General features: G+C 43.4%; 3 protein-coding genes and 1 pseudogene across 58 annotated transcripts in view; 1 reads left to right on the top strand and 3 right to left on the bottom strand.

Annotated features, from left to right (window-relative positions):
* Positions 1 to 58283, bottom strand: part of LOC110492317 (transcription factor SOX-6) — a 155049-nt gene extending 96766 nt beyond the window's left edge. Inside the window, exons 1-2 of one of the 6 annotated variants that reach the window (XM_090203137.1) lie at positions 57921 to 58283; positions 23958 to 24029 (exon numbers count right to left, since the gene is read on the bottom strand). The gene's annotated coding sequence lies outside the window, so the exon portion shown is untranslated. Of the gene's footprint in view, positions 1 to 23957; positions 24030 to 56209; positions 56449 to 56943; positions 57455 to 57920 lie in introns of those variants that run through there. The other 5 variants (XM_090203145.1, XM_036951247.2, XM_090203140.1 and 2 more) reach the window with 5 other exon arrangements.
* Positions 58284 to 88401: 30118 nt separating this feature from the next.
* LOC110492408 (small acidic protein) lies at positions 88402 to 92162 on the top strand. The gene is made up of 5 exons (XM_021566704.3): positions 88402 to 89069; positions 89616 to 89699; positions 90012 to 90072; positions 90265 to 90374; positions 90900 to 92162. The coding sequence occupies exons 1-5, from the start codon at positions 89016 to 89018 to the stop codon at positions 91107 to 91109; spliced, it is 519 nt and encodes a 172-aa protein (XP_021422379.2). The 5' UTR covers positions 88402 to 89015; the 3' UTR covers positions 91110 to 92162.
* On the bottom strand, positions 92107 to 247537 carry LOC110492194 (pleckstrin homology domain-containing family A member 7). 50 transcript variants are annotated; one of them, XM_021566298.3, is made up of 30 exons: positions 247287 to 247537; positions 247081 to 247157; positions 246852 to 246909; positions 159282 to 159365; positions 151449 to 151563; positions 141166 to 141270; positions 139834 to 139906; positions 135183 to 135283; positions 126661 to 126842; positions 120474 to 121040; positions 119427 to 119937; positions 119210 to 119293; positions 115576 to 115830; positions 113315 to 113368; positions 107696 to 107770; positions 106011 to 106076; positions 104691 to 104771; positions 104274 to 104423; positions 103427 to 103528; positions 103077 to 103188; positions 102626 to 102753; positions 101960 to 102154; positions 101366 to 101462; positions 101119 to 101210; positions 99750 to 99986; positions 96705 to 96932; positions 96091 to 96224; positions 94818 to 94963; positions 92948 to 92985; positions 92107 to 92627 (listed from the first exon to the last, which is right to left on the bottom strand). In XM_021566298.3, the coding sequence occupies exons 1-29, from the start codon at positions 247367 to 247369 to the stop codon at positions 92963 to 92965; spliced, it is 4215 nt and encodes a 1404-aa protein (XP_021421973.2). In that variant the 5' UTR covers positions 247370 to 247537; the 3' UTR covers positions 92107 to 92627; positions 92948 to 92962. The 50 variants fall into 50 exon arrangements, with proteins under 50 accessions (XP_021421973.2, XP_090059017.1, XP_090059054.1 ...); XM_090202891.1 differs by having other exon boundaries at positions 103077 to 103185; XM_090202928.1 differs by having other exon boundaries at positions 115618 to 115830; positions 126661 to 126782; positions 247287 to 247463.
* A 27966-nt stretch (positions 247538 to 275503) lies between these two features.
* LOC110492444 (NLR family CARD domain-containing protein 3-like) lies at positions 275504 to 278198 on the bottom strand (annotated as a pseudogene). The gene is made up of 3 exons (XR_016487380.1): positions 277219 to 278198; positions 275827 to 276000; positions 275504 to 275673 (listed from the first exon to the last, which is right to left on the bottom strand). The product of XR_016487380.1 is annotated as an NLR family CARD domain-containing protein 3-like (transcript).
* Between the last annotated feature and the right edge of the window lie 10160 nt (positions 278199 to 288358).

Raw genomic sequence — 288358 nt, 5'->3', positions numbered from 1 at the left:
AGCATCCCAAACATGCTCAATGGGTGACATGTCAGTTGAGTATTTAGGCCATGGAAGAACTGGGACATTTTAAGCTTCCATGAATTGTGTACAGATCCTTGCGATATGGGGCTGTGCATTATCATGTTGAAACTTGATGGCGGATGAACGGCACGACAATGGGCCTCAGTATCTCGTCACAGTATTTCTGTGCATTCAAATTGCCATCGATAAAATGCAATTCTGTTCATTGTCCGTACCTTACGCCTGCACATACCATAACCTCACCGCCACCATTGGGCACTTGGTTCACAAAGTTGACATCAGCAAACCACTCGCCCACACGACGCCATTCACGTGGTCTGCGGTTGTGAGGACGGAGGGACATACTGCCAAATTCTCTAAAACAACATTGGAGGCGGCTTATGGTACAGAGATTAACATAACATTCTCTGGCAACAGCTTTGGTGGACATTCCTGCAGTCAGCATGCCAATTGCATGCTCCCTCAAAACTCGAGACATCTTGTGGCATTGTGTTGTGTGACAAAACTGCACATTTTAGAGTTGCCTTATATTGTCCCCAGCACAAGGTGCACCTGTGTAATGATCATACTGTTTAATCAGCTTCTTGATATGCCACACCTGTCAGGTGGATGGATTATCTTGGCAAAGGAGAAATGCTCACTAATAGGAATGTAAACAAATGTGTGCACAACATTTGAGAAAAATATGCTTTTTGTGCGTATGGAACATTTCTGGGATCTTTTATTTCAGCTCATAAAACATGGTACCAACACTTTACATGTTGCTTTTATATTTTTGTTCAGTGTATATTTATGTTCAAGTTTTACAAATATATACAGTACCAGTGAAAAGTTTGGACACACCTACTCATTGCAAGGTTTTTCTTTATTTTTACTATTTTCTACATAATAGAAACGCATATGGAAAAAACGTATATGGAATCATGTATTAACCAAAAAAGTGTTTAACAAATCAAAACATATTTAATATATTTCATAAAGTAGCAACCCTTTGCCTTGATGACAGCTTTGCACACTCTTGGCATTCTCTGAACCAGCTTTATGAGGTAGTGACCTGGAATGCATTTCAGTTAACAGGTGTGCCTTGTTAAAAGTTAATTTGTGAAATGTCTTTCCTTCTTAATGCGTTTGAGCCAATCAGTTGTGTTGTGACAGGTAGGGGTGGTATACAGAAGATAACCCTATTATGTAAAAGACCCAGTCCATATTACGGCAAGAAGAGCTCAAATAAGCAAAGAGAAACGACAGTCCATAATTACTTTAAGACATGAAGGTCCGTCAATATGGAACATTTCAAGAACTTTGAAAGATTCTTCAAATGCAGTCGCAAAAACTGTCAAGCACTATGATGGAACTGGCTCTCATGAGGACCGCCACAGGAAACGAAGACCCAGAGTTACCTCTGCTGCAGAGGATATGTTCATTAGAGTTACCAGCCTCAGATTGCAGCCCAAATAAATGGTTCACAGAGTTCAAGTAACAGACACAACTCAACATCAACTGTTCAGAGGAGACTGTGTGAATCAGGCCTTCATGGTCGAATTGCTGAAACCACTACTAAAGGACACCAATAAGAAAAATAAACTTGCTTGGGCAAAGAAACACAAGCAATGGACATTAGACCGGTGGAAATCTGTCCTTTGGTCTGATGATTCCAAATTTGAGATTTTTGATTCCAACCTCCGTGTCTTTCAGAGACGCAGAGTAGGTGAACGAAGGATCTCTGCATGTGTGGTTCCCACCGTGAAGCATGAAGGAGGTTGTGTGATGGTGTGGAGGTGCTTTGCTGGTGACACTGTCAGTGATTTATTTAGAATTCAAGGCACACTTAACCAGCATGGCTACCACTGCATTCTGCAGCAATACACCATTCCATCTGGTTTGCGTTTAGTGGGACGATCATTTGTTTTTCAACAGGACAATGACCCAAAACACACTTCCAGGCTGTTTAAGGGCTTTTTGACCAAGAAGGAAAGTGATGGAGTGCAGCATCAGATGACCTGGCCTCCACAATCACCCGACCTCAACCCAATTGAGATGGTTTGGGATGAGTTGGACTGTAGAGTGAAGGAAAAGCAGCCAACAAGTGCTCAGCATATGTGGGAACTCCTTCAAGACTGTTGGAAAAGCATTCCTCGTGAAGCTATTTGAGAGAATGCCAAGAGTGTGCAACGCTGTCATCTAGGCAAAGTGTGGCTACATTGAAGAATCTCAAATAGAATATACATTTTGATTTGTTTAACACTTTGTTGGTTACTACATGAGTATGTGTTATTTCAAAGTTTTGATGTCTTCGCTATTATTCTAAAATGTCAAAAATATTAAAAATAAAGAAAAACCCTTGAATGACTAGGTGTGTCCAAACATTTGACTGGTACTGTATATTCTTATGTATTTGCATGTTTTATGAGGACCCCAGGAAGAGTAGCTGTTGCATGTGTAGAAGCTAAATGGGAATCCTAATAAACTAAACTAAACACAATTCCCTTTCGGATACTCAACTAAGTACGTTACACAAGTGTAAGCCTGTTTTGAGACCTTAACTTAACAGCAGGAGTGAACAGGGGAAAATCCTATTACTCTACCACTACAAAATCCTTGCCTTCTCTCAGAGGTACCTTTTTGGACCGTCTGCTAGTGACTGAAATGTAAATGCAATGAGTCAAACGGCTTAGCAAAATACACTTCCAAACGAGTCTTAAAATGTCATCATGATTATTTGATTAGAGCAATACCCGAGTCTGTACTATAATGTGGTAGAATGGTAAACGTGTTATTAGCCAATTCAATTTGGGCTAGCGACTGATATAGAGACGAGAGCGTGAGTATAGACAGTGATCGGGAGGCTGTCAGCGTGCGTTTGCAACAGTTTGCATCCACACATATTTCCGAGAGACTGCATTAGCCCAGAGGCTAAAGACCAGACAAAGTGAGCTTCAACAAATCATTAGACATCTCCCTAAAGTTAAAATAATCACAAAGTGTTCATTGTGAAGCTAAATCAAAGATTGTTGTGTGGTGCATTTTGCATTTGTGGTCATCAGACACGCGCACACTCACACACACACACCCATATGTATCATTCAGGGCCACAGAGGGCCACAGAGGACCCACGTCCCACTCAGTCAAGAGAGGGCAACAGATAACTGAAGTGGAAATATGTTAATTCTCACCGCTGCTGAGTTAAATCAGCTATTCTCACTGCTGCTGAGTTAAATCCGGTTATGGCTTTGTGTTGTTATGTGTATAACCTATGTGGAAAACACAAGACCATGACAACACAAATGTAAGGTCAACGACGATACTATAGCGATGGTTACACTTTTCCACCACACTCTGCACATTAACCTGGAGCCAAATCCATGTTACGGGTGCATCTAATAGTGCTGAGATAATCTGTAACAAGCATACAAACAGGTGGCTTTTCGATGGCACTTAAACCTCCAAATCCTAGATTAAGACTGACAACAGGTCTTCGCTGGATTGGGAGTACACCTTCATTGTAGTCCCAGGCTGACTCCTAGCTCTCCGCCCGCAGCACACTTTGTTCTCCATGAAAAAAACAACACGATGACACTCCAGCTTTCAGCTGTATTATTCACCACAAAACGTCTTTCTGACTGGGGATGAACAACAACAAATATCCGTATTAAATGATTGAAAAGCGTGAAAGCATAACGTCCGCAGATGGTGGCCCGATTTAACTCGGCTCTCCCGATTCGAGACGACGTAAATTTGTTTTAGTTTTTATACGATAAATAATGAACTTGGTTTGGGTATTAATAGTTTGACGCGAGGAGCGTCACGGGCTTTGCAGGGAACACGATACACAACGGAGAGCCATTGGGGAGACAGATGTGTGTTTAAAGTACCTTGCTACAGAACCAGTCTGACAGTCCAAGAGTTTTGAATGCCTACTACTGGTAGAAAATCAGGGCTAGAGTGAATACGGGCCCATAGCATTAGAATACGGTACTGCTTTCTACCAAGAAGAGGTGACTCACACACTTTCTTACAGGGGAGAGGAGACTCACAGGGAAACAAGCTCAGGTTCCAAACAGAGTTCCTCCTCATCCCCAGTCACAGGCTAAAACGTAGACGGAGAGGAGAGAGCGAGAGTAGATGATGGTGCAAATCCACTGATGGCGTATGCAAGCAGAATTAGAATAGCTCTTGGATGACTTGAGGGCAGTGGAGGAGGAGAGGGAGGGAGGGAGGTCAGGGAATGCTGGGGTAGCAATCAGAGAAGAGCCCTTAGCCCCTTAAACTGTTGTTCTCTCCCCTCCCAGAGCAGTTGTTGTCGGGTTGCAGGCACGTCAGCAGTGTTCCCTTGGCATGGCCAGCTGTCAGAATGCAAGCTAATCCTCCGAGGTATCCCCCCACCAAGCCAGAACATGGTATGACCCCCCCCCCCTGCTGCCCCCGCCTCCACCACACTGTCTGTCTGTCTGTCTGTCTGTCTGTCTGTCTGTCTCTCTGTGGGGCACGTTAAAGGTTTATTATGGGGCAAAAGGCTGGCACAGACACACATTTAGATTTGTTAGCATAGACATACAGTACAGACAGACAAACACACACACTCCCTCAAATACAACACAGATAGATCTACCGCCAAAAACACGCCCACGCCCACACACACACAAAACACTTAAATCCTGCCTGGTTTTGAGAGGTGTACAGTAAATATTAAAATGGTAAACCAATCTATCCTACACAAGGTAGCCACTGTACCATGTTGCCACGGACATTGCATAGGGAAAGGAAGGCCTTAGGCACTCATTTAGCCAATCGTAGCCTTTTCATTCACATAGGGCTAAAACCTGAAATCACCATCCACATCAGCAAAGTCTCAAGGGCTTGTTTCATCAAAATATTTCCCATGTCCCACAAGGAAAGTAGGGCTTTTGTGTATTGAGTAACACCTGTGTTCCCCTGTGCGTATAACTAGGCTCCGTCTTTGTTGTCGACTCTTTGACTGGAGCAACAGTCTTACAGCTGTTGGGATTTCTATCAAATTAAAGTTAATCATATTAACAAATCTCCTCTCCGGCCCTCATGGACTTGGCGAGATGTGAGGAATGTCATAGATGGACTTGCGTCTCAAATGGCACCCTATTACCTGGGTAGTGCACTACTTTTGACCAGGGCCCATAGGGAACAGAGTGCCATTTGGGACTCCTCCTTGGAAGAAAGGCATTCTTAAGCACTTTGTTTGCTGGCATTTATGCCACGATGTTGATGATAACGGGCTGAACTGGTCTTTACCTCTGAACTGCACTGAACAGTGTACAGCATCTCTGCTCAAATCGGTCTCTCTCTCTCCGATTCAACCCATCCCTAAATCCGTCACGCTGCTCTCTTTCGCTCCATCCGTTCACTGAAGGCTTCTCTTGTGTAAGTCAAAAAATAAGAAACGTCTATTTTGAAGGTATTTTGAAATTGTATTGAAAGATTTAGTATAGATATGAAGATGGGGAAATAGAGGAGATGCATACAGCAGAGAAAGTGAGAGGCAGAACGGGGGATCCAACCGCTTCTTCCAGGGGCATTTGTGGTCCGGGGACTGCAACACTACCACTTCACTTGGCTTCTCTATCGAGGTTCTAGATATGTAGTAGTATTAAGCAGTTCATTAGTCAAGCGTGGTTTACTAACACTCACAGCTGGTCCCTAGGCAACCACCATATATTAGCCAACCATGAATATATTCAATTCTCATGTGTGTGTGTGTGTGTGTGTGTGTGTGTGTGTGTGTGTGTGTTTTTAAAAAAAATTTTTTACATGATTTATACCCCCCAAAACCTTTTCTGTTAGTTATGGAGTAACATAAATTACCATATGTCAAAGTTCATTTACCACCACCTATTCACCATTAACCATAGATGGTTATTGATATGTAAGAATGCTGTTCATCGCTTACAGATCAGCATTTAACACCATAGTATCCTCCAAACTTGTCATTAAGCTCGGCCCCGCCCTGTGCAACTGGGTCCTGGACTTTGACGGGCCGCCCCCAGGGGGTGAGGGTAGGAAACAAGATCTCCATCCCGCTGATCCTCAACACTGGGGCCCCACAAGGGTGAGTTCTCAGCCCTCTCCTGTACTCCCTGTTCACCCATGACTGCGTGGCCATGGACGCCTCCAACTCAATCATCAAGTTTGCAGACGACACTACAGTGGTAGGCTTGATTACCAACAGCGATGAGATGGCCTACAGGGAGGAAGTGAGGACCCTCAGAGTGTGGTGTCAGGAAAATAACCTCACACTCAACGTCAACAAAACAAAGGAGATGATCGTGGACTTCAGGAAACATCAGAGGGAGCATCCCCCTATCCACATCGACGGGACAGTAGTGGAGAAGGTGTAAAGTTTTAAGTTCCTCAGCGTACACATCACGGACAAAATGAAATGGTCTACCCACACAGACAGTGTGGTGAAGAATGCCCAACAGCGTCTCTTCAACCTCAAGAATCTGAAGAAATGTGGCTTGTCACCGAAAACACTCACAAACTTTTACAGATGCACAATCGAGAGCATCCTGTCAGGCTGTATCACCGCCTGGTACGGCAACTGCTCCTACCACAACCGTAAGGCTCTCCAGAGGGTAGTGAGGTCTACACAGCGCATCACCGGGGGCAAACTACCTGCCCTCCGGACACCTACACCACCCGATGTCACAGGAAGGCAAAAAAAGATAATCAAGGACAACAACCACCCGAGCCACTGCCTGTTCACCCCGCTACCATCCAGAAGGCGAGGTCAGTACAGGTCCCACAATGCTGGGACCGAGAGACTGAAAAACAGCTTCTATCTCAAGGCCGTCAGACTGTTAAACAGCCACCACTAACATTGAGTGGCTGCTGCCAACACACTGACTCAACTCCAGCCACTTTATTAATAAAACATTGGATGTAATAAATGTATCACTAGTCACTTTTTTTATTTATTTATTTCACCTTTATTTAACCAGGTAGGCAAGTTGAGAACAAGTTCTCATTTACAATTGCGACCTGGCCAAGATAAAGCAAAGCAGTTCGACACATACAACGACACAGAGTTACACATGGAGTAAAACAAACATACAGTCAATAATACAGTATAAACAAGTCTATATACGATGTGAGCAAATGAGGTGAGATAAGGGAGGTATAGGCAAAAAGGCCATGGTGGCAAAGTAAATACAATATAGCAAGTAAAACACTGGAATGGTAGATTTGCAATGGGAGAATGTGCAAAGTAGAAATAAAACTAATGGGGTGCAAAGGAGCAAAATAAATAAATAAATAAAATACAGTAGGGAAAGAGGTAGTTGTTTGGGCTAAATTATAGGTGGGCTATGTACAGGTGCAGTAATCTGTGAGCTGCTCTGACAGTTGGTGCTTAAAGCTAGTGAGGGAGATAAGTGTTTCCAGTTTCAGAGATTTTTGTAGTTCGTTCCAGTCATTGGCAGCAGAGAACTGGAAGGAGAGGCGGCCAAAGAAATAATTGGTTTTGGGGGTGACTAGAGAGATATACCTGCTGGAGCGTGTGCTACAGGTGGGAGATGCAATGGTGACCAGCGAGCTGAGATAAGGGGGGACTTTACCTAGCAGGGTCTTGTAGATGACATGGAGCCAGTGGGTTTGGCGACGAGTATGAAGCGAGGGCCAGCCAACGAGAGCGTACAGGTCGCAATGGTGGGTAGTATATGGGGCTTTGGTGACAAAACGGATTGCACTGTGATAGACTGCATCCAATTTGTTGAGTAGGGTATTGGAGGCTATTTTGTAAATGACATCGCCAAAGTCGAGGATTGGTAGGATGGTCAGTTTTACAAGGGTATGTTTGGCAGCATGAGTGAAGGATGCTTTGTTGTGAAATAGGAAGCCAATTCTAGATTTAACTTTGGATTGGAGATGTTTGATATGGGTCTGGAAGGAGAGTTTACAGTCTAACCAGACACCTAAGTATTTGTAGTTGTCCACGTATTCTAAGTCAGAGCCGTCCAGAGTAGTAATGTTGGACAGGCGGGTAGGTACAGGTAGCGATCGGTTGAAGAGCATGCATTTAGTTTTACTGGTATTTAAGAGCAATTGGAGGCCACGGAAGGAGAGTTGTATGGCATTGAAGCTTGCCTGGAGGGTTGATAACACAGTGTCCAAAGAAGGGCCAGAAGTATACAGAATGGTGTCGTCTGCGTAGAGGTGGATCAGAGACTAACCAGCAGCAAGAGCGACCTCATTGATGTATACAGAGAAGAGAGTCGGTCCAAGAATTGAACCCTGTGGCACCCCCATAGAGACTGCCAGAGGTCCGGACTTTAAACAATGCCACTTTATATAATGTTTACATACCCTACATGACTAATCTCATATGTATATACTGTAATCTATACCATCTACTGCATCTTGCCAACGCCGCAAGGCCATCACCCATCCATAATGTACATATTCTTATTCATTCCTTTACACTTGTGTGTATAAGGTAGTTGTTGTGAAATTGTTAGATTACTTGTTAGATATTACTGCACGGTCGGAACTAGAAGCACAAGCATTTCTCTACACTCACATTAACATCTGCTAACCATGTGCATGTGACCAATAAAATGTTATTTTATTTGATAGTGTCTATTGAGTAGATAGTACAACAGTAAACCACTTGAAGGGACAGTTCAGCTATTTTACATATTTAGATGTCTGTTTCCTTATCTTGAAAGCAGTCACTTCTTGTCCGTAGACTGCTTTCCAAGGTAATTAAATATCTAAATATGTAAAATCTAATAATAATAATATTATGAATTACTAGTCACGATACAGTGAGCAGTGTATGAAACAACCTGAAGCGTCACAATAATTTATTCCCTAAGCTTTTCCTTATACACGCCAGAGCTGTTTGCCTACCTAATCTCAAAGATATATCTGTTCTGTGTTTGTTTTACAGTCAGTTTAGTACCAGGGGTGCACAGGGCAGTGCTCAGGGCAGTGTGGAGCTCTTCTGTTTCTCTGTGCATCCCAAATGGCCCCCTATTTCCCATGTAGTGCACTACTTTAGGGCTCTAGTCAAAAGTAGGGAATAGGGTGCGGTTTGGGACACAAGCTCTGTCTAATCCTGGTCCATTTATCATACTCTCCCTCCATTCTACCCTTGTCTTTCCCCACTGACAAACTGGTTGAATCAACATTGTTCCACGTCATTTCAACCCCAAAAACTCTGTGATGACGTTGAATCAACGTGGAAGACTGATCGGATTTGAAAAAAGTAATCGACATGGCACGGTGACATTTTTCGAAGCTGCACGGGTTCTGTGGGGGTTCTGCACGGGTTCTGCAAACAGGAGAGCGAGGTGTACACATGGAGTGACACTTGACCAGTGAGAACAAATTAACACCCAAAACTACTACTGGTGCATATTCACATGGCATCCAAATGTTCAGTTGGGAGTGAATAAAGAGAACTATCTCATAGGATAGGATACAGTGGCAAGCAAGCATAAGGGAGGGGCATTTTCCTCTAGCAAACCTACAGGCAATGTGAGTACAAGTAGCGTTTTAAATAAACAGGAGATCTGATACTGCAGCTAGCGATTGCATTACGTGTACCGCGTGAATACCAAACGTCCTCCTCACTGATATTGTCAGAGGAAGGTTACAGCATATTATCATTTCACTCGTTTGCACACAGAACAGGTGAGGAAAATGTCACCCTGGGACCTTAAAAAAAAAAAAAAAAAACTTTCCCACTACTTCAAAATTCGACCCTTGATGTCTTGTCTCCCTCTCTTTCTTGCTTTCTCTCCCTCTTTCTCTCTTTCCCCTTGCGTGTCAGTCAGCATGGTAGGCCAACGGCCGATGACGTTTGATTTAGTAAATAACAATAGTCCCCCAAAAACATCCTGCTCCTTCCCCAGATGTTCCTAAATGGTTGTATTTTACATAGACTATTTGTCAGAATATTGAAATCATAAACAGAATCATATTTAGAGCCTTTTTACCATTTGATTTCACACCAATTCCCCAACCTAACCCGCCAAGACAATGCGCTGTAGGACGACGGTACCCAGCCCGGTGCTAACGTGTTGCTCTCTGCTCACCGAATGAATGACAAATGGAGGAATGGGCGATAATTGTGCACATTGCTTCACAATTGAATTTCAGTTAGGCCTAACTGAATGATAAGGAGGGTGAAGAAGTTTATTTAATTTCGAACAACAATAATGTAATGATGAGTTTGTGTTACGCCTATTTATCAGCGTTGGCGCTCATGTTGATCATTTGATCGTTTGACCGTGCCTTCCGGGTTGTTACCATTCTCTTTTGCATTTTACTTTGTAAAAAGAATATGTTACGGGACTGTTTGATGTATTATAACTATTACTTATCACATTTATTGTAAGGGAAACGAAAACAGGCTATGTGGTGCACTAGGCCTTTTAGAATAATGCCAAACATACTCTTGATTCTATCCAAGTTGATGAGTGCGGGGAAACAAATGAAACCAGTCAGCCTGCGCAACAGGTCCTTCAAAACTCCACCTAACCTATGCCAAAACTAATTTCACACATCGGAGTAAAATCACAATAGTCTGCGTGACATATTATTGTCAAATTGTACATGAAGAGATGGACGCAGCTTGTAATTGACAGACGCAGGGAAAGGAGCATCACTTTATCAAATCCTCCTTCAGTCACATGCAGGTAAAACGTTTTCATTCAATAACTCAAAGGTTCAAGAGGTTGTGCAGCTCTTTTTCCAACTTCCACCTGTTCCAGGAATATCTGCAGTGTCCATGAGTTCAACACATGACCACTCGTGCTGCAGCATTTCTCTGGCTACTAAGCAGAGACTAGTAACATAATAGTAACATAATACACTTGCGATATGCTATTCTGTTTTCTTTTAAATATAGAGTGCCAGTCAAAAGTTGACACACCTACTGATTCCAGGGTTTTTCTTTATTTGTACCTTTATTTGTACCATTTCTACGTTGTAGAATAATAGTGAAACCATCAAAACTATGAAATAACACATATGGAATCATGTAGTAACCAAAAAAAGTGTTACAAAAATACATCTAAATATATTTTCTTTAATTAGATTCTTCAAAGCAGCCACCCTTTGCCTTGATGATAGTTTTGCACACTCTTGGCATTCTCTCAACCAGCATCTCAACATGGTTGAAGAAAACACTACTAAAGGACACCAATAAGAAGAAGAGACTGGGCCCAAGAAACACGAGCAATGGACATTAGACCGGTGGAAATCTGTCCTTTGGTCTGATTAGTCCAAATTTTAGATTTTTGGTTCCAACCACCATGTCTTTGTGAGACGCAGAGTAGGTGAACGGATGACCTCCAAAGTGTGTGGTGCCCACCGTGAAGCACGGAGGAGGAAGTGTGATTGTGTGAGGTGCTTTGGCCGGTGATACTGTCAGTGATTTATTTAGAATTCAAGGCACACTTAACCAGCATGGTTACCACAGAATTCTGCATCTGGTTTGCGCTTAGTGGGACTATCATTTGTTTTTCAACAGGACCATGACCCAAAACACACTTCCAGGTTGTATAATGGCAATTTGACCAAGAAGGAGAGTGATGGAGTGCTGCTGATAATCAGATGACCTGGCCTTCACAATCACCCGACCTCAACCCAATTGAGATTGCTTGGGATGAGTTGGACCGCAGAGTGAAGGAAAATCCGCCAACAAGTGCTCAGCATATGTGGGAACTCCTTCAAGACTGTTGGGAAAGCCTTCCTCATGAAGCTGTGAATGCCAACACTGCCTTGATGACAGCTTTGAACAAAGTGGCTACTTTGAAGAATCTAAATATATTTAGATTTTTTTTTACCCTTTTTTGGTTACTACATGATTCCATATGTGTTATTTCATAGTTTTGATGTATTCACTATTATTCAACAACGAGTAGGTGTTTCCAAACCTTTGACTGGTACTTTATTTTCTAATTTCCACAATGTTTCTTTAGACCTGCCAAAACAAATTGATAAAATACTTCTTTGTGATGGACTTGAATGAGTGGTTTTTAGTTATTATTTACAGCACAGAGTAACATAAACTAATGAAAATGCTATTAAGTTATTTTGGAAAAGTTTTTTTTTTGTATTTTAAATGTTACCTAAGACCTTTACAAAAACAACCAAATTATTATTCTTCTGATAGCATATATGAAATTTATTAGACTGCTAGAATGTTGGTGTACACTGAAAGTGTACAAAATTGTCTTTAGGCGTACGTTTTTCACTCGGAATTTGTAGAATTGTACAAAACATAGAGTCAAGTATATCTAAGCAACTATTGTTATATTTTTACATGGATATATTCCCATGTTGATGCACTATTTATCATGCGTTGGTGCTTATGTTTGCGTACCTTGCTGGTTGATATGCAACTGATGCAGTATGCTAAAGGAGACGCCCGGAAACGTTCTCAACATTCTGTAGCGGGTACTTATAGGCTCAAAGGCCAGGCGGTTCTAATGTTAAGACCATATTAGTCCGCAGGTCAGGTGAACTTTGAGCCTATAAGATTACTTACCGATTACGGGGGTTAAGTTCAAGTTCTTAGGTCTATATTTAGTTGGTGGAAATGCCATAGTGAAGAAGAGAGGGGTAAAAGACGAGAAAGAGAGCCTATTTGCCTTGTCAACCTTCCTGTTCTTAATCTACTCTGATCCAGTTGGAGAATAAATGAATTAGATCACTCTTAGTTACACACACACACACACACACACACACACACACACAAACACAAACACACACACACACACACAGTCCTCCCTAGTTTAATTGAACAGACAGGGCGCAAAGGCCCCCAAAGCAACATCTAGGCTCTCTGACATCAACAGAACCATCATGCAATGGTAGGTGAAACCTGCGCTAACCGAATGGAAAGAGCATTTCACCAAAACAAATACAATCTCCTGCCTTGGCGTTTTTTCACTGCCTTGGTACAGATCACATAATGTACATAGTGTATTCTGAAGAAGAGGGACACAGATTAAATGCATCCACTTCAGTATGGCGAGAGTCTGAGTCTCCCCTTGGGGAGTTATGTGTACTGTGACGTATATCACTGTGCATCTGAAGACATCTGAGAGGATGAGAGAGGGGCGAGGCAAGGAAGGATTTTCGAAGGATGTCAGCCATCACTGAGGATAGGAATGATGATAATGAAGATCATGAAGATGATGATGACAATGATGACGATAAAGACGACGATGATGACAATGGGGATGACAATTAAGACGATGATGACGACAATGGTGATGACGATAAAGACGACGATGATGACAATGGTGATGATGATGACAATGATGATGACAATGGTGATGACAATGGTGATGACAAGGATGATGACGATTAAGAAGATAATGATGATGACAATAGTGATGACGATTAAGACGATGATGGTGATGACAATGGTGATGAAGATAAGGACGATGATGACAATTTGCTCCTATCCATTGGCATGGCAGTGAGCACAACAACATACTTTGTGCCACGGACACCCATGGTACAGTAAGCAGGACGACCTTACTCCGTTCTCCAACTCTCCGCTCCAGTCATACTCTCACCCTCCCCCTCCACCTCCTTTTTGTTATATATCTCTCCCTCTATCACCCCATCTCTCACTGCATGACCTCATGGAAGGAGGATCGCCCTAAAGCCACAGTGGTTTTTGAACAGACAAAAGTACTAATCTAGGGGAAGCTGCCGTCGCTTGTGGTTTGGAGGACGAGAGGGGGAAAAAGTGACTAAGCCGCGCGGCTCCTTTCTTCTCTCCAGTCCTTCATAAACGGAGGGATAAAATAGAAGGAGATAATATTTAGAACAGGCCTAATTTCAATGGTAATATAAGTGAAAGCGGGATAGAGCTGGTGGTTTTGTGAAGAGGCTGTGGGATGAGGCTGGTGGATTCTCTCACTGGCTCTGAGCCGCTTGCTGATCCAGCCTAAGTTAGGAACCACATCCCGGGCCCAACCTATAGCCTCTCCATCTGCAACCAATGTGCGCATTCAAAACAGAACCATATGGACCTCGGGCGGGATAGTAACACGGTCTCGCACACACACACACTCCCTCTTGAGCTAGCGCAGACATCTGATACTCATTCACACTGCCGGCTAAATGGGTCCCTCATCACCACAGACTTGCAAGGCATTTCAATTGAAATATGTTTTTATTTGTGTGGCCTCTACTTAAAAAGAGCCTATAACATAACCTCCAAGTCAAACCGATGCAAAATGATAACTGAACTGAACTTCCACCCTGACCAGCATTGCGGAAGACTTGTCGAGTCTTGTTACCAAGTTTGCATTTGACAAAATACCAATGAAAAAAATCCTGATGAAGGCTAATGACCGAAATGCGCTGGCTTTACTTTGAACAATAAAATAAGCGCTTTCATCAACTTCTACTGTGCACCAAGAGTTGCTGAAATGTCTCTTCATTCAGTCGGCAACTCAATTGACGCCCCTCGGTTGGATAGCGAAGTCGCGGCAGTGTTCCCTTCCCTTTGACAAAATGGAAAGACAAAGTAGAAGGATGCGGAGGGCACTCAGTAGAACACAGTACGGTTAGTTCGGATAGTTCGGTTTTAAGGGTGCCCCACCGGAGAGTATGGTGAAGGCGCCTTTAGAAGCTGATCTTGGGACATTTTTGAGTTTTCCACCAACTAATGGCTAAGATTGGGGGAGGGGAAGCTAATCCTAGATCTGTACCCAGGGGAAACTTCACCCTAGAGCAAGCCAAGCCAGCAAACTCAGAGGCCTCATTAACTTGTTAGCTCATTAGCTTACCACAAATCCATCCAAAAGGGCGCTGACTTGCCAGGTCAGTTCTCTCTGACTGTTGAAATGACTGTCATTATTAACAACTGAGAAACCAGGAGGGATATAGGCTGTGTCCCAAGTGGTACCCTATTCCCTATAGAATGCACTACTTTTGACTATGGCCCATAGGGCTCAGGTGAGGTCAAAAGTAGTGCACTATATAGGGAATGGGGAATAGCAATGGGGATAGCAATAATAGTTAGTTACAACTGTTCGGCCATTTGTCTCTCTTAAAAGAACACTATGGCCGCACACTAAATGGCACTCTATTCCCTATATGGCACAATACTTTTGACCTGGCCCATTGGGCTCTGGTCAAAAGTAGTGCAGTATGTAGGGAATAGGGTCCAATTTGAGATGCAGCCCAGGAGGGATACAGTTCTTTCAAGACAGACAAATTGCCAAACAAACAGTTGTAAGGAGTTTCCTTGTGTCCTTCCTAAAAAACAGATGAATTGCTGTCAAGATTAAATGAACTCTGATTTGCCATGAATGCACAAATAACACAAATAACGGCATGAGTGGAAAAAAATGTTATATTTAATAAGGATGGACTAAAGGGTATTTCATATCTGTAACCAGTGCATTGCCAAGACCCATGGAGTAGGGACACAGGAGCATGATCTGACTTTGCAAGAAAGGAGGCCGTATATGTACCAACCTTCTCAGAGTAGGATGTCCATGTTATCCTATTCATTGAGATTTAAAAGCTTCCGTGGGACAACGTAATGGCAAGTTATTACCTATGGGGGGGGGGCGCCATTCTATGATTCAATGATTACATAACCCAAATGTGTACTCCATCTGTAAATGCGGAAAAAAATGTTGGTTAATCTCTGGTTGGTTTATCTCTGGTAGAGATAATGGATGGGCTGGACATGCCAAGAGATGAGTTCGGATTGGTCTGCCATGTAGCTTGCTTCTGTCTACAACATGAACTGCATGTGTATGTGTGGATAATCCTGTCTATGGATGTTTTTTTAAGATATCACGAAGAACCTAACATGTTTTGCTACTGCTCTCAACATTGCTGCCCTGAAGTTAATAGTGCTACGGACAAAGCTCAGTGGGAAAATGTTGCGATGGACATGTTGCGATGGACTACTTTCTGGAGAGTGATCGTGCCATGCTGACTCTCTCTGACTCTGAAAAGGAATCAGACAATGAGGATATCCCTGATTTAGTTAAAAACATTTTTCATTGAACCAGACATTGTAGAGTCTTCTGATGACAATGGTGGGGAAGAAATGGTGTCATCACGGAAGAAGTTGACCAAGTTTTGAAATCAGTGGAATGCCCGGTGGAAGCAGAGAGATGATTGCCAAATGTGTAGAGTCCAAAAAGAGAACACAGAAAGAAGGCTGTTGTATAAAACACCTGTCTCCAGATTACATCTTCAAACTAAGGGCAACCATGGCACCCATGACAGAGGGAGAAGCATTCAACCATGTATATGGGTAAGAGTCTAGCTACATTTTCAGATATTATACGTTTCTAATTTTGTCAGAAAGTCGTTTTCATTTCAAGTTAAAGCGTACTGTTAGGTAGCTAGCTAATGTTAGCCGGCTGGCTCGCTAGCTAACGTTACGTGTATGATCTGTGTAGGAGCTCTAGGGGACGACAAGCCTAGTGGAATTCCAAGTTGAATGACCGTTCAAATACATTTTTCCCAGTCAGAGTTTGTTTTATTCCCAAATTCCCAATTGTTTTGAACGCAGCATTAGTGTTGGGGATTATGGTTCATTGTTTAGCTAGCTAGCTACAAGTAAAACAAAAGACTTCATTATGCAAGTAACCATTTCACTTTACTGTTTACACCTTCTGTAAATTAAGATTTTATTTGATATAGTGTGTGTTTACTTACCAGAGTGGGTAATGTGAAACACAAACATGACCTGCACCAAAGTCAGATCAGGATATAGGCCAAGGACTAGATAAACGTTTATTTTTACAATTACTTTTTTCTACTACTTTCACCACTTTTAGTCTTGAAAACGTTGGTTGTTTCCTACACTGTGAATCCTTAAAGAGGTGGGTGGGGCTACGGCTTAAGAGGGTGTGAACGATGCTGAATGGGTGTAGACAAAGAAGAGCTCTCCAGGAGGTGCACCAAAACATTCACAGGCCATTTTCTCAAAAGTGGAGTTACAAGTTTATCAACTTTCAAAGCAGAATTACTTTCTTGTTGTTCCTCAACTGCAGTGTATGATATTCCATTTTCTAGCTCGGAGTCTCTACCTTTAGCCACTGTAAAAAACACACTTTCAAATTTAGCTACATAAGACTGAATCGAGCTGGTCGGTCAGGAAGAAACCGTGAACTGATGTCTGTCATGACAGGATTCATACATTGTAATTGTATTATGAGCGTTCATTTTTGTCCTCTTTCCGCCGTGTAATTCAATTGGAAAGGCAAGTGGCATCTTAAAAAGAGAATAATTTAATTTCAAGTTTCCCTCTAAACCTGATAAAATTAGGATTTGGAGACGATTTATGCATTTAAAACTGAAGTGGTCTTGTTTCCGCCATGCCTCGGCTCTGTACTTCAAACAACATCAAATGTGGAGACAGTGAGATCTAGGATAGGTCTGTATCGGTTAATGGTTCTTTCAGACAACCATCCTGGGCCTGTGCATTTCCAAATGTGGCAAAATCCAAAATGAATGGAAGAGATAAGCACCCTGTTTTTTTGCTTATGTTTTCCATTCATTTTGTTTGAAGCTGCATCTCATTAACCAATGGGCTGGGATGGGAACTCATCTTGACATTAGACTACGATGGAGGTTTGAAAACATCTGACAAACTTTGATTTTAGAGTGTACTATTCCTTTAACTGTCATTCATAACGGCCCTTCAAGACTTTCTCCAGGTGTAGACAATCTCAAAGGCCTCTCAGCCAAATTGAAAGAAATAGAGTTGCCTTTAACTTTACTCAAGTGATTTCAACAATTGAGTTAAGTAGTATGGCTAGGGGTACAACATGAAGTGCACACCTCGTTAACAACAAAGCCTTTGAAATGGAGCTCCCTGCCCTAGCCAACAAAGTAGACATGTATTAGCCCATCACCAAACAGTAAATCAGTAATGCCTGCCCAAGTTGTGGGCCAATGGGGATCAGGTACCTGATGACCTACTGTATACTGTAAACTCCCTCCCCCTCTGACATGAAGACAACTATTATAACAACTATAATTACTTTAAACGTGCGATTAACCATTTGGCACTTTTCTTTAACTTTTCCCATCTTCACATTTCATATGTTTCTCCTATCCCCCTGGCAAAACCATTTAAATCTATATGACTTCAGTATTGCCGCTCTTAATTTGGGCTAGTGTTAACTACAACGACATTTGACTCTTTATTGCGAACAGAGATAGAAGTCCATTAAAGGGCTGTAACATAGTGCTAAAAGGCTCCTGGGGTGCTGCCTGCCTGTGTGTCTTTAAAAAGAGGCCTTTCTACATCATACTGAATGCTCCTATTGAGTGAATACAGAGAAACACACTGACCAGAGTAGTGGTCTACAGCCGCATGAGGGAAGCTATCAAAGGAACCCTGTATGTGAACGATGAAGGCAAACTAACTGACACCCAAAAAGTCAGGTACAGTTTGTTCAGATAAGCAAAAAAGGTGTGATTGAGCCGACACTCAAAAAGATGTCGCATAAAGCTTACTTCATTTTCATATTATTAGTATTATTATTATTATTTTCACTGCATCAGGGATAGCGCACAGAAGACGTTTCAGCTTTGCAGTCTCATTCAGTGTGTAGGTACAACTCTTTTTCATTCAGAACAGCATTGGTAGGGAACACAGGTGAGCAACCGATTAGCAGCAGGTGCTTCTAATCAGGGTTGTCACTCATCTGCCAATCAGGGATGTTGCTTCTCTGGTCTACCTGCGTACAAGTTACAACCACATCTGATTTGAACAATATGTTTGATAGATATCTTGATCGTTTCTAGGTAAATAAAGATGGATTCCGGAAGGCATCATTTAAAGACCAGTCTGATGATAGTATATGCCAGCGCTTTTTCACAATAGACTTGATGATATAAATAGCTATCATTGAAAGTAAGTATATCGTTATTGTTGGGCTTCGTGGAGTAATCGATGGCTTCTGTTCAAGCTTTTAATTAGTTTTTAAAAAATCCTTATCAAGCCAGGTATCGGGGTATCGTCTCGAGTGGAAACGCTCAATGAGAGAATTTGATTGTCTATCATATTCTTCCTCTGTGTCAGATGCGACGCAGTCTATGAAGTTGGCTGCCTTGTATCTATCAGCTGTTAGTATAGTATTTTATTTTATTGTATTCTAGAGTTAATGTAGTTAAAACGTTTATTTTTTTACATTTCAGAACCCCTCCAGATCATTATTCAATTGTCTATATAGCGGGTTGAATATTTCACATAATCTTTGGAAGGATTATTTTCATAAATTAAATCCAAATAGAATTTCCCCATTAGGAAATGTGTGTAGTTAGAGCTAATGGGGTTCCCATAGCTGTTCCAAAGGTCTGTAGGTGGTAATATTCCTCAAATTGTTTTTAGTAAGCACTAGTTGCGTAAGCTCAATTATATCATTTACAGGCACATCGCTTTCCCGGCTGGAGAGGAAGAATATGAGAGCCTCTATACCTCCATCATGAGGAATATTTGTGTATAGCAATGAAACATCAAGAGTGACTAGCCAATCACAGAGGACGAATATGATAAATAATCAAATTCTCTCCCTTATTATTTACTTAATAAATACCAACCAAAACAGAAGGACCCCTTGACTACTTCCACATTTTGTTACGTTACAGCCTTATTCTAAAACTGATTTTAATTTTTTTTTTATTATGGGGAGCGTTGCTGCACAGCTATTTTCAGGTCTCTCCAGAGATGTTCAATTGGATTCAAGTCCGGGCTCTGGCTGGGCCACTCAAGAACATTCAGACACTTGTCCCGAAGCCACTCCTGCATTGTCTTGGCTGTGTGCTTAGGGTCGTTGTCCTGTTGGAAGGTGAACCTTCGCCCCAGTCTGAGGTCCTGAGTTCTCTGGAGCAGGTTTTCATCAACGACCTCTCTGTACTTTGCTCCGTTCATCTTTCCTTCGATCCTGACTAGTCTCCCAGTCCCTGTCGCTGAAAAACATCCCCACAGCATGATGCTGCCACCACTATGCGTCACCGTAGAGATGGTGGTAGGTTTCCTCCAGACGTGATGCTTGGCATTCAGGCCAAATAGTTCAATCTTGGTTTCATCAGACCAGAGACTCTTGTTTCTCATGGCTGAGAGTCCTTTAGGTGCCTTTTGGCAAACTCCAAGCGGGCTGTCATGTGTCTTTTACTGAGGAGGGGCTTCCGTCTGGCCACTTTACCATAAAGACCTGATTGGTGGAGTGCTGCAGAGATGGTTGTCCTTCTGGAAGATTCTCCCAACTCCACAGAGGAACTCAGGAGCTCTGTCAGAGTGACCATCGGGTTATTGGTCACCTCCCTGACCAAGGCCCTTCTCCCCCGATTGTTCAGTTTGGCCGGGCAGCCAGCTCTAGGAAGAGTCATGGTGGTTCCAAACTTTTTCCATTTAAGAATGATGGAGGCCACTTTGTTCTTGGGGACCTTCAATGCTGCAGAAATGTTTTGGTACCCTTCTCCAGATCCTGTCTCGGAGCTCCACGGACAATTCCTTCGACCACATGGCTTGGTTTTGCTCTGACATGCACTGTCAACTGTGGGATCTTATATAGACAGGTGTGTGCCTTTCCAAATCATGTCCAATCAATTGAATTTACCACGGGTGGACTCCAATCAAGTTGAAGAAACATTTCAAAGATGATCAATGGAAACAGGACGCACCTGAGCTCAATTTTGAGTCTCATAGCCAAGGGTCTGAATACTTATGTAAATAAGGTATTTGTTTTTATTTTGAATACATTTGTATAAAACACTGTTTTCACTTTGTCATTATGAGGTACTGTATGTAGATTGATGAGAAACATTTTTTAAATACGTTTTAGAATAAGGCTGTAATGTAACAAAATGTGGAAAAAGTTGGGGGGTCTGAACACTTTATGAATGGACTGTACTTACTTTCAACAATATCTATTGTCAATAAGCACTGGCATATACTATCATTAGACTCCTCCTTAAATTCTGCCTTCCAGAATTCACCTGTATATACCAGTGGTGTAAAGCACTTAAATAAAAATACTTGAAGTTGTTTTTTGGGGTATCTGTACTTTACCATTTATATTTTTACTTCACTACAAAAACAAAGAGAGATTTTTTACTCCATACATATTCCCTGACACCCAAAAGTACTAGTTAGATTTTTAGCAGGACAGGAAAATAAAATTCACACACTTATCAAGACGGGTCATCCCTACTGCCTCTGAGTGTTGAGAGTGTGACCATGGTTATACGTGAATTAAAATTGAACAATTGATCCAGGGGGGGGGATTGAATGTCTCTGTAGTAACCAAGAAGTTTGATCTTCCCATCTAGCTACTTAGCTAGCAAAGATATAATTTATTTGACACAGCTTAGATGTATTACAGTTACACTTAACTTACTACAAGCAGAGGCGCAGCACGCACCCCCAGTGAGGGTATTGAAATTCACACCGTTGGTATTTCAAAATACCGTGGTATATGGTATAAACTGTATATCGCCCAAACCTAACATTCATAAAAGGATGTTTCCCCATGTAGATCACGAACCTCATGTAGCACCATAACAAAATGTACTAGCGTTGTATGCCCTCAGACGTCTAGGAACAATCAAATAAATGTCTAACTTGCATTACTAGAGGAGTTATGTATGTGTTACTGTGTTTCTTGCAATAAGATTTATAGTGGAAAAAACATCCCATGCCTTGAAAGTACGCCTTGGAGAACATAAATCCGCTATCAGATGTCAAGATATCACCTCGCCAGTTGCGAGACACTTCATAGAACTGAATCACTCTAATAATGAATTATGTTGCGTCAGGATCTAGAAAGTTCCTCCACCACGCAGAGGTGATTACAACAACAAATGACTCCAAAGAGAAGCCATGGGGACACAGCAATTCTCCAGTGTTAAACACTGACAGTGTGTAATTTACACACCTGTCCATATGGGTCCACACTTTTCTGTGTTAGATTAACACACTGCTTAATGTGAAGCTGTATTAGTTTTTGCCTTTCTGCTGAGTTACCAACCATCACTGTATTTGTTAGGTGACAGAGACTTGGTTTGTCTTGTGGCCTTCACCAAGTGAGATTCTAAGCAAATACTCTGTCATTAAACACAACACAAGTATTTAGGGTAAAAAAAAAAATTAAAAAAAATCATGGTCACATTATGTTAGCTTGAAAATGTATGTGTAACTCCTATTGGAATCCAGCCAAAGTTGGCACAGCCAACAGTTGGAACTTGTATTCACGCGCAACCTGCATTCAACCTGCCCTGGTTATTAACACCATTATCAAAATGAACACTAGGTCACACTGGCCAATTTGCTGTGGATATATACATCTAATTCCGTATCCCAACACTGTTTAAACAAATAACTAGATTTCACCTCCTTCCTCTAAGAAAAATGTAGACTCTTGTACAAGAACACGGTCCATACCATATTTTGCATATAATTTATGAGTTAGCCCCACATATTTATGAATGACCTAGCCTGATGTCCTGTGTGGTAAGCAGTCATCAATTGATACAATGTATCCAAGTGAACAGACACCTAAGGCAATTGATTCATGAAAGGCTCACACCTGATATCCCTAATTGCCCTTCACGCCCCCTCCCATACCCTATAAGTCTTCTCTGTCTACCTTTGCAATTGTAACTTGTATGGAGGCAGATTAGAGAAGCCACATCCTTAATTGGCTGATGAGTGGCATCCCCGATTAGAAGCACCTGCTGCTGCTCATCAGTTGCTCACCTGTGTTCCCTGCTGTTTTGAACAAACAAAAAAGATTTATGCCTTACACACTGAAGGGTGCAAAGCCTTACGCAACATCTTTTTGAGTGTGGACCCATCACACCTTTTTGAGTGCGGACCCATCACACCTTTTTGAGTGGGGACCAATCACACCTTTTTGAGTGCGGACCCATCACACCTTTTTGAGTGGGGACCCATCACACCTTTTTGAGTGCGGACCCATCACACCTTTTTGAGTGCGGACCCATCACACCTTTTTGAGTGGGGACCAATCACACCTTTTTGAGTGTGGACCCATCACACCTTTTTGAGTGTGGACCCATCACACCTTTTTGAGTGGGGACCAATCACACCTTTTTGAGTGCGGACCCATCACACCTTTTTGAGTGGGGACCAATCACACCTTTTTGAGTGCGGACCCATCACACCTTTTTGAGTGCGGACCCATCACACCTTTTTGAGTGCGGACCCATCACACCTTTTTGAGTGGGGACCAATCACACCTTTTTGAGTGCGGACCCATCACACCTTTTTGAGTGCGGACCCATCACACCTTTTTGAGTGGGGACCAATCACACCTTTTTGAGTGCGGACCCATCACACCTTTTTGAGTGGGGACCAATCACACCTTTTTGAGTGCGGACCCATCACACCTTTTTGAGTGGGACCCAATCACACCTTTTTGAGTGCGGACCCATCACACCTTTTTGAGTGGGGACCAATCACACCTTTTTGAGTGCGGACCCATCACACCTTTTTGAGTGGGGACCAATCACACCTTTTTGAGTGCGGACCCATCACACCTTTTTGAGTGCGGACCCATCACACCTTTTTGCTTATCTGAGTTTACAGGTTTTATACACCAACCACACTTCTGAGAGCACGATGGTCCCCTTTTGATTTTAGGTACAGTTTGTTCACCTAAAGCGCAGACCTGAAAAGGTGTGCGCGCCACTGACATTACCAGTTCTACAAGACCGCCACATTTCTTTATAGCACAACATATGCACTAAGAATTCCAAGATTTAAAGTGAATGTTCACTTTTTTAAATGTTCTACTTATTTTCTACTTCCCTTTGGCCTTGTCGATTTCCTCCAAACCGTTAAAAAGCAACGTCCAGAATAAGCTTAACTTCAAAAAAGAGAACTGATGTCTTCCACAGTAGAAGTTAGAATAGCCTTCAACACTTACCGCAGTAGAGAGACTTCAACCCCAACACCCTCAGCTCACTTATGGGTCAGTTTTTGGATTCATGAACGTCACCTGAAAAAAAGAGCAAAAACAAGAGGTCATCATTACATTGCGATTAAGGGGGGGGGGGGGGGGGGGACACACACAATGTAAACACATATGGACAGCGTAATGATTACAAGGTCATATCTTGCACACATAAATGCCAATGTTATGTATTCAGTTTTTCACGGAGTGTGAATTCCCACAAACGTTTTTATTGGACAGAGAAGAGATAGGAGAAGAGTGTGTGACGAAGGCAGCGGGTCACATTCAAACCCACGCTGACACTGGTAGATGTGCTGCAGGCCACAGCGCTGACCTCTAGTCCATGCGTAATTGCCACTTAAGCTGCTGTTGTTTTGATTGCAATGAGAAATATCTCATTAGGTTCTGTGTGAATGATCACGATTCGCTCAGTGTGTTGCCCCTAAAAACAGAGGTCAGGGCATCTTTAATAAATGACGCTTACCGTCTCCATCTCTAGCGTAGTGCTGTACATTTCTGTCCCCCCTCCCTTGCATATAGGCATGCAATGTGCTTTTCATACCTGCTGCCTATCCAACAGAGAGCCTATATGTGGGAGAGGCAGTGTAAAGTTATGACGCATCACACGGCACCACATGAACGTTAGCACACATTGTACGCAGGCACACAAACCCGGAAACACAACATCACGATTATTGAACGCAGCTTTGAAGTTGGCAGCCTTGTCGTTATCCTGATTATTGTGGACGCTGCTGAAGTAGGACATGTTGTCCTCGTAAAACTTGGGAGGGAGAAGAAGGCGGTGGCACCCTATCCCCTATGCGGTGAGCTACTTTTGACAGGAAACCTATGGGCCCTGGAAAAAGTAGTGCTCTGCGTAGGGAATAGGGTACCATTTGGGATGCGGGGGGGTGGGGGTGGGGGTGATCGCTCACAAGCTACTTAGCTTCTAAAGAGCCTATTCACCTGCCTGTGACTGTCAGTTACCGTGAGTCAACCTTAATTGATCCACAAGCATCCCTAACTACCTGGGTTTGTGGCACGACGGCAACAAATAAATACAATAAAGCAGGAGCTGTTGCCGGAAAACTTCAAGGCCCAGTAGGGATGAGAGGACGGTAACAGGAAAGGAAATGGACAGACCAGCTCATTAGACACCTAATAGGAGAGAACAGGACTTTCTGCTTTCCATTGCAAAATGTTTTTAATTTCGATGACAACTCATTTCTGGGTAACAATTAAGTACCTTACTGTGATTGTTTTGAATTCAAATTGTGAAAAAGAAACAAATAGTTTCTTAGCAATGAGCAATTTCTTAAGCAAGAATTGTCTTAGGACTGTCTGGGAGTGGTCTGAGTGGGCAGGGGAAAACTGAACATTTGCTGTTATTGGCCGAGAGGTTTGGAACTCTCTTTCTTATTGGTCTGTTAAATAATTTACCGCTTGGTGAAGTCAAAACTCCATCCCAACAAAACATGCTGGTCTTTTCAAACAGCTCTTACACTAAAAGGGCATTATCGTAATTTTCACAATTGATCATTTTCACACAGTATTATTCCAACTCATATTGTGGAAATTTGTCAAATTAATTTTTTGGACTGAACTGGGCCTTTAACCTGATATGTTGTATGTTCTCACCTTAGAGCAGTGTCTGTTGAGACCAAACTACAGGTACAGTAACTGACAAAATAAAGGAACACCAATATAAAGTGTCTTATTAGGGCCACAATGAGCCAGAACAGCTTCAATGTGCCTTGGCATAGATTCTACAAGTGGCTGGAACTCTATTTGGAATTATCATTCTTCCACGAAAAATGTAATCATTTGCTGGTAGGAAACGCTGTCTCAGGCGCAGCTCCAGAATCTCCCATAAGTGTTGAGATCTGGTGACTGAGACAGCCATGGCATATGGTTTACATCGTGCCCTGTGAATGGGGGCATTGTCCTTGGTTTTTGCTCTGACATGCATTGTCAACTGTGGGACCTTATATAAAACAGGTGTGTGCCTTTCCAAATCATGTCCAATCAATTGAATTGAGATGTTTCTACTACAAAGGATGATCCATGGAAACAGGATGCACCTGAGCTCAATTTCGAGTCTCATATCGAAAGATTTGAATACTTAAAAAAACAAACATTTGCACACATTTCTAAAAACCTGTTTTCTCTTTGTCATTATGGGTTGTTGTGTGTAGATTGATGAGGAAAAACATTGATTTAATCCATTTGAGAATAAGGAATCTGAATACTTTCCGAATGCACTGTACATACTGAAGATGTGAACCTAATAATTTGGTAGGATGAAGTCAGGACAAAATTTAACGAAAAATGGCATGTGAACATAACACACACACAGAAAGAGAGAGAGAGAGAGAGTCAAAACGGTCGAAACAAACATGCCTTTGATTCTACAATTTGAAGCTAATTGAGAACAATGAAGAAAACAAGCTAATACGGGGCACATAAGATCTTTTATTCATGGATTAATCAAGACAATTATTCTCTAGTAGAACCATATTATTTTCTTTGAGGGTACAATTAAGAGCGTTTCCAACAAAAACAACCAGAACCCTTACACGACTAAACAATTACTCAGCAGAAAACACCACCACTGAGCTAGAATCATCCACTCATATCCCTGTTCTATGGAATAGGGTAAAGTTGCCCCTACTCAAAAAAACAAAAAACAATTTGGGTTATTTGGTAACCCAGCACAGGGTTTATATTGGACAGAACACACACAGGGTTCATTTTGATGCAGGCAGTTGGGTTGTGTAAATAACCCAACAAGTTGGGTTGTGTAAATAACCCAACAAGTTGGGTTGTTAAGGATTACCCAAACATGGGATAATTGAACAATAATTCAACATTTTTTTTTTGTCTCAATGGTCTTTTTGAATATAATCCTTCAAGTATTTCCAGGAGGCGTGGTTTATTACGGGTGTGGCTTTCAGATAAATCTTATTGGCCACCCGTAAGATTCATACCTCCATTCCTAAAAAAAATTAAAAAATGCATTTGACGCATTCTTCTATAATATTACGATTATTTATTACATATTACAACAAGTTATACAAATGGGTGGGTTGATTGCTGATTGGTTAAAACCGCATTCCAGCCGGTGTCTATTCCACGGCTAAATCTATGATGTTGAAATGTTTATTTACTCTGTTCCATCTGACTGCGTAATCTACTGTTTCACCAGCCCAGCCAAGCAATTTATAAACTTGTTCTCTACTATAAAAGCATCTAGACATTATCTCACATTTCTTTTACACTAACATTCAGTTTTCAACAGCGGAGATTTGTATAAACCTTGATGTCTGTCTCTCCGACATTTGCAACATTGTTTCAATATTCAAATTCAATCTCCAGTTGTCCCATAGTAATGAACGTGTAGGGAGTCGGAACGAGACAGACAGGCAGGCAGCGTTTCTCAACTTGTTGATATCATGAATCAGCTGGCATTTTTTACTTGGCTCATCATGCTCTAGCGACTCCTTGTGGCGGGCCGTGTGCCTGCAGGCTGACCTGGTCGTCAGTTGAAAGGTGTTTCCTCCGACACATTGATACGGCTGGCTTCTGGGTTAAGCGGGTGGGTGTTAAGAAGCACGGTTTGGGGGGGTCATGTTTCGGAGGACGCATGATTCGACCTTCGCCTCTCCCATGCCCGTTTGGGAGTTGCAGCGATGAGACTGGATTGCAAATTGGATATGAAAAGGGGGGTAAGAAAAAGGAAAAATAACAATAACTGTGATCATGCCCTTGAAGCCAGCCCTCAAATTAGTCTCGGGCCTAACAACACCGGTGCCAATATATCCTCCAAACACCGACTTCGAGGGCATTATCACTTAAGTATTCCACCTTATTGTATCCCAACAATGGGATTTACATAGGCTTTCAGAAAACTCATACACTTTTGTAAGTCTCATTGAAGCAACAAAAACGTCAATGTTCGACCTTAACATCTGATAATAGTACAACAGAACAGATGAACAGGAAGGACATTTACTCTCACGGGTGGCTAAAAATAACCATCTGAAAGCCACACCCCTACTAAACTACACCTCCGGTCTTCTGATCTAACACGCAGGGTCATGTCTCAAAACCTACACGTAGCACCAATAAAGAAAACAACCCAACTAAGTGACCAAACAACCTAGATCTAGGAAGCTGATCCTAGATCTGTACCTAAGCGAAACTTCACCCCAGAGCCTGTTTCTGACTGTTACACAGTCAGTTGCAGAACAACCACTGCCACCCCATAAGATATTCCATAATACCACAGAGTCAAACCCACCTTTAAAAAAAACCTTACACTAGGATCTCTCAAGATCCGTTCACATTCTCTCGTTAGCTCGTCTGAACACGTTCCAGATATCTGCAGAACCAGTTATTCTAGCTCTCCTCTCCTCCATTCTCTCCTTCTCTTTTTCTCCGCCGGTCCACACAGCCTCGCCACTCTCCCATCTGCAGCTGGTGGCCTCAACACCTGGAGGATGCTGGGTAATCAGAAAGACAGCTGGCTACCCAGGAGAGGACAAGAACAAGCCACAGAACACACTTAACACACATGCGTGTGCACATTAGAGCACACACACACACACACACACACACACGTACGTACGTGCACTAGCCCGCACACACTTCACACGCACACACTCCTTAACATAAATACCTTCATTTCACAGTATATGGCATGCGACATGCTCAAAAGACGCGTTCAGCCTCGAAGACATTTGCGTGTGCGTGCAGGCACGCATGTGTTTTCATGTGCGTTCATGTACATGTGTGTTTAAATAAATGTCACTGTGCAGGTCAGTGCTCTGTCCGTGCATAGAGGCGAGGGTGAGAGGCTCACGACCCTGCCACGATAACCTAACTAATCGAGGTCTATACATTTGCTCAGGAAAACACAGAGGTCTGTCACAGAGGTAGCAGAATAACAAAAGACAGGCCTTCCCCTCAGAGAACATCCACCATGTCATTGAGTTACTGGGCCCCATCCAGTCCACCTCCTGCACTGCTGGTGGGAGCATTGGGCAAAAAGTGAGGATCCATACAAACATACACACTCTCCTGTGCACATAATGCACGCACGCGCACACACACACACACACACACACACACACACACACACACACACACACACACACATCACATCACATCACATGCACATACACACAGACAAACCGACAACAAGTCTATCCCCTCCACACATACACGTACCAGGCCCTCCCTAAGAACTGGGAAAAGGCTGCTACCTGTTTGGCAAGTGTTCTATCAGCTGTCAAATATTACTGTCCATGCTAGGCGAACATTCAGGCAGCTATAGAACATACCTGTTTGAGTGAGGATCTGAAAAGGGTTCAATTATAGGGTAGCTAGCAACCTGTTTGGCAAAATGTCAGGTAGTTTGTGAGATAATACCTTTCGTGAGACATTGACCAACGAAAGACGGTACAGGGGTACAACCAGGGTAAATATGTGGAGAAATACACACATGGTGCAAGGCATGCAGTTGGACAAACACATGAATACAGTACATTGCCGGCACACCAAAACATCCATGTGTTGTCTCATCCCAGTTGTCAGTTCTGCTCAGAAAAAAAAAACACTGAGACATTCAATAGTAGACCAAGAGACACTGTGAGACAGAGAGCATCTCAATAACACTTGTAGCCCCTGAGCTTCGGTGTTGCGATGTCAATGCAGTACTAAGCACAGCACTACTCAGATACTGTTTTACAGCAACGGTCAATTAAACTACAATGGAGGTCAATTGATCCGGAAATGACGAGCTTAGGTCAGTGGATCCACTGAGCACTCACTGACGGTGCTACACCCTCAGAAAGAAACGTTACGATTTGTTCCTAAAGGGGTACAGCCACTTGTCACAGGGGCAGCACCCTGTAAGGTCCTCATTTGAACTTTTATTTACAGGTACATAATTGTACCCCAGTTTAGCGGTCGACCGACTATGATTTTTCAACGCCGATATTGATACCGATTATTGGAGGACCAAAAAAAGCAGATACTGATAAATATTTGTAGTAATGACAATTACAACAATACTGAATGAACAATGAATACTTTTATTTTAACTTAATATTATACATAAATAAAAATCTATTTAGTCTCAAATACAGTTGAAGTTGGAAGTTTACATACACTTAGGTTGGAGTCATTAAAACTCGTTTTTCAACCACTCCACAAATTTCTTGTTAACAAACAATAGTTTCGGTAATTTTTCCAACAATTGTTCACAGACAGTTTATTTCACTGTATCACAATTCCAGTGGGTCAGAGGTTTACATACACTACGTTGACTGTGCCTTTAAACAGCTTGGAAAATTCCAGAAAATATCATCATGGCTTTAGAAGCTTCTGATAGGCTAATTGACATAATTTGAGTCAATTGGAGGTGTACTTGTGGATGTATTTCAAGGCCTACCTTCAAACTCAGTGCAGAACCAGTTTTTGCTTGACATCATGGGAAAATCAAAAGGAATCAGCCAAGACCTCAGAAAAAAAATTATAGACTTCCACAAGTCTGGTTCATCCTTGGGAGCAATTTCCAAACGCCTGAAGGTACCACGTTCATCTGTACAAACAATAGTACGCATGTAGAAACACCATGGGACCACACAGCCGCCATACCTGCTTAGGAAGGAGATGTGTTCTGTCTTCTAGAGATGAATGTACTTTGGTGCGAAAAGTGCAAATCAATCCCAGAACAACAGCAAAGGACCTTGTGAAGATGCTGGAGGAAACAGGTACAAAAGTATCTATATCCACAGTAAAACAAATCCTATGTCCACATAACCTGAAAGGCTACTCAGCAAAGAAGAAGCCACTGCTCCAAAACCACCATAAAAAAGCCAGACTATGGTTTGCAACTACACATAGGGAAAAAAGATTGTACTTTTTGGAGAAATGTTCTGTGGTCTGATGAAACAAAAATATAACTGTTTGGCCATAATGACCAGCGTTCTGTTTGGAGGAAAAAGGGGAGGCTTGCAAGCCAAAGAACACCATCCCAACCGTGAAGCACGGGGGTGGCAGCATCATGTTGTGGGGGTGCTTTGGCGGAGATCTTTGTGGGCTATACTCGGCCTTGTCTCAGGATGGTAAGTTGGTGGTTGAAGATATCCCTCTAGTGGTGTGGGGGCTGTGCTTTGGCAAAGTGGGTGGGGATATATCCTTCCTGTTTGGCCCTGTCCGGGGGTGTCATCGGATGGGGCCACAGTGTCTCCTGACCCCTCTTTTCTCTGCCTCCAGTATTTATGCTGCAGTAGTTTATATGTCGGGGGGCTAGGGTCAGTTTGTTATATCTGGAGTACTTCTCCTGTCCTATCCGGTGTCCTGTGTGAATTTAAGTATGCTTTCTCTAATTCTCTCATTCTCTCTTTCTTTCTCTCTCTCGGAGGACCTGAGCCCTAGGACCATGCCTCAGGACAACCTGACATGATGACTCCTTACTGTCCCCAGTCCACCTGGCCGTGCTGCTGCTCCAGTTTCAACTGTTCTGCCTGTGATTATTATTATTTGACCATGCTGGTAATTTATGAACATTTGAACATCTTAGCCATGTTCTCTTATCTCCACCCGGCACAGCCAGAAGAGGACTGGCCACCCCTCATAGCCTGGTTCCTTTCTAGGTTTCTTCCTAGGTTTTGGCCTTTCTAGGGAGTTTTTCCTAGCCACCGTGCTTCTACACCTGCATTGCTTGCTGTTTGGGGTTTTAGGCTGGGTTTCTGTACAGCACTTTGAGATATCAGCTGATGTACGAAGGGCTATATAAATACATTTGATTTGATTTTACTTTGCAACAGGAAGGACTGGTGCATTACACAAAATAGATGGCATCATGAGGCAGGGAAATTGTGGATATATTGAAGCAACATCCAAATGGACAATGACCCCAAGTATACTTCCAAAGTTGTTGCAAAATGGCTTAAGGACAACAAAGTCAAGGTATTGGAGTGGTCATCACAAAGCCCTGACCTCAATCCTATAGAAAATTGGTGGGCAGAACTTGTGCGAGCAAGGAGGCCTATAAACCTGACTCAGTTACACCAGCTCTGTCAGGAGGAATGGGCCAAAATTCACCCAACTTATTGTGGGAAGCTTGTGGAAGGCTACCCAAAACGTTTGACCCAAGTTAAACAATTTAAAGGCAATGCTACCAAATACTAATTGAGTGTATTCTGGTTGAAGGATTCCCTGCTTATTCAGTTCCGTTTCCATTAATCTCCCAACCAGGATTTCTGGAAAACCTGGGAAGTTTGGGAAAGTTACCAGAACTTTGCAGCCCAACCTGCAAGTGACATTATGCTGGCCTGCAAAGTGATTTGTAATTCCAACAGTTTGAATTTGTATTATTTTTTTTAATCTACCTGTAGTAGAGCATGTTGGGAACTATGATGATGATAATAATTATGGAAATGTGCCTTTTTTAGGTACCACCTCAGTGACAAAGCCATTAGTTTATTCTAGGTGGCAAAAAAATCATAATTGTACCTTATGGTGGGTATTGAGGGTACACAAAAATAATTTGTACCCTGGTAAACAGAAATGTACCTTCACATTGTACCCCTTTTTTGAGGGTGAGAATATGATGATTGTACCTGTTATATTCAAAATTATACTCTTTATCTGCACATGTACCGTAAAAGGTACCAAACGGTACCATGTGAGATCATTATGTGTACCTCCGAATGTACATTGTGTATTTTTAGATTTGTGTACCCCAGGGAACGATACTGTACCTTTATAATGTTCTGGTTGATGCCTTGTTTTTGTAGCCACTCTTTCACTCATTGAGAATGCAACCCCCAATATGAGGGGTTCCAAGACACCAGGGCTGTGTTCATTAGGAGAAACTGTAGCAAAATGTTTTCAGAAAGGAAGCCTTTTTTATATGGGGTTCAAATAGTATCTCCCCGTTTCGGGCTGCTTTCTTTTGCTTCGTACCTACTGAAAACGACCCAGATGTCAGTATGGATGAAAACTCCAAGTCAACACATTCATGAGGGGAACAAGGTAAGGGATGCCTTGCATGGCTGAAATGCTATGGTGCTGGCTCACAAAAGACCTGGTTATTAACACTGAATCGACTTAACTGACAACAAGCATTATTGAAGCCGTCGTTAACATGAAATATTGCAGAGGTGAGGGGAAAGGGGGCAAGTGGCAACACATCAGTCTCAACCTCACCCTTGCTCGGTACACTTAGGCAAGATTACATTATGCTCGCTACCATTGTTTCCCGGTTTTCAAGACAAAGCCTGTTCCACTCTGCAAACTATCCCCGAACATTGTAAAAACAAGGGTGAATGTCAAGAGGGAGCCGTGAATAGGATTTCTCTTCTTTTGTTGGTATGCACAAACACGTCACTGCGTGAGAGAGAAGAAAGGAGGCCCTGCGAGGGAGTCGAGGAGCCCGACGGTCTTCGCATGAAAATACCTATCGTGAGAAGAAGTGCCTTCTTGGGCTTAGACAGTGTTCTCGGGAAAACAGACCCCTGACAGACCCCGAAAGGCAGACCTGTGAGCTCGTAGAGACCGTAAATGAAAAGTTCAACAGTCATAACACTACCAAAAGAGAGATATACCACAGGTCCCAGAGTGGTGAGGTGTTAAAAAAATAATAATAATTCTGGGGCCCATTGTTTTTCCTGATCTGGTAACCTAACCAGGTAAAACTCTGGACCTTATACGGTATGCCGTGAGTTTCTCTAATCAGGTCACATGGTTTTAAGAAATAACTCCTGGAAAAACTCCTGGCCTCGAGGAAGATGAAAATCCTGTCGAACTGCAGCAACCTTGTACTTGTTTATATGAATTATATTTCAAAGAAAGCCTAGGGGGTTCCTATGCACAGACAAGGAGAAAGCAACATGATTGGACAATACAACTCACATGCAGCTGTAGGCCTAATATATATATATTTTTTTTAAACAGCTATTGTGTTTATTGATTCATTCCAGTTCATCAATTTGGATTGAAAAGTTCTAGGTAGCCTAGTCAGCCCAAGTCTGAATATAAACCACATTTTTTCCCATTCGCATTTTCTCACAAACAAATGGGCTATAAATACACCAGGGCTGTGTTCATTTGGACAAACTGTAGCAAAATGTTTTCAGAAAAGAAGCATTTTTTTTATATGGGGTTCAAATAGTATCTCCCCGTTTCGGGCTGCTTTCTTTTGTTTCGTACCTACTGAAAACGACCCAGATGTCAGTATGGATGAAAACTCCAAGTCAACACATTCATGAGGGGAACAAGGTAAGGGATGCCTTGCATGGCTGAAATGCTATGGTGCTGGCTCACAAAAGACCTGGTTAACACTGAATCGGCTGGTTGAAGAATGCCTTGCATGGCAAAACAAGGAGTTTTCTAGCTGAAGTATATGTTCATTAAAAGTAGTTAAACCTACACCCCAGTTTGTCATTATACAAGGAACAATCATAACACATAGTAGGCTAGACTATGCAGCTGCTGTTGTTAGCAGCCTACAGTTGATCAGACTGAACAATAGTATTGTTTCCATGCAATACAGCATATCAGATCGCTAATGTTTAGGTGTATAGGCAGGTTCATTTATGTAAGAGTTTTTGCTTGTGTCTGTCGGGAGTGGTGTGCTATCACGCGTGCTAAATAAATACCGGAGGAAAGTGGCGAGCATGCCTTGAGCTTTGTGTGTTGTGCCCGGCCCACCCAACCCGCGATTTCTGTGAATCTGATTGGTCAAGCAAAGAGCCTGCAGCAGCACACCGGTGTGAAGGATAGAGAACCTGTACGTGAGTTGACAAATCATGAGGCAAATCAATAAAAAAAAAAACAGCACTTTGCCCCTCTTTTTAATGCTTTGCGTCGATAGATTTTAAGTGGTGTGGAGTTGCCACACCCGATTGGAAAGTGCTGTGGCAAATGCCGCCTCACCGCAATTTTTCTGGCGGCCCTGAACGTACAGTCGGAGAGAGAAAAAGTCGGAGAGAGAAAAACACAAAGAAACAGTTCCTGACCTGTGTGGAGATATCGGAAGAACCCATGAAGGCGACAAAACACAGAACCAAGGGGACTGATCCCAGAGCAGTATCATAACTCTAAAGATTTGACAGCACTGTACTGAACGGTTGCACAGCATCAACCTGATGTTGACTGTGTCATGGCCCCACCAACAATTTAAACTGTCAGGGCAATTAGCATAGCAACTGGCATGCTTTAATTTACAAGGCCAGCTCAGGTCTATAATTAATTGCTGCGTGTGTAAAAGTAAATGAATGGGGGGGGGGGCTTAATCTACGAGAGAGGGAAATGATTTAGTGGAGAAACACAAATCTATCATATGATGGAACTCAAGGAAGGAGGTGTACAGTGTGTTGTGGAACTGAGATTGGGATTGGGGAGTTAGACAGGTCTCTCTTAATCTCTTAAAGGAATAATCTACTCAAAAACTATCTTTAGGTATTGTTTTTCATTGGTCCCCTGTTGATAGAGTCCCTAAATGTTTTGCGTGTCAGAAATCAACATATAGGACTTTCCAAAAGCAAATTGTACCTTGCCACATCATCATGATGATGCGTTTTGCATCAACTCGCCACAAAGTTACTTTCCTAAGATTCAAAACGCATCATACCGTGACACTTTCTGTATTTTTTACGTTTTATCTTGAAAACGTGTTGCTGACATGTGGACTAATGGAGCAAATACCAAAAGATTGTTTTTGAGTGGTGTTTTCCTTTAAGTCAGGAAATGTCCAACCAAACGTGCTCACTCCAAAAGTCCTCCTCGTCTTCACAGTGGGGTGCTGAAGCTGCTTTCTTAGATCAGGGAAAAGGGTGAGAGCGGTTGAATCGGATCTTCATTGTCTCTTAACTGTCTCGTCTACCTTTTCTCCAGAGACAAGCTTCTGTCGTGCTGACCACTGCTTTAATCAAGTGAAATGCACATTCAGCAGAACGTCCCCGTAACTTGAGGTTAAACAGGAATGGTTGTGCTTGAGAAGGCATGATTAGAAAAGAAGCAAAGAAAGACAGAAAGATACATATTGATCCACAACCTATCCGCTACAGCTACCCTCGTCACTCCCACGGATCCTAATGCTGTGCACGTGCAACGCGGTGAGTTCTCTCCTCTTCGAAAGAAGACGAACTCTGAATCACAACCAATCGCCTTAGAACTTGAGGGGAGACGACAACCTGATTGGCTGTTTGGCGGCGGGGGGGCTGTCAATTGCCCATGACAAACCTACCTGGCAGAAAGGGGGTGTATGTGTTTTTGAAGTCGTTCGACACCATCGAAAGCACTCGTCGTTATTCTCTTTCATCCGGACCACCAACTATAGAAGTGTGTTAGAAGTACGCGAGTACTATAGAAGTACGCGATGACAAACGAGCACAAGAACATACAATCATCTGCGGCGGCTTCCATGGCTGCTCGTATTCACAAATCTGTCTCATAAAAAGGTTGGCACTTAACCCTTTTCCGGTGTGCACCGTGAACAAAACAGGCACAGAGTCCATTGTGCATTGAGACTGGCGGCACGCTGGAGGGGTAAAAACACACGTGAAGTTTAACAATGTATGGTGCGAATAGAGCCAGCAACACTTCACCAAGCGGGCCATGGGTGCCACAATAGCGCCTTTATGACAGGAGCTTAAGTAAAGCAAATGAGATTTTTCCTACAGCATGGACCCAGCAATAACAATTGACATCACAAGTCAGCCTATATTTGCCATATTAAAAAGGGGGGACACCGTGTAAGCTCTGCGAAAAGGAGACTACCACATGACCACAGCCTGCTGAGGCAGCTAGTTTCCAGTTCTACTGAAGGCAGGCCCTTACAAAAGGGAAAGAATAAGTCGGGAGCCATGAGAAAAGTTATTCTCCTCTGGCTACACTTGCTTCTGAATCAGCGTAAGTCCGGCAAGCCAGACCGACCAAATCTCCCTTCATAACCCTATCAGTCCCGAGACTGACTCGGCTTTTCGTTAGAAAAGTGAAGTGTTTTACCATTTTCTTCCCCTGCACGAGGGCTGCGTCAATAGTGCTGGCTGCACAACAGGTGGGTCCCGTGAAATGTCTGTAATTATCTTCAGGTGGGCTGCTGTACACAGCGCTACAGTTGCGAGACGAGAGGAGCGTTTGAGAAACTCTTCAATAGAAATGTCAGTGAACCTCAACTGCTATCGGTCATATCGTACACAGCGTGTTAGATTACATGAGGTCACATGCAGTCCTGCAGCAGTCCAACCCAGTCAGTACTGGTGCCAAAGCCACTCTTCAATACTCCGTCATCCAGAAACAGTATGCCTCAGCAGCCCAGCGAATAGGACTCCTGCTTAAACAGGGCTGTACAGTACACTGTACACAAATAAGGCAATGTGAGAGAAACAAGTAGCCTTAATCATTTTTAACACTTCATCATTGCTTGTCTCTTGAACCGTGGTTGGACTCTTAAAACACAGAATACCATGTTATACACCTTGTAACGCTCAACCGGATTTCACATGGAGAGATTTCAGGGTTGTCAGTCAAAGCGTACGAGTGCATTTCTATTCTGGGTTTCCCGAACCCATCCCTTTCCCCGTGGCCTCACTTCCCCTCTCAGGCCTCCAAGACAGAACCAGTCTTACTGTGGGCCCCATCCCTTTCCCCGTAGCCTCACTTCCCCTCTCAGGCCTCCAAGACAGAACCAGTCTTACTGTGGGCCCCATCCCTTTCCCCGTGGCCTCACTTCCCCTCTCAGGCCTCCAAAACAGAACCAGTCTTACTGTGGGCCCCATCCCTTTCCCCGTGGCCTCACTTCCCCTCTCAGGCCTCCAAACAGAACCAGTCTTACTGTGGGCCCCATCCCTTTCCCCGTGGCCTCACTTCCCCTCTCAGGCCTCCAAGACAGAACCAGTCTTACTGTGGGCCCCATCCCTTTCCCTGTAGCCTCACTTCCCCTCTCAGGCCTCCAAGACAGAACCAGTCTTACTGTGGGCCCCATCCCTTTCCCCGTGGCCTCACTTCCCCTCTCAAGCCTCCAAACAGAGCCAGTCTTACTGTGGGCCCCATCCCTTCCCCTGTGGCCTCACTTCCCCTCTCAGGCCTCCAAACAGAGCCAGTCTTACTGTGGGCCCCATCCCTTTCCCCGTGGCCTCACTTCCCCTCTCAGGCCTCCAAGACAGAGCCAGTCTTACTGTGGGCCCCATCCCTTCCCCTGTGGCCTCACTTCCCCTCTCAGGCCTCCAAACAGAGCCAGTCTTACTGTGGGCCCGATCCCTTTCCCCGTGGCCTCACTTCCCCTCTCAGGCCTCCAAGACAGAGCCAGTTTACTGTGGGCCCCATCCCTTTCCCTGTGGCCTCACTTCCCCTCTCAGGCCTCCAAGACAGAGCCAGTATTACTGTGGGCCCCATCCCTTTCCCCGTGGCCTCACTTCCCCTCTCAGGCCTCCAAAACAGAACCAGTCTTACTGTGGGCCCCATCCCTTTCCCCGTGGCCTCACTTCCCCTCTCAGGCCTCCAAGACAGAGCCAGTCTTACTGTGGGCCCCATCCCTTTCCCCGTGGCCTCACTTCCCCTCTCAGGCCTCCAAGACAGAGCCAGTCTTACTGTGGGCCTCATCCCTTTCCCCGTGGCCTCACTTCCCCTCTCAGGCCTCCAAGACAGAGCCAGTCTTACTGTGGGCCCCATCCCTTTCCCCGTGGCCTCACTTCCCCTCTCAGGCCTCCAAGACAGAGCCAGTCTTACTGTGGGCCCCATCCCTTTCCCCGTGGCCTCACTTCCCCTCTCAGGCCTCCAAGACAGAGCCAGTCTTACTGTGGGCCCCATCCCTTTCCCTGTGGCCTCACTTCCCCTCTCAGGCCTCCAAAACAGAGCCAGTTTTACTGTGGGCCCCATCCCTTTTCCTGTGGCCTCACTCCCCATCCCAGGCCTCCAAACAGAACCAGTCTTACTGTGGGCCCAACTCTCACCACCACCTCGTAATGACGACAGTTTGATTAAAGGCCTCTCTCCAAGCTGGAAACCACGGGAACAGCCTGCGTCGACAGCTGCTGGCCACCGACCAATTAGCGTCAGCTATAGGGTCATGGGTGGATGGGACCACTGTCCTTCCCCTGGCGGTCCAACCACGGAGGCCTCACGCCCCGAGCGTTGCCGCCACGCCCCATTAGTAGCAGCCTCTGTGAGAGTGGTGAAGTGTGGTCTCATGGGAGTTGAAGGCTGGAGCATTTCATCCAGGCACCAAAATATGTTACACAACATCTCGACATGACTCCATACTGTGATACATATCAATACATACAGTATACCCTGCTTGGGTGTGTGCGTGCAAGTGTGTGTGCGTGTGCTATGTATACGTGTGTGTATGAGGGCAAGTGTGTGTGTGCAAGTGTGTTATGCCAGTGCATCTGTATGTCTGTGGCGTGTGCCAGTTTCAGCAGCCCTTTCAGATGGTCAGAAAGGCTCATGGGAACTGCATGGGAGGCCAAACCTCAAACCCTCACCACAACATTTCAGCACATTTCCCTTTTTCAACCCCATCCAGAAGAAGACAAACTGTAGATGTACAGTATGTCAATACCACAGAGAAAAAATCACAGGATCTCATAAAAGAGTCAAGGCGTTTGTTAATTGTGCACTTTACTCTGATTGGAGGTTCAAATCCAGCTCTGCCAATAGGATTCTGGGAACACATTCATGAACTCAAGCTCTTAACTCAACATTTTTGCAAACCATTGTTCTTAAACACAAACGGTAGTAACACTAGCAAAAAAACATGACAACTGGTAATAATTCTTAGACCGTCTCGCAGGTGGTCAACACTGTGGTGTGAAATGATCGAGCCAAAGGCCACGTGACCCCGCGACCTCGAGGTGACACACATACTCACCTAGAGGCAATGTGGCGCAGACAGACAAGCATCAACACCTTCTCACCCTTTTGTTCGCCACGTCTGGTGTCAGCCTTTTGACCGTGCGTAAAGCACACACTGAAATGTGTGGGAGTGGAGCCTAACAAAAGCTGGTCTATGTTTTGTTATTTCATACGGTAACTCATTCACCGCTTTCCTCTGTGGCGCGTCTTTTGTTTCGTGAAGGAAGGCCATTTTTCTCCCTTGACACACCAGAAAGAAAGCCAGGCTTAACTTCATTATGATTTGTTTTATCCCATTTCGATCCAAGTCGAGTGTTCATATTTTCCTAGTTTCCCTTTGTGCGTCCTTGCGGCTGGGGTGCTCGTGGAAGACAGCTTCGGGGATTGTAAGCTTCCTGGTCTGGAGACCATTCGTAGCCTGTTCATAGTCTGTTTTAGAACCTGCTCATAAACCATTCATGTTGCAGGTCTCATCCTTTACGATTGCATTGACTAGTAGTTGAAGACGCTAAGCAACATTCTTGGAACTAAACCTGCTGCCGCCTTCTGCCTCCTTAACAGCTAGAGGAATTATTAGCCAATTACCTCCTAATTAAGGTTAATTAAGGCTTTAACGCACGTACCAAACGAACAAATCTCTGATGTAAAAAGAGGTAAGATGAAATAAGGTAAAGTGAAAGACGAGAGGGAGGGAAAGCAAAACATTGAAACATTACAAGGGGAAGTAAATGGGGGGGGGGGGGGGGGGGGGGTAATAGATCTATTGGATATCAACAAAACTGCTAGCCTAGCGGGTGTTCCTTCCCACTGTGGTAAATCCTTGAGGCTTCCATTAATAAACAAAGAATTTGCTGCAGTGCAATAAGAGGGACGACTGAAGCACAAGTGTCAGTCACTACTAGGCCATCTCACTCTGCCAACGATCACAAAGTCAGCACTCCATTGGCTTTTAAGGAGCCCCCCCCCAAAAACAAAAAAAATTGTCAACAGTTTACCTACAGTGTACTTCCAGAGGACAGCTCCTTGACATGTCCTTTTGGCTGTACCACCAACGTTTAGAAGTCAGTCATCGAACGATCGAGAAAAGACCCAGCAGAATTATGTTGTTTCTCTTTTACAACGATTCAGTCTTTTAAAAAAAAATGTACTAATAAAGTTACAATGACGGGAGCTACAGACAGTACAGTGGCGAATATAAACAAGGGACACTGATCTATTTGGCATACCCCATGCAAGCATCAGACCCTGTGCTGCCTGGCCAGGCTGGATGCATTGGGAGGGTTTTTGAGTGCCTCTAGATGTTCCTCAAATTCAAATCTGGAACACAAAGCCAGTTCCACTGTTTTTTTTTGTATTATTCCCCTCTAATGAGGGACTGATTTAGACCTGGGACACCAGGTGGTGCAATTAACTATCAGGTAGAAGAGAAAACCAGCAGTACCTTGTAGGGTAAGATTAGTAGTTGTATTTTTTACTCTTCATTGGATTGGCTTTGGGTTCCTTCATTGCTGGCTCACGATGTCATTTCCTGTGGGCTTTACATGGAATCCTCCAGGTATTATCTTTGACAAGCCTAAATAAACTGATGATTAAGACGGCTGCCGATCCAGCGGTTTTCTCCCTGTTGGGTGGTGGTGGAAGTCACGATTTGAAGGTTGTGTTGATACTGCCACGGTCCTTTGTTGAGGCCTGTTGTCTAAAACCACTCACTCAAACGTACTGCTTTATTCGCCCTATGCTGCAGCCTGCAGGTGCAGCCCATTGCCACGGTTAGCTTCAGGGATGCTTAGAATAGATTGGAGGATTCCCTTAAAGACAAGATGACCATGGGTTCAATGTTTTCAAAGGAGGACAGGGGGTGAAGGAGAGAGATAAGGGGATCACAAAAAGGAGAAATAAATGAGACGCTGCTATACATTGGGGGACAGAAAAGTACTGGTTTGATTGTTGTGGTGAGTTCAAGGGGCATGTTCGATGTCTAATAGCAAAGTACATTTGGGGAGAGAGGCGCAAACGCACTTAAGTGACTCTCGCAGAAGGAGGCCCAAGCACAGTTTGGGTTGTCATTATTACTGGTTTGTCAGGTATGATCCCATTCAGACTTATAATTGGATGGTGGGGGGAGCAGGATCTTAATTTGAGCCAGTTTGCTACAGCAGGAAAATAATCCTGTAGCAACAGGAAATGTGAATTTAGGGATTATAATTAATGGACATTTTTGTAGGGGTTGATATATTTTCCGTAAGGGAAAATCCAGTCTGACATTTCAGAGTGGAAATGACAAACTTCAGAAGCCTTTTCATCAAATCAAATCAAGCTTTATTTACACAGCACATTTCAGACATGGAATGCAATGCGCTTCACAGGAAAAAACGAATAAAAACAATTAACTACACAACAAACACAAGAGGATAAAAAAACAAAATAATGACAAACACTGAATGACTAAAGAGCACCATAAAGAAAATCAAGGCTAAAAAGGTATGTTTTAAGATTTCTTTTAAATATGTCCACAGTTTGGGCCCCCCTCGTGTTTTCTGGCAGGTTATTCCACAGGCTGGGGGCATAGTAACTAAAGGCTGCCTCTCCATGCCTCTTGGTCCTAGGCTTTGGGATAGTTAAAAGGCCAGTGCCAGAGGACCTGAGGGACCAACTGGGAATACAACTTAAAAGCATGTCTGACATCGTGCACAATCATGGATTGATTTAAAAACCAATAGAAGAATCTTAAAAGGTATTCTAAAACTCACAGGCAGCCAGTGCAGAGACCTTAAAACAGGTGTAATCTGTGCTCATTGTCTGGTCTAGATCAGAACCCGTGTTGCAGCATTCTATATGTTTTGCAGTTGACCAATGGCTTTCTTGGGTAGACCAGACAGGAGAGCATTACAGTAGTCAAGCCTGCTTGAATTAAAAGCATGGATGAGTCTCTCTGTATCAGCCTGAGAGAGAAACGGCCGCACCTTGGCAATGTTCCTCAGATCGTAAAAACCTATTTTGGTCACATTCCTAACGTGTGATTTGAAATTGAGTTCAGAATCTAAAATGACATCTAGTTTTTTTTACCTGGTGTTTTATCTTTATTGCCCGCAAATTAAAATGTGCGGCCAGATTCTCGCTCTGTGCTTTGGCTCCACCAATAAGTACCTCGGTCTTGTCTTGATTTAGTTGGAGGAAGTTGTGAGCCATCCAAGTATTTAAATCACTAATACAGTCTAATAATTTATCTGTGGAGGCCAACCCACCTCTCCAGTCTGTCCAGAAGGAATTCATGGTCAACAGTATCGAATGCAACACTTAAATCCAAGAGTACAGAGAGCTGTTTGGCATCTATGTCGGCTATAAGATAATGTATCACTTTAACTAAGTCTGTGTCTGTGTTGTGGTGGGCACGAAAACCAGATTGGATTTTTTGTTTTTTTAAATACAGTTGGCACAAAATCATTTCGCTGCCCGAAAACCAATTTCTCCAGAATTTTGCTTAAGAATGGAAGGTTGGAGATTAGCCCAAAAGTGCTAACAGCTGAAAAATCTAGATGACTTTTCTTCATAAGGGGTTTCACCATAGCATTTTTTAGTGCAGTGAGGAAAGTGCCTGTGATTAACAATAGCTTGCATTTAAAACCGTTTTGAAGAAGGTGGTGGGGATAGGATCGAGAAGGCAGGTAGAAGGCTTAAGTTGTGATCACTTTCCCGAGCATGTCTGCGTCAGCCTGGGAAAATAAATCTATAGTGCCTTTGCGTGTTAGGGTAGGGCACATATCATCAAACTTCTCATCTTGCTTGACTGATACCTAGCTTAGTGTTTGTTATCTAATCTCTGAAATATTACGCAAACTTATCACATTTAGATTTTGAGGAAAGTTCACATAGGTTTGCGGGGGTAGACCATCAATGGTCGAGAAGAGCACACTCATACTATTCTGATTATTAGTGATCAACTTAGATCAAATTAGCCCGGTCTGGTATTTCTAATTGCCTTGATACAGTGCATTCGGAAAGTATTCAGACCCCTTGACTTTTCCCACATTTTGTTACGTCACAGCCTTTTTCTAAAATGGATAAAACATTAAAAACATTCCTCATCAATCTACACACAATACTCTATCATGTCGAAGTGAAAATACATTTTAATAAATTTGTGCAAATGAATTCAACATAAAAAACTAAAATATCTAATTTACACAAGCATTCAGACCCTTGACATTGAGCTCAGGTGCAGCCTGTTTCCATTGGTCATCTTTGAGATGTTTCTACAACTTGATTGGAGTCCACCAGTGGTCAATTCAATTGATTGGACATCATTTGGAAAGGCACACACCTGACTATATAAGGACAGACAGTTAACAGTGAATGTCAGAGCAAAAACCAAGCCATGAGGTCAAATGATATTTTCGTAGTGCTCCCAGACAGGATTGTGTCGAGCACAGATCTAGGGAAGAGTACCAAAACATTTCTGCAATATTCAAGGTCCCAAATAACAGTGGCCTCCATCATTCTTAAATGGAAGAAGTTTGGAACCACCAAGCCTCTTCCTAGAAATGTCCGCCCGGCCAAACTGAGCAATCGAGGGAGAAGGGCCTTGGTCAGGGAGGTGACCAAGAACCCGAAGGTCACTCTGACAGAGCTGCAGATTTCCTATGTAGAGACAGGAGAACCTTCCAGAAGGACAACCGTCTCTGCAGCACTCCACCAATCAGGCCATTATGGTAGAGTGGCCAAGCAGAAGCCACTCCTCAGTAAAAGGCACATGACAGCCCTCTTGGATTCTCTGGTCTGATGAAACCAAGATTGAACTCTTTGGCCTGAATGCCAAGCCTCATGTCTGCAGGAAACCTGCACCATCTCCACGGTGAAGCATGGTGGTGGCAGCATCATGCTGTGTGGATGTTTTTCAGCGACAGGGACTGGGAGAGTAGTCAGGATCGAGGGAAAGATGAATGGAACAAAGTATAGAGAGATCCTTGATAAAAACCTGCTTCAGAGCACTCAGGACCTCAGACTGGGTTGAAGGTTCGCCTTCCAACAAGACAATGACCCTAAGCACACAGTCAAGACAACACAGGTGTAGTTTCGGGACAAGTCTCTGAATGTCCTTGAGGGGCCCAGCCAGAGCCCGGATTTGAACCCGATCCAACCTCTCTGGAGAGACCTGAAAATAGCTGTGCAGCAGCACTCCCCATCCAACCTAACAGAGTTTGAGAGGATCTACAGAGATGAATGGGAGAAACTCCCCAAATACAAGTGTGCCAAGCCTGTAGCTTCATACCCAATAAGACTCGAGGCTGTAATCACTGTCAAAAGGTGACACAACAAAGTACTGAGTGAAGGGTCTGAATACAATACCGAGTTTTGTCTGTAGATTGATGAGATGTTAAAAAAAAATTGGGGAACAAGGCTGTAATGTAACAAAACATGGAAAAAGGGAAGGGGTCTGAATACTTTCCGAATGCACTTTATATACGCCAATTGCTCTCTCAGAATATCATAACGAACCTGCAACTTTGACTTTCTCCACTTTGGATCTGCTTTACTGCAATTTCTCTTTAATTGATTTAGTTTCCTCACTCATCCAAGAGGCTCTCCATTTGGATGGGGCATTTTTCTACCTTACTGGAGCTATGGCATCAATGGTTGCCCTTTATTTGCTATGAAAGTTATCAACTAAATCATCACAAGAGGAAGGCAGAATTAGGTTCCTACATTCAATCAAATCTGTAGCAACATCCGAGGTAAGATCTTAATAACGCGTTCAGTATTACCCTGTGCTATGGGCAACAAGGTAGTAAAAAAACACACAGTGGTGATCAGATAAAGCAACATCAACAATAGAGGATACAGTGGGGCAAAAATGTATTTAGTCAGCCACCAATTGTGCAAGTTCTCACACTTACAAAGATGAGAGAGACCTGTAATTTTCATCATAGGTACACTTCAACTATGACAGACAAAATGAGAAAAAAAATCCAGAAAATCACATTGTAGGATTTTTAATGAATTTATTTGCAAATTATGGTGGAAAATAAGTATTTGGTCACTTACAAACAAGCAAGATTTCTGGCTCTCACAGACCTGTAATTTCTTCTTTAAGAGGCAAATCTGTCCTCCACTCGTTACCTGTATTATGGCACCTGTTTGAACTTGTTATCAGTATAAAAGACACCTGTCCACAACCTCAAACAGTCACACTCCAAACTCCACTATGGCCAAGACCAAAGAGCTGTCAAAGGACACCAGAAACAAAATTGTAGACCTGCACCAGGCTGGGAAGACTGAATCTGCAATAGGTAAGCAGCTTGGTTTGAAGAAATCAACTGTGGGAGCAATTATTAGGAAATGGAAGACATACAAGACCACTGATAATCTCCCTCGATCTGGGGCCCCACGCAAGATCTCACCCCGTGTGGTCAAAATGAGCACAAAAATGGTGAGCAAAAATCCCAGAACCACACGGGGGGACCTAGTGAATGACCTGCAGAGAGCTGGGACCAAAGTAACAAAGCCTACCATCAGTAACACACCATGCCACCAGGGACTCAAATCCTGCAGTGCCAGACGTGTCCCCCTGCTTAAGCCAGGACATGTCCAGGCCCGTCTGAAGTTTGCTAGAGAGCATTTGGATGATCCAGAAGAAGATTGGGAGAATGTCATATGGTCAGATGAATCCAAAATATAACTTTTTGGTAAAAACTCAACTTGTCGTGTTTGGAGGACAAAGAATGCTGAGTTGCATCCAAAGAACACCATACCTACTGTGAAGCATGGGGGTGGAAACATCATGCTTTGGGGCTGTTTTTCTGTAAAGAGACCAGGACGACTGATCCGTGTAAAGGAAAGAATGAATGGGGCCATGTATCGTGGGATTTTAAGTGAAAACCTCCTTCCATCAGCAAGGGCATTGAAGATGAAACGTGGCTGGGTCTTTCAGCATGACAATGATCCCAAACACACCGCCCGGGCAAAAAAAAGGAGTGGCTTCGTAAGAAGCATTTCAAGGTCCTGGAGTGGCCTAGCCAGTCTCCAGATCTCAACCCCATAGAAAATCTTTGGAGGGAGTTGAAAGTCTGTGTTGCCCAGCAACAGCCCCAAAACATCACTGCTCTAGAGGAGATCTGCATGGAGGAATGGGCCAAAATACCAGCAACAGTGTGTTAAAAGCTTGTGAAGACTTACAGAAAATGTTTGACCTCTGTCATTGCCAACAAAGGGTATATAACAAAGTATTGAGATAAACTTTTGTTATTGACCAAATACTTATTTTCCACCATAATTTGCAAATAAATTCATTAAAAATCCTACAATGTGATTTTCTGGATTGTCTCTTCTCATTTTGTCTGTCATAGTTGAAGTGTACCTATGATGAACATTACAGGCCTCTCTCATCATTTTAAGTGGGAGAACTTGCACAATTGGTGGCTGACTAAATACTTTTTTGCCCCACTGTATGTCAATAGAAATCCCCTTGGTAATAACCAGGTCCAAAGTATGGCTGCGGTTATGGATGGGCCCGGTAACATGTTGGATAAAGTCCATAGAGCTCAAAAAGTAATAAATTCAATAGCCTTGAAGTCCGTCTCTTTGTCAACATGAATATTAAAATCGCCCAATAGAATGATTTTATCATAGTTCTCAAGGACAATAGACAATAGTTCAGAGAAATCAGTAAAGAAAGTGGGGAAGTGCTTTGATGGCCTATACAGGGTTCTGGCCAGCACTGGTGGATGACATTTAAACAGTATAGCATGATGCTCAAAAGACCAAAAGTCGCCTGTCACGTTCGTTATAAGGATTGGACCAAGGTGCAGCGTGGTATGCGTACATTCTTATTTATTTACAGAATGAAACGCTGAACAAACTAACAAAATAACAAAACGAAACGTGAAGCTATACGAATAGTGCAGACAGGCAACTAAACATAGAACAAGATCCCACAAACACCAAAGGGAAATGGCTGAAGGGCTGAAGACACGAACCTCATGGCAAGTGTGGGGAGGAGGCACAGGACATACTGGACTCTGGAGGCGCACTGGAGGCCTGGTGCGTGGGACCAGTACAGGTGGTACCGGGCTTGTGACACACACCTCAGGGCGAGTGCGGGGAGCAGGCATAGGACGTACTGGACTGTGGAGGCGCATTGGAGATCTGGAGCATAGTGCTGGCACAATGCGTCCTGGCTGGATGCTCACTTGAGCCCAGGAAGTGCGGGGCGCTAGCACAGGACGCACTGGGTTGTGCAGACGCACCGGAGACACAGTACGCAGAGCCGGCGCAGGATATCCTGGTCCAAGGAGGTGTACTGGAGACCAGGAGCGCTGAGCCGGCACCATCCATCCCGGCTGGATGCCCATTCTAGCCCGGAAAATGCGAGGAGCTGGAATAGAGGGCACCGGGCTATGAATGCGAACTGGAGACACCGTGCGCATCACTGCGTAACACGGTGTCTGACCAGTCACACGCTCACCACAGTAAGCACGGGGAGTTGGCTCAGGTCTAACCCCTGACTCTGCCAATCTCCCCGTGTGCCCCCCAGAAAAAATGTGGGGAGCTGCCTCTCGGGTTTCCGTGCTAGCCGTGTCCTCTCGTATCATCGCCGTTCCTCCTGCGCTATCTCCACCTGCTTCCATGGCAGGGTCTTGTCCCCTGCCATTACCTCTTCCCAGGTCCAGGATGTCCTCCACTCATCTTTCACCCAAGCCCAGGATGTCCACTCCTCTTGAACACGCTGCTTGGTCTTTTTGTGGTGGGATCTTCTGTCACGTTCGTTATAAGGATGCCTCGAGGTAACCAATGGAATAACAAACTAATTATTAACGTTACTACCACGTTTTCTGACCGTCTCTAATCTATCAGAATAGTAGGAGATGACAGTTTGTATAAACTCACCAGAAGGTGGAGTTAAAGGAACATAAATTAGGTTACTCATAATAACTACAGTGCCATTTCTACAGGAGTTAATATGCTTTCCAAGTCCTCTGTTGCATATTCTGACAGAGAGAACTGGAGAACTACCAGACCCTGTATGTCAATCTCAAAAACAGTTTGCGATATTACTGGAAATAATCTGGGAATCCCTGTGGTTAGGGTGAATCCAATCTCTTTTTTAAAAAGTGCTGGATGCTCCCACAGCAAATAAAAGTTGTCACAAAAAGAGACATTCCTGTCGTTGCAAAATTCCTTCAGGTACTCGTTTAGTGCAACGGGTCGGCTGAAAAGTTCCAAACCCTATCAGTAGCACGGGAGGGGGCCAGAGATAATTATCTTCCCTGTGCTAGCAGGTTGTTGACATTTTTTTTGTAGTCCTCAGACTGCCTAAAACGAAGGTCGTTAAAACCTACGTGAGTGACGATGGTGTCAATATTGGAGTAGTTGGCCAGAAGAGGGAGTTCCTGTCATGGACACCGGCTCCTGGGTGACAGTGGACCTTGGTCGGTCTACAGACCGTAGGCAGGCTAAAATCTCTCACCATTGATCTGCCCACAATGATTGGTGGTCATGATGGAATCCGATGGGGAACGAAGAGGGGGAGCGGTTTGGGACTGCCTCGGGCAGGGGGGGATGGAGGATTCAAGCCAGGCTAGCCTGACTTTTCGCGCCAGCTACAGAGGATGGCGTCGGAAACCCCAGGAAGGTGGAGGATGGCCCGAGACCCTTCTGTTTTGAGTCACCAACCTGCTGAACTGTCGTGCTCGTGGGGGAGGGGGCCACTGGGCGGCAGCCGGCTGTTGGTATACACCCAGGATCCGTGCTGACTCCTGGGGGCTGGTAGGTCCTTCTCAAGCAGGGCAAAGCTGTTTGATAGTTGGATCGGCTCTTCTCGGATAGATGAAGGGTGGCCAGACTGCCTCCCCAATCTCCTACGCCTTGCGAGTGTCCAGATTCCTATGGGCCGGGGAGTTGAGTTTAACATCTGTCTGTTGGATTGGGACAGATCAACGCCGCCCGACTCACCGACAGCTTTGCTATATTAAAACAGATTGGGTTTGCCTGGTCGGTGTACTTAGATGTAAGTTCACACTTTTTCCTGGTCGGTATACTGGTTGGTGTACTCAGCAAGGTCGGTGTACTTAAAAAGCAGGTTATCCGGGCCTCCCGAGTGGTGCAGTGGTCTAAGGCACTGCATCGCATTGCTAGCTGTGCCACTAGAGATCCTGGTTAGAGTCCAGGCTCTGTTGCAGCCGGCCACAACTTTAGCTATGATTAATGGTTCCGTATTTCACTGAAAGAATAAACGTTATGTTTTCGAAATGATAGTTTCCAAATTTGACCATATTAATGACCAAAGGCTCATATTTCTGTGTGCTTATTATAATTAAGTATATGATTTGATATTTGATAGAGCAGTTTGACTGAGCGGTGGTAGGCAGCAGCAGGCTCGTAAGCATTCATTCAAACAGCACTTTACTGCGTTTGCGAGCAGCTCTCAGCAATGCTTGAAGCACAGCGCTGTTTATGACTTCAAGCCTATCAACTCCCGAGATTAGGCTGGCAATACTAAAGTGCCAATAAGAACATCCAATAGTCAAAGGTATATGAAATACATATGGTGTAGAGAGAAATAGTTGAAGCGTCATAATTCCTATAATAACTACAACCTAAAACTTCTTAACTGGGAATATTGAAGACTCATGTTAAAAGGAACCACCAACATTTCATACGTTCTCCTGTTCTGAGCAAGGAACTTAAACGTTAGCTTTTTTTACATGGCACATATTGCACTTTTACTTTCTTCTCCAACAATGTGTTTTTGCATTATTTAAACCAAATTGAGCATGTTTCATTATTCATTTGAGACTAAATTGATTTTATTTATGTATTACATTAAGTTAAAATTAAAGGGTTCATTGTTCATTCAGTATTGCTGTAATTAGTCATAGTTAAAAATATATATATAAATCATCCGATTAATCGGTATCGACTTATTTTGGTCCTCCAATAATTGGTATCATATCGGCGTTGAAATATCATAATCGATTAACCTCTAATACAAAGCTCTCTCTTTTAATAAACCTCAAATACACTACAATTTTTACATTTCCTCCATTGCAGAAAGTTCTCCTGCAACGGAATGATCAAATTAAGATCCTACTTCTGAAGAGCAGCACCCACAAAAAGTATGGGTCATTACAGCCATTGAAAGTGAGCAGGAAAAATAAAACTGGCAAAATGGGAAATCGGGTTCCAAGGTTATATGGTGGAGGGAAAATAGAAAGCAATTCAATCCACCCTCAACTGGCATTGTGGTTAAAGAAGGTACAGGCATATGCCACTGTACTTCAAGTGCTCATTCACTAGAGCTTCATCCTTTCTTTTTCAGCAGCAAGACTGCAATTTGGGTGTGTCGTACAGCCGCAGATAAGTATAGGCTGGCTAATATGTACTTACGAGATGGAGAGAAATACTTACGGCTAAATGTTTAATGTCTGTTTGTACAACACATGTCCAATTTGGGTGCTGGTGTCCTTTTGAAAGAGATCAACAACCAATAATTATGACTTTCTGGCTCTGTCACTAACAAGAATCAAGCTTTCTGAATGACACCTTTAATCTCAAAACAACACGCAGAGGGAAAAAGTGCAAATGTGGACGTAATTTAAGTAATACAAATATAATAAATGTATAGTGTTTAGAAGCAGCATGCGCTTAATCAAATAAGGATAAGCCAAAGAAAATGACAACAAAAAAAACAGGGTCAGAATAAGGATGAAAAAACTAGCAACATTAATAAATATGTATTCATTAACACATGTGTTTTAGTCACTATGAAAACTATTGTGTCTTAATGAAATACACCTGTGGCCATTTCTATGTTATTACCATGGTTATAACCATCAGCAAGGCTGCAGGCAAGCTGCTAATGAGTGCAGCCAATTGTACCAATCTCTAAGTAGTCCATAACTCACACTCACTCTCTCCCCCTCTCTCTCTCAGCTGTCAAACACCCTCACCTGTAAGTCGCCTGCAACCGTTTGCCCCTTTTCCTATTGCCAAGAGAATGTCACCCTAGATGAAAGAGAAAGCTAACAGGATCTACTCTTTCACTCTGCTGCCAATAGCAACTCATTTGACATCAGCATTTATCATATATTTTCTTAAAAGACCACTTGAGCCTTAAAAATGTACAAGTCACTTAGCACTATAGATTGAACTTCAGAAACTGTTTCAATTATTTTGAAGTTCTGATATATTCTGCTGAAAAAATGCTGAAAAGCAAAGTGTATTGAAGGCCAAGTGCAGAGAATCTAAAAAATATATATAATAGCCGTTGTTTTATATGATATTATCTACACAATCACAAACCAAATTGCATCTTAAGTTATCTATATATATATATTTACATACACACACACATGACCTGTACACACATACACACAGACACACGCACATTTTCCATAAGCACAAAAAGCTTATTTCTCTCAAATTTTGTGCACAAAATTGTTAACATACCTGTTGGTGAGCATTTTATTATTTGTCAAGATAATCCATCCACCTGGCAGGCGTGGCATATCAAGAAGCTGATTATTATACAGATGCAATTTGCGCTGGGGACAATAAAAGGCCACTCTAAAATGTGCAGTTTTGACACACAACACAATGCCACAGATGTCTCAAGTTTTGAGGAAGCATGAAATTGGCATGCTGACTGCAGGAATGTCCACCAGAGCTGTTGCCAGAGAATTGAATGATCATTCTCTACCATAAGCCACCTCCAACATCGTTTTAGAGAATTTGGCAGTACGTCCAACCAGCCTCACAACCGCAGACTAGGTGTAACCACGCCACGCGCCCCCCCCCCCCCCCCTACTCATTCAAGGGATTTTCTTTATTTTTACTATTTTCTACATTGTAGAATAATAGGGAAGACATCAAAACTATGAAATAACACATATGGAATCATGTAGTAACCAAAAAAATGTTTAACCTCTCTTGGGTAGGGGGCAGTATTTTCACGTCTGGATGAAAAGCGTGCCCAAAGTTAACTGCCTGTTACTCAGGCCCAGAAGCTAGGATATGCATATAATTGGTAGATTTGGATAGAAACACTCTAAAGTTTGTAAAATGATGTCTGTGAGTATAACAGAACTGATATGGCAGGCGAAAACCCGAGGACAAACCATTAAAAAAAATAAAAAATTGGCCTTCCACTGTTTCCAATGGCTTTCATGTTTATTATGAGGCGAAGTCCTCCCAGATTACAGTTCCTAGGGCTTCCACTAGATGTCTTTAGAAATGTTTTCAGGCTGGTTTATGGAAAAATTAGCTAGAAATTGTAGTTTTTCTAAGTGGCTCCCATTTTGGCTGTAGTGTTTCCATGCACGTGGGTGAAAGCAGGTTCTTTGTTATTTATCTCCGGTTATAAACATACTATTCTCCGTCTTAAATTGTATTGTTTATTTACATATTAGAGTACCTGAGGTTTGATTATAAACGTTGTTTGACTTGTTTGGATAAGTTTATTGGTAACGTTTGGGATTCATTTTGTATGCATTTTGATGGAGGGAAACCGGTGGATTATTGAATGAAGCGCGCCAGCTAAACTGAGTTTTTATAGATATAAAGAAGGACTTTATAAAACAAAAGGACCATTTGTGATGTAACTGGGACCTTTCGGAGTGCCAACACCAAAAGATTTTCAAAGGTAAGGCATTTATTATATCGCTATTTCTGACTTCCGTGTCGCACCTGCCTGGTTGAAAAATGTTTTTCATGTTTTTGTATGCGGGGCGCTGTCCTCAGATAATCGCATGGTGTGCTTTCGCCGTAAAGCCTTTTTGAAATCTGACACAGCGGCTGGATTAACAAGAAGTTAAGCTTATTTTGATGTATAATACTTGTATTTTCATGAATGTTAAATATTTATATTTCTGTAATTTGAAATTCGCGCTCTGCAATTTCACCGGATGTTGGCCAGGTGGGACGGTAGCCCATAAGATGTTAACAAATCAAAATATATTTGAGATTCTTCAAAGTAGCAACCCGTTGCCTTGATGACAGCTTTGCAGACTCTTGGCATTCTCTCAACCAGCTTCATGAGGTGGAATGCATTTCAATTAATAGGTGTGCCTTGTTTAAAGTTCATTTGTGTAATTTCTTTCCTTCTTAATACGTTTGAGCCAATCAGTTGTGTTGTGACAAGGTAGGGGTGGTATACAGAATAAAGCCCTATTTGGTAAAAGACCCTGTCCATATTACGTCAAGAACCGCTCAAATAAGCAAAGAGAAACGACAGTCAATCATTACTTTCAGACACGGAGGTCAGTCAATCTGGAAAATTTTAAGAACTTTCTTCAAGTGCAGTCGAAAAAACTATCAAGTGCTATGATGAAACTGGCTCACATGGGGACCGCCACAGGAAATGAAGACGCAGAGTTACCTCTGCTGCAGAGGATAAGTTTATTAGAGTTACCAGCCTCAGAAATTGCCGCCCAAATAAATGCTTCACAGAGTTCAAGTAACAGACACATCTCAACATCAACTGTTCAGAGGAGACTACATGAATCAGGCCTTCATGGTCGAACTGCTGCAAAATAACCACTACTAAAGGATACCAATAAGAAGAAATGACTTGCTTGGGCAAAGAAACACGAGCAATGGACATCAGACAGGTGGAAATCTATCCTTTGGTCTGATGAGTCCAGATTTTAGATTTTTGGTTCCAACTGCCGTGTCTTTGTGAGACGCAGAGTAGGTGAACGGATGATCTCTGAATGTGTGGTTCTCACCATGAAGCATGGAGGAGGAGGGGTGATGGTGTGGGGGTGCTTTGCTGGTGACACTGTTGTGATATATCTAACATTCAAGGCACACTTAACTAGCATGGCTACCACAGCATTCTGCAGCGATACGCCATCCCATATGGATTGCGTTTAGTGGGACTATAATTTGTTCTTCAACAGGACACCTCCTCCACCAAATCACACCTCCAGGCTGTGTAAGAGCTATTATACCAAGAAGGAGAGTGATGGAGTGCTGCATCAGATGACCTGACCTCCACAATCACCAAACCTCTACCCAATTGAGATGGTTTGGGATGAGTTGGACTGCAGAGTGAAGGAAAAGACATCAACAAGTGCTCAGCATATGTGGGAACTCCTTCAAGACTGTTGGAAAAGCATTCCAGGTGAAGCTGGTTGAGAGAATGCCAAGAATGTGCAAAGCTGTCATCAAGGCAAAGGGTGGCTACTTTGAAGAATCTCAAATATAAAATAGATTTAGATTTTTTAAACACTTTTGGGTTACTACATGATTCCATATGTGTTATTTCATAGTTGTGATGTATTCACTATTATTCTACAACGTAGAAAATAGTACAAAATAAAGAAAATACCCTTGAATAAGTAGGTATGTCCAAACTTTTGACTGGTACTGTATATACAATTAAAAGTCTCATTATTGCTTAAATATACCATGAGGTAAGGTTTAGCTCTTGCACATGCAATATTTTCAAGAATGGGTTATTATAACATTTATTTTCAGGCTGTAGCCAATGTCTATCACCTACACTTTGACATGTAGGATAACTATTTATGTACGTTTTTCGGTTTTCAAATCAATCAAATCAAATAAATTGCCTATGTTTGGAAAATGGCCTTGCCCCTAAAATCAAGAAATTCCAGGCCTGGTGCTAATCATAGCCTAATTATCAAATGACAATGAGTCACAGTTTTCTCAATGCAAGGTTCATTGTGGTTTTTTTGTATTACTTCTTGAAGGTTTTTATCATATTAGCTCTGTGTTTTAATAGGCCTAAATAGTTGGACATGTTAGCCTACACTTGGGGGCACTTAGAAGGCTAACCTATATGAACGTGTTTGATGGGACTGACATAATTAATAGGCTATATACTGTAAAGGTTTAGTGTGAACGATGCGGGAGGCGGTATTTGTGCGCTGAAACGACAAATGAACGGGTCCATAACTAAATCCAGGCGAGCTACAGGTGCGCCGCGACTGTATGTTAGCACGTCCCGGGACAATGTGCTGAATTGGCAGCCTATTTATAAGTCTGCCATTTGAACGTGGACTGCACTCTAATGCCACTTTACCTTATGAGGGAACTTTAACCCACAGCACCTGCTCAAAACAAATTGGCATACGAGATCAACTTCACCCCAGCGAAGGGTCCCGTCCTCGTATTGTTTTTCAAACAGACACTCTCGCTTACAACGGGAATGTGCTTCTCTATTGGCTAGCTAGAGAGCACAGACAATTAAACTTAAGCTGAAGAATATAGGCACTATTTAAATTCGAGATCATGGATTTGAAATGTGTCCAAATAGCAATGAGGCTGCTGCATTTCAATTATATGCTAGGTTAATTAGAAGAAAAATGGGGTGGAACGTTGCGTATCCTTCTTACCTGGATGTCACTCTCAGTGTCAACAAGTTAGAGGGATCAAAAATAAATACATATGTGTGGCATTGATCCGGATATTACCACAATCCAGTTAATTACATTTTTAGTTGTTTTAAAACCGCATCACTGGCACGTGAATTCATTTCGATCGCCAGTGCGTGCGAGGGCTCTCTTTCAAAACGTTATCACCGGGCGTGCAGCACTCCGAGATGCATTATCTGAGAACGTGTGTGCGTGTAAATGTGGGAAACTCCCTAAAGTGATGACCTATCTCGCTTTTCCAGAAAGGCTATGATGCTTCAGTGCGCCTTGTCCTCCTATACACTGACAAGTAAACGTATCATTAAGTTCACCGCACGAAACCTCAAAGAAACGTTCACTCTTTCACAAGATAGCCTACAAAAAGTCCATACTGTTAAGTGCAAGGCAGAACGTACAGTTCTAAATGTCAGTCGAAGTGTGTGAAGCATGGCTAAATAAACGCTCCTCCTAAATCGCTACGCTCATATGACAATCAATTAAATGACATTTCGTAATTGTCCACCATAATAGGTATTGCCTTGGCAATCATCTAAAACAACAGCCTAAGTCAAAATAAAAGATATAGAGACAAGTATTCTAGTCTATAGGCTACGCTAACATGCTGTTTTCAACTTGAAAACGTTCACGAAAAAAATGTAAATGTTCAATGTCGGCTATAGCCTAGGCAATCAGAATTCCAATTGAGAACAACTTACTTCAAGAAGTTCCCCTTGCTTCGCACCGTGTTCTCGCTGGGACCAACGTCTTGTTTCTTCTGTATTGTCTCCCAATGGAACCGTTTTAGAACGAATGGTTACGTCTATTTTAATTTATGACTCACCACGCATTCTTTTAAGGTCAGTTTCCATGACCCGAGAGAGAGTAAACTTGTGAGAGAGACATCCCCTACTCGGCAGCGTCGACAATATTCCCATTTTCCAGTTGATTACAACTGAATCAAATTCATTCTGATTTGGACATGGCGCCGAAGTCAACCGAGCGCACAGTGAACAAACTCCGAAAGGCTCGGCATTTACAGTTGAGGTGGTGGCCCTGTGGCCAGAAAAGCGCACGTCGTTTCGATGAATAGTAGCCGGCTACCACTATGTGGACAAACATGAAACTACGTCCTGTTACAATAGCTTGCAATACCACCGGGCAGCTATTTTCAAGCTGCGGGGCTCGCTCACAAAGTTAACGGGGAATGCAGAAAAAACGACTTGTATTAAACGGATTGTGGGCCTATTACAGTGAAACGTGCTGACATAAACCAGCTTGCACGGAATGATATCACTTTAAGCTACAGACATCGTTTTACAATAAGCATTTGACAACACTTAGTTTAGCAAAGTAGTTCAGTCTGAAACACAACGTAGGCACAATATTTTGTAAATGTTATATGCAAATGACAAATACAATAGGCGTATGTATGTTGCAAATCATCAGGCTACGTGTGATTTGTTCACTGACCAAACTCGCCCCATTTGACATTTTCCCTTTCATAATAACATGTAAGTGTAGGCATAGTAGCCTATCAATCTCAATGGCAAAACGTTAATAACCTCTTAATAACCTATGATGCAGGGACTTAAGCTACACATTGGCTTTCTACTGGGAAGCAACACACAGCCACGGCCAGACAAAGCACCACATTCATATAAATGTTGGGATATAGCAATAGGGCTATTCTTACCTTGGCTTGGTGTATCCAGTCTGTGGGCATCACGTTGTATTATCAAAGGACAATGTTGTCTGTATCAGTGGAGAAAGCAATACAGGCAACTTGTGTGGCCATGGGCCACTTTAACACTCTGGTGCGCGAAGTGAGGTTCGCTTGAGAGGCTCTTTGGTAACTTTGTTAAACTAGTCAATCTTGGCTACCCTTAACTATTTTAAGCATTTCCCATCGTGCAACCATTTGAAAGTGAGGCGAAGTGAGTGAGTGTTCACTGTTGTCGTGCACGGAGAGTACTCATTCTCCCTAATGGGATGCAACGAGAGAAACTGAGAATGAAAGCATTGAGAAGGATCGAGAGAGAGCGAGAGATAGTGTGTCACGTTTAATAAATTGGTCTATTGGTATTTACATAATGATAATGATCACTTGTTTGCTTCAAAATACAACGACCACAGGGCATAACTCGTTTGCTTTCAGTAAAACAAGTTTTCATTTTGGTTATTTTTAATATGCGAAGTGTATAATCTGCTTCTTATAAAAACGAAACGACTTGGCAAGGAAATCAGACTACCACCACTTTAGCAACGTCAATGCAACCAATGTCAATGCCTTTCATGGCACACATTCGTTGAGTGGCTATCTAAAATAAATATTGGTTCCCGGGTGACTTGTTTAATTAATTAGTTTGTATGACGCTGTTTATAAAAGATAAACAAATGAAGGCGTTTCACTTTTGGATGAAAATTTCATTCTATCAAGCATTAAGAATATCATGACATGTCGACGACATTGTTTCTTAAATGTCTGTTGAATAATTATATCCCTATTTTAATAGAATGAAAGGGCTATTGCATGATTAAATGTTTGGCTATATTCTAAATGAGTAACATTTCAGAACTATGTATCTTAACGAATAAGATAAACATGCCAAAATACATGCATGTTCACGATCAAAGCTTTTGTAAATCAGCCTATAGCCTATGAGCAATTATCGAATTTATATGAATTTGATATTCGTATAAATTGGAAAATTAATTGTAGCCTATTAAAAACGGACATGTAGGCTTTTTGGTTGTCAACCTATTCAATCCCATCTTAAAATACGAGACATGGGTTATTTATTTCCTTCAAAGATGATGGATTGACTAGACTATTGATAGGGACATTTTGGAGTTGAAACTTTAAATATGAGTGCCTTTTAAAGATATGCCTGGTAAAATTGCAGACAAAAATGCAGTTCCTCTTACGCCACCCTGTGGTAAACGTAGACAGCTCAGCTCAAACTCACCAGAGTGTCTACGATCACTGACTGCCAGTAACGCACACTTTTGGGTGATGTATCAAAACGGTCAGTGCAATCTGGAATCCTTGGGACGCCCCGTACCCTAAAGCCTAACCTTAACCCATATCCTTGTCTGAGACCAGCCACCCGGACAGCTGATGAAACTAAGGAGCATTTCTGTTTGTAATGAAGCTCTTTTTTGGAGAAAAATTCATTCTGATTGGCGGTGCCTGGCTCCGCAGCGGTGGTCCTGCGAAATCGAGCGCTGGAGAGGGAGCGGGATTAGGCGTGACAGGCTTGAAAATAACCATGACCAAATATACAGTGAGCTCAAAGTATTGGGTCAGTGACACGTTTTGTGGTTTTGGCTTTGTACTCCACACTTTGGATTTGAAATGATATGACTATGAGGTTAAAGCCCCGACTGTCAGCTTTAAATTGAGGGTATTTTCATCCATATCGGGTGAACCATGTAGAAATTCTAGCATTTTTTGTACATAGTCCCCCCATTTAAGGAGACCACAAGTATTGGGACAAATTCACGTGTCAGTTCAAGTATTTTTTTTTTCTTCATTGTCATTCTTCATGTGTATTAAAGTAGTACAATGTTAAGAATTTCGTCCCATATTCATAGCACAGAATGAATACATCAAGCTTGTGACTACAAATTAGTTGGATTCATTTGTGTTTTAGTTTTGGATGTGTTTGAGATTATTTTGTGCCCAATAGAAATGAAGGGTCAATAATGTGTTGTGTAATTTTGAAGTCACTTTTATTGTAAATAAGCATAGCACATGTTTCAAACACTTCTACATTAATGTGGATGCTACCATGATTACAGATAATCCTGAATGAATTGTGAATAATGATTAGTGAAAAAGTTACAGACGCACAAATATCATAGCCCCAAGACACGCTAACATCTGACTGTTACACAGTATTCAGACCCCTTTACTTTTTCCACATTTTGTTAGGTTATTTTAAATTAATTCAATAGTCCCCCCCCCCCCCCTCAATCTACACACAATACCCCATAATGACAAAGCAAAAACAAGTTTAGATTTTTAGCAAATTTATTACAAATAAAAAACGGAAATATCACATTTACATATATATTCAGACCCTTTACTCAGTACTTTGTTGAAACATCTTTGGAAGCGATTACAGCCTCGGGTCTTCTTGGGTACACCTGTGTTTGGGGAGTTTCTCCCATTCTTCTCTGCATATCCTCTCAAGCTCTGTCAGGTTGGATGGGGTGCGTTGCTGCACAGCTATTTTCAGGTCTCTCCAGAAATGTTTGATCGGGTTCAAGTCCGGGCTCAGCCTGGACCACTCAAGGACATTCAGAGACTTGTCCCGAAGCCACTCCTGTGTTGTCTTGGCTGTGTGCTTAGGGTCATTGCCCTGTTGGAAGGTAAACTTTCACCCCAGTCTGAGGTCCTGAGCACTCTGGAGCAGGTTTTCATCAAGGATCTCTCTGTACTTTGCTCCGTTAATCTTTGCCTCGATCCTGACTAGTCTCCCAGTCCCTGCTGCTGAAAAACATCCCCACAGCATGATGCTGTTGCCACCACCACCATAATTCACTGTAGGGATTGTGCCAGGTTTCCTCCAGAGGTGACGCTTGGCATTCAGGCCAAAGAGTTCAATCTTGGTTTCATCAGACCAGAGAAGCTCGTTTCTCATGGTCAGGCGTGACGCTTGGTGCCTTTTGGCAATCTCCAAGTGGGCTGTCATGTGCCTTTTACTGAGGAGTGGCTTCTGTCTGGCCACTCTACCATAAAGGCCTGATTGGTAGTGCTGCATAGAAGGCTGTCCTTCTGGAAGATTCTCCCATCTCCACAGAGGAACTCTAGAGCTCTGTCAGAGTGGCCATCAGGTTCTTGGTCACCGCCCTGACCAAGGCCCTTCTCTCCCGAGAAGGTTGGTTTTGTTGGTTCCAAACTTCTTCCATTTAAGAACATTGTTGAGAGAATATATATATATATATATATATATATATATATATATATATATATATATTTAAATACATTTTTAGAGGGCTGTAACATAACAAAATCTGGAAAAAGTTAAGGAGTCTGAATACTTCCTGAATGCACTGTACTCCATGAGCCACCCCAGAGATAACCCCCTTGAATTATTTAATTTATTTAATTTAACCTTTATTTAACTAGGCAAGTCAGTTAAGAACAATTTCTTATTTAAAATGACGGCCCAGGAACAGTGCCTTGTTCAGGGGCAGAATGACAGATTTTTACCTTGCCAGCTCTGGGATTCGATCTAGAAACCATTCGGTTACTGGCCCAACGCTCTAACCACTAGGCTACTTGCCACCCCTTGATAGGTGCCCTGCTTTGAAAATCCATACACAAAATTTTACACTCCGATTTATTTTTCAGGCGCTAAGCTATATTCCTCTGCTCCGCAGACACAAAAAAAAAATCTAAATAAGAGCACTTCTTGTTACTCTCACCGACGCCACATTTTCCTCCGACGCATCCCAGATTTTCCTTGAGATGTCCAACAGATCTCCCAGGTAGCATTGGGCCAAAACCCTCACTAACTAAAAACTAGACTAGGCTTGGATTTCACTACACCTTTACTTCTCATTTTCTTTCCTTTTCACCACTGTAACCACACTCATTCTCACTCTGTGCTCTCATCTTCACACAAAGCATCGTCGGTTTCAAACATAACATCCGTTTCCGCCATCATCCGTGCATATCCCAGCTGCCTTGATTAGAAGCAGGTGAGGCTACTTAAGGTGTGTTGGAGAAGGAAGTCCTGCCCCTGCAGGAAACTGGAAGGGGTGATTGGTGGAAGTCAGTATGTGAAGTGAATTTTGTACAAACAGTTTAAAAGCTGGAGCTTCGGGATTTAATAAAATAAAAAAAATAAAGTGGTAAAGTATAAAAGTAATGGCAAGTGGTAAAGTATTATAACAACAGAGAAGCACATTTCAAACATGTTACTAATGAAACATTTCACTCAATGGGTTGTTTCACAAATTGAGTTCCTTTTATGTCCCTCAGACATTATGAGTTTACATTTTGATCAAACACTCAAGTTGGCATTTGGATCAAATAAATCTGCTCTAACTAAACCATGTTAAAAATGTTTTCATTAAAATAAATGATTCCCCCCCCCCCCCCCCCCGAAAATCCACATTTTGGCATGTACCTCGTCATGTTTGTCTCATTACATGATTTTGCCAAGTTTCCCCCATTGCAAAGCCCTAATTATTTTTTTGCTTTGATGAAGTTCTCTGAAGAAATTATTTATTTATTTTGTATAAATTATTGTAAATTACTTATTTAATGTGATTAGCACTACTACTGCACTACTACTGTTGCATACAACAAGCTTCCAATCGTCAAACCTATTACCATCAACACTCAACTTTTATAGTCATTTGTCTTCATTTAACCTCTTGAGATGGGAAAACATGTTTGTTATGAAGTTAAATGTGCACTTCATGACAGAAGGTTAAACTTAGATTAAATAAATATAATTTCTTTACAAAACAACCCAAAAAGCACTCTATTTGTGGAATGACACCAATCAATATGTTACGTGAAATTGTTCAATCACAAACACTTAAGAAAGGCAGAGGTAATCAAGTAAAACAAATACAAGGTTTTCTAAATGTCGAAAATATCTTACAAAAATGTATTATTTAAATGATTCCAGAAACAAATTTTCACCCTAACCAATTTAAGAGTTTAACTAATCTCTCATGCCAGATCTGTCAGATACTGTCACGCTCTGGCCATAGAGAGGCTTTTATTCTCTATTTTGGTTAGGCCAGGGTGTGACTAGGGTGGGCATTCTAGTTTCTTTATTTCTATGTTTTCTATTTCTTTGTTTTTGGCCGAGTGTGGTTCCCAATCAGAGGCAACTGTCTATCGTTGTCTCTGATTGGGAATCATACTTAGGCAGCCTTTTTCTAACCTGGTTTTTAGTGGGTAGTTTTCTGTATAGTTGATTTGCCTTACAGAACGGTTCATGAACGGTTCATTTTTCTCTTTGTTATTTTGTTTGAGTGTTTTGAGTAATAAAGAATCATGAACACCTACCACGCTGGGCTTTGGTCCGATCCTCATTCTGACGAGAGACGTGACAGACACGGCATCTATGCAATATACTATGAGACACTTTCCTCTGACTCTGCAAAATTACTAAATCACACCTCAATTTGAGGCAGGGAAAAATGGAGGGACAGAGGGGTCCGGTTACACTTTCCTGCTTTCATCCAACCCCACGCCATCCCTCTGTGGTTCTCCTCTCTCTCCCAGAGGCATCGCTCCTTTCCTCCCGAATTCTCCACTCGTCCCAAACAATCCCCTCCTCCCAAGCGGTCTCCTCTTCCCAATCTTTCTCCTCCTAAATGTCGCCTGCACCTGCCTTTTTTGAAATGCCGTCTGCACCTGCTTTTGTTGAGACGGAACAGTGCATTCTTCACCACATCGTTGCGGAGTATACAGACAACAGGGTTGATGCATTGAGGCAACATGAGCAACACCAGCAATGTGACATGCTGGATACTCCATTGCTGAGACAAGTGAAAGGACATAGTTTGCTCTTGTAGTAGTATAGAGGTGGCAGCAGCTGCATTACAAACATGCAGAGGTAGAAGGCTACAGTGCTACAGGCATGGTGGTTGTTTACTTGGCTTACCACAGCTCTTACTTACCACAGCTCGCTTACCACAGCTCTTACCACCTCTGCGAGCCACTTTGCACATGCATCCATAACCGGAGCACATGCATCCATAACCGGAGCACATGCATCCATAACCGGAGCACATGCATCCATAACCGGAGCACATGCATCCATAACCGGAGCACATGCATCCATAACCGGAGCACATGCATCCATAACCGGAGCCACATGCATCCATAACCGGAGCACATGCATCCATAACCGGAGCCACATGCATCCATAACCGGAGCACATGCATCCATAACCGGAGCCACATGCATCCATAACCGGAGCACATGCATCCATAACCGGAGCAGATGCATCCATAACCGGAGCCACATGCATCCATAACCGGAGCCACATGCATCCATAACCGGAGCCACATGCATCCATAACCGGAGCAGATGCATCCATAACCGGAGCAGATGCATCCATAACCGGAGCAGATGCATCCATAACCGGAGCACATGCATCCATAACCGGAGCAGATGCATCCATAACCGGAGCAGATGCATCCATAACCGGAGCAGATGCATCCATAACCGGAGCAGATGCATCCATAACCGGAGCAGATGCATCCATAACCGGAGCACATGCATCCATAACCGGAGCCACATGCATCCATAACCGGAGCCACATGCATCCATAACCGGAGCAGATGCATCCATAACCGGAGCCACATGCATCCATAACCGGAGCACATGCATCCATAACCGGAGCAGATGCATCCATAACCGGAGCAGATGCATCCATAACCGGAGCAGATGCATCCATAACCGGAGCACATGCATCCATAACCGGAGCCACATGCATCCATAACCGGAGCAGATGCATCCATAACCGGAGCCACATGCATCCATAACCGGAGCAGATGCATCCATAACCGGAGCAGATGCATCCATAACCGGAGCCACATGCATCCATAACCGGAGCAGATGCATCCATAACCGGAGCAGATGCATCCATAACCGGAGCAGATGCATCCATAACCGGAGCAGATGCATCCATAACCGGAGCAGATGCATCCATAACCGGAGCAGATGCATCCATAACCGGAGCAGATGCATCCATAACCGGAGCAGATGCATCCATAACCGGAGCAGATGCATCCATAACCGGAGCAGATGCATCCATAACCGGAGCACATGCATCCATAACCGGAGCCACATGCATCCATAACCGGAGCAGATGCATCCATAACCGGAGCCACATGCATCCATAACCGGAGCAGATGCATCCATAACCGGAGCAGATGCATCCATAACCGGAGCAGATGCATCCATAACCGGAGCACATGCATCCATAACCGGAGCCACATGCATCCATAACCGGAGCAGATGCATCCATAACCGGAGCACATGCATCCATAACCGGAGCAGATGCATCCATAACCGGAGCAGATGCATCCATAACCGGAGCAGATGCATCCATAACCGGAGCAGATGCATCCATAACCGGAGCCACATGCATCCATAACCGGAGCAGATGCATCCATAACCGGAGCCACATGCATCCATAACCGGAGCCACATGCATCCATAACCGGAGCAGATGCATCCATAACCGGAGCACATGCATCCATAACCGGAGCCACATGCATCCATAACCGGAGCAGATGCATCCATAACCGGAGCAGATGCATCCATAACCGGAGCACATGCATCCATAACCGGAGCACATGCATCCATAACCGGAGCAGATGCATCCATAACCGGAGCACATGCATCCATAACCGGAGCCACATGCATCCATAACCGGAGCAGATGCATCCATAACCGGAGCACATGCATCCATAACCGGAGCAGATGCATCCATAACCGGAGCAGATGCATCCATAACCGGAGCCACATGCATCCATAACCGGAGCAGATGCATCCATAACCGGAGCAGATGCATCCATAACCGGAGCCACATGCATCCATAACCGGAGCACATGCATCCATAACCGGAGCACATGCATCCATAACCGGAGCAGATGCATCCATAACCGGAGCAGATGCATCCATAACCGGAGCAACATGCATCCATAACCGGAGCAGATGCATCCATAACCGGAGCAGATGCATCCATAACCGGAGCACATGCATCCATAACCGGAGCCACATGCATCCATAACCGGAGCAGATGCATCCATAACCGGAGCAGATGCATCCATAACCGGAGCAGATGCGAGGGCGGGAGAACAGTACCTTTTCCTTCGGCATAAAACGCATTAGATCCTTCAACAGTTGTAGGGTCACAAAACAGTCCTGCAGTGGCTTGGTTAACAGCACTTTGTCCCAGGTTGAGCAGGACATAGCAATCACGACCAACACTGCCACTCAACACCAGCTTAGCACCAAGGCAAGCTGCACACACCTGGAAGTCATTATTCTTAGCTAGTGGATGCTGTGGCAAAAAAAACACGTATCTTTCTATCGCCGTGAGGTTTAAAGTCATCTTGAGAGCTCACGAGGACAGCTGTCATACCACTCAGATGTGTTATGCACCATCAGCCGAAAACCACTGTGCGGCGGAGCAGAAAATAGTATGACAGAGTTAACGCTATGAAAAAGTTATGCAAAAGATTGCAGATCAATGCATTATTTAACAAGGTGCAGGATGGCTGTTCTCTAAAGCTCACCAATCCAATGAGATCGTAGCTGTTCATGGCCAGAAAAGAGAATAATTTATGACAAGAGTCATAAAAATTGAAGTTTTCCCTACAATAATGTGCCGGGAAAAAAACATGTAGATGGATCAAACATGCCTTGATCCTCTTCAACCATTGTCATGTTGAGAAAGCGTGCACTTACCATCAGGCCTCACATCAAAGGGCCTCATGAGCACGGCATTATAAATAAAAAATAATACTAGTAATTACTTTTTTTGATTCGCGTGAGGCCCAACCCATGCTCTGCTCAAGTAGCAGGGGAATTCCACCAGTGGAGGCTCCTCAGAGGAGGAAGGGGAGGATTATACTCCTCAGTGAAATTTCATTAAAAACTATACTAAATATATTCATAAGTCACAAAATAATTGATTAAAACACACTGTTTGCAATGAAGGTCTATAGTACCTTCAACAACACTTTCTGGGGTAGCACCATGGTGTAGCCGGAGGACAGCTAGCTTCCGTTTTCCTCTGGCTACATTGACTTCAATACAAAACCTAGGAGGCTTGTAGGCCTCACCCCCTTCCATAGACCTACATGGTAATTATGACCACTTCCGGAGGACGACCTCCAACCAATCAAAGCTTTTGCAGTGTGAACTGACATGTTGTCCATCCAATCATAGGATTAGGATCAGAGAATGAACCTAGTGTGTTGTATTGGGGTTGTGCCGCAGAGAATTATTGAGGGGGGGGGGGGGGGGGGGGGGTTCTATGTGGTGAGAAGCCTGGTTAGTTTAAACACGTTTGTCGTCTCTGTACGTTGCGCACCTGTAGCGTGGGTATTTTTGAAACACTTACTTGAGGAGCAGTGCAAGTTTGGTAACAGAATAAATAAAATGTCCCTGTTTTTTGTGACCACACTTGAATATCTACTCAGAACTCAGCTTAAAAAATGTCTGCAGAAAGAATGAGGTGTCTGTTATGATATAACACCTTGAGTTTAAAAACATTTATTTTGGTTATTGAACTACTGTAAGTGAAGTGGATCAAAACCCGTAACAGAATGACACCATGAATCCTTGATCTGTACTATACAGAAATGCATAATTATGAATGTCATTCTCTTCATGGTGATGTATCCTGAATAGGTACACAAAGGTAGAAAAATGTAATATCCTTCTTTGCATGTTTGGGTATTATTCTGCCCACTGGCTATTATTCAAATGTGCTCCGGCCCCAAACAAGACCGAATTTGGTTGGTCCAGACCGGGAGAGGCGAAACGGACACACCTGGTGCCCAAATTGATGACATATGTCACGCAGCTGAGAGTCGAGTGGAAACGTTTGAATTTGGTTCAGTTAGTCTTCCTGATGAGCCGTTCCCAGGGGTGTAAATTTAGGTAGGTCCCTTCCGGTTTCGTTTGCTTCCATTTATGAAACATTTTGCAACAGACTGGGCATAATAACTAGGCTACCCCCCTGTTAAAGTTAATGCTGGCTAGCTTGCAACAACAGTAGCTTGGCATTTAGTAAGTGATGTCTAATACGATAGGCGACTTTTAGTATTGGTCACCAATTGGTCTGCATGTCACTGTCACATGCCAATCAGCTAACGTAACAACAAGCTGTGCGAATGACCAGTGCAACGGTGTTGTAAGCTACTGTTGTTGCAAGCTAGCCAGCATTAACTTTAGTAGGGGGGTAGGGCAGCAGTATCACGTCGCTTGTGGTAGCTACGTGGCCAATTTGTTTAATCCCACAGAAAGAACTTGTAATATTGGTTGAAACCATCTGGATGTCACCGTGATACAGTCTACTGCTCAATGGGGAGAGTTTGAGCTGCAAGCTGGCAAGCTGACAACACAACAGCTGTGCTGGGGCACAGTGTCCTTCGCTCCCGCGTGTCGATCACTGCTGTCCTGCAGCGCAGATCATCCGTTATATTGACCAGATACTGTAGTGGCCACTCTAACAATGAAAATAAAAGTCTTAAAAAAAGGGAAGGCAGTCGGGAGGAGGCGAGATCAGGTGGGACGATTCTAGCCAATGAGAGAACAGATACCCGTGTGGACAACAGGCCCATTCTGTGTTCTTTTTTTCTCATAACTCACTCGTAACAACCTAATCATTGTGACATTTAAATTTGATCAAATAAGCCACTTGTTGATCACTGCTGTCTGTAGCTCAGACTAGGAGAATTAACGTAGCAGGTTAGACGAATAAGGTTAAACTGTATCCCATCTAGACATGACCCCAAAACAAGGCCAATAATAATAGTGTGTGCTTTCCAGTTAATTTTGGTATGGTGATTTTCACATGTTAATTTTCACATATACATTTACATTTTGGTCCTTTAGTAGACATTCTTATCAAATCAAAAAAACAAGGGGGGGGAGGGAGTGGTATCAATGTTAATAGTCCGGACGGCCATTTGATTAATTGTTCCGCAGTCTTATGGCTTGGGGTAGAAGGTGTCAAGGAGCCTTTTGGTCCTAGACTTGGCTCCTTTACCGTAGCAAAGAGAATAATCAATGACTTGGGTGACTGGAGTCTTTGACAATACATTTTTTGGGCCTTCTTATGACACCGTCTTGTATATAGGTCCTGAATGTCAGGAAGCTTGGCCCCTTTGATGTACTGGGCTGTACGCACTACCCTCTGTAGCACCTTAAGGTCAGATGCTGAGCAGTTGCCATACCAGGTGGTGCAGCTGTAGAACCTTGAGGATCTGGGACCCATGCCAACTCTTTTCAGTCTCCTGAGGGGGAAAAGGTGTTGTCGTGCCCTCTTCACGACTGTCTTGGTGTTTTTGGACCAGGATAGTTTGTTGGTGATGTGGATACCAAGGAACTTGAAACTTTCGACCTGCTCCACTTCAGCCCCGTCAATGCTAATGGGGGTCTGTTTGGCCCTCCTTTTCCTATAGTCCGCAATCAGCTACTTTGACTTTCTCACATTGAGAGAGAGGTTGTTGTCCTGGCACCACACTGCCAGGTCTCTGACCTCTTCCCTGTAGGCTGTCTCATTGTTGTCGGTGATCAGGCCTACCACTGTTGTGTCATCAGCAAAATCAATGATGGTGTTGGAGTCGTGCTTGACCACAGAGTCGTGGGTGAACAGGGAGTACAGCAGGGGACTAAGCAAGCACCCCTGAGGGACCCCCGTGATGAGGATCAGCGTGGCAGATGTGTTGGTGCCTGGGGGGAGGCGTCAGGAAGTCCAGGATCCAATTGCAGAGGGAGGTGTTTCATCCCAGGGTCCTTAGCTTAGTGATGATATTTGCGGGCACTATGGTGTTGAACGCTGAGCTGTAGTCAATGAACAGCACTCTTACATAGGTGTTCCTTCCTTTTGTCCAGGTGGGAAAGGGCAGTGCGATTGAGATTGCATCATGAAATGTAGCCTACACATTTTGTGCTCTTGTAGGAAACAGTACCTCCCCATTGCTGATGTATACTTATCTATAACTGGGCTAATAGCTCGCTAACTATATCAACAAATGTGCACAAGCAAGAGTACTAATGTTACCAGTGTGTGTGAGTGTTACACTACTTCTACCCAGAGGCTTGTGCTTTTTTCATCAGCTTTAGCTGAGCTGCTTTATCGCAATTTCAACGCTTGCCTTGGAGCTCCAGTATCAAACGACGTACAACGACTTGCACGATTTAACGAACAAACATGAGCACTCAATGGTCCTGCCGACCAAGGATCCATGTGCGCTGTTGACCAGAGCTCTCTGCCTGCCTTCTCCCCGCCTGCCCTGGTCTTTCTCTACCATTATTGTACAGGTGCCCTCGTCACTTTCTCTCTCGGACCTTTGCTCGTCTACATCATTGACTTTTTTTTTGTTGATCAGCGGTTGAACTATTTGATTAGTGACTTTTAGGGCATTTAACAAACATGATGCTGTTGTTCATTTTGCTGGTGTCTACCCTTGGCTTTTGCAAAGTTGGCGATACATTTAGAGCCTGTTGCACTGTGAATGAGGAAATATATTGTAACGACCCTGGGTTTATAAGCACGGAAATCGACCCTGCCGCACGAGCATGCTTTTGCGGCACAGTCGATAGCGCGCCGGAACCTCGGGCTAGAAGGTCGAGACCTGCTCCCTGCTGTTTCATTACAATATGATTGTTTGTCCCTCGAGTATTGTGAGAAACCCCGCGCTTGCTCCGGAAATGCACATGAGAACTATGCACATTTCTCCCGAACAATATGGGAGAAATCGGACTCTTGCGCTTACATGTCAGGACTGTTCTCTTAGTACTTAACCATGTCTCTGGACTTTACACATCTCCTGAAATATTAAAGACTCTGGATTCTCGTTCAAATGCTGTCTGTAACTCCAAATGTTGTAACCCTCGATCTAGACTTGCCATTATCTTGCTGCTTCTTCAGTCTGGAAATGTCCAGTCTAATCCAGGTCCTGACATTCTTACCCCTGCCGAATTAAGTAGTCAGAGTGGCCTGAAGTTTTTGCATATGAATGTAAGAAGTCTTCTGCCGAAGCTTGATTTTGGCAATATATGGCTAAAACCTGCCCGAATCGGATGTATTTATGCTTTCTGAAACCTGGCTTAAAAAATATATTACAGACAAAAATATTGGCATAAATGGTTACAATGTTTTTCGTACAGATCGTAAATCTAAGGGTGGTGGTGTTGCTGTATATGTAAAAGACAAGTTCTCGGTGGTCGTTCTGACTTCTGTTACTAAACCTAAGCAATTTGAATATCTGTCTTTGAACCTAAACATTGGCTCATCTTTAAATATGGTTGTATCTTGTTGTTCTAGACCTCCATCTGCTGCTGTTGGCTCTCTGGGTTGTATTTTCAAATTGTTTTCACAGAATGTCAATTCTGAGTTTGTCCTGATGGGTGATCTGAATCAGGCTGGTTAACATCTAGCTCTGATCACCTTAAAATTCTGTGCAATACCTACAATCTCACTCAGATTGTCAACAGTGTAACTAGGTTGAATATAAAATATCCTCTGAAATCCCCTTTGATTGATTTGATCTTAACCAATACTCCTCATCGTTTTAATGCTTCTGGTATTTTTGCAAATGACATAAGTTATCACTGTGCTATTTCCTGTGTGAGAGATGGTAAAATTCCTAAGAAATCGCCACGTGTTATTATGAAAAGAAACTGGAAGTGATTTGATATTCAAGGTTTTTTACATGATGTATCTGGCATTGAATGGAATAGAATGGAATGAATCCCTGAAGTTGAACTAGCCTTTTCTTCCTTCCACAACGCATTCCAGGATGTATGCAATAGGCATGCCCCTTTAAAAAAAAAAAAATCAGGATTAAGGGCAGAGAGAACCCTTGGTTTACTAAGGAACTTACACAAATTATAAGGGAACGAAATGCTATGTAGGCTAAAACAAGAGGAACTTGTTTGGCAGATGATTGGATGGCTTTTAAATGTTTTCGAAATATGGGTGTGGCTATGATCCGTAAATTGAAAGCAGACCACTACCTGAAATCTACTTCACAAAATTTAAATAATCCATCCAAATTTTGGCAAGTAGTGAAAGGTTTGGAGTGCAGAAAAGATACACAGCTTCCTAAACAATTGTTGGTTGACACACAGATTGTAACTGAGAGAACCTCCATTCTGAAAGCCTTGAAACAGCATTTTTTAGATGCAGGCAGTTTATTTGAAAAGGTCAAAGGTATAATTGAGCCCCCTATAAATTTACTTGACACCCCTGTGCACTCCTTCACCAGGTTCTCCTTTTCATCCTTCTCTGTTTCAGAAGTGTGTAAAGCCCTGAAATAAATTGATTTTTAAAAATCCCCTGGCCCTGATGAACTAGACCCCTGCCTCCTACACCTAGCCACAGGCATCATTGCTCCCCCCATGTATTTTTTACCTTACACTTGATGTTAAGGAAATCCCCAAGTTATGGAAATCTGCTTTTGTACTGCCTCTCCTGAAAGGTGGAGATCCCTCGCTACTTGACAACCATCGACCCATATCAAAATTGTCTGTACTGTCAAAGGTACTGGAGGTAGCTAAAGGCCTACTTCCAAGAAAACAACATCTTAAATGGAATGCAATCAGGTTTTTAGGTCTGGCCACAGCACTGTTTCAGCAACATTGAAGGTTTTAAATGACATCCACTGTGCTCTTGATAAGAAGTTACATTGTATGTCTGTTTTTATTGATTTGTCGAAGGCTTTTGACACCGTGGACCATGCTGTGTTAGTGCAAAGGTTAAAATGTTGTGGAATTACTGGTCATGCTCTAGATAGGTAATTTATAAACCAATCAAATCATACACAATGTGTAATGGCGGATGGTTGTTTGCTGCACTGAAAGTAAAGGTGCTGAATAATTTTGCACGCCCAATTTTTCAGTTTTTGATTTGTTAAAAAAGTTTGAAATATCCAATAAATGTCGTTCCACTTCATGATTGTGTCCCACTTGTTGTTGATTCTTCACAAAAAAATACAGTTTTATATCTTTATGTTTGAAGCCTGAAATGTGGCAAAAGGTCGCAAGTTCAAGGGGGCCGAATACTTTCGCAAGGCACTGTAAATCTGAGTCCATAGAGGTGTGCTCAGGTGTTCCTCAAGGTTCTATTTTTGGCCCACTGTTCATTTTGTATATCAACAACATTGGGGATCTTATTGAAACAGCAGATGTTCATTTTTATGCAGATGATACTGTTCTTTATTCAAGTGGTAGTAGTTTATCTTAAGCTTTTGAAAATGCCCAAAGAGCATTTAACATCATACAACAGAATCTGTGTGATTTAAAGCTGATTCTAAATTCGGGTAAAACAAAATGCATGGTATTTTCAAATGCCTGGCATGTTACAAATCATGTCATTGCTACATTGGCCGGACATACTATAGAGCAAGTTAAAGTGTACAAATATTTGGGTGTGTGGGTTGATGATACGCTGAGCTTCACTGTGCATGTAGAGAACTTGATAAGGAAGCTAAAGCTGAAAATAGGTTTTAATTACCGGCATAAGGCTTGTTTTTCTTTTGAGGCCAGGAAGGAGCTCGTACGATGTACATTACTGTCGGTTTTAGATTTTAGTGATGTTATATATATGCAGGGCTCAGCCACTACCCTGACAGCACTTGATTCAGTGTATCATGCAGCCCTCATGCAGCCCATGACAAATCAGAAGGCTTAAACACTGGTAGGCTTAAACACTAGTATACACTGATTTATAAGGCCATATTGGGTAAAATGCCACCTCAGCTGTGCATCTCTGCAGTTCATCCAGAGTGATCATGGGCCTCTTGGCTGCATCTCTGATCAGTATACACTGATTTATAAGGCCATATTGGGTAAAATGCCACCTCAGCTGTGCATCTCTGCAGTTCATCCAGAGTGATCATGGGCCTCTTGGCTGCATCTCTGATCAGTCTTCTCCTTGTATGAGCTGAAAGTTTAGAGGGACGGCCAGGTCTTGGTAGATTTGCAGTGTTCTGATACTCCTTCCATTTCAATATTATCGCTTGCACAGTGCTCCTTGGGATGTTTAAAGCTTGGGAAATCTTTTTGTATCCAAATCCGGCTTTAAACTTCTTCACAACAGTATCTCGGACCTGCCTGGTGTGTTCCTTGTTCTTCATGATGCTCTCTGCGCTTTTGACGGACCTCTGAGACTATCACAGTGCAGGTGCATTTATACGGAGACTTGATTTTTATTTTTTTTATTTTACCTTTATTTAACCAGGCAAGTCAGTTAAGAACAAATTCTTATTTTCAATGACGGCCTGGGAACAGTGGGTTAACTGCCTGTTCAGGGGCAGAACGACAGATTTGTACCTTGTCAGCTCGGGGGTTTGAACTCGCAACCTTCCGGTTACTAGTCCAACACTCTAACCACTAGGCTACCCTGCCGCCCCGAGGTGGATTGTATTTATCATCATTAGTCATTTAGGTCAACATTGGATCATTCAGAGATCCTCACTGAACTTCTGGAGAGAGTTTGCTGCACTGAAAGTGAAGGGGCTGAATAATTTTGCACAACCAATTTTTCCGTTTTTCATTTGTTAAAAAAGTTTGAAATATCCAATAAATGTCGTTCCACTTCATGATTGTGTCCCACTTGTTGTTGATTCTTCTAAAAAAAAACACAGTTTATATCTTTATGTTTGAAGCCTGAAATGTGGCAAAAGGTCGCAAAGTTCAAGGGGGCCGAATACTTTCGCAAGGCACTGTATCTCTGTTTTTTTTAGTCAGTACCAAAAATTAGAACAGGTCATGGTAGAAATAGTTTTAGTTACTTAGCACCGTGGTCCTGGAATTCTCTCCTGAACATTTTAAAATGTGATGATCTAGTTTCGTTGGTGGAGTTTGAACACTTGATCGATGTATATATCATAGAAGAGTGTAATTGTTTTTGGGCCAGCTGTTTTTAGTCAATATGTTTGTGTTTGTGTAATTGTTGTACTGTATGTGTGTTTATAGTTTTGTTTAATGTTGTGTTAGTGTATGTAAGTTGTTTTGTCTGAAACGTTGTTTCCCCTGCTGCTATTGGACCAGGTCTCTCTTGGAAAAGAGATGTTATCTCAATGAGAAAAAACCTGTATCAATAAAGGTACAATTTAAAAAATAAAATCATCTCTGGATCTGTTGGGGCCGTATGCGAATTAGAGTGGGTCTAGGGTTTCCGGCATAATGGTGTTGATGTGAGCCATGACCAGCCTTTCATGAGTGACTTATAGTCAGTGCATTCAACTAAGGTAGATAAAAATGTAAAAAAACATATCACTCATAGCAAGTAAAACATTTCTGTAACCGTTACTGCAAATGTTGTTGCTGTTCGGGCCGGCTACTTGCAAATGTATTTCTGTATTTTAATTTCATGAAATACATTTCAAAATACAAGTATCTTGTAGTTTATTTTGATACATTGATCTTTATGGTATTTTGTAATTGTATTTTGTAATTTTGCCCATCTCTGCCTGTCACCCCTCTGCATTAAAATCTTGTAAACCCAAGTACTTCTCTGCAGCTACCAGCACAACACCGATGTTATGTGATTTAAGTTCCATTTCTGCGGTACTGTTGATAACCATTGCAATGAACACTAAAAAGCCAACCTTACTAAAGATTTCATTTGTAGGCTGATCCCTCAACCTTGACCCATCTTCCTCCACTCTCATCACTGCCTCAGCATACGACACCTTCTGTACTACTCTGACCCTGGCAACCACAACCAGCTTCTCTCACACCGGACACTTCTGACCCCCATCAACATGGACACCCCTACAGTTAACACATACCGCTTCTTTTGCCGAAACGACACATTCCTTGTACCATGCCCTCCTGCACACTTCTCACATCTAGGAATCTCCCTCCTACACACTGCTGCAACATCACCATAAGTTTGGCATCTGAAACACCGCTGCGGGATTGGAAAAAAAGCTATTGCGCGATAACTGATATATCCTAACATGACTTTGTCAGGTAAAGGACTGACAGTGACTCTTTTGTTTCGCCACCGGGTCTGCATTGCACCAAACAGCCGGCGTCCGAGACACTGGGAATCTTCAACTTCAGTTGATCCACCTTCACACCAGTAATCACTCCTGTAAATGGCACCCTGTTCCTGAGAGCAAAGCAAGTAACAGGTATTTCCCTCTGGACAGAAGAAGCACAACAAATAATCACAAGTCCACTTCGGGTTACTTTCACCAACTCAACAGTACCCAACAATTTTTTTTCACCCTGAGTAAACATATGGCTCAGCCAAAAGGCAGGGGTCCACTTTCTCCAATAACTGGACTAGATTAATCTTTATCTTGACCATTGGACCATCGAGCTCTGAGATCTTTACCACACCTGCCACCGCAGGTACTTGATCCTTACTCTCTTCCAATTCACCTCCAGAGCTATTGGAGTATGGCTCATTCTGTTTGTACTTGACCCCAATCATCCTCGACGCCCCAGTCTTCCTCATTACTGCTAGCTTCATCGGAAAACAAATAACCGACTTCCAGCCATCTCTCAACGACAACACACTTGGAATTACACTTTCAGCAAAATCCTTATCACTTTCACTCTCAGACTTCTTGTTCCACATGTCTCCACTGCTACTTTTCCTTTGCGTCTCTTGACCGCCACCATGGTAGGCTTCCCTCCCAAATGCCGCGTTTGGGTGCCTGTCTGATGATCATTGCTCCTACTTTTCTTGTTCTTCTTTGACTTCGGCATGGCTCCTAATTGAATAGCTTTTAACTGTTGCAAGAGTGTCAATCCTCAAAGCTATGAGCCGACGGTCGTTCTTCGAAAGACCAGCTAAATACTTAGCTACGTTGTTGTTTACCAACCTCGCATGCCCTGGGGATGGCTCATTAGCCCGACTGACTGAACTGACTGAACCATATGTTTGTCTCCATTCAACTCAGCTCGACATAACAGAACATTCAGACCCCTTGACATTTTCCACATTTTGTTACAGCCTTATTCTAAAAATTTATTAAATAAAATAAAATCCTCATCAATCTACACACAATACCCCATAATGACAAAACAAGATCATCCTTGAGATATTTCTACAATTGTATTGGATTCCACCTGTGGTAAATTCAATTGATTGGACATGATTTGGAAAGGCTCACACCTGTCTATATAAGGTCCTACAGTTGACAGTGCATGTCAGAGCAAAAACCAAGCCATGAGGTTAAAGGAATTGTCCGTAGAGCTCAGAGACAGGATTGTGTCGAGGCACAGATCTGGAGAAGGGTACCAAAAATTACTTGCAGAAATGAAGGTCCCCAAGAACCCAGTGGCCACCGTCATTCTTCAATGGAAGTTATGAACCACCAACACTCTTCCTAGAGCTGTCCGCCCGGAAAAACTGAGCAATTGGAGGAGAAGGGCCTCGGTCCGGGAGGTCACTGACAGTGCTCCAGAGTTCCTCTGTGGAGATGGGAGAACCTTCCAGAAGGACAACGATCTCTGCAGCACTCCAGCAATCAGGCCTTTATTGTAGAGTGGCTAGACAGAAGCCACTCCTCAGTAAAACGCACATGACAGTCCGCTTGTAGTTTCCCAAAAGGCATGGTTGGTGGAAGAATCATGGTGGGGGGGGGGGGGGGGTGTTTTTCAGCGTCTGGGATTATGATCTTATGTCATCGCTGCAACTCCCCAACGGGCTCGGGAGAGGCGAAGGTCGAGTCATGTGTGCTCCGAAACATGACCCGCCAAACCGCTCCTCTTAACATCTGCTCGCTTAACCCGGAAGCCAGCCGCACCAATGTGTCGGAGTAAACACCATTCAACTGACAACCGAAGTCAGCCTGCAGGCGCTCGGCACGCCACAATGAGTCGCTAGAGCGCGATGAGCCAAGTAAAGCCTCTCGGCCAAACCGTCCCCTAACCCGGACATCGCTGGGAAAATTGTACACCACCCTATGGGACTCCTGGTCATGGCCTGTAATGATACAGCCTGGGATCAAACCCCACTGCGGCACATCGGGAGCCGCTACAGAGAGTTCCTTGATGAAAACCTACTCCAGAGCACTTAGGACCTCAGATTGGAGCGAAGGTTCACCTTCCAACAGGACAATGACCCTTTGTCAACAAAACAAAGGAGATGATCGTGGACTTCAGGAAACAGCAGAGGGAGCACCCCACTATCCACATTGATGGGACAGCAGTGGAGAAGGTGGGACGTTTTAAGTTCCTCTGCGTACACATCAAGGACAAACTGAAATGGTCCACACACACTGACAGTGTGGTGAAGAAGGCCCAACAGCGCCTCTTCAACCTCAGGTGGCTGAAGAAATTTGGTTTGTCAACTAAAACCCTCACACAATTTTACAGATGCACAATTGAGAGCATCCTGTCTGGCTGCATCACCTCCAACTGCACTTCCCACACCCGCAAGGCTCTACAGAGGGTGGTGTGGTCTGTACAATGCATCACGGGGGGCAACAATCACCCGAGCCACTGCCTGTTCACCCCGCTACCATCCAGAAGGTGAGGTCAGTACAGGTGCATCAAAGCTGGGACCAAGAGACTGAAAAACAGATTCTATCTCAAGGCCATCAGACTGTTAAACAGCCATCACTAACACAGAGAGGCTGCTGCCTACATACAGACTTGAAATCATTGGCCACTTTAATAAATGGATCACTAGTCACTTTAATAATGCCACTTTAATAATGTCTACATATCTTGCATTACTCATCTCCTTTGTATACACTTTATTTTATACCATCTATTGCATCTTGCCTATGCCACTCTGTCATTGCCCATCCATATATGTATGTGTCACACCCTGATCTGTTTCATCTGTCTTTGTGCTTATCTCCATCCCCCTCCAGGTGTCGCCAATCTTCCCCATTATCCCCAGTGTATTTATACACGTGTTCTCTGTTTGTCTGTTGCCAGTTCGTTCCGTTTTTGTGAAACCTACCCCCCCCCCCCCCCCCCCCCCCCGCTACTGTCTGTTCTAGTTCCTGTCTTATAGTTTTTACCGGTTTTGACCATTCTGCTTACCCTGACCCTGCCTGCCATTCTGTACCTTGCCACACCACACTGGATTACTGACCCCTGCCTGCTCTGACGCTGAGACTGCCTGCCGTTCTGGACCTTTTGCACCCTATCTGGATTACTGACCTCTGCCTGCCCTTGACCTGTCATTTTGCCTGCCCCTGTACTAGTAATACACTTTTGCTACTTCGACACTGTCTGCATCTGGGTCTTACCTGAAACGTGATAATATGTATGTATTCCTATTCCTTTAGTTAGATTTGTGTGTATTAGATAGTTGTGGAACTGTTAGATTACATGTTAGATATTTCTGCACTGTCGGAACTAGAAGCACAAGCATTTCGCTTCACTGCAATAACATCTGCTAAACGTGTGTATGTGACCAATAAAACTTGATTTGATTGGAGCACACAGCCAAAACGCAGGAGTGGCTTCGGGACAAGTCTCTGAATGTCCTTGAGTGGCCCAGCCAGAGCCCGGACTTGAAGCCAATCCAACTTCTCTGGAGAGACCTGAAAATAGCTGTGCAGCAACACTCCCTATCCAACCTGATTAGATGATCTGCAGAGAAGAATGGGAGAGACTCCCCAAATACAGGTGTGCCAAGCTTGTAGCGTCATACCCAAGAAGACTCAAGGCAGTAATCACTGCCAAAAGGTGCTGAGTACAGGGTCTGAATATTATGTAAATGTGATATTTACGTTGTTTTTTTTGTTGCTACAATTTCTAAAAACCTGTTTTTGCTTTGTCATTATGGGGTATTGGGTGTAGATTGAGGGGGTAAAATGACTAAATCAATTTTAGAATAAGGCTGTAATGTAACAAAATGTGGAAAAAGTCAAGGGGTCTGAATACTTTTCCGAACGCACTGTACTTCATCAGTTTAGTGCACCAGGCATGTCCGTATAGACCCGTCCAGACCGGACCAAATTTGTCCAAATCCTATACACCTGTATGTCTATGTCTAAGTTTGGACATCACAGTAGAGTGCAGTACAGCAAAGCAGAGTAGAGTAAAGCAGAGCAAAGCAGGGGTTCTGAAAGTGGGGTGCTGGGAGTCCGTGGCCAGATATATGTACTTGTATTTTTTATTAATATTACTAACAACAACAGATTAAACAAATTTGGCCAGAGTTGCAAAGAAAAAGGCATATCTCAGATTGGCCAAAATAATTAAAGATTAAGATGGGCAAAAGAACACAGCCACTGGACAGAGGAACTCTGCCTAGAAGGCCATCATCCCAGAGTCGCCTCTTCACTGTTGACGTGTAGACTGGTGTTTTGCGGGTACTATTTAATGAAGCTGCCAGTTGAGGACTTGTGGGGCGTCTGTTTCTCAAACTAGACACTCTGATATACTTGTCCTCTTTCTCAATTGTGCACCGGGGCCTCCCACTCTTTCTATTCTGGTTAGAGACAGTTTGCGCTGTTCTGTGAAGGAAGTAGTACACAACGTTGTACAATATCTTCCGTTTTTTGGCAGTTTCGCATGGAATAGCCTTAATTTCTCAGAACAACAATAGACTGATGAGTTTCAGAAGAAAGTCTTTGTTTCTGGCCATTTTGAATCTGTAATCGAACACGCAAATGCTGATGCTCCAGATACTCAACTAGTCTAAAAAAGGACAGTTTTATTGGTTCTTTAATCAGAACAACAGATTTCAGCTGTGCTAACTTAATTGCAAAAAGGTTTTCTATTTCTGATCAATTAGACTTTTTGAAATGATAAACTTGGATTAGCTAACACAACACGCCAGTGGAACACAGGAATGATGGTTGCAGATAATGAGCCTCTGTACGCCTATGTAGATATTCCATAAAAAATCTGCCGTTTCCAATAGTCATTTACAATATAAACGATGTCTACACTGTATTTCTGATCAATTTGATGCTATTTTAATGGACAAAAAAACGTGCTTTTCTTTCAAAAACAAGGTAATTTCAAAAGGTTTGAGAACCCCTGGAGTAGAGTTGAGTACAGTACAGTAGAATAAATTACAGTAAAGTAAAGAGTATAGTTCAGTAAAGTGTAATACAGTAGAGTAGAGTTCAGTACAGATGTCTCATTTTATTTTATTTAACCTTTATTTAACCTTTATTTAACTAGGTCAGGTAAGAACAAATTCTTATTTACGACCTACCTCGGCCAAACTCTCCCCTAACCCGGATGACGCTGGGCAATGGGACTCCCGATCACGGGCCGGTTGTGATACAGCCCGGGATCGAACCCGGGTCTGTAGTGACTGACGCCTCTAGCACTGGGATGCAGTGCCTTAGACCGCTTCTCCACTCTGTCCCAAAGTAGACTACAATACAGTGCATTGTACTGAACTCTACTCTAGTGTGCTCTACTCTACGTTCTTTACTGTCCTGTACTGTACTCTACTATGCTCTACTGTACTGTGCTCTACTGCAATTGTGGTTTGTGACTACGATGATTTCCCATTGTGCCCAATTGCTGCCATTCTGTTACAGATTTTTCGGTCAATCTGTTACCGACCTGGTAACAGAGTGACACGTTTTAATCACTTAAAACCCTATAACTAATTGGTAGGTCTACCTTTACTTGTTACTTCTGTGAACTTTCATTATCCTTCCTCCTCATGAGGGAGAGAAGCTAAACCATATCTTAAAGATATGTGAGTTTTTGCTAACAGAATGAGACAGATGAGACACTAGGCAATATTTCAGATAGGCAAATTAGTTGGCAGGGGCCATGATCGTGTTTTGATGTATTTCTAATACATTTTACGACTTTATCTAGTAAAGTATTTTAAGACCCCCGATGAGCTAAAACACAGTAAACATTTATCAAACTTCTTAACCTCCTCAGAGGAGGTCAGAGGAATGTTAGAAACCCCAGTGAATGGGGATTCTAAATATGGGAAGAGGGCTGCGCTCTCAGAAAGACACTTGAAAATGTTCCAGCTCAGCCTGGAATTAGCATGTGAATGGCATAGGAATGGGGGTTGTTCTTTTGAAATGCATCAAAGTGTTTACGGAATGTACCTTCAAATTGCCAGAAGAAGTCCTTCAGAACCTTTAAAGAAAGGGGTTGTTTTCATGTAAGGATATACAGTTGAAGTCAGAAGTTTACATACACCTTAGCCAAATACATTTAAGATCAGTTTTTCACAATTCCTGACACTTAATCCTAGTAGAAATTCAGTTTTAGGTCATTTAGGATCACCACTTTATTTTAAGAATGTGAAATGTCAAAATAATAGCAGAGAGAATGATTTATTTCAGCTTTTATTTGTTTTATCACATTCCCAGTGGGTCAGAAGTTTACATACACTCAATTAGTATTTGGTAGCATTGCCTTTAAATTGTTTAACTTGGGTCAAACGTTTTGGGTAGCCTTCCACAAGCTTCCCACAATAAGTTGGGTGAATTTTGGCCCATTCCCTATGACAGAGCTGGTTTGTAGGCCTCCTTGCTCGCACACGCTTTTTCAGTTCTGCCCACCAATTTTCTGTAGGATTGAGTTCAGGGCTTTGTGATGGCCACTCCAATACCTTGACTTTGTTTTCCTTAAGCCATTTTGCCACAACTTTGGAAGTATGCTTGACGTCATTGTTCATTTGGAAGACCCATTTGCAACCAAGCTTTAAACTTCCTGACTGATGTCTTGAGATGTTGCTTCAATATATCCATGTAATTTTCCTGCCTCATGGTGCAATCTATTTTGTGAAGTGCATCAGTCCCTCCTGCAGCAAAGCACCCCGACAACATGATGCTGCCACCCCCGTGCTTCACAGTTGGGATGGTGTTCTTCGGCTTGCAAGCCTCCCCCTTTTTTCATCTAAGCATAACGATGGTCAATATGGCCAAACAGTTATATTTTTGTTTCATCAGACCACAGGACATTTCTCCAAAAAGAACGATCTTTGTCTCCATGTGCAGTTGCAAACCGTAGTTTGGCTTTTTTTATGGCGGTTTTGGAGCAGTGGCTTCTTCCTTACTGAGCGGCCTTTCAGGTTATGTCGATATAGGACTTGTTTAACTGTGGATATAGATAATTTGTACCTGTTTCCTCCAGCATCTTCACAAGGTCCTTTGCTGTTGTTCTGGAATTGATTTGCACTTTTTGCACCAAAGTACGTTCATCTCTAGGAGACAGAACGCGTCTCCTTCCTGAGTGGAATGACGGCTGAGTGGTCCCATGGTGTTTGTTCTTGCATACTGTTGTTTGTACAGATGAACGTGGTACATTCAGGCCAAACTAAATTGTTCCCAAGGATGAACCAGACTTGTGGAGGTCTACAATTATTTTCCTGGGGTCTCGGCTGATTTCTTTAGATTTTCCCATGATGTCAAGCAAAGAGGCACTGAGTTTGAAGGTAGGCCTTGAAATACACTGCTCAAAAAAATAAAGGGAACACTTAAACAACACAATGTAACTCCAAGTCAATCACACTTCTGTGAAATCAAACTGTCCACTTAGGAAGCAACACTGATTGACAATCAATTTCACATGCTGTTGTGCAAATGGAATAGACAACAGGTGGAAATTATAGGCAATTAGCAAGACACCCCCAATAAAGGAGTGGTTCTGCAGGTGGTGACCACCGACCACTTCTCAGTTCCTATGCTTCCTGGCTGATGTTTTGGTCACTTTTGAATACTGGCGTTGCTTTCACTCTAGTGGTAGCATGAGACGGAGTCTACAACCCACACCCACACAAGTGGCTCAGGTAGTGCAGCTCATCCAGGATGGCACATCAATGCGAGCTGTGGCAAGAAGGTTTGCTGTGTCTGTCAGCGTAGTGTCCAGAGCATGGAGGCGCTACCAGGAGACAGGCCAGTACATCAGGAGACGTGGAGGAGGCCGTAGGAGGGCAACAACCCAGCAGCAGGACCGCTACCTCCGCCTTTGTGCAAGGAGGAGCAGGAGGAGCACTGCCAGAGCCCTGCAAAATGACATCCAGCAGGCCACAAATGTGCATGTGTCTGCTCAAATGGTCAGAAACAGACTACATGAGGGTGGTATGAGGGCCCGACGTCCACAGGTGGGGGTTGTGCTTACAGCCCAACACCGTGCAGGATGTTTGGCATTTGCCAGAGAACACCAAGATTGGCAAATTCACCACTGGCGCCCTGTGCTCTTCACAGATGAAAGCAGGTTCACACTGAGCACACGTGACAGATGTGACAGAGTCTGGAGACGCCGTGGAGAACGTTCTGCTGCCTGCAACATCCTCCAGCATGACCGGTTTGGCGGTGGGTCAGTCATGGTGTGGGGTGGCATTTCTTTGGGGGGCCGCACAGCCCTCCATGTGCTCGCCAGAGGTAGCCTGACTGCCATTAGGTACCGAGATGAGATCCTCAGACCCCTTGTGAGACCATATGCTGGTGCGGTTGGCCCTGGGTTCCTCCTAATGCAAGACAATGCTAGACCTCATGTGACTGGAGTGTGTCAGCAGTTCCTGCAAGAGGAAGGCATTGATGCTATGGACTGGCCCGCCCGTTCCCCAGACCTGAATCCAATTGAGCACATCTGGGACATCTTGTCTTGCTCCATCCACCAACAGACTGTCCAGGAGTTGGCGGATGCTTTAGTCCAGGTCTGGGAGGAGATCCCTCAGGAGACCATCCTCCACCTCATCAGGAGCATGCCCAGGCATTGTAGGGAGGTCATACAGGCACGTGGAGGCCACACACACTCACAGGCCTCATTTTGAATTGTTTTAAGGACATTATATCAAAGTTGGATCAGCCTGTAGTGTCGTTTTCCACTTTAATTTTGAGTGTGACTCCAAATCCAGATTTCCATTGATAATTTTTGTGTGATTTTGTTGTCAGCACATTCAACTATGTAAAGAAAAAAGTATTTAATAAGAATATTTCATTCATTCAGATCTAGGATGTGTTATTTTAGTGTTCCCTTTATTTTTTTGAGGAGTGTACATTAACAGGTACACCTCCAATTGACTCAAATGATGTCAATTAGCCTATCAGAAGCTTCTAAAGCCATGACATCATTTTCTGGAATTTTCCAAGCTGTTTAAAGGCAAAATCAACTTAGTGTTCCCTTTATTTTTTTGAGCAGTGTATTTTTTCTTGCTTCAACCTCCCCTACAAAAACTTCCATTTCACACGGGGTGAAATTTCTTTTTTTGAGCTTTTCTGTCAGGATTTACCATCATTGTCGTCATGCAGTCAAGTATGGATAAATATTAATTAAGGGCGTTTCACTGACTATTTATAGGCAACTATGTGCGTTAAAAGGGTGGGACAAGATGCTCACGTGCGCCAAATATGGAGTTGATTGTGATTTATAAAGGGAAACCAGCGTGGGACATGCGTGTGAACTGTTATAAATCAGAATATTTTTGTGCATAACCACTTTCTTTGTTTCCTCCTTATGCCACCTTTTGATGTGAATCCTCCACAGTTTTATAAATGAGGCCCCTGACCACTGGAATGTATGGAAGGAACTTCCCTCAAGTCTTTGTAGGCGGGGAGGAGCAAAATGGAGTCGTGGTCAGATTTGCCCGAAAGGAGGACTGGAGAGAGCCTTATAACCTTATCGAAAAGGCGTGTATCATTGGTCAAAAGTGGAATTTCCACGAGTTGGACAGTCAATGTGCTGATAGTAATTTGGGAGCAAGGACCTCCGCGACATTGAATGCTGCCTCTGGGTACGCGTTCTTCAGTTTGTTCAGGGTCCAATGAAGATCCTTTTTGAGAGCATTTTCGGTGTCGGCTTGGGGCGGGATGTACACCTTGGTGATAATCCCTGAGAACTCTCTCGGAAGGTAAAAAGGGTGACATTTGATGACCAAGTATTCCAAGAAGGAAGAGCAGAAGCTCGCAAGTTCCTGTGTTTCCATCACTCCACTTGGTCATGTAGCAGACACCACCACCTTCGTTCTTGCCAGAGAAAGCCCACTTCCTATCCGAGAGAGAAAGCCCACTTCATTCCTATCGATGAACTGTAAAACCCACTGATTCTATATAATCTGTTTGGATGTCAGTGGAAAGTAAGAGTATGTTGCAGCATCTGATGTCCTTCTGGAAAGAGATCCTCGCTCTGAGTTCGTCAAGTTTATTCACTAATGATTGAACAACGGCGAGTAGTATCCTCGGTAAGGGAGGACGGGTCACCCAGCATCTCAATCTCACTGAGACGCCTCCATATCGCCCTCTGAGTGGTTTCCTTCTTCTCCGGCAACTGAGTTAGGAAGGACACATGTATCTTTGTAGTGACTGGGTGTATTGAAAGCTATCCGGATGTATCACTGTGTGGTATGGCAACTGCTTGGCATCCGACCGTAAGATGCTACAGAGGGTTGTGCCCAGCCCAGTACATCACTGGGTCAAGCTTCCTGCCATCTAGGACATATATACTAGGCAGTGTCAGAAGAAGGCCCAAAAAATTGTGAAAGACTCAAGTCACCTAAGTCGTAAACTGTTTTCTCTGCTACCGCACAGCAAGCGGAGACAGATTGCCAAGTCTAGGTCCAAAAGGCTCATTAACAGCTTCTACCCCAAGCCCTAAGACGACTGATCAATTAATAAAATGGCCACCCCGACTATTTGCATTGTCACTGCTGCTACTCGCTGTTTATTATCTATACAGTCACTTTACCCCTACCTACATGTACAAATGACCTCGACTAACCTGTAACCCCACACATTGACTCGGTACCGGTACCCCCTATATATAGCCTCATTATTGTTATTTTATTGTTACATTTTTATTTTGTTGTATTTTTTTTACTTTAGTTTATTTAGTCAATATTTTCTTAACTCTGCATTGTTGGTAAGGGCTTGTAAGCACTTCATGGTAAGGTACCTGTTGTCCTCGGCGCATGTGACAAATAAAATATGACTTGATTTGAATTTGTGGTCGTTTGTTTTGGAATGTCTGTTAGGGTGATAAGAGAATTGTGAGACAGATATTATTGATACATTAACCATTGCATACTTTTCAGTATACATTTTTAAAAACTAACCAAATATCATGTCCTTGATTAGAATCAGGTGTGAAATTGCTGGGCTAAAACTAAAATGTGCGCTCATGTACCACTAATTCATACTCCTTGGTAGGGATTGCACTTCTTTACCTTGACCACTAGAGGGTACTATGACCAAAGGAATCCCTCAGCAATGCATCAGTCATTTTATGACCATTGTTTTCCACCGTATCTCTGTTGGTTTACAAAGAAATTACCATGAAAGAGAGCATATCATGATTAATGTGGCCGCATGGTGCTGTGGGGAATAGGTGTCATCTTTGCGCTCTTAAACTAATGAAAGTGTGTTTATTTTGTTTTTCATCAGCATTCACTTGTTTGTGATTTTTTGTGCCATAACAAGATAATCAACTCCGGCTGTTATTACTTAACCCAGTAAATTCACTCAAAGGATGTTAATTCTCCTCTGAACTCATCTGGTTTGATCTACATCATAATCCTATCTAAAATCTGTTATTTTATGACCAGTCATTTTGCAATTGAACTGCAAGTGTACTAACTAATACTGCAACTGCAAGGCTCTCCAGAGGGTGGTGCGGTCTGCCCAACACATCACCGGGGGCAAACTACCTGCCCTCCAGGAAACCTACAGCACCGATGTCGCAGGAAGGCCAGAAAGATCATCAAGGACAACAACCACTCGAGCCACTGCCTGTTCACCCAGCTATCATCCAGAAGGCGAGATCAGTACATGTGCATCAAAGTTGGGACCGAGAGACTGAAAAACAGCTTCTAGGCCATCAGACTTAAATAGACATCACTAGCACATAGAGGCTGCTGCCTACATAGATAGGCTTGAAATCACTGGCCACGTTAATAAATGGAACATTAGTCACTTTAATAATGTTTACATATCTTGCATTACTCATTTCATATGTATATCCTGTATAATATACTATTCTACTGTATCTTTAGTCTATGGCGCTCTGACGTTGCTCGTCCATATTGTCTTAGTTCCATTCCTTTACTTAGAATTGTGTGTATTGCGTATATGTTGTGAAATGGTTAGATATTACTTGTTGCTGCACTGTCAGAGCTAGAAACACAAGCATTTCGCTACACCCGCAATAACATCTGCTAAACACGTGTATGTGACCAATACCACTTGATTCGATTCGACATTTGCCAATCAATGAAAAATGAAACTAGAGAGGAATTATCATGAGGAGATGGCTCTGGGCTACCTACTGTAGGAAAGAGATGGTACAACAAGTTACAAGATGTGGCAGCATTTCAGGTAAGATAAACACATTGCAGTTTTTTTTATTAGGTTGTACTGTTTTTACTTTGGATCACCAGGCATTTTCAGGACCTTTTCTTCTTATTTGTTCTACAGGGTCGAATAACCCCTGTTTTCACATAGATAATGGTATGGTGCTGGAGATGATGAATAGTATGTTGAAAAGTGGTGGAAATCCAATTTAAGTTGAAATGTTTTTTTCCCCCCACTCACAAATAAAGGGCTGTCCGTAATGTCTCTTATCCGGAGGTGTTGGGAAGAGTGGAAGTAAGGTTGAAGATGTAATAGTAGAAGTAGGGAGACAAGATGGTGTTCCTTGTCAACAGAGGGATCCTGACATGTTGCGTGTTAAGAAGGTGGACTCAGTAGCGTTTATTACTTTGGTTATCAACTTCACAGTGCAAACGGAGAGGAAATGTGAGAAAATAGGCATCAGCGTTTGTTCTGCAGCGGCATTGCACGGAATCCTGTCGATGAACGCTCTGTCCACACATGCACCTGCGCCTGGTTGTGATTTGAAGTGGGATGGTTGTTTGATTTATTTTTTTGTATTATTTCGGGTCACCAGCCCCTCTTCCCGCAATGGAATATGTTTTGTTTCAATACCCTGTACAGTAAGCGGGCGGCAATACACCAATAGGTGTAGTCTGCCATAAAAACGTAAAGAAGATCAAAGCACTGCAGCCGGAAGTTCGAATCGCTTTGTTCCGGTCGCGTTCACACACTGCAGCCACAGGTCTTTGCTATTTGTTGACAGTAGCATAGCTAGCCAGTCTGAACGGCTATGTCAATATTTTGTTGACTTAGCCAGCTGAAGCGTTGCTGTGAAAATGAGTTCTCCAGGGAATCGACACGGGACAAAAAGACCTGGCTCTCCAAGTGAAGTAGGTAAACTGTATAAACGTTAGCTAGCTAAAGTCATTGAAACGTGACTACCTTGCGGTTCAGGTAGCTAGCAAGGCCCGTCGTGTTGGCTTCAGAAAAGAGAAGCATTCAGCCAGTTCGCGTCCTCATAACTAACCCATAACTACAGCGTAAAGCCAGTTATAAAAATCGTTGGTAAAACAGCTAGCTAACTTAGTTAATTGTAAACAACCCTTAGTATAGATAGCCACGTTACTGTACGTTAGTCAAAAAAAAAAAAAAAAAACGTTTTTAGCTAATTTAGTCACCATGTTAGGTGGCCAGATTGACAGGTCATTATGCATGCCAGCCAGGCAATAATTAGAAATGTAGTTTTTGATAAACGAATCAATCAACTCCATGCTGTTACTACTAGGCCTATGATGTAACTAGCTAACGTTAGATTAAGATGTGATGTAGCTAATTTGGCAGTTTGATCTTTGAGGCTAAAGTGCAATAGACCTAGGCTATATTCTGGGATCCCATTCGTTGTGTACAGTAGCCAATTCTGTGTTGGTTTCTTGCAGGATGGACCTACACCATGGGAAGCTGCAGATCTGGGGGACAGTGAGAGAAAGCAGAAGTTTTTGCGGTTGATGGGTGCAGGGAAGGTTTGGTCATGTTCTATGTAGACTGTTACAAGGTTTCCCACCCCTCTGGACCACAAGGTGTTCACATTTGTTGTGGCCCTTACACTGACACACCTGGCTCAATGTAAACGAATCACCCAGCCTGTGACTAGTTGAATCAAGTGTGGCAGTTTTAGGGCAAAACATATGGTGCTGGACAAATGTTTTTCTTGTGACTTACCTCTATTCCAGTATTAGATTGAGCCACCATTTTATTGTCGGCTACAGCTTTGTCAAAGGAGAAACAGAACTGTGGTATTACAGAATCCAATGTTTACCGTTTTGATTCTGCAGAAAGAGCACACTGGGCGCCTAGTCATTGGAGATCACAAGTCAACATCCCATGTCCGCAGTGGTGAGGAACCCTCTTTGAATTATATATTTGGGTTGTCATGGTACTGGTATCATGACAACCCTATTCTGCACTCTGTTCGATCACTCTTTATTAAGGGATGTATCCATTTAATCTTATCCCATACAGCACTATTTCGGACCGGATAGCACTGTATTGGGTATGATTGGTGTTTCACTAGCTTGTCCTCTGCAGGGGCGGAGGACAGGAGGATGAACTCTGAGCTGGAGCTGCAGTACCAGCAGGGGCTGGACGGGAAGCTGTCAGGCAGAAACAGGAGACACGTCGGCCTGGGCTTCAGTGAGGTGAGAGATCATGGAGAGACGGGTTGAACATCGATACAGAGCGTGCATGCCACAAGTTCCTGTTGATGGTTGAGAACAGGTCCTAGCAAAGATGGCCGACAAATTGTTACATTCTGATGCTTAGAGGCTCAATTTATGGTGTTCGATGGCTGAAGCGCGAGGTACTAAGAAACACTTGTTTTCCTTTTCTGTTGCAAAACGTTTGTCCTAATGAGCACAACCCTGGCCTGTTACAGCTAGGTGAGGCTAGAATGACATGATTAGACCGCAATATTATACTGATTGATGGATGATCTACATTTTGAGATCTTAGTTAGGGGCAGTGCTTCTTATTGGACCTGTATATTTTCTATTGCATGTAAGATTAATGACAGCAGATTAAGTTCCTCGACATGTGGTAGCTCTGTAAGACTGTGATTGGCTCAAGTCACAGGGGCATGATTGCTACAGTCATGTAATGTACACATCTGCGTGTTGCCCCAGTCTTCAGATATTAAGTGTTTCTCTTCTGTTGTCCCCCCACAGCCTGAACCAGCCCCACCTTCCCCACCTGCAGAAAGCCAAAGCAAAGCAGAGCAACCAGCCAGTCCCAAAGCCCCAGACAGCCCTTCGGAAAACCAGGAGTCACCAGAGAAATCCCTTTCACAGAGCCCAAACGGCAGGACAGAGCCCAGCGCAAAAGACAAGAGGGTAGAAGACAAGAAACACAAAATGGCCTTTGTGAAGTCATCCTAAGAATGGGCGAAAAACTAAATCACTTTTTCTAACGTCGAACCACAGATTTGTAAATATGTTCTTTTGTCTCTGAAGTACTTGGTAACTTCATGGTTTAAGAATGTATTTTTTTTAATGTTTCAATGCTGAGCAGCGTACTACTGTAGGAGGTGACGTAATCGTCGATTGAGACAGATTCTTCCCATTATTTTGTCCATTTTTAGGAGTTCCTAACTGGAAGAGGGACTGGTCTGACGTGTTTTTAATGGATCTGAGATGAAGCAAAGGCTTTAATTAAGTTGTATTGAATGAAACCTATTGGCTCGATAGCTCTTTTACAGTCCTGTTCAAATGTCTCACCATCAGTAATAAAAGGTACTTAATGACAAACTGAAGCACCACAGTTCTCTCAGGTTCTGAATTCTGGGGGAGAAAATAGTTAACTATACTGAACAAAAATGTAAAGTGTTGGTTTCATGAGGTGAAAAAGATCCCAGAACTGTTCCACATGCACAAAAAGCTTATTTCTCAACATCCCTGTTAGTGAGCATTTCTCCTTTGCCAAAACAATCCATATACCTGACAGGTGTGGCATATGAACAAGCATGATCATTGCACATTGTGCTAGGGACAATAAAAGGCCACTCTAAAATGTGCAGTTGCAATTGGCATGCTGACTGCAGGAATGTCCACCAGAGCTGTTGCCAGATAATTGAATGTTCATTTCGCTACCATGTCGTTTTAAAGAATTTGGCAGTACGTCTAACCGGCCTCACAACCACATGTAACCATGCCAGGCAAAGACCTATGGCTTCTTCACCTGCGGGATCGTCTGATACCCGGACAGCTGATGAAACTGAGTTTCTTTGTAATAATGCCCTTTTGTGGGGAAAAAAACTCATTCTGATAGGCCTGATTTCCTTATGAACTGTAAAATTGTTGCATTTCTATTTTTGGTGAGTTCATTTGACACATTGAATCCACATGGAGAGTAGAATGTAAATAGTGAGACACCATGTTTTGTTAAAACCTTTATTTCAATAAAACACCAGTATGGTTTCTTTCCTTTTTAAATCATACAATACAGTTGATTGGCCAAAGCATTAGGTGGCATTGCTGAGCTACAAAGTTATATTTGGTGCAAGATTCTTTCATTACTCAAAATAAATACATTTCCTTATCTGCGACCTTAGAAAACATTGCTTTGAACTTAAATTTCTGTTGAAAATAGACCACACTGCAAAAAAAACAGCTAATTACTCTCTATTGCAAAAACTAGTAGGTGTTAATAATTCCACACAACACGCCATAAAAGTGCAAAAGCATGTAAAAACAACTCCAATTCAACCTTAACATTAGGTACACGCAGTGTAGTTTCAAATAACTGTTTGGTTCTTCAAAACATCTCGTTTTAGCTCTAATAAGCCTAATACAAAATCACTTCACTTTTGTCAGTGAACTCCACAAACAATTTTCATCCACACAGAGGTCCTGTTGGTGTCTGAGTCAACGGTCAGTCAGAGCTCAGCTGAGCTTTGGCTGAAATGGGGAAGGGGGGAAGAAAACACTCTTGACATTGAAAATACAGACTTTGCCTTCAATCTATAGTTAAACCATCTTTTAAAAAAAGCCCAAGTATTATCCAAACGTGTTTGTATGGAAACAATGAGGCACAACCTTTCCACATTCAAAACACATGAGCCAAGAACATTTGGACGCGAAAAGCCACCACACTTCAGAAAAGCAACCACCAAAACACCCAATCTAGTGAGAGCAGAAATGACAACTACAGTTATGCCACCACAAACATCACAGAGAGGCATCTTAAGGCCACGACACTCAGAGGAGATGCGGTGTACCTTCACTAGATCTGTTCATCTCCCCAGCATCTCGCTCTCTGCACAACCAGGGACAATGAGAGAGGGTCCGGTTACTGTGCTGTATGGTGAAGTTGCCCCTAGACACTGATCTTGGGTCAGTTTTGCATATTCCCCACTAGTGTGTTAAGGTTATGATTGGGGGAGGGAAAGCTGATCCTAGATCTGTGCCTAGGGAAACTTCACCCCGGAGTGTGCTGTACCCTTCACAGACTATGTGCGCACTTACATCAATTCTATGACACTTGAGTGTGCGAGCATTGGCTGGAGGGAGTTTCCACCATTGATAAATCCATACGAGAAAGTGTGCAAGTGCACAAGGGAGAATCAGGACGCAGGCTCTGCCTCACACATAGTAGTATGTCTAAATAGTTTACTGTGAACTAGTTTGGCTTCTCTGAAGGGAGGCTATATATCAACAGCACAGTGATAGCCTCGGTTTCCTGCTAGATATTTACAGTGCCTTCAGAAAGTATTCATACCCCTTGACATAAACCACATTTTATTGTGTTATAGCCTGAAATTAAAATGGATTAAAAAAAAAAAATCTCACCCATCTACATACAATACCTCATAATGACAAAGTGAAAACATGTTTTTAGGATTGTTTGCACATATATTAAAAATGAAGTACAGAAATCTAATTTGCATAAGTATTCACACCCATGAGTCAATACTTTGTAGAAGCCCCTTTGGCAGCGATTACAGCTGTAAGTCATTCTGGGTAAATCTCTAAGAGCTTTCCACACCTGGATTGTGCAACAAAAAATGAATTGCTTTGCCACATTTTTTGCAGTATTACTTTAGTGCCTTGTTACAAACATGATGCATGTTTTGGAATATTTTTATTCTGTACAGGCTTCCTTCCTTCTTTTCACTCTGTCAATTATGTTAGTATTGTTGAGTAACTACAATGTTGTTTATCCATCCTCAGTTTTCTCCTATTACAGCCATTAAATTCTTAAAACTGTAATTGTTTTAAAGTCACTATTGGCCTCATGGTGAAATCTCTGAGGGGTTTCCTTCCTCCCCAGCAACTGAGTTAGGAAGGACGCCTGTCTTTTGTCGTGAATGGGTGTATTGCTACACCATCCGAAGTGTAATTAATATCTTCACCATGCTCAAAGGGAAATTCAGTGTCAGCTTTTTTTATTTTCTACCAACAGGTGCCCTTTTTTGCGAAGGTTGAATCTGTGTTTGCGAAGATTGAATCTGTGTTTGAAATTCACTGCTCGACTGAGGGCCTTTCATATAATTGTATGTGTGGGGTACAGAGATGAGGCAGTCATTCAAAAATCATGTTAAACACAATAATTGCACACAGAGTCCATGCAACTTGTGACTTAAGCACATTTTTACTCCTGAACTTATTTAGGCTTGCCATAACAAAGAGGTTGAATACTTATTGACTCAAGACATTTCAGCTTTTCATTTGTAATTTATTTGTAAACATTTCTAAAAACAAATCTCCACTTTCACATTTTATGGTATTGTGTATAGGCCAGTGACAACCTTTTTTTGAAATGTAATCAACTTTAAATTCAGGCTGTAACACAACAGAATGTGGAAAAAGTCGAGGGCTGTGAATACTTTCCGAAGGCTCTGCATAGGAATATTAAAGGATTCTCTGTTCACGCCAATTTAGAATTGGGAGTGTTTTATGAAGGAATTCATGGTTATGTTGGGATCAAAGATACTGTAGGCAGTTCAGTGGGAAAAGGGTTTGTTTATTTGTTTGTGTGTGTGCGCGCGCGCAATAGACATAGAGTCACCTATGAGTGTGTGTGAGAGAACTGGGCGATATGCACATTTGCAGTGTGCGTGTTTAAAACATGTGCATGTATGAGCTGACCTGTGAACTGCTTGCTCTTAACGGAGGCTTCAGAGGCCAAGGCATGGGACACAGTCATGATCCTCTCCTGCTGCTGCATGGCGATGTCCAAATCAGTGAAGTTCAGTGGGACAGACGCGCCAGACGACGGGTGTATGTTCTGAAAACTGACACACACGGTGGGAAGGGAAATACACATCAGGGAAAAGAGAGACCGAAACAAAGGAAAACACTGAGGGACAAAGGAAACCAGCATCCCAAATGGCACCTTATTCCCTATATAGTGCACTGCTTTTGACCAAGGCTCGTACAGAATAGAGTGCAGGGAAAAGGATGCCATTTAGGACACAAGGTGATTATTGCGGTAGCTTTTTTTGTCGTGGGTTCTAAAGCTTTTGTAGTTTGCTTAAGGTTCAAGTCAGGACCCGGTTTTTCAGAACCCCTGTTTTAATCTGTACATTTTTTATCAAATCAGCCACAGCCACAGCACAGGATCCAGGGACCCATGAGATGGTGCATGCGATGCCGTTAATGTTTTCCTTTCTAGGTAACACTTTCATTTGGAGAGTCCATCTGTAGATGCTCTACAAACTATCTACAGACGATCAGTAACACGTCATCTGCATGTTGAAATGATGAAAACACAGTGGAGATGCTACTGAAGGACTAAAGGCATTCTGTTAAAACGCTGCTGACGGTCTACAGATTGTTGAACATCCATAGATGGACTATAAACTACCTTGTTTGAAAATTATGTGATTTATACTGTTGCTACTGAAAGGCCCAAGACATGCTGTTGAAATGATGCTTGTAATCTGTAGAGCAGGGTTCCCCAGCTAGCGGCAAGGCCCGAGACATAAAAGACTGTTTAAAATAATAATAAAAACAGCAAATCAGCGCCAAGTCATTTTAATTTTGGAAATGTGTTCCAAAGTATTTCCATACATAATCGAGAGATGTATGTGATTGTATAGAAATGTAAGCAAGGTTTGAAATGATCCTGTTTTAGTCAAATGTTGTATCTGTTCGGGCTCCTTGCAGTCAATTTGTGGTCTACAAATGATTTAGAATTATATTCCAGCCCCCTGACCATACGCCCAAGAAAAAAAATTGGCCCCTGGCCGAAACTAGTTGACGATCCCCGCTGTAGAGCATTTACAGATGGACTATCCAAATAAAGTGTTACCCTTTTCTCAATAAGGAGAATTGATATCAAACAAAATATATTATTATCGTCGTCATCGACCTCATTGTATGAACACGAACTGAATGGCTGAAACTAAGTCAGTAGTACTTGGATTTGGCCAGGATGTTTTTGATGCGTTCTGCTCTGCGTTGACGATCCTCCATCTCCTCCTGACTCAGAGGCTCCTCGGGGTCCGACTCCACATAGCGCTCTGGGATAGACACCTTTTGGGGCTTGGAAAGCTACATAGACCAAATCATAGTGAAGATGTCCAGTCAACCAACAAATCCGTATTCAGGCTTATTATTATATTCACCAATCATCTGTTTAGGTGGTCACACTGTCGGGGTTAGATAAATGTTACGAAGGCTCCATAAAGGCAAGGTTATGTGATTGTAGTTGAAAGCAACAGGTCATCATTGTATGTTGTGAATGGGAAGTAGTACGAGTGCAGCAGGCTACAGTCTTTCCTCTAATACAAAACCATTACTGCATAATATTAAAGGGGAAGTTCAGTGTTTTAGTTAAAAAATAAAAATAAAACATTTTCTCCAGGCACATAGACTACTTTCAGGAACCACCTAACATTAAGTTTTAAAATATTGAACTTTCTCTTTAACCACTTGTGTACAGGTGTACAGATGTAATATTCAACCAATAATGGAGAGTATTGATAGGAGAATATTGGGCGCCAGATCCTGATGGGCCATCAGTCAACGTACCTCACGACTGAGATCCAGGTCATAGTCGAGGGGCTCCATGTCCGTCTCCCTCATGGGTGTGGCAATCGTGGGCATGGCCATCACCGAGAGCCACTCATCTGATTGGATCCTCTCCCTTTCCTTCAGCTCGCTACGCCCCTCGTCGCTCTGGCCCTCGGCAACCTGTCGCTCTTCCACCTGAGCTTTCTGCACCAGCTGCAAATCAAAGTCCTGCTGCTCTCGCCTCCACTAGGGGGAGACAGACACAACCATTACTTTATCTGACCACTAGGGGGAGACATACACAACCATTACTTTATCTGACCACTAGGGGGAGACAGACACAACCATTACTTTATCTGACCACTAGTGAAGGGGCAAACAACGATTACTTTATCTGACCACGAGGGAGACAGACTTCTACTTCATCTGACCACTGGGGGGGACAAACACAACAGTTACTTTATCTGACCACTGGGGGGGACAAACACAACAGTTACTTTATCTGACCACTGGGGGGGACAAACACAACAGTTACTTTATCTGACCACTGGGGGGGACAAACACAACAGTTACTTTATCTGACCACTGGGGGGGACAAACACAACAGTTACTTTATCTGACCACTGGAGGGGACAAACACAACAGTTACTTTATCTGACCACTGGGGGGGACAAACACAACAGTTACTTTATCTGACCACTGGAGGGGACAAACACAACAGTTACTTTATCTGGTTGATTTTCAGAGGCAAAAAAAACAAAAACAAAAAAAACGTATTATTTCACACTAAGAGACAACACAACACCAGCACAGATTGGACCACCCTGTGTAGAACCCGGAGAAAATAAACCGTAAAGTAATGGAGCTGATTTCACAGCACAAATCCTAGTCCCATGAGGATGGACAGCTTCTGTGTTGCAGGGACAAATGGAGTCTTGAGGAGTGAGGACCATGCATCCGAAATCTTGTCTTTCTTGGCTTCTGCATTGTCACCACAGGACGTCCCTACGGTGTCTCCATTCCACCACCAGCAACTTCATTGCATTTAATTGTTTTCAGGATCACCAGAAAGAGGATTTCATTATTAGATTAATGACAGCAACATAAAGAAGCAACCACCAAAAGGATACTGATTAACCTGTTACCACACACACATTTGCTTTTCCAAAAACATACATAAACACATTTGTGTTGTGAGTAAATATCTGTTTGTACTGTATGCGTGTTGTTATGTGTGTGTCCTAGCCCTCAAACCCATGCATGCATCATTGCCACTCCTGTGCGTGTAGGCCTCCCATGATGTGAGGAGAAAGTGCATCACATGCGTTATTGTGCTAACCCCCCCCCCCCCCCCCCCAACAGGGAAAATACATGCATTACATATTCATCAAACCCCCGCAAAAATGGAAACACACAGCCAGAGGTGATTTATTTAGTTTTTTGAAGCAAAATGATTTTATTCTCGAGCGCAAATCTCTACATTGGAAAATAACAGGCGTGAAGGAGCTGTGCGTTGCCTCTCAGTATAATTTAGCATTCGCTAGTGTCTCTAGTGACTTCCTTTCTCTGTGCAATTTTCTGTACATCCTCGCTGCTAAAAAAAATAAATCAAGCAATTTGGACGGGGAAAAGCAACATGGTGGAATTTACACCTGCCTTGACGGTAAGCTGGCGGCAGCCATTTTACCCCCCCCCCCCCCTCCTGTCCTTTCATTTGCAGTGAAGCAGATCAAATAGGCTTAATACTCTCTCACTATGACCTTGACTGTAGAAGTAGGCCGTTGTAGCGATCAACCACGGTTAAGTACAAAAGTCTTTGTGATAAAAGGCTGTGATAATGTCGATGTAGCAGAAACTAAAAACTAAATGCTGTGAATAAGCGACTGTTTAGTGTGTCAATGGTGGGGAAAAAAACGATTCAAATGCCCCCCCCAAAAAAAGAGGGAGCCTAAAATCTCTTGGCTATTACGGTGAAGCGTTACAAAATGTAATTTAGTAACCAGCAGGAGTTGACCTACGTGTTGCCAAATGTTAGTAGGAGCTTTGGGAACACAAGGGTTGATGGCAAATGTAGCAAGGAGTTTGAGGGTATTGATGATCTCACAGCAATCTGGTTAAGATTGTGTGTTAGATAATATATTAGATGGTTAAATTAGTCTTCGTAAGGTTGACTCTCCTACGTTGGCACGCACAACAAACCTCAAACAGACATAAGACAACTATCTGAAAGCTCATTTGAATGGGATTCGGTGGTAGCCATAGCACGCCATAGCACGCCATAAGACAAACAGGGTGGAAAAAGGTGAGGCTGAAGGAGAATCTGGTGAGAAGAGGAATGATTATTCACCGGGAACTAAAGGCACTTTGATTTCATTCGATTCATTCCATTTGAAAGATGGAGGGAGGAGGGCGGTTTGATAATGATTTGTGCCACTTCCCACCGAGTTGATTGGTTCAAATAACGATACACATTTCCCCATCCCTCATTTTATCAAATCTCTATAAAATATAATTTTACAAATGTATAGGCTACTGAAAATATCCTTCAGTAAATAAATACTAATGTACATAAGTGTAAATGTACATAGAATGGGCTTTTCTTTTCTCGTGACAGAGGGGGAAGGCAGAGCTATGCCTGTAGCCAATCCCCCTCTTCTTCTCCTTGAAATACATTCAGTGTGTGTCAGTGAGGTACCGCACGGGGGCACCAGTGATCGGGGAAACGCAACCCATACACCTTCATATGGGGAACAGCTCTGTCTTTACAGTCCCCATCTTCGACAGATATCCCCTCCCCTACTCTCCCAAGCTGCCTCCACCACGCACAGTCCAACCGCTCTATAAGCCCAGCCAGCCACGGCTTTGTCCCATCCAGTCCCACCGGCCCTTCGCGTGCTAGCACGGTGCTAACGCTTACTCATGTTAGTGCCATTGGTTACACATGGGGGAGAGGGTGAGTAGGGGATGTTAGCATGTTAGCAATTGCGGCGGCGCCTATGTGGGGGGTTCGGCGGGGGGGCGGCAGTGGCAGTGGTCCCTGCTTCTGCTGCGGGGGTAACGTACTGAGCCCAGGTCAGTGGAGGAGAGAGCCCTGGTGGAGGAGGAGGTACGATGAGCAGTGTTGGAGTGGCGTTCTCCCTGGCTGAGGTTCCTCTTGCGCTCGCGCACCAGGGCCCTCTGGTGCCTCTTCATGCGCTCCAGCTGCTCCTCTGCACTCATGCGGCCCCGGGGGGCCTGGGCCAGAGGCTGGGGCTGCTGGCCAGAGGAGTACAGCTGCTCCAAAGCACTCTTAGGTCTCTCCTGGTACAGATAGTGTATGAGAGAGAGAAAGAGAGAAAGAGAGAGAGAGAAAAAGAGAGAGAGGGACATAGGGGGAAAGAGGGGGAAAAGGAGAGAGAAAGAGAGGGAGAGAGAGAAAGAGAGAAAAAGGGAGAGGGGGACAGAGGGCGAAAGAAGGGGAAAAGGAGAGAGAAGAGAGAAAAAGAGAGAGGGGGACAGAGGGCGAAAGAAGGGGAAAAGGAGAGAGAAAGAGAGCGAGATAAGGATAGGATAGAAAGAGAGAGAAAGAAAGATGAAGATAGGAGGAGAGAGAAACATAGTGAAAGAGATGAGATGGGTCGTGACATAGGGGTGTGATATGAAGAGGGGTAAAGGAAAGGAGGAAGAAAGAAAAACAATAATGAATCCTCAACACTAATTCCTCTTCAGTCTCAGGATAAAGTACTAAACGAAGCTCCCAGGTTAGTCGAGTTAGGCGTACGCTCCACAGCTCGGTGGTGTTCGTAGTGTATGTGTAAAGGCCGGTAGGTTTGACCGGTAGGTTTTGTCGAGCCTCCGCGGACCTCTGAACAGAGTGCCGGATGTAATTTGCAAACTTCTGGTCCCTAAAACACACCTCGCAAACAGCAAGCAAAAAAACAAACAACAAACGAATCGTCCCAGTGCTGTGCAGACAGACAATCGGTCTGGTTAATGTTCTCCTGAAGAAGAAGAGGTTACCGCACGGCTTATGCCACCTTATTCCACTACGTTTGACCAGAGAATTATAGGCCCCGGTCAAACGCAGTGGACTGAATAGCAAATAGGGTTTTATAATCTCCACCCGGCACAGCCAGAAGAGGACTGGCCACCCCTCAGAGCCTGGTTCCTCTCTAGGTTTCTTCCTAGGTTCTGGCCTTTCTAGGGAGTTTTTCCTAGCCCCCGTGCTTCTACACCTGCATTGCTTGCTGTTTGGGGTTTTAGGCTGGGTTTCTGTACAAGCACTTTGTGACATCGGCTGATGGGCTTTATAAATACGATTTATTGATTGATTGATTTGGATAATGCTCATATCTCGCTCCTTCCCCTGTGTCGTGACTGGTGACTCACCCTCCCCTTAATCCCTACCTAGTGCACTATCTTCGACCAGAGCAGGCTCTGTTTGGTGACTCACCCTCTCTGCAGAGGCGGCTGCCCCCCTCCTCAGGGTCACGTAGGAGGAGATGTTACTGGACTGGTTCAGCCTTGGCGATGAGCCCGACAGACCTGTTACGGACAGGAAACACTGTTGTGGTATGCCTGGGGGGGGGGGGGGGGGGACCCATTCTGACACAGCACCACTGCCCCGAAGAGACGCGGAGTGACAAAGAGTGGAAGGTCAGCATATCCACAGGTCTGAATTGCAAGCTAGCTGACAATACCTTTGTTTGGGAGGGTCTGGTAGCCCCCCTCAGACCCTGTGCTGCTCTGGCCCGCCCCTGGCAGTTCTGGTTCACTCAGGTATGACCGCAGCTCCACCTGACACACAATCATACTGCAGTTGTCACAAACTAGATCCGCGAGGTTTGAGTCAACTTATTACTCAATACAATACATCTTGCTCTCAATGAGGTAAAGGCTGCATTCCACTTAAAAAAAGTTGTGGTGCGTTAGCCACTCATTCCCACTATGTTGCCTCTTCAGGTCTCTCAGAGGCATGAAGATTAGTGAGTGAGTGAGGGAAGAGGGCAGCTTTTTGGAATAGAATGCAGCCTTGATGCATCTCCTCAGTGAGATTTCAATGCTGAGGGCGTTAACGCGGCTGAGTGACAGTATGATATTGCCCTGTAAGACTGGCTTCGATGGCAATAGCTGAAAACAGCAGTGTTTGTTTTGATACCGTAAGTGCCGCCATGGACCGTTCAACTTCACAAGCGGTACCCGATAAAAGCACTGTTGTACGCACAGCAAACACAGCAAAGGCTCGTCTTCACAATCAATAACAAAATAAGTGTAAATAAAAGGCTTGTCCTGACTTTAAAGTCTCCGTTGACACACACTCCGCTCTCTCGGTCCCTCTTCCTCTCGTCCGACTGGCGTTTGAGCCCGCGAACCGACGTGTGTCGTACTACCACCGACGCCTCTTTGGGGAGGGGTGGGATGGCAGGGGGCGGGTCTTCATAATCGTAGAGGCAGGGCAGGGGTGGTCTGGGAGGAGCCTCATCTTCTGCCTGTACCAGAGCCACACCCATACAGGAAGTCAGTCACAATTGGTTCTTATTGTCAAGTACCTCAAAGCTCATTGGAGGAAGAAGCCTGAAGGGGAGGGACCTTGAAGCGGGAGGAATCAAGGATTTGTCAGCTGGAAACGCTTTCAGACAAACCCTGATTAGAAGGGAGTCATTCTACTCAGGGCTACCTAGGTTTCATGTTCAGCTTTACTGTTAAATGTGTTTCATGCATTCTGACCCTTCACAGCACCGGTCAAGTGTTCTCAACTCATTTACTTCAAACATTTGTTTGTTTTTAAAAAATCACTTTGTACAGTAGTTCCAAACCCACACACTTTTGACAGCTCAACTGTGATGGAACACATCCACTTTAATGCAGGCCTAACTGCTGTTATTATTAACCCACTGTGGTCCATGTCTAGGTTAACATCCCCCAGCAAACCCAGATCTACAAACTCAATTGCCACTCACCCATTTTGGCACGGGGTTGTGAGGCAGCGTGTAGGAGCTGCGAGGAGGGGGCCTAACCTCCCCTACGGGGGGCGTCGCGCTCTGCGAAGGCACTGCAGGGTCCGGCACTGAAGCCACTAGTTTCCTCTCTGGAGGATAGAAGGACACGGGCAAATGAAGACGTGCAACTTCACACACAGGAGACAAATGAAGGCCTCTGTGCTGGTTGGTCTGTCATGGTTAAGTGTTAGGATATGGAGGTAGTTTGGTGCAGTTGGTTTCGTAACACGAGCACATGGTATGGAGAGACTAGATTCGTCTTTTTGCCATGGAAAGCTACCCTAGTCGTTTGTCTCCCATGTGGTGTTTTGTAGTTGGGAATTCCCCCAAGGGGACGAATCAAGTTGTTTGATCTGAATTTAATTGAGTAAAATATGGTAAAACACAGTGGGTGGGTGGTGATTTCTCCCACCTGGGTTCTGCACTGAGTCGATTGTGATCTTGTAGTTGGCTTTGCTGGAGCTCAGTCCTGCCATCACGTCCTCTATCCTCCACAGCTCCCGCTTTATCTCTGTTTTCTCCTGCTACACACACACACACACACACACACACACACCTTAGCTGGTTCCTACTGTGCTATATACACACACACACACACACAACAAACAGGCTTTTCCCAGTAGACCCACCCCATCTACAGTACACGCTTCAAAACAGTGAATAACAACTCAATGTTCTGTTCACGTCTACGCCTGTGGACATTGTCCCCATCGAGTGGAATAGCAGCACTGCACAGCACTGAGGTGCAGTACCGGCTCTGACCTGAGGGGTGGCGCTGTGGTTCATGTGTGCCTCTAGCACGGCCCTCAACTGCTCCACAGAGCTCTCCAGCCTGCTGTAGTCCTCCCAGGCCCGGGCCATCTCCTACATATAACATGAGGCAGCAGGGGAAGACAGTTTCCGTAAACATATACAGTGGAATGTGTTGGCCAGAACCGCACACCTACATCTGCATTGCTTGCGGTTTAGGGTTTTAGGCTGGGTTTCTGTATAAGCACTTTGTGACATCTGCTGAAATGGGGTTTATAAATACATTCGATTGACTGATTGCTACCCGACCCGAGCTCCAACGGGCCCCGACGTAGACCGGGTTAGGGCCGGGTGGGGCCCGTTTTTTCATCAATAACCAGGGTACGGGCAGGGCTCGGGCATCACTAAATTGATCGGTAACATTCTGAAAGCGAAGTCATCTGCTCGTGCTCTACTGGGCAATACAGTCACATCTGACTAGGATCATAATGCAGTGCTTCAACCTCGTCATAATACAAGAAAATAATAATGTTCCGTGAGTTTTTGTCGGAGTTTAGAGTGACGAAAAGTAGCTAACTGCGCTCTCACGTCTCTTCACTTAGCAGAGCAAGCCGAGCCGTTGCCATGGATACTCAGACACTCCCCGAGGCGTCATGAGCAGCGCGCATGCAGAGCGACCTGTGACAGACCGAGAAGAGCAGCTAACGGATTTACTAACGCAATAAGTTATTTCTGATTTTGGCCAAGGGGGCCTTAAATTTGGCAGAAGCAAATCGGGCCTGGGTAAGGCAGGGCTTAAACATCGCGGGCACGGGTAAGGCTCAGGCTTAAAGTTCAGGTGTGTCTGGGATGATCTCACCGTGGACGCGCTGGAGATCTCGGCCCTGATGTGCACCACGTCCTCCTGTAGGAGTCTCTGCTGGTAGGCTATCTTCTCCAGGTGGGCCGCCTGGTCTCTGTACAGCTCCATCTGTTGGTGGGACACGTCCAGCACCGACTCCAGCTTGTCCTGATGGGTTAGGGGTTAGGAGGTCAATATCAGAGACCGTAGGGTCGAGGTCAATTCCAGTTCAACCCAGGAAATGCACACGACGATGTAATTTTTTTGTCAAAGCGGAAGAAAAAAAACGAAATAAAACCCTTTAAATTGGAATCATTAAAAAAAATATATTTTTTACCTCACACATTGACTTGACATTGATTCCTTGGCTGATAAATTCAAAACGGACCCAAATGCAGTGAGACACACATGAGTATAGAGATGAAGTGTCAGTACCTTATCCTCCTTTAGTGAGCAGATCCGGACCTCCAGTTCCTTCAGGGTCTTGTCCTGCTCACATAACCGACTGAGTTTCACCTGTAGGCCAGAGACAGACAGCGAGAGAGACAGCGAGAGAGACAGCAAGACAGAGAGAGACAGAGACAGCAAGAGAGAGAGACAGAAAGACAGCAAGAGAGAGAGAGACAGGGCTGTTATAGACCAATCTTTCCTACGGTTTCCTACAGTGTGTGCGCGTCACTTTCCTCCATGTACATGTATATCCTCCCCCTCTCACATCGCACCTGTTTGTGTGTGTGTGTGTACGTGCGTGCAAGTCTACCTGCATAAGTGTGTCCGTATCCCTCTCTCCTGTCTCATTAGCTGATAATTATGCAGAGCAAACCCTTTACGCAAATACGCCACATCCCACGCTACCCTTTTGTCAAAGTGTCTCGGAACCTTTGAGTCCTCCTAAATGAATCCCCGATTAAGGGTGCGTCACCAACGGGCACCCTAGTTCTTATACAGGGCACTACTTGGGGCCCTGGTCAAAAGGAGTGCAATGTATAGGGAACAGGGTGCCATTTGGGACACAGGGTAAGAAACCCAAACATGACAAAGGATGGATCAGCTTGATTTTCATTTCTCAATTTAGGGGCCATTTGTGGACATCTCAGGAGGGCAGTAAAGATCACAAACACAACCCCTCGACGTGAACAAATAGTATTCCATCAAAGTTGCATAATAACTGTTTGTGGTTTTGAAAACAGCTAGATTATGGTCGCATGGTATCTTTCGAAAGGCACAAAACATAAGTGTTTACGTTCCATTTGCCACTCTGTTGAGCGCATCATTTATTTGTGGTGATGTCTTCACGCGCAGTAATATTGCTTGGTTGACACGGTGAAATATTTAGTGCGGATGGGGGAAAAACCCTGGCCTCCTTATAAATTGTTAAAGGGCAAACGTGCGGAGCTGTCAACGCTACACTCTTCAACTCCTTTTGGAGTAGTTACACTCTGAAAGGAGAACAAATTGACTTTGAAAAGTGCTAATATAGAACTGAAAGACTCAATAAATCCTAGATGACTTATTTTATTAGATTTTTATCGCTCACTCTATCCCCTTAAGGGTCTATGGTAGTCAGTGTATCAGTCTCATCTCTGTACCTACCCTTCCAGAAAGGTTTGAAGCTAAAACTCTAAACATTTCCCTTGGGACAAGAGATGGAGGGAAAATGTCGTTGAGGGTTGTGTGAGAGAGAGAGAGTGTGTGCGTGTGTGTGTGTGTGTGTGTGTGTGTAAGCAATGCGGAATGCTGCGGGCTCATACTCACATCCACGTCACTCTCGGCTACTCTGACGGGTCTCGTTGCTTCTTTCAACGTCTGACTTCCAACCACCTTGGGACCAGAAAAGAAATACATTTTCAAATAGGGTTGCTCTGTGTACACTCGGTGGCCAGTCTATTAGGTACACCACCTCGTTCACGGAAATGGTTCGCTCCTACAGACGGTGAGTCACGTGGCCTGCTATATAAAGCAAGCAGACAGGCATCCCGGTTCTGTTCGATTGAACGTTAGAATGGGCAAAACGAGTTACCTAAGCGACTTTGAGCGGGGTGTGATCGCCGTTGCCAGGCACACCGGTTCTAGTATCTCAGGAACGGCCGGCCTAATGGGCTTTTCACGCACGACAGTGTCTAGCGTTTATCCCGAGAATGGTGCGACACACTATACATCCAGTCAGCAGCAGTCCCGGGGGCGAAAACAGCTTGTTGATGAAAGGTCGAAGGAGAATGGCAAGAATCGTGCAAACTAACAGGTGGACCACAAACAGGTAAAATAACAGCGCAGTACAACAGTGGTGCGGACCGGCGTCACGGAACGCACAACTCGTTGGTCCTCGCCACGGATGGGCTATTGCAGCAGAAGACCACGCCGGGCTCCACCCCTATCAGCTACAAACAAGAAGCGGTTCCAGGGGGCATCCAATCACCAACACTGGAATATTGGGGAGTGGGAAAACATTGCCTGGTCCGACGAATCCCGGTTCCTGCTGCGTCATGATGATGGTAGAGTCAGGATTTGGCTAAGCAGCATGAGTCCATAGCCTGGTGTCAACGGTACAGGGTGGTGGCGGTGGTGTAGGGAATGTTTTCCTGGCACACGTTAGGTCCCTTGATACCAATTGACCAACGTTTCCACGCCCCAAAGAATTCTAGTTGTTCTGTAAGCAAAGTGGGTCCGACCCGGTACTAGATGGGTGTACCTAATAAACTGGCCCCTGTTCTGGTAGGGATATTGGCTGTTGATGATACTAAAAAGTTACACTGAAAGCACAATGAGGAAACCAACCGTGAACCAACCATGATGACTTAGAGAAAGTAAGAAAATAGCCATTGACAAATGCAGCCTATATGACACAGAGACAAAGAAGCTCTTTGCATGAACGCCACTCAAGACAATGCCCATTGATTACATTTATTTTTATCTCCATAGATTTTCATGTCCCTGTATCACAAAAAGATGGGACAACAAACCAATTTTAAAACAAAAATGGAATGAGACACTGCTTAGGCTACTCCTTATAATACTCCCAGTGTTGGAAATACATACATTTGTACAAATATATTTTTTGGGAATTCCTAGAGTATATTCTGAACCAACTGGGTTTAGGGTAAACATGCTGTGTTGTACTGGGGATATATCAAGGAGATATGTTTGATAGATCAACAGGAGGATGGTGCAACCGGCTAGCTTTTCAACCCCGAACCAACCACAGCCACCACAGCACACACACTGCAGCGCCATCCCAGGCCAGGACCACCGATCACATCACAAAGGAGCCGAGAGTCAGGGGTTACAGAGGGGTCAATGCCAAGCCAGTGCCTACACACAGCCATGGACACATAGTGTTTTTAAGCGATGGGATGGTCTCCCTCGTAAACATGTATACATACACGCTCATGCACGCGCACACATACGCACACACACACACACAGTGTGTCCACAGTTCTTACGTTCCATAGTGGCCCGGCGGTGCAGTGCAGTAGCACACTGTGAGCCGTGAGGATGAACGGCTCTAAACTTTTGATCTGCGTCAAATAGGAGATGGAGAGCCACTGTTACAAAATGGCTGCCATTCGCTGAGCAAGTTAGCAATTTGACCATTCATTTGAATATACTTGTTTGTATACCAACTGTTATGTCATATAACATTAAAAAAATTACCCCTTTTTTTTTTCACCGATTTTGTGGTATCCGATTGGTAGTTACAGTTTTGTCTCATCGCTGCAATTCCCGTACGGAGAGGCGTGCCGTGCGTCCTCCGAAACACGACCCAACCAAGCCGCACTGCTTCTTGACACAATGCCGGCTTAACCCGGAAGCCAGTCACATCAATGTGTCGGAGGAAGCACCTGGCGACCGTGTCAGCGTGCGCTGCGCCCGGCCCGCCACAGGAGTCGCTAGAGCGCGATGGGACAGGGACATCCCTGCCGGCCAAACCCTCCCCTACCCTGGACGACGCTGGGATATTGTGTTCGCGGCCGGATGCGACAGAGCCTGGACTGAAACCAAGAATCTCTAGTGGTACAGCTAGCGATGCAGTGCCTTAGACCACTGCGCCACTCAGGAAGCCCTATGTCATATTTACAACAGTAGCGAGTCAGCATTATGGTGGTGTTGTGCATGGGCGGATTGGCCATCTAGCAAATCTGGCCAATGACAGAAGGGCCGGACCATCTTATTTGGGTTGGCAGGCCGAAATTGACAAATATAAAATAACAAATGACACAAACCCTATGACTTTTTCCACATTTTGTTATGTTACAGCCTTATTCTCAAATTGATTACATCGTTTTTTCCAAGCAAATACAGTTTTTTTAGAAGGTTTTGCAAATGTATTAAAAATGTAAAACTGAAATATCAAATTTACATAACTATTCAGACCCTTTACTCAGTACTTTGTTGAACCACCTTTGGCAGCGATTACAGCCTCGAGTCTTCTTGGGTATGACGCTACAAGCTTGCCACACCTGTATTTGGGGAGTTTCTCCTATTCTTCTCTGTAGACCCTCTCAAGCTCTATCGGGAGCACCTCTGCACAGCTATTTTCAGGTCTCTCTTGAGATTTTGGATGTCGGGTTCTGGCTGGGCCACTCAAGGACATTCCGAGACTTGTCCCGAAGCCACTCCCTGCATTGTCTTGGCAGTGTACTTAGGGTTGTTGTCCTGTTGGAAGGTGAACCTTTGCCCCAGTCTGAGGTCCTGAGCACTCTGGAGCAGGTTATCATCAAGGATCTCGCTGTACTTTGCTCCATTCATCCTTCAATCAATCCTGACTAGTCTCCCAGTCCCTGCCGCTGAAAAACATTGCCACAGCACGATGCTGCCACCACCATGCTTCACTGTAAGGATGGGGCCAGGTTTCCTTCAGACGTGACGCTTGGCATTCAGATCAAAGAGTTAAATCTTGGTTTTATCAGAATAAGGAATCTTGTTTCTCATGGTCAGTTTTTAGGTGCCTTTTGGCAAACTTCATGCGGGCTGTCATGTGCCTTTTACTGAGGACTTCCATCTGGCTACTCTAACACAAAGGCCTGATTGGTGGAGTGCTGCAGAGATGGTTGTCCTTCTGGAAGGTTCTCCCATCTCCACAGAGAAACACTGGAGCTCTGTCAAAGTGACCATCGGGTTCTTGGTCACCTCTCTAACCAAGGACGTTCTCAACCGTTTGCTTAGTTTGGCCGGGCGGCCAGCTCTAGAAATCGTCTTGGTGGTTCCAAACTTCTTCCATTTAAGAATGAAAGAGGCCACTGTGTTCTTGGGGATCTTCAATAATGCAGAAATGTTTTGGTACCCTTCCGCAGATCTGTGACTCGACAAAATTCTCTAAAGTCTCTAAGCTCTACGGATAATTCCTTCGACCTCATGGCTTAGTTTTTGCTCTCGCATGCACTGTCAACTGTGGGACATTATATAGACAGGTGCACTGCAATCAAGTTATAGAAACATCTCAAGGATGATCAATGGAAACAGGGTGCACCGGAGCTCAAATTCAAGTCTCATAGCAAAGGGTCTGCTCAAAAAAATAAAGGGAACACTAAAATAACACATCCTAGATCTGAATGAATGAAATATTCTTATGAAATACTTTTATCTTTACATAGTTGAATGTGCTGACAACAAAATAGCACAAAAACGATCAATGGAAATCAAATTGATCAACCCATGGAGGTCTGGATTTGGAGTCACACTCAAAATTAAAGTGGAAAACCACACTACAGGCTGATCCAACTTTGATGGAATGTCGTTAAAACAAGTAAAAATGAGGCTCAGTAGTGTGTGTGGCCTCCACGTGCCTGTATGACCTACCTACAATGCATGGGCATGCTCCTGATGAGGTGGCAGATGGTCTCCTGGGGGATCTCCTCCCAGACCTGGACTAAAGCATCCGCCAACTCCTGGACAGTCTGTGGTGCAACGTGGCGTTGGTGGATGGAGCGAGACATGATGTCCCAGATGTGCTCAATTGGATTCAGGTCTGGGGAACGGGCAGGCCAGTCCATAGCATCAATGCCTTCCTCTTGCAGGAACTGCTGACACACTCCAGTCACATGAGGTCTAGCATTGTCTTGCATTAGGAGGAACCCAGGGCCATCCGCACCAGCATATGGTCTCACAAGGGGTCTGAGGATCTCATCTCGGTACCTAATGGCAGTCAGGCTACCTCTGGCGAGCACATGGAGGGCTGTGCGGCCCCCCCAAAGAAATGCCACCCCACACCATGACTGACCCACCGCCAAACCGGTCATGCTGAAGGATGTTGCAGGCAGCAGAACGCTCTCCACGGCGTCTCCAGACTCTGTCACATCTGTCACATGTGCTCAGTGTGAACCTGCTTTAATCTGTGAAGAGCACAGGGTGCCAGTGGCAAATGTGCCAATCTTGGTGTTCTCTGGCAAATGCCAAACATCCTGCACAGTGTTGGGCTGTAAGCACAACCCCCACCTGTGGACGTCGGGCCCTCATACCACCCTCATGGAGTCTGTTTCTGACCATTTGAGCAGACACATGCACATTTGTGGCCTGCTGGAGGTCATTTTGCTGGGCTCTGGCAGTGCTCTTCCTGCTCCTCCTTGCACAAAGGCGGAAGTAGCGGTCCTGCTGCTGGGTTGTTGCCCTCCTACGGCCTCCTCCACGTCTGATGTACTGGCCTGTCTCCTGGTAGCGCCTCCATGCTCTGGACACTACGCTGACAGACACAGCAAACCTTCTTGCCACATCTCGCATTGATGTGCCATCCTGGATGAGCTGCACTACCTGAGCCACTTGTGTGGGTTGTAGACTCCGTCTCATGCTACCACTAGAGTGAAAGCACCGCCAGCATTCAAAAGTGACCAAAACATCAGCCAGGAAGCATAGGAACTGAGAAGTGGTCTGTGGTCATCACCTGCAGAACCACTCCTTTATTGGGGGTGTCTCGCTAATTGCCTATAATTTCCACCTATTGTCTATTCCATTTGCAAAACAGCATGTGAAATGTATTGTCAATCAGTGTTGCTTCCTAAGTGAACAGTTTGATTTCACAGAAGTGTGATTGACTTGGAGTTACATTGTGTTGTTTAAGTGTTCCCTTTATTTTTTTGAGCAGTGAACTTTTGTAAATAAAGTACTTCTTTTTATATTTTAGAAATTTGCTCAAATTTAAACCCGTTTTCACGTTGTCATTATGTGGTATTGTGTGTAGATTGATCTGGGGAAGAAAATTATTTAATACATTTTAGAATAAGGCTGTAACGTAACAAAATGTGGAAAAAGGGGAAGGGGTCTGAATACTTTCCGAATGCACTGTATGTACAGTGCCTTCATTCCCCATTTTGTTGTTACAACCTGAAATTTATGTTTTTTAATCATCTACACACAATACCCCATAATGACAAAGTGAAAACATGTTTTGAAGAAATTGTAGTTAATTTATTGAAAAATAAATTCAGAAATATCATATTTACATAATTATTCACACCCCTGAGTCAACATGTTAGAATCATGTTCGGCAGCGAATCACCTCCGGCGGCAGCGAATCACCTCCGGCGGCAGCGAATCACCTCCGGCGGCAGCGAATCACCTCCGGCGGCAGCGAATCACCTCCGGCGGCAGCGAATCACCTCCGGCGGCAGCGAATCACCTCCGGCGGCAGCGAATCACCTCCGGCGGCAGCGAATCACCTTCGGCGGCAGCGAATCACCTTCGGCGGCAGCGAATCACCTTCGGCAGTGATTACAGCTTTCTGGGTAAGTCTCTAAGAGCTTTGCACACCTGAATTTTACAATAAAATTCCTCAAGCTCTGTCAAGTTGGTTGTTGATGGTAGATGGTAGACAGCGATTTAAGCCAAAACTGTAACTAGGCCACTCAGGAAATCCAATGTTGTCTTGGTAAGCAGCTCCAGCGTACACTGAGTACACAAAACATTAAGAACGCCTGCTCTTTCCATGGCATAGACCGACCAAGTGAAAGATATGATCACTTATTGATGTAATTTGTTAAATCCACTTCAAATCAGTCTAGATGAAGTGGAGGAGACAGGTTAAATAAGGATTTCAAAGCCTTGACACAATTGAGACATGGATTGTGTCTGTGCGCCATTCAAAGGGTGAATGTGTAATATTTAAGTGCCTTTAAATGGGGTATGGCAGTCGGTGTCAGGCGCACCGGCTTGTGTAAAGAACTGCAACGCTGTGTCAAGAATGGTCCACCACCCAAAGGACATCCAGCCAACTTGATACAACTATGGAAAGCATTGTCGTCAAAATGAGCCAGCATCCCTGTGGAACGCTTGACGCCTTGTAGAGTCCATGCCCCCAACAAATTGAGGCTGTTCTGAGGGCAAAAGGGGGTGCAACTCAATAATAGGAAGGTGTTCCTAATGTTTTGTACACTCAGAGTGTTATATAGAGCCAGAATATCAATAAACTGGCAGTACATGTGTGTCTTCCCCCCGCTAAGCATCACTGGGACCAGAAGACCAGGGGACCACGCTGCCTGTGCTGGGACCAGAAGACCACGCTGCCTGTGCTGGGACCAGAAGACCACGCTGCCTGTGCTGGGACCAGAAGTCCAGGGGACCACGCTGCCTGTGCTGGGACCAGAAAACCAGGGGACCACGCTGCCTGTGCTGGGACCAGAAAACCAGGGGACCACGCTGCCTGTGCTGGGACCAGAAGACCACGCTGCCTGTGCTGGGACCAGCTACCTCTTACACTTATTCACGCATACATTTCTTTAAAACATCCCGTGCGCTTTGTTCTTTTACCAAGTTTGCCGTTTTGTTCATCCCCATTTATGCCATGTCGTTCTCAGCTCTACCCTGAGATGCAGGGTGTGTGTTGGTCATCCAGCGAGTAGTGAGGGGAGTGTGTTAATGTTAGAGAGCTTTGGCCAGGCATTAGGACTGGCTCCAGGGTGATGTTTCCCCTAGGTACAGATCCATGATCGGCTTCCCCTCCACCAATCCTAACCTTAACCATTTGTAGGGGGGAAAAATGCAAAACAGATCCAAGATCAGTGCCTAGGGGCAACTTCACCCTACTCTATTTGAGTAGGCCTGAGAGACAGAGAGAGAGAGAGGGTTCCCACCTTCAAGTCTAGATACTCCAGGTCTTTCTTCAGTTGCATGTACGTATCGTCAACCTTCGGGCAGAGTGGAGAGATAAAGAAGAGTCAAATCAAAGCTTTACGGCATTACAGTATGGAAGCCCACAGGATTTTGACAGGTATACGCTTCCACATTATAGATCTAACTGTATAGTGGATATTAGTTGCCGAATGAGTCACTGATAATACATATGATTATATGGCGCTACTCATTAACGGCAAATCTACCATGATGTGTTATAATAATTACCCCGTTCTACTATAATCATCTATAATGATCCATAATGGATTAGGAATTAAGGGTGAGATGATTGTAAGCCTAATGTCAAGAATATGCTTTTGGATGATTGCCATCCGTTAGGCTCGTTATAAGATGAGTGAAATATCAAAATGGGGAAAACGTTCATGTTGTCATCCAAAGCATGCACACACACTCACACACACTCACACACACTCACACACTCACACACACACACACTCACACACAGAGAGAAAAACTGTACGTATTGGCACATTTAATTTATTATGAGCTTCTCAATGTTATAACCCCAGAGAGGCAAGACGTGCACATACAAAATGGAAGCACACTTACAAGCAGCCGCTCCAAGATCACAAGCCCAAAAACGGCGCCACTTTGAAGCCAACTAGCAACATCTCAGCCAAACAAACTTAAAAAATAAAACACTAACCAAAATATAGTCGTTGCATAAGTATTCAGCCTAAATTAAATCAGGAGTCAAATTTGGCTGAACAAATCACATAAGTTAGATAGACTAATAACGGTGGACATGATTTTTGAATAACTAAGTCCTCCTCTGTCCCCCATACAGACAACATCTGTAAGATTCCTCAGTCAAGTTTTGAATTTCAAGCGCACATTCAACTACAAACGACCAGGGAGCTTTTCGAAAGCCTCATAAAGAAGGGCGCTGATTGGTAGATTGGGTAACAATAACAAAATCAGACATTAAGTTATTCATTATGCTGTGGATTATACTGTATATTAAAACCACCCAGACACATCAGAGCCACGGCCGTCATTCTGAACTGAGCTGCAGGACAGGAATGAAACTGCTCAAGGGATGTTACCATCAGGACAACGGTGATTTTAAAACAAGTTACACAGTTAAATGTCTGAGATGGTAGAAAAGTGAGGATGGATCAACAACATTGAAGGGATTCCACAACGATTACCTAAATGACAGCGTGGAATGAAGAACAGAAATATACAGAATGAAAATGCCAAAAACATGCATCTTGTACACAAAGGCACTAAAGTAATACTGCAAAAAAAAAAACACAGCAAAGGAACACACTTTTTGGCCTAAATGCAAAGCCTTATGTTTGGGGCAAATCCAACACATCGGAGTAACTATCTCCTTATGTTCAAGCATGGTGGTGGCTGCATCATGGTATGGGTATGCTTGACATCAGCAAATACTGGGGAGTTTTTCCAGGATAAAAGGAAACAGAATGGAGCTAAGCACAGGCGAAATCCTAGAGGAAAACCTGCTTTAGTCTTCTTTACAACCTACAAACACAAGGCCAAATCTACACGAGTGGCCTACCAAGAAGACAGTGGATTTCCCTGAGTAGCCAAATTACAGGTTTGACTTAAATCTGCTTGGAAATCTATGGCAAGACTTGAAAATGGTTGTCTAGCCATGGTCCCAGAACATCTTAACAGAGCTTGAGGAATTTTTAAAAGAATAAATGGGCAAATATTGCACAATCCAGGTGTGCAAAGCTCTTATAGACTTACCCCAAAAAGAATCACAGCTGTAACCGACGCCAAAGGTGTTTCTAACATGTGTTGACTCAGGGAGCTGTATACTTATGCAAACACTATACTTTAGTTATTTCATTTCTATTAATATTTAAAATACTTTTTCTTGCACTGTGACATTAGACTATTTTGAATCGATTGTTAATTAAAAAAAAAAAAAAGACAATTCAATTTTGATCCCACTTTATAACACAATAAAATGTGAAGAAACCTAAAGGGTCTGAATACTTTTGCAAGGCATCGTAGATGAATGAGTGTAATTTCTGCGTGCGTATATGATTCATTTCTTTGCTACTGTGGATACAGTGTTTTATAAGCTCATTTGGGCTGGGCATCTTGAAGATGCAAGACACTATAATAATGAAACAAATTAAAAAGCATAGAAAGGGACTATGGAGGGGGGGGGCAGCCAGCACAGGCCAACGCTCACAAACAGCCATGCCCAGGTTGAGCTCACATTGGTGGGGTAAAGACGACCAGGCGCACTGGGGGCCCCCACCTGGCTGCTGCTGCCGTGGCCCATGGGGCCTAGGAAGGGCCCCAGATAAGAAGGGCCGGAGGAGAAGAGAGGGTTGGTTTTGGTGGTGAGGAAGTGGGGGCCAGAAGGGCTGTAGTTGAAGTGCTGCAGCTGGGTTAGCGTGTGGTGGCGAGCGGCGGCCATCTTTGCCTGATGCCTCCGGAGCTGAATGAGCAGGAGGGTGAGCTCCTCAGGCTGCGTGTGTAACAGTAGTGTGTCCCTCGGGGGACAGAGGGAGGAAATGGGGGAATTAACTCAACACCCCAACACAGACAGAGCGCTCAACGGTTAGCAAAGATACTCAGAGCTGTATAGAATCTATATAGTTAGGTTGAACTGTCGGTCATGTTAGCACCAAATGTTCAATGCCATTTACATTCAAACAAAGAAATCTTACTGGAACGCTAGGGAAAGTGGAGACATCACAAAAGTCTAACTGTAAATAGTAGTGGAGACACCAGTTTTGGAGGCAGTGTTACGCTTGCTAGCAAAGAAAGCTGTACAGTAGCTAACTAGCTAAAATGTTTCGCCCCACAGCCAGGTTATTTAATTATTTAACTAGCTAAAGTTATTTAGAGCTAGTTAGCTAGTAAAAGGGTACAGGAGTGGTGGCTAAAGTAACACTTGTGTCAATAACATGACAAAAAAACATGTGCTTCCAGTTGTTTTGACATTTTACAGATTAGGACGCAATCCAATTTCCAAGTGTTTTCTTGTCTTGGAACTTTTGATACCAACACGGCAGCCATTCAAATATCTGTATCTACACTGAACAAAAAAATAACGCAACATGTAAAGTGTTGGTTCCATGTTTCAAGAGCTGAAATAAAAGATCCTAGAAATGTTCCATATGCAAAAAAGCTTATTTCTCTCAAATGTTGTGCAAAAATGTGTTTACATCCCTGTTAGTGAGCATTTCTCATTTGCCAAGATAATCCATCCACCTGACAGGTGTGGCATATCAAAAAGCTGATTCAACAGCATGCTCATTACACAGGTGCACCTTGGGCTGGGGACAAAAAAAGGGCCATTAAAATGTGCCGTTTTGTCACACAACACAATGCCACAGATGTCTCAAGTTTTGAGGGAGCGTGCAATTGGCATGCTGACTGCCAGAATGTCCACCAGAACTTTTCCCCAGAAAATTGAATTGTGAATTTCTCTAGCATAAGCCGCCTCCAACGTAGTTTTAGTAAATTTGGCATTACGTCCTCACAACCGTAAACCATGTGTAACCACGCAAGCCCAGGAACTTCTTTACCTGCGGGATCGTTTGAGACCAGCCACCCGGGCAGCTGATGACACTATGGGTTTGCACAACTAAAGAATGTCTGCACAAACTGTCAGAAACAGTCTCAGGTAAGCTCATCTGCGTGCTCGTCGTCCTCAGCAGGGGCTTGACCTGACTGCAGTTCAGCATCCTAACCGACTTCAGATGGCCACTGGAACGCTGGAGAAGTGTGCTCTTCACGGATGGATCCCAGTTTCAACTGCACTGGGCAGAAGGCGTCGTGTTGGCGAGCACTTTGCTGATGTCAAAGTTGTGAACAGAGTGCCCCATCGTGGCAGTGGGATTATGTTATGGGCAGGCAAAAGCTATAGACAACGAACACAATTGCATTTTATTGATGGCAATTTAAAAGCAGAGATACTGTGACGAGAACCTGGAGGCCCATTGTCGTGCCATTCATCCATCGCCATCACCTCATGTTTCAGCATGATAATGCACAGCCCCATGTCGCAAGACACTGTACATAATTATTGGAAGATGAAAATGTCCCAGTTCTTCCATGGCCTGCATACTCACCAGACATGGCCACCCATTGAGCTTGTTTGGGGTGCTCTGGATCGAAGTGTACAACAGCGTGTTCCAGTTCCCAACAATATCCAGTAACTTCGCACAGCCATTGAAGAGGAGTGGGACAATATTCCACAGGCCCCAATCAGCCTGATCAACTCTAAGCGAAGGAGATGTGTCGTGCAACATGACGCAAATGGAGGTCACACCAGATACTAACTGGATTTCTGATCCACGCCCCTATCTATTTTTTTTAAGGTACTGACTTTTAACCAATTTTGTTACGTTACAGCCTTATTCTAAAATATATTAAATTAATGTTTTTCCTCAAAATCTATACACAATACCACATAATGACAAAGCAATTTTTTTTTTGCTATTTTATAAAACATTTTTAAACAGAAATACCTTATTTACATACGTATTCAGATCCTTTGCTATGAGACTCAAAATTCAGCTCAGGTGCATCCTGTTTCCATTGATCATCCTTGAGATGTTTCTACAACTTGATTGGAGTCCACCTGTGGTAAATTCAATTGATTGGACATGATTTGGAAAGACACACCTGTCTATATAAGGTCCCACAGTTGACAGAGCATGTCAGAGCAAAAACCAAGACATGAGGTCGAAGGAATTGTCTGTAGAGCCTAGAGACAGGATTGTGTCTAGGCACAGATCTGGGGAAGGGCACCAAAAAATGTCTGCAGCATTGAAGGTCCCCAAGAACACAGTGGCCTCCATCATTCTTAAATGGAAGAAGTTTGGAACCACCAAGACTACAGTGAAGCATGGTGGTGGCAGCTTCATGCTGTGGCAATGTTTTTCAGCAACAGATTCTGGGAGACTAGTCAGGATCGAGGGAAAGATGAGCAGAGCAAGGTACAGAGAGATCCTTGATGAAAACTTGCTCCAGAGCGCTTAGGACCTCAGACTGGGGCAAAGGTTCACCTTCCAACAGAACAACGACCCAAAGCACACAGCCAAGACAATGCAGCAGTGACTTTGGGACAAGTCTCAATCTCCTCGAGTGGCCCAGCCAGAGCACGGACTTGAACATGATCAAACATCTCTGGAGAGACCTGAAAATATCTGTGCAACGATGCTCCCCATCCAACCTGACAGAGCTTGAGAGGATCTGCAGTGAAGAATGTGAGAAACTCCCCAAATACAGGTGTGCCAAGCTTGTAGCGTCATACCCAAGAAGACTCAAGGCTGTAATCACTGCCAAAGGCGTTTCAACAAAGTACGGAGTAAAGGGTCTGAATACTTATGTAAATGTGATATTTCAGTTTTTTATTTTGAATACAGAAATTTCTCTTAGTTATTATGGGTTATGGTTTGTAGATTGATGAGCGAAAAAACAAACAATTTAATACATATTAGAATAAGGCTGTAACGTAACTAAATGTGGAGAAAGTCAAGGGGTCTGAATACTTTCCAAATGCACTGTATCTGTAGTCCCAGTCATGTGAAATCCATAGATTAGGGCCTAATGAATTCATTTCAAATGGACTGATTTCCTTATATGAACTGTATCTCAGTAAAATCGTTGAAATTGTTACATGTTGTGTTTATATTTTTGTTCAGTGTATATCGGAAACCTGAAATGTGTATGGAGCAGAATGTTGCTGATTCTCATCCCATCCTTGTAAAGAAGTACTGTAAATTAAGCTAATTGGAAAGTGTCCAGGTTATTCAAGAAACACTGGATCTTTGACTTTATGTCGGCATCTAATACAACATGCTTGGGTTGTGACTGGGTGCGTGACTCCATACCGTTTTCCCGTGAAGGCTGGGCGCGCTGACCGTGTGTGTGATGTAGTTGGAGGGAGGCATGGACCGTCTCTCGATGGTGGCAGCCTGGCAAACACAACCCACACACACTGCAGTTAACAGTCTTAATCTGCCATCATTACCTCCGCAAAAATACTGTCAGAATTTTTTTATAAACCTGCTATGAAACATTCAAAAGTTTAATTCCCCTTCGTCTTACCTTGAGTAGTTGAGACTTGGCTCTTCGTGGGGACCCAGCCACCGGCATGTCCAGTGCATCTCTCCCCCCCTGGGGCATTACCACCACCCGGTTAGCGGGTGTGTGGGGCCTCCGTGGCGGGGAAAGGGCCCTGGAGCTCTGGGGGCCCGGTGGGAGGATATCGGAGGGGTCTGGGGGCACCGACACACAGCGGGGAACCTCAGAACTGGGTCGCGGGGCCGAGGGGGGCACCGTGGAGGGGGGCCTGGGCCCGAAGGGGTAGTCCGGGGCAGGTGTGTAGAGGGGGGCAGTGGGACTGCCGTGGCGGAACTGGTGGCGCTGCTGCCACTCGTAGAGCTGCCACACGGTGCCAGGCCCACCGATGCCACCCCCGTCCCTGGCGCCGGTACCCTGGGGGTCTGAGGGTCCGAGTCGGAAGTGGCTGAGGCGGTCCTGTGCGTATTTGTACTCCCCTTGGCGCGCGGCGGTCGGGGGGCTGTGACGGGGGAGGGTGCCCCCTCTTGAGGGGGGGCTATGGGAGAGAGAACAGGGAAGAGGCCGGAGGTCAGACAAAAGCAAGGCTGTGAACTTTGTATCATTGTGTTGCTGATATACATTTGACTGGCTTAGCAGGGTCGGAGTATTGTACTGAACGTAAACCTTAATGTTTTGAGCGACTCTATGCGTACATTATTCCAAGAACCCCACTAGAGGGAGATGTTGGCTATGACCCCCATGATGTACTTGCAGTATATCAACCATACCTAAACACTGAAACCGCTTACCTAGTAGAATGTGTGTGTGATAAAGTATGTGTTTGAATATGCATCACAATAAACATATGCGAGTGTGAATGCTCATGCTGTGCACGTGTAAAGTTTTATTAGTAATAGAGCATGTACGGGATACATATGGTACTCATTGTCTAACGAAATGCTTATAAGAGTAGGCCAATGTGTTTGAACTCAAGATATGAGTGTCTATGTGTTTGTAATTAAATGCCATTTGAATGCACAGTGATAAACACCTAGACGACTGGTGGTGTGACCTGTGAACCGTGACCTTTACCCTTTGTGCTCGGCCTTCTGCACCTTGACCCAGTGCTCCACCTGCTCCAGGGCGCTCCTCCTCTGCACCTGCCTTTGAGTGTCAACCACCTGGGGCGTCAGCGTGGCCCTCTGGTACGTCCCCGTCCCCATCCCGTTGGGTTCCGGAGTGGGTGTCCCGTTCCTCAGACAGGCCCCGGGGGGCAGGGTGAAGGCGCCGCGCGACGGGGCGCGCGATGGCGCCCTGGAGGGGGGCGCGGATGTGGGTGCAGAGGCGGAGTCAGGAGTTAGGGAGGGAAGGGGAGGGAGACTGTTAGGAGGGACGGCGTCCATTTCAATTTCCACGCTTCCGCCGCCGAGGGAAGGAATCTTGGAAGTGATGGGATTGAGTGTGTCGTTCCGGAAGCTACGGCGCTCCTCGGTTTCTCGGATATCGGCAGGTTCGAGGACCACTCCATCGCTATGGAGATGGGGGTCAGCTCGGGGTTCGCGTGAGGTCTTTGTGTAGTTGTTGACGTGGTTGGTTTGGGGGACCCCCTTGCGTTCCGACGTGTTGGGCATTTCCGATTTCTCCGATGTTTCCGATGGCCTAGGAGAGGAACAGAACGGGAGATGGTTTGACTCTCTATCTCAACACATAGGAACAACATAATTATTGACATTTGCTATTGTATCAGGACAGTAACTAGGGTTGCAAAATTCCCAGTAACTTACTTTCCCACTTATTTTGTTTCCACATTTTTCATACCTCTAACCTCTCACAGGAGTTAATGTTAGATGTTACTTTTTGTAATTTACTAGAGAATCATTATTTCATCCCTTCATATCGCCAATTGCAACCAAGTGAGGTGTTAACATTAGCATAGCCTAACGTGAATGAAGGGCCCGTCAAAATAGGATATAGGAACATAGCTAGGGAAAGGGGAAGTCGGGGCTAATTCCATCTAAATGAAGAGAGAACTGGGCTACTTAGCGTTAGCAATTAGCGTAGCCTAGCCTCCCAGGTCTCTCAGGCTGACAGCCACTAAAAATAGCTCAGGGTGTCTAATGTACTGGTGGGAATGAGCAGTCATACTTGCGACGATGGACACAATCATTTCCCTCCGATGATATGAGCTTCTCATTCATCAAATACAGCTCTCCAGGACCGTTTAGTCATAAGAGCCACAGTGAATTGGTTGGCTATAACACACATCCCGCACACACACACACACACACACACACACACACACACACACCCATCCACCCACACACACACCCATCCACCCACACCCACACACATCCACACACACACGTACGTACAGTATGCAGCATACAGTGGGGTCATGAAGCGGCATGGCTCAATCTGATGGGTCCATACTTCTAAACATTAAAATGAAAATCATTGACATAGTACGCTACATGTTAGCTTTTCCCATCCCGAAAACCTGGCACACTTAGCCTTATGACAACAAGACCAGCTGGACATGATTATTTCCTGGGACAAACACTTGCATCTGCCAAATCCAAATGTTGATGCAGTTGGATGTGACTGAACACCTCGCCATGAAAGCGTCCTTAACAGAAGTGAAAAACTTTGAAATGTTGAAGTACATTTGCTGCGATAGTCTGTTTCGAAGGGAAATCAAAACCATTGCAAACGAAGATGGGAAATCAAAACCATTGCAAACGAAGGTGAGAAATCTCTTTAATGAGGAGCTTCATGGAGTGTCTCTTGCAGACCAACACAAAGGCTACAGGGCTGTAATGTTCCCGGAGCGACGCTCCGCCACCTCTCAAAACGGTGCCTGTTCAGGGAAGGTTCCATCAAAGCTGAATCAAATGTCTCACAAGATCGCTTAATGATTATTTAGTATTCGACATGGGCCTAGCACACCGAATAGAACAGCATAATGTTACTGTTATTTGAATTGTGCATTCAGATGGCAGTAACAAACACTTCATTTGTTTTGTAGGCTAAACGTACATGTACGTTTTATATCCATTATATAAAGTCGAGCATCGAGGACCAGCAGTGAACCTTTTTTCTCTCCTTAATTAACAGAAACGCTTGACGTGAGTGAGGGGGGTCGCACGTGATACAATGCTACATGTTAGCTGTTCCCATGAGATAACCTGGCACACTATGCTAACAGCACCAGCTGGCAGAGATTATTTCCACTAACAACTTCTGCATCGGCCTATCAAAGATCTTAGACTTTAAATCCACCAACCAATGGCACTTCATAAAATAGGTCAACTTGGCCCTTGAGGGACATTTGAAACCTCCAAATTGAAGGTTCACTTTTGTTCGGCTTGGTCTGTCACACGTGTAGTGTGCCAATATTGCATGACACATTTTATTACGAGGCTACTACCCAAAATACACGTTTTCACATATACAGTATATATGCAAAAGTATGTGGACACCCCTTCAAATTAGTGGATTCGGCAATTTCAGGATGTCACCTTTCCAAAAAATCAGTTAGTCAAATTTCTGCCCTGCTAGAGCTGCCCCAGTCAACTGTAAGTGGTGTTATTGTGAAGTGGAAACGTATAGGAGCATCAGAACGAAGTGGTAGGCCGCACAAGCTCACAGAATGGGACCGCCGAGTGCTTAAGCACATAAAAATCATCTGTCCTCAGTTGCAACACTCACTACCGAGTTTCAAATTGCGTCTGGAAGCAATGTCAGCACAATAACTGTTTGTCGGGAGTGACTGTCTGTCCGTTCGTGTTTGTCCTTGTCCATCTGCCCGTATCCATCCGCCTGTCCGTCTGTGTCTGTCTCTGCCTGTCGGACGGACGGCCCGTCTGTGTCTGTCTCTGCCTGTCGGACGGACGGCCCGTCTGTGTCTGTCTCTGCCTGTCGGACGAACGGACGGACAGCCCGTCTGTGTCCGTCTATACCTGTCGGACGGACGGACAGCCCGTCTGTGTCCGTCTATGCCTGTCGGACGGACGGACAGCCCGTCTGTGTCCGTCTATGCCTGTCGGACGGACGGACAGCCCGTCTGTGTCCGTCTATGCCTGTCGGACGGACGGACAGCCCGTCTGTGTCTGTCTCTGCCTGTTGGACGGACGGACGGCCCGTCTGTGTCTGTCTCTGCCTGTCGGACGGAAAGGCCGCCTGTGTCTGTCTCTGCCTGTCGGACGGACGGACAGCCCGTCTGTGTCTGTCTCTGCCTGTCGGACGGACGGCCCGTCTGTGTCTGTCTCTGCCTGTCGGACGGACGGCCCGTCTGTGTCTGTCTCTGCCTGTCGGACGGACGGCCCGTCTGTGTCTGTCTCTGCCTGTCGGACGGACGGACAGCCCGTCTGTCTGTCTCTGCCTGTCGGACGGATGGACAGCCCGTCTGTGTCTGTCTCTGCCTGTCGGACGGACGGAAAGGCCGTCTGTGTCGGTCTCTGCTTGTCGGACGGACGGACAGCCCGTCTGTGTCTGTCTCTGCCTGTCGGACGGACGGACAGCCCATCTGTGTCCGTCTCTGCTTGTCGGACGGACGGACAGCCCGTCTGTGTCTGTCTCTGCCTGTCGGACGGACGGACAGCCCATCTGTGTCCGTCTCTGGCTGTCGGACGGACAGCCCTTCTGTGTCTGTCTGTCGGACGGACGGACGGCCCGTCTGTGTCTGTCTCTGCCTGTCGGACGGAGGGACGGCCCGTCTGTGTCTGTCTCTGCCTGTCGGACGGACGGCCCGTCTGTGTCGGTCTCTGCCTGTCGGACGGACAGCCCTTCTGTGTCTGTCTGTCGGACGGACGGACAGCCCGTCTGTGTCTGTCTCTGCCTGTCGGACGGAGGGACGGCCCGTCTGTGTCTGTCTCTGCCTGTCGGACGGACGGCCCGTCTGTGTCGGTCTCTGCCTGTCGGACGGACGGCCCGTCTGTGTCGGTCTCTGCCTGTCGGACGGACGGACGGACAGCCCGTCTGTGTCCGTCTCTGCCTGTCGGACGGCCCGTCTGTCTGTCTCTGCCTGTCGGACGGACGGCCCGTCTGTGTCTGTCTCTGCCTGTCGGACGGACGGCCCGTCTGTGTCTGTCTCTGCCTGTCGGACGGACGGACAGCCCGTCTGTGTCTGTCTCTGCCTGTCGGACGGACGGACAGCCCGTCTGTGTCTGTGTCCGCCTGTCGGACGGATGGACAGCCCGTCTGCGTCTGTCTGCCTGTCGGACGGATGGACAGCCCGTCTGTGCCTGTCTCTGCCTGTCGGACGGACGGATGGACAGCCCGTCTGCGTCTGTCTCTGCCTGTCGGACGGACGGATGGACAGCCCGTCCGTATTGTCCGCCCGTGTCTTTGTCTGTGATTGTCCGTCCATCCCCGTCCGTCTGTCCATGTCCATCTCTTTGTCTGTCTGTCTGTGTGTCTCTCCTCTCACCCCCTCTTCTCTTCCACATATCCCCATCTTTCTCCCATCAGCCCCCCCATCTATTATTCTCTCTAGTCTGTCCATCGCTTTTCCCACCATCACTCTCTTCTTCCATCTCTCTATGTTATTCACTTTCTCGCCATCCTTCTCACAGCATAGTTAGACATCTGTCATAAAGTCTGTGAAACTGTACTATTGTGCATGTGCGTGCGTGCGTCTGCACCAATGCAATCTGAGAGTAGGCTGAGTGGCATCATGGAGCAAGGCTGGCACAGACACAGCATCACAATGCACTCTCTGCTGCAAGGTCACACAGGCATGCACAAGCACTCACGCACACACACAAACCCAAATAGCCCTAGAGATTGCAGCTCTGTTTCTCAGCGCTGCCTATCAATGAGACTGACAGAATGGCAAACACAAGGAAACTCATCTCTCTCCCCAGACAGATATATTCAGACACACACACACTTAAGAATTGCCACAGCTAAGTTACATGTACCATTCACAATACAACCTCGGTCAGATGGGTAATTGCCCAATAAAATATAACCAACTGAACAGTCCCAAAAGTGCAAACTCAACCCACCCCTTCAATTTGTTAAAGCTAAATCAAACAAACCGACAATATTTCATATGTACATGACCCAGGTCTGGAGTGACAGGCTGACAGACAGGGGGGTTCGGTCCAAGGCAGCGTACGTCTGGGCTCCATGGTGAACTTTCCCCTTACGTACAGTAGCACGGCCCATCTGAGAATACACCTCTTCGCCATCCTTTGGCTGTGTTTGAGAAGTGGATCATCTATTTGTCAACTAATTGCAACTTCATTGACTTTCGTTCAAAATAGAAAACAGACAATATCCATACGATTGCCCGTGCAATCCACCCTTTTCTCCTGGACTTTACTATTGGGGGGGGGGGGGGGGAGTGTGAAACGATGTCTCGAAAGGATGGGGGCATTGTCGGAAAGGTCGAGGTTTCGACCCAGGCGTTTCATCAGCGTTGACATATGGACAGGGTATGGAATGCACTGACACGGCAACTAAATGACGAGAGAAGAGAAAAACGGTCTACGCACAGTAAGCGTTTCACTCCGTGGGGACGGAAACCTGTTGAGGTTTGATTAGATGATCATGTGAATAACGGTCGGACTCTCAGAAAAGAAAGCAGATATTCTGGGTCAATCGCTTAACTTTTTGATCTTTCCCCTTACTGTCAAATAAATATGCATTGGTTAATTCTAATGAGACGATGTTCACAACATGTGTGGACATTTTTGGTACAAAACATTTCTGCCTTGTTTAATATTCTAGATAACATGTTGGGTACAAATTCTCTTTGGGGTGGTAACTTAGAAAGAGCTGGTTGGATAAAGAGTCATTTCATGCTAATTATATGAATTTGTGCCTGTATGTAAATGCAAATTGGTTGTTATTTACAAACGTTATATTTCTAGCAATATAATAGCAAAACATTTGAAAAGGGCCATATGCGGTTTAAAAAAGTTGCCATGAATCACTTAACGAAGAAATAATGGCATATTTCACATTATATTGAACACCTGAAGTCCCACCAAAATGTCTGGATCCCATTCATTCCCTGTCTCTCATTGTTCATTCGCTATAATACAGTCAATATAAATCCATTATTTGATGGATAAATAAAATAAAATCATCTATAGGAGTTGAGTATCTTACACCAGTACGCAGCCGTTAAGATTTATCAGAAATAGATTTTGGACACTTTATCAATTTTGACGACCGTTGCGCCCCCGGATCCGAACCTTAACCATTGGCGGCGGTAATGCAAAACTGACCCAGGATCAGTGTCTAGGGCAAACTTCCGCACTACACCTACCTCTTGAGGCTGTCGGTTTGGTTCTGCATCAGCGCCGCCTGGTTCATGGCCTTCACCCAGCCGTTCACGTCCTCCTGCGTGTCGGCGCTGAAGAAGTACGTCCGCATGCCGCCGTGCTCCGCCTGCGAGTCAATCACAGTGCTCCGGTTGTAAATGTACGAGCGCATGCCCGTGTGGTTGGCCTATGGGAGAGGAGAGAGGGAGGGTCAGACTGAAGAAGAATGATGGACGGGGGTGTCTGGCCAATGGGATAGATAGCAAGGTTGGGGTCAACCGAGTTTTGAATTCAGTTATTTCAGGTGAATTTATATGTAATTCAAGAACAAAAAAGGGTATACTATGAACTGAATTGAGAACTGAATTGACTCCAACCATGAACGAGATGGATAGAGAAGTGTTGAACAATTAAGAGAAATAGGGACATCAACCAATGTCTTCCCATGGAGACAAACAAATTCAAGTCAGCCAATAGAGAGAAAAAAATAGAGAGTCAAATCAGCATTAGCCTAGAGAGATACTAGCCAATAGAGACAAATCAGCATTAGCCTAGAGAGATACTAGCCAATAGAGACAAAAGCCAGCCAGCCAGCCAATAGAATAACAAAGAAAAGCGACAGAGTACTCTAGCCAATGGAGAAGGAGAGAGAGACATCCATACCGACCAATAGACACAGTAGCATGAGTGACATAACAAGAATGAAAAAGGTCCAATCCAACCCACGACAGAGGGCAGTGTAAGCCAATCAACAAGCAAGCAAGCATAGAAGGAGCCATTGTGATAGAACTTCAACCATGACATTGCTATTTTCAACATGCTCGCGAATTGTTTGTACTGGGCCTATTCTATACTTGTTTATTCATACTTGTCTTATGCTGGTCTCTATGGGGCGTTCTGATTCCCCACACTTTTCCCCAAAGTGTGCACTTGCACACTTCCCATCATCGATTTAACAATGGTGGAAACCCCCCCCCCCCCCTTACAATAGTCAACAAATACACCATTCCAATGCTTTTCAAATCCACCCCCGGGGAGTACGCAAGTGCACACTTTGGGAGAAGGATGGAGAATCAGTACGCAGGCCAAATCTCTATGGCCAAGTTAAGATTCTCCCAGCCTTCACCCCAGAAGTGTTCACTCGTTCACTCCCTCTCATACATTTACAAGCATTGGTTTGACGTAAGCATGGTTGGAGGGAGTTTCCACCATTTTCCTTCCACCAGCCCATTCCTTTGGGGGGGGGGGGTCATTACTGGATTGTAGTCTATGAAGAAGCAACACCAATATTTCAAGAGGCTGTTTTCGTTAGGTAGGAGACGGCTATCACTGGCACCGCAAAAAAGCAATTATTGAGGCAATCACTCATGCCATCATGTAACAAATTAGAGCCAATCTATATGGGGTGTATTCACTAGCAAACCAAGCTGAAGCAAACCGGCTGAAATGGAGAGGGACCTACCTGAATTTGTCCAATAAAAAACGCTTGTTTCCCTTTCTCCCGTAGCAAAACGTTTTGCTACAATGTGTGCTAATGAATACACCCATGCCTTTTTGTCTTATCAGAGTCCAGATCCAACTAAAACCCAATAATGCCAAATGGCATTAGTCCACTACTTCTGACCAGGGCCTTGGTCAAATGTAGTCAACAGGGTGCCATTCAGGACTCATGGGTTTTAGTTGGATCTAGACAAAGCAAGGTAACAGATTGCCAAGCGGGTGTGAAATGGGTGTGATTTCTTCATTTGAGTGTTGGCATCTTTTTTTTAGATTTTGCCTGACTCGACGTTTGATACAAACATGGCTTTTCAAGTTGAGGCATGGGTGTTGTTCGTGGCGTGAAAACCCCTGCAACACCACACACACACACACACACACGGGGCTGCTGAGGGGAGGACGGGTTCATAATAATAGCTGGAATGGAATACCACCAAACACATGGAAACCACATGTTTGATGTGTTGGATACCATTCCATTGATTCCGCTCCAGCCATTACTACGAGTCCGTCCTCACCAATGAAGGAGCCGCCGGCCGCCTGTGATGTACACACATAAACAAACACACAGACAGACCGTGCTCCTGCAGGATGACCGGGGTGTAACGGTAAGCCTCTTGGCCCCAGGCAGTGGTTGGAGAAGGTCGGGCCAGAAGGCTGCCTCTACCCCCTGGGGAGGTCTTTAAATCTCCTCCCTGGCTGGTCTAAGGTTCGGCCTGTAGTGTACACTGTGGAACAGGGTGATGTTGCCCCGAAACCTAGGATCAGCTTCCCCTAACCTTTAACCTTTAACCATAGGTGGGGAAACTGACCTGAGATCAGCATCTACAGACAGCTTCACCTTATTCCGTACACTACAGTGTAGCAACAGAAGGCCCGACGTAGCTACTGGCAAGGCCACGCGTAAGGGGGGGGGGGGGGGGGGGGGGGGGCTCAGACTGCTGCTGTGTTAATCAGCTGTCTAATCTCCCCTCACTCACTCTCCAGCCTCTTCAGCGGTCTGGACAAGCTGCTCTCTAATATAGTTCTATATCATGGTCGGGTGTACGTGCACCCACCCATCTATCCCAACAGCTACCCTGTCGCTGTAATTATCCAATACCTGCCCTGCCTTTTCAGACCAATGAAAGAATGTGCAGACAGTGCCTGGTCTCTTATAACATTCCTTACCACAGCCTCATAGCATTCCCGCTACAGGGAAGAGGCTGCGTGGGACATTCAAGTGCACTGTGTGACCACCACACCTCCACAGAGAATGCACACTGCTCACCCTGGGCAAGTCTCCCTTCCCCCTCAGCTCTCCTCCTCAAAAATAGCCAGCCTGTACTCCCAGACAGGAAGGCTAACAATAGCAGCAGTCCTCTTATTCCTCTCCCCAGCCCCTCTCAGACACGCAGGCCTTTTTTGTGTGTGTCCCGTCTATTCAAAGCCTTCTTATTGTGCTTTCCAGATAAGCCTGGGGGGGGGGGGGGGGGGGCTTATCTGGAAAGGGGGCTTATCCATTCCCTACACAGTGCACTACTTTTTTCACCAGAGCCCTATCAAAAGTAGTGTACTATGTAGGGAATAGGGTGCCATTTGGGACGTAGCCCTGGCCTCCAAGCTGCGATAACACGGACCCCCGAACTCTCACGTGGAAATACTTTTACAGCAATAAACGCTCAGAATGAAGGCACGGCTCGCACGGTACGTTCTGGAATCCGCAATCTCGAAAAACCTTTCTGCTTTGGGGAAACCATTGGCATAATGGAAATGGATATAGGAACTATATTCTGTATACCGAGTGTTGCTTAACGACTGTTGAAGGTTATGAGCCTGGTGCCAATTCTGTTTGTGCCGTCTTGACAACTCCTACTGCTCGACTATCCCCACAGGGTTAAATAAAAAAAAGATTAAAAAAAATAGGAGTCGGCAAGACGGCACAAACAGAATTGGCACCAGGCTAATAACCTCGAACAGCCGTTAAGAAAGTTATTATACGGAATATTCACATCCTCGAGCAAGACGGCACAGACACTTGTTAAGCACCTTGAAATGCATCCCCTGTGAGAAATGTGCTCTATAAAGAAACGTTTCATTTGAAACCGATCTGGGACCAGGCTAGAAGGTTCTAAGTGCATTCCAAAATAGACTGCATAAGAGGTGAAAAAAATTAATGTTTATTCCACTTAAATAAAATAAAATCGATCTACCTCCACGAGTGGCATGCTGGATATCAGACAAAGCAGAGTTCAGCCAACACACAGAACCAGAGACACGAGTGAATGAGATCATACAAGACAGATAAAATGGAGGGAAACCACAACCACGTCCAAAAAGGCACACACCACTCTCAAAACATGCTCCAAACCATGACAAATATACACGGCGCTGTATATATTTAGCCTTTCTCCAACCACACACTGAAGGTAAATGACATGGCAAAAGCAGTAACTCAGGTAAAGTTCAATAGGTTATGAGGGCGGTACCTATTTATGAGAGGACGGTGCACTTGGGTTTCAATTGGACGACCTCGCACACTCGCAGGGTCCCAGCGAGGCAGCCCACCAATAGGAACAAGAGAGGGAACAGAGTTCAGCGAATAGGGGAGAGGGAACAGAGTTCAGCGAATAGGGGAGAGGGGTACCAGCCTTCTATCTAGATTGGTTGGCTCTACTGTGGAGGGGCGGGGTGGGAAAGTAAGGTTTTTAACCATGGGGAAACATTTTTTGGGGGGTTGAAGTAGTCAGACAAACACAAGTAGTACTAACTCACTGTGGTGGTCAATGGTTGCAGCACAAACAAACTAACCAGATGACATAAAACACACACACACACACACACACACACACACACACACACACACACACACGCCACTCTAGAGAGACACTGGAGAGTGGTCCTGACAGGATTGGGTTACAGGTATCGACGGGGGACGACGACGACAGTCCTCCTAACATTCTCCCAACTCTTCCATGGCAGTAACAGAATCTCGGGTTCAGGGAGGCAGGAAACACAAGCTAGCCATTCTCTATTGACCCCTGCCTCTCCCTCCGACCTCACACGCACACGCACACTCACAGCAGTGGGACAGATTGCACAAGAGTGCAGCGGCTCAAATATAACCCGTCTCTCTGATAAGGGCTTAAGAGTAGATTACCGAGCCATTCCACAGTCGAGCCTAAAATCGCCAGGCCAAATCTCCACTCTGCATTCAATTACATTTGGCTTGCAGTGTAACTGCAAACTGAGTCCCTTTACGAGCCTTTCTCACTGCATCAGTAGAGTGAAAAGTTAACAACAGAAAACACCACCAGATGAGGCAGAAACTACAATACGACAACTGGACAGCAGTGTTTGCCAAATTCCAATAACTTTCCCCAAAATTTCCTAGGTTTTCCCGGAAAATTATTCCTGATTTCCTGCTTATCCCCCCTACTGATTACGGGCCAACTGGGACTACTGGGAAACCCTAGGAATTTCTTTGGGGGAAAGTTACCAGAACTTTGCAACCTTGCTGGGTAACACCAAGACTGTTTCGTTTCAGCCCAACACAAGTACACCGTGTTCAACTAAGGAAAGGGGTTCAGTGATTAGGAATAGAAGAGAGTAGAATCAGGTGTTCTTGTATTGGGCTAGAAACCATACGCAACCGTAGAACCACTTGAGAAAACACTGCCTTTTTAGGGTCAGGGTGGTCTGGTTAGGGAGGAAACATTGAATTAACATTGAAATAACATTGAATACATGTCATCAGCCAGAGGGGCGGAGATTGGAGGCATTACAGGGATTTTTCTGCCATTGAAATCCAAACCGTGTAAAAAATAAACACTTTCAGTGTAAACTGAACGACTAAATGAAGATAAAGTATGTAGGAAAAAAATGACCTATACATTTTCTTAGAATATAATCTTTGAAAACTAACAATAACCAAAATAAAACCTAGACAAGGCAGGGAGAATAGATTTTGTTATTATGTTTGAGCGATAGAACACAGTATTAGCCATAGCAAAAGGCATAAAATCGCGGGAAATTTTCTTTAAAACTGCTAACTTTTCTCTCAGGTCCATGGAGAAATTTGTACAATTGCAGGAAATTGGAAATTGCAGGAAATTCTCCACACCGGCAAGACGGGGGCCACTGAAATGTTCACTAAAAGTCAGCCGTGCCGAAGGGGCCGACCCCTGCCACGCCCACCACCTAAATCCTTTTTTTGAACCAGGAAAAGAAACCCTACATTACTAGGAGACCGACTGGTTGTATCAGTCACTGACTGGTCTACATTATTACAACCAGCCAGGCCTACCGTCTGTCATACAGCCAATAGACTGAAACCTAAACCCCTATTGGCTCTGCATGACAACAGAGGCAAGGCTGTATATGTAGTGGTGAAAGGAAACATAACGGAACCACACTTGGCTTCCTGTGGGAATGAAACCACTAGCAGAGGACATTAGAGAAAGATGTGGGTAATCTAGAACCAACCACAGATATACAGCTAGCACTACAGTCTCTATCACTTGTATACAGAGCCTTCAGAAATAATTCATAACCCTTTTACTTTCTCCCGCATTTTGTTGTGTTACAGCCTGAATTTAAAATGGAATTCAATTGAGATGTTTTGTCACTGGCCTCCACACATTACCCCATAATGTCAAAGTGGAATTATGTTGTTATAAGTGTTTACAAATTAATAAAAAATGAAAATCTGAAATGTCTTGAGTCAATAAGTATTCAACCGCTTTGTTATGCTAAGCCTAAATAAGTTCAGGAGTAAAAATGTGCTTAACAAGTCACATAATAAGTTGCAATAATAGTGTTTAACATGATTTTTGAATGACTACCTCATCTCTGTACCCCACACATACAATTATCTGTAAGGTCCCTCAGTCGAGAAGTGAATTTCAAACACAGATCCAATCACAAAGACCAGGGAGATTTTCCAATGTCTCACAAAGAAGGGCACCTTATTGGTAGGTGGGTAAAAAAAAAAGCCGACATTGAATATCCCTTTTTTTCATGGTGAATTTATTAATTACACTTTGGATGGTGTATCCCAGTCACTACAAAGATACAGGCGTCCACCCTAACCGCTTAGGGAAACCGCTTAGGGACTTCACATGAGGCCAACTTTAAAACAGTTTAAGAATGTAATGTCTGTGATAGGATACAACTGAGGATTGATAAACAGCATTGTAGTTACTCCACAATACTAACCCTAGCGTAAACAAGACAAGAGTAAAAAGAAGCCTGTACAGAATAAAAATATTCTAAAACATGTATCCTGTTTGCAACAAGGCACTAAAGTAATACTGCAAAAAATGTGGCAAAGCAATTCACTTTTTGTCCTGAAGACAAAGTGTTTTGTATTGGATTTGGCCCAAACATTACATTACTGAGTACCACTCTCCATATTTTCAAGCATAGTGGTGGCTGCATCATGTTATGGGTATGCTTGTAATCTTTAAGGACTGGGGAGTTTTTCAGGATAAAAAGGAACCTGAATGGAACTAAGCACAGGCAAAATCCTAGAGGAAAACCTGGTTCAGTCTGCTTTCCACCAGACACTATGAGATGAATTCACCTTTCAGCAGGACAATAACCATAAACACAAAGTTACATCTACACCGAATTTGTTTTTCAAGAAGAATGTAGAAGAATGTAGTCTGGCAAAGATCAACAACCAGCTTCAAGAATTGTAAAACTATTAAACGGCAAATTCTGCACAATCCAGGTGTGGAAAGCTCTTAGAAACCTACCCAGAAAGGCTCACATCTGTAATCACTGCCAAAGATGATTCTAACATGGATTGATTCTTTTTTTTAATACAAATGTTAGAATTTTTCTTCCACTTTGACAGAATAGTTTGTGTAGATCATTGACAAATGTAAATTTATATTAACCCTATTTTCTTTCAGAAGGCACAGTAGCTCTATGGCATAGGCAGGGAGTCCTAAATGATATACTGTAGTACTATACCTATAACATGTCTGTAGAGAAAACCTACGGTTGGAGGCATTCTGGAGAAAATACCTTTATTATTATTATATTAATTTAGTAGACTAGCAAATTAGAAAGCTAAAAAGCGACCAACACAGAGAATCCAATTTGATCAACAACCTATACATTAGGCGGTGTCAGAGGAAGGCCCCAAAGCAAAATAGTCAGACTCCAGTCACCCAAGTCATAGACTGTTCTCTCTGCTACCGCACGGCAAGCGGTACCGGCGCGCCAAGTCTAGGTCCAAAAGGCTCCTCAACAGCTTCTACCCCCAAGCCATAAGACTGCTGAACAATTGATCAAATGGCCGCCCAGACTATTTACATTGACCCTCCCTTTGTTTTTATGCTGCTGCTACTGTTAAACTATGCATTGTCACTTTACAAATGACCTCAACTAACCTGTACCCCCGCACATTGACTCGGTACCGGTATCCCCTGTATATACTGTAGCATCGTTATTGTTATGTAATTATCTTGTGTTACTTTTTTAAAAATTTGATTTGACTTTAGTTTATTTAGTCAATATTTTCTTAACTCTACTTCTTGAACTGCATTGTTGGTTAAGCGGACTGTAAGCATTTCAATACCGGTTGTATTCGGCACACGTGACAAATTTGATTTGATTTGAAATCCTCAATAGCCAATAAAAAGGGGAGGATGGGTGCAATTAAATATCTGATGATTGGCTTATTATCCAGAATATCGTCCATCATTGATTGACAGAATTCTCCCTGTGAGCATAGTGACCTCACGGTGACGCAATGCCTCTAAAGCCAGCGGTTGGCCAAATATGAAGCAGAGAACCAAATCATATTCAGTCCATAATCTAAATCAGCCAACAAGCCGCTGTTGAGTAATAAAAGCAATAAAACTAGTTGTATTTTAACAGCAGGCAGAAACGTTGCGTCGCTTACAAATGTAAACCAGTGGAACAGAGACGACATAAAGCCATGGCATATTACATTAGTCAAATGAATAAAATGTAAAATGTAAAAAACATTAAAAAGACTACACATAAGTCCTGTTAAGAGGCGAACTCTGAGTCTTACCTTGAAGGCGTACTTGCGGCTGATGTGGTCCTCAGGCTCCACGGCTGAGACGACATAGCTGGGCAGAGGAATACTACCCAGGACTGACTCCTCCCTGCTGTCTGTTAGGGGAGGGGGGAAAGAAAGAAAGACAGGAGAGACAGGAGAGACAAGACAGGAGGGAGAAAGAACATTGAGAGAAAGAAAAGAGAAAGAAAAGAGAGCTCAACCACAGTAAAATCACAGTGCATCTGAGAAGAGCGGAACACAACCATGAAGCATCACGGACCAATAAATTACATGCCACTAAAAAGGTCTATAGATGGAGTGCTAACAGTACAGAAATCTACCATAAAAGCAATTAGTACCCTAAAAATTCAAATCGCTCCTGGACAACTTCGTAGCCTTAACATTCTCCTACAGCAATGAAGGTGTACATTTGGAAGTTTGGAACAAACTTTATATTTGACAAATTAGCCTCCTTGGCTAATATAAAGACACATAAGAGCAAACCAAAAATAATTGAGAATGAAAAATAGTTTGATAAATAATTACAAAAATCTAAGAAAGTCATTGAGAAATATATCTAATCAAAAACACAGCGAACCAGACAACAAAAATATACGTCTTCAACACGGGGAAACACTGAAGCAATGCAAACCCTAAGGACAAAAAAGGACCCGCTCATTAGAAATCCCCTGGATGGAATTGAGGAATCCATAGAATCAAAACACTTCTGGGAAAACTGGGATAAATTAATAAACCTCATCATGAGGAATTGGCTATGCAATATGCTGATATGTGAAGAAACCACTTTGCAAACCTCTACAGCAATAAAACAAAGAGCCCAGAACAACAATATATACAAGAAAAAATGACAAGTAAGAATCCTGTGGATACCTCAATTACAGAACAATAATTACCTGTACACTCTCCAACCCAAAAAAAGACCTGTGGTGCGGACGGTATTTTAAATGAAATGATCAAATATACAGACCACAAATTCAAATTGGCTATACTCTTCAACATTATCCTCACTGCAGGCATTTTCCCTGATATTTGGAACAAAGGATTGATCACACCAATCTATAAAAAACGGAGACAAATTTGATCCAAATAATTAGAGGGATTTGCGTTAACAGCAAATTCTCTGCAGTATCATAAATAGCAGACTACTTCATTTCCTTGATTAACACAACGTCCTGAGCAGAAGCCAGATTGGATTTCTAACAAATTACTGCTCGACAGACCACATTTATACCCGCCACACTCTAAATGACAAACAAGTAGACCAAAACAAAGGCAAAATCTACTCATTTTTCGGGCACAAAGGTATTTTTAAAATAAACTAATACAAAGAGGTATCGGGGGATCATAGGATCATAAGATGCTATTAAATCAAATGTACACTTAAAAACAAATGTGCGGGTCAAATTGGCAACAAGCAAACAGACGTCTTCTCTCAGAGACGTGGAGTGAAACAGGGCTGCTCAATAAGTCCAACACTATTTAACATCTACATGAATGAATTGGCAAAAGAAACAGTAGAAGAATCTGCAGCACCTGGTCTCACCTTACCCGACGCTGAAATCAAGTGTCTGCTGTACGCAGGTGACCTGGTGCTGCTGTCTGCCACTAAGGAGGGGTTACAGCAGCATCTAGATCATCTGCACAGGTTCTGTCAGACCTGGGCTCAGACAGTTAACCTAATATATATATAGGACTCCCATATATATAGGATGACAAATAGAATCAGGATGACAAATAGAAATTCTATTTGGACACAGTTCTAATAGAACACACCTAAAAAAACAACACGTATCTAGGACTAAATATCAGCGACACTGGTAGCTTTCACAGGTAGCTTTCACAGGTAGCTTTCACAGCTGAGAGACAAAGGTAGAAAAGCATTCAATGCTTTAAAATAGAACCAATTGCTCTAAGAGGGTAGCGAAGTATGGGGTCCACTCTCCAATAATGAATTCAGCAAATGGGACAAATCCAATCAAAATACTGCATGCTGAGTTTTATAAGACTGTATTGCAAGTGCAAAGAAAAACTCACATGTAAGAACAGAATTGGGCCAAACCCCCCCCTCCCCCTCCCCCTCTTATTCGAATAGAAAAAAAACAGCCATCAAATTTTGCAACCATCTAAAAACAAGTGACCCCTAAAACATTTCATCACACAACCCTACAATGTCAAGAGATGAAACCAGAGAAGAGTTCCCTCAGTCAGCTGGTTCTGAGGCTCAGTTCACTAACCCAAACCAACCCCATTGAGTCACAGGACAGCACTCAGAAAAATCTGGCTCAACCAAATCATCACAAAGCAAAAATAAAAATATAAATCACTTATTGGAAAGACACCACAAAAAAAAAAATCTAAAGAAAGCTTCAGTGCTATTTGGCTCTAAACCGACAGTAACTTGGTGGCAGACTATCTGACCACTGTGGCTGATAGAAAACTGAGGAAAACACTGACGAGGTACAGACTCCGTGAGAACAGTCTGGCTATAGAGACCGGTCGTCACAGGCAAACCTGGCTGCCCAGAGAGGACAGGCTGTGCTCACTCTGCTCCAGGGGAGAGGTAGAGAGCGAGCTGCATTTCCTATTCCACTGTGACAAATACTCAGACCTAAGAGAATCTTTCCCAAAATGATCATTCACTACAAAGATTTTGAAACTATACAATCAAATCCAATATTTATCGAGTGAAAAGGCTAAATGTGCAGCTTTGGCCAAAACCTGAGGAGTTAGCCAGTGAAAAGTGCAACATCAATAATATTTCCCATTTGGTTTTGTTTAGGCTTTCACACCACGTCATGTTGAGACCGCTCTACTACTTGCATTGAATGTATTGTTATTTTCATTCATATCGTTGTTGTCGTTGCTGTTAATTGAAAACCCATTACCACAGCTGCTACTAGTTTTGAGACGCCTTATTGCCAATGGTCCCACCATTCTTTCGTTATAAGTCTACTTTGACAATGTCAGTCGTTTAACTTGCCATGTCAAGAAAGTCTACTGAAGTGAGAGAGCGAGATAGACAGAGGAGAGACAGAGATACATAGAGAGAGAGAGATGTCACTTACGACCCACTAATCATTTTGGATAGTGAAAAAGAAAAACTCCCCTCCCCTGACACCCATGTGGCAGTACTCTGCCAAACCACTAAACCCCCCCCCCTTACCCAAACGGGCACTACACTGCCACTCCACTAAATCGCTCTCCGCCCATCCAGTTGGCATTGGCCGGGTTCATACCACGGCCGTCCTCTGCCCGGTTTGGCATCAGTGTCATGCCACTGTGTGCCCCTTCTGATACTAGAGCCTGCTCATATCTTAATTAGCTCACGTCGCTATAAATAAAAAAAGGGACAACTCTCATGGGGGGAGTGTTTCCACCGCTGCACATTGTGACAGAGTGCTAGAATGTGTGTGTGTGTGTGTGTGTGCGAAAACATGTGGTTGTGTGTGTGGTGGATTGGAATGTTTGGTTGATAAGTGAAGGTGGGGGTGGTGGGGGGGGGGTCTGGATTAAAGAGTAATTGGTTAAAAATAAATTCAAGGAGCTTTGGAGGAGAAATTCTCCACATGGGGCCTCGTCCTTTTGTCTGCACACACACATACACACCTTAACGCAGAGAAATGAACAGATTAATAAGAGCGAGAAACAGGGAAAGAGTCGATGGCGGCCGAAAGAGATGAGACGGAGTAAAATGGGAGCAGGATGAAGATGAAGAGAGAGGGGAGAGAGAGAGAGAGAGAAATATGGAGGAAGAGGGTGAGAGAGCGGGGGAAGGAGTAAAAGTGATAGAGAGTACGTGAGCGAGAAGGGTTTAGACAGCAAGAGAGTGACGCAAGGAGAGATAGTGAAGGCGAGAGAAAAATGAAGAGCGAGACCTCGGGATACACATCAGATTAACCACTGATTAAACCTCTGGCTCCCTCATCAACTCGAGACATTCTGGTTCCAATCTCTTACATAACGCTCTCCCAACCCTCTCCTAACGTTAGGGCAACATTGAGAACCTGTTCACGTGTGGGACAGTGGCTAGGGATCAGGAGAGGCCGTGCCCCAAATGCCACCCTATTCTCGGAGTAGTGCACGACTTCTCCTGTATAGTTCACTACTTTTGACCACAAGTATAGTACTAAACAGGGCACAGAGTGCCATTTGGGACTCAACCATAGACTACCAGGGGTCTGGAACGATGAGCCCTCGTTGGCGTCGCCAAGATGTGGCAAGAACAAACACGGTGAGATTAAACCAAAGTAAAAAAGTGTAATGGGCGTGGTTTATCTCCAGGCTCGTTCGGCAAACCCATTCACTCACAAGGCCCAGCCAAGATCCCAGATTGTCGTCTAGTCTCGAGAAAGGCCCTTTTATGAAACTTTGACTATAAATAGCTTCCGTTGTGCTCCAATTGGCCTCTCTTCTAGCTCAGCCAATAGGACATGTGGATCTGATTTGAACACATCATCGTCATCATAATCATCATCCCAGTCTTGCTCTGTACTGAAAGTAGTCCATCTTGAAAACTTTACAGGCTTATGAAGTCATCAATCATCAAGTCTACACTTACAGCACTAAAATACCACGTCACATCTCCCCTAGAGCGCGCGCACACACACGCACACAACACCACACACACACAAAACCATCTCACCTTTATAGTAGAACAGACAGTAGTCAGCCAGCACAAACCACTTCCTCTTCCAAAGCCTCATTCCAGAGCCGTCCTGCAAAAGAAAGTGAGAGAGAAGTCAGGCCTACACTCTTTTATTGGCCCTGCGATGCCTGCCATCGCTTTTCAAACACACTTGCAGCCAGGGGAATGATGAAAGATAGAAGGGAAAAACGCACTTCAAAACAGATCATCACACACATGCGTGCGCACACGCCACACACTGTAATTAAGTGCTGCCTGTTTGAATATTGTCCCTGGTAGGAAGAGCGTGTGTTCATGTCCCCATTGTCATGAGGAGTTTGTTTGGGAGGAAACTCATTTGGTGTTTGAATAGCGTTCCGTCAGAAGTGAGTGTGTGCGCGTGAGTGTGTGTGTGTGTGTGTTGCGTGAGTGCCTGACAGTGAGAGAGAGAGAGAGAGAGAGAGAAAGAGCGCGAGCATGTCTTTCTGTGTGGGTGTTTTTGTGTTTCCACAGATAATGCGTGTCTGTCAGTTAAAGATAATTGCATTGTGCTTCTCTTTTCTCTTAGAGTTTTATAAAAATGTGACAGTGCTGGCTTTTCCCGAGTTCCAGCGAGGGCAAAGTCACATCCGTCTACCTGGCAGACAAACAGGGTTCAAAAGGTCAACCCTGGAGCTCATTAAGACACTGTGTGTATCCCAAATAGTACACACTATTTCTTATTTGGTGCCCTACATGTAACCAGCTCTAGTAAAAAGTAGTGCACTATATATGGAATAGGGTGTCATTTGGGACTGTGTACAAAAAAAAAACGTATACAATATGTTCCATACAACCAGCTACCAGTTTATCCAATCATGTTGTCCTACAGACACCTATCAACCAATGGGCTCTATCCTATGAGTCTCTGTGTGTCTCTACTAACCAATCGACAGTATCCTGTAGATTCCGCAGCCCTTCGTGTGTCAACCGATGAGCTTTGTAACCAGAGTTCCTGTCGACCAATCAACTGACAGCCATGTCTATCAGCTCCATTGGCTTGCTTGTCCCACTATCAGCCAATCAGTATTGTCCTACAGACACCTATCAACCAATGAGCTCTATCCTGTTTTTGAAAAGCAACCCAATGCATGTCCATGTGATGTGTCCATGTGATGTGTCTATGACCTCTGTTGCCATGTCAACCAATGCAAGTACTTCCCAAACCTCTCCTCAACCCTGATAGACAGTGTGTGTGTGTGTGTGTGTGTGTGTGCGTTCGCACGTTTCAAGTTTCATTAGTCGTATTAGGTGTGTGCGCCTTTGTACGTGTAGGTATGCATACGTGTGCACGTGAATGTGTGTGCTTACCTGTTTGTAGAGCCATCCTCTCACCACCACGGGGACATTGGGGTTCCTCTTGATGGACTGCTCTCGCTTCCCAAAACTGTGCACCCTCCCACTGGACCTGGAACCCTATAGGACACACACACATCCAGCATACTGGTTAGTTATTTCAACTTTGACCTCACCAGCCCTGACAATTTAGCTTGTACTGTTCCATCCTCCATTTCAAAGTCATACTTGAAAAGGGGACACAGATCGATCGATTTCATTGACTAGACAACTAAAAGCGCAGGCGGCCATGACAGCACACGGCGGTCTCTTGTCGGCGAGTTGGAATACTTAGCATGATACAAAAGAAGAAATGCCGTTTGCTCGTAAAGTTCTTTAAAAAAATAAATATATATATATTTTTTAAGTTTCACGTCACACATTTTACAGTATGTTCTGATTGGTTGACCCAATCCAATTAAGTAGAATTTTTAAGCAAGCTCAAAATCTATTTGTGACAATAGTTTACCATAAGCCAAACTCTCACCCACACAAATAACAAGAGAAGAAGAAAAGTACTCCCATGAGTTTTAAAGCAATACACCTCGGGAGGAACCATTGAGGGGGTGGAGGGGTGGGTGAGCCCACTGCTCTTCTGACTAACCAGGAGGTGATGAAAGTTCAACTAGGTCTGACATGGCCGTTCGGGCCCATTGCCTGCTGGTAATGGTCTACAGCGGTAGTGATCGTGACCATATAGTTACAGCTGACGAGGTTATAGAGGTAGCCTATAAACGATCAAAATAAAGAAAGTCACACACGCCATGTGTAATCTCCCAGCAATTTAATTGTTATTTACCAACGTTTCGGCATCACTGTGTCTTCCTCGGGGTCTGACCCTTGATAGTTTATTGGCCGTTAGTCAGCACCTCCACACAAACTCTTTTCTGGGTGTGCGCCAGCTCACGTTTTTCTAAATATGTTATAGAGGTAGCCGTCAACAGGACAGCTTGTGGAGGCTGAATGATGCCCTCCGGGTTGTGTGTGTCTGTGTGATCCCCTCCTTGGGTGAAGATCGATTCGTCGGCCATTAGTGAGACACAGCTGCTGGGTAAGGGCCATGAATCAACCACGCATGCGCCGCACACGAGTGCAAGGTTGACACTACCAACATACAGACACAATACATTCATGGAAACACGCAGACACGTATGCACACAGATCACATACACACACCACACGCTAGGAATGTCTCTGACTAAAAATGTAAAAAATCTATTCTTTCGACCAATCAACGGGTTGAAATGTTTAAAAAACGTATTTTTCCATGAATAGACAGACACACGCTTGATTGAAATGCATTCCAGGTGACTACCTCGTGAAGCTGGTTGAGAGAATGCCAAGGGTGAGCAACGCTGTCATCAAGGCAAAGGGTGGCTACTTTGAAGAATCTCAAAGAAAAAAAGCGATTGATTTGTTTAACACTTTTTTGGTTACGACATGATTCCATATGTGTTATTTCACAGTTTGGACGTCTTCACTATTATTCTATAATGTAGAAAATAGTAAAAATATAGAAAAACCCTTGAATGAGTCAGTGTCCAAACTTTTGACTGGTAGTGTATGTGGATGATTTATAGAGCCAGGCACATTTAATAGTTAGGCGATTGAAAATAGACCTAATTTCCTCTCTCCTCAATTTTCTTAGACAATTAGGCTAAGGCAAGGGCTGTTTCCTTGTCTCTGCTGTTGCTGCCTTCACTGCATTGCTCTCGACCCCAACACGCTGGTTAACTTTGCTATTTTGCACATAGCAACATAGGGAAAGGCGCCATATTCTACGGCACGCTGAAGATCGTTTCAGAACCGCGGACAGCAACCGTATCCATCGCAGGAGAAAGCGCATTTGTTATAAAGTAATATTAGATATACTAGTGTTGTACCATTATTTTTTGGGGTAAACATATCCATATACAATTTCAGTATCACGTCTGTGCCATCCCCTTGACCTCCGCAATGGATTAGTCCACTGGACACAGGTGCGAATCAGACAGCCGTCTTGTGCGCCATGAAAGAAAAAAAAACTAAAATAGTGACCGCTCGACTAAAGAGATCTCGGTCGACCCTATCACACGCACCAGCCACAAGTCATACATACAGCACATACAAACACAGACAGACGGACAGCAATTCACAAGCTTAAAGTTCCTCAAATGCATTCACATACACACACACCGAAGCATTAATGGAATGTGCCACATTCAAATATAGTCTGGGTCCATCTGTTGATGGGGTGGGCGTGATTTACCTCAGTGGAGCTGTATATGCATGCATCCCTATGACCTGAATTATAACCTATCATTTATGCAACATGGACCGGATACCACATGTGCGTGTCGGGGGGGTGGGATGGCCGTCATTGACCGACACCTCTGACGTCATGTGGTCGCTCTCTCCGTCCCCTCGCTGAACTGCAACACTCGTCATTCCAGTACCTTAATTGCAGCGTTAAACGAGCCTATCAACATCACAAAGAAAAGCCTCACTCAACTCCCCTGGCATGTCAGTGATGTGACGTGAGGCAAGCCGTGTGTGTGTGTGTGTGTGTGTGTGTGTGTGTGTGTGTGTGTGTGTGTGTGTGTGTATATACATAGAGTACACTACAGGCCGTGATGTATCCTGTACCCTACACACGCACACACACACCACCACCCACACACACACCACCTCCCACACACACACACACCACCTCCCACACACACACACACCACCTCCCTCCCACACGCACACACACCACCTCCCTCCCACACGCACACACACACACACACCACCTCCCACACACACACCACCTCCCACACACACACCACCTCCCACACACCACCTCCCACACACACACCACCTCCCACACACCACCTCCCACACACCACCTCCCACACACCACCTCCCACACACCACCTCCCACACACCACCTCCCACACACCACCTCCCACACACCACCTCCCATCATTTCTATCCCAAACCTGAGCAGGGAGTTACGGCTGAGGGGTTTGGTTTAACTGGCGGGGTGTGACGGCTACAAGTGCTTTAGTGACGTTGTCGGAAGCTCGGGGGCGCTGGCGCTACAGCTCTACAGCTGGTGGGAAGAAGAAAAAAAATGTCTAATTACACGATTATAAGAACCACTGCTGACCAAGCGTGGAAGGTAGACACTAAACGCCAGAAGAGCTGTCACAACAGACTCCCTTGTCTACGTAGTTTAATATAGTCTATTTTAAGGCCGGGTAAACTCGTGGAAATATGGGAGTGATATTAGCGCCAACAGAAATGTAACTGTATATCACACCATACAATAGGGTCTCTAATGTAAGATTCAGCTTTTGTCAGTGAAAGGCTATAGACAGCACAGTCGGAAAGTATTCAGACTCCTTCACTTTTTCCACATTTTGTTATGTTACAGCCTTATTCTAAAATGTATATTTAAAAAAAAATCCCCCTCAATCTACACACAATACCCCATAGCGACAAAGCAAAAACTGGGTTTCAATTTTTAAAATACATTTATGGAAAAGAAAAAGAGAAAAAAACTTTACTCGCTACTTTGTTGAAGCTCCTTTGGCAGTGATTACAGCCTCGAGTTGTCTTGGGTATGACGCTACAAGCTTGGCACACCTGTATTTGGGGAGTTTCTCCCATTCGTCTCTGCAGATCCTCCCAAGCTCTTTCAGGTTGGATGGGGAGCGTCGCTGCACAGCTACTTTCAGGTCTCTCCAGAAGAGGTTGGATCGGGTTCAAAAGTCCGGGCTCTGCCTGGGCCACTCAAGGACATTCAGAGACTTGTCCCGAAGCCACTCTTGTGTGGTCTTTGCTTAGGGCTTGTGCTTTGGGCTGTTGTCCTGTTGGAAGGTGAACCTTTGTCCCAGTGAGGTCCTGAGCACTCTGCAGCGAGTTTTCATCAAGGATCTCTCTGTACTTTGCTCTGTTTATCTTTCCCTCGATCCTGACTAGTCACCCAGTCCCTGCCACTGAAAAACAACCCCACCGCATGATGCTGCCACCACCATGCTTCACTGTAGGGATGGTGCCATGTTTCCTCCAGACGTGACTCTTGGCATTCAGGCCAAAGGGTTCAATCTTGGTTTCATCAGACCAGAGAATCTTGTTTCTCATGGTCTGCGATGCAAGTCCTTTAGGTGCCTTTTGGTAAACTCCAAGCGGGCTTTCATGTGCCTTTTACTGAGGAGTGGCTTCCGTCTGGCCACTCTACCATAAAGGCCTGATTTGTGGAGTGCTGTAGAGATAGTTGTCCTTCTAGAAGATTATCCCATCTCCACAGAGGAACTCTGGAGCTCTGTCAGATTGACCATTGGGTTCTTGGTCACCTCCTTGACCAAGGCCCTTCTCCCTCGATTGCAGTTTGGCAAGGTCTTCAGCCCTAGAAAGGGTCTTGGTGGTTCCAAACTTCTTCCATTTAAGAATGAAGGAGACCACTTGGGGACAGTCAATGCCGGGGACAGTCAATGTTGGAGAAATGTTTTGGTACCATTCCTCAGATCTGTGCCTCGACACAATCCTGTCTCGGAGCTCTACTGACAATTCCTTCGACCTCATGGCTTGGTGTTTTCTTCTGACATGCACTGTCAACAGGATGCACCCGAGCTCAATTTCGAGTCTCATAGCAAAGGGTCTGAATACGTATGTAAAGAAGGTATTTCTGTTTTAATACATTTGCAAAAATGTCTGAAAACCTGTATTCACTACGTCATTATGGGGTATTGTGTGTAAATTAATGAGATTTTTTATTTAAAAAATACATTTTTTAGAATAAGGCTGTAACGTAACAAAATGGGGGGGAAAGGAAGGGGTCTGAATAGTTTTCCCAATGCACTGTACACGCTACATACTCTTTACAGTCCGTTTCAGTATGTATTTGTCTGCAATTAACTATGTGGTGACAATACCTTCACACTGCCTTGAAGAGTTTAAAGAGAAGACATCTCTTTGACAAAGACTTCACATAAGGCAACAGAATCTGGGAACCGTCTGGCACAGACATATTGGTGCTTATTTTCAGGAATGCCGACGAAACAAAAGTAATGAATACCTGTTCTGGCTCACCAATTTTTATCCTTTTTTTTTATGTCGTAACAGCACACACACACAGAGGAAAAGCATGACTCATGCTTCTGGAAAGCGATGCAGCGGTTTAGTGCTGATGTTCATCAGTAAAGCAAAGGATATTGCTTGATCCCTTATGGAGGGAGGGGGTGGGGAATGGGTGGGATCACCTGGGTTGCATCCCAAACGGCACCCTGTCCTCTACATAGTGCACTACTTTTTGTACTGCACAATAAAGGGAAAAGGGTTGCGGTGTCAAAAAGCTGTGGTCTCTCGTCATGGTAACTGATGAGCCCCAGTGTGATGGATGCCCGATCCTCTCCCTGTGTGCCACATTCAATCAGAGTCTGGGTCCACCTGTTGATGGGGTGGACATGATTTACCTCTGTTTAGTGATGTGTGTGTGCCTAAGAAAGAGAAGCAGTGTGTGTGTCTGTGTGTGTGCTCTCCCATCCTCTGCCAGAGAGAGTGAGATAAGGAGCAAAAGAGAGAGAGCGAGACAGAGCAAGAGAAAGGAATGAGAGAGAGCTCATTTCATGCTAAGGCTACAGTAGCCTGTTCTCTTGGCTTTACGCAAAAAGCCTTAAAAAGGTACATGGGGAAGTAATTCCACTAAGACCAGTCTTCAAAGTGAAAGTTAGGGAGTTCATCGCCTTTCAAGTTATAAATGGGGCGGGGGGGTGAGCATCAGGTGTATACCACCTGCGGCTTGAAATCTGCCGGGGTCACAGTAGAGTATCCCACCTGCGGCTTGACTGTTCTGCCGGGGTCACAGTAGAGCCTGGAGAGAAGGCCCCGAGCTTGTTATGTTGAGCCACACACACACACACACACACAACTTGTCATTCGCCATACACCTGACACGCAAACGGGCACAAATTTTACACTTGACACACACAAAACGCACAAACACACACGCTCTTGCCCTGTCACATTCACCCTCAACCTGCACAATTCCATAAACACACAGGCGCAGTCTAATTCCGTCAGATCCACACGTCTAACTTTCCCCCCTCTGGAGTCTGCGACATTAATTAAACCAGCCTCCTACGGGCAGACAGAAGCCCCCCCCTCCTCTCCACTCAAACCCCCTGTCCACTGTCTGGTGGCTTTTAATGGGGTCTTGGTCAAAGGTGTGTGAGAGAAGCCCACTGAGCCATTCATCCTCACCTAATGCCCGTCGTTAATTACTTTTCCCTATATACAGTCCCTGACCGATAAATCGGTTGACCAATATTGTCGGCAGATATTACCCATTCACAGAAATATTTGCATCGGTCTTTATTCCAGGGATAAAAGAGACGATATTATATAGTGTCGGTCAAAAGTTTGGACACACTTACTCGGTCAAGGGTTTTTCTGCATTTTGACTATTTTCTACATTGTAGAATAATAGCGAAGACATCAAAACTATGAAATAACACATATGGAATCTTATAATAACCAAAAAAAGTGTTAAACAAATCAAAATATATTTAAGATTCTTCAAAGTAGCCACCCTTTGCCTTGACAGCTTTGCACACTCTTGGCATTCTCTCAACCAGCTTCGTCACCTGGAATGCATTCAATTAACAGGTGTGCCTTGCTAAAAATGTATTTGTGGAATCTTTCCTTCTTAATGTGTTTGAGCCAATCAGTTGTGTTGTGACAAGGTAGGGGTGGTATACAGAAGATAGCCCTATTTGGTAAAGGACCAAGTCCATATTATGGCAAGAACAGCTCAAATAAGCAAAGAGAAAAAACAGACCATCATTACTTTAAGACATGAAGGTCAGTTAATATGTAAAATTTCAAGAACTTTGAAAGTTTCTTCAAGTGCAGTCACAAAAACCATCAAGCGCTATGATGAAACTTGCTCTCATGAGGACCGCCACTGGAAAGGAAGACCCAGGGTTACCTCTGCTGCAGAGGATATGTTCATTTGAGTTAACAGCCTCAGAAATTGCAGCCCAGATAAATGCTTCACAGAGTTCAAGTAACAGACACATCTCAACATCAACTGTTCAGAGGAGACTGCGTGAATTAAGCCTTCATGGTCGAATTGCTGCAAAGAAACTACTACTAAAAGACACCAATAAGAACAAGAGACTTGCCAAGAAACACGAGCAATGGACATTACACAGGTGGAAATCTGTCCTTTGGTCTGGAGTCCAAATTTGAGATTTTTGGTTCCAACTGCCGTGTCTTTATGAGACGAAGAGTAGGTGAACGGATGATCTCCGCATGTGTGGTTCCTACCGTGAAGCATGGAGGAGGAGGTGTTCTGGTGACACTGTCGGTGATTTATTTAGAATTGAAGGCACAATTAACCAGCATGGCTACAACAGCATTCTGCAGCAAAATGCCACCCCATTTGGTTTGCGCACCTCCAGGCTGTGTAAGGGCTATTTGACCAAGAAGGGAAGTGATGGAGTGCTGCATCAGATGACCTGGCCTCCACAAATCACCAAACCTCAACCTAATTGAGATGGTTTGGGATGAGTTGGACCGCAGAGTGAAGGAAAAGCAGCAAACAAGTGCTCAGCATATGTGGGAACTCCTTGAGGACGGTTGGAAAAAGCATTCCAGGTGAAGCTGGTTGAGAGAATGCCAAGCGTGTGCAAATATGTCAAGGCAAAGGGTGGCGACTTTGAAGAATCTAAAATATATTTTGATTTGTTTAACACTTTTTTTTTACTACATGATTCCCATTAGTGTTATTTCTTAGCTGTGATGTCTTCTTAATGATTCTACAATGTAGAAAATAGTTTTTTTTTAAAGAAAGAAAAAAAAGAAGATAAACACTGGATAGAGTAGGTGTGTTCAAACTTTTGACTGGTACTGTACATAGAATAAACAAATGCGTATGCTCATTTGCGGTCATTAAAAAAAAAAGTTCAATGGGTTTCCTCTACGAGCTGCTGGTTGAACTCAGCCCTAGGTCACAACGTGAGAGAGAGCAGGCATTGGGGTTTGATGGTGAGTAGCTTGCCACAGCCAGCTCATTTCTATCCACCGCCATACAGTAGATACACATTTTTAAGTTGCACCTAAAAAGTTGTTTAAGTTGTACCTAAAAAGGTAAACTAAACTAGTTTTACTGCCATAGTTAGAGGATATACAGTTGAAGTCTGAAGTTTACATACACCTTAGCCAAATACATTTAAACTCAGTTTTTCACAATTCCTGACATTTAATCCTAGTAAAAATGTCTGTCTTAGGTCAGTTAGGATCACCACTTTATTTTAAGAGACTCCGTTCGTTATTGTGCAGTGCCAGTCAAGTTCAAATAGACTAAAACATCCATTGTCTGTCACGTCACGATGTCGTCACCATCATCAAAGGCAGTCAATCTTCGTCGATAGACAATGCTATCGTAATACACAGTGGGGCAAAAAAGTATTTAGTCAGCCACCAATTGTGCAAGTTCTCCCACTTAAAACGATGAGAGAGGCCTGTAATTTTCATCATAGGTACACTTCAACTATGACAGACAAAATGAGGGAAAAAAATCCAGAAAATCACATTGTAGGATTGTTTATGAATTTATTTGCAAATTATGGTGGAAAATAAGTATTTGGTCACCTACAAACAAGCAAGATTTCTGCCTCTCACAGACCTGTAACTTCTTCTTTAAGAGGCTCCTCTGTCCTCCACTCGTTACCTGTATTAATGGCACCTGTTTGAACTTGTTATCAGTATAAAAGACACCTGTCCACAACCTCAAACAGTCACACTCCAAACTCCACTATGGCCAAGACCAAAGAGCTGTCAAAGGACACCAGAAACAAAATTGTAGACCTGCACCAGGCTGGGAAGACTGAAATCTGCAATAGGTAAGCAGCTTGGTTTGATGAAATCAACTGTGGGAGCAATTATTAGGAAATGGAAGACATACAAGACCACTGATAATGTCCCTCGATCTGGGGCTCCACGCAAGATCTCACCCCGTGGGGTCAAAATGATCACAAGAACGGTGAGCAAAAATCCCAGAACCACACGAGGGGATCTAGTGAATGACCTGCAGAGAGCTGGGACCAAAGTAACAAAGCCTACCATCAGTAACACACTACGCCGCCAGGGACTCAAATCCTGCAGTGCCAGACGTGTCCCCCTGTTTAAGCCAGTACATGTCCAGGCCCGTCTAAAGTTTGCTAGAGAGCATTTGGATGATCCAGAAGAAGATTGGGAGAATGTCATATGGTCAGATGAAACCAAAATATAACTTTTTGGTCAAAACTCAACTCGTCGTGTTTGGAAGACAAAGAATGCTGAGTTGCATCCAAAGAACACCATACCTACTGTGAAGCATGGGGGTGGAAACATCATGCTTTGGGGCTGTTTTTCTGCAAAGGGACCAGGACGACTGATCCGTGTAAAGGAAAGAATGAATGGGGCCATGTATCGTGAGATTTTGAGTGAAAACCTCCTTCCATCAGCAAGGGCATTGAAGATGAAATGTGGCTGGGTCTTTCAGCATGACAATGATCCCAAACACAACGCCCAGGCAACAAAGGAGTGGCTTCGTAAGGAGTGGCCTAGCCAGTCTCCAAATCTCAACCCCATAGAAATTATTTGGAGGGAGTTGAAAGTCCGTGTTGCCCAGCAACAGCCCCAAAACGTCACTGCTATAGAGGAGATCTGCATGGAGGAATGGGCCAAAATACCAGCAACAGTGTGTGAAAACCTTGTGAAGACTTTTTGACCTCTGTCATTGCCAACAAAGAGTATATAACAAAGTATTGAGATAAACTTTTATTATTGACCAAATACTTATTTTCCACCATAATTTGCAAAAAAAATTCATTAATAATCCTACAATGTGATTTTCTGGATTTTTTTTCTCATTTTGTCTGTCATAGTTGAAGTGTACCTATGATGAAAATTACAGGCCTCTCTCATCTTTTTAAGTGGGAGAACTTACACAATTGGTGTCTGACTAAATACTTTTTGCCCCACTGTATAAGGGATACACATGGTATACATCGTCCAGCGAAATGCTTACGGGTTCCTTCTTGACAATGCTACAATAAGAAATAATTAAAAACAAGTAAATGACTCAGTAGAATACATTTTTTTTAGCATAGGTATAATACAGGAAGGCCAGGATCGAAACAGAAACGCTCCATATCGTTTGCGCTTCAAAAAGATAACGTCATCTCAAAACGGCATGTCAAATTGAAGAGGTTTGGGAGAGAATAAATCATCAAGGATTTGGGACTGACCTTTGACCCCGAGGTGGTGTCCACGGTGGAGTTGGTGACGGCGGTGGAAGCCTCGCTGATGGTGCTGGAGGGCCTCAAGTCGGCTTGCTGGGGGTTTGACATGCGGCCGCCGGGCCTGGTGAGAAACAGAGACAGCAGCACAGGGTCACACAGAGCAGACATGACCGGGTGTGTGTGTGTATTAAGACAACTTGAGGGAGAGACAAACTGTTTGTGTGTGTGTGTAGGTGTGTGTTTGTGTACACAGAGTGTCATTGAGACACCCGGTAGAGGATGCGACTCCACCCACACACACACACACACACGACTCCGTAGACTGAACACACACCCTGGAGGCCAAGGACAGAATGGTGTTCTGTGGAGATGTCTGAACTTTCACCGGAACAGCTCTTTCAAGCCTCAGGGCCCATGTTCCTAACGTGTGTTGATATCTAGGATCAGTTTATCCTTTTAGGTCATAATGAATAGGATTACATGGACAGGAGGGGACCTGATCTTAAAAAATCAGCACTCCTCCTCTGAGACGCTTATTGAACACAGGCCCAGGTTAGCAATCCTTGCACTCGATATCAATAAGTATATGGGCATGACTAATAATGTATCGTGTTTACTAAAAGTCAGAGCACAGGTTGACTTCATCAGAAAGAAATCCATCTAAAAGGCTCTTCATTGTCCACTGACAGGAGTCCTTTAATCTTAAATCTAATTTCCACCCTCCGCCTCGTCCGCTAGGTTCGCTGAAACAAAAATAAGCAATATCGAGCGTCCGCTCCAATCTGCACATGTGCCCACGGACTCCGAAATCACTGCATCCACAGGACACAATTCACGGGAGGTGAATTGTGTTCTGTGGATGCAGTGATTTCGGAGGCAAATGCGAACCCCTGTGTGGACAGGAGTGGAAGTTCAATTGAAGTCGAAAGTATAAATTGCCGCTCCCAACACAAAAGGTTACCCACGGGGCAGTGCAATTCATCAAACTCAACAATTCATCAAACTCTATATAAATAATATTACTACACAGACATGTAACGTTAGCTAGCGAGCCAGACAACTAACACTTTAACTTGAAATGAAAACAACTGTGACAAAATTTAAAATGAGTAATATCTGAAAAAGGTAGCTAGCTAGATTATCTTACCCGTATACATGGATGCACGCTTCTCCCTCTCTGTCACGGATGCCATGGTTGCCCTTAGTTTTAAGATGCAATCCGGAGACAGGTGTATTATACAACAGCCTTCTGTGTGTTCTCTTTTCGACTCCCTCTGCATTTTGCGATCAAACGCCAGAATCTTCTCCATCTCCTTAGCTATCCTAGTCTAATTCCACTGATTTCAAAACTCGGTCCCCCAGAAAGTGGAACACTTCTGCAGTTCTACGACATAATATCTTTCAAAAAAAGCAGCATTAGAAAGGATTACCTACCACATACTGACCAGCTCATGTTACAAACAGACACACAGACACTCCTCTGGGGTTTCTCTCACAGGATATGGATAGAGCGAACTCATCTGTCAGGAAGTGATGCGATGTTGTGGGCGGCTAGCCAACTAGGCCATCACCTGAGAGAAATCATCACCTCTTCCCACAATGCACTGCGCTCTGGGCCCCTTTCCACAAAGCGTCTTTGAGTAAGAGTGCTGATCTTGAATCGGTCCATACAATCTTATTCATTATGACCTAAAAGACAAAACTATTATAGCTTAGCCTTAAGATCAGTGGTATTCAAATACAATTGTATTATTTTTTATTTTGATAAGAGATTAAAATGCAATGAATTGAAAATTGTGTTATTTAAAAATCTGAATGTACCCATTTTAAGGTTGTGTCATTAGATTTGAGGTGGGGTTGGGTGGGGTCGCCAGTAATTCTTGGAGGGAAAAAATGGCGACACCAGAAATTCTGGCAGGAAGAAAATGGGGCCCCCGCTAAAACAGTTTGAATACCACTGCCTTAGATGAACTATCAGCAAAACCTTTGAAGCTACTAAAACGAGAGGATAAGTGTTAAAAACTAAAGGCTCAGTCTGAAATGTGTGACTGAAATGGAGGCAAAACAAATCACATCAAATGAAAATACGACTTCATTATCCGATGGAAAACAGAAACTAATATAAATCACTGAAACAAAACCTACAAATGCACAAGGAGACCCACAAAACCCTTCTTGTCCATAAACACAAGAAACAAATAGTCAAATCTTTCCATCTGCACACACAGAATTCCTCATCGCTTCGCTGTATAGAAACCTTGTAACGCAGATCTGACTCAGACATTTACTTTGTCGTCATGAGAGGGGAAGAAAACACTTACGGGGTGCATCCCCAACGGCACCCTAGTGCACTACTTTTGAGCAGAGCCCTAACCTTTACCCTAACCCTATGGGCTCTGGTCAAGAGTAGTGCCATGGGGAGTAGGGCGCCATTTGGGACACAGGCCAAGGACTGGCACTTACGAAGGGCCATTCTGCCAGGCAATCTAGGCAGCGACAGCCAGCTTTTCAGCACATTGGTTATTATCATCACTCTGGGCCTCCTGAGAGTTGTCACCCTGGAATAAAGGGCCTTGAAGGGGATGTTCTTTCCCACAAGTTGTAACTTATTTTCAACTTCCCTAAGGTGTTGCCATTTCCTCCAAAACCTTTTTTTTTTATTCGTTAGCTGGTTATTTAGCAAAAGTCCAGAATAGCTAGTAGGAAACGACAGTAACCAGGGTGCAATTTCAAATAAAGAAAATGATAACCAGATAGAAAAGGACCTGGGCTTTGGCTCTTATTGCCGCCTCCCTTCAGGGCCAGACTGACGTGCAGCAGGGAGAAAAGCACTGTGGTCACGTTTGTAGTGTAGTGTAGTGTAGTGCACCCAAACAGGGGACGTCATTAGGACAGACAGTGGCAATGTTTTTTTCATGTTCTGGTGTGTTTGGGGGACCTGATATAGATATTGTACAGAGCAGTTTAGGGGAAGGTATAGAAGGAACATCACATTAAAAGGAGACAATGATCGGCTTCAAAATGCCTCTTTGGTTCTGGAGTATTACAATATCGCCACATAAAAAAAGTCATCCCACGACCCCATTCCTGACCTATCCAGAGAGCAAGTGTGTGTATAAATACTCAGCGTGAGGCCTTGTGGAGGTGGAAACACGCTCTCTGCTCTCCCTCCCCATTCCCTGTCTGCCTGTGGTCCAGGTGTTTGAAATCCACCCTGTCGCTGCCATGGCGACAGTCAACAAAAGCATTGCCCTGCCCGGCGGGTCAGCGATCCCTCTTGTGAGCGAGTCATCACATTGCTAGCGTAGCTTTGCCCATCATCACCAGATACCATAGCAATGAGGAGAGAGAGAGAGAGAGAGAGAGGTTAAGAATCTGCAAATAACTGTTTGAGATACAGAGAGAGGGGCAATAGACTGATTGAAAGAGAAGAAGTTGCAGACAGACGGACAAGCAGGTAGGCAGGCAGGCAGGCAGACAGACAGACCTGACACGGACGCGAGACGCCAATCCAGCCTGATATAAAAATAAGAGGCAAAAACGTGTGGCCTCTTATAAAGTGTGAAGCCTAGACACTTTAGCCACTGCTGGGTCTGAGAGGCCCAGCCAGTCTCCCTTTAGATGCCAGTCTCCCCAAGGCAATATTATAAGACCTTAGATGAGGTTTCAACTTGGCTTTGATGGTGATCTGTTAGGTGGTGCCTCTATCAAAAGCAGTGCTGGAACAAGGATATATGATCTAAAGACTATACCAGGGGTCTGAGCCCGGAGGTCAAGATCCCTGCTGCTTTTCTGTTCTTCTACCTGATGATTAATTGCACACACCTGGCATCCCAGGTCTAAATCAGTCCTTGATTAGAGGGGAGGAATTCAAAATCAGCGGTGGAACTGACTTCGAGGTCCAGATTTGAATGTCTTATATGAAGTAATTTGCACTTCATCAGTAGTCTCCACATCATATTGAACTAAGCCTAAAATGTTGTGGGTCTGTGCTGTCATCTTTTACACTCAGTTTGTTAGTACCGAGTCGGACCCCCCTTTGCCTCCAGAACAGCCTGAATTACTCGGGGCAAGGAAACGTTGCTCAATTGGTATCAAGGAACCTAACGTGTGCCAGGAAAACATTCCCCACACCATTACACCACCGCCACCAGCCTGTACTGTTGACATCAAGCAGGACGGGTCCATGGACTCATGCTGCTTACACCCTGACTGCCCTCAGCATGACGCAACAGGAACTGGGATTCGTCGAACCAGGCAATGTTTTTCCACTCCTCAATGTTTCTAGTTGATAGGAGTGGAACCCGGTGTGGTCGTTTGCTGCAATAGCCCATACGTGTTCAAAGACCAATGAGTTGGACGTTCCGAGATGCTGTTCAGCACACCACTGTTGTACTGCGCCATTGTTTGCGGCCCACCTATTAGCTTGCCTGATTCTTCCCATTCTCCTTCGACCTTTCATCAATGAGCTGTTTCCTCCCACAGGACTGCCGCTGACTGGATGTTTAGTTTGTCGCACCAGTCTCGGTAAATGCTACACTGTCGTGCATGAAAAGCCCAGTAGGTCGGCCGTTTCTGAGACACTGGGACCGGCGCCTGGCACCGACGATCATACCCCGCTCAAAGTTGCTAAGGTCACTCGTTTTGCCCATTCTCACATTCAATCAAACAGTCCCTGAATGCCTCAATGTAGATCTGCTGGCTTTATATGCTGGAGCAAGATACGGCCACAGTCATATCTTAAATAGCTACTATTTTTATTTCTCAAATGGTCATTGAAGCTCGCCTCCCATTCGTCATTCAAGTGCATAGGCAACGGTAGGGAAGGAAACCAGCATTTCTCTCCTGTTCTATTGGTTTTCATATCAACTTTCTTTCGTTGTCCAGAAGCCAAAGGAACAGTCCTGGTCATATTAGCAACCCATCCTAGTGGTTGCATCTTTAGAGTTCCCCTCTAACAGAGATGTTCATCTCTGTCACCTGCTATCAGGTGCTCTGTTTAGAATGGTGTTTCCCCGGGAATTATATTTTAGCAAATGTTGGAAAATGTGGTTTTATTGGCTGCTTCATTACATGAGTTGCATGTTCTGTTAAGGTGAATTACCATAATCTAAACGTGATGTGTCATTCTGAGCACCGTGAGTGGTCGCCCTAATGGGTTGTGCACCCAATGTATATAGGTCCAATACATTTCTGAAATGGCCGGCAAATTAAAATCTTCCCGGTCACATTGTCCGGCGCCACATTTTCCTGACGGAAAACCCTGGACTAGCCCTAGTGTAGAGCCAGACAGAGCAACGCCTGTGATCTACGTGGTAGTTTGACCTACTTTTGTTGAATGCGCCGATTTTAAAATCGCTCACCAAACTACAGGTAGTGCTAGGCTACATTGTATCCCACAATTCTCATGGCTGCGGCATTATAGCTTGCCTAGTTCCCCCGAAACGCTTTCAAGGCTACAGCTGCACTGAGACTCATTACACAACGCACACACCGACACACACCTCTGGCCTGTTCCTCTATATGCAGTGCTAGATAGAGGGTGTGCATGCTGAGTGGCCGTGACACATTATCTGCGCGGCTCAAATAAGCCTCCACGCCCACATACTGTAGCCGTTAATGAGACGGATCCATCAGAACATAGCAGGGGAATGTGCTCTCCTGTTCTCGCCAGACAGAAGGAGAGAGCAAGAGTGAGCTAGAAGAGGGAACGAGAGAGATGGAGCGACTACCAGAGAGAGAAAGTGAGACAGACTGGAGAGAGATATGGAGCGAGGTAGAGAACAGAGCTCCACGCTGGCGAGTGTGTGGTGTCCGTGTTATTTGCGCCACAGCTGTTTAGATTTTACATTGACGAGCAGCCAGTGCAGTGTGTAGATGCAATGAGATATTCAAGAAATAAGAAAGTTCTGCGTGAACTCATGCTTGTCCACTGTAGTTTTGTGTTGAGGAACAAAATCCAAAATCTTTTTCATGGAATGACTGTGCACAACCATTCCAATCTGTGTCATCTTGGGCCAAAGTGCTGGACCCTGACACAGGAGGGGGACAACTGGCACTTTGTTCTAACCAAAGGTAGTCTAAATTCACTCATATTTGGTCCCCCATTTAAAGGTTAGAGCACAGGACGACTGAAGACTTCTGACAAGCTACAACCAGAGAGGAAGAGGCGGAGAGAGAGAGAGAGGAAAAGGTGAAGAGAGAGAGAGAGGAAGAGGCGAAGAGAGAGAGAGAGAGGAAGAGGCGAAGAGAGAGAGAGAGAGAGGAAGAGGCGAAGAGAGAGAGAGAGAGAGAGGAAGAGGCGAAGAGAGAGAGAGAGAGGAAGAGGCGAAGAGAGAGAGAAGAAGAGGCGAAGAGAGAGAGGAAGAGGCGAAGAGAGAGACTGTCCAAAATCTGTCCATAAAAAAATAAGACCATGAAGTGAGGAACGTTTGTAGAGGTTAATGAGTGTCAAATTGAATTGCAAATTTTCTATGTGAGGCTTATTTGATCAAATAGAAGTTTCATTTGATTTATTTTACCTTTAATTAACTAGTCAAGTCAGTTAAGAACCAATACTTATTTTCAATGACTGCCTTGTTCAGGGGCAGAAAGACAGATTTTTATCTTGTCAGCTCGGGGATTCGATCTTGCAACCTTCCGGTTACTAGTCCAACGCTCTAACCACTAGGCTACTTGCCGCCCCGTTGTTAGAGCGGTCGCTCGACCATCTTATCAATATAATAGAAAATCTTCAGTAAAACCAACTACAAGGTTCTACCAATGGTGCTCGTCTCCTTTCCCGAAGTTCACAGGTTTTTCAGAAATCCTGGTCGGAAGATTCTCAGAATCTGGAGGGGATAAGCTGGGAGGGTATCTTCCATCTGGGAATGATGCAACCATGAATTAAGAAAAACCTGGTCATTTTTTTCCAGAATCTCCTTGCACACAATTTCGGAGGGCAGAGCAACAAAAAAAAGAGAGAAGAGACAGAAGAACGCAAAGAGAGAAAGAGAAATTAGAGCAAGAGATGGACAGATGCGTTGCGTTGTGACACCCCACACCAGTACTCTGAGCTAAACTGGGGGTTTCAAGATGTGCAGATCATGCGCCTATAACACTACACTTATATACCAGAGTTGGTAGGTCACAACTCATGAGCAGTTAGGGTGGTAAATCATAGCTGTACTGACAGTGTGCCATTTGGTTCACACAGTCAGGGTTAAGATGGCCTGGTAGAGGCCAGCTAAGGGTAGAGTGGAATCTGGAGACCAGGTCCCTGGACATTTGAGAGGGCACATGGTCCACCCTTCCAACCTTGATGATCCCTAAAGGGACTGAGAGAAAGAACATCCTATGTGGGTTAATGTACCACTGTTCCATAATCTCAGTTTCTGAACAACACTGGCTTTGCCTTTTACTTCACACCCAATGCTGTACACACCAAACAACAACTACATATCTATACTCCAACAAAGCCAACTTTCCCAAATGTCAGCTTTCCCAGCAGTACTGGCTTTTTACCGCTATTCCATTCATCCATAGATTGTTTCCTTGCTCCATATACCTTGACATATCTGGCCATCGCCACAATTCCTAGGCTCCCATCTAGTCTAGAAATAATACAGTTGGATTTACTTTAAAGATTGATATTTGTCTGAGACGCTGAATGAATACACATGAATATAGATACTTAAGCTCGGCATTGGCTGTGTTCGAGGTTTGCACACTCGTAGTTACAAATAGATGTACGCCATTGACATTCCTGAGAGGCCACAGGTCTGTTATTGACCATTACCAACTAGCATTCCAGCGATATGCATCGCACAAAGGGTAAATACAAGTAGATTCGTCACTCACATTTCTTGGAGGATAAAACCAACGTTCTCCTGAGACACCTGTCCCGTCACGGGGTGCCGGAACGTCGTGGTCCTCTGGTTATGGCTATGAGAGGAACAGAGGAGAAGAGAGAGTGAATGGAGGTAGGAGGAGAGAGGGGGAAAAAAAACAGTAGAACAAATTTAGCATCCCTGGCTATCGAATCAGTCGGTGGTCATTGCGTTGGATTTTCACCCCCTTCCGCTCACATGTAGACACAAGCGGATCTTTCTCTAGGGGCGTAGTGGGTTTCAAGCACCAAATAACCCCTTAGTCTCACCCCCCCTGACTTTCTCAGGCCTGTGTAGAATGTGTGGGGTGGCGGTGGCCCCCGTCCTGGACAGCTCGTATGATCTGGCCCTAAAGTGTCAGGCTCAGCACTACATTTCAGACACACACACACGGAGAGAGAGCAAAAGAGACAAAGAGAGAGCAAAAGAGACAAAGAGAGAGCAAAAGAGAGAGAGAGCGAGAGAGAGAGAGCGAAAGAGAGAGCGAAAGAGAGCGAAAGAGAGAGCGAAAGAGAGAGCGAAAGAGAGAGCGAAAGAGAGCGAAAGAGAGAGCGAAAGAGAGAGCGAAAGAGAGAGCGAAAGAGAGAGCGAGAGCGAAAGAGAGAGAGAGAGCGAAAGAGAGAGCGAAAGAGAGAGAGAGAGAGTGAAAGAGAGAGAGCGAAAGAGAGAGAGCGAAAGAGAGAGAGAGAGCGAAAGAGAGAGCGAGAGTGAAAGAGAGAGAGCGAGAGCGAGAGCGAGGTCAGGCCAGGCAAGGCCTCCATTGATTTCAACCTGGGGCCTGCGTCCCTAGGCTATTACTGATATGTACTTCTGCACTACATAGGAAATAGGGTGCCATGTAGGGTGCCAATAGGGTGCCATGGCCCCCTATCAGTGGTGTAAATGCCATTGCCAAGGGGATAAACAAAGAGGAGTGGAGGCAGGGGGGCTGGTCAATAACGCTTTGCTTTGGAAAAACTTTGAAGGCAAACGGCACCCAATGTTTTCCAACTATATACAGTCTTCAACATTCGACTCGTCTCGTGGGAGCTTGCAGAGTGAGGGTGGGTTGGAAAATCGAAGTCACGGTCAAAGTTGACTGCCTATAGGATAAGGCTGATGACAAGTGTTCCATTTATGAAACACAAATCAATCGTAGTGTACTGACACTAAGTGAATCAGTGAAGTTTTTTATTTTATTTTAATAAATTTTTAAAAAAACATTACAATCCACCTGCAGTGAAGTCGCTCGACATTCACATTACATTTTAGTCATTTAGCAGAAGCTCCCATCCAGAGCAGCACACAGGAGCAATCAGGCTGAAGTGCCCCCCTCATGGGCACATCAACAGATCCACAATCCAGTCTACTCGGGGGATCCGAACCAGCGAGTGTTGACATCTCAAAATAACTAGGGAAGACATTCGTGTAGCATCTTCTGATATCGCAAAGCCAATCACCCATACATACTAAGTTCAGTAAGTCTTCAACACGTCTTGCTGTTGCTTGCTATGTGGGTTAAGTCAGTCCCTTTCAGAACATAAAAGGCAGATTTGGATCTTTAAGGAGATCGCTGACGATAGGCAGCGCGTCGTCCCCAGATATCCCAGAGTACCAGGACGCTCTAATCCATTCCTCTTCTTCCAGGGGTTAGGATGTAATCAGTTAGGCCCTGCGTACACCACCAAGGCAGCATGCCAAATGGCACCCCATGCCCTATATAGTGCACTACTTTCGAACCAGTGCCAATAGAGCTCTGGGCAAAAGTAGTGCACGATGTACGGAATAGGTTGACATTTGGGACACAGTCCAAGTGACTTAAAAACAAGCCTTTATAGGGCACACATCGCGCAACACCCTCCCAATATATTCCCTCCGTCAAATCCCTGTAGTTGAGCTGCTGCCGTCCCTGTTCCTGTCGGAGCTGATGTGGAGTGACAGCTGAGAGCTCACTTCCTGGTTAAGGAAGGGAAAAAAGCACTCTGGTCCAATACACACAGGGACGTGTGAAGAGGCTGCTGTGCTGTTAGTTGTCTTGACAGAGGCTGCATCCCAAATGGCACCAAAAGTAATGCACTAAATATGGAATAGGGTGCCATTTGGGATGCAAGCAGAGTTATGTTTCACACAGGAAAATACGCACTATGCTCTAGATACGAGTCTCAGGGGACATATCTGCAACCAGAGGGTCTACCTTAGCATAGACAATTATCTTAGAAAAGTCTGTACTGCTGTCTATGCAAATAAACATAAGTATTAGCGATATTGGCTGAACAGGAATGAATCATTTTATAGTCATTTAGCAATAGTGCTGTCCAGGGGGATGGCAGTAGCACCCACCCTCCACAGTATTTGTCAGCCATGAGCGACAATGGTGACGTGGTCACAGATCCCCATCAAATTCAACAGCAAATGTAATGTTGCAACGATTTGGGATGACCTCAGTGTATTACTTGTAAACAACCAGTGCCAGTCTCAGGGCCCATATCTGCAACCAGAGGGGGAAAAAACAATCTAGACCACCTTTACTCCACACACAGAGAAGCATACAAGCTTTCCCTCGCCCTCCATTTGGCAAATATGATTCTATCCTCCGGATTCCTGCATACAACCAAAAACTAAAGCAGGAAGTACCAGTGACTCAATCTATACGGAAGTGGTCAGATGACGCGGATGCTACGCTACAGGAACTTTTGCTAGCACGTTTTGCTAGAACAGACTGGAATATGTTCTGTGATTCATCCAATGGCATTGAGGAGTATGCCTCCTCAGTTACCAGATTCATCAATAAGTGCATTGACAACATCGTCCCCACAGTATGTACATATCCCAATCAGAAGCCATGGATGAAAGGAAACATCCACACCGAGCTAAAGGCTAGAGCTACCGCTTTCAAGGAGCGGGACTCTAATCAGGACGCTTAAAACAACCCTGAACTTTTTCCACATTTTGTTACAGCCTTATTCTAAAATTGTTTATTTAATCTATTTCCTCCACAATCTACTCACAACACCCCATAATGACAACACGAAAACATTTTGCAAATGTATTCAAAATAAAAACAGAAAACCTTTTGCTATGAAACTCGAAACTGGGCTCAGGTGCATCCTGTTTGCATTGATCATCCTTGAGATGTTTCTACAACTTGGAGTCCACCTGTGGTAAATTCAATTGATTGGACATGATTTGTAAAAATGCACATTACCGTCTATATAAAGGTCCCACAGTGTTGACAGTGCATGTCAGAGCAAAAACCAAGCCATGAGGTTAATGAAATTGTCCGTAGAGCTCAGAGACAGGATTGTGTCGAAGCATAAAGTGTACCATAACATTTCTGCAGCGTTGAAGGTCCCCAAGAACACAGTGGCCTCCATCATTCTTTCTAGAACTGGCCACCCGGCCAAACTGAGCAATCTGGGAAGAAAGGCCTTGGTCAGGGAAGTGACCAAGAACCCGATGGTCACTTTGACAGAGCTCCAGAGTTCCTCTGTGGAGCTGGTAGAACATTCCAGAAGGACAACCATCTCTGCAGCACTCCACCAATCAGGCCTTTATGGTAGAGCGGCCACACGGAAGTCACTCTTCAGTAAAAGGCATACGACAGCCCTCTTGGACTCTGACCATGAGTGACAAGATTGTCTGGTCTGATGAAACAAAGATTGAACTGTTTGGCCTGGATGCCAAGCGTCACATCTGGAGGACAGTGAAGCATGGTGGTGGCAGCATCATGCTGTGAGATGTTAGATATTACTGCACTGCTAGAGCTAGGAACAAACATTTCGCTGCACCTGAGATAACATCTGCAAACCTATGTAGGCGACCAATGAACAATTGATTTGGATATTTTGGGGTTGTTCCGAGCACTTTCCAGTATTTTGAGGGTAGCTATTTTCAGTTGTTTCTGGTATTTGGGGGGTAGCTGTTTGGAGTAGTTTCTGGGTGTTTCTGGTATTTTTTAATGGGCTGCTGTTTGGTATTTTGGGTTGTTTCTGTTCGTTTCTGGTTTGGGGTATTAAGTAAGACTAGATAAATGTTAACTCTTATTATCTGGCTTTGAACATGTTGTGGGAGTACCTAAACAAAGACACAGGTGAAGCGTCATAACAGATAACATCCCTCTAAGAAAAAATGTCTGCTTTCTCTCAAAAACCACCCCGCATGGTGAGAGAAATAACCCATTCCACACTGGCTTTAGCGCTGAGCTCATCCCTCTCCATGTACGGTGTGGTATCTACCTACAGTGCTGAGGAGGTACATAAGGGCACTCAAGTCTTGATTGGCACATCAAGGGAGGTAAACATTAATGTAAACAAATGTTGGTTACTTGGCTACTATGCCCACCCCATCCCAGTGCAGATTACTTAACCTCTTAGAATGTGTGTGTGTGCAAAGGCGTGTGTTTATGTGTAGTAGTAGTAGTAGTAGTAGTAGTAGTAGTAGTAGTAGTAGTAGTAGTGTCTCCATCTAACATCAGCAAGCGCTGCTCACTAAGTAGTGGTGTGAACGTTTAAACAAAATTGAGATCCTTATTTTTAAGTAAAATCCATAACAGAAAAACAATGTTTTTCTTTATGTAGACGCAGAACGTAAACAGCATAGTCTATTTCCGCATCAACTAAGAGCATTGCAGCGCAAAGTTCAATTTCTCCTGTTTGGTGCCCTGGCTACCGTACAGAACAGCGTGAAACGAACCCGTGCACTTGCGCAGATACTGTGTGTGACTGGGAGAGCGAAGTGTTGCATCTCGCTCATCTCAATATCCTAGCCTATTCATTGATGATTGCTTGACGGAAGTTGCTTGACATTGCAAGCCAGGAAATTGCGAGATACAGCATTTCATTGAAAGATACAGGTTTTGACTGCCAATAGACAGGCCTAGTGCACGGTTCTGACTGTCTGCCTGGTGGCCGACTTGCCTATGCGGTGCCCCTCCCGTCGCTCTCCATCCCTCGCTAGCTCGCTAAGAAAGATGGAAGTGTTTGTGTTCTCGGAAGTATGGCAACAAATCACTCTACACCAATCAAAAAATACTGAAACTTGGGAGTGGAGTCCTAGCGGAATCGAATCTTGACACTCAGAAATTGCAGTAGACACCAGGAGTCAGCATGAAAGGAGTCGAGGAATCATTTATTTTTGTGATGACGCTCCTCCACTAAGTCATCATCGTTAACAGTTGTAAAAATGGCAGAGAAAATCAAGCGACAGCAGCGGTCCTGCATGTCAATACTCTGAGAAGTTACAGTTGAAGTCAGAAGTTTACAATCACTTAGGTTGGAGTCATTAAAACAAATTTTTCAACAACTCCACAAATTTCTTGTTAACATAATATAGTTTTGGCAAGTCGGTTAGGACATCTAATTTGTGCATGACAAGTAATTATTCCAACAATTCTTGACAGACAGATTTCACTGTATCACAATTCCAGTGGGTCAGAAGTTTACATACACTAAGTTGACTGTGCCTTTAAACAGCTTTGAAAATTCCAGAAAATGTCATCATGGCTTTAGAAGCTTCTGTTAGGCTAATTGACATCATTTGAGTCAATTGGAGGTGTACCTATGGATGTATTTCAAGGCCTACCTTCAAACTCAGTGCCTCTTTGCTTGACATCATGGGAATATCAAAATAAAATCAGCCAAGACCTCAGAAAAACAATTGTAGACCTCCACAAGTCCGGTTCATCATTGGGAGCAATTTCCAAACGCCTGAAGGTACCACATTCATCTGTACAAACAATAGTACGCAAGTATAAACACCATGGGACCAAACAGCTGTCATACCGCTCAGGAAGCAGACGTTCTGTCTCCTAGAGATGAACATACTTTGGTGCGAAAAGTGCAAGTCAATCCCAGAACAACAGCAAAGGACAATGTGAAGATGCTGGAGGAAACAGGTCCAAAAGTATCTATATCCACAGTAAAACGAGTCCTATATTGACTTAACCTAAAAGGCCGCTCAGCAAGGAAGAAGCCACTGCTCCAAAACAGCCATAAAAAAGCCAGACTACGGTTTGCCACTGCACATGGGGACAAAGATGGTACTTTTTGGAGAATTGTCCTCTGGTCTGATGAAACAAAAATGGAATTGTTTGGCCATAATGACCATCGTTATGTTTGGTGGGAAAAAGGGGAAGGCTTGCAAGCTGAAGAACACCATCCCAACTGTGAAGCACACGGGTGGCAGCATCATGTCGTGGGAGTGCTTTGCTGCAGGAGGGACTGGTGCACTTCACAAAATAGATGGCATCATGAGGTTGGAAAATGATGTGGATATATTGAAGCAACATCTCAAGACATCAGTCAGTAAGCTAAAGCTTGGTTGCAAATGGGTGTGAGCAAGGAGGTCTACAAACCTGACTCAGTTACACCAGCTCTGTCAGGAGGAATGGGCCAAAATTCACCCAACTTATTGTGGGAAGCTTGTGGAAGGCTACCCGAAACATTTGACCCAATTTAAACAATTTAAAGGCAATGCTACCAAATTCGAATTGAGTGTATGTAAACTTATGACCCACTGGGAACGTGATGAAAGAAATAAAATCTGAAATAAATCACTCTACTATTATTCTGACATTTCACATTCTTAAAATAAAGTGGTGATCCTAACTGACCAAAGACAGGGAATTTGTACTCTGAATAAATGTCAGGAATCGTGAAAAACTGAGTTTAAATGTACTCGGCTAAGGTGTATGTAAACTTTCGACTTAAAACTGTAAATGAGAAGGAAATCCAAACTTTGCGAGATGGAATTGAGGTACAGCAATGATGGTTAAGCATTGTCCCTGTACTATCTGAAAGTGACGCACTGTGAGACGGTTGACAGCAGCACAGATGCCATGTGAATTCACATGAAATTTTAAGCATTTTTTGTATGTAATTTTTTCTCTCTCTCCCTTTGTCACATCCCTATAACCAACACAACCGAAAACCAGTATTTAACCTACATTCTCCTAACCTGCTCCCATTTCAGACTTAATTCAAGTCTCCCGAGTGTGTGTGTTTACTGTAAAAGCAGGCTGCTGTGTTGTTTGGTTAGCGGTGCTATTGAAGTGCTGTGCTCTGTCAGGGGCTCTGTACCGAGTCCTGTCAGGACAGCAGCAAAGGGCTGTTATTGTTCGCACGCACGCGCGCACACACACACACACACACACACACACACACACACACACACACACTTTTCTTAAAATACGCCTACAATAGGCCTAGGCTTAAAACGGTTTCCTTTTTTCTCATCCAGTACAGTATGCATTTCCCTCTGAGAAACCAGCTTTCTCCTATATCAAAACCACTATCACTGAGTGAGAGAGAGGCTAAAAAGCTCACCAGTGTCAACCTGTGAAAATGCTTCAGTGCATGGTTCAAGCAGAACTGTGAACTCAAGCAGTGCACTGAATAGGGTGGCATTTGGGACGCAGGCCATGCTGCACACTGCTCTCTGTCTGGCGGCTCTCTGCTTTAAGTTCCTACACATGCAGATAAGAGTCATTAGTGATGCGAGATGAAGATTGACTGGACAACATTGTGCAAATGCCTGTTGATAAAGTCTTAGTCCATTCTCCCATTTTCTCATGATGAAATTAGAGAAGAAAAGAAGGGCCCGTATTCACAAAGCGTTTAAAAACATTTAAAAAGGCAAAACTGATCCTAAACCAGCACTCCTACAAGACTGAATACAGGCCCGTAATAAATTAACCGCTGTCCATTTCTCTGTCGGAAGTTTACATTACGCGTTAGCCTCATACATTTAAACTCAGTTTTTCACAATTCCTGACATTTAATCGAAGTAAAAATTCCCTGTCTTAGGTCAGTTTGGATCAGCACTATTTTAAGAATGCGAAATGTCAGAATAATAGGATTTATTTATTTCAACTTTTATTTCTTTCATCACATTCCCAGTGGGTCAGAAGTTTACATACACTCAATTAGTATTTGGTAGCATTGCCTTTAAATTGTTTAACTTGGGTCAAATGTTTCAGTTAGTCTTCCACAAGCTTCCCGCAATAGGTTTGGATAATTTTGCACCATTCCTCCTGACAGAGCTGGTGTAACTGAGTCAGGTTTGTAGGCCTCCTTGCTCGCACATGCTTTTTCAGTTCTGCCCACAAATTTTCTATAGGATTGAGGTCAGGGCTTTGTGATGACCACTCCAACACCTTGACTTTATTGTCCTTAAGCCATTTAGCCACAACTTTGGAAGTATGCTTGGGGTCACTGTGCATTTGGAAGAGCCATTTGCGACCAAGCTTTAACTTCCTGACTGATGTCTTGAGATGTTGCTTCAATATATCCACATCATTTTCCATCCTCGTGATGCCATCTATTTTGTGAAGTGCACTAGTCCCTCCTGCAGCAAAGCACCCCCCAACCCATGATGCTGCCAACCCCCGTGCTTCAGTGTTCTTCGGCTTGCAAGCCTCCCACTTGTCCCTCCAAACAGAACAATGGTCATTATGGCCAAACAGTTCTATTTTTGTTTCATCAGACCAGAGAACATTTCTCCAAAAAGTACGATCTTTGTTCCCATGTGCAGTTGCAAACCGTAGTCTGGCTTTTTTATGGCAGTTTTGGAGCAGTGGCTTCTTCCTTGCTGAGCGGCCTTTCAGGTTATGTCAATTTACTCTGGATATAGATACTTTTGTACCTGTTTCCTCCAGCCTCTTCACAAGGTCCTTTGCTGTTGTTCTGGGGATGATTTGCACTTTTCGCACCAAAGTATGTTCATCTCTGAGAGACAGAACACGTCTCGTTCCTGAGTGGTATGACGGCTGCGTGGTCCCATGGTGTTTATACTTGCATACTATTGTTTGTAGAGATGAACGTGGTACCTTCAGTCGTTTGGAAATTGCTCCCAAGGATGAACCAGACTTGTGGAGGTCTACCATTTTTTTCTGAGGTCTTGGCTGATTTCATTTGATTTTTCCATGATGTCAAGCAAAGAGGCACCGAGTTTGAAGGTAGGCCTTGAAATACATCCACAGGTACACCTCCAATTGACTCAAATGATGTCAATTACCCTAACAGAAGCTTCTAAAGCCATTACATAATTTTCTGGAATTTTCCAACCTGTTTAAAGGCACAGTCAACTTAGTGTATGTCAACTTCTGACCAACTGGAATTGTGATACAGTGAATTATAAGTGAAATGACCTGTCTGTAAACAATTGTTGGAAAAATGACTTGCACAAAAGTAGATGTCCTAACCGACTTGCCAAAACTATAGTTTTTAAACAAGAAATTTGTGTTGTGGTTGAAAAACAAGTTTTAATGACTCCAACCTAATTGTATGTAAACTTCCGACTTCAACTCTACACCCCCCCTCCCCTCATTCGGAAAGTATTCAGACTTATTATCCATTTTTTTTTTACGTTAAATCAAATCAAACTGGAGCAGCAGCACGGCCAGGTGGACTGGGGACAGCAAGGAGTCATCAGGCCAGGTAGTCCTGAGGCATGGTCCTAGGGCTCAGGTCCTCCGAGAGAGAGAGAGAAAGCCGACAGCCTTGTTTTTTTTCCCCCTCATCAATCTACACACAATACCCCATAATGACAAAGCAAAAACATGTTTGTAGATTTTTTTGGCTATTTTATATAAATAAATAATAATAATAAAACTGAAATATCACATTTACATAAATATTCAGACCCTTCACTCAGTACTTTTTTGAAGCACCTTTGGCAGAGATTACAGCCTTGAGTCTTATTGGATAAAACGCTACAAGCTTGGCACACCTGTATTTGGCGAGTTTCTCCCATTCTTCTCTTCAGATCCTCTCAGGCTCTGTCAGGTTGAATGGGGAGCATTGCTGCATGGGTTCAAGTCCGGGCTCTGGCTGGACATTCAGAGACCTGTCCCGAAGCCACTCCTGCGTTGGCTTGGCTGTGTGCTTAGGGTCGTTGTCCTGTTGGATGGTGAACCTTCACCCCAGTCTGAGGTTCTGAGCGCTCTGGAGCAAGATATCATCAAGGATCTCTCTGTACTTTGCTCCATTCATCTTTTCCTTGATTCTGACTAGTCTCCGCAACCTCCATGCTTCACCGTGGGGATGGTGCTAGGTTTACTCCAGAAGTGATGCTTGCCATTCAGGCCAAAGCTTTCAATCTTGGTTTTATCAGACCAGAGAATCTTGTTTTTCATGGTCTGAGTCTTTAGGTGCCTTTTGGCAAACTCCAAGCGGGCTGTCATGTGTCTTTTAGTGAGAAGTGACCGCAGAGTGCTGAAGCGCTTAGCAAGTCTGTCCTCGGTTGCAACACTGACTACCGAGTTCCAAACTGCCTCTGGAAGCAACATCAACACAATAACTGTGTCAGGAGCTTCATAAAATGTTTTTTTGTGGCCGAGCAACCGCACACAAGCCTAAGATCACCATGCGCAATGCCAAGGGTCGGCTGAAGTGGTGTAAAGCTTGCCGCCATTGGACTCTGGAGCACTGGAAATGCATTCTCTGGAGTGATGAATCACGCTTCACCATCTGGCAGGCCGACAAACTAATCTGGGTTTGGCGGATGCCACGAGAACATTACCTGCCCCAAGGTATAGTGACAACTGTAACGTTTGGTGGAGGATAAATAATGGTCTGGGGCTGTTTTTCATGGTTTGGGCTAGGCCCCTTAGTTCCAGTGAAGGGAAATCTTAATGCTACAGCATACAATGACATTCTAGACGATTCTGCACTTCCTACTTTGTGGCAACAGTTTGGGGAAGGATCTTTCCTGTTTCAGCATGACAATGCCCCTGTGCACAAAGTGAGGGCCATACAGTCAGCTCGGTGTGGAAGAACTTGACTGGCCAGCACAGGGCCCTGACCTCAACCACATCGAATGCCTTTGGGATGAATTGGAACCCCTACTGCGAGCCAGGCCTAATCGCCCAACATCAGTGACCGACCTCACAAATACTCGTGGCTGAATGGAAGCAAGTCCTAAAAGCAATGTTACAACATCTAGTGGAAAGCATTCCAAGAAGAGTGGGGGGACCAACTCCATATGAATTAATGCCCATGATTTTGCCATGAGATGTTTGACGAGTAGGTGTCCACATACATTTGGTCATGTAGCGTATCAAAGGCTAAATATGTTGGCTTTGAACAGCAGGTTACGTCACAAATGGCACCTTATTCCCTAAATAGTGCATTACTTTTGACCAGTGCCCATATGGTCCTGGTCAAAATGTATGCACTAAATAGGGAACAGGGTACCTTTCGGGATGCAGCCTCTTCTCCTCACTGACGTCTCATCCAATCCTAAGTGGAGACATTTGTCTCCGTATCTACTGGCGTGAGACAGCTGGCAGGTTTGCGAGAGCTGCGCGCTGAGGAAGACAGATTGCTTCAAAACATCTATTTGGTGAGTGGGTGTGTGTGTGTTCAGTCAAAAAGGTCAGGTCTATTTAAAGGTTTCCAGATGAAATGTGTTTGAAATGCAGGGCGGAGGACAGATGTAGGGACGGAGGGAGGGGAGGGAGGGAGAGAAAGGAGGGCGGTTGTTGGTGCATTCTGAGGGACAGAGCGAGGTCATTCCCATTCAAAGTGCGGAGAGGTGTGGGTGTGTGAGTGTGCGCGCGCATGAGTCGGTCCGTCTGTCCATGTATACGTGTGTGGCATTCGTTTGTATGGGTATCAGTGTGTGTGTGTGTGTGTGTGTGTGTGTGTGTGTGTGTGTGTGTGTGTGTGTGTGTGTGTGTGTATATATATATATATATAAAAGTTGGCGTGTGTAATGCTATGTGTGTGTGTGTGTGTGTGTGTGTGTATATATATATAAGTTGGCGTGTCTAATGCAATGTGGGTATCAGTGTGTGTGTGTGTGTGTATACGTTGGCGTGTGTAATGCGATGTGGGTGTCTGCGTACGTGGTGGCAAAGACAGACATTTAAAGTAGCCCTTTGAGTGGAGCAGCTATGTAGGCTCTGAATAATACAGCTAATAATTATCCTTCCATCCCACATGCTGGCTTTTGTTAAAGAGATGAAGAGGCTCCGGTGTCATCAGAAGTTGAGAACTCGGAACACCAGCACTCTCCTCCAAAAGAAAACTGTTTCAACGCAGACTTTGAACTATTGTTAAAAAGGCACAGATTGATTTCAAGAGGTGGGTAGTTAGGACTGGATATACAAGCCTCCACACACAACCATCACACGCACACCACATACAGCATGTACACATTCGTACACACACGTAAAAGTGAACGTGCACACAATCACACACACACAACCCTGCCACGGATTTGTAAAACTTTTTTTTAACTAGGCAAGTCAGTTAATAACAAGTTCTTACACAGTGGGTTAATGGTCTGGTTCAGGGGCAGAACGACAGATTTGTACCTTGTCAGCTCAGGGGATTCGAACTTGCAACCTTCCGTTTACTAGTCCAACGCTCTAACCACTAGGCTACGCTGCCACCCCTAAGTCAAATACAGTGGGAGCCAGGCTAGCAACAGCAGCAAGCAGGTTTATATGTTGGCCTTTTCATCACATTAAAAAAAGGCATCACTACAGTCAGTAGGCACCTCAGCATGCTAGCGGCTCCTGTATATGTCGTCATTGCGCTAACGCTAGTTAGCGATGGCTCCAGAAACTACGTTCAAACCGCACACAGAGATACAGCACCAGTAAAACGTTTGGACGCACCTTCTCAATCAAGGTTTTTTTTATTTTTTTTATTGTATTTTCTACATTGTAGAATAATAGTGAAGACATCAACACTATTAAATAACACGTATGGAATCATGTGGTAAGCAACAAAACAAAAGTGAGATTCTTCAAAAGTAGCCACCTCTTTGCCTTGATGACAGCTTTGCACACTCTTGGCATTCTCTCAACCAGCTTCATGAGGAATGCTTTTCCAACAGTCTTGAAGGAGTTCCCACATATGCTGAGCACTTGTTGGCTGCTTTTCCTTTCACTCTGCAGTCCAACTCATCCCAAAACATCTCAATTAGTTTGAGGCCAGGTGATTGTGGAGGCCAGGTCATCTGATGCAGCACTCAATCAATCACTCTCCTTCTTGGTCAAACAGCCCTTACACAGCCTGGAGGTGTTTTTTGGGTCATTGTCCTGTTGAAAATGATAGTGAGACTAAGTGAAAACCAGATGGGATGGCGTATTGCTGCAGAATGCTGTGGTAGCCATGCTGGTTAAAATAAATCACTGACAGTGTGACCAGCAAAGCACCCCCACACAATCACACCTCCTCCTCCATGCTTCACGGTGGGAACCACACGTGGAGATCATCTGATCACCTACTTTGCGTCTCACAAAGACACGGCAGTTGAACCCCCCCCCCCCCCCAAAATTATGTGGACTCGTCAGACCAAAGGACAGATTTCAACCGGCCTAATAACCATCGCTTGTGTTTATTGGCCCAAGCAAGTCTCTTCTTCTTATTGGTGTCCTTTAGTAGTGGTTTCTTTGCAATTTGACCATGAAGGCCTGACTCACACAGCCTCCTCTGAACAGTTGATGTTGATATGTGTCTATTGCCTGAACTCTGTGATGCATTTATTTGGGCTGCAATCTGAGGCTGGTAACTCGAATGAACTAATCCTTTGCAGCAGAGGTAACTCTGGGTCTTCCTTTCCTGTGGCGGTGCTCATGAGAGACAGTTTCATCATAGCGCTTGATGGTTTTTGCAACTGCAGCTGAAAAAACGTTCAAAGTTCTTGAAATTGTCCGGATTCTGACGTTTCTCTTTGCTTATTTGAGCTGTTCTTGCCATAATATGGACTTGGTATTTTACCAAATACGGCTGGCTATCTTCTGTATACCACCCCTACCTTGTCACAACACAACTGATTGTCTCAAACGCATTGATAAGGAAATAAATAACACAAACGAACAAGGCACACCTGTTAATTTAAATGCATTCCAGGTTACTACCTCATGAAGCTGGTTGAGAGAATGCCAAGAGTGTGCAAAGCTATCATGAAGGCAAAGGGTGGCTACTTTAAAAAATCTCAAATATAAAATATATTTTGATTTGTTTAACACTTTTTAGGTTACTACATTATTCCCTATGTGTTATTTCATAGTTCTGATATCTTCACTATTATTCTACAATGTAGAAAATAGTAAAACAAATACAGAAAAAACCTGAAATGAGTAGGTGTGTACACATTTTTGACTGGTACTGTATAAAAACGGTACCCATTAATTCATTTGACTCTGGGTAAGTAGAAAAAAAGGGCATAATTGCACAATTTCAATCCATCACTTAAATATAGCTACACAAGCTATACAAGAAACTGCAATACAGCAAAATATACAGTCCAACTAGGCAGTACAACTACAGTACAGTACGACTAACTACACCTACAACTAACGTAAGGAATGCATCTCAACTCCTTTCAAGTCGCATGATATGGGCTGGCACAATTATTGTATAACAGCGACAATTATGGACAATAAATGTAAACTAAAAAAAAATTCGGAATACATTCATTTTAGGTGAAGGGGCATTCAACTTTATATTTCTGTATAGTTTGTCAAATTGCAGTAATAGCCCATAAGTTCCACTCTGCTCGTAAAATGATTTTTCAAAAAGTTCAAAGCTGTCAAATCATTTGTTTTTACGATAGGGGTGTCACCAAAGCTGTGTTGTATTACTTTTGGTATGTCAATTTCAAAAGATAAAAAAAAAATTTACCTTGCGAAATTTAACTAAAAATAAAATAACAGTTTAATCAAATCAAAAGTGCCGAATAGAGCAGGTGTAGACCTTACCGTGAAATGCTAACTTACAAGCCGTTAACCAATAATTATTTTTTTCAAATAGGGTTAAGAAAATTTTTACTAACTAAAGTAAAAAATGAAAAGAAACAGTAAAATAACGAGGCTGTGTGTGGAGGTACAGGTTAGTCGAGGTAGTTTGTACATGTAGGTTGGGGTAAAGTGACTATGCACAGATAATAAACATGTGGATATTAGACTCGGTTAGGGAGAGGTTGAAAATATCAGTGAAGACGCTTGCCAGTTGGTCCGCACATCAAATCAAATGTATTTATATAGCCCTTTGTACATCAGCTAATATCTCAAAGTGCTGTACATGCTCTGGGTACACGTCCTGGTAATCCGTCTGGCCCTGCGGCCTTGTGAATGTTGACCCGTTTAAAGGTCTCGCTCACATCGGCTACCGAGAGCGTGATCACACTGGGCAGGTCACAGCTGGGTTTCCCTTTGTAGTCTGTAATAGTTTGCCAGCCCTGCGACATCCGACGAGCTTCAGAGCCGGTGTAGTAGGATTCAATCTTAGTCCTGTATTGACGCTTTGCTTGTTTAATGGTTCATTTCAGGGCATAGCGAGATTTCTTATAAGCGTCCGGATTACTGTCCCACTCCTTGAAAGCGGCAGCTCTAGCCTGAAGCTCGGTGCGGATGCTGCCTGTAATCCATGCCTTCTTGTTGAGATATATACGTACGGTCACTGTGGGGACGACATCATCAATGCACTTATTGATGAAGCCGGTGACTGAGGTGGTATACTCCTCAATGCCATTGGATAAATCCTGGAACATATTCCAGTCTGTTCTAGCAAAACAGTCCTGTAGCGTAGCATCCGCGTCATCTAACCACTTCCATATTGAGCGAGTCACTGGTACTTCCTGCTTTAGTTTTTGGTTGTAAAGCAGGAATCAGGAGGATAGAATTATGGTCAGATTTGCCAAATGGAGGGTAAGGAAGAGCTTAAGTATCTGTCTCTGTGGTGGTCTAGAGTTGTTTTCCCCTCTGGTTGCACATGTGACATGCTGGTAGAAATTAGGTAAAGCGGATTTAAGTTTGCCTGCACTAAAGTCCCCGGCCACTAGGAGGACCGCTCCTGGATGAGCATTTTCTTGTTTGCTTATGGCTTATACAGCTTGTTGAGTGCGGTCTTAGTGCCAGCATCGGTTTGTCATGGTAAATAGACGGCTACGAAAAATATAGATCAACACTCATGGTAGATAGTGTGGTCTACAGCTTATCATGAAGTACCTCTGCCTCAGGCGAGCAATACCTCGAAGACTTCCTTAATATTAGACTTTGCACACCAGCTGTTATTGACAAATAGACGCACACCCCCACCCCTCGTCTTACCAGACATAGCTGTTCTGTCGATACACGGAAAACCCAGCCAGATGAATATTATCCATGTCGTCGTTCAGCCCTGACTCGGTGAAACCGTATATCCTTCGCGTCAGACTCATTAAAGAAAGAAATCTTTGTTTGAGGTGAGAGTAATTGCTGTTCTGATATCCAGAAGCTATTTTCGGTCATAAGAGACGGTAGCAGCAACCTTATGTACAAAATAAGTTAAACAATTGCAAAAAAAAAAACACAAAATAGCACAGTTAGTTAGTAGCCCCATTATTACCATTTGCATTACAATGAACCCACAATTCCATTATCTTCACAGCCCTATGTACAACATTTACCAAAACTATAAAACCTTCACACCTCCAAGAAAAGTTATAAGGTTACTCTGCATCCTAGTAAAGCAAGTGTCAACTTTATTTCACAGTTAAGCTCACTAAAGCCATTCCCTCTTCCTCAATTACATTTTTATCAGCTAAATGAGAACTCTAGCTCTTTATCTCTTTAAAATCTCAATCAAATCCCAGCTAAAGCTAGCACGTGCACACCTGGCTGTACCATCGCAACAGATCAATAATTAGCCTGTGTAGCTGCACAACCCTCTGAAGATATATACAGTATTGTAGGCTAATATCCAAGCAAAGCCCAAGCTCACCAAAGTGACTTGCTGCTACAGCTTCCAAATAAAAACAGCACCTCAGCTGAACTATGACAGTAACTACAGTTCTAGTGCCGTTTCAGAGCTGCTTCCATTTGTTTCCCTAGAGCCAGAACCACTAGGCAGTTACTATAGCTCGTGCATTGCCCCCTCGGTCAATGTCGCCTCAGTATCCCAATAGCTCAGTTATACCTTGCCCCCTCTCTCTCTGCCTCTCACTCTCCCTAGATTGCTGGAAGGGTGAGCACTTACATCCCTAGATTGCTGGAAGGGTGAGCACTTACAAAACACAGAGCTTTTTAAAATGGTTAAATGAAAGTTAAGGGTTAAATCAAACTGGACTCTTTTACCTGCTTCCACATGGCTACGGCTTTCACTCTGCTGGTCTGTGGGTGTGTATGAGCTATTCCTGTGTTTAGAGGGAAGGGGGAGAGGGAGGTTAATGTGCTATCCCAGTAGCTAGGTCCTGTCATAGGGAGGAGGGAATGCGGGGGAATACTATCTGACCCACACCTTGCTCTCTCGTTCCCTCTTTCTCCCTCGTTGGCTTCCCAGTACGACTGTGAGAGGCAGTACACTGAGAGGCAAGTGACCCAACGTAGCCTTGCTCCAAACTACCACGGTCTCACGTCCCCCTTATACAGAGCACGCAGAAATGCCATAAAACAAAAATCAGATCTATTGAGATAAACTAAAGTCTACAGATGCCTACCAGAATGGGAACGTCAGAGAAAGCTATGGGTATTGGCACATGGAGAAAGTAGGCCCATTTATCAGTGTCGGCCGGCTGTGTGTAGAATTCTCTCTGTGTCTGGCGACACAAATCACTTTAATGAGGGTTATTAACCACACAGGATGAGCATGGGCCATTAGACTGCTACACATGCGCCATTATACGGCCATTTGACCATATCCTCCGTAACAAGCCTCTTCTGAAATATCATATTTGAGGTGCTATTTTTGGGCATTTGTTTTGCAGCGAACTCCAAATCCTTTAGGACTGGGCCCCTCAGAGGTACTTGGGTGTTCACCTCAAATAAATATCATGAGGTTGTCTTGGCAGTGACTTCAAGAAGCCTTTGTTGCCGAGAACAGGAAAAGCTAACGGTGAGTTTGTTCCTTTCATACGAATCCACAATTTCAAACTTTATTTGGCCATCTGTTACGACGGAAATTCGTCTTCTGCTCTGCTCTCGTCCACAATAGCAATGTGCGCGCAAACACAAACACAGACACATGCACGTACTGTACACACACACAGTATGCCTTCATCTCGCCATGTTCCCAAGCCTCCGTATTCTTCTCTATACCAAACTAACAAGCCTCTCTACCTCCTCTGTTGTCCTTTCGATAAAGGAAGTATAACTTGTGGGATTGCTTTCAGCCGAGGGCTTGACGTCACAGCCTAACCCTAACCCAGCAGCCTGATCTATTTGGCCAGCTTGTAACCAGTGCCACCCCCCCACTCTCCTGTTTCACCGTGGCCCTGAACAACAAGGGCATCTCCAGCACAAGAGAGGGGGAAGGGGGCACTCAATTCTGGTGACAGCCTGGCATCGACAACATGCCAGTGATAACGGGCATAGTCGGGGCATAGGCATCACTGACACACCTGGCATGGAGTGCCTGCTGGCTATGATGCGACAACCTCGTGCAACATGCTGTTGATAGCGGAACACGCCGACACGGAGGCGGCCATTTTGCAATGAGAGGTTTGTGTATTCCAACTCCCATTGTCTAGCTGGTGTGATATGTTAATCAACGATGTGTTGACGCCACCAAAACAAGCAAGAGATCTGAAGTCCAGGTGTCTCGTGACCCCAAAATGTTGTTGGTTATGTATAAACTCACAGACCAAATAAGTATGTCTGCGGTCTAATGACAGGTGATTCATCAGTATCCAACTTCATAGGACTGTGAAGCTAACTGAAGATAGCCATCTTTAGAAAATCCCAAATATGTCTAGCTGGCTTTGTGACATATGCCTCAGATGTTGGAGGGCCAGTAGGAGGTACTCGTTCCTCTGGTCTAAAAAAAAATATCCCAATGCCCCAGGGCAGTGATTGAGGAAAAATGCCCTGTGTGGTGTGCAGTCATTCAGATGGGACGTTAAATGGGTGTCCTGAATCTCTGTGGTCACTAAAAATCCCATGGCACTTATCGTAAGAGCAGAAGTGTGTTAACCCCGGTGCCCTGGCTAAATTCCCAATCTGGCCCTCGTACCATCATGGTCACCTAATCATCCCCAGCCTCCAATTGGCTCATTTATCCCCCTCTCCCCTTTAACTATTCCCCAGGTCATTGCTGTAAATGAGAATGTGTTCAGTCAATTTACCTGGTAAAATAAGGGTAAAAAAAATAAGTGTGTCTCGTCTCCAAAACAATGTGGATTACAAACAGACGAAAGAAAGAAGCGGGAAGGAACTTGGCTAGAATAGAGAAGACTATAAACTTGGTCTGGATTGAGAGGGTACAGGGACCTAACCTATAGTTACCCCATTGGACTTTTCTTGCTGTCTCCAGGCTTGGCAGTAGCTAGCCTGAAATAGACGACAACCGTCTCCTCCAATGAACAGGTTGGACCTGACCCTCCGTTGAACTGTCGGCACTGTCTCAGAACACGTGCACAATCCAAAATGCATTCAAATCGGATGTACTACTGCATATTCGCATTGTTAAACTGCAATACATTGGAGGAGAACCGACTTGTGTATGTATGTGTGCGACTGGGATGTAGAGGGAAACAACTGGTCTTACAGCTCCAGCGCTAACATTAGAGGCCTGCTAACATTACAGGCCTGCTAACATTACAGGCCTGCTAACATTGCGTGAACATTTGTGTGAGTGATTTATAGTTTACACTATACCACTACTTCCCTCTGGGTGTCAGTGTCAAAACACAGTGTTGTCAGACAAGGTCAAGGTAACGGAGGTGAGTATCAGGATAGGTCAAGTTTACTCAAGTAAAAACAAAAATTGCCCGGTCATGGTTTGCTCATCTTGTTCATTTAATTGAGTTCACTTAACAAGATCATTTCTCCTTGCCAAATTTTAGCAAGGTCAAGCCTTTGTGCTTACATTAAGTTTTTCATGGGATGAAATTAACTTAAAACACTTGGTAAAGTTAACTTAAAATGAGTTCGGCAAGTTTTATTACTTTAAGCAGAGTTTCTCAATCAACCAAGTTAGCTTCAACACGCTAGCAAGTTCACATCAAGAGGTGTTTCCTCAATCACTCAAACTTCCTCTGGAGTTGGACTTGTTCACTGATGAGCACAACTCTTTTCTCCGATAGCTATGGAAATTAGAGAGCTGGTTGTTCGACCCTTGTCCACGCACAAATCAACGCGGCCATTTTGGAAGTCTGCTTCTGTGCCTGATTCGCTTCCATTAAACCCACTTGGAGATAATACAAATATTCACATTAGCATAAACACTGATGGCAGAGAGACAGCGTTGTGGCGTTGTGTGATTGGGATGAGTGCGGTGAGCACTGAGCAGTATCAAGACTCGTTAGAGAAGAGCCTACGCCGACTCCAAAACCCAGTCTAGTCTACACACGGCAGGTTATGCATTCACTGCAAATGAGAGACTGAGGGAGGGAGGATTAGGGGAAGCTATCTCAGGAGTAAAGTGTGCATGTGTGTGTGTGTGTGTGTGTGTGTGTGTGTGTGTGTGTGTGTGTGTGTGTGTGTGTGTGTGAGAGAGAGAGAGGAAAGTTTACATAAAGGACTAGGGTTCTGTTCATCTTCCATCTGCATAACTTGATAACATTTTTCTCTTGTCTTTTCAGAGTTTCATGGTCCAGGGAAGTGACAGGGGACAGATGGTGTGTTTGAGAGAAAGTGATAGAGTGTGGGGGAAAGATGGAGGAGAGGAGGTAGAGGGAAGAGGGAGATTAAGAATAAATAAATACATCAAATTGATGGACTGAATGGAAAATGGGAACGACCCTTACGGGGGAAAAAAATCACGACTTCACATGTGACATTTCCACATGTTTTGTACATGAGAAACCATGTGTTTTTGGAACACTTCACATGTGATGATATTTCACATTAAGTTTTACATAGATTTTCACATAATCTTTCATACAGTACCAGTCAAAAGTTGACACATCTACTACACCATTATTTTTTACTATTGTCTACATTGTAGAATAATAGTGAAGATATCAAAACTATGAAATAGCACATACGGAATCATGTAGTAACCAAAAAAAGTGAGATTCTTCAATGTAGCCATCCTTTGCCTTGATAGCTTTGCACACTCTTGGGATTCTCTCAACCAGCTTCACCTAGAATGCTTTTCCAGCAGTCTGGAAGGAGTTCCCACATATGCTGAGAACTTGTTGGCTGCTTTTCCATCACTCTGCAGTCTAGCTCATCCCAAACCATCTCAACAGGGTTGAGGTCGGGTGATTGTGGAGGACAGGTCATCTGATACAGCACTCCATCACTCTCCTTCTTGGTCAAATAGCCCATACACAGCCTTGAGGTGTGTTGGGTCCTTGTGCTGTTGAAAAACATGTGATAGGAACACTAAATGCAAACCAGATGATGTGGGGGTGCTTTGCTGGTGACACGGTATGTGTGATTTATTTAGAATTCAAGGCACACTTAACCAGTATAGCTACCACAGCATTCTGCAGCGATACAGCATCCCATCACACCTCCTCCTCCATGCTTCACGGTAGGAATTACACATGCAGAGATCATCTGTTCATCGACGGACAATCCTAGTGAAAAAACACTGATATGTAGTGAAAACAGAATAGAGATGAGGACACCCCATTCCAATAAACACCACAATGACGTGAGAATGTGGACCTGGGTAACTGACTCCGGTCACACAGCTCAGTGGGAAAATCTCAGTGTGACAATTGGACCGTAGTGTTTACACTTTGTTTAGACCGCTCACAATTTAGCTGGCTTATCTACAACATAGCAGTGACGCATGTCAGGTTAAACATGTTCTGTTGATCAGACATGCTTTAGGCTACACCTGCAGGTCATCAAGATGACAAGATTATCCAGGAAAGAGATTCATCAAATCGTTTGTCGTCCCCCCCCCCCCCCCCCAAAAAGAAAGTGGGCTCTGTCTCGTCCATGGTTTGACATGATACATATTGATTCGAAAGTGAGACGATACTTTTTCTCTCTCAATGTCTCTTTCTCCAGATTGACTGCTTGTTGTGTACGCCTGTCTAAGACCCCATTCTCTGTCTCTCTCCCTACCGCTTATGCCATTCCCTATCTCCCCCCTCAACCCTCTCTCGATCCACTTGACCACATATGTCAGAGTCAAGGCCCGCGGGCCACGTCCGGCCCGCAAGAAGGTTTTTTACGGCCCCTGGGATGATCTTGATTTATTATTAGAACCGGCCCGCAGCAAGCCGGCAGCCCGCAGATCTTTTACACGCACCAATACTACATTTCCCACAATGCAAAGGTGACGCACCGAGCAGTAGGCTGCTTCATTTCAATATTTATTGGCACAGCAGTCGTCAGCATCACAGTAAAATTAACTTTCAGATACCCATCAAAAATGGCAAAACGGAAGGTGGATACTGAGAACCGGGGGTTTCAAACAAGGTGGGAGTCGGAGTATATGTTCACGAAGGTAGCTGGAAAACCTGTGTGTCTTCTGTGTGGAGAAAGTGTGGCGGTACTGAAAGAGTATAATCTGAGACGACATTATGAAACGAAACACGCGGACAAAAACAAGAATATGGACATGGAACAAAGGCTACAAAAGGCAGAGGAATTAAAACGAGGCCTCAAATCTCGACAGGCTCTGTTCAAAAAAGCCAAATCACAAGGCCAGGCTGCTGTCAAGGCCAGTTTTATTTTGGCAGAAGAGATCGCTAAATCAGCCCGGCCATTTACGGAGGGGGATTTCATCAAAAACTGCATGATTAAAGTTTGTGACGAAGTTTGCCCAGAAAAAAGGCAACTCTTTTTAAATGTGAGTCTGAGCAGAAACACCATTGCCGAGAGAGTAGACCAGTTGTCCATCAATCTAAAAGAGCAGCTTGTGAAAAAGGGAAAAGATTTTATTGCATATTCCTTGGCTGTGGATGAGAGCACCGACATTTCTGACATTGCCCAGTTGTCAATTTTCATCCGCGGAGTGGACTCCAACCTAAGCGTAACAGAGGAGTTTTTGGCTTTACGTCCTATGCATGGCACAACTACGGGGCATGATTTGTATGAAGAGGTGTCAAGATGTGTAAATGAGATGGAGCTGCCTTGGGAAAAACTCGTGGGTTTGACAACCGACGGAGCACCTGCGATGTGTGGACACAGGAGCGGACTGGTGGCGAAGATACGGGAAAAGATGCAAGAGGAAAACGCGACAGGTGAGCTGACAGCTTATCATTGTATCATACACCAGGAAGCGTTGTGCGGTAAAGCCTTGAAAATGGAGCATGTAATGAGCATCATCACGCGCACAGTTAACTTTATCAGAGCCAAAGGTTTGAATCACCGCCAGTTCAAGGCATTTCTGACGGAGTTAGAAACGGAGCATGGTGATTTGCCTTATCACACAGAGGTGCGATGGCTAAGCCAGGGAAAGGTGCTTCAAAGATGTTTCGAGCTTCGTGAGGAGATTTGTCTGTTCTTGGACAGCAAAGGGAAAGACACAACACAACTCCGAGACGAAATGTTTCTGTGTGAAATGGCTTTTCTGTGTGACATTACGAGTCATCTGAATGCAATAAACTTGCAGCTGCAGGGTCGGGATCGTGTCATCTCTGATATGTACAGTACAGTGAAGGCATTTAAAACCAAACTGACTCTGTGGGAGACGCAGATGCGGAAAGAAAATTTGAGCCACTTTCCCAGCTGCCAGACCATGAAAGAGAAGCTCTCTACCAGTGCGTTCCCGAGCACACAGTTGGCTGATAAAATAGGTATGCTTGCCGCTGACTTTCGACGCCGATTTGCTGACTTTGAAGCACAAAAAAGCAGGTTGGAACTGCTCGGTAACCCATTTGCTGTTGACGTGGAAAGCTCACCACCAAACCTCCAAATGGAGTTGATTGACCTCCAATGCAATGATGCACTGAGGGCAAAATATGCGGCAGTGGGTGCTGCGGAGTTCGCCCGTTTCCTCCCCGGCACAATGCCCCAGCTGCGCATCCAGGCTGCTCAAACGTTGTCTATGTTTGGCAGCACATACCTGTGTGAACAACTGTTTTCTTTGATGAACCTGAACAAAACATCACACAGAAGTCGACTTACTGCTGAACACCTCCACTCAATTCTGAGGATTTCTTCAGCTCAGAGCCTTACCCCGAACATTGATGAACTTGTGGAAAAGATGGGACACCACCAAGTATCACCCTCAACCTCAAACAAGTGAACATTACTGTGCAATCACATATTTAGAGTTTTTACTCAGTTCAAGTTTAAAAGTTAAAATTTAATATTTGTTTTCACTGCATGTTACTTCTCCTTAAACAAAGTGTTGTTTTTGATTAATAGATTTTTGCACTTTATTTTTTTGTATTTCAATCCAATTATATTTTAAAAATATTTCAGTTGAGTGGATGATAGAAAATTGCTATTATTGTTTTTTCTTTGAAGTAAATTTAGCCCACTTTTGCTAAAATAGAAAATATAGTCTACTGATGGTGCCTTGAATACCGGTTTCTTTCATTTAATGTTCATGTTATGGGGATATTTATATAAAGGAAATTTGTCTTTTGTGTCTGTTGAAAATTAAAGATTACTGACAGAGCCATAAGAAAATATTGCTTTATTTATCTGATCATATTGTAATATATTTGTTAGGTTTTCAGTAGGTTCAATTAGGTTCACTAGACTATATGCGTCATTTAAAAATTTTTCAATGAACATTCGAACAGTCCGGCCCTCGTCTTGTAGCTGATTTTTTTATTTGGCCCTCCGTCCATTTGACTTTGACACCCCTGCACTTGACTATCATTTGCTTTCCCTCTCCCTCCATCTTCCCTTCTTTCATTCCCATCCGATGCTTCTCTTCCTCCCCCTCCTTCACCCCTCTCCTATCCTTTCCCCGTTCCCCTTAGCGTCCCCCCTCCCTCCCTCTCAGAAAGACAGGGGGCAACGCTCTGAGTTAATTGCAGCTGTGCAGAGAGATGCTGGCGGATTGTGATTCTCCAGCCCTGATGAGATGCTCAATCAGTGGCCCAAATGGCACCCTATTACCTATATATAGAGCAGTACTTCCTACCGGGGCCCAAAACGCAGAGGTCAAAAGAAGTGCACTATATAGGAAATAGGGTGCCCTTTGAGACGCAGCTCTGTCTTGATTGGGGCCCGGGAAAATATGCCACAGCCACCGTCGCAGAAAAGCTAAAAAAAAAAAAAAAAAAAGCAAAGCCTTTTCGCCAATCACCCTATATACGACAGCTGGAGTGAGTCCTTCGTCTCATTTGCCATCGGCGACGCCATGGGGCCAGCCGTGGCTTTTTGTTTTCCTCCTCTCCAAAAGGCTGCTCTGGGACACTTGTTGCCATGGCGATCGGTGATGTGGCCGTACATACGGATGGACACACATTTTTTTATTTTTATGTCATCGATTATAATAAACAAGAGCTCGGGGAGCAGTGATATTGAAAAGTGCCCTTTTAGTGAGAAAGGTAAAAGTGTTTACTAGTACATATGCTCTGCTTCCTCCAAACAGGTCTGAGTCCACTGTATAAACACGGAATAAAACAGTTCTAGACCGGCGGACTGGCTTGGCCTCCCGCTGACTGGAGAGCAGGGTTTTCAGTCTAGAGACAACGCTGAAGGGGAGGTTGTATGTAAAAATAACCATTGGACCGCCACGCACGCTCTCACCAAGCTCTAAGAAACATACGCTTCTCAGAACATTATGTGCTAGCTGGGTCATAAGAATTGCAATACGCATCAGCACCGAAGTATCGTGATAGTATCGTTTTATGAGGTCCCTGGCAATTACCAGCCTTATTATACTCAGCAATAACAGTTGAGAGAAGGTGGGGGGGGGGGCATTTCTCAGAGGAGATGACATCCAAGTGCGCTGCTTTGAGGAAGCATTAAAACTAATCAACTAAACAAACGTGGCATATCAACGTTCCTGACACAGCTCCTCCATACTGCTCTGACAGTTAAATGAAGTCATCACACGCTGCATTCAAAATGTTGCCTAGCGAGAGCTCATATCTATACAGTATGTAAATGAAGGATCACGGCTTGTATGTGCATAGCGCTTTTCAGTAGGTCTGAAACGGCTTTACATTTTTCGGGGCTCATTTACGGCATCAATCTCCTCCAAAAGGTGGCTATATTGCTAGAATTACTATTTTTTTTAAAACAGCACTCACTTTCAAACTACCACCAACACTACTAAGCAGCATCTCAAATGGCACCCTACTCCTTTTCCCTATGGGCCCTGTTCAAAAGTAGTGCACCACAAAAGGGAATAGGGTGCCATTTGGGAAGCAGCATGGTATCTCTGTCCCATTCATATATACACACAGACATTCAGTCCTTGCTGGTTGTTTAAAGCTGGCGTAGCAGGTGGCAAAGCATCTAAACTGACCCATGACCAGTCAGTGGAGATTGAACTGCCCTAAGGCTAGTGCGAGAGCATTGGAGGACAGGACAACAATAGTGCACCTAGACTGACCTAAGATCTGTTATCAAGCTGTGCCTAAGTTTCAGACTGGAAAGTTGAGTTACCCATCCAGACTCCCAGGCTACACAGGAGAAAAAAGAAAATCGAATTCCAGTTATATTTATTTTTCCTTGTAGAAAAGCATTGAGGAACATTTGAATTACAGTTTACTTTCTGAATTAACTGAATTGAAAAAGGAGTTTACCCTAACCCTGGTGTCCAGTTGTCGCATCATGTCAACACATGAGGTAATGGCCATAGAGGAACGGGCTGGCATTTAGAGTGTTAGTACTGAGAAGGTCAGGGCTAGGTTTCAACTCATTACAAAAGGTCTGCTCCTTGGCAAAGTCTTGTGCCACTATCAATCAAGCACTACATAAATAAAACCATTAGGAAACGTTATGTACTGAATTTCCCGCCAAAGAAACATGGGGTTCTCAGAACATGATTTGCTAGCTGAGTATCCTGCAACATTGTGAGAAGGTTGTACGCAAAATATCCATAGGACAACCACACTTTCACAGAGCTAAGAAGCATGTGGTCTTCAGAACGTTATGTTCTAGCAGGGTCGTGATAGTCGCAATACATATCGTATCGGCACCTAAGTATCGCGGAAAATATTGTTTTGTGAGGTCCGTGGCAATTACCAACCAACCAACCTTGCTGTTTTTACCACCACTTTGCACAGTGACCCAAACTGCCCCCATGAAACTAAAGCTGAGCTATTGTCATGGTTGTGGACATGACAGAGGACCGATGTGGAGATCCCTGGTAGGGAGCGGATGTGCACCGTGGGACAGAGAGGGAAAAGAGACAACGTCTAAATTTGATGCATGTGTCTACCTCCCTGCTTGGGGATGTGTGCTTGGCTGCTGCTATTGTTCCCACCTGACTGCATATGAGTCATAAGTCACACAGGGAGAATCAGCAGCAGAGAGAACGCTTGGGCTTATACTGAGAAACAGCACAGTCTCCTGAGGATGGATGTATGTGTGTTAGGGATGTGACAAGTGGACACATTTTCTTAAAGTTTTTGTTGTTTTCCGTTAAAACAACAAGTAAAATTAAAATTCTTTGCGATATCACAGTGCAGTAGAGCTGCTGCAAGCAATGGTTTGCACTAGGCCTATCTTTCTGCAATCAAAAGCAGTATCTCGCAGGCCTCCCAAGTGTGACAGGGAGCGGAAGTCTCATATTGCGGTGCACAATTTGCCCAGCGTCATCTGGGTTAGGGGAGGGTTTGGCCGGGGGGGATTTACTTGGCTCAACGCACTCTAGCGACTCTTTGTGGCGTGCCAGGCGCCTGCGGTCGTCAGTTGAACGGTGTTTCCTCTGACACATTGGTGTGGCTGGCTGCCAGGTTAAGCGAGCAGTTGTTAAGCGCGGCTTGGCCGGTCATGTTTTGGGAAAACGCATGACTAAACCTTCACCTCTCCAGAGCCCATTGGGGACCTCCTGCGATAAGATAAGATCGTAATCACAAAATTGGAAAATAATGTTTTTACGATTTTCTACATTGTAGAATAATAGTGAAAACATCAAAACTATGTAATAACACATGTGGAATCAAGTAGTAAGCAAAAAAAAATTTAACAAATCAAAATATATTTTATATTTGAGATTCTTCAAAGTAGCCACACTTTGCCTTGATGAAAGCTTTGCACTCTCTTGGCATTCTCTCAACCAGTTTCATGATGTAGTCACCTGGAATGCATTTCAGTTAAACAGGTGTGCCTTAAAAGTTCATTTGTGGAATTTCTTTCCTTCTTAATGCGTTTGAGCATTAAGTTGTGTTGTTACAAGGTAGGGGTGGGTATACACAAGATGGTCCTTTACGAAATAGGACTAAGTCCATATTATGGCAAGAACAGCTCAAATAAGCAAAGAGAAACGACAGTCCATCAGTCCGCCAAAGGAATGCTAGACCCAGAGTTACCTCTGCTGCAGAGGAAAAGTTCATTAGAGTTACCAGCCTCAGAAATTGCAGCCCAAATAAATGCTTCAGAGTTCAAGTAATAAACACATCTCAACATCAACTGTTCAGAGGAGACTGCGTGAATCAGGCCGTCATGGTCGAATTGCTGCAAAGAAACCACTACTAAAGGACATCGATAAGAGGAAGAGACTTGCTTGGGCCAAGAAACACAAGCAATGGACATTAGACTGGTGGAAATCTGTCCTTTGGTCTGATGAGTCCAAATTAGATTTTTGGTTCCAACCGCTGTGTCTTTGTGAGACAGACTAGGTGGACAAAGGATGATTTCAGCATGTGTGGTTCCCACCGTGAAGCATGGAGGAGGAAGTGTGATGGTACTTTGCTGGTGAACCGTCATCAGTGAATTATTTAGAATTCAAAGCAGACTTAACCAGCATGGCTACCCCTGCATTCTGCAGTGATACGCCATCCCATCTGGTTTGTGCTTAGTGTTACTATCATTTGTTTTTCAACAGGACAATGACCCAACACACCTCCAAGCTGTGTAAGGGCTATTTGACCAAGAAGGAGAGTGATGGAGTGCTGCATCAGTTGACCTGGCCTCCATAATCCCCCGACCTCAACCCAATTGAGATGGTTTGGGATGAGTTGAACCGCAGAGTGAAGGAAAAGCAGCCAACAAGTGCTCAGCATTTGTGGGAACTCCTTCAAGGCTGTTGGAAAAGCATTCCAGGTGAAGCTGGTTGACATAATGCCAAGAGTGTGCAAAGCTGTCATCAAGGCAAAGGTTGGCTGCTTTGAAGAATCTCAAATATACAATATATCTTGATTTGTTTATTTGAAGGGAAAAAATAAATAAATATATACACTGCTCAAAAAAATAAAGGGAACACTAAAATAACACATCCTAGATCTGAATGAATGAAATATAATCATTAAATACATTTTTCTTTACATAGTTGAATGTGCTGACAACAAAATCACACAAAAATTACCAATGGAAATCAAAATGTATCAACCCATGGAGGTCGGGATTTGGAGTCACACTCAAAATTAAAGTGAAAAACCACACTACAGGCTGATCCAACTTTGATGTAATGTCCTTAAAACAAGTCAAAATGAGGCTCAGTAGTGTGTGTGGCCTCCACGTGCCTGTATGACCTCTCTACAATGCCTGGGCATGCTCCTGATGAGGTGGCGGATGGTCTCCTGAGGGATCTCCTCCCAGACCTGGACTAAAGCATCCGCCAACTCCTGGACAGTCTGTGGTGCAACGTGGCGTTGGTGGATGGAGCGAGACATGATGTCCCAGATGTGCTCAATTGGATTCAGGTCTGGGGAACGGGCGGGCCAGTCCATAGCATCAATGCCTTCCTCTTGCAGGAACTGCTGACACACTCCAGCCACATGAAGTCTAGCAGTGTCTTTCATTAGGAGGAACCCAGGGCCAACCGCACCAGCATATAGTCTCAAAAGGGGTCTGAGGATCTCATCTCGGTACCTAATGGCAGTCAGGCTACCTCTGGCGAGCACATGGAGGGCTGTGCCAAACCGGTCATGCTGGAGGATGTTGCAGGCAGCAGAACGTTCTCCACGGCGTCTCCAGACTCTGTCACGTCTGTCACGTGCTCAGTGTGAACCTGCTTTCATCTGTGAAGAGCACAGGGTGCCAGTGGGGAATTTGCCAATCTTGGTGTTCTCTGGCAAATGCCAAAACGTCCTGCACGGTGTTGGGCTGTAAGCACAACCCCCACCTGTGGACGTCGGGCCCTCATACCACCCTCATAGAGTCTGTTTCTGACCGTTTGAGCAGACACATGCACATTTTTGGCCTGCTGGAGGTCATTTTGCAGGGCTCTGGCAGTGCTCCTCCTGCTCCTCCTTGCACAAAGGCGGAGGTAGCGGTCCTGCTGCTGGGTTGTTGCCCTCCTACGGCCTCCTCCACGTCTCCTGATGTACTGGCGTGTCTCCTGGTAGCGCCTCCATGCTCTGGACATTACGCTGACAGACAACAAACCTTGCCACAGCTCGCATTGATGTGCCATCCTGGATGAGCTGCACTACCTGAGCCACTTGTGTGGGTTGTAGACTCCGTCTCATGCTACCACTAGAGTGAAAGCACCGCCAGCATTCAAAAGTGACCAAAACATCAGCCAGGAAGCATAGGAACTGAGAAGTGGTCTGTGGTCACCACCTGCAGAACCACTCCTTTATTGGGGGTGCCTTGCTAATTGCCTATAATTTCCACCTGTTGTCTATTCCATTTGCACAACACCATGTGAAATTTAGTGTCAATCAGTGTTGCTTCCTAAGTGGACAGTTTGATTTCACAGAAGTGTGATTAACTTGGAGTTACATTGTGTTGTTTAAGTGTTCCCTTTATTTTTTTGAGCAGTGTATATGCTCAAAACAAATTTAGGCAGCAGGGCTTTTAATCTAGCAGGTGATTGATTGTCTCTGCTGTAACCAAGAAGCTTGATCGTGCTTCTTGGTAATAGATAGCTGGAGTCCTGAGCTGGAGAACTTAACTATTTAAGATCTGCCAAATAAAATATAAGCAGTGGCGTATGCCACTGCATACACACCCGCAGCCCATCACGCAAAAGCACAAGTACACGTACACACACTTTACACCAGGCGTCCAATAATCATGGTCTTGTTATTCTTTCAATTTAAAAAAAGCAAATAAAAAAATGGCACCCTGTTACAAATGTTTTTTTTTTTAAATGATCGGGCAGCATCCCCCTGTAACCATTACAAGTACAACATAAAAAACACCAGAATATGCTTTTTTGTTTAGGCAATAAAGTTATATACACACTAATCTTCAATGTGATTTTAAAAAAAAAACAGCTTCCCCCCCTCGAACTTAACCAATCAGATCAGAGTGTGCTCATTGCTTTGCCGCAAATGACTGCGCTCGTTCACTTCATAACTCCAAGTCCAATTAATCAGTGTTTTTAATGAAAACGATGTAAGACAAATTGCTAGCCAGACAGTGGAAAATGTGGAGCAGAGACGAGCCGTTGTCATTGTTAGCACCACCCGTGGAGAATCAGAATGTCTGCATACAAAGGCACATTATTCCCAAATATGCGAGCGGGCAAATCCAGGCTACCCACAGAGCCCCTTGAGGAGAATGTATTTTTTGTGTTCCGGCCTACTCCTGATTTACCATGTCTACTGGGTTGGGATAGAGGGAGTATGTCTCGGATCCAGTTTCTAGTGTGGGTTGAGTAAGAATGCATTGGAAGGATTTGTTTAGACTGTCTCGTTTGAAAAATTAGGTTGGGACGGCAGTGTCGAACACAATTGCCTGGGTGCCAGCGTTTCTGCTGCAGCCAACTGACCAACCACACACACACCAGCCTAAATCATGTTACAGTTAAAGGGCTTAAAACTATCTCGCTCTCTTCTCCCACCCTCCCATCTGATCACATGAGCTTGTCCCACTCCTATTGACAAATGCCAGTATGCCCGGTCTATTTCCCCGTGGTGGTGGTGGTCTAAAAACCTGTTTTCGTTTTCATTATTGTGTATTGTGTATTGTGTGCAGATTGTTGAGGATTTATTTTTATTTAATCAATTTTAGAACACATCTGTAACGTAACAAAATGTGGAAAAAGTCAAGGGGTCTGAATAGTCTCCTAAGGCACTGTATACCGGGGTATTTGGAAATAGCCACAGGATTGTTTTTTTTCAATACTATCAATACTGTTGAAACTATTTCACACATTTGAATATTTTTGTTTTTGTATTTATTATGGATCCCCATTAGCTCCTGCCAAGGCAGCAGTATTCTTCCTGGGGTCCAGCAAAATTAAGGCAGTTTATACAATTGTAAAAAACATTACATTACTGTACATTCACAACACACTGTGTGCCCTCATGCCCCTACTCCACCACATATCTACAGTACTAAATCCTTGTGTATGTATAGTGTGTATGTTATCGTGTGTGTGTGCATGCGTGTGTCTGCGCCTATGTTTGTGTTGCTTCACAGTCCCCACTGTTCCATAAGGTGTTTTATTTAAATCAAATTTTACTGCTTGCATCAGTTACTTGATGTGGAATAGAATTCCATGTAGTCATGGCAATATATAGTACTGTGCGCCTCCCATAGTGTGTTCTGGACTTGTGGACTGCGAAGAGACCCCTTGTGGCATGTCTTGTGGTGTATGGATGGGTGACCTGTGTTCCAGTAGTTCAGACAGACAGCTCGGTGCATTCAACATGTCAATACCTCTCATAAATACCAGTAGTGATGAAGTCACGCTCCTTCAGCCAGGAGAGATTGACATGCATATTATTAATATTAGCTCTCTGTGTACCTCCAAGGGCCAGCCGTGCTGCCCACTCCTTTTTTTGTGGTACCTGACCACACGAATCAAGGTGCGGCAAAACTAGGGCCTGTAGGACCTGCCTTGTTGATAGTGTTGTTAAGTATTGATAACCTTCGGATTACAGAGGCTCAGTGGAGTTTGAAAATAGCTCCCCTTGTGTTCAGTGCCGGTATATCCCGGGATTGCACAAGGTCGGTATGAAAGGTATGAAAAATCAGGATACCATCAAAGGCTACTACACACGCTAGCTAAACGTAGCTCATCCCAGCATCTACATGTGCCCTGGAAACGTCACTACAAACCTTTCCCAACAGTACAACTGGCCACATCCACAGCTCACAGGATCCATGGCACAGAAACAGGCATTTTGGCTCTCGACTCAAATAACAACTTCCATGTAAAACAGCACAGGTGGTAGAGCATGGCACTAGGAACGCCAGGGTCATGGGTACAATTCCTGCTGGAGCCACCCATACGACCACGTATGCACTCACTAATGTCAGGCAGATAAAAGAGTCTGCTAAATGGTATGTATTAAAGCTACATGGGGCATTCTCTGGGTCCTACCTGATTGGCCTGAGACCCACGCAGGAGCACATACTCCACACACAGTTGGTAAGCATCTTGCGTCCGCACCTCCGTAGCTAACGGAATAGATCACAGGCTTCTGGTCCTTTAAAAAAAAAATCCAGCTCTGTTGGTTTTGCTTCTTCAGCGGATTTGCTGAAGCAGCAAAGTCCATGCGAGAAGATACAGAGAACGAAAACGCAGCACCATTCGGATGGTGTGCACTGGGCATCTAATTTAAAAAAAATGTCTTAACAGGCAATGCAGAAAAAACCATCCAAACACACTGAGACTGAGATGGGAGGGAAAAAGAGGAGATGGAGGAGGAATAACATGCCACAGCTGGGTCAGTGTATTAGATCATCTCTGATCCTCTCAATCCCAGCGTAACATGGCACAGACGACATAATGAAACTGAAGCCTGGTACAACAGATTACATTCGTGGTCAGTCACAACAGCTTTCAGGACTTTTTTTGGGGGGGGGGGGGTCCCCGGTTTAAATGTCGTCATCTTCCTTCTATGGAATTACATTTTTAACGAGTATCGTCAACATTGGCTCGAGTTACGATGTAGGAGATTGAAAATGTTAGTGGTGCCACACACAACGTGGTGGTTTGGGAATCGCCAGGTACGATACGCACTGAGATTTTTCACGATTCCATTTGTATTGCAATTCAATATTACGATTTTATTGAGATTTTGTGTTCTAAACAAATTGCTTACTATTTGTCTGCTGCAGAGAGACGAGAGAGCATCAGTGAGCGAGTTTTGGTCAGTCGGGGAAGTTAAAGTGCTGAAACATGTTGGCTCACTATTTAAAAGTATGGAAAACAAGCTACTGTTATAGGATTAAAAATACCGGCGTTTTGGCAACTAACTCAGGTACAGCCTACTAGCAGTGGTGGAAAAAGTACCCAAGTGTCCTACTTGAGTAATAGTAAAAGATACCTTAATAGAAAACAACTCAAGTAAAAGTGAAAGTCGCCCAGTAAAATACTACTTGAGTAAAAGTATTTGGTTTTAAATATACTCAAGTATCAAAAGTATGATTCATTTCAAATTCAAAATGTACAGATAGTAGTGAGTCCGCCAGATCAGATGCAGTAGGGATGACCAGGGATGTTCTCTTGATAAGTGTGTGAAATGGTCCATTTTCTGTTCTGCTAAGCATTCGAAATGTAATGAGTATGTTTGGGTGTCAGGGGAAATGTATGGTGTAAAAAGTACTTTAGGAATGGAGTTAAGTAAAATTTGTCAAAAATATAAATAGTAAAGTACAGATACTTTAAAGTACTACTTAAGTATTTTTCTGGGGTATTTTTACTTAAGTACACCCCCAACTAGCGCAAGGTGCAGGCACCGCCAGCTAGCGCAAGGTACAGGCACCGCCAACTAGCGCAAGGTGCAGGCACCGCCAACTAGCGTAAGGTGCAGGCACCGCCAACTAGCGCAAGGTGCAGTCACCGCCAACTAGTGCTAGCTAATGCTACCTACAGTAGCTAAAAATTTGTACTAAACAAAAATATAAACACACACATGTATAGTGTTGGTACAATGTTTCATGAGCTGAAATAAAAGATCACATTTAACCACATCAGCCCAGGAACTCCACATCCGCCTTCTTAACCTGCGGGATCGTCTGAGACCAGCCACCTGGACAGCTGATGAAACTGTGGGTTTGCACAAACGAAGGATCTCGGCACAAACTGTCAGAAACCATCTCAGGGAAGCTCATCTACGTGCTTTTCATCCTCACCAGGGTCTTTAACCTGACTGCAGTTCAGCGTCGTAACAGATCTGCATGGGCAACCGCTCACCTTCGATGGCCTCTGGCATACTGGAGTGTGCTGAACCCCGGTTTCAATTGTACTGGTCAGTTGGCAGATAATATCGTTATAATATTGTCCAAAAATAATATTGCAATATGAAACTATAGATTTTTTTTTCTCCCATCACTCAACGTGTCGAAACAAGACACTTAATCAGCAAAAGCTGGGCATACAACTAGTTTCACATTGCTGTGACAAGGGAAACTGACTGAAAGTCTGACTGACAAAATGGAGCACTTACAAAGTCTCGTAATCTCCACACCTAGAACCAAATCTGTCACAAGAGATTTCCGTTTGCTAAGTTTTTTGCCAGGCTGGTTCTCTCAGAGAGACATTGGCAAAGAGCACAGCATCAGTAACTGTCTGGAACCAAACTCACATTTCCAACCAAGAGGAATACATTCAATAGCAGAGCCCAACAAAACCCCTTAAATGCTCTAAAAATCACACCAGTACCGTGGTAATAGACTTGGTTCTGGAGTTCTAGACCTCATTCAAGACGCACGTTGCCCATTTCAAAACGGGAGCAAGGAGGCGAGAATACCAGGTTATCACTGCAACTTTGTGGTTCAGACATGAGAGATGGTGAATGGATAGGGTGATCCCCTGGCTTTCTGGTTACTCCTGTACTGCATGTGTTAAGGTGTGTGTGTGTGTGTGTGTGTGTATATGCTTGTGACAGAGGGATGAGCATAGGCTCCCAGACAATCTGCTCCATCCACACCCCTGCTGTGACATCAAGACCAATCCATTTACACTGCTGAGACCATTGGGCTGCTGACAGCACAAACGCTGCTGGAGTAATGCCTGATACAAAAACTACTTGTACAGATACATACAAAAAGTTAGCAGACACACACACAATAATAGGCATGAACACACTACGCCATACTTAAGAATACAAAACGCAACACACCAAATACACAAATCACACACAACCTTCTTGATTAGTGTGCACTTAAAATACACTCACCGTGCCTGAAATGGGGCTCTTCAGTCTAAGGATTAGGCATCCAAATGACAGACGTTTCCCTAAGTGCTTCCTCAAACAGCCAGTGACACCGTGTCATCTCAATGTAAACAGAGAGAGCCGAGAAGGGGTGGAGGCTATCGGTGTCACGATGCATTTAATTGACAGGTGAGGAAATGATTAAACCAGGTCAGCCAGGTCCCGGTTCAAATCTGAACTCATCATAAGGGGCTGCAATGGTTTGCACGTCTGTGTACCCACATCCGTACCCACATCCGTACCCACATCCGTATCCACACATGCAGTCAGAGCCGGCCCTCATCTTTTGGAGGGCCTAAGTGAAATGTTGGAAGCAAAACATTTTAGTGGCCCCCCCTCTTGAGAGTGGAGAGAAAAAATATATAATGTTCACTGCAATTCTATATTAATTTCTTGCAATTCTACACATTTTGCCATGAGGTGTAGAGAAAAAAATATACATTTTAAACAAGTTAGCTGCAATCCTACTCATTTTGCCAAAGGGGGGAGGGAGGGGGGGGGTTGATCCACGGATTTATCCACGGCCTACAAAAGTTCCAGTTCCCCATCCCTGATCTGTCGTATTGTGTTCAAGATGTGAGTCAGATTGCTACCAATGAGGCCGTAAACCTTGCAAACGGCATCCTATTCCCTAAATAGTGCACTTCATGCATTCCATACATGGTAAAAAAATAAAAAATAAAAAGAATAGTGCTCTATATAGGAAATAGGGTGCCATTTGGTACACTACCCCAGAGAGAATTAATGATTGGGAGTTGATCGAGCTTGGTGGTTGGTTGGTGCTCAAGGCTATTTCCTGGTTTTGCTCTACGGACTGAACTACTCAGCCCAGTGACCTAAAGGGGTGACTGACCTAGTAGTCTGAGCTCAGTCATCAACCACCAGCAATGCCACCCAACAATAGCAGAGTTCTATGAACAATACACCGAGAGAGCAAAACATTGGGAACACTTTCCATGCGGCTGACCAGGTGAATCCAGGTGAAAGATATGATCCCTTATTGATGTCACCTGTTAATTCCACTTCAATCCGTGTAGATGAAGGGGAAGAGACAGGTTAAAAGGGGGATTTTTAAGCCTTGAGACAATTGAGACATGGATTGTGTATGTCTCATTCGGAGGGGGGATGGGCAAGACAACATACAGTATTTAAGTGCCCTTGAAGTGGGTATGGTAGTAGGTGCCAGGCACACCAGTTTGAGTGTGTCAAGAACTGCAACACTGCTGGGTTTTTCATGGTCAACAGTTTCCCGTCTGTCTCAACAATGGTCAACTACCCAAAGGACGTCCAGCCAACTTGGGATGCATTGGAGTCATCATGGGCCAGCATCCCTGTTGAACTCTTGACACCTTGTACAGTCCATGCCCCGAGGAATTTAGTCTGTTCTGAGGGCAAAAGGGGGTGCAACTCAATATTAGTAAACTGTTCCTAGTGTTTTGTACACTATGTATAGCCACTATATCCAACAATATATACAGTTTTGGGGAGTAACTGATTACATGTAATCTGATTACAAAAAAACCTAACAAAATCAGTTACGTTACCATAAATATTGTCATCAGATTACATAATGAAAAACTACTTTTAATTTTTTTAAATATTTAACTATGCAAGTCAGTTAAGAGCAGACACCTCACAAGTCCTCAACTGGCCAGTTTTATTGCTTCTTTAAAAAGAACAGTTTCCAGCTGTACTAACATAATTGCAAAGGGTTTTCTAATGATCAATTAGCCTTTTTAAAATGATAAACTTGGATTAGCTAACACAACGTGACATTGGAACACAGGAGTGATGGTTGCTGATAATGGGCCTCTGTATGCCTATGTAGATATTCCATAAATATGCCGTTTCCAGCTACAATAGTCATTTACAACATTAACAATGTCTACACTGTATTTCTGATCAATTTTATGTTATTTTAAATGGACAAATTTTTTTTTGCTTTTCTTTAAAAAAACAAGGACATTTCTAAGTGACTCCAAACTTTGAAAGGTAGTGTACATAGGTGATATTTGGATGTCTGTGAATCCAGAGACACAAAAAAATCAAGGCAACAACATTATTGAAACAAGGACAGTGAAAAATCATTGTTGAGTCTCTTAACCTATTGAGTGTAGAGGGCAGTATTTTGATGTTTGGATGAAAAAAACGTACCCAAATGAAACTGCCTATTTCTCAGGCCCAGAATCTGGAATATGCATAGAATTGTTATATTAGGATAGAAAACTCTAAAGTTTCCAAAACTGTCAAAATATTGTCTGTGAGTATAACATAACTGATATTGCAGGTGAAAGGCTGAGGAAAATCCAACCCGGAAGTGCTGTCTTTCCTGAAAGCTCTCTGTTCCATTGCCTGCCTTCGCTCCATTTAAAAGGGATATTCCTTTTCCTATGGCTTCCACATGTTGTGAACAGTCTTTAGACATAGTTTCGGGCTTTTATTTTGAAAAATGAGCGAGAAAGATCACATTGCGTTATTGTATGGCTGGGTGCCAGCAGCGTTTTGCATGCGCAACAGCTTGGAGCAGACATTTTCTCTCTCCTATTGAAGAAGGTACAGTCCGGTTGAAATATTATCGATTATATATTGTAAAAACAACCTGAGGATTGATTATAAAAAACGTTTGACATGTTTCTACGAACTTCACGGATACTATTTGGAATTTTCTTCTGCCCGGTCGTGACCGCTTGAGCCTGTGGATTTCTGAACATAACGCGCCAACCAAATGGAGGTATTTTGGATATAAAATCATCTTTATGGAACAAAAGGAACATTTATTGTGTAACTGGGAGTCTTGTGAGTGCAAACATCCGAAGATCAAAGGTAAGCGATTCATTTTATTGCTTTGACTTTCGTGACCAATCTACTTGGCTGCTAGCTGTTTGTAATGTTTTGTCTGCTGAGAGAGAGATGTCCTTACATAAACGCTTGGTATGCTTTCCCGAAAAAGGTTTTTTGACATTTGACATGCCAGGTGGATTAACAACAAGCCAAACTGTGCTTTGCTATAGTGCACTTGTGATTTCATGAAAATTACATATTTTTAGTAATTTCATTTGAATTCTGCGGATGTTGACGAAAATGATCCCACTGTATTTCTGATCAATTTTATGTTATTCTAAATGGACAAAAAAATGTGCTTTTCTTTTAAAAAACAAGGATATTTCTAAGTGACTCCAAACTTTGAAAGGTAGTGTACATAGGTGATATTTGGATGTCTGTGAATCCAGAGACACAATAAATCAAGGCAACAACATTATTGAAACAAGGACAGTGAAAAATCATTGTTGTGTCCCTTAAGATCCACAGTGTCTAAGGCAGGGTTCCCCAACTGGCTTCAAGAACATTTTGTGTGGAATTTTTATTGGACATAAAAGATTGTAAAAACACTAGGAAATCATCTCCAATTGATTTTAATTTAAAAAATCTGTTCAAGTATTCCCACATAAGCAAATACATTTCTTTTAGTCAAACATTATATCTGTTTTGGCTTCTTGCAGTCAATTCACAGTCTACATATTATTTGTAATTGTGTTCCAGCCCCCCGGACCATCCGCTCCAGAAATGTTTTTATCAGCCCACGGCTGAATCTAGTTGATGATCTCTGGTCTAAGGAGTACTGGCAGAATGCCTCTTTTTGTTTTAGTTGATGTAGGTCACCTCCTCTTGGGAAAAAAATGTGTTTGTGTTCTATGGTTACAAAGTGCAGGGAGGAAGGTGACCCATGGTTGGCATCTAATGCAGTGGTGATAATAGCATGGTCCGTGTTTTTATTACGAATAGCAGCCTTCTGTTCAGATGCAGAGCTTCAATGCTTGTTTATTTTGACCAATAGAAGCAGCCCGCAGATGCATTTGAGAATGTACTGTATATGACATTTGTGGTCCGACAAGTAAGGAAGCTTTGGATTTGGTAGTCTTTACCTGTTCTCGAGTGGTCATTTTTTTTTTTTTTTTTAGTATTGGTCGCCTTGTCGCAATGTACACAGTCGCCACACTTGTAAATGACATTGGGCAGGCTTGGGAACCAAGTGTCACGCTTCTTGGGTAGCTGCATGCTGTGCGTAAGGGAATCGGTTAGACTGTGCATACGGCAACAACAAAAATGTATAGGCCTGTTCAATAACACGTATACCCGCGTTACAGGAACCTGGTGAGCATATTAGCTTCGCGCTCAAACTCTGTCTGTACTACAGTTAGATGAAAGTTTTAGGAATTGACTCTACTTTCAGGGTGGTTACTGTCTGCGCGTAAAAGTGTGTTCCTACTATGCGGCTTGCGGGAAGATAGTTGACTCCAGCTCGTTTTCTTTCTTTTTGTAGATTGTAAGATCCAAGAAGTACATTTGTTGTAGCGCGGAGGCCCACCCCAACTGTTATTAGTGAGTTTTATTGCTATTACATAATACATAACCATAAGCGTGGTGATATTCAATTCTTAGAGGTCTATAGAGAATAGAGATTCCTCATCTGCCAGATAACAATGTGTGTGTGTGTGTGTGTGTGTGTGTGTGTGTGTGTGTGTGTGTCCGTCTTTCACCCCCTCTGGTGATGAGAATCGATGGTGTTCATTTGAGATAGGGGCACATCCGCAACAGTGTGATAAATGTAAGGATGTCGTCATGGCTGGAGGGGGAATAGAGAGCCACAGTGATGATATCTCAGCCTTTCAAACTTCTATTCGGGAAATAGAACGTTTCTCTAACACGAGGAGGAGGAGTCATTTTCATTCCCTCAAAAAGATTCCAATCTCTGAGCTTTCCATCAAACCTGGGAATGGGTTTGCGCAATGATTCCCGATTTCCGTGCAGTGAAACTGTGCTAGGATGTGGAGTCAACAGTGATGCTATGAGAAAGCATGACGTGTAATTTAGAGAACTAGCAAATAGCAAGCATCGAACACTACAAGATTCATTAACAAATCATGGCATATCCATGGGAATTCCGATGTCAACGTGGGTGACAAATATGAACCACTGTAAGGGTAACATATATAAGCACAATGGCTCAGCCAACTATGTTTAGGACATCCCAAAGAGTCAACGTGTAATTTGAGTCCTTCCTAAACAAGTCCCTCCAGCCGTTCAATAGCACACACCCACGGCATTGTGACAATGACCGAGCCCAAATCAGCCTGTTCACCTGGCCCTACTCCACCACAAAAATGCAGAACCTCCTCAACGTCAGTTAGCCAGGAACAACATCACCCAATCTAAACCAGCCTGTTCTGCTAGCCTCATTGTTCATTCCAATCCAGTGTTTAATCGCACCCAAAAAAACAGCCTATTCAGAGACATTGTTGTCCTCTAAAAACCAAGTAGGACTCCACAACAAAAGCTAAACCACTTTTGTTAAAACAACATCACATTGAGATTACCTAGCAACCATGTCTGATCCAAATATCCCTGCAGCAAACGTTCTGTAAAAAAATGCACAACATCACCGGCACTAACACTCTACCCTAAAGGAACACATCTGCTGTATTTCGAGGCTATAAAAAGCGGGCAGAAATAGAGCAAGATTGGTGTATTAGAAGTAGCACACACCTGCAGGAGGGTGCGTGGTAGAAGGGATGTCCGGGGTGAGGGAAGTGATTGCAGTATCCCGACTGGCTCCACATGATGCTTCTGGTAATCCACTCAGTTACTGCGGCTACCGGCTGTTGCTTCGGTTTCTGTAGCAGCTGCAGACCTGCCCTCTTAAGACTTATTGGGGTGGAATTACTTTACAGAGCCTCTTCTGCTATTGCTCTATTTAACTTATCCATAGGGAGGGATCAAGAGAAAGAGAAAGAGAGAGAGCTTTAAGTGAAGGAGAGACCGAGAGAGCAGATAGGATAGAGTGAGAGGAACGCACTGGTGTGGTTAACACACCTGTGCCGTCATCCAGACACCCCGAAAAACCCTAGCCTCTTCCCAGACCACACAACAATTCTCAGCAGGGTAGGAAAGGGGTGTGGCTGACCCCACCTGACATCACTGGGGAGACGTGTCTACGTCTACCCTCTAACCAAAACATTCAGTCAAGTCAAGAGTCTCGGATGCCCCCCCCCCCCCTCCTTAGCGTCTAACAGGTATCCCCCAAACAATCTGACATGTAAACTACGTGCGAGGTCGTAAGCGTGTATCGGCAAAGTCTTCAATCTCTTTAACCGGTATGTCAAAGCGAGCAATATCCCCCCCACGGTCTCTGACACTAAATCACCAGTCTCTCTACAGTGGATCCTCACGGTCTCTGGTACTAGCTGGATCACTTCAATGCGTATCTCCTCAGTCTGTGGCGGATAGCGATAGTCCAGTCTCTCTCTATCCCGTATCGCCAGTGTCCCTTACGTGTCGGTCCGGACAGTTTTGGCTGCATCTCTCTGCCGCTGTCTCTAATACATCTCTGAGGCAGTCATTACTAATTAGAAACTAGTCTCTCTCCCCTCAGCACCGGCTTTCCGCCCGGCTCCCGAGCCTCATGACACGACAGCACTGAGCGACTGAGCACATTGACTGGGAGAGAGGGGGAGAGAGAGAGAGAGAGAGAGAGAGAGAGAGGCTGCTCTCCTTTTCCCGCCCCATGCTCAGTGGCAGGATATGCACTGCTAAGAGAGAAAGAGTGCGAGAGAATGGGAGAATGAGAAAAACAATGAGAGTGAGTGCAAAACAAGGAGAGAGGGACCAATCGAGATAGACCAATACTACTCTACCTGGTCTTGGCAGCAGTGTTGGTAGGGTGCCAGTACACAACTCCACTTCAACAAGGGAGTGACCTCCACAGCCAAAATCTGGGAAAACTGACCGTTTCTGTTGTGTGTATAGGTCAATGTCCCGACCTGTAAAATCCTGATCTGTTTAAAGGACTATAGAGGACATAGATTTGATAGAAAGTGGATATATGTTTTGGTTGACGATAGTCATTTTTGAGCCTATGCCTAACTATTGAAACATAATCATTTTGCAAGTCCAGATGTTTTTAGTCCTATTGTATAGTAAAAGTCCAATACTTTAGATTTGTAATGAACCGCGCAAATGGGTGGAACAGTGGATCTTTCAGTGTCCATGCTCTATTGAATATGCTGGGGAAAAATGACAGAGCAGGGGACTGGTCAGAAGGATGTAACATCACAGAATGTGTCGTGCAGAACACAAACTATTATCTGTCAGACAGAATGAATGGAGCTGATAATTCTATTTCGAGCCGCAGTGTTCAGAGCCCTCCACACGCCCCTGAATATATCCACTCAATCCATTTAGTGGATGTGAATACAATGACCCAACTTCCTCTTGCTCATGTCCGCTCTCGCTCTTGTTACTGCAATGGATTGCGTCCCAGATGGCACCCTATTCCCTATGTACTGTAGTACACGGATTTGACCAGAGGCCCATAGGGCACTATAGAAGGAATTCATTGGCTGCCATTTGGGACGGAATTCAGCAGTGCCAAAAGCGAGAGGACACGAGCAACAGGAAGTTAGGTCACTGCATTCATATCCACTAAATGGATTTAACATGGTTAACATCCACTTGGGGCAGTAGGACATCAAACTGAACATGAATCTATACAAATGTTTTACTACAGGGTGACTAATGAATACATCCCAGGGGGCAATTTGGTTAGCTTAACAGCCCTACTACATACAGTGCAGGCAACTGTCAAAATAAAGGAAACACCAGCATAAAAGTGTCTTAATAGGGTATTGGGTCACCACGGGCCAGGACAGCTTCAATGCACCTTGGCATAGATTCTACAAGTGTATGGAACTCTATTGGAGGGATGAGACACCATTCTTCCACAAGAAATTCCATAATTTTGTGTTTTGTTGATGATGGTGGAAAATGATGTCTCAGGCGCTGCTCCAGAATCTCCCGGCAGTGTTCAATTGGGTTGAGATCTGGTGACTGAGACGGCCATTGGAACATGGTTCACTGTACATCCTTTTCATGCTCACCAAACCATTTAGTGACCACTCCTACCCTGTGGATGGGGCATTGTCATCCTATCAGGGCATAGCCATGGTAGGAAAAATAATGGCCTGCCCAGCATTTTTTCCTTAAGCGTGACGGGATGTTAATTGCCTAATTAACTCAGGAACCACACCGGTGTGGAAGCACCTGCTTTCAATATACTTTGTATCCCTCATTTATGCAAGTGTTTCCATGATTTTAGCAGTTACCTGTACATCGTTCCTTGAATGATCCAACAGTCTTGTTTGTCTAAGTGTTACTCAGAGAGCATATTGAATCAGCGGCCTCAGGCAATTCAAACACCCACCTGTTATGCATCATACACGACAGAGTCAGTCTGACACAATACGGCAGACAAACAGATTGATAGATACAGGTTAGTTGTGTAGGGCAGAGCAGCACTCTCCGAAGGAGACTGGTGTAATAGTGTGGTTACGTCAAGCCCCTGTGCCGTCAAGACTGGGGTGGGAATGGGAGGGGAGGGAGGGAGGGAGGGAGGGAGGGAGGGAGGGAGGGAGGGAGGGAGGGAGGTGGGTTCTGTCTCCTGCCATTTGCTTTTATGAAACTCAATTCCAGACCAATTTCATCAGGGAGAGGAAACCCTGCCTACCCACTCCCTCTTTACCTCCCTCCCTCTTTTTGTCTCTCTCTCCCCTTGTCTAGAAGCAGGTGGACAGTCTACCTGTGCTCTTGCTCTGCCCACACATACATAGGAGGGGGGTAAAAAAAGTACATACTGAAACATGCAGTTTCTCTCTCACTATTACGAACCGGCTCATAGCCCATAACAAAGAGGGAAGCAGCGATAAAGAAATTTAAAAAATATATATTTATTAAATAAAGTAACAATGGTGTGTAGTGAAAGTGAGTGGATGTGTGCATAGATGGTGATAATGAGTGGTGTTGAGAGGTGCCAAAATAAATGAACACAAAGCCCCAAAATGCCACAACAAAAAAACAACAGTGTGTCTTGTGTGGAGAGAGTCTCCTCGATGTATGAGGGAAAGGTGTATTTATCCCCGGGACACAACTGTGTCCGATTTCGCTGACGACCCTCCCAGCTCCACCCACCTATATCCTATTATGGAAAACAAGAGCCGAGAGAAAGAATACGGCAGACAGAGTGGGAGGGACGTCACACACACGCACACAAAAACAGAAAATGTCCACCAGAGGAAGCTCCTCAGAGGAGGAAGGTTAAACATTTATTTTTTAAAGTTATCCTTTTTAGATGAAACTATACCAAATACAGAACCAGTCAAAAGTTTGGACACAACTACTCATTCAAGGGTTTTTCTTTATTTTCTAAATTGTAAAATAATAGTGAAAACATCAACACTATGAAATAACACATATGGAATCACATAGTAATCTAAAAAAAGTGTTAAACAAATCAAGATATATTTTATATGTGAGATAATTCAAAGCAGCCACCCTTTGCCTTGATGAACGCTTTGCACACTCTTGGCATTCTCTCAACCAGCTTCATGAGGTAGTCACCTGGAATGCATTTCAATTAACAGGTGTGCCTTGTTAAAAGTTAATTTGTGGAATTTATTTCCTTCTTAATGCGTTTGGGCGAATCAATTGTTGTGACAAGGTAGGGGTGGTATACAGAAGTTATCCCTATTTGGTAAAAGACCAAGTCCATATTATGTTAAGAACAGCTCACATAAGCAAAGAGAAATGACAGTCCATCATTACTTTAAGACAAAGGTCAGTCAATGCAGAAATTTCTTCAAGTGTAGTCGCAAAAACCATCAAGCGCTATGATGAAACTGGCTCTCATGAGGACCTCCACAGGAAACGAAGACCCAGAGTTACCTCTGCTGCAGTTCATTAGAGTTACCAGCCTCAGAAATTGCAGCCCCAAAACATGCGTCACAGAGTTCAAGTAACAGGCACATCTCAACATCAACTGTGTGAATCAGGCCTTCATTGTTGAATTTCTGCAGAGAAACCACTACTGAAGGACACCAATAAGAAGAGACTTGCTTGGGCCAAGAAACACGAGCAATGGACATTAGACTGGTGGAAATCTGTCTTTTGGTCTGATGAGTCCAAATTTGAGATTTTGGGTTCCAACCGCCATGTCTTTGTAGGTGTAGAGTAGGTGAATGGATGATCTCCGCATGTGTGGTGGTGTGGGGATGCTTTGCTGGTGACACTGTCAGGGATTTATTTAGAATGAAAGGCACACTTAACCAGTATGGCTACCACAGCATTCAGCAGCAATACACCATCCCATCTGGTTTGGGCTTAGTGGGAATATAATTTGTTTTTTAACAGGACAATGATCCAACACACACCTCCTGGCTGTGTAAGGGCTTTTTGACCAAGAAGGAGAATGATGGAGTGCTGCATCAGATGACCTGACCTCAACCCAATTGAGATGGTTTGGGATGAGTTGGACCGCAGTGTGAAGGAAAAGTAGCAAACAAGTGCGCAGCATGTGGGAACTCCTTCAAGACTGTTGGAAAATCCTTCCAGGTGAAGCTGGTTGAGAGAATTCCAAGAGTGTGCAAAGCGGTCATCAAGGCAAACGGTGGCTACTTTGAAGAATAAAAAATATTTAGATTTGTTTAACACTTTTTGGGTTACTACATGATTCCAAATGTGTTATTTCATAGTTTGTGTCTTTTACAATGTAGAAAATAGTAAAAAATTAAGAAAAACCCTTGAATGAGTGGGTGTATCCAAACGTTTGACTGGTAATGTACATCTGTTGGTCACAGATAAAAAAATTAAAAAGTTAAGTTAGGCACACAGATCAGAAAATCAGTCAGTATCTGGTGTGACCACCATTTGCCTCATGCAGCGCTACACATCCCCTTCATATAGAGTTGACCAGGTGGTTGATTGTGGCCTGTCGAATGTTGTCCCACTCCTTTTCAAATGGCTGTGAAGTTGCTGGATATTGGCGGGAACTGAAACACGCTGTTGTACACGTCGATCCAGAGCATCCCTAAGAAACTCAACGGGTGGTGACGTGTGGCGAGTGTGCAGGCCATGGAAGTTCTGGGACATTTTCAGCTTCCAGGAATTGTGTACAGATCCTTGTGACATGGGGCTGTGTATTTTCATGCCGAAACATGATGGCGGTGGAAGAATGGCACTACAATGGGCCTCAAGATCTTGTCACGGGTATCATTGTGTATTCAAATTGCCATCTATAAAATGCAATTGTGTTCGCAGTCTGTAGCTTATGCCTGCCCATACCATAACCCCACCACCACAGGGTGCTCTCTTCACAATGTTGACACCAGCAAACCACTCATCCACAAGAAGCCATACTCTGCCATCTGCCCGATACAGTTGAAACTGGGATTCATCCCCAAAGAGCACACTTCTCCAGTGTGGCAGTGGCCATTGAAGTTGAGCATGCTAACCCCAAGTTTCATCAGCTGTCCCGGGTGGCTGGTCTCAGACGATCCAGCAGGTGAAGACCCCGGATGTGGAGGTCCTGGGCTAGCGTGGTTACACGTGGTCTCTGGTTGTGAGGCCGGTTGGACGTACTGCCAAATTCTCTAAAACATTGGAGGCGGCTTATGCTAGAGAAGCGAACATTAAATTCTCGGACATTCAATTGTAGTCCCGAGCACAAGGTGCGCCTGGGTAAATAGCATGCTGTTTAATCAGCTTCTTAATATGCTACACCTGTCAGGTGGATGGATTATCTTGGCAAAAGAGAAATGCAAACTAGCAGGATGTAAACAAATGTGTGCACAAAATTGAGAAATAAGCTTTTTGTGCGTATGGAACATTTCGGGGACCTTTTATTTCCGCTCATGAAACATGGGACACTTTACATGTTTATATTTTTACTCAGAGTAGAAACGTGGATTTGACAGCATAGCACCACTTGCGTCATTACTGCAACAGTAGGGACTGGAGAATTTCATGTTCATCACTCACCACATTAGGTCATCAGATGCTAAAAAAAAAAAAACGTATCTGAAAAACAGTCAACGCTGGAAGTTTTTCCTCGTTGCACCTGCATTTACAATGTATCCAATTTCGGGTTTGTGTGATTGTTGGTTTAGCTTTCTGTAACTTTGTAGCAAGGACGGTCTGCATGTGTAGGAGCATATAGCGTCATGATTTCAAGGTGTTCCGATATCTTTTCCAACTATCCCGTTATCTAGTTTTAATGTCCAATCTAGAATGCCCTTCTAGCCAATCAGAAACGTGTATTCAACAAGTTTAGCAGCGATTATGTTAAAGTTATTCTTCAATCATAAAAAGGACCTGGAAACTGGCAGCCATTACTTTTTAAAAGTTCTTTATTCAGAACTCGGGGCCATATTCGTTTGCTTCCAACAGTCTGACCCATTACTTTGTCTGTGGGAATCCAATTTTTTGACTAAAATAGAATCCAGGATAACCCAGGCTCCCTAAAGTAGTGGAGAAGACAATGTAACACAATTTCCCTGTGTCAGTTTAGAATGTTTATATGACAATACAATATGAGCACAGTATGATTTTGAAGAGACCGGGTACATCCCAAATGGCACCCTTTTACCAGAGCCTATGGGCCCTGGTCAAAAGTATTCTTCTATATAGCGGACAGGGTGCCATTTGGGATGCAGTCACATTTTAACGGAATTAGAAAACTATTATATAAGAGACGAGCAATCCATTTGGATTAGATTAATTTCTGTCCTTCAGTATGAGAAACTCTCCCTGACGAAAGGCATTCATTTAGTTCAAATGATAACCATCAGACTATTGTACTGAAAGGGGATTCAAATGGTGGTGATATGCAAATCTATCCCTTGTCTTGGTTTCCATGGTTGAGTCCCAAATGACACCCTATTCCCTTCATAGTGCACAATTTTTGATCATTGCCAATTGGGCTCTGGTAAATAGTAGTGCATATGGAATAGGGTGTCATTTGGAATGCGTCTAATGAAAGCCTGGAAGGCTAGAGAGAGCATTAATCTTCTCTTAGACGTATTACGAAGATGGTATCCAGGAAGCAGATACGCTTTACTTTCTTATCCAACATTGCTCCTCAGATGATTGCTTAAATTCAGAATCCTAAGGAATTTTTTACCTGCTTGCAATTGCCTGACACAGTGGATTTAACTCTACACCTGGTCCTGGATAGAATAGCTAGTAATCCAGTCCTAAAATACATATAGTTAGCATTGCTAACTAGTTAGCTCAGTAGCAATAACAGTTTAGCCAAGGACCGCATTCTAACTTGACATATCTTGCTAACAAGGTTAGCTAGGTAGCATCAGCCAGTCTTGTATAAGATGGCGCCGACAGAGAGGGTTGCCTCGCTTCTAGTCCTTTGGAAACAATTGTTTTTTATGTATTATTTCTTACATTTTTAGCCCAGAAAATCTTAAGTGTTATTACATACAGCCGGGAAGAACAATTGGATATCAGAGCGACGTCAACTTACCAACATTACGACCAGGAATACGACTTTCTCGAAGCCAATCCATTGTTCACATCACCACCTAGGGCATTTGATCTGATCCCAGAGACCAACCCAAAACAACATCACCGCAGAAGAAGTAGACGGAGTGGTCTCCTGGTCAGACTTCGGAGGCGTGCACACCACCCACCGTTTCCGAGTATATTACTTGCCAATGTCCAGTCTCTAGATAACAAGGTAGGCGGAATAAGGGCAAGGGTTGCTTTCCAGAGAGACATCAGGGATTGTAACATAGTCGGTTTCACGGAAACATGGCTCTCTCGGGATATGTTGTCGGAGTTGGTACAGCCACAAGGATTCTTTATGCGACGCGCCAACAGAAATAAACATCTCTCTGGGAAGAAGGGCCGGGGGTGTATGCTTCATAATTAACGGCTCATTGTGTTATCGTAACAACATAAAGGAACTCAAGTCCTTTTGTTCACCTGAACTAGAATTCCTCACAATCAAATGCCGACCATATTTTCTCCCAAGAGACTTCTCTTCTGGTATTGTCACAGCCGTGTAGATCCCCCCCCCCCCCTCAAGCCGATACCACGACGGCTCTCAAGGAACTTCACTGGACTCTATGCAAACTGGAAACCATATATTCTGAGGATGCATTTATTGTAGCTGGGGATTTTAACAAAGCACATTGGAGAACAAGCCTACCTAAATTCTATCAGCATATTGACTGTAGCACTTGTGCGGGCAATACACTGGATCACTGCTGCTCTAACTTCCGCGATGCATACAAGGCAGAAACTCAAACAGGATGTACCCATGACGAGAAATATTCAACGCTGGTCTGACCAATCGGATTCCACGCTTCAAGATTGTTTTGATCACGCGGACTGGGAAATGTTCCGGGTGAGTGAGTTTATAAGGAAGTGCATTGGAGAGGTTGTACACACTGTGACTACAAAAACCTACCCTAACCAGAAACCGTGGATAGATGGCAGCATTTGTGCAAAACAAAGAACAAACCACCGCATTTAACCATGGAAAGATGACTGGGAATATGACCGAATACAAACAGTGTAGTTATTCCCTCAGCAAGGCAATCAAACAAGCGAAATGTCGGTATAGGGACAACGTGGAATCACAATTCAATGGCTCAGACACGAGACGTATGTGGCTGGGACTACAGGTAATCACGGATTACAAAGGGAAAACCAGCCACTTTACTACAAGCGTTTCGCTACACTCGCAATAACATCTGATAACCATGTGTATGTGACCAATACATTTGATAACTGCTTTTTTAACAATTGTTTATAGTAGCCCCGCTATCTCACCGCTGCAGTGAGAGAAGACGTGTGTGTGTGTGTGTGTGTGTGTGTTAGTCTGAAGAAGTATCTGCATCAGTAGACCTTTTTTTAGGGGGGGGGGGTGTATGTGCGCACACACACACACACACCCCTGTTCAAAGAAACAGAGATTGGGAAGGAGGGAGGGATGAAGTCAGAGTGAGAGCGGGGAAGGATCGGGTTAAAGAGGGAAAGAGAGCATGAGAGTAAGATTGCAACAGAGAGAGAGAGCGGGGCTGTCACAAATGGCCCCCCATTCCCTATAAAGCCCTATGGACCTGGTCAAAAGTAGTACACAATATAGGGAATAGAGTGGCAATTGGAACGCAGCCAGGGTCTGCTGGGGGGAGGTAGAATTCCTGAAATACCTTGCTGGATGTAACCTTGACAGCAGACAAGGGGTGGGGAGAAGGCGAGGGGAGAAAGGCTGCTGTAGGACACCGATAAGCTCAGAGTCCTCATCACACTGGCCCATCACACCCACTGACAATATGAATCAGTCCAGCCCCCTGTGTGTGTGTGTGTGTGTGTGTGTGTGTGTGTGGCAAAGGCCCACCTGAACTGTTAGTTACTTATATTGCTATTATATAATACATAACCATAAGGGGGGTGATACGAAATTCTTAGAGGTCTATAGAGATTGTGATCTGGCAGAAGAGGTGTGTTTATTGGGGTGTGTGTGTGTGTGTGTGTGTGTGTGTGTGTGTTCTATTTAAGATTAGGGAGAACGATTATTTTTTTTTAGGAGCATGGCCTTATTTCTAATACAGCATATTGGATGACTGTCATTCATATTCCATTCACCCAGTTCAATGTAACATCGATAGGTTTAGGCTACTACATGATACTCGAATTTGCCCTAAACCCATCATGAGGTTGCTACAACCTAGCCTGCAAAGAAAAGTTTATAACTTAAGTGCAAAGGTCGAGAGAAACTGGAGTAAATCAAGATGACAGACAGTGACAAATTCAATACTGCCTTGCACATTCTTGCATGCATATAACTGTTCTGTGGGGTAATCATTAGTCCAAATACCTTCACTAAAACAAGAGTTTCTATATGACAATTAATGTAGGTCCCTCCCGTTTCATTCCGTTTAAAATTGTCAAGGGTGTGCAAAGCGGTCATATATTTTCATTTGTTTAACACTTATTTGGTGACTACATGATTCCATATGTGTTATTTCATAGTTTTAATGTCTTCACTATTATTCTACAATGTAGACAATAGCAAAAATAAAGAAAAACATAAAAGTCTAAACTTTTGACTGGTACTGGATATCTATATTCCCAGCCATGTGAAATCCATAGATCCATAGGACCTAATGAATTTATTTCATTTGGCAGATTTCCTTATATGGACTGTAACTCAGTAAAATATTTTTAATTGTTGCGTTTATATTTTTGTTCAGTGTAGTTCGACCAGTTGTCGTCAGCAACTGATATTTTAGAATACGGTTGTCATATTGGTAGGTTTGTCAGCAACAAATTATTTAGCTAGCTTCGTGAATTTAACATTTTATTTAACTAGGCAAGTCAGTTAAGAACAAATTCTTATTTACAATGACGGCCTGCACCGGCTTGACCCGGACGACGCTGGGCCAATTGTGCACCGCCCTATGGGACTCCCAATCGCGGCCGGTTGTGATACAGCCTGAATTCAAACCAGGGTGTCTGTAGTGACACCTCTAGCACTGAGATGCCTCCTTAGGCCACTGAGCCCCTTGGGAGCCCATAAATGAAATCCTCCTCGTAATGAACAGTGTCGAGTGTCCTGACGAGAAGGAAAAATGTTCTAGCTTTGCCAGACAATATCGGCCATCATTCATTTGGATACATCCAAATAAATGTCAATAGAAAACAGCTTAAACAAACGCAAATGGAGCTACTATGCTACTACACTGGAGCTACTATGCTACTACACTGGAGCTACTATGCTGCTATTTTGGCTGCAGAGGTTGACCGTGTTAGCCATTGCTAGTTGGCTAATTAGCAAGCAAGGGATAAGAACGTTGCCAGCGAGCATGGTAATGGAACATATAGAACAAACAACTTGGTTGCGTCTCTAGCAACAAAAAAATGAAAGTATGAATTTGCTTAGAAAAATGAAAAAAATAATTAGTACCATTGTTTTCTTTGGCAACTGTAAAAGCAGGATAAACGGCTCCGTTCTGATCATTACCTTGGAAATATTTACTCAGCAAAGGGACTCTGCTCCAAAGTAAATGTACAGAACGTCTGCGTTTATCCCTTACATAATGGCTACCAGAAAAAGTCACCACCAACTGATGGTGACACGGAAATTCAGGTCAGGGTCATTTCATGTGAAAGTGGAACAAAAAATGTCCATTAAATTCACCATCTACATTTGACACAAATGCCAAATATATGCCAAATGCCAAATCCTTGACATTTGCTACAAGAATGACTAAATTGACTAAATTCTCTTGAACACTGAAACAAAATGTTTGACTGCTGGATCATACAAAAGCAAGTTTCTGAATACGCTTAGTTAAAGTCCCAAAAAGATAAATGTTATGATCGAAGGATCAACTGTAATAATATAATTCATTTCCTCATCCAGTCAAGACAGGAGGTTAAACCTAGTGATGGGCAAATGAGGTCTCTGAACCTAACAATAGATGAGACAACAGATGAGACAATTTGACAAATTAGAGATCTTTGTTGAACAGAACAAAGAGCACCTACGTGGTTATGAGATGAGTGAGAAAGCGAGAGAGGTGTCAGACTGTATGCAGTGCTACAATCAACCTGTTGAGTTGCTGTTGTAATGTGGCTTACAATCCCAAATGAAAGAGCATTAACTCTGCAATAATAGCATGAGAATTTGGAGAGATTTGGACTCAACTTTCACTTATTATTTCTGTGGCTCCATATAGAAAATGGCAAATCTTCTACATCCTGATCTTTTTGTCAGAGCCTCCCTGGGGCCATACTTTACATTTTTTTAAAGTTTCTCCATCTCAAAAAGAGTATCAGCCAATTAAAATAGTAGATTAACGTGCACATGATAGAACGTTACATTACAGCCAAAACACTCCTCAATGTCTAATCAAATGGCTAACCAGACTATTTGCATTGCCCCCCCTTTTACACTGCTGCTACTCTGTTATTATCTATGCATAGTCACTTTAATAACTCTACCTACATGTACACTACCGTTCAAAAGTATGGGGTCACTTAGAAATGTCCTTGTTTTTGAAAGAAAAGCCATTTTTAGTCCATTAAAATATCAAATTGGGCCTCCCGAGTGGTGCAGTGGTCTAAGGCACTGCATTGCAGTGCTAGCTGTGCCACCAGAGACTCTGGGTTCGAGCCCAGGCTCTGTCGCAGCCGGCCGCCACTGGGAGGTCCATGGGGCGGTGCACAATTCGCCTAGGCTGGGCGCAGTGCACGCTGACCAGGTCACTAGGTGTACGGTGTTTCCTCTAACACATTGGTGCGGCTGGCTTCCGGGTTGGATGCGCGCCGTGTTAAGAAGCAGTGCGGCTTGGTTGGGTTGTGTTTCGGAGGACGCATGGCTCTCGACCTTCGCCTCTCCCGAGTCCGTACGGGATTTGTAGCGATGAGACAACTACTAACAACAGGATACCACGAAATTGGGAAGAAAAAGGGTGTAAAAAAAATTACTTTAAAAAATGTTTAAATAACATCAAATTGATCAGAAATACAGTGTAGACATTGTTCATGTTGTAAATAACTATATAACTATTGTAAATATATAACTATTGTAGCCATCACTCCTGTGTTCCAATGGCACGTTGTGCTAGCTAATCCTAGTAGATCATTTTAAAAGGCTAATTGATCATTAGAAAACCCTTTTGCAATAATGTTAGCACAGCTGAAAACTGTTGTTCTAATTAAAGAAGCAATAAAACGGGCCTTTAGACTAGTTGAGTACCTATAGTATCAGCATTTGTGGGTTCGATTACAGGCTCAAAATGGCCAGAAACAAAGAGCATTCTTCTGAAACTCGTCAGTCTATTCTTGCACTGATAAATGATGGCTATTCCATGTGCGAAATTGCCAAGAAACTGAAGATCGCGTACAATGCTGTGTACTAATCCCTTAACAGAACAGCGCAAACTGGCTCTAACCAGAATAGAAAGAAGAGTGCACAATTGATTAAGAGGGCAAAGTACATTAGAGTGTCTAGTTTGAGAAACAGATTCCTCTCAAGTCCTCAACTGGCAGCTTCATTAAATAGTACCCGAAAAACACCAGTCTCAACATCAACAGTGAAGAGGCGACTCTGGGATGCTGGCCTTCTAGGTCCTCTTGCTCAGTTATGCACCAGGGCCTCCCACTCCTCTTTCTATTCTGGTTAGAGCCAGTTTGCACTGTTCTGTGAAGGGAAACATTGAAATTGTTGCATGTTGCATTTATATTTTTGTTCAGTGTATATCTAGACTTAAGGTGGGTTGCACCAACATGGATTAACTCATAAACTGGGTTAAATCAAGGTTTATCTAATAATCTTGTTGCACCAAATTTTAAACCTAGTTTTAAATGCATCCTAGTTAAATTCTTCCTCTAATCTAAGTTTAGTATTCACTTTAAACCTAGATTTATTTGAAACCTGTTGCGCAATGATTTTATTTTAATACAAATATTAACTTAGATTGGCGATGAATTCTAATCTGCCACTTGAGGTGGTTTAACTAATAAAATGGCAGCATATCTACTGTGGAGAGACCAAAACGACAGAGTTCCTCAGAGAATAATTAGAGAGAGGTTGAATCCTGTTGAGTTTTATGATAATTAACTCATTATTAGTAGGCTATTTTTGTGCCCATTTTGTACGACAATTGAATTGGGGCTTATGATTTGCCCTGCCTTGATACAGCATGTTGCATAACATCATCATTTGTAACGGGCCTGATAATGCAACTTCACTACAATGTTACGGTTAATGTTAGTTTTAACGTGCATTATAGGCACTGATATTTACGCTTGCTAAATATTGGTGGATAGAGTTGTCCGTCGTTGTCATAGGGGTTATGGAGAGGGGCAAACTGCTGGGGAATCATCTCGCATATCGTCTGGGTGATAGGATCAATTCCCTTGGATGGAGGCCCCGCTCCGGTCTGAAATATCCCCCGCGTCTTCTCTGCTGCATCCTTTTTTGGCTTTAAAAAAAAGGGGGTGCCTCTTCTCCGTCACATAAAAAGGGCCCAGGTTGCTTCCTTCTTTTTGACAGTCGTGATGCCTGTCTTTTGATCCTCCGGTAACAGTTACGTTACTCATTTCCTCCATCAGCTCCGACAATAGTGCCATGATCAGGTGGCTAGCGGACAAATAATAAAATGGCTAAATAAATGAAAATATTTTATGCCATCTAGCTTGGTTTATTAACTAGCTAGCTACAGTAGCTAACGTTAGCTAACAAATACATTTTCTGTCTAGTACTGGCAAATAACAGATTTTATTTCAAAATCAACCAACCCATGAGAACCTTTCACGATGGAGTTGCAGTAGTTTTAACGTTACATTGTTATTATTTTACCAAGGAACAGCAACTTTGTGGCCTCATTTGTCAAGTAGGCTAGCTACTTTGTTTCAACTCACAAAATACCTCTTATATTGGTCTAACATGTCACTAATCATAGTTTAAAAATGTTAAATCAATTTACTGATCCAGAGTTAAAACTAAGTGGTGCAACACATCTCTGATTAATTATAAACCTAGATTTACAAAACCTAGATTAGCTCAAATCCTAGATTAATTTAAACCATGTTGGTGCAACCCACCCTTAATATATTTTCTTTCTTTACAGTTATGATAGTTAAATTTTTATGAAGATCTTCATCCATAACCATCAGTTACACGGTCATACGGTAATTGTGCCAGCCCTAAAGTCAAGAACACTCATTATCATCTTACAGATGGCAGTATTTCAGTAAAAGTCAGATATTTTAAAATAAGTTTTTTCGCGAGTCCAGACTCTAACCCACATTGGTGAGCATCCACACTAGATGAAAGGTTATCGTTCTACAGTACACCTGACAATCAACTGAGCAACGCATCCTACTGAACGCTGTAGGCCTATTAATAAGGTGGTAATGGAAGACAATTCAGTGCTTTCAGGGTATGTTTATTGTCAGTGACATCTGCAAATAATACATGTACTGTACATAATTTTTTTTAAATAACTCGTATGTAAAATGTAGCAATTCAACAATAAATGCCGTTTACCCTGCACATCTCTTACAGCCTCATTGCTCAAGTGGTTTGCAAGTAATTTCCGTTTTTCTAATGGTTGTCAATTCCTTTGGTTTATCTTTTTCGCTGTGCTCATCTCCGTCTGTGCAGTGCAACTATTTGCAATGCATCAGTGCAACAATGTCATCATATCCGGCCAAAGTGATCACACCAACGCACTTTCCCTTTTCAACTTTCCCCGACTAAATGTTGTTATTTTAGTTTTAGGTAAAAAAATAATTATTTAAAGACAAAAAAAAAAACAGGAAAAAAAAGGTGTCATTTAGACCATCTTTAAAAGACCCCTGACAACTAATATCAACACACTTACATTTAGTTTTGGAGAAATTATTTGTCTTCTGTAGGTTTAAACAAATTCCGTTACCAAAAACCCACATCTTTAAGATATTTTCTAATTTCGATCCCCCGTGAGGAGGGAGGATAACGAAAGTTCACAGAAGTAACAAGAAACGATAGACCCACTAGTTAGTGTTTCTACTGATAGCAAGGTTGTTTATGAATTATGAAGTGATTACAACCAGTAATTCTGTTACCAAATCTATAACTGAATTACTGCAATTGTATTGGCAACAATGGGAACTCATATAGTCACAAACTGGCACCGGCCATCCACGGATGTTGAAAATTTGTGGACATTTGGTCAGTCCGCCCTAGCCGGACCAAATCTGAACCAATCCTAGACGTCTATGTTTCACGAGTTTGGACAGCGCAGTACAGTACAGTGAAGAAAAGTAGAGTACAGTAGAATTCAATACAGTAGAGCACACTAGAGTACAGTGTAATGTACTGTATTGTGCTCTACTAAACATATCTACTCTACTGTACTATAGTGTTCTCTACTGAGCCGTAATGTGCAAACTTGTGAAACAGACTTCTGTGATTGGTTCAGATTTGGTCTGGTCCAGGCCAACCAAATGTGGTCTTGTTTTGGGGGCGGAGCTCGTTACAATAATAGCCACTGTGTAGAAAATTACCAAAATATGCTAAATAAAGATATGGCATATTTCTAGATTTGTGTACCTATTCAGGATACATGAGAATGATATTAATATTCAGAACCATGCATTTCTATATAGTACAGATCAGGGACCCATGATGTAATTCCGTTACCTTTAATTGTCTCCTCGTACACTCGAAAGGGCCAGCTTGGTATAGGAACAGTCACATGCAAATCGCCTCTAAAGGACATTAAAAGGATCCATTCATAAATAACCGAAGTCGCAACAACGCCATGCGAGGTCTGCTAACAATACACAGACAGTGTTCTGTTACTATTCTTTCTGGCATTGCCTCTATAGACTTGTATGATATTATCTGCAAAAGTAGACAAACCATACTGTGAAAGAAATGCAGTAGCCTGTATTCAGTTTTAGTTAACAAGATTAAAAATATCCCCTTAACTGGGCCTCGGGACTAAAAGAGCAACAACAATGTAGAAAATGCCCAAAATACACTGGGTTTAGTTTCACCTCACACCGGCTGCTCTCGCTGCCTAACAGAGTGAAGTTAACCATTACAATACACCCCGGGGAGGACAAAAGTAGTCCCTTCGCTAATTGACTGCTTTTACCTCTCCCTCTAAACCGATTCAGCCAAACACGTGTTACGGCACAGTCCGACTGTGTGCCTGACTGCTAGACAGACTGGCAGACAGACTGGCTGACAGACTGGTTGATACACAGAGTGACGAGCGAGTGGTGGCGTTGCTCCAAGCCATCTTTTCTTTGCAGTCACTGACAACGGATGGCTGAGTTGATGATTCCTCTCCACAAGACCACATTACACTTGTCACACCCAAACCAAACTGTGTTGCCAGATGCTTGTGGCCTTGATGTTTATTTGACTTTAAAAAGAAAATGTATTTAACCTTTTATTTTTTTCAGGGAGTCATACGGCTAACGGCTTTAATGACGTGGCAGCTGCGTTCATATAGATGCCGCCATATTGTAAGGACCAATAGGAATGCCGGCTGAATAATCTGCTTTCTACTATTTAGCGAGAGGCAGGACCTATTTCTATAGAAAAAGCCAACCTTTTATATGCATGTTGTACATGTCAAAAACAGCCAACCAGTGCCCACACATGAGACTACAGCAGATTATAGTGAGAGGTTCATATTGAGCTGCAAAGGAAACTGACAAAAGACTGACATGTAACCAGTTTAATGTGGGGGGGAATTATTATTTTATATTGCTTCCTGTGACAAACTCCACATTACATATGGCAATCCAGACACGAATGGAAATACAAGTCTTTCACGGTTAGACTTCACGGATATCATCTTTACAGTAAAAGCGCGAGCTAAGGGACCACTAACTCAATCCTCGCCGCTGAATAATTCACATTCTTTCCAAATATATCAAATCACTCTCGCCCATAGCCGATCGAGATCTAAAGTGACAGAGAGGTACCTCAAGAGGACCCTGCCACGGGAGAAAAACATGGCGAGAACAAAGTGTCCCTACATCATATAATAATTTTTTAAAAAGCAAGGTTGTTCTTAGGGAAGTGGGTGTTTGGTGTTAAGAGATTCAACCCAACGCTGTAGTACACAGAATCGTGTTTTTCATCGAGAAGGTCTAGATTCATCTTACTAAGACTTAATGTTTTTTCACACATTTTCCTGTAAAGCAGGAAAGTCAACAGTAACTCCTGGTGGTGGGTCTGTGTGCAACCGAGCCCAAAAGACAACGAGCTGTTTCTCACACAGAAACCATTGAGGTAACGTTGAATTAGGGTTCCTTAGACGTTACATCAGGGTCAAGGACGTACAGTAGGTATGTGACGTGGCACACTGGGACATAGCCAGTCTACATCGGATATATCTTGGTGTTTCTCAACCCTCCCGCTCAGGGGACCAGCTCCGGCACCTGTGGTGTTGCTGGCCGGTCCTTCAAAATGGTTTTCCAACACCTATTTAGTCAGTTCTCAAGGGTTTGTTTTAAATGTAACAGTTCCTGAAAAAGTGTTAGTTTTACTACAAGCAGTCCTCCAAGGAGGAGGAACCACAGCTTCCCAGTCTCTGGTAGAAATATAGTGGGTATGTCCTCGACAGTGTGACACCAAATGTACATTTTCTTCGTCACATACACAGTTCACAGCTGGTATAAAAGCAACGTCGAAATGCCGGGGCAGCGCTACAGTGTAGGCGGAGTTCCACAGAGACAGCAGTGATCCCACGTCAGTGAGCCTGAGAAACAGTCAAGACACCTCAGAGGGCATAAACGTTGTGGAACCTCGCAGCTTGACATGTCACGCCATGAATGGAGCTGAAGTCATTCCTTATTCTACATGTCAGAAAAAGAGAGGTTTGTTATAGATACTACACTTCTAGAAATTGGAACAGTCCGCAATGCTGTGCCCTGCTGAACAGGCCTCCGGTTCTTAACCTTTTAAGTGCCTATCAAGAGTCCAAAACGTGGAGGCACAGCAGCGTTCTGGAATATTGGGCTGTCGGCTTTCATACGTTCCAAATTCTTAGCGCGGCTCAAGCAATTTTCGGGGCCAACTGTCAAGACATTCAAATGAACAGAGGATGCGTACGCGGTGCCGGTGTTGCTTTGGAATTTTGGGGAGTTGCGCGGGCGGGCTGGGCGTCCCCCACGGATGGTGGTCTCAGAGCCACGTAGCTATGGCACAACGGGATGCCGGACTATCGCGTCTCTGCGTCTGTGGATGCCGGATTACACTTAAAACACTGCCACTGCCAGCACTTAATTGTCCTGCGTCATAAGAAAGTAACACGCACACAGTTACAGCAGTAGACACACAACCTCAGGGACCCCACCTAAAGACTGACGACACATAGTGGGACCCTCGTCCTGTGCCCCCCCCCGGCTAAACAAGATTAAGAACTCACAACGCCCAGGAGAGTAATCGACCTCAGATACCTTGGATAATCCATATCCTAATTGCCTTCCTTACAGTCGGAACAATTTCCATTTAATTTCCATCTCTCATATCTGAATGAAAATGCATAAAAGGCTAATTTCCTCCTCCTGATATCGTGGTGTTGATAAAAATATTTTAAAAAGTAAGGTTTTGCATTTCATTTCAACCCACTGTTTGATGGTGAATAAATCGCACAGTACGTGGAAGCCAAGTTAATAATCAAATGAGTGCCATAAGAGGCAGGCAGGAATCCGCAGGGGCGTTTTCTTATCACTGGCTTGGCAGTGTTGTGTTTGCATATATATTGAATCCAGTGATCTGCCACTATGTTCAGTAGCAGCAATTGTTTGATTATACAAATCTAAGTTCTACATTTGAGACAGTTATACTTGATTGATGAATTAAGGTCACTAATTAGTAAAAATAATAATAATAATAAGTCTAGGTCTAAAATGAAAGAAAAACAAAAACCTGCAGACACTAGGCCCTTCGTGGGATGAGTTTGACAACCCTGGTTCGAAGGAATCTGGCCCTTGTCATCAATGATTTGCATGTTAAAAGTTTTTCTGAACAGAAACTGGAGACATAGCTGAAGATCGGTCTTATAGCGATGCCCAACCAACACTGCTGTATAATTTACCAGAGTCATTGCCATATCTATGCCACACTAAAAAGAGAACTGTTAAAATTAGCAATGTGAGCCACATTTTCAAACTGGATTCAACTGAATCCCATTCGAAACGGCCGTCGGACAGATAATCAAATCACAGCTTGGATAACGAGGTCTGTTCTATCAGACTGCTACGATGAGAAGGTATCCACCTGTGTTGTGGGCTGGCTTGGGTGAGTGGGAGTGGGAAAAGTGCTGAGCGTGCTAGTAAAGCTGTCAAATGCCTCTTGCCACCCCGAATTAAGCCAATGTTTGCTCTCTGCGGATGCCGTTAGGTTGCGTGTGTGTGCGTATGCACGGGTACGTGTGTGGTTGCATGTGTGCGACTGACTATGTATGAATGCATGCATGTGTTTGTGGGCGCGGTTGACTGTGTACATGTGCAGTTAAAACAGAGTGAAGCAGATGTCAGTGCCTGTGGAGTGTGATGTACGACGCAGGATACCGCTACACCTCAAAAACAAACCAGGGGTGATGTAACAAGCTGTAATGGAGCAGTTCATTCGCCTCGCTGCTGCTGCCTCCCCGGTCAATATCAATTCATTTCTACTGTATCTAACACTACCACTGGGTTGTGTTTAATGTAAAAACATTTTTTTTAAAACATTTAAGAAAACAAATGAGCGTTTCTTATTGGACCAGTCCAGATAGTACCTCCCTGTTTCAGTCTGTTTTCTTCCGTTTGGTGCCTAAGGAACAAAACCCTGCTATTAAGGTTCGGCAAAACTGAATTAGAAAAATATATATAGACATACAAAATACTGAATTAGGTGCCAATATAAGGAACGTATTTAAAAAAAAGTTAAGTATTCTATGTTTACCTGGTGTTGCATATCAGATCCCATCGATCTACGCTAGCGATAGCCTTGGTTCGTCTCGGCTGGGTGACGTGACGCTTGACGGGAACCAGTTCGGGACCCGAGTCTCTAGCCGGGTCACAGCTAAAGCAGGTCCCCATCCCTCAACTCTGCCTTAGGAGGACAAACTAGTCTAACCTTTCCCCATGTAGCCTTCCCTCTGTTTTCATCTCCCACACTCTTTTTCCCCTCCTCTAAGTCCCATGAAGTGTTTGTCCTCCCTCTCATCCCTTCCCTCTGTTTTGCGTTTTGTCTCTTCCCCAGTCTTTGTCCTCTCACATGACACCCTCTCTCTCTTTCTCTCTCTCTCTCTCCCCCTCTTTCCACTCAGACTCAAAATGCTAATGGTTTTGTGCCCAAGCACTATTTGTCATTTGTCATTCGGGTGACAGAATGCCTACTGTCTCCCATGGTGCAGCATGGACACTGGACAGACGTTTGGGCCACAACACTGCATCCATCTGCCATCTCTCCATCACTTCCTCAATCCCTCCATTGTGTGTGTCCTCCTCCGATATCTGTGTTCTGTATGGTCAGACCCCCACACTGCTCAGACGAGCCCCTCGTGTTTGTCTATGGAATAAATATCGCTGAGCAGAAGTCACATGCCCTATGGGCCCAGGTCAAAAGTAGTGCGCTAAATAGGGAATAGGGTGCCACTTGAGATGTAGCCATGTAGTGATGAACTGGAAAAGCCCCCCCCCCCCCCCATAGAAACATAATTACTAGAATGGGAATCACTATTCAAGTGGTATGAGGGAGGGGCTTTAACCCCTCTAGTAACTCTATTTCTATGGCCTGTGGCCCACATGACAATCCCACACTACATGACGGAGACCCACGCTGGTCAAAACTACATTACGACTCAGAGCAGCCATAAAAGTGGGCGGGTGTTATTTTCGTTTCTTTTCAAGGGAGGTCTTCATTTGATATACCCTTCAAGGCGCGTTTGTTTGCATACACCTTGAATTGAAATGTGGTGGCTCTATGGGCTAGACCAGATCCGCACCCAAGTCCAAAATAATCACATTCAACTTTCCCAATGTTGTGTAGGTGGTAAAGAAACATGGTTTGGGGTCAGAGCAATGTCCAAGGCATAGACAAGAGATTTGCATGACTTCATTCCAACATATGAATGCAAAAATTCCAGTAACTTTCTCACAATTCCCAGGTATTCCAAAAATTCTGGTTGGATTTTCTGCCTATTCCCTCCTGATTCCAACCCGGGATTTCTGGAAAAGCTAGGAATTTTGGAACCCTAATTCAGTGATGATCAATATTTTTATTTAATTTGTTTTTATATTTTTTTTTATTACTCTGCTGGTAATTACAATATTGAAGGAACATCTGTGGATCTGTGGGAACCAAACAATTGATTCCCATTCAAAATCCTACTTTCCCTAACCCCTAAACCTAATTCTAACCCTAAAATAGCCATTTTCCCTTGTGGGGACTGGCGAAAAAGTTTGCGATTGTCCAAATGTTCATTGTTTGACTATTATACATTTACTCGCACACATAAACACACCCGGTTACATATTGCCTGTAGGAGAAAGGTGGACTTAACGAAAACATTAAGCGGCAATAGTCTTTATCACTCATTACTTTATCAGAGGCACACAAGACTGAGCGTAAACACACACCGACACAGTGGTGGGATCTGTGTCTTTATGCAGGGCCTCGTACCTGGCCATGCTGCCAACACGGTAAATAACCGCGCCCAGCCCAGGGAGACAACGTGCAAAGATCCCACACTGAGCTTGTGCGAGGGCGGTGAGACCGGTGTACGCAGCGTGACTTGAACAGATAGCTGGGTGAACCGAAGAAATAAAGCCAATTCTTCTCTGACATCTGGGCTGTTTGGTGTGAGATATATACAAAACACACACACTTATCTTTAAAAGGCCATTCTCCATCTCTATGTGGAGAGGAACAAAGAAGCTCATTTTAACATTACATTTATTCTGAACAAAAATATAAAAAACGCAACATGCAACAATTTCAAAGATTTTACTGAGTTGCAGTTCATTTGAGGAAATCAGTAAATTTAAATAAATTAACTAGGCACTAATCTATGGATTCCACATGACTGGGAATAAAGATATGCAATCTGTTGGTCAAAGACACCTTAAGAAAAGAAAAAAGGTAGAGGCGTGGATCAGAAAACCAGTCAGCATCTGGTGTGACCGCTATTTGCCTCATGGAGCGCGACACCTTCACATACTGTTGATTGTGGCCTGTGGAATGTTGTCCCACTCCTCTTCAATGGCTGTGCAAAGTTGCTGGATATTGGCAGAAACCGGAACACGCTGTCAAACACGTATATCCAGAGCATCCCAAACATGCTCAATGGGTGACATGTCTGGTGAGTATGCAAGCCCTGGAAGAACTGGGCCATATTCAGCTTCTGGAAATTGTGTACAGATCCTTACGACATGGGGCCGTGCATTATCATGCCAAAACATGAGGTGATGGCGGCTGATCAATTGCATGACAATGGGCCTCAGGATCTCTTCATGGTATCTCTGTGCATTCAAATTGCCATCGATAAAATGCAATAGTTTATAGCTTATGCCTACCCATACCATAATCTCACCGCCACCATGGGACACTCTGTTCACAATGTTAACGTCAGAAAACTGCTCGCACACACGTACTGCCAAATTCTCTAAAACGATGTTGGAGGCGGCTTATGGTAGAGAAATGAACATTACTTTCTCTGGCAACAGCTCTGGTGGACATTCCTGCAGTCAGCATGCCAATTGCACACGCCCTCAAAACTTAAGAAAGATGTGGCATTGTGTTTTGACACAAAACGTCACATTATAGTGGCCTTTTATTGTCCCCAGCACAAGGTGCTCCTGTGTAAGGAGCATTCGTTTCAGCTCATGAAACATGGGACCAACACTTCACATGTTGCATTTATATTTTTATAGTCCACTCTTTCCTCTGCCCACGCAAGACCTTGTCAGTCAGTCAAATAACTAAATTAGGTCATTCGAAGGCTACATCCCAAAATGGCACCCTATTCCTTACATAGGGTCTGATCAAATGTAGTGCACTATGGGTCCTGGTCAAAAGTAATTCACTATATAGGGTGCCATTTCAACCTAAAAAAAATCAGTGTCCTTACAATGCTCGCAAGATGAAATTACAAAAAATGATTGTACAGTACTAACAAAGTCTTGGCTTCTACCTTCACAAATAGAGTTTCATGCAGAGTAGGACAGAAGACCACGCACGCATCATAGCATCTATGGAGTACTCATTAATTATTAGGATATAAAGGCCATGTGTTGCAGGAAGCAAATCCTGGCAGGATAATTTATTTATAAACATCGGACGAATGGGGATTTTTACACTGTAATTTCATATTCACTAAAAAACCTCAAACGAAACTAGCCTCATCTGTCAACAACACACTTGTGTATTAACAAGCAGAGGTGATAAAACAAGTTCTCTTTCAAATATATTACATTCTGTACACAGTCATCCTCCAAGAGATAAAAGATTCGTCCAGATGTATTTAAAAACATTCAAGATTAAAATGGCAACTTGCCCCAGGACAACGTTAAAGATGAAAGACTTCCATTTTAAGTTCGCAGTCGAGTTTACGAAATGCTCTACGGGCGCCAGTCAAACATACTTTTTCAGGGGTCAGGTTGGATTTGTACTGTATGGAGAACCCGATCTCATTCTAAAAGAAGCGTTCTTAATCATTAGTGCACTGCACACACAGAGAGTTTGAGGGCTCAAACAAGTCTCCAGTGGGGCAGCATCAAAATGCATGTGTACAACACCACCGCTGCTACCAGAGACCCCAGCAGGCAACAACAGCGTCATTGTGCCGCCTCTCGCACCACACACAGAGACACAAGGGACCCAGGGCCGTTGTCACGACAGCACTACCAGGCTAGGGATATACTGGGATCAGTACAAAACACCCACACACACGCCTCGGTTCAAATACTATCAATTATTTTCACATACATTCGAAGTACAGTACCAGTCAAAAGTTTGGACACCTTCTCATTCAAGGGTTTTTCCCTTTATTTATTTTTTACCATTTTCTACATCGTAGAATAATAGTGAAGACATCAAAACTATGTAATAACACATAGAATCATGTAGTAACCAAGTAAAAAGTGTTAAACAAATCAAAATATATTTTAGTTTTAGGTTCTTCAAGGTAGCCACCCTGCCTGATGAGAGCTTTTGCACTCGTGGAATTTGACAGGTACTGTAAAGTTCTCAGATATAAACTCAGCAAAAAAAAGAAAATGGCCTCTCACTGTCAACTGCATTTATTTTCAGCAAACTGAACATGTGTAAATATGTGTATGAACATAAGATTCAACAACAGACATAAACTGAACAAGTGCCAAAGACATGTGACTAAGAGAAATGAAATATTGTGTCCCTGAACAAATGGTGTGTGTGTGTGGGGGGGGGGGGGGGAGGGGGGGTCGAAATCAAAAGTAACAGTCAGGATCTGATGTGGCTACCAACTGCATTAAGTACTGCAGTGCATCTCCTCCTCATGGTTTGTACCAGATTTGTCAGTTCTTGCTGTGAGATGCTACCCCACTCTTCCACCAAGGCACCTACCTGCAAGTTCCCTGTCATTTCTGGGGGGAATAAAAGTAAAAGTACTTGTTTTGGACTGTGTATTTGAAAATACTCAAATACACAGATTTGTTTTATAATACCAGATTAGAGGTCGGCCGATTAGTCGGAATGGCCGATTAATTAGGGCCGATTTCAAGTTTTCATAACAATCGGAAATCTGTATTTTTGGGTGCCGATTTGCCGATATATATATATTTTTTTACACCTTTATTTAACTAGGCAAGTCAGTTAAGAACACATTCTTATTTTCAATGATGGCCTATGAACGAGGCAGAATGACAGATTTTTACCTTGTCAGCTCGGGGATTCGATCTTGCAACTTTACAGTTAACTAGTCCAACAACTGTCGTTGCTCCAATGTGTACTTAACCATAAACATCAATGCCTTTCTTAAAATCAATACACAGAAGTATATATTTTTAAACCTGCGTATTTAGCTAAAAGAAATCCAGGATAGCAGACAATATTAACCAGGTGAAATTGTGTCCATTCTCTTGCGTTCATTGCACGCAGAGTCAGGGTATATGCAACAGTTTGGGCCGCCTGGCTCTTTGCGAACTAATTTGCCAGAATTTTACGTAATTATGACATAACATTGAAGGTTGTGCAATTTAACAGGAATATTTAGACTCGTGGATGCCACCCGTTAGATAAAATACGGAACGGAATAAACATTTTTGTTTTCGAGGTGATCGTTTCTGGATTTGACCTTTCTGTGTGTTTATTATCGTTAAGTCTATGATTTGATAGAGCAGTCTGACTGAGGGGTGGTAGGCAGCAGCAGGCTCGTAATAGTCAAAGGTATATGGTTTAGAGAGAAATAGTCGACGCGTTATAATGCCTGTAATAACTTGCGGCTGAACTTGAAAGGGGTTCCTTCGTTATTTTACCGTTCATGTCTTCCATAGAGAATGTCTTGATCTACTACCAATAAGGTCTGTGTTTCGTGCAGGCTTAAACCGCCTCAGCGTTTTGATACCCGTGTAAATCTCACTAGGATAAGGTAACGTTTGTCAACATATTTTCATAAATCCACTCTACAAAAAAAAAAAAAAGATCTTTGCTTATATTTATCCAATATTGATCAGAGTTACCTTGTCCTATGGATATCTACACAGTTATAAAATTGGCACGGTGGTGTAAGCCTACACGAAACAGACCTTATTTTAAGTGAATCTAAAAATATCCTATGGAATAAATGAATGAAGGAACCCGCTTTTCAGATTTTGCTAGGTGTCATGGGAATTATGACTTGCACTTTGGTAGTAAATTCTTACCATGTCCATTATTAAAATAGGATTTCCTGCATATAGGTCCAATGTAACTTAAACTCTATTTTCATTCAAACAGTTGAGAGTATTTGTCTCCTAAGCAGACTCTTCAGTATATATACATACACAATTTTTTTTTTTTTTTGAAAAATCATAATCGATCGACTTCTATACCAGATACTCAAATAAACATGTACTTGAACCTAGGTCTGGGGCACACAGGCCTGTGCACACAGTCACTTACACACGCACGCCAGAGATACAGTGCATTCGGAAAGTAATCAGACCCCTTGACATTTTCCACATTTTGTTAAGTTACAGCCTTATTCTAAAATGTATTTAAAAATAATAATCACCAATCTACACACAATACCTGATAAAGCCAAAGTGAAAACAGGTTTTTAGTCATTTTTTAAAAAGTATTTAAAAAAAAAACGTATTTAAAAAAGTATTCAGACCCTCTACGAGACTCAATTGAGCTCAGGTGCATCCCTTTTCCATTGATCATCCTTGGACATGATTTGGAAAAAGACCTGTCTATTTAAGGACCCACACTTGACAGTGCATGTCAGAGAAGAAACCAAGCCATGAGGTTGAAGGAATTGTCCGTAGAGCTCAGAGACAGGATTGTGTCAAGGATTGTAGGTCCCAAAGAACACAGTGGCCTCCATCATTCTTAAATGGAAGAAGTTTAGAACCACCAAGACTCTTCCTAGAGTTGGCCGGCTGGTCAAACTGAGCAATCGGGGGAGAGCGGCCGAGAACCCGATGGTCACTCTGACAGATCTCCAGAGTTCCTCTGTGAAGATGGGAGAACCTTCCAGAAGGACAACCACCTCTGCAGCACTCCACCAAATCAGGTATTTATGGTAGAGTGGCCAGACGGATGCCACTCCTCAGTAAATATGCACATGACAGCCCGCTTCGAGTTTGCCAAAAGGCACCTAAACACTCTCAGACCATGAGAAACAAGATTCTCTGGTCTGGTGAAACCAAGATTGAAGTCTTTGGCCTGAATGCCAAAAGTCACGTCTGGAGGAAAACTGGCACCATCCCTATGGTGAAGCATGGTGGTGGCAGACTCATGCTGCGGGGATGTTTTTCAGAGGCAGGGACTGGGTGACTAGTCAGGATCGAGGAAAAGATGAACAGAGCAAAGTACAGAGAGATCCTTGATGAAAACCTGCTCTAGAGCGCTCAAGACCTTAGACTGGGGAGAAGGCTCACCTTCCAAAAGGACAACAACCCTAAGCACACAGCCAAGACAACGCAGGAGTGGCTTCCGGACAAGTCTCAGAATGTCCTTGAAAGGCCCTGCCAGAACCCGGACTTGAACCCGATCGGGGGGTCCCGAGTGGCACAGCCGTCTAAGGCACTGCATCTCCGTGCTTGAGGCGTCACTCCCGATATCCTGGTTCGAATCCAGGTTGTATCACAAACGGACGTGATTGGGAGTGCCGTGTTTTAACTGACTTTCCTAGTTAAATAAAAAGGTCAAATAAAAAAAACATTTAACATGTTTTATCTGGAGACCTGAAAATAGCTGCGCAGCGACGCTCCCCATCCAACCTGACAGAGCTGAAGAGGATCTGCAGAGAATAATGGGAGAAACTCCCCAAATACAGGTGTGCCAAGCTTGTAGTGTCATACTCAAGAAGACTCTAGGCTGTAATCGCTGCCAAAAGGTGATTCAACAAAGTACTGAGTACTTATGTGATTTCAAATGTAATTTATTTCATTTTTTTTTTATTTGCAAAAATGTCTAAACACTAGTTTTTGCTTGGTCATTATGGGTTATTGTGTGTACATTGTTGAGAGAGAAGGGGAAAAAACCAATTGAATCCATTTAAGGTCCAAATAAGGTTGTAAAGTAACAAAATGTGGAAAAAGTCAAAGGGTCTGAATACTCTCCCGAATGCACTGAGATATACTGACACAAAAGCTTGAACGAACGAACGCGCACACACAAGAACTGTCAACCAAGTCGAGGACAAGAGGCTGTTTTCAACCAGCGAAGATATTCTAGAATCCTGGGTAACTGTGTGTGTAAAAATCTTGAGCACATACCTACAATACACACTGTCCAGCTCTCTATCTGAAATGGGTGAACATCAATCAGCAAAGCAACTGCTAACATTCATGAATGCTAGGATCTAGGGCTATCATTATCCAAACTGCACCCTATTCCCCATATATTGCATTACTTTTACCCTACAACCCTAGTCAATAGTAGTGCACTATATAGGGAATATGGTATAATTTGGGTTGCAAACCCATCCAACTATTGGGATATAAGAAGAATAGGCTTCTGTGACACCATGACAGGAGCATGTTTCAATTGGCTCATTACTTGGTCTGAACTTCAAACACATTTCAACAAACAGAGATGCAGCAAGGCCTTCTGTAAATAGTTCAGTACATAGTACAATAGTCCATTGGGAACGTGACACTCTTCCGTTACAGTACCGGTATTTGGCTTGACGCTCTCTGCATGCTTTTCATCTTAGCTTTGAGCTTCAGCAAACAGTACAGTAGCATGTACCTTCAGGTTGTGATTTGAGGTTCGATTGTCTGATATGGTTTTCCTGTACACCCACCCACCACATAATATGCCAGTAGTGCTGAATAACTCCCCGAGCTCAGCACCACAACACAGACCCGGTGAGTCAGGCAACAGAAACAGTGAGTCACTCACCCCCCTCCTCTCTCCTTCCCGATCTTTTCATCTATTCTCCTCTCTTGCCCTCTTCTCCCCATCCTCTTTTCTCACTGTCCGTGTCCGAATATCCATACTAGCGTACCACGTACTTAAACTGCATACTCATTTCGCCGTTTGATCTAGTAGAATTCAGTCGTCTTTTCTGACTCACGTGTCTGACAACAGCTGAGAAGCAGATACATTGACGCGCTGTACCAAGACGAAGGAATTGGCGGGAATCAACGCGATCACACATCAGATGACACATTGAGCACTTTGTTTTTTTATATTTCACACACTTTCTCCGCTTACTATTTATGAGGCTAGTATGTGTATTTGGACACAGGCACTACCTCCTCAGGTCCCCTTGCACCTGCAATCTTCAACTCTCCTCCACCTACCCACTCCACTCCTCTTCAAATCCAGCCTTCTTTCTCGCTTTCTCTCCTTCCATTTTTTTTAATCCCCTCTCGTTCACTTACGTCCATCTCTCCATAGACGATGTGGGATCAATGACGCTCCATCAGTGTCACAACCTCACGGATCCCTAACCTGTTTCTGTTCAAGAAGCACTTGAGTCGTGTTCAAGCGAAATGCACCGGACTGAATGTTCCAAATGGCCCCCGTGACCCTATACAAATCAAATCAAATTTATTTATATAGCCCTTCGTACATCAGCTGATATCTCAAAGTGCTGTACAGAAACCCAGCCTAAAACCCCAAACAGCAAGCAATGCAGGTGTAGAAGCACGTTATACAGTGCACTGCTTTTGACCAGAGGCTTATAGGCCTTGGGTCGAAAGTAGTACACTACATAAGGAATAGGGCACCATTTGGGACGAACCCTTTGTTACAGGAAACATTTAACAGGTATTCATTCCCCTGGTTATTCTCCCTCTTAATGCAAATACCCTTCTAATATAAAATATAAACTATGAAGTCTTGTCTTTTTCAGACAGCAGAGGTTGTGTATAGCAATGTTTCTCAAACTTGGTCATGGGGCCCCACCTAGGTGCACATTTTGGTTTTTGCCCTAGCACTACACAGCTGATTCAAATAAACTCATTAGCAAGCATAGATTATTTGAATCTGCTGTGTAGTGCTAGGGCAAAAACCCAAAACATGCCCCCAGGTTGGGCCCCAGGACAGAGTTTTGGAAACCCTGGTGTAGAGGTTATGACCTGACCAAGCCTCCTCTCCACTGGGCTGCTATGAGCACAGCTGTCCCCCCTCTCCCCTCAACCTTGGAAATACCTAGCTGAGTCACAGCAGAAACTCCCTGCATCCCTTATTCTCACAGACTGACTGCAGTGGCAAGAAAAGGTAGTGCCTTGTGAAAGTATTCAGCCCCCTTGAACTTTGCGACCTTTTGCCACATTTCAGGCTTCAAACATAAAGATATAAAACTGTATTTTTTGTGAAGAATCAACAACAAGTGGGACACAATCATGAAGCGGAACAACATTTATTGGATATTTCAAACTTTAACAAATCAAAAACTGAAAAATTGGGCGTGCAAAATTATTCAGCCCCTTTACTTTCAGTGCAGCAAACTCTCTCCAGAAGTTCAGTGAGGATCTCTGAATGATCCAATGTTGACCTAAATGACTAATGATGATAAATACAATCCACCTGTGTGTAATCAAGTCTCCGTATAAATGCACCTGCACTGTGATAGTCTCAGAGGTCCGTTAAAAGCGCAGAGAGCATCATGAAGAACAAGGAACACACCAGGCAGGTCCGAGATACTGTTGTGAAGAAGTTTAAAGCCAGATTTGGATACAAAAAGATTTCCCAAGCTTTAAACATCCCAAGGAGCACTGTGCAAGCTGTTATATTGAAATGGAAGGAGTATCAGACCACTGCAAATCTACCAAGACCTGGCCGTCCCTCTAAACTTTCAGCTCATACAAGGAGAAGACTGATCAGAGATGCAGCCAAGAGGCCCATGATCACTCTGGATGAACTGCAGAGATCTACAGCTGAGGTGGGAGACTCTGTCCATAGGACAACAATCAGTCGTATATTGCACAAATCTGGCCTTTATGGAAGAGTGGCAAGAAGAAAGCCATTTCTTAAAGATATCCATAAAAAGTGTTGTTTAAAGTTTGCCACAAGCCACCTGGGAGACACACCAAACATGTGGAAGAAGGTGCTCTGGTCAGATGAAACCAAAATTGAACTTTTTGGCAACAATGCAAAACGTTATGTTTGGCGTAAAAGCAACACAGCTCATCACCCTGAACACACCATCCCCACTGTCAAACATGGTGGTGGCAGCATCATGGTTTGGGCCTGCTTTTCTTCAGCAGGGACAGGGAAGATGGTTAAAATTGATGGGAAGATGGATGGAGCCAAATACAGGACCATTCTGGAAGAAAACCTGATGGAGTCTGCAAAAGACCTGAGACTGGGACGGAGATTTGTCTTCCAACAAGACAATGATCCAAAACATAAAGCAAAATCTACAATGGAATGGTTCAAAAATAAACATATCCAGGTGTTAGAATGGCCAAGTCAAAGTCCAGACCTGAATCCAATCGAGAATCTGTGGAAAGAACTGAAAACTGCTGTTCACAAATGCTCTCCATCCAACCTCACTGAGCTCGAGCTGTTTTGCAAGGAGGAATGGGAAAACATTTCAGTCTCTCGATGTGCAAAACTGAGAGACATACCCCAAGCGACTTACAGCTGTAATCGCAGCAAAAGGTGGCGCTACAAAGTATTAACTTAAGGGGGCTGAATAATTTTGCACGCCCAATTTTTCCGTTTTTGATTTGTTAAAAAAGTTTGAAATATCCAATAAATGTCGTTCCACTTCATGATTGTGTCCCACTTGTTGTTGATTCTTCACAAAAAAATAGTTTTATATATCTTTGTTTCAAGCCTGAAATGTGGCAAAACGTCGCAAAGTTCAAGGGGGCCGAATACTTTCGCAAGGCACTGCATGTGAACCCTTTGGAATTACCTGTATTTCTGCATCAATTGATCATCAAATTTGATCTGATCTTCATCTAAGGTCACAAAAATAGACAAACAGTGTGCTCAAACACACAAATTGTTGTATTCTCCGTGTCTATGTTGAGCATCGTGGTTTGGGGCTGCTTTGCTGCCTCAGAGCCAGTGCCGCTTGCTATCGTCGACGGGAAAATGATTTCAAGTTTATCGAGACATTTTGCAGGAGAATGTTAAGCTACCTGTCCGCCAATTGAAGCTCAACAGAAGTTGGGTGATGCAACAGAACAACGACCCAAAACACAGAAGTAAATCAACAACAGAATGGTGTCAACCAAAGAAAATACGCCTTCTGGAGTGGCCCAGTCAGAGTCCTGACCTCAACCCGATTGAGATGCTGTGGCATGACCTCAAGAGAGCAGGTCACACCAGACATCCCAAGAATATTGCTGAACTGAGGAATAGTACAGAATTCCTCCTGACCGTTGCTCAGGTCTGATCCGCAACTACAGAAAACGTTTGGTTGAGGTTATTGCTGCCAAAGGAGGGTCAACCAGTTATTAAATCCAAGGGTTCACATACCCTCCCCACCCTGCACTGTGAACATTTACACGGTGTGTTCAGTAAAGACATGAAAACATATCATTGTTTGTGTGTTATTAGTTTAAGAAGACTGTGTTTGTACTATTGGTGTGACCTAGATGAAGATCAGATCAAATTTTATGATCAATTTATGCAGAAATCCAGGTATTTCCAAAGGGTTCACACACAGTGGCAAGAAAAAGTGTGTGTGTGTATATATATATATATGAGAGTGTTTGAGGGGCAAGAACAAGCAGCCTCAGCACAACGAGCCCACTGGGAAGCTCTGATTCAGAGAAAAATTATCCCTCTTTCCAAGGACACCCAACCCCTCTTTCCCTCCTTGCCTCCCTCCCTTCTTTCATACTCTCTTTTTGAACAGAAAATGGAAATATTCAAGTTTTACTCAAGTCGGTGCCAATCCAGACAGTCATGCGGTGTGTGTTGATTTGTTTTGCCGAGTGCAGTACAGACAGCAACTGAATACAAAAACCCTTCCTTCCAAAAAATACACAGCTCGTCACACTGAACAATGACACAGTATTTGTGACTCCAAGGCCGATGTTTCTTTCATAGAGTAAGACAGACGATTTACCGGTGACTCCTCTAAAGGTTAATCACTCACACTACCAGAGATATATTCCTATTGCCCAGCTACCAGACAGGCAATATATGGATAGATAGAAATGGCTGATCCATAGGCCCTTTGTTGTCAAATAACTGAGTTGCAACAAAGAGTTGTCAAAAGAAAGTTCCACTAAAACAATTAAACATTCTACAACCATGCATGGAGACCATCCTTGGTTTGACATTTCCAAAGAACAAAAATGCATTACAGCGAGCAAACACAAACTCAGTTTGCCTGTTTTGAGCCCAAAGTTGTTTTTTAAACAGTTGCTTACAGAGCTTCCTCTTAACCTGCCTTTCTTTGGCTGCCACAAAAAAATGCTGCTCTTTGAATTAGCCATGGTATTCATGCCAAATGGCAACCTATTCCCTATAAAGCGCACTGCGTTTGACCAGAACCCTACGGGCCCTGGACAAAAGTAGTGCACTACATAGGGTGTCGTTATTGGTAAGCCCATAGGACACTGAAACAAAACAATCAATCTTACTCAAATTGCTAGCATTAGGCTACTGAGCTAATGGTGGAATCCGCAGAAGGCGTAAACAGCGCCACCGCCACCCCACCACCAATGTTATTGTTGCAGAGCTGGGGAGAAAAAGAAAATGGTGGAAAATGGGAAGAAAAAAATTAAAAAACAGTCAATCTAAGACAATGTTACAAAGAACAATGTTTCATGTAATCTTCTATGTCAACACCAGCCACCCAAGTGTGATGTTAAGCTAGGGTTGCTTCTTTGAAATAACACATCGTATCAGCACATGAGTGATGAGATCGTATCATGAGGTCCCTGGCAGTTCCCAGCTCTAGCGCTGCAGGTGGCAGCAGCATGCTATCGAATCCCAGTGCAGATGCTACATGTGGTTATTCGTTATATGCATAAGAGCTGTATATTGCATCCTGAACGCCCAGAGCTACTGACGGCTTTAGGTCAAGTGGGTTTGATCAAGCAATTTTAGTAATAAATATACCGTTCGTAGTTAAACTCACATGGATCTTTCTATAAAGCTAGGGTACCGGTCCAAAACCGTGTGACAAAACAGTACTTTTCTGTCCTTGCATTTATGGCAGTGCAAGTTGTCGTTATATCACATAGTAAGCATTAAATCAGTGAAATTAGACATTTAACCCTGTAGGACTCCTGGACCGAGCGGTCAGAAATGCAGTGTAACTACGCAACTTTGTGTGTCTCCTTGTTACATGGTGAAAACAGTTTATGGGCACACAAATGCTAAATAATAAATGCAATTGAAAAATCTAATACTTCTAACAGAAAGATACTTGATACCTAAAAACCTAGGTATCAATAATGCATAATAATTGTGGTATTACATCTGGTGTTGAGCTGTTTAATTACACAGTGATATTTTCACACCAGGAAGGAATTATCAGAATGACAGGCAAGTGACGAACAGCTGTCGTGAGTGCATGCAATGCAACAGCAGCCCAAGTGCTGGGGGGGGGGGGGGGGGGGGGGGGGGGGGTGCATTTGCGAGGAATGTCCAGAATATTTTGGCGTCTCATTCGTTATGCCGGTGAAGACAGTGGTGCCTGGTTCCACGTTGGATCTAATATCCCTAGCGAATTGAGGTTGATCATCTGTTGTCGTCTGCTTGATTTACAGCAGGGTCTCGTTAGCTTAAACATTGTCTCGGGCCTAATACCAGTGGCAATTTATCCTGCAAAACACCGGCTTCTCTGGCATTATCCCTTAAATAATGACAAATTACATCGCCTAGTGGGCTTATTCACAATGATGATCTGGTAATGAAGTCATGACAAATACATCTTGTTTTCCATGTTACACCGGCAACGTTAAACAATACAAGGGGCTTGAAGTAGCCTACTTGAACTTGGGAGCACAGAAAATCAGGTACTAGAATAGGCCTACCTTGAAAAATCGGACATTGTCAATTTGGTGCTTGAAAAGTCCTTGCAATTATTGTAGCCAATTTATAAGTTCTCCTGCTCCCTTATAATTATCAGTGACTACAATTTTTTTAAATCTGTTTTTGTGAGAGATGTGGCCACTTTCGTTTGTTTCCCACCACTTTAATTGAAGGGTGTTGCGCTACTCTGCTGCGGTAAAAACCATTTGCAGTGAGGATGACAACATTGAATGTTGGCTTCAACTTGGCTTTCCATACAAATCATTACATTAAAAAAGGAAACTCATTTTCTCATTATAAAAATAACAATGAGATTAATGCTACCTCTATTTGTGGTTTTATTATGTGTACCTGCGTCAGCCACATGGAAATAATCTCCATGCAGGCATCCAATCTATTTAGTCAGGCAATGTTCACATATTTTAGAATATAATAACAATTTGAATATCTAGGCCTTAAAAAAAATTGAGGTAATGGCCTACTTTTTCTTTTACAATTTTTGCAAGCTTTTTGGGAGGGGGGAGGTTCTAAACTCAGCAAAAAAAAAAGAAACGTCCCTTTTTCAGGACCCTGTCTTTCAAAGAAAAATTGTAAAGGGTTTAAACACCGTTTCCCATGCTTGTTCAATGAACCATAAACAATTAATGAACATGCACCTGTGGAACGGTCGTTAAGACACTAACAGCTTACAGACGGTAGGCAATTAAGGTCACAGTTATGAAAACTTAGGACACTAAAGAGGCCTTTCTACTGACTGAAAAACACCAAAAGAAAGATGCCCAGGGTCCCTGCTCATCTGCGTGAACGTGCCTTAGGCATGCTGCAAGGAGGTATGAGGACTGCAGATGTGGCCAGGGCAATGAATTGCAATGTCCGTACTGTGAGACGCCTAAGACAGTACTACAGGGAGACAGGACGGACAGCTGATCGTCCTCGCAGTGGCAGACTACGTGTAACAACACCTGCACAGGGTCGGTACATCCGAACATCACACACAACAACTTCCCAAGTTACACCAGGAACGCACAATCCCTCCATCAGTGCGCAGACTGTCTGGAATAGGCTGAGAGAGGCTGGACTGAGGGCTTATAGGCCTGGAGTCAGGCAGGTCCTCACCAGACATCAATGTTGCCTATGGGCACAAAACCACCGTCACTGGACCAGACAAGACTGGCAAAAAGTGCTCTTCACTGACGAGTTGCGGTTCTCTCTCACCAGGGGTGATGGTCAGATTTGCGTTTATCGTCGAAGGAATGAGCGTTACTCCGAGGCCTGTACTCTGGAGCAGGATCGATTTGGAGGTGGAGGGTCCGTCATGGACTGGGGTGGTTCACTCGCGTCCGATGATGTGTCACAGCATCATCAGACTGAGCTTGTCATTGCAGGCAAACTCAACACTGTGTGTTACAGGGAAGACATCCTCCTCCTCATATGTCAGTGTCAATGTTCTGCCATGGCCAGCGAAGAGCCCGGATGTCTGGCACCTGTTGGATCAGAGGGTGAGGGCTAGGGCCATTCCCCCCTGAAATGTCTGGGAACTTGCAGGTACTTGGTGGAAGAGTGGGGTAACATCTCACAGCAAGAACTGGAAAATCCGGTGCAGTCCATGAGGAGATGTCCTGCAGTACTTAATGCAGCTGGTGGCCACACCAGATACTGACTGTTACTTTAGACCCCCCCCCCCCGACCGCTTTGTTCAGGGACACATTATTCCATTTCTGTTAGTCACATGTTAGTGGAACTTGTTCAGTTTGTGTCTCAGTTGTTGAATCTTGTTATATTTACACATGTTGAGTTTGCTGAAAATATACGCAGTTGACAGTGAGAGGACAATTCTTTATTTGCTGAGTTTATATTAGGCCCTATATGTTAAATTATAAAAACGCCACAATTGTATAACATTGAAGTCCATGAAAAATTCCCTGAAAGTCCTTGAACTTGACTTGTCAATGTCTGTATGAACCCTGCAGATTTGGACCCTTTTTTTTACATTTTTGCCTAAAATTACATACCCATATCTAACTGCCTGTAGCTAAGGACCTGAAGCTCAGGACCTGAAGCAAGGATATGGATATTATTGATACCATTTGAAAATAAACACTTTGAAGTTTGTACAAATGTGAAATTAATATAGGAGAATTTATAACATTAGATCTGGTCAAAGATAATACAAACAAAAAAACATGCACTTCCTGTTTTTTTAATAATCTTTGAAATGCAAGAGAAAGTCCATAATATCATACTGGAGTTTAGGTGCAATTAAGGTTTTGGCCACAAGATGGCAGCAGTGTTTGTGCAACGTTTTAGACTGATCGAGTGAAGCATTGCAATCCTGCACAATATTGTCTATCAAGTCTGCTCTTGTGCCGAACTGGTCAATTGATACAGTTTCAAGTACATAACTATAGAGAACATACAACAATGATTTGGTAATACACAATTTAAGCTTACACACTACCAGGAATGTCATACATGATGAATAATTAGCTTCCCTAATGAAAAAACACTAACGTTCACACATCTAGACCGCCGGGCGGGGTGGATGTGGGGCCAGAGACAGCAGGGGTTCAAACTGTAGAACCCAGTTACATTTTAATATAAAAATGTATTTTATCGAACTCTGGGACCCTCAGGATGACAAATCAAAAATAATGTACTTGCATTCAGTAATCTAACTTCAGAGGTGAATGTATCAAACCAGTTGCTGTGATAAAAGTTTTGTTGTGCACTCTTCTCAAACAATAGCACTGTAATTATTCACTGTAATAGCTACTGTAATTGGACAGTGGAGTTAGAATGACAAGAATTTGACTATGCCCTGGAAAGTTTGCAGTTACTTACAACCATTGGCTTGCCTGTTTTGCATGTTATTTTGGCATTAATACGTGTCACATATCAGTTTGCAAACAATGTAAAATAAATAAATAAATAAATAAATAAATATACATACATACATACATACATACATACATACATACATACATACATACATACATACATACATATACATATAACATACACACACACAGTGGGGCAAAAAAGTATTTAGTCAGCCACCAATTGTGCACGTTCTCCCACTTAAAAAGATGAGAGGCCTGTAATTTTCATCATAGGTACACTTCAACTCTGACAGACAAAAATGAGGGAAAAAAATCCAGAAAATCACATTGTAGGATTTTTAATGAATTTATTTGCAAATTAAATAAATTCAAATAAATTAATTAAAAATCCTACAATATGATTTTCTGGATTTTTTCTCATTTTGTCTGTCATAGTTGAAGTGTACTTATGATGAAAATTACAGGCCTCATCTTTTTAAGTGGGAGAACTTACACTTACTAAATACTTTTTTGCCCCACTGTATATATCATTGAGTAAATAAAGCAGCATACAAACATGGTCTCTTTATTGCTTTTTTGAGTCAGGCAGCTCCAAAATGCAAGTGTTTCAGCCTACTTCAGTGCTTTCTGTGGTGGGGGAAGCCAGCAGAAAATAGGAGCATTGCGCCGTGATTGGCTCAGTGTTCTATCACTCATGGGGACACTACATCACAGGCAAAGTCTAAGTCCTTAGTCAGGGAGGACATCAAATATTTAATCCCTTTGGGTCCTGCCATAGAGTTACATTAGAATAGCCCTTCCAAGAAGGCTCAAGGTGCACATGAAGCCTAACCTGTTTTAGAGAATGTAATCAAACATTATAAGAGCTTTCATTGTCTGCTTATATGCCCCCTTTATTTATCCTACGGTTCTGACTTGGTGTACAGAGAGAACACTTTAAGAACGGCCCATGTTGTGAATTCTGTCGCTGTACATTTCAAACGTGCTGAACAAAGTTATTGAAGAGGTCCCTCATCGCTCGCTCATTATTGTCTTCATCGAAATGACAGATTGCCTCTTATCCGCTCGTTGTCCCCTTATGCCATAGTTTGTACATCTCAATTGTCAGTAGAAACTACATTTGTTTAAGCAAGTCAGCCATATCAGCTATGATTTTTTTAAAGGCAGTAAATTAGGCTGAATGAACTGTTTCTCTGCCAGACAAGGCTCTGATGATAGCCAGGTGTAGCAGTGGTAAGGTGTTGGGACTGTTGTAGGGACTCTGCTGTTGGGACACCATTATAGTGCAATTCATGTATTGTTTAGTGTTGTGTAGTGGCTTTGCTGGCATGCATCCAACATTTTCTATATTTTTTCCCCACCAAGATTTACATGCTAAACTTGCCACTGCTTACAACGTCATTCTAGTCACATTAGCTGCAACCGTCCCAGTAAAACAACCATCCCACCGATCCTACGGGATCCTTAAGAGGTTTTTAAAGGATGTATAGTCCTAGGCCTGTTGTTGTATAGGAGTTATGGGCAAATTTGCATAAATTCACTTTTATTCCAATAAGTACGTACACAGGTAGAACTGCATAAATGTAAAAATAAATTTAAAAAAATAAATATGTATTTATTTCAAAACATTTTGAAATGTTGATTCCAATGTCACACATTGGCCCAATTATTTGTAGAAAGACCTATACAGCTCTCCAAAGCCCCTTGTAGGTCTAAGTGGAGCCATTATCATTTTGCTCCCACCTACCCAGTGTCTTCAGATCTGCTAACAGGCTAAAGGAGGAGGCTAGGAGGACTTGGGTTTAGGGGGAGGCTAGAAGTGCCATCTTTCATTAGAGATTGGCCCTGACATCTGCTACTCACTCCTGGCTGTGCCATCTGCATCCCCCCCCCGCCCCCAGTACCAACCATCCCTCCTCCAATAGGCACAGCCGGAGTTAAGATCCCTCTGACATTTCTGCGAGGGGTTTATCCCCTAGTTTTCCTCTTTCATCCCTAGAATTTGATCCCGCTCTGCCCCTGCAGCACACGCACGATAGCAGGCTCAAGGGACTCCTGAAGGGGCCCCGAACAAGCTACACCCCCCCCCCCCCCCCCCATTTGTAGCCCCTGACGTCCAAAGGGAGGAGGGGGGTGTATGTGACGTATGGGTCTGTGGACCCTCCCCTGGAGCGTAAGCGGGACTATTCACCACAAAGCCCAGGCAAATAAGAGTCTGAAGGAGTAACAGTTGAGACGGATATGAAATGTGGCCCAATGCAAACAGCCAGAGGCACAGATAAGGAACACATTTGGCCATCCTATTGCCATAATGAATTCATCATCATCATCATCATCTTTGAGCTCAGTCTGTTTTGTTGATGTGTTAGTAAGTAGAAAGAATGAGGTTTCGGATGGCTGCGTTTTGGTGACGCACATATTTTAACAAAGACGGTTAAAATAAAAATATGCGGTGAGATGTTGTGAATGCACATGCTCTTTTCTTTCACATGAGTGCCTCTGGGAGATAAGTGTTTTGGTGGTCTAAAAAGTGGGTACACTTTCAGTAGTTCTTTCCACTTAAAGCACACAGCTCCATTCAGGTAGTTGACATAGAGAGCTGGCTTGACAAACCGGAGAAAGGACAGATTAAGTATCTAAAGAAAGGATTTTTTTATTTATTATTGTATTACATTTAGTGTTCATGATTAGTCCTCTGGCATTGTGTCATCCAAAGTGCTGGAGTACAGAGCCAAAACAAAAAACATTTGTCACGGCCCTGGTCCCAGGCTTGTTTGCACCTAATTGATTGACATTGGCCGTAGGAGTTTGTAAGACAACACAAACAGACCTGGGACCAGGCTAGAGCACACTACTCCTGAGCGGGAGAGAAACACAGTGAGAGGGCATTTCACCAGAATTCTCCCATGTCTGTGGTATGAGCAAGGCAGTTAACACACTGTTCCCCGGGTGCCCCGAAGACGTGGATGTCGATTAAGGCAGCCCCCCGCACCTCTCTGATTCAGAGTGGTTGGGTTAAAAGCGGAAGACACATTTCAGTTGAAGACATTCTGTTGTACAACTGACTAGGTATCCCCCTTTCCCTTTCATGTCTCTGAAGAGAATGCCAAAAAAATGGACAATAGTAAATTGACTGGGTGGGTTGTGTTATGAGAGAATTCAAGAAATGGGGCGGATTAAGACACACACACACACACTTGATAAAAACAGACTGCACCAATCTAAGGGCATAACGGTTACTTTAAGTGGACATTCAGATCACAGGGAGAGGTCGTAAATCCCAGAACTGAGGGTCCAAAGACAATGAAAAACACATTCCATTGGAGAGAGCTCTTTGATATTGTAAAAAAAATAAAAAGAAAACATGTTCAGCCAGTCAGTAGCAGTGACGGCCAGAGCAAACATTGAGAGATGCTACAGAAACATAACCTTTGGAAATAGTCCTCCCCACAACTAGAATAGGATATTGGGTTGGAAGGGTGTCATGTACGTCACGTTATTTCTCCACAAGGTTCTCACTCATGTGGCAATTGTGTGGCCAGAGACGAGGCCGTACGAAACTCAAACTCCCAAAGGAGGAATAGTTTGAAGACAACACAGGTGGATGGATGTCAAAAAGAGAGCTATAGGTGAGGTCCAGGCCTCTGAAGTTTGCATCTTTCAGTATTGGAGTCTCAATATATACATACACACAGTCCAAATGCTGGCCAGACAGGCCAACTATGCTGAAGTCACTCACTAGGATTCATTTCACCATGGAGTATTGATAATGCGGTAGCCCTGAGTCACATAACAGCAGGCCCTATGTCACAGTAGGGCAATCTGGAATCATATCACGACATAATGCCAGGTACCAGTTGTGATGCTCTGCACTGAGTGGCGCAGCGGTCTAAGGCACTGCACTACAGGCACCCTGGTTTGAATCCAGGCTGAATCACAAGCGGCCGTGATTGGGAGTCCCATAGGGCGGCGCACAATTGGCTCTGCGTCGTCCCGGGTTTGGCCGGTGTAGGCCGTCATTGTAAATAAGAATTTGTTCTTAAAATGACTTGCCTAGTTAAATAAAAAGGTCACATTTTTGAGTGGAGACAGACACGAGACACTGGAAAAGGAACTTCATTGAACACCGACATTAGCAAATAGCATGTAAGTGCCCTCGTTCTCCTGTGCTACATTGTTTACATTACCTCCCTTTATAGGTATCAAGAGTGCTGGGCCTTCAAAATCCTACAATAATAGCAGAAATCAACGTGTGAAATCTCAACTCGTGTGTAAATCGACAGTAGCCCAATACACCTTACTGAATCTAATAGCGAAGAGGTACACAATAACACATCGAGCCTCACGTCAAGATCATAAGTGTCGTAGATGTCAAAAACATCCCGAATCAGATGGTCAAACACAAGCAAAATTTTTCGCAGCCTAAAGCAGTAGCTGTGATATTGAACAACCAACTTTCCAAATAGTCAAACAACAGCCACAATCGTTCAATACGCAAGCAAGTCAACAAGAGAGGGTGCGTTGTATACTAGCCCTTGATCATGACTCTCAGTTCCATTACATTATACATAAGAGTCAGTGGACGAAGGAGTCTTCCGTACGGGGGGGGGGGGGGGGGGGGGGTTGTTAAGAGCCCTGGGACGCTAGGTCTGAACATTAACATGCATCGCTTGCGGTACAGTCTTGGAAGCATAAGGACCTAATCTTTCATATCAGCAAGAAATAAAATAAAAATGTATATATATATATATTTTTTTAAGTTTCAATTGATACACACCTTTATAGGGTTAGGATTATGGGTTCCCACACAGCCACATCTCTATGGTACAGCGCTTGTTTACAGAAAACAGACCTGACTACCTGTGCTAATTAGCTAGCTGCATCTCCTTAACACCTGGATGAAGGAAGGCAGAAAAATACTGTCGGGCGCAACTGCTAAAACAGAGGTACAAGTCAGTGGCAACCCGTCATTCAGGGCAGGTGGGGCAGACACACACTACCTTTCAAATGTTTGGGGTCACTTAGAAATGTTCTTGTTTTTGAAAGATTCGATTACAGGCTCAAAATGGTCAGAAACAAAGACTTTTCTTCTGAAACTCGTCTATTCTTGCTCTGAGAAATGATGGCTATTCCAAGTGAGAAAATGCCAAGAAACTAAATATCTGGTACAACGCTGTGGACTACTCCCTTCACAGAGCAGCGCAAACTGGCTCTAACCAGAATAGAAAGAGGAGTGAGAGGCCCCGGTGCACAACTGGGCAAGAGGACAAGTACATTAGAGTGTCTAGTTTGAGAAACAGACGCCTCACAAGTCCTCAACTGGCAGCTTCATTAAATAATACCCACAAACCACCAGGCTCAACGTCAACAGTGAAGAGGCGACTCCGGGATGCTGGCCTTCTAGGCAGAGTTGAAAAGAAAAAGCCATATCTCAGACTGGCCAATAAAAATAAAAGATTAAGATGAGCAAAAGAACACAAACACTGGACAGAGGAAGATTGGAAACAAGTGTTATGGACAGACGAATCTAAGTTTGAGGTGTTCGGATCACAAAGAAGAACATTCGTGAGATGCAGAAAAAAAATGAAAAGATGCTGGAGGACTGCTTGATGCTATCTGTCAAGCATGGGGGAGGCAATGTGATGGTCTGGGGGTGCTTTGGTGGTGGTAAAGTGGGAGATTTGTAAAGGGTAAAGGGGATCTTGAAGAAGGAAGGCTATCACTCCATTTTGCAACGCCATGCCATACCCTGTGGACGGTGCTTAATTGGAGCCAATTTCCTCCTACAACAGGACAATGACTCAAAGCACAGCTCCAAACTATGCAAGAACTATTTAGGGAAGAAGCAGTCAGCTGGTATTATGTCTTTAATGGAGTGGCCAGGACAGTCACCGGATCTCAACCCTATTGAGCTGTTGTGGGAGCCACTTCACCGTACGGTACATAAGAAGTCAAGCCATCAAGCCAATCCAACTTATGGGAGCTGCATCAGGAAGCATGGGGTGAAATATTTTTATTATGTCATACAAACATGGTCTCTTTTTTTGTTTCTTGAATAAAGCAGCTCCAAAATGCAGGTGCTTCAGCCTAGCTCAGAGCTTTTTTTGGTGGTGGTGCTAGCCAGACGAAAAATACAGAGCGTTGCCCCTGATTGGCTCAGTTTTCTGTCACTCATGGAACAATACGTCATCCCCAATTCTAAGGTTAGAGCTCGAAACTGTTAGCCCCTTGGGTTCTGCTGTAGAGTTATATTAGAAGAGCCCATCCAAGAAGGCTCAAGGTTATTGGCCACAGATAGAATGACATCAAATCACATATCTGCAGTAGCTTTGATTGGACTGATGTCAACATCTTACTTTCAAAGTCTTAGCTAGCAGTCATCATCAGCTGTCATCATCAGTTGTCATCAACTCGACAATCTACTGGCAAATCCTTTTCGACCCTTGTCATATGAAGGGAAATAATGAAGAGAAATTATAGATAAAACGTATCGGTGCTCATCAGCCATTGTACATAAACATTACACAACAAGTTGGAAATTGCAAATTCAACAATGAGTTGTTTGGAAGGAATCAGTGGCTAAGAGTTGCAAAGAAACCACTAACGTTAGCCTGCTATTCAATGGAGTGGCTGTGGGTTTTTTTCTCCCCCAGAGTTCCCACCATAAATCCAGAGAATACCAGACTTTGATAACAAAATGTGCCTACAAAAGGACCGCTTCGCCAACTTCACAAGGTGAGTCCAAAAATGTCTTGTATGCTGCTGCATAAATGGTGTAATATGCCAGGGAGAAATGTATACTGTAGCTAAGAAACTAATACTAAGTGTATGTTGTGTAGTAAGCATTTAGTAGCCCATGTTCTGACATCTGTCACTGTACCTTTCAAAAAGTGCTGAACAAATAGTGATATTGACTACGTCCGTCATCGGTTGCTCATTAATTAGATTGCCTCTTATCCACTTGTACAAATTATGGCATAAGGGGACGACATCTCAATTGTCAGTAGAAACTACATTTGTTTAAGCAAGTCAGCCATATCAGCTATGCGTTTTTTTTAAGGCAGTAAATGAGGCTGAATGAACTGTTTTGCTGCCAGACAAGGCTACGCTGAAAGACAGGTGTAGCAGTGGTAAGGAGTTGGGACTCAGCTCTGCTGTTGGGACAGATTTATGTAGGCTCTAACAGTTTATGGGCACCGTTTGGCATCGTTATAGTGCAACTAATGTATTGTTTGGTGTTGTGTAGTGGCTTTGCTGGAATGCATCCCACATTTTTTTGTTTGGGTACAGTAAGTAAGTATTTAGCATTTGTGACATTATTTTTGAAGTGATATGAAAGTAGAGGGATTTATGTTTCTAGAACCATACCACAATTGAGAATCAGTTCACGTTTAGATATAGGATTTGGCTGTTTTGGCTTCCAGAGCCAATTCGCGTATAAACAGAACATGTAAGATCCCTGGACTAAGGAGTAAGTAGGTTCCTTTTGTCCATTATCGGGCTAGTTGTAAACCAACTGTAACTGAAGTATTTTAACCTATGAACACCCCCACCACACACACACACACCTGTGTCAGTCAGTAGGCTAGAGAAGCCATATTTTTTGCTCCCCTAGTAACCTCAACGGCAGTAGTGCGCTCAGGTACTTCGCCACGACATAATATAGTCGAATTCAATTGCTTTGACTTACTTTATGAAGTAGCTGGCCCCTTCGTCCGTGAAACCCTCTTCCCATCCTTGAGGTAAATCTGCATTGGGCGAGTAAAAAAAAAAGTGCGTTACCTTCGAGGGTAGGCGCATTCCCTGAAAGTTTCGTGCATCATTATGCTACCGGTATATCAATAACGCACAAAAGAAACCCGTTCTTCTGTGAAGTAGGCCAAAACGGCATTAATAATCTGATACGAGTGCAAGCATACCTGACCGTATCATGTGTCCGGAATTGACAGGTTCGCCCGTTTTCGGATGGAGCCAAGCAGTCGTGTTCGTTTCATCGCTGCCAGAAAGACAAAACACCTGTTAAGAGGAAATAAACACTAGACAATCGAACTCTCCTTTAAAAGAGCCAACAAAAAAAGAAGAACGACCACATTTCGCCTCGCCAAAAAGCACATATTCGACTCACTGAACGAAAAACACCCTGCCATCTCCGCAGACACCGTAGGACCAGTGCTCAGGTAAGGTCTCCCGCCCGAGCGGCGCCGCCATGATCCTGGTATGAAGTCCTATTTCATTCCCTCTTCGTGGAGTTCTCCAGGGCACTCAAAATCCAATGATCACCGCCAGGGCGAAGAGGCGAATAAAGGGGAGGGCTGTCAGCTAGACTACTCAGTTGACGGAGAAGAAGTACGTTTTCTGAGTAGCCTACTTTTGTCTGCCGACCGAATGAAAGTTACACGTAGTTGGAAACAAAAAAGGAGCTCTCGTGTAGCGGCTTTGGTTACTTTAAGGTTTTGTAGTTGCACGTGTAAGCCAATTATTGCTCTCAAAATAGTTTTTCAGAGGTATTTTCTTATTTAACGCAGGTTCCCCGAGGTAATCGGTGCATGGCAGTCTATACTGAACAAAAATATAAATGCAACGTGTAAAATGTTGGTCCCCTAAAAGATGGAAGACATTTTCCATATGCACAAAATAATATTAACCCATTTTGTGCACAAATTTGTTTATATTTGTGTTAGTAAGCATTTCTCCTTTGCCAAGATAATCCATCCACTTGACAGGTGTGGCATATTAAGAATCTGATTAAACAGCATGATCATTACACAGGCGCACCTTCTGCTGGGGACAATAAAAGGCCACTCTAAAATGTGCCGTTTTGTCATACAATGCCACAGATATCTCAAGTTTTGAGGGAGTGTGCAATTGGCATGCTGACTGCAGGAATGTCCACCAGAGCTGTTGCCAGAGAATGGAATGTTAATTTCTCTACCATAAGCCGCTTCCAATGTCTTTTTGAGAATTTGGCAGTATATCCAACTGACTTCACAACCGCAGAGCACGTGTATAGCATTGTGTGGCCGAGCGGTTTGCTGGTGTCAATGTTGTGAACAGAGTTGTGTGGCCGAGCGGTTTGCTGGTGTCAATGTTGTGAACAGAGTGCCCCGTGGTGGAGGTGGGGTTATGGTATGGGCAGACATAAGCTATGGACAATGAAAACAATTGCATTTTATAGATGGCAATTTGAATGCACAAAGATACCGTGATGAGATTCTGTAGGACCATTGTAGTGCCTTTTATCCATCGCCATCACCTCATGTTTCAGCATGAAAATGCGCGGGCCCATGTTGCAAGGATCTGTAGACAATTCCTGGAAGCTGAAAATGTCCCTGTTATTCCATGGCCTGCATACTCACCAGACATGTCACACATTGAGCAGGTTTGAGATCCTCTGTCTGGACGTGTATGGCAGCATGTTCCAGTTCCCGCCAAAATCCAGCAACTTCGCACAGCCATTGAAGAGGAGTGTGAGAACATTCTACAGGCCACAATCAACAGCCTGGTCAACTCTATGCAGGGAACCAAAAATATTTGGACAAATGTGGATGCTACCATGATTACGGATAATGCTGAATTAATCGTGAATAATGAGTGAGAAAGTTAGAGGCATAAATATCCAGGGGCTCAACTTTGTCATTTAAAAAAAATATCCAGTCGGATAAACACTCCAAACAGCCTACCTGGCCTTCTCGGAGTCGTCCGCAGGGTCCTAAAGCACACCGTTGCCTCGTTTTGTATCACATTCCAATGATAAAACTGGGGACATTTCAAAATGTGGGGACATGTCCCCCCCTTCCCCGGTGAAAGTTGAGCCTCTGTAAATATCATCCCTCCCACCAACAAAATGCTAACTTCCCCTGTTATTGGTGCAACGTTAGCATGTCTTGGGAGCAACATTCCCTCTAAACTGCGTGTGCGCAGTGGCCCCGAGACTGCTGCATAGCTCTCCCGGGACTGCCTCACAGAAAAACCAGCCCACATAGAGAAGCACGAGATTGTACTTCACAATTTTCTAGAGTAGTGCTCACCAACCAGTCCCTTACCTGTTTTGCATGTTAATTTAGCATTAATACATGTCACATATCAGTTTGCAAACAATGTATTAAAAAATATATAATTAAGTTAATAAAGCCGCATACAAAGATGGTCTCTTTTTTTGCTTTCTTGAGTAAGGCAGCTCCAAAATGCAGGTGTTTCAGCCTAGCTCAGTGCTTTCTGTGGTGGTGGGGCTGCCAGCGGAAAATACGGAGCGTAGGTATTGGTAATGTTGTCTAGTTGCGCCATGATTAGCTCAGTGTTCTGTCACTCGTGGGGACAGTACATCACTGCCAAATCTAAGGGTAGACCATGAAAATTCAAGCCCTTTTTTGTGCAATAAATTTATTGTTTAGTGTTGTGTAGTGGTTTTGCTGGCGTGCGTCCCACTTTTTATAAAAAAATGTGGCCACACCAAGATTTACATGCTAACAAGCACTGCAGCAGTAATGAATGAGTAGGCAAGTGTATCTATAGGCTTGGGTTTAGGCTTGCTTTGTTGTTATTATTAGCGGCTTGGGTCTTTTATTAATATTGAGGAATATTTCACTTTCTCTGTTCATATAGGCATAATAACATGAATTTGTGCACGAGGCAAAAATAATGCGGTGCCCCTTTTTGGTCAGTGTCAGTGGAGGAAAGGGAGAGCGGAGGGATGTTGAGAGGCTGACCCTCAGTCTGCTGCTCTCTCCCTCCACTGAGACTGACCATCAGATGCAGGCACCATCAGCCCAGGAAAATAAAAGCAAATTATTTAAATGTATGCTCACTCAGCTTCACAAGTAATACAACAATGGATCTATTACCGGTGTGATCATAATTTTGAAACATACATTTTTTTTTTTAAATGTCCCAAACAACACTGCTTTGGCAGGGCAATATGCCAATATGCAGTGATAATGTATTGGGCCTATAGCTTACTGAGAGGTAGATCTCAGCTTGCATTTTGACACTAAGTGATATTGATTAAGAAAAGGTTGGTGACCACTGTTCTAGAGTTTTCCCTGTTAACACTATCAACGTTTCCCTTTACTGTGACAATTGTGATCGAATCAACATTAGCCACTTTCAATGCAACATACCGAAACAAAACAAACTATGCAAGAGATTTTGTTGTAGGCAGAACGCATCGGAGTAGGATTCCATTGTATTGACACGACTAGCATCACTACTCTGGACGGTTCTGACTTAGAATATGTGGACATCTATAAATACCTAGGTGTCTGGCTAGACTGCAAACTCTCCTTCCAGACTCATATGAAGCATATCCAATCCAAAATTAAATCTAGAATCGGCTTCCTATTTCGCAACAAAGCCTCCTTCACTCATGCTGCCAAACATACCCTCGTAAAACTGACTATCCTACCGAACCTTGACTTCAGTGATGTCATTTACAAAATAGCTTCCAACACTCTACTCAGCAAATTGGATGCAGTCTATCACAGTGCCATCCGTTTTGTCACCAAAGCCCCATATACTACCCACCACTGTGACCTGTATGCTCTCGTTGGCTTGTCCTCCCTACAGTGCCTTGCGAAAGTATTCGGCCTCCTTGAACTTTGCGACCTTTTGCCACATTTCAGGCTTCAAACATAAAGATATAAAACTGTATTTTTTTGTGAAGAATCAACAACAAGTGGGACACAATCATGAAGTGGAACGACATTTATTGGATATTTCAAACTTTTTAACAAATCAAAAGATTTGAAAGATTGGGCGTGCATAATTATTCAGCCCCCTTAAGTTAATACTTTGTAGCGCCACCTTTTGCTGCGATTACAGCTGTAAATCGCTTGGGGTATGTCTCTATCAGTTTTGCACATCGAGAGACTGACATTTTTTCCCATTCCTCCTTGCAAAACAGCTCGAGCTCAGTGAGGTTGGATGGAGAGCATTTGTGAACAGCAGTTTTCAGTTCTTTCCACAGATTCTCGATTGGATTCAGGTCTGGACTTTGACTTGGCCATTCTAACACCTGGATATGTTTATTTTTGAACCATTCCATTGTAGATTTTGATTTATGTTTTGGATCATTGTCTTGTTGGAAGACAAATCTCCGTCCCAGTCTCAGGTCTTTTGCAGACTCCATCAGGTTTTCTTCCAGAATGGTCCTGTATTTGGCTCCATCCATCTTCCCATCAATTTTAACCATCTTCCCTGTCCCTGCTGAAGAAAAGCAGGCCCAAACCATGATGCTGCCACCACCATGTTTGACAGTGGGGATGGTGTGTTCAGGGTGATGAGCTGTGTTGCTTTTACGCCAAACATAACATTTTGCATTGTTGCCAAAAAGTTCAATTTTGGTTTCATCTGACCAGAGCACCTTCTTCCACATGTTTGGTGTGTCTCCCAGGTGTCTTGTGGCAAACTTTAAACGACACTTTTTATGGATATCTTTAAGAAATGGCTTTCTTCTTGCCACTCTTCCATAAAGGCCAGATTTGTGCAATATACGACTGATTGTTGTCCTATGGACAGAGTCTCCCACCTCAGCTGTAGATCTCTGCAGTTCATCCAGAGTGATCATGGGCCTCTTGGCTGCATCTCTGATCAGTCTTCTCCTTGTATGAGCTGAAAGTTTAGAGGGACGGCCAGGTCTTGGTAGATTTGCAGTGGTCTGATACTCCTTCCATTTCAATATTATCGCTTGCACAGTGCTCCTTGGGATGTTTAAAGCTTGGGAAATCTTTTTGTATCCAAATCCGGCTTTAAACTTCTTCACAACAGTATCTCGGACCTGCCTGGTGTGTTCCTTGTTCTTCATGATGCTCTCTGCGCTTTTAACGGACCTCTGAGACTATCACAGTGCAGGTGCATTTATACGGAGACTTGATTACACACAGGTGGATTGTAGTTATCATCATTAGTCATTTAGGTCAACATTGGATCATTCAGAGATCCTCACTGAACTTCTGGAGAGAGTTTGCTGCACTGAAAGTAAAGGGGCTGAATAATTTTGCACGCCCAATTTTTCAGTTTTTGATTTGTTAAAAAAGTTTGAAATATCCAATAAATGTCGTTCCACTTCATGATTGTGTCCCACTTGTTGTTGATTCTTCACAAAAAAAAATACAGTTTTATATATTTATGTTTGAAGCCTGAAATGTGGCAAAAGGTCGCAAAGTTCAAGGGGGCCGAATACTTTCGCAAGGCACTGTACATATTCGTCGCCCAACCAACTGGCTCCAGGTTATGTATAAGTCTTTGCTAGGTTATCTCAGCTCACTGGTCACCATAGCAACACCCACCCGTAGCACGCTCTCTATCAGGTATATTTCACTGGTCATCCCCAAAGCCAACACCTCCTTTGGCCGCCTTTCCTTCCAGTTCTCTACTGCCAATGACTGGAACGAACTGCAAAAATCACTGAAGTTGGAGACTTCTATCTCTCTCACTAACTTTAAGCATCAGCTGTCAGAGGAGCTTACCGATCACTGCAGCTGTACACACCCCATCTGTAAATAGCCCATTCAACGAACTACCTACCTCATTCCCACATTTGTTTTTCTGCTCTTTTGCACACCAGTATTTCTACTTGCACATCCTCATCTGCACATATATCACTCCCGTGTAAATTGCTAAATTGTAATTACTTCACCACTATGGCCTATTTATTGCCTTACCTCCTTACTTAATTTGCACACACTGTATACAGATTTTTCTATTGTGTTATTGACTGTACGTTTGTTTATTGCTTGTGTAACTCTGTGTTGTTTTTGTCACACTGCTTTGCTTTATCTTGGCCAGGTCACAGTTATAAATGAGAACTGGTTCTCAACTAGCCTACCTGGTTAAATAAAGGTGAAATAATTTTTTAAAAATAAACTACTCAGCCCGTACTCTACACAGACCAGTGCGGCATAAACAATCAGAGCTGCAGTAGGCCTATATGCAAATAGACCATTGCCATATATGGATCTGTGCCATTTATTGAACTGGACTGTGTTTACAGACTGAGCAGTTGTGAGTAGATGCGCTTGATTTGAGATCAAAGTGAGAGCTGCATGTCGCCACGTCTGCACATTTTGTTCATATCCTTTGCTAGTTTGTGAGTTATTAGCCCAGTTATATATCATTTGTAGTCAGCAATAAGGAAGTGATTGCTTCCTACAAGAGCACAAAACATATACATTTTTAGACTTTGAAAAGCAAGTCAGGTAAAGAGCTTTTTTTTTTTATCTTTAAAGGGGCAGTGTTTTTGAGACAGGCTTGAATAAGTAGCCAATAGGCAGAGGGTAGCATCATTTGTTTGATTCTCTGTAATAATGGTATGGGAATAATAATGCATTTAATTTTGTATAGTGTTTTTTTGCATCAAACAACACAACATTTTCAGTAACATCCTTGTCTGAAGAACAAGTGGATAAACAGGTTCATGTCAAGCCATGCATGTCTTTTTTCAAAGTCTCATGGATTGTAAGCCTACTTTGACACCACACATTGGCTGCTGCTGTAGGCTGAATGATAGAACAGCTAGTTCCATGTTAAAATGTTATGGGATGCATTTTCTCCATTGTCTTTTACGGTAGGCCACTCTGGTAGGCCTACATTATGATCAAATAGCCACAGTAGCCTACATGGCCACTGTTAAAACTGTAACTTAAAGCGGATACAGCCTCAGTGTTCACAGTAAAACTGTAACTTAAAGCGGATACAGCCTCAGTGTTCACAGTAAAACTGTAACTTAAAGCGGATACAGCCTCAGTGTTCACAGTAAAACTGTAACTTAAAGCGGATACAGCCTCAGTGTTCACAGTAAAACTGTAACTTAAAGCGGATACAGCCTCGGTGTTCACAGTAAAACTGTAACTTAAAGCAGGTACAGCCTCAGTGTTCACAGTAAAACTGTAACTTAAAGCAGGTACAGCCTCAGTGTTCACAGTAAAACTGTAACTTAAAGCGGATACAGCCTCAGTGTTCACAGTAAAACTGTAACTTAAAGCGGATACAGCCTCAGTGTTCACAGTAAAACTGTAACTTAAAGCAGATACAGCCTCAGTGTTCACAGTAAAACTGTAACTTAAAGTGGATACAGCCTCAGTGTTCACAGTAAAACTGTAACTTAAAGCGGATACAGCCTCAGTGTTCACAGTAAAACTGTAACTTAAAGCGGATACAGCCTCGGTGTTCACAGTAAACACGTGCTGGAAGTTGCACAGAATTTTCACAACGTTCAAGTTTGCGCTCAGCAGAACTGAAATTTGCTCAGTGAGGAAAACAATTAGAGGGAACATTGCTTGGGGGTATGATCTTTGTGTCGGAGTGTGCCCCTCGAGTATCGGAGTGTGCCTCTGGCTATCTATAAATTAATAAAACAAGAAATCATGCCGCCTGGTTTGCTTAAAATGAGGAATATGAAATGATTTATACTTTTACTTTTGATGCTTAAGTATATTTAGAACCAAATACTTTTAGGCTTTTTACTCAAGTCATATTTCACTGGGTGACTTTCACTTTTACTTGAGGCATTTTCTATTAAGTTATCTTTACATTTACTCAAGTACAATGGTGGGAAAAGTACTCAAGTAAAAGTGAAAGTCGCCCAGTAAAAAACTACTTGATTAAAAGCATTTGATTTTAAATGTACTTAAGTACAGTGGTGGGAAAAGTACTCAATTGTCATACTTGAATAAAAGTGAAAAGGAAATGCTATACATAAAATTCCTTTACTGTATATTAAGCAAACCAGACGGCACATTTTTCTTGTATTTTTCTTTTATTTACGGAGAACCAGAGGCACATTCAGACATACTTTACAAACGCAGTATTTGTGTTTAGTAAGTCCGCCAGATCAGAGGCCGTAGGGATGACTACGCATTATGTTGATAGGTGTGTGAATTGGAACATATTGCTGTCCTGTCTAATCATTTGAAATGTGACGAGTACTTTTGGGTGTCAGGGAAAATGTAAGAGAGTAAGAAGTACACATTTAGGAATGGAGTGGAGTAAAAGTAAAAGTTGTCAAAAATATAAATATACTGAACAAAAATATGAATGCAACATGCAACAATTTTAAATATTTCACTGAGTTACAGTTCATACAAGGAAATCAGTCAATTGAAATAAATTAATTAGCCCCTAATCTATGGATTTCACATGACTGGGAATACAGATCTGTATCTGCTGGTCACAGATACCTTTAAAAAAGCTAGGAGCGTGGATCAGAAAACCAGTCAGTATCTGGTGTGACCACCATTTGCCTCATGCAGCACGACACATCTCCTTTGTATAAAGTTGATCAGGCTGTTGATTGTGGCCTGTGGAATGTTGTCCCACTCCTCTTCAATGTCTGTGCCAAGTTCCTGGATATTGGCGGGAACTGGAACATGTTGTCGTACACGCTGTCGTACACGCTGTCGTACACGTCAATCCAGAGGATCTCAAACATGCTCGATGGGTGAAATATCTGGTGAAGATGCAGGTTATAGAAGAACTGGGATATTTTCAGCTTCCAAGAATTGTGTACGGATCCTTGCGACATGGGGCCATACATTATCATGCTGAAACATGAGGTGATGGTGGCGGAAGAATGATAGGCCAATGGGCCTCATGATCTTGTCATGCTATCTCTGTGCATTCAAATTGCCATCAATAAAATGCAATTGTTTTCATTGTCAGTACCTTATGCCTGTCCATACCATAACCCCACCGCCACCACGGGGCACTTGACATCAGCAAACCGCTCGCCCACACGACGCCATACACGTGGTCTGCAATTGTGAGACCGGTAAGAAGTACTGCCAATTTATCTAAAACGACGTCGGAGGTGGCTTATCGTAGAGAAATTAACATTAAATTATCTGGCAACAGCTCTCTGGTGGAAGTTCCTGCAGTCAGCATACCAATTGTACCCTCCCTCAAAACTTGAGACATCTATGTCATTGTGTGGTGTGACAAAACTGGACATTTTAAAGTGGCCTTTTATTGCCCCCAGCACAAGGTGCACCTGTGTAATGATCACGCCGTTTAATCAACTTCTTGATATGCCACACATGTCAGGTGGATGGATTATCTTGGCAAAAGAAAAATGCTCACTAACAGCGATGTAAACAAATTTGTGCACAAAAATTGAGAAAAATATGCTTTTTGTGTATATGGTAAATCTTTTGGATCTTTTATTTAAGCTCGTGAAACATGGGACCAACACTTTATAATCTTTTTGTTAAGTGTAGTACAGTACAGATACCCCAAAAAACTACGTAAGTAGTATTTCATAGTATTTACTTAGTTACTTTCCACCACTGCTCAAGTATGAGATTTGGGTACTTTTCCACCACTAAATCATACGAGCATCCACATTAATGTATTCTTATTTACAATAATAGTCACTCTATTGGGCACAAAAATGATCTGAAACACAACCAAAACAAAACTTTGTAGAGTCACAAGCTTGATGTAGTCATTGCGTGCTAGGAATATGGGACAAAATACGAACCTTTTGACAACTTTTGGTTCCCTAAAATGGAGGGGACTATGTACAAAAAGTGCTGTAATTTCTCAACAGTTCACCCGAAATGGATGAAAATCTAATTGTATTTGTCACTTGCTTCGTAGACAACAGGTGTAGACTAACAGTGAAACGCTTACTTACGGGTCCTTTTCCAACAAGGCAGAGTTAAAAATAAGATTTTTTTTTAAATATAGAAATAGTGGCACAGTGAATAACAAATAAAAACAAGGAGTAAAGGTTACATGGCCTTTATATAGGGAGTAGAAAGTTACATGGCCTTTATATAGGGAGTAGAAAGTTACATGGCCTTTTATATAGGGAGTAGAAAGTTACATGGCCTTTATATAGGGAGTAGAATATAACATGGCCTTTATATAGGTAGTAGAAAGTTACATGGCTTTTTATAGAGAGAGTAGAAAGTTACCTGGCCTTTATATAGGGAGTAGAAAGTTACATGACCTTTAAATAGGGAGTATAAAGTTACATGGCCTTTTATATAGAGAGTAGAAAGTTACATGACCTTTATATAGGGAGTATAAAGTTACATGACCTTTATATAGGGAGTAGAAAGTTACATGACCTTTTATATAGGGAGTATAAAGTTACATGACCTTTATATAGGGAGTAGAAAGTTACATGACCTTTATATAGGGAGTAGAATGTAACATGGCCTTTATATAGGGAGTAGAAAGTTACATGACCTTTATATAGGGAGTAGAAAGTTACATGGCCTTTTATATAGGGAGTATAAAGTTACATGGCCTTTTATATAGGGAGTAGAAAGTTACATGGCCTTTTATATAGGGAGTAGAAAGTTACATGGCCTTTTATATAGGGAGTAGAAAGTTACATGGCCTTTTATATAGGGAGTAGAATGTAACATGGCCTTTATATAGGGAGTAGAAAGTCACATGGCCTTTATATAGGGAGTAGAAAGTTACATGGCCTTTTATATAGGGAGTAGAATGTAACATGACCTTTATATAGGGAGTAGAAAGTTACATGGCTTTTTATATAGAGAGTAGAAAGTTACCTGGCCTTTATATAGGGAGTAGAAAGTTACATGACCTTTATATAGGGAGTAGAAAGTTACATGGCCTTTTATATAGGGAGTAGAAAGTTACATGACCTTTTATATAGGGAGTAGAAAGTTACATGACCTTTTATATAGGGAGTAGAAAGTTACATGACCTTTATATAGGGAGTAGAAAGTTACATGACCTTTATATAGGGAGTAGAAAGTTACATGACCTTTATATAGGGAGTAGAAAGTTACATGGCCTTTTATATAGGGAGTATAAAGTTACATGGCCTTTTATATAGGGAGTAGAAAGTTACATGGCCTTTTATATAGGGAGTAGAAAGTTACATGGCCTTTTATATAGGGAGTAGAAAGTTACATGGCCTTTATATAGGGAGTAGAAAGTTACATGGCTTTTTATATAGAGAGTAGAAAGTTACCTGGCCTTTATATAGGGAGTAGAAAGTTACATGACCTTTATATAGGGAGTAGAAAGTTACATGGCCTTTTATATAGGGAGTAGAAAGTTACATGACCTTTTATATAGGGAGTAGAAAGTTACATGACCTTTTATATAGGGAGTAGAAAGTTACATGACCTTTATATAGGGAGTAGAAAGTTACATGACCTTTATATAGGGAGTAGAAAGTTACATGACCTTTATATAGGGAGTAGAAAGTTACATGGCCTTTTATATAGGGAGTAGAAAGTTACATGACCTTTATATAGGGAGTAGAAAGTTACATGGCCTTTTATATAGGGAGTAGAATGTAACATGGCCTTTATATAGGGAGTAGAAAGTCACATGGCCTTTATATAAGGAGTGCGTGTGTGTGTGTGTGTGTGTGTGTGTGTGTGTGTGTGTGTGTGTGTGTGTGTGTGTGTGTGTTGAGATGTCAGCAGGGGTGAAAGGCGGTCCGGTGCGGCATCCCGGCAAAATAAATGGTGTGGGTACTGGTAAAACGCGTGAGCCTATCACAATTAATACAACCTGCCAAAAATCTATAGGCTATTAACAACATTATTGAACATTACTGCATGTCAGTCCAGAAGGCTAGGGGAAGCTAAGCTTTCCCTCAAGTAAATTAAATTAAATTGCCAAAATGATATAATTAGCTTAATCCTGTCTATAGCCTACAGTCGGAAGGGCCAGCAGTTGGGGCAGTGTGAGCTACAAATACCAAAATAGATGATTGTTGCGTTTTGACTCTCAGTTGAAAGCAGAGGGACCCAGCCAAACATGTCGCGATATTTAAAAATACAATTGCGGGAAAACTGTTTGGAAAGCTAATGGCTGTTGGTGTAAAGACATGGCAATGGAAAGGCTCCAATCAAAATTCTTAATTTAATGGAGCAAACAGTAGCCCGTCTTATTGGCACCCGCGGAGAACATCGGCCATATCCCCAGTGTGTTCATATTCACTTTTTGTTTATTTTTGGACAATCATTTCCTCCCCCTGGGTTAGATGGACTTTATATTGTATTTTAGTCTCCCCTTTTCATAGGCCAATTATATGGATCTGACAACATCATTTTTGTTGATCTGTTGTCAGTGTCACTAGAGTGGGCTATCCTGTCATTTTTGCAGTATAAAGTATGTGTGGGCACACTTGGGTGTCCCATACCGGTAAGACATTAAATCTACTTTCACCCCTGGGTGTCAGTGTAGGTATGTGTGAGTGTGTGTGGGTCGAGTCAGTGCAGGAGAGTTAGTGCAACAAAAGGGCCCGTGCAGATAGTCCGGGTAGACATTTGTATGGCTATTTAGCCGTCTTGTTTAGAAGTTTTATGGCTTGGAGTTATAAGCTGTTAAAAAATACCCTCAGATGAAAGCTTGTCAGTCTGCACTGTAACCTCGTAGTCATTGTGTCATTTCAAATCCAAAGTGCTGGAGTACAGAGCCAAAACAACATAAAATGTGTCACTGTAAAAAAAATACTTTTGGACCTTTTGGACTGTATCAAATGAGTGCTCTCCTCTACCCTTGCTTCCAACTAGCAACTGCCCGTCTCCCACTCAAATGAGTTGGCACTACACCGGAGGTACATTTACTCAAATTGGTGGGTTGAGGCCTACACTATTAGCCAGTCCTTCTGAACACACACACACACACACACACACACACACACACACACACACACAATGAGGCCGCGGGGAGTAACTGCGGCTTGTAGAGCTTTTGGAGTTGATGTTACATGGCGGCAAATTCAAGATACAAGAATAGTCTGCTTATTACAGCGGATGAAAAAGCGGAAAGAGCCTGGAGAGGTGGAAATGGACAGCGAGGAGGAAGGTAAGGAGCTGAGTGTAGAGGGAAGCGGTGCGGTGAGGAAGATTGGCCGTAAGTACCAAAAATTACCTGCGGTGAAGACCGCAGAGTTCTGGCCTTGCCCCAATGATGACAAGGATGATTCTGTCCTAAGGGAGGGGGGGGGGGGGTGAGATGTATTTTTCTTTTGCCTTCTAGCTGATCCATATAGGGTGTCAGTATGGGTGGAGAAGAATGTTGACCCGGTGGAGAGCGTGGTGAAACAAGAGAAAACACTTTGTTTGTCATGCTGGGTTTTGACGCAGACATCTTTAAAACTGACAAAGTGAAGGTAGGTTGTGTTCGTTACCGCGCGAGAGCTTTTTGGTCCCGAACCCATTGAAGATGTTATACGTGCCAAGCTTATTACGGTCATGTGGCAGCAGTGTGTAGGAGGGAGATTCCTAGATGTGAGAAATGTGCAGGAGAACGTGAGGCAAAGGAATGTGTAGTATTGGTGGGAAAAGTTGTGTGTGTTAACTGTCTGGGTACCCATGGTGCTGGAGGTCAGAGGTGTCCGGTGTGAGAAAGGCAGGTTGAGGTTTCCTGGAGAGCGGTACAGGAAGATGGGTCCAGGGTGAGGAATCCTAAGAGGATCCCTGTGAGTCGGCAGAGGCCCAATAGAGAGTGATAGGAATAACATGTTTCAGTAAGTTTGGATTCTTAACGTTCATGGGCCATGGTTATCGTCCGTACCGCAGAAGTAGAACGCAAATCACATACATTGCTGTGGTAGTGGCAGCTGCAGAGAAGTATTTGGTGCACGAGATTTTACTGCAGAAGAGTTACAAGCTGTGTTGAGCGATGGTGTCCTGTCGTCCCAGGCTGCCTCCCCCGGTGTAGGATCAGATAGAGCCAAGTCGTGGAATAGTGGTGAGGTTTTAATGGGTGTAGAGTTAGTTGGTAGTTTGTCATTTTGTCATCCCTTTTCCCCTTCCCTTTTGTGTCACAGTGTAATGATCACACTCCAGAACAGTAGGCAGGAACACAGAGCTAGATAAGAGAAATAGATGAATAGGGAGGTTGTGACCGGCCTCACACTCCAGTACAGTAGGCAGGAACACAGAGCTAGATAAGAGAAATAGATTAATAGGTAGGTTGTGACCGGCCTCACACTCCAGAACAGTAGGCGGGAACACAGAGCTAGATAAGAGAAATAGATGAATAGGGAGGTTGTGACCGGCCTCACACTCCAGAACAGTAGGCGGGAACACAGAGCTAGATAAGAGAAATAGATTAATAGGTAGGTTGTGACCGGCCTCACACTCCAGAACAGTAGCGGGGAACACAGAGCTAGATAAGATAAATAGATGAATAGGGAGGTTGCGACCGGCCTCACACTCCAGTACAGTAGGCAGGAACACAGGGCTAGATAAGAGAAATAGATGAATAGGGAGGTTGTGACCGGCCTTACACTCCAGTACAGTAGGCAGGAACACAGGGCTAGATAAGAGAAATAGATGAATAGGGAGGTTGTGACCGGCCTCACACTCCAGAACAGTAGGTGGCGGTGTATGCACCTTTCAATTGGTTGCGATCCGCCAATACAAATTTGAAGAAACACATACACACTCCTCAAACATTTAATTGACACACTTGACTGCTGCAGGCGAAAGGTTGAAAACATGGTTACTATGGCAGGATATGAAAAATGACTAAAAACAGGGCTTAAAGATCAGACCCTTTTTTTCAATTGTCACCTAAAATGACATACCCAAATCAGGACCTGAAGCAAGGATATGCATATTCTTGATACAATTTGAAAGGAAACACATTGAAGTGTGGGGAAATGTGAAATTAATGTAGGAGAATATAACACATTAGATCTGATAAAAGATAATAAAAAGAAAATAACATCTGTGTTTTGCAAAAGAAAGGCCATAATGTACTATTCCAGCCCAGGCACAATTTAGATTTTGGCCACTAGATAGCAGCTGTGTATGTGCAAAGTTTTAGACTGATCCAATGAACCATATCCATATATGCATATCTGTTCAAAATGTTGTATCAAGACTGCCCAAATATGCCTAATTTGGTTTATTAATACATTTTCAAGTTCATAACTGTGCACTCTCCTCAAACAATAGCATGGTATTCTTTCACTGTAATAGCAACTGTAAATTGAACACTGCAGTTAGAATTTAAGCTTTCTGCCCATATCAGTTATGTCTATGTCCTGGGAAATGTTTTTGTTACTTACAACCTTATGCTAATCACATTACCTTACGTTAGCTCAACCATCCCACAGGGGGACACACCGATTTTGTAGAGGTTAACACATTAACTAACACCAACACATTTACATTCACGCACAACATCGGGAATGTGAGAATGTGCCATGATCCTCACAACTTGTTTATTGGCATCCAATGGTTACTATTTGTTTTCTCACAAATGTCTCAAGCATGAAAAGGGGCTGAATTGCCAACTGCACATAGAAATGCTTCCTTAGATGTTATTTTGCTCTTTCATTCCAGTAAATGTTTCAAGTTCAAGATTTCGCCAAAACAGGAATCTGACACAGTGCAAAAATTGAATCTTTTACAATTTCAGTGTGACATGCGAAGCAAATCAAACTATCTCAAAGCAAAGTAATATGAAGAGCTGACTGATTTTTTTGAAAGGATCAATTGGGAATAGAATGAGATACTGTAAATTCAGTAGGCTTTCTTCTAAAACTATCAGCTGTTATTCACACACTACATAACCCCCAGATCCTCTGCGCATTAACTTCAGGGAGGCAAACTAGTCAACTTTCTGCAAAATTCGAGGGAGAAAGTGTGGTGGAACAAGTATTAGCATTGTTAAGTATCTTGCTAGCTGGATCGAATTCTCCATTAGCTAGCCAGAGAAAAGTTGAGCAACATTAGCCAACTCATCTGATCAAATAATTGAGTTTATGGTGTGAACTTGCTAATAAAGTCAGACAGCTAACGTTACAGCTAGCAAACGTTACATCATCAGATGAGCTGACATTAGTAACCTAACCAATTTGCTATAGTATTAACTGGTAGATGACTCCTTGGCGGCGGTTCCTCAAGTTATAACGCGTTAGTTGCTTACAGGACCCTGGTAATCTGTGTGAAATGTTAACTAGCTAACGAACTAGCCACTATCTGTTAACTAATTAGGTGAAAATGAGTTGTTGCTTGTTAAACAAGTGGATTCAGGGATCAAGTGTAGCTGGAGCTGTGCCTGGCTTAAGCTGGATGCCACTATAGAGGTGAAAGGAACACCACACTTTCCTTCTTTCTCACTGATGCTGGCACATTGTAGAACAGATGTCCACAGGCAGAAAGTGTGCAATGTAATAATGTGCAGTGTAGCCCAAAGATATTATTTTTGTTGTGTTGAACTTGACAGTAACGTGTGTGTGTGTGTGTGTGTGTGAGTGAGTGAGGGGGGATTCTCTTTTTTTTTTACTCAGTGAATGTTATTTTTACTCACATGTGCACTTGATCGATGTCTATAGTGGCTTCTATAATAGAGCAGAAAATATAATACCTGTTTGTTTCATTCTATTTCTACTTCAAGATGCTTTTTTCTCCAAGTGCAATATTTATGTGTGTGTGTGGTCACAAGCCTTCTATTATAAAGGCTGTCATGGCTAACTGCAATATTAGTGTATTGACTTGAGTGTCATTTGCAGTAAATTCTAGGCAACACATAACATTGGATTGCTTTTTTTCCATTTTTTAGCTGTGAGTTAGGTTCACATTAACCACTTTTTATTTTTTCATGTAGATCATATTCTTTGTTGTTTAATTAGTTAAAACCTGCATTTCCCCCTAGCAGGGATTTTTTTTTGCACGTTTCAGTGCAACAAGAGAAAAAGGTGTCACCTTTTTGGACCCTCGCAAGTTTGCATCCCTGCAACTTAGAATCATAGAGAGTTAAGGAGAAACATTCACACAGACTTATTTGCCTACAAATTGTATCATTAATCATTAGCCTTACATGACTACATTTTGGTGACGTGCTCCTCCTGGAATGAGCAGTAGGTGAGACAACAGGTCTTTAATCGCAATGAGACATAGTGTGAGACGTCGTCTGCGTCCCAAGTGGCACCCTATTACCTACATAGTGCACTCGTTTTGGCCGGAGCCATATACGCCCTGGTCAAAAGTCGAGCGCTACATAGGGAAAGGGTGCCATTTGGCACACAACCATTCTTTGCTTCATGGCCCCTGTCTTTTGGCCCCCTGTCAAAGAATAAAGGAAGTTTGTTTCTTTCCACGCAGACATGTACAGTAGTGCATCGCAGTTGCTAGCTGTGCCACTAGAGATCCTGGTTGGAGTCCAGGCTCTGTCGCAGCCGGCCCAGCGTCGCTGGAGACCCATGGGGCGGCGCACAATTGGCCCAGCGTCGCCCGGGTTAGGGGAGGGTTTGGCCGGCAGGGATGTACTTGTCCCATCGCGCTCTAGCGACTCCTGTGGCGGGCCGGGCGCAATGCACGCTGACACGGCCGCCAGGTGTATGGTGTTTCCGCCGTCACATTGGTGTGGCTGGCTTCCGGGTTAAGCGGGCATTGTGTCAAGAGGCAGTGCGGCTTGGTTGGGTCGTGTGTCGGAGGACGCACGGCTCTCGAGTCCGTGCGGGAGTTGCAGCGATGAGACAAGACTGTAACTACCAATTGGATACCACGAAATTGGGGAGAAAAAGGGGTAAAAAAACAACAATAAAATAAAGACATGTACAGTAGGCTACTGGGCAAGTCATGAGAATTTTATTAGCTTTCTTTCCGTATATACACAGCACAATTATTGTCACCTCTGTGAATTTTATGTTTGGTTTAAAACAATTGTGTGGTATACTATGAATTTCCCATGCGTTAGAAAATACACAACAGTGTTAACTTCTTCCATTCATTCAATTGGCCATATACAGTTAAGTACATAGAGCCCAGAGAACACAGCCTAGAAAGACAAACCACTTGTTATTAGCCGTGTGTAATGAAGCATGAGGCCATCTAATTGAGAAGGCCTGTGTCAGCTTGTTGGTGAGGACAAGGTAACTTGCTTTTTCCATCATACTGTTTGTGACACGTGCAACCTGATGAAACAAAGTCTGGAAATGAAAAGGTTCAACTGCCCTGCTTTTTGGCTTTGTAAACCCAACGTGACTTTGGAGCTCTCGAGATAATTGGGACAAAATAGTCCAAAATATCATTATCATCCCAAGTAACTTTTTTTTCTTCTCCTTCCCATTTGTCATTCTCTGATTCTCACAGCTGAGGTCATTGCTTAGCAACAGCTCACTGGTGCTACATGACTAAATCCCAGAGTACATAGCAACTCTTTCAGCCTTTTATTCTGTGTCTCTCGTTCTCTCCTTCCCCCAGTGCCGGTGAATTAAAGGCAGGGTGAGTACAAAAAAAGGTCTTCTAACCTTTGCCCCGCGTTGCGGTCCGTGTGAATGAGTTGAGACGAGGCAATCTGTGGCTTTTGATTTGCTCTCTCCTCTCCCCTGTTGGGTTGCGGTGGGCAGCAGCATTCACACAGGCGCAACAACAAAAGAAACGCCTGACACGGCGAGATGGGATCAAGGGCAGAGATAGGTTATGGTAGCAACGGAAGGCAAAGTCTTCAAACGAAATTGTGTGTGTGTTCTACATCCCTGTTGTGGCTCGAACTAAGGGACAGAGGGCCGACCCCCTCCTCCATGACACTGTACAGTGGACATTAGAATAACGCTTAGCTCAACAGTGACGTATCTAATCCTCACTCACTTACTCAGTCACACACACACACACGCACACGCACACACACACACTCTCGATCCTCACCAGAGCCCAATGAGCTGCCCTCATGGGAATTCAGGTAGAGAGGCTTTCGTATTCACCCATGTCTCTGCATCCTATCCTGTAGTGGGACATTAAAACATGTGGCTAAACTCATTTGTCATTTAGATTCGACCTAGTCAGTGGTGTAAAGTACTTACATAAAAAATACTTTAATGTATTACTTAAGTTGTTTTCTGAGGTATCTGTACTTCACGACACTGAACAGAAATATAGACACAACATGTAAAGTGTTGGTTCCATGAGCTGAAAAAGATCCCAGACATTTCCCATAAGCACAAAAAGCTTATTTCTCTCAAATTCTGTACACAATTTTGTTTACATCCCTGTTACATCCCTGGGTGACTTTCACTTTTACTTGTCATTTTCTTTTAAGGTATCTTTACTTTTACTCAAGTATGACAATTGGGTACTTTTTTCAACACGGAGCAATTTTCTGCCTGGGAAATGAACATGCAGTTGAAGCTCACCATAAATGTAGATCGTTCAGTTTGGCCTGTGGGTGCTTGCAGGACACATGTTTTTTATCAATTGTGAATCATAAATGTCTCGTACTGTTTTGTTGAGTTGTTCCCTCAGGTCTTTAGTTTGACCCCTTATTTGCATTGAGTTATTTGGAAAAAAGGTGAATGCAATGTCAGTTGCATATCATCCGAGTTCCATTCCGATACTGCTGGAATTCCGTTGTATTTCAAGGTGAGTCCCTGCTGTTCTGAGGTAGAGCAGCAGCAGTAGTGGGGGGGGGGGGGGGGGGGGGATCTCTCATACTAGGAGAGATGAAGTGCTGAAAGACAACATTGTAAAGGCAAATGCTTGTCTGAAGGTAAGCACACATGACACCTGACACTAGGAACAGGATCAGGAAATGAGAGCGACTAACCGGTTTGTTTACCCCCCCACCCCCACTGAAGAGACAAGTAGGAGTGATTCATATACTGTATGTCCCTGACAATAACGTAGTACAACTCTAGGGAGGAGGTCTCTTTAGATATCACTAGTATAAAACTGGGGAATCGAGTATGTATGTTCAATATGTATTTTTTTTTACTGTGTATAAAATACAATATTTATCATACAATACCCATGTGATGAAGTAGTCGGGAGTCTCAGATCTGTTTTGTGCTGTCTTGCCAAGCACAACCAGATCTGGGACTCAGGCCAGGGATCATAGAATACCATATACTGTAGAATCCCTGTGCTTAGGGACGAGGTAGGATGAAGAAACAGAGCACTCAATCGTTTAGCTTCTTGGGAAAGGTTTTCCCAGAACATTACAGATGTTTGTTCTTTAAGCTCTTGAACCTTTGTAACAAAAGTCAGGACACGTATTGTCTGGCTGCTGCCTGGATTGCATTACACGGTGTCCATCAATTAGAGAAGAGAAGAGGGAAAATGAAATCGTGTGTGAGTGAAAAGAGAAAGGCTTTTAATTCGACTAAAAGCAGCACTTGTATAGTGAGCTTGTGCCTCCACATCAATACATCACACATCCAAGACAAATTCAAGTCGAGTCCATTTGTGGGCTTCAACAAAAGGACCGCTCGCAGTAGATGGGAGTGTACCTTTTATGCTGGAAGTACAGTATAATACTTTTCCATGTTGCTCTTTTACCTGCAAATGAGTCCTTCATTGTAGTGTCTTTTACCTGTCTGAAACGTGTTTATTGATTAGCTGGGGCAGTTGGCGTGCAGTCCTTTGTTAGAAACAGAGTCAGTTGATTGGTTGGGCCAGAGGGCTGTCACTTAAAGTATAATTACTGTACATTTGTCAGGCAAGTATTTCTCAATACGGCACTAATGGTTTACTTACTATTGCCTGGTGCATGATTACGATGGCCAATCAAATCCGTTGGGAAATGATGATACTATGCAACTTTATCCAAACCAGTGCACATTGCATTCAGGAAAATGAATAATTAAAACATGAATCTTATAATCACTATTCATTCTACAGGAAGCTTGTTTCCTGCTGAAGTAATCCAGAACTAATCCAGCCACTGTTTGTTTAATAAAATCGCAAAGTCTGCCATTGCTTGGACAAGCTTCAGCATGGACCTCCGAGAGAGAGAATAATAAAATGTGAGCGAGGGGGAGAGAGACCTGTTTGGTAGATGTTGATTCTCTATTATCCAATCGTTGATCTTCTCCACTATCAACATTCTCTCTCTCTACTCAGAGGGGTAGTACAGGGTAGGGTTCAATATGGGGCAGCTTGGTATAGGAGCTAGTGATATCTGGAGAGTCTGGGGGCCTTTAACCCACCTCCACAACTTCGCATCAACAAAACCTTTGGCAGTATTTACTTAGATGCTCGGGTGGCAAAAGCATTTCAGAGAATTGAATAGCCACACAAACACACGCGTGCATGCGCACACACACACACACTCTCGGCACACACTTCCCTATTGTCTTTTATGTAAATGTGGTGTGAATAATGCATGCCTTTGCTCCACGGAAGCACTTGCAACTTGCATAACAGTGAAATCTCCCAGCAGCCCCGAAGGAACCTTTTCCTTCATAGTGCACCACAGCCCAAGTAAACCATTTCTACCACATCGCTAACACCGATAGTTTGATGCAGAACTGTGTCTGTAGAAAACACCATCTCTCTAATTAAGATAAACTGACACTCTACTATTTTCTGGATGTTTTTATAAGCCGTTAGCAAAGGCCTAGGGAAAGTTACTGTTATGTAGCGCTTCACTTGTTGGTTGTTGAACGTGAAGCGACCCCTTTGTGTTACTCTGATCCCCTCTGCTGGCCTTTATATGTCATGACAGTCGCACTGCACCTGATGTAGATGCCCCTAGACGCTGAACTCGCATCAGTTTAGCATTTTCAGTTGCGCAATAATTATGGCTCGATGGCGATATTGGGATTTCGATTTGTTCTTCGGGAGCAATTTACGGGCCAGAAAAAGGGCAGTTATTTGAAAACGTGTATGTCCATACATACTTTCTCTAGTTTTAGACGTTCAAACGCGGCCTGGAGTTATTCTTTTTTTAAACCCAAAATAATAATTTCTGCACTAAGCAAAACCCTTCTACTACTTAAATATGCATTAGAATTTTTTTTTAATTATCACAATAACTACTAGTATAACAGCCCTTGCTAAAGGTAGCTTCCATTGACAGTTGACACATTGGAAGGCATGCTCTTGAAAGCTGAGGAGTTTGGTAATCACTTACGGTGCCTTCCGAAAGTATTCGGCCCCCTTGAACTTTGCGACCTTTTGCCACATTTCAGGCTTCAAACATAAAGATATAAAACTGTATTTTTTTGTGAATAATCAACAACAAGTGGGACACAATCATGAAGTGGAACGACATTTATTGGATATTTCAAACTTTTTTAACAAATTAAAAACTGAAAAATTGGGCGTGCAAAATTATTCAGCCCCCTTAAGTTAATACTTTGTAGCGCCACCTTTTGCTGCGATTACAGCTGTAAGTCGCTTGGGGTATGTCTCTATCAGTTTTGCACATCGAGAGACTGAATTTTTTTCCCATTCCTCCTTGCAAAACAGCTCGAGCTCAGTGAGGTTGGATGGAGAGCATTTGTGAACAGCAGTTTTCAGTTCTTTCCACAGATTCTCGATTGGATTCAGGTCTGGACTTTGACTTGGCCATTCTAACACCTGGATATGTTTATTTTTGAACCATTCCATTGTAGATTTTGCTTTATGTTTTGGATCATTGTCTTGTTGGAAGACAAATCTCCGTCCCAGTCTCAGGTCTTTTGCAGACTCCATCAGGTTTTCTTCCAGAATGGTCCTGTATTTGGCTCCATCCATCTTCCCATCAATTTTAACCATCTTCCCTGTCCCTGCTGAAGAAAAGCAGGCCCAAACCATGATGCTGCCACCACCATGTTTGACAGTGGGGATGGTGTATTCAGGGTGATGAGCTGTGTTGCTTTTACGCCAAACATAAAGTTTTGCATTGTTGCCAAAAAGTTAAATTTTGGTTTCATCTGACCAGAGCACCTTCTTCCACATGTTTGGTGTGTCTCCCAGGTGGCTTGTGGCAAACTTTAAACGACACTTTTTATGGATATCTTTAAGAAATGGCTTTCTTCTTGCCACTCTTCCATAAAGGCCAGATTTGTGCAATATATGACTGATTGTTGTCCTATGGACAGAGTCTCCCACCTCAGCTGTAGATCTCTGCAGTTCATCCAGAGTGATCATGGGCCTCTTGGCTGCATCTCTGATCAGTCTTCTCCTTGTATGAGCTGAAAGTTTAGAGGGACGGCCAGGTCTTGGTAGATTTGCAGTGGTCTGATACTCCTTCCATTTCAATATTATCACTTGCACAGTGCTCCTTGGGATGTTTAAAGCTTGAGAAATCTTTTTGTATCCAAATCCGGCTTTAAACTTCTTCACAACAGTATCTCGGACCTGCCTGGTGTGTTCCTTGTTCTTCATGATGCTCTCTGCGCTTTTAACGGACCTCTGAGACTATCACAGTGCAGGTGCATTTATACGGAGACTTGATTACACACAGGTGGATTGTATTTATCCTCATTAGTCATTTAGGTCAACATTGGATCATTCAGAGATCCTCACTGAACTTCTGGAGAGAGTTTGCTGCACTGAAAGTAAAGGGGCTGAATCATTTTGCACGCCCAATTTTTCAGTTTTTGATTTGTTAAAAAAGTTTGAAATATCCAATAAATGTCGTTCCACTTCATGATTGTGTCCCACTTGTTGTTGATTCTTCACAAAAAAATACAGTTTTATATCTTTATGTTTGAAGCCTGAAATGTGGCAAAAGGTCGCAAAGTTCAAGGGGGCCGAATACTTTCGCAAGGCACTGTATACCTGGATTGAGGGGCTCAGTGAATGTGGATAGAGAAGGGATTGAAATTTAAAGGATAGGTGTACATTGAAACAGATTCAATTTGTATTGCACAAGCTTGACCATACAAAAATACATAATGACACTAGAGTAATTTTTTAACACATCATATACATTGTGTACAACAAATCCGGAACACTTTATTATTGAGTTGCAGCCCCTTTTGCCCTCAACATGGACTCTACAAGGTGTTGACACCAATTTTTCCCACAGTTGTGTCAAGTTGGCTGGATGTCCTTTGTTGTGGTGGACCATTCTTGATACACACGAGAAACTGTTAAGCGTGGAAAAACCCGGCAGCGTTGCAGTTCTTGACACACTCAAACTAGAGTGCCTTGCACCTACTACCATACCCCGTTCAAAGGCACTTAAATATTTTGTCTTGCCCATTCGACCTCTGAATGGCACACAATCCATGTCTCAAGGTCTAAAAATCCTTCTTTAACTTGTCTCCTCCCCTTCATCTACACTGATTTTGAAGTGGATTTAACAAGTGACGTCAATCACCTGGTCAGTCTATCGATGTCATGGAAAGAGCAGGTTTTCCTAATGTTTTTGTACACTCTGTATTTTACAGTGTACAATGGGTCATATGACCAATGGGTGAGTGTTTGTTATGTTATGTTGTTGTTGAATCCTCATTTACTTTAGAAGATGGATGAAGCCAGTATTCATAAAGTGTCTCAGAGTACTAGTAGGAGTAGTGTGTACTTCCCCAGGCTAAGTACCAGAGGTGTGGACTCGAGTCACATGACTTGGACTCGAGTCACATGACTTGGACTCGAGTCACAAATATGATGACTTGCAACTCGACTTTGACTTTAACACCAATGATTTGTGACTTTACTTGGATTTGAGCCTTTTGACTCAAACTGACTTGATACCCCCCCAAACGCCAAATATTAAAAATGATGCTATTAAAAAAAGTGTGCAGAGCATCAACTCTTAATTGAAAGGATTTCAGTTTGAATGGGACAGCAGCCAATCAAATTGTGCCAGCAGAGAAAAAGTTGTGCGTGGCAGTGCAGAGGAACGTCGGCGAGTGAATTCAGATGGAGTCCTTGGAAAGATGAGACCCCAAATTATTATTTTCGAATATAAAGACTACGCTGTATCAACAAAAAACAGATTGCAACCTGCAGAACATGCGGGAAGAAAATGACAGACGGAGGCGCACCAACTTCCAACTTCGTTCGACATTTGAAGGGTAAGTCGTGGCTAATATAGCCGACAGCTATATCATTCATAACTTTGCCAGTGTAGCATGTTGGCTAACGTAACGTTAAATCAATGAGCCTCCACACAGTCAGTCAGTGCGGGAACATGATCATTGCACCCAAGATTGAGCTCCAACTGGCTAGGCCGTTGGTAGCCCAAATCCTGCCTGGTGTTACTGCTGTTCCAAAGTCATTGAAATATGTTAGCCTACTGTAACCACACACACACACTATGTGTGTGTGTGTGTGTGTGTTAAGGTTGGGCGATTGTGTACAAGCCTACATCACCCGATTGCGCCCCATAGTGATCTTCGGTAGTCGATCGCTATTGGGGGGTGGGGGGGGTCTTATGGCTACCCATGTATTTCCATGGAAATATAAAGTTTATTTGGAAAGTAATAAATATATTTTTAAAAGCATTCATGATTTTCATAAATGTAATATTCTAACTATTACTCTTGATAAAAATATGAAATGGTATTACATTTCGTGAAGAGCACATTATGACTTGTTTAGGACTCGAAACTCAAAGTTTAGGACTTGAGACTTGACTTGATGGTCTTGACTTGAGACTTGAGTGCTAAGACTTGAGACTTACTTATGACTTGGTCCCACCTCTGCTAAGTAAGCACTATTAGAATAGGGATGTGATATTCAGCACATCTGTCACTGAGATCTGAGATCCATACAGGCTATTTTGTTTCCTCCTGTTTGGACAGTGAAAGCAGCTTTCCAGCTCTGAAAAGCAAGTTTCCCAATAACAGTAATGACACATCCGCTCTGCTGGGCTGGGATGCTCTTCCGTCCTCCAGTTCTGTCACCAGTCTCTGGCCCATGGACTTAATCTAATGGAGTAAACAGAGGAACAATGGGGAAACAATGCAGACCCACTGACTGAAACATACAATTGAAGTCAGAAGTTTACATACACTTAGGTTTGAGTCATTCAAACTCGTTTTTCAACCACTCCACAAATTTCTTGTTGACAAACTATAGTTTTGGCAAGTCGGTTAGGACATCTACTTTGTGCATGACGCAAGTCATTTTTCCAACAATTGTTTACAGACAGATTATTTCACTTATATTTCACTGTATCACAATTCCAGTGGGTCAGAAGTTTACATACACTAAGTTGACTGTGCCTTTAAATAGCTTGGAAAATTCCAGAAAATTGTGTCATGGCTTTAGAAGCTTCTGATAGGCTAATTTACATAATTTGAGTCAATTGGAGGTGTACCTGTGGATGTATTTCAAGGCCTACCTTCAAACTCAGTGCATCTTTGTTTGACATCATGAGAAAATCAAAAGAAATCAGCCAAGATCTCAGAAAAACATTTTGAAGACCTCCACAAGTCTGGTTCATCCTTGGGAGCAATTTCCAAATGCCTGAAGGTACCACATTCACCTGTACAAACAATAGTATGCAAGTATAGCCGCCCGGGTGGTGCAGTGTTCTAAGGCACTGCACAGCAGTGCTAGCTGTGCCACCAGAAGTTCTGGGTTCGAGCCCTACCTTCAAACCCATGGGAGGCCCATGGGGCGGCGCACAATTGGCCCAGCGTCATCCTGGTTAGGGAGGGTTTGGCCGGCAGGGATATCCTTGTCTCATCACGCACTAGCGACTCCTGTGTCATGTCGGGCCGGGCGCAGTGCACGCTGACCAGGTTGCCAGGTGTACGGTGTTTCCTCCGACACATTGGTGAGGCTGGCTTCTGGGTTGGATGTGCATTGTGTCAAGAAGCAGTGCGGCTAGGTTGGGTTGTGTTTCGGAGGACGCATGGCTCTCGACCTTCGCCTCTCCCTAGTCTGTGCGGGAGTTGCAGCGATGAGACAAGACTGTAACTACTACCAATTGGATACCACGAAATTGGGGTGAAAAAAAGGGGTAACAATACAAATACAAATAAATTGTATGCAAGTATAAACACCATGGGACCACGCAGCCTTCATACCGCTCAGGAAGGAGACGTGTTCTGTCTCCTGGAGATGAACGTACTCTGGTGCGAAAAGTGCAAATCAATCCCAGAACAACAGCAAAGGACTTTGTGAAGGGGTATGAAGGCTGCATGGTCCCATGGTGTTTATACTTGCATACAAGGAAACAGGTAGAAAAGTATCTATATCCGAGCCCAATAGTGACATAACCTGAAAGGCCGCTCATCAAGGAAGAAGCCACTGCTCCAAAACCGCCATAAAAAAGCCAGACTACGGTTTGCACACGGGGACAAAGATCATACTTTTTGGAGAAATGTCCTCTGGTCTGATGAAACAAAAATAGAACTGTTTGGCCATAATGACCATCGTTATGTTTGGAGGACAAAGTCCTTTGCTGTTGTTCTGGGATTGATTTGCACTTTTCGCACCAGCTTGCAAGACGAAGAACACCATCCCAACCGGGGGTGGCAGCATCATGTTGTGGGGGTGCTTTGCTGCAGGAGGGACTGGTGCACTTCACAAAATAGATGGCATCATGAGGATGGAAAATTATGTGGATATATTGAAGCAACATGTCAAGACATCAGTCAGAAAGTTAAAGCTTGGTTGCAAATGGGTCTTCCAAATGGACAATGACCCCAAGCATACTTCCAAAGTTGTGGCAAAATGGCTTAAGGAAAACAAAGTCAAGGTATTGGAGTGGCCATGACAAAGTCCTGACCGCAATCCTATAGTAAATCTGTGGGCAGAACTGAAAAAGCGTGTGCGAGCAAGGAGGCCTACAAACCTGACTCAGTTACACCAGCTCTGTCAGGAGGAATGGGCCAAAATTCACCCAATTTATTGTGGGAAGCTTGTGGAAGGCTAACTGAAACTTTTGACCCACGTTAAACAATTTAAAGGCAATGCTACCAAATACTAATTGAGTGTATGTAAACTTCTGACCCACTGGGAATGTGATGAAAGAAATAAAAACTTAAATAAATCATTCTCTCTACTATTATTCTGACATTTCACGTTCTTAAAATAAAGTGGTGATCCTAACTGACCTAAGACAGGGAATGTTTACTTGGATTAAATGTCAGGAATTGTGAAAAACAGAGTTTAAATGTATTTGGCTAAGGTGTATGTACACTTCCGACTTAAACTGTAATGCCAACAAAGGTATGAGGGAATGTCACCCAGACAGACCCTCTTCAGTGGCCAGGTGAGAACTCAAAGCACTCACCTCGGTGTTTTCAGTGTGCACCACGGATCCTCCAGTAAAGCAGAGATCAGCTTCACTCCTGAGTCACCTGGGTAGTTCCAGCTCATATTCAGTTATCTCAGGTGTGAAGGGTTTGACCTCAGAGCTGAAGCCAGAGAAGCACAGCCTTTTGTCTGTGAATCCACACTCCGAGCCTAAAAATAGAATAGAATGTCATTCTTCAGTTCAGGCCACACAGAGAAATATAGCATATGTTTTCTTCTTTGCAAGTTTACGTCAAAACGTGTTTCATTATCACATAGGTTTGTACTTGAGGTGTCCATCATAAGATACAAAATAGGGACGTTTGTGGTCTATTGTGAACAGCTGATGTATTATGAACCAAGGCGTATGTGTGGGGGGGGGGGTAATACATTTCAACATTACGCTACACAATGAAGGCAGGGCACACACCATCACCTATAATTTTCTAGTTATTCACAGTTGTGCTATTATGGCCCCAACACTCACCTCAGAGTCTTCAGTTTGTGTGGCTCCTCCAGTAGAGCAGAGAGCAGTTTCACTCCTGAGTCACCTGGATAATTGCAGCTCAGGTCCAGCTCTCTCAGGTTCGCGGGGTTTGACCTCAGAGCTGAAGCCAGAGAAGCAAGCTTTCCTCTGTGACACTACAACGTGATAGCCTGCAGGGAGAAGGAAGACAGCTCTTTGTGTCTGCTATGTGTGTCACTTTCTGAGGATTGCCATTTCTATCATGTCTCAAGAGGTTCCTTATTGTCAAAAGATCTACCATTGTGTCTTGAGTATCATTGAGCCGTAATGGGACCAACGCTCACCTCAGTGTCTCCAGTTTACAGAGTGGATCCTCTAGTGCAGCAGAGAGCAGGCTCATGCCGGAGTCCCCTGGATTTCTCCCACTCAGATCCAACTCTCTCAGGTGGGAGGGGTTTGACTTCAGAGCTGAAGCCAGAGAAGCACAGCTTTTCCCAGTGACTCTGCAACCTGAGAGCCTGCACAGAGAAATGGTTCAAAACCAACTTTGGTTGAAAACAGCATATGTGGCGTCAATATCAAACATTTATTCTAGTGTCAAAATTGACTACAAAGTGTAAATATAATTGTTTAGGTCATAAAGGCAGTCTTGTCCAAAATAGAGATTTGCGAGATAATTAGGAAAAAAAGTCACAATGAAGGGTACGTTAAACGGTTTTCCTTGGGTTGGGTTTATCTCAATCCTGCCCACATGCTGTCAGCACCCAAATAATCACCAATATTTACAAACTTCAATAGCTCCCAATTTCAATGACTTTAAAAACCTCAAACCAACATTAAATTGTATGTTGGCTAACGTAACGCAAATATTGAAAGCATTTAAAGAGAATTTAAAGGCGTTTAACATAAATATTGTCCCGTTTACACTGAAATGTATCGACGGTCCCGAACTAGCCCAACAGATTGGCTATCCAAAGTCTAACCAACTTTGCCAGTCACACACCAGGCGGCTGAAGCTAATTGGCAAAAGAAGTTGGCCTCAGCTACTGCGAGACACAAGATCTGATTAGACTGTTTCAGGTTGTCTAGAAGGGTGAGTGACCGTAACTGTGTACTGTTTTGGCCAAGTGATGTACAAACGCTTCCCATGTGCAAACACACACACACACAAAAGATCCCCACATCGAAGCACGCCTCCAAGACCCAAATTTCGTTCTGTCGTATTTCTCAATAAGTAGCATTGAAACGGAGGCTAAATCAGTTCACCTTTCGTTCTGTCGTATTTCTCAATAAGTAGCATTGAAACGGAGGCTAAATCAGTTCCTTCCGGAATCCTTCAGGTCATTTTTACTCAGGTCCAACTCTCTCAGACCCGATGAGGTCGAGCTGAGAGTTGAGGCTAGGGCTTTGCAGCATCTCTCGGTGAGGTAAGTTAGCCTGAGGACAAATGGCGATACTCAAATTAGTGTAGCTTCAAATTAGTATTGTTTCTAGAGCAGCTCGAAACTAAATGTATAACATGATTATGGAAATGTCCATACTATATTATGTATGAAAATAGGACTACATGCAATATCGCTAACTAGGCTTTCTCACGCTGCTCTATGGGAATGGTCTTATTTTCCCAAATGATCTGTGAGTGCATCTTTATTTGGTTATTACTGATCTGTGAGTGCATCTTTATTTGGTTATTACTGATCTGTGTATGATGAGCCGTACTGTATGGCAGTACTCACACAGCTGTTCTGGAGGCTTTGACCACCGGTAGCATCCTCAGAAGACCCTCATCCGAGTATTTTCTCAGCTCAAACACATCCAGCTCCTCTTCTGAAGTCAACACCACAACAACCAAAGCTGACAACTGTGCAGGAGCGAGATCTTCAGAGAGACTTCCTGAGCTCAGGTAGCTTTGGATCTCCTCCACTAGAGAATGGTCATTCAGCTCGTTTAGATAGTGGAACAAGTTAATGCATCTCTCCAATGAGGGATTCTCCCTGATCTTCTCCTTGATGTACTCAACCGTTTCCTCATTGGTGCGTGAGCTGCTTCCTGTCTGTGCCAGTAGGCCTCTTAAGAGAGTCTGATTGGACTTCAGTGAAAGGCCGAGAAGGAAGCGGAGGAACAGGTGCAGGTGTCCATTGGTACTCTGAATGGCTTGATCCACGGCACTCTTGTAGAGGTCGATTGTAGGTGTGGACTTGGATTGCTGTTTCAACATTAGATTTATGTTGTTGTTCACAAAAGAGAGAAACGCATATAAAGCAGCGAGAAACTCCTGAATGCCAAGATGCACAAAGCAGTAGACCTTCCCCTTGTTCAGCCCACACTCCTCCCTGAAGACTTGTGTGCACACTCCTTAGTACACTGAGGCTTCTTTGACATCAATGCCACACTCTCTCAGGTCTTCCTCATAGAAGATTAGATTGCCCTTTTCCAGTTCTTTTAAAGGCCAGTTTGCCCAGTTTCAGAATCATCTCTTTATCCGTGTTCCACTCAGGATCTGTCCCACTTTCTCCCAGGATATTTCTTGTTTCTTAACCTCGTCTGAAAGATCAGGAAGTGAAGGTTAATTTGTGTCAGCGTCTTGGGGATCTCTCCACTCTCTGCACCACCCAACAGCCTCTCTAGAACAGTTGCTGCAATCCAACAGAAGACTGGTATGTGGCACATGATGTCGAGGCTCCTTGATGATTTCATGTGTGTGATGATTCTGCTAGCCAGGTTCGGGGAATGGATTCTCTTCCTGAAGTATTCCTCCTTCTGTGGGCCATTGAACCCTCGTACCTCTGTCACCTGGTCAACACAGTCGGGAGAAATACGATTGGCTGCTGCAGGTCGGGATGTTATCCAGAGGAGAGCATTAGGAAGCAGATTCCCTTCAATGAGGTTTGTCAGCAGCACATCCACTGAGGTTGACTCTGTGACATCCCTCAAACTGTTATTGTTCTGGAAGTCTAAAGGAAGTCGACATTCATCCAGACCATCAAAGATAAAGAGAACTTTGAAGTCTTCATTAATTCATATTTCGGATTCTTTTGTTTCCTTGAAAAAACAACGAAGGAGTTCTACCTGTTAGGGTTGCGTAAATTCGAATCTGGTATCAGGATAAATATAACAATGAGTCACCGATTTTATACTATGTATTTTTTATTATGTATTTTTTATTAGCTAAGTAATAAATGGCAAATGCAACTTTCGTATATACCGGCTCACTGTAATACCACGCAGGGCAGAACAGAGAACTGACAAGATGTATGTAAAACAGTATTCTTTATACTGTGATAGACAGTTCCAACCTGTCTGTTGGCCTATCACAGTAGAGACTGGGCGTGGTTTAAACTTGCTCAGCCTATTGCAGGCGCTCAGGCAGGTCCCCGCCTCTTGGCGCTTCTGTTGATAGATGTAACTGTTGCTGTAAAGAACATCCAGGCTCTCATGCTCCATACCGTTATCTCGCACCTGGCTCCTGTTATCTAACAAAAGACCGCTTGTTCTCGCAACACCCCGCTCTGAATGTGCCCCCCTCCCAACTAATTTGAACAGTTCCTGTCTTCATGCTTCTCTGTATTTTTCCATTTCAAGTCAGCTATGTTGCATAACACATACATACATCCACACAAGCCAACAGCAGATAATATTAAATCATATATATGGTAATGGCTATAATGTAAAACACAGGATCCAACATACCAAACTGTGTTTTTTCCCCCTCCATCAAATTCAGCTCCCTAAAAGGAAGAGGGAATATCAACTGGATGTCCTGATTAGCTTTTCCCTCGGCCCAGTCTAGAATGAACTTCTGCACAGAGGCAGTTTTTCCGATCCCCGCAACTCCTTTTGTCAGAACAGTTCTGACATGTTTGTCTTGTTGTCCCAGCAAGAGTTTAAAGATGTCATTGCATTTGATAGGTGTCTCTTGTGTTGCTAGTCGCCTGGATAGTGTATCAATCTGTCTCACCTCATGTTCATTGTTGACCTCTCCGCTTCCACCTTCTGTGATGTAAAGCTCTGTATAGATCTCATTGAGAAGTGTAGGGTTTCCTTGCTGTGCTGTCCACTCAAACACACACTGAAACTTTTCACTTCAGCTTGGATTTGAGCCTATCGTCGATTTCTGCCATAGACACCACAGCCGAGGACAGGAGACTTTGATCTCTCCTGTTGAAGCCTGTCAAAGGCAAAAATAGAAAACACTGTTTTCAGCTGGAATAAACAGCAATTGGTTCCTCTGAAAAAAATATACACCTGTCTGTATGCCTAAGATGCCTAACTCAGAATGTAGTGGTGGCAGGGCCGCTGGCAAAAATTGTTGCAATCTGGCAAATCCAGAACAAATTCAGGAAAGCGTACAGTGTTATATAGAGCCCTTATTGCATGGAACTTCCTTCTATCTCATATTGCTCAAATAGACAGCAAACCTGGTTTCAAAAAACAGATAAAGCAACACCTCGCGGCACAACGCCTCTCCCCTATTTGACCTAGATAGTTTGTGGGTATAGTACGTGTGCTTTTTAATAAAACATTTTTTTTAAATGTAGTTCTGTTTTTGTCTATTGATGTTCTGTATTATGTCATTCTGCATTATGTTTCATGTGTTGTGTGGACCCCAGGACGAGTAGCGGCTGCTTTTGCAACAGCTAATGGGGATTCTAATAAAATACCAAATACCATTTTCCCCAGGACTTTTCTATCGGGTGTGGCAGCGCCCCACCACTTTAGATGTCCTTTAATAAAAAATATTCATGCAAAAGCATTAAAAAGAGGGACAAAGTACTGTTCTTTTTTTAGGTTGATTTGCCTCATGATTTCTACACTCGCGCACGATTTATCAGCCATTCACATCGGAGTGATGCAGGTTCTGTGTGTGTCTTGATTACGGAAATCACGGATCACGCGGGCCGGGCACAAAGCATGTCGAGCAAAGCTCAATGCGCAATCTGGCATGCTGTATTGGATGAAAACGAGATAATGTAGGCTATTAACAGCAGCCCTGTCCATCGGGGAGGGCATGTAATGTTATGTATTTACAGTGCCTTCAGAAAGTATTCATACCCCTTGACTTGTTCCACATTTTGTAGTTACAGCCTGAATTCAAAATTGATTCATATATATTTTTCTTCTACACAATACCCCATAATGACTAAGTGAAAACATTGTTTAGGATTTTTTTAGCAAATGTGTATATAAAATTAAATACATAAATCTAATTTACATACAGTACCAGTCAAAAGTTGACAAACCTACTCATTCAAGGGTTTTTATTTATTTTTAGTATTTTCTACATTGTAGAATAATAGTGAAGACCGCAAAACTATGAAAAAACATATATTGACTCATGTAGTAACTAATGAACACGAGGGGAGACAGAGCTGGTTTCAAGCACAGGGCACAGCAGGTGTTTATTGCAAAGGACCACAGGAGGAGGCAGGTAGCTGGGTCCAGGGGCAGGCAGAAGGTCATCAAATCAAATCAAATGTATTTATAAAGCCCTTTGTACATCAGCTGATATCTCAAAGTGCTGTACAGAAACCCAGCCTAAAACCCCAAACAGCAAGCAATGCAGGTGTAGAAGCACCTAGAATAATAGGTAGAGAACAGGAAATCTGAAAGTACAGGCAGGGAAAAGGGAAAAAGGTAGTGAGGCAAGCCAAAACTATCATACACGGGAGGAGTAAATCACTGGGAAACCAGAAAGACGTGTGTCACAAAACAAACAATACCTCACAGTGATGGGGTGCAAAGACCTGAACTAAATAGTGTGTGATAATGACATACCCTTGTGTGAGCAGGTGATTAGAATTCAGGTGTTTGGGAGTGTGAGTCGGGAGCAGACGTTACAGTAACCAAAAAAGTGTTAAACAAATCAAAATATATTTCAGATTCTTCAGAGTAGCCACCCTTTGCCTTTATTGTAAATAAGAATTTGTTTTTAACTGACTTGCCTAGTTAAATAAAGGTTGGATAAAAAATATATGCTGAGCACTTGTTGGCTGCTTTTCCTTCACTCTGCAGTCCAACTCATTCCAAACCATGTCAATTGGGTTGAGTTCGAGTGATTGTGGAGGCCAGGTCATCTGATGAAGCACTCAATCACTCTCCTTCTTGGTCAAATAGCCCTTACACAGCCTGGAGGTGTTTTGGGTCATTGTCCTTTTGCAAAAAAAATATTGTCCCACTAAGCACAAACCAGATGGATGGTATGGCGTATCGGTGCTGAATGCTGTGGTAGCCATGCTGGTTAAGTGTGCCTTGAATCCTAAATAAATCACAGACAGTGTCACCAGCAAAGCACCCCCACACCATCTCACCTCCTCCTCCATGCTTCACGGTGGGAACCACACACGCAGAGATCATTCGTTCACCTACTCTGCGTCTCACAAAGACACAGGTGGTTGGAACCAAAAAGATCAAATTTGGACTCATCAGACCAAAGGACAGATTTCCACCTGTCTAATGTTCATTGCTCGTGTTTCTTGGCCCAAGCAATTATCTCCTTCTTATTGGTGTGCTTTAGTAGTGGTTTCCTTGCAGGAATGTCCCTTTCTCTCATCTCTAACGTTCAGTTAGGCTGAAGGACCAGTCTGAGTTGGCGGGGAGCTAAAAGATTGACAGTTATTTGAAACGTTTACGTCAAGCAACTTGGACACAATGTCTTGATCATCTCAAGCAAATGTGTTAATACACAAAGCAACTCAAACAAGATTCAAATTGTACGCAGCATCCAAACTTCAACAAAACAATTTTATCAAACGGTTTGGTTATTGTAAAAGCATCAACATAGACAAAATGCTGGCTGTACAATTTAGCTAGCTAGCCAAAATGAAATTATCAGCACTGTTTTATCAAGCTAGCTGGGTCGTTCCACCAATTCGGTGCCTTTTGAGAAGTGTAACTTGGTCAAAGAAACCTTTTTGATTTCACATAATGTTAACATGTTCAACTTAGTAAAACGTTTTTCTATCTCGAGTTTAAAACATTTTTTTAAATACTGTAGTAAGTGCCTTTTAAATGCCAAATAAAATAACAGGGTTGACCGGAACAGGTTTGACAATTTAATCTTAAATCAGCCATAATTCACCTTGTGACAGAGCGAATGGTTCTTGTTGTGTGCAACAAACAGGGAGTGGCAATTGAATGCCTCATAATTATAAATACTTTTTTACATTTTGTTTTACAAATTGTTAGAACACTACTGGCCTGTCCATCTATGGGCAACAGGGTTGATGTAGCATGCTTGACCCGCTCAGTTTTACACCAGAAAATGGCCAGAAAGAGTAAAACCAGCTCACCTGCTTTTACATTATGGTTTGGCTGTTTGATGTTTCTTTTTAAGGAATAGTTTCACCATATTAAAAGGAGAGTTCAGTTCACTTAATAACAGGGTTGACCTTAAAATTAGGAACAGATGTAAATGAATCACTAATCACATTAAATAAAGAAGAATCTTTAGAAATGACTGTCAAAGAAACAAAATAACTAAGGCTTTACAATGATGGTGAAACTTGAACAATTTTGGGGATTAAATGTGTTAAAATCTTACAAGAAGTGACACAGGGTTGACGGAGGGACATGTCAAAATGCTACATTTAGGATCTTTTAGCAAGTCTTTATTCACATTACAAAAAATGGATTTATTGAATTCTCCATCTGGTCTATATTAAAGGGCAATTCATTTCATATAACAGGCTTTTACAATTCAATATTTGTGCAATTTCTACCTACAATATCAGAGGGACATGAGGGGTTCGGATTTCTAAACTCTAAGCATCTGACGCAATTTTGCAAGATTTTAATAATGGGTTTCTGAAATTTGTATTAATATTCTTAAAATGTGTGGCTAAATGTGATGTCACATCAATTCCCAATAAGCATTACGCAATAAGCAATTTTCCATACTATGGTCATCCATTTTTTTTATTCTGGTTTCATTGTAATATCATCCATGATTTTGACTGTTCAGGAGGAGATTATAATAAACAGAAATGTTCACACAACCACATCATGACTCTGTAGAAAAAAGTGATCCAGAGAAATCACTTCTAATGATCGTGACACCATACTGCCTTTACTCCCGCAAGCCGACTCCCTCGAACAGTGTTCAGTTAAATGTTGATTTGTTTCTGTCAACTTAATAATTGTACTTACTGTGTTGTCTTCTCTATAGCTAGCCTTCAGTGTTTTCCATTACCTCTCTGTCGTCTCAAAATGGATCCTGCCTGGTGTTAAGTGTTGCGTCAATCGAATCTGGTATCAGGATAAGTATGACACTGAGTCACCGAATTGTATACTATATACTTTTAATTAGCTACGCAATAAGTGGTAAATGCAATTTTCGTATATACGGGCTCTCTGTCACAACTCGCAGGGCAAACAGAGAACTGACTTGTTCCTGACAAAGTTATTATAATATACTCTGACAGAAGTAGTTCCTGCTTCCGAGCCGGCCTGTCACAGAGTAGAGACTGGGCGTGGTTTAAACTCACCCAGCCTATCGTTGATTGTTGGCGCACAAGCTAGTCCCAGCCCCCTAGGCGCTTCAGCGGTCAGTCGTTGTAGTTGTGTAGAATATCTATGTGCCCACACACTCGATACAGTTATCACACACCTGGCTCCTGTTATCTAACAAAATACCGTTTTGTTCCCTACACTACGTTCTGTATGTGTCCGTTTTTATGTTATTCTGTATTTTTCCATCACGAGAAAGGCCCATGGCCCTGAAACTGTTAACAATGTCTCAAGTCAGCTATGTTGCATAACACATACACCCACACAAGCCAACAGCAAATAATATTCAATCACATATATGGTAACGGGCTATAGTGCATTACACAGAATCCTCACACTGGTCAGCCGGAGAGAAAGTAATGCTTCTGCTTTCACTTCATGTCCTGACATGGGTGAGCTGTCAACACACCATCATACATCCATGGCCAAGCTGACTTCTTTCACAAACTCTACAAACATTGGATAAACTCTGAAAACACTATACAGTGTCAATAGGACTATGGACTCTACAATGGCGGCTACAGTACTTTCTGTAGCTCATTTTGGTAATAAATTAAGAGGTTTGTTTTTGTTGTTTCCAAACTAAGTTTGAACCATGTTCTTGAATGTACACTAGAGAGCAGTATTGCTACAGCGCAGCACTGTAAAACACCAGCAAAGTAGAGCGCACAGAAAATCTGTTCCACTTTATGTATGGAGAAAACCTTTTACAGTGACCTACCCCTGACATGACCTCCGTTCATGTTGGTATGTTATTAAAAATATACATTTTAATAGAAGGTTAGCAGGGGCATGATGAAAGGTCAGGTAATTCACTGCAATTGGTTTTAAGACCACTGCCTCACGTGGAGAGGAAGCCATTAATTTGTATTTAAAGGTAAGACTCAGCAATATTACGTAGCTGCACAAAGTAAACAGTGTAGTGGGTGAACTTCCGCGAAGATCGTTGAGGGGTGAGGGTAAAACGTCTCCGCTGTTTTAGTCCCGTAACAGCGTGAATCGAATATGTGCGCATGCGCAGATGTCTTGCATCTCGCTTGTCGCGATATCTGCGGTGTTGCTTGGAGGCAACTTCATTTCGCTCAGTCAACCTTTAGAAAGGTGATCAGAGTTCAGATCGATGATTGACTGATATTGGGAGGGGATGGTGAGAAAAAGAGAGGATGGGTATGTGAGGAAACAGAAGAGAGGAGAGGAAAGCAGAGAAGAGAGAGAGAAGAACAGGGTGAGGGGGTGAAAAGGAGAGAGTTCCACTTATTTAATGTTATAGATTATAAAGAATATATATAAATATAGTACCAGTGAAAAGTTTGGACAAACCTACTCAAGATAGTTGGAAAAGCATTCAATATGAAGCTGGTTGAGAGAATTCAAAGAGTGTGCAAATCTGTCATCAAGGCAAAGGGTGGCTACTTTGAAGAATCTCAAATATAATATATTTTGATTTGTTTAACACTTTTTGGTTACTATATGATTACAGATGTGTTATTTCATAGTTTTGATGTCTTCACTGTTTTTCTACAATGTTGAAAATGTTAAAAATCTACATCACGAGGCGATGGCTCCATCTGCTGGACGTGCCAGGTCTCGACGGGGTCTCCGGCCAGGACAAGTTGGGGCTGATTGGGAGTTGGTGAATAATCAAGGGCTGATTGCTCACCAGCTGTACAAGTCCCATAAAGCTGCCAGAAGGGCAACACACAGAAGAGAGAGTGAGGGAAGAAAGGACTCCTGTATAGTTGGGGGCGGTTGCAGAGGTTACAGGAGGGAGTTCAGTTTTTGATCCCCACAGGATCCAGCAAGACCTGGAGCCCAGAAGACTGTATCACGGAGAGGGTCTCTTGGGGGAGACCTATTATTTTCTTTTGAACTATTATTTTAATAAACACCTTCGAAACTGAGCTAATCCTACTCTGTCCGGGTCTGATCCGTGTAAACGTTTTGACCCACCCCTTGGTCTGCCACTATATATATATATATATATATATATTTTAACAGTTAACACATTTATAATTTGTCAGCATTTCAGAAATCTGCTGATTGGCACAAACACACACAGGATTACACAGTTGGCTTGTCTGAACACCGTCTATGAATCATGGGAGTCAAGGGCTCCTACACAACCCACTCTGCAACCCCCTCTGCAACCTGTAAAACAAACAGAGTTCTTAATTGGTTAAATATTAATAAGGTTCTTAAGGATATTGTGTCCTTCCCAAAAGTTTAGCGTTGTGCATTGGCAGTTCATTGGTATTTAAACATTATATGTAAAAAAAAATAATTAAAAAAAGAAAAATACCATGTTCAGAGCTTTTTTTTAACCAGAAACATCAGAAATCCTATGCATTTGCTGGGTTTTAAATCAAAACCAGAATGGAAAAATAAAACGACTCAATCCAATGCTTAAATGGGGGGGTGCTATTGGTGCACAGAGCAGGGTAGAGCAAGGTTTCTTAAACTATGGTCAGGACCCAAAAGTGGGCCCTGGGTATTGTGAGAGGTGGGTCGCAAGTTATACATTTATAATCACATATAATAAATACTATTTCTTCTTAATTTGGGTTGCTGGAAGACAGTTCATTCCTAATTTGGGTCACAAGCTGAACCCCTGGGGTAGAGAATCAGAACATAACACAAATCATGTCATATACACACAAAGGTGATGAGAGAGAGAATGCTGTATTGGTCAGAGAGCAGACTGGGAGCAGGAACCTCAGCAGAACCCTGACCGGGAAAGACGGTCACCATCTGGGCCAAACTATTGTAACTGACCGACCGTTGGTGTACTTTGTAAAAGCCATTTTGACAGTCTACTTTCTGTGTACCAGTGACATTGGTTGTGATGGTAGTGCGTCAAATTCCACCTCTACTTCAGTATTCTTAGCTTTTTTTCAAGTTAAGTTGGCACGCTCCTGTAGTAACAACATACCGAAGGGCAGTTATAGAGACAGGATTGTAGGAACAAATGCAACAGAAAATATGATTTTTCTATGACTTTCTGTCAACAAATATGTAGTGATGTAGCTTATGTGGTCAAAGTTACATAACCTGGACTAAAGATTCAGATAGACATAGGGATGCAAAAACTTTTCAATAAATTCTGTGGTTTCCCAGAAATGCTGGTTGGAGAATTCCAGATTTCCTGCTTTATTCCCTTCTGATTCCGTAAAAATATTAGAATTTATTGACAGTTCCCGGAATTTTGCAACGCTTTTGCAATACAGTGCATTCCATTCCACATTTTGTTACATTACAGCCTTATTCAAAAAAAAAAAATCTTATTATTTATTACATTTATTTGTTATTATCCTCAGCAATCTACACACAATAACCCATAATGACAAAGTGAAAACAAGTTTTTTGATTTTTTTGCTAATATATTCAAAATAAAAAACAGAAATATCTTATTTACATAAGTACTCAGACTCTTTGCTATGAGGCTCGAAATTCAAATCAAATCAAATTTTTATTTGTCACATACACATGGTTAGCAGATGTTAGTGCGAGTGTAGCGAAATGCTTGTGAGCTCATGTGCATCCTGTTTCCATTGATCTCCCTTGTGATGTTTCTACAACTTGATTGGAGTCAACATGTGGTAAATTCAATTGATTGGACATGACTTGGAAAGGCACACACCTGTCTAAATAAGGCCAGTTTTATTGCTTCTTTAATCAGAACAACAGTTTTCAGCTGTGCTAACATAATTGCAAAAGGGTTTTCTAATGATCAATTAGCCTTTTTAAAATGAAAAACCTGGATTAGCTGACACAACGTGCCATTGGAACACAGGAGTGATGGTTGCTGATAATGGACCTCTGTACGCCTATGTAGATATTCCATTATAAATCAGCTACAATAGTCATTTACAACATTAACAATGTCTACACTGCATTTCTGATCAATTTGATGTTATTTTAATGGACAAAAAAAATAATTATTTAAAAAACAATGACATTTCTGTGACCCCAAACTTTTGAACGGTAGGGTATATATTTATATATACAATAAAAACAAGTGAATCACATTTTTACTTGGCATACGCCAGATTGGGAATACCTGTTCTGGATGATTCTGTGCTTCCAACTTTGTGGCAACAGTTTGGGGAAGGCCCCTTCTTGTTTCAGCATGTCAATGCCCCCCATGCACAAAGCGAGGTCCATACAGAAATGGTTTGTCAAGATCGGTTTTATGGTGGCTAATTTCTGCATTTCCAAATGAGAAACAAATTTCACACAGCAGTCAGAGTTATACTTAAACTACATGTTTAATAATAAGAACTTTGCAATAGCAATTAACTTTCAATGATGCGCTATTTCTAATGAACCATTGAACGTGACAACACAAAAGCACAAAGATCTTTTATAGCCAAG

Source organism: Oncorhynchus mykiss, chromosome 2 (assembly GCF_057628025.1).
Source record: "Oncorhynchus mykiss isolate SJ-2025 chromosome 2, ASM5762802v1, whole genome shotgun sequence".
NCBI lineage: Eukaryota > Metazoa > Chordata > Actinopteri > Salmoniformes > Salmonidae > Oncorhynchus > Oncorhynchus mykiss.
The sequence above is the reverse complement of the archived record's forward strand: the minus strand, read 5'-3'. Positions and strand labels throughout refer to the sequence as shown.

Bases quoted from the DNA above. Each gene is read 5' to 3' on its own strand.
- LOC110492408 (XM_021566704.3), top strand. From the start codon at position 89,016: ATGAGTTCTCCAGGGAATCGACACGGGACAAAAAGACCTGGCTCTCCA. The intron at 89,070-89,615 runs GTAGGTAAACTG...GGTTTCTTGCAG, and splicing joins GACCTGGCTCTCCAAGTGAA to GATGGACCTACACCATGGGA. The intron at 90,375-90,899 runs GTGAGAGATCAT...GTCCCCCCACAG, and splicing joins TCGGCCTGGGCTTCAGTGAG to CCTGAACCAGCCCCACCTTC.
- LOC110492194 (XM_021566289.3), bottom strand. From the start codon at position 247,369: ATGGCGGCGCCGCTCGGGCGGGAGACCTTACCTGAGCACTGGTCCTAC. The intron at 115,831-119,209 runs GTATGGAGTCAC...TTACACACGCAG, and splicing joins CCAGCCTTCACGGGAAAACG to CCTGAGGAGCTCACCCTCCT. The intron at 106,077-107,695 runs GTAAGAACTGTG...TCTGGTCCCAAG, and splicing joins CCGCCGGGCCACTATGGAAC to GTGGTTGGAAGTCAGACGTT.